This window comes from Drosophila virilis, chromosome 3 (assembly GCF_030788295.1).
Source record: "Drosophila virilis strain 15010-1051.87 chromosome 3, Dvir_AGI_RSII-ME, whole genome shotgun sequence".
In the NCBI taxonomy this organism is placed as follows: Eukaryota; Metazoa; Arthropoda; class Insecta; order Diptera; family Drosophilidae; genus Drosophila; species Drosophila virilis.
The window spans coordinates 9,746,314-9,990,106 of record NC_091545.1 but is presented as its reverse complement, the minus strand read 5'-3'; the positions used below and the strand labels follow the sequence as shown (position 1 = coordinate 9,990,106).

General features: G+C 40.8%; 17 protein-coding genes and 1 long non-coding RNA gene across 39 annotated transcripts; 8 read left to right on the top strand and 10 right to left on the bottom strand.

Moving 5' to 3' along the window:
• Positions 1 to 10,578: 10,578 nt before the first annotated feature.
• On the top strand, positions 10,579 to 200,349 carry shep (alan shepard). Of its 20 annotated transcripts, none has more exons than XM_070208208.1 (12): positions 10,580 to 11,128; positions 44,976 to 45,232; positions 123,211 to 123,549; positions 155,201 to 155,251; positions 183,342 to 183,595; positions 185,437 to 185,495; positions 186,838 to 186,962; positions 191,143 to 191,284; positions 191,658 to 192,028; positions 192,083 to 192,268; positions 192,785 to 192,960; positions 194,064 to 200,349. In XM_070208208.1, exons 1-11 carry the CDS (start codon positions 11,122 to 11,124, stop codon positions 192,947 to 192,949), a joined length of 1,956 nt encoding a protein of 651 aa, XP_070064309.1. In that variant the 5' UTR covers positions 10,580 to 11,121; the 3' UTR covers positions 192,950 to 192,960; positions 194,064 to 200,349. The 20 variants fall into 20 exon arrangements, 19 of the variants coding, with proteins under 19 accessions (XP_070064322.1, XP_032291216.2, XP_070064309.1 ...); XM_070208218.1 differs by lacking the exon at positions 10,580 to 11,128 and adding an exon at positions 42,920 to 43,306; XM_070208221.1 differs by lacking the exon at positions 155,201 to 155,251 and having other exon boundaries at positions 10,579 to 11,128; positions 186,838 to 186,929; positions 192,806 to 192,960.
• On the bottom strand, positions 55,965 to 61,358 carry LOC138911070 (uncharacterized). Of its 2 annotated transcripts, none has more exons than XM_070208132.1 (2): positions 59,807 to 61,358; positions 55,965 to 59,751 (listed from the first exon to the last, which is right to left on the bottom strand). In XM_070208132.1, exons 1-2 carry the CDS (start codon positions 61,079 to 61,081, stop codon positions 59,740 to 59,742), a joined length of 1,287 nt encoding a protein of 428 aa, XP_070064233.1. In that variant the 5' UTR covers positions 61,082 to 61,358; the 3' UTR covers positions 55,965 to 59,739. The 2 variants fall into 2 exon arrangements, with proteins under 2 accessions (XP_070064233.1, XP_070064232.1); XM_070208131.1 differs by having other exon boundaries at positions 59,829 to 61,358.
• LOC138911081 (uncharacterized) lies at positions 85,197 to 86,411 on the bottom strand. Its single transcript, XR_011416385.1, has 3 exons — positions 86,325 to 86,411; positions 85,557 to 86,259; positions 85,197 to 85,480 (listed from the first exon to the last, which is right to left on the bottom strand). It is a non-coding gene; the product is annotated as an uncharacterized lncRNA (long non-coding RNA).
• Positions 100,658 to 102,709, bottom strand: LOC6624487 (uncharacterized). The gene is made up of 2 exons (XM_002046909.4): positions 102,528 to 102,709; positions 100,658 to 102,464 (listed from the first exon to the last, which is right to left on the bottom strand). Exons 1-2 carry the CDS (start codon positions 102,599 to 102,601, stop codon positions 100,733 to 100,735), a joined length of 1,806 nt encoding a protein of 601 aa, XP_002046945.1. The 5' UTR covers positions 102,602 to 102,709; the 3' UTR covers positions 100,658 to 100,732.
• A 2,114-nt stretch (positions 200,350 to 202,463) lies between the features above and the next one.
• On the bottom strand, positions 202,464 to 204,570 carry Srp54k (signal recognition particle 54k). Its single transcript, XM_002046907.4, has 2 exons — positions 203,510 to 204,570; positions 202,464 to 203,452 (listed from the first exon to the last, which is right to left on the bottom strand). Exons 1-2 carry the CDS (start codon positions 204,425 to 204,427, stop codon positions 202,844 to 202,846), a joined length of 1,527 nt encoding a protein of 508 aa, XP_002046943.1. The 5' UTR covers positions 204,428 to 204,570; the 3' UTR covers positions 202,464 to 202,843.
• A 78-nt stretch (positions 204,571 to 204,648) lies between these two features.
• On the top strand, positions 204,649 to 207,269 carry Gen (XPG-like endonuclease). Its single transcript, XM_002046906.4, has 5 exons — positions 204,649 to 204,895; positions 204,958 to 205,267; positions 205,324 to 205,613; positions 205,672 to 205,839; positions 205,896 to 207,269. Exons 1-5 carry the CDS (start codon positions 204,738 to 204,740, stop codon positions 207,211 to 207,213), a joined length of 2,244 nt encoding a protein of 747 aa, XP_002046942.1. The 5' UTR covers positions 204,649 to 204,737; the 3' UTR covers positions 207,214 to 207,269.
• On the bottom strand, positions 207,211 to 211,066 carry AlaRS-m (alanine--tRNA ligase, mitochondrial). Its single transcript, XM_002046905.4, has 12 exons — positions 210,821 to 211,066; positions 210,585 to 210,758; positions 210,387 to 210,532; positions 210,117 to 210,326; positions 209,909 to 210,053; positions 209,710 to 209,849; positions 208,678 to 209,651; positions 208,464 to 208,620; positions 208,118 to 208,403; positions 207,832 to 208,052; positions 207,578 to 207,779; positions 207,211 to 207,515 (listed from the first exon to the last, which is right to left on the bottom strand). Exons 1-12 carry the CDS (start codon positions 210,986 to 210,988, stop codon positions 207,309 to 207,311), a joined length of 3,030 nt encoding a protein of 1,009 aa, XP_002046941.1. The 5' UTR covers positions 210,989 to 211,066; the 3' UTR covers positions 207,211 to 207,308.
• A 90-nt stretch (positions 211,067 to 211,156) lies between these two features.
• On the top strand, positions 211,157 to 213,196 carry Fitm (acyl-coenzyme A diphosphatase Fitm). Its single transcript, XM_002046904.4, has 2 exons — positions 211,157 to 212,013; positions 212,071 to 213,196. Exons 1-2 carry the CDS (start codon positions 211,494 to 211,496, stop codon positions 212,823 to 212,825), a joined length of 1,275 nt encoding a protein of 424 aa, XP_002046940.1. The 5' UTR covers positions 211,157 to 211,493; the 3' UTR covers positions 212,826 to 213,196.
• Gdap1 (ganglioside induced differentiation associated protein 1) lies at positions 213,134 to 215,004 on the bottom strand. Of its 2 annotated transcripts, XM_015175724.3 has the most exons (5): positions 214,714 to 215,004; positions 214,007 to 214,199; positions 213,768 to 213,950; positions 213,241 to 213,702; positions 213,134 to 213,162 (listed from the first exon to the last, which is right to left on the bottom strand). In XM_015175724.3, the coding sequence occupies exons 1-5, from the start codon at positions 214,834 to 214,836 to the stop codon at positions 213,149 to 213,151; spliced, it is 975 nt and encodes a 324-aa protein (XP_015031210.1). In that variant the 5' UTR covers positions 214,837 to 215,004; the 3' UTR covers positions 213,134 to 213,148. The 2 variants fall into 2 exon arrangements, with proteins under 2 accessions (XP_015031210.1, XP_002046939.1); XM_002046903.4 differs by having other exon boundaries at positions 213,134 to 213,702.
• Positions 215,005 to 215,522: 518 nt separating this feature from the next.
• Dhrs4 (Dehydrogenase/reductase 4) lies at positions 215,523 to 216,852 on the top strand. The gene is made up of 3 exons (XM_002046902.4): positions 215,523 to 215,949; positions 216,014 to 216,416; positions 216,478 to 216,852. The coding sequence occupies exons 1-3, from the start codon at positions 215,672 to 215,674 to the stop codon at positions 216,781 to 216,783; spliced, it is 987 nt and encodes a 328-aa protein (XP_002046938.1). The 5' UTR covers positions 215,523 to 215,671; the 3' UTR covers positions 216,784 to 216,852.
• CHMP2B (Charged multivesicular body protein 2b) lies at positions 216,779 to 217,630 on the bottom strand. The gene has a single exon (XM_002046901.4). It carries the CDS (start codon positions 217,532 to 217,534, stop codon positions 216,896 to 216,898), a length of 639 nt encoding a protein of 212 aa, XP_002046937.1. The 5' UTR covers positions 217,535 to 217,630; the 3' UTR covers positions 216,779 to 216,895.
• A 5-nt stretch (positions 217,631 to 217,635) lies between these two features.
• Positions 217,636 to 218,505, top strand: Tcs5 (TP53 regulating kinase). The gene has a single exon (XM_002046900.4). The coding sequence runs from the start codon at positions 217,761 to 217,763 to the stop codon at positions 218,442 to 218,444; it is 684 nt and encodes a 227-aa protein (XP_002046936.1). The 5' UTR covers positions 217,636 to 217,760; the 3' UTR covers positions 218,445 to 218,505.
• Positions 218,437 to 220,828, bottom strand: LOC6624447 (pentatricopeptide repeat-containing protein 1, mitochondrial). The gene is made up of 2 exons (XM_002046899.4): positions 218,870 to 220,828; positions 218,437 to 218,808 (listed from the first exon to the last, which is right to left on the bottom strand). Exons 1-2 carry the CDS (start codon positions 220,739 to 220,741, stop codon positions 218,515 to 218,517), a joined length of 2,166 nt encoding a protein of 721 aa, XP_002046935.1. The 5' UTR covers positions 220,742 to 220,828; the 3' UTR covers positions 218,437 to 218,514.
• A 58-nt stretch (positions 220,829 to 220,886) lies between these two features.
• Positions 220,887 to 221,566, top strand: LOC6623171 (protein Asterix). Its single transcript, XM_002046898.4, has 3 exons — positions 220,887 to 221,132; positions 221,191 to 221,271; positions 221,323 to 221,566. The coding sequence occupies exons 1-3, from the start codon at positions 220,977 to 220,979 to the stop codon at positions 221,410 to 221,412; spliced, it is 327 nt and encodes a 108-aa protein (XP_002046934.1). The 5' UTR covers positions 220,887 to 220,976; the 3' UTR covers positions 221,413 to 221,566.
• Yod1 (Yod1 deubiquitinase) lies at positions 221,435 to 222,903 on the bottom strand. Its single transcript, XM_002046897.3, has one exon. It carries the CDS (start codon positions 222,730 to 222,732, stop codon positions 221,671 to 221,673), a length of 1,062 nt encoding a protein of 353 aa, XP_002046933.3. The 5' UTR covers positions 222,733 to 222,903; the 3' UTR covers positions 221,435 to 221,670.
• A 902-nt stretch (positions 222,904 to 223,805) lies between these two features.
• Positions 223,806 to 224,298, top strand: LOC6624265 (uncharacterized). Its single transcript, XM_002046896.4, has 2 exons — positions 223,806 to 223,965; positions 224,037 to 224,298. The coding sequence occupies exons 1-2, from the start codon at positions 223,948 to 223,950 to the stop codon at positions 224,205 to 224,207; spliced, it is 189 nt and encodes a 62-aa protein (XP_002046932.1). The 5' UTR covers positions 223,806 to 223,947; the 3' UTR covers positions 224,208 to 224,298.
• A 1,014-nt stretch (positions 224,299 to 225,312) lies between these two features.
• LOC6622239 (uncharacterized) lies at positions 225,313 to 225,916 on the bottom strand. The gene is made up of 2 exons (XM_002046895.3): positions 225,763 to 225,916; positions 225,313 to 225,693 (listed from the first exon to the last, which is right to left on the bottom strand). Exons 1-2 carry the CDS (start codon positions 225,778 to 225,780, stop codon positions 225,532 to 225,534), a joined length of 180 nt encoding a protein of 59 aa, XP_002046931.1. The 5' UTR covers positions 225,781 to 225,916; the 3' UTR covers positions 225,313 to 225,531.
• Positions 225,917 to 227,617: 1,701 nt separating this feature from the next.
• Positions 227,618 to 228,459, top strand: LOC6624122 (uncharacterized). The gene has a single exon (XM_070207849.1). It carries the CDS (start codon positions 227,905 to 227,907, stop codon positions 228,457 to 228,459), a length of 555 nt encoding a protein of 184 aa, XP_070063950.1. The 5' UTR covers positions 227,618 to 227,904.
• The last annotated feature ends 15,334 nt before the right edge of the window (positions 228,460 to 243,793 follow it).

Below are 243,793 nucleotides of genomic sequence, written 5' to 3'. Positions count from 1 at the left end.
TTTAATTTAAGTGTTAATGGTTTTACTATATTAGCGAAATTTGGTATAAATTTCCTATAGAAACCACATAATCCTAGAAATGATTTTATTTCTTTTGGGGTTTTTGGAATTGGGAATTTGACAATTGCTTGTATCTTGTTGGGATTTGGTTTTATACCCTCAGTTGTGATGATGTGACCGAGAAATTCAGTTTCTTTTCTCATAAACTCGCATTTATCCAACTGTAGTTTTAAGTTAGCTTCTCTAAGCTTCTTAAATACCTTTTGTAGCGACAAAATGTGTTCCTCCAATGAAGTGGAAAAAATAATAATGTCGTCTAAGTAGACCAGACAATCCTTAAAAATTAAATCTTCTAAGAGATTGTTCATACAACGTTGGAACGTTGCAGGTGCATTCTTAAGACCGAATGGCATGCGAGTGTACTCGTAATGGCCATGTTTAGTCGAAAATGCGGTCTTGGGTATTGAACCAGGATCCATTTGGATTTGGTGGAAGCCTTTGGCTAGATCAATGGTTGTGAAATATTGACATTTTCCAAGTTTGTCTAATATTTCATCCATGATCGGGATAGGGTATTTATCATTAATAGTTAGTTCATTGAGATTGCGGTAATCTATGACTAACCGGAACTTTTGCTTTCCAGATGCATCGTTTTTCTTTGGAACGATTATTACTGGTGAGCAGTAAGGGGATTTGGATTTACGTATGATATTTTGTTTTATCATATCGCTTATTTGTTTATTTACTTCCTCATCGTATATTTGAGGATATTTGTATGGACGCTTGTAAATTGGGTCCTCATGTTTTGTTAGAATTTTGTGTTTAATTGTACTAGTGAAAGTCAAATTGTCACCTTCATGGTACTGGATATCACGAAATTCATGTAAAACTTTTTTTATTTTTTCTTTTTCTTCTGAGTTTAGGTGCTCTAGCCTAAACTCATTGTTTTCTATTAATTCATTATTAATAGCGAAGTTAAATGGTCTGTCCTCTGTTGAGGGTGGATCAAGGCACTCTTGTGCGGTCATGTCCTCTTCGACCTCTTCGTCGTTATATCTAAAACAAAAGTTAAATTCTCCTAAGGTTACGGATCCTTGTGCATAGTCTATTTTTGCTTGACATGCCTCAAGGTATTCTCTCCCAATCAGAACATCATAATGCTCTGAGAAGTCGTGAATATAGAATTTTTGTTTGCTCGGACAAATTTTGCTTGCTCCTAATCGTATACTTTGTTTTAATTCAATAACACCATTTATGGTGTGAACCTTTAATGTTTCGTTGTAAACTGGAAAATTTAAGCGGTTAGTTTTCATTAGATTAATGGTTGAACCTGTGTCGATGACACATTTTAGAACTTCGTCATTCATAATCAATTTTATGAATGGATTTCTTCTGTTTGTTCCGAGGCTTGCTGATGAAAATTTTCGGATGTATCCATTTTCATCTGCCCACTGTTACTATCTCTTTGACGTTTAGTCGGAGGGTTTGGTGCATTCAAGCGTGAATGGGACTGATTTTGGTAGTTTAAGGGATTTTGGTATCTACCTTGACTTAATTTCTGTTGGAACTCGTGGTGAGCTTTCTGATTGTCTTCGGACTTATTATGCTGTTTATTTTGTGCGTGATAACTCTGATTCGTGTTGGAATAGCCACTTGAAATGGTGGTTGGGTTAGCATTTTGCTGATAATTTCCCATGTTCCTACGATTGTTATTTGGATTTCCCTGAACATTATTATTTTTAGGTTTTTCAGTAACGCTATTTTCATATAATCCCTCTCTTTGAGCTACTTGCTTTAGTTTTTGTGTCGACGTAATGTCGTGTCTGGCTAACATCATGAAAAGCCTATCTGGTAATTTTTTTGTAATAACATCTTTGATTGTGTTATTCATAGCATTTGTATAAAGGGTTGTATTGCTAGGTATATTTTCTAGTGCTAACTTATTTAATATAACAAAAGATTTATTCTCGAGCTCCTCGATGAACTTACGGACGTTTCCTTGGTAATTCGTGTTGTATAAGCGTCGAAGGAGTTCTTCAAATGGTGTCTGCACTTTGTATTCTTCAATTAATGCGTTTCTCAGCTCCTGCCAAGTGTTGGCTGCTGTCCTTTGTGATATTCTCTGAGCATCTCCTGTGACTTGCAATTCGATGGCTCCGTATAAGATGCTATGTTGTCTAACATCTCGGGTTGGATACAGGTGTAGGATGTAATCTATCCTTTTAATGAAGGCGTTTAGTTGATCCGTTGATCCGTCAAAGCTTGGCACCTGTCTAAGTTGTGAAAGGGCCTGGTTGAGGTGTTGTTCTGATAATTCCATTGTCATCTTGGTGTAATACACTTTTTTTTGAATAGTTTTGAGTTTGTAGGTTTGAACTTTATTGTTCTTTGATTTTGCACTTTTATTTTAGGTTAAAGTTTGTGATGGATTATTGGTTAAATGTTTTTTTTTTTTTGTGTGTGTGTCTTAAAAAGACTCAGTAATAACGTATTGCAGGGATCAAACGATATGCAAAGCCAGTCGTTATTAACTGTAGTAGCTTTATTGCCCAAAGGGTCAATATTATTAAGCTACTAGTGACCCGAAGGTTCTTGTGCGGATACGTATTCGAGAAAATTTTTATTACACTCCGACAACACTTTCGGTCGCGATTGTGCGTTAGATCTGGGAATTAATTATCCTTTAGCGATCTTTAATTTTTCCCGACGTATCCTACCGGCTGCGCCAATTAAGTTTTGCACGTTAGGTTACTATAAAAAAATATATTTCAATTTATTATTTTCACTTAACGGCTACTTTTGTTGAGTACATTCAGATTTGCTTCCCGAATATGAACTGATTTATCTAACTGTTGCGGTCGCTTAGCAAACTTCGCTTTGAGAGAGTTTGAGTCAAAATTGAGTGAAGTTTGAGCTGCGTCAGCAATTATGCGTGGGATAGTACTCTGATGGGAACATTGACAGTGGCGTGATATTTAGGGTGAATTGTTTATGTCTACCAAAGGGGGACAGTTTGATCTTGACCAATGTCGATGTTATCACCAGGCTCTTTGTTTACAATATTAGAAATGTTTATAATTGTGCTTATGCTTATGTGCTAAGTTATGTTAAAGGGTGGGTGCGACTATGGATATGTCACTATATATATATATATATACTTTATGGGGAGAGAGAAGCTTCATTCTGCCTGTTAAATACATTTTCACTTAACCATCATACCCCTTTGTCCACTTTCAATGGCTTCAGGGTATACAAAATAAAACTGATTCTGTCTTTAGTTTACACACATAACTGCCATCTCTCTGTCTAAACCATGGCAAATAAAATTGAATTGGCTGTTCGATTTTTGCTACGTTTTTAACACTTCATTCTAACCCGTTAACTTTTTGGCATTTGGCAAAAAGGCAACTACATATTTGGGTTACCTATTGACTTGCAGTCTGGTCGGACATTTGCTTAGGCCACACATAGATATAGATACACACACACACACACACACACACACACATGCCACATGCCACATGCCCACATGTTTGAAGTGCCCACACATTCGGGCGCATGTACACGCATGAGCAAATGCTAACCCACGCACACACACAAGCTGTGGCCACTGATATAACCTTCTCAATGACCTTTTATTGACCTTCTGCACTGGTAACAGCAACAACAATGCGTACATAAACGCCAACACATAACAGTAAACATATTTCATGCACTTTTTATTCGATTGGCCATCGCATAACCAGGAGCTGAACTTGGGCTCGCGCGTTTGCTTGGCCCCAGCCTGTCCTCCCTCGTCCTGCCACGCGTCCTGCCACTTGCCCTCTTCCGTTGAGCTTCGTGGCCCGTTTGGCGCATTTTACGAATTTCAGTTACATTTTTGCATATGCAATTCTGATCTCCGTTTTGCGGTTACAGCTCCTGATGCCTGCTGCCTGCTGCCTGCGGTTATTGTTGTTGCTGTTATTGCTGTTGCTGTTGCAATTGTTGCACTTGTAAATGACAAGAACAGCAACAGCAACAGCAACAGCAGCAACGGCAGCTGCAGCAGCGGCAGCGAGGCAGCACCGTCGAATGTGCTGCAAGTACTCGTAATATCCTTTTGAATAAACGCGTGGCCAGCAGCCACTTTGGCAGTTGCCTTGCCAAATGATTCGTGGCCTAGCTAATATACTCTAACTGTGAATATATCCCTAAGCTGTTCAATTATGTTGACCGACTAAGTTTAATAGATGAGAGCTTTACATAGCTGCCAACAAGGGTATTTAGTCTTCAGCTTGCCGCTGTTTAGTATATGGATTGGCGTTCTAGACGAATGTTTGAGTGCCGCATTATCGGGACAAAGAAAACACAGTTTTTGTTGTTTGGAAAGCATCGTATTCACATGAGTCTAATAATGCTACTCACTTATGAATAGAACTTGCCTTAAGATCTGATAAACATGAGCCTTTTGCTTAAAATTTTTAAAGCTGGTTTTGCTGGTTTTTCGATTGCAGTTCAATTTGTATATATTACCATTCGTGAGGCATCGTGCCCGTTCGTGTCACAAACGAAAATGTAATGCGCATCCAAAATCTATTTTCTAACATTCTTAAGCCCTGTCTTAACACATTTTTTTAAAAGGTATAATTAAATGTGTTAAGCTCTCATTTAGTTATTTTTATGTAAGTTAGGGTATTCAAGCGTCGTTCTTAGTTGCTGCTGCTGGCATTTGCTGGTGCTGCGGTTCGCATTGCTGCTGCTGTTGCAGTCAGTAGTCTTTTTACAGTTGCAAAAACTGTAGTGCAACGTAATGTATGTGCTTGGCAAACACAATCACACACACACACACACACAGACAGACACATATACAGACTTATACAGACATAACGTGCTTGCCCGCCCATATCCTGTTTGTTTTTGTTCGTTGTGCATTGTTGTTGTGTCTTTCTGTGCTGCTTGTTAGCCGAAAGCGACGGCGTTGGCGTCTAACACGTAACGCATTTGTAGTTGTTGTTGTTGCAGTTGTTATCAAGTGCAGTATTTAACTGCAGCAATTTTTACAGTTGAGTTTGTAGCTGCCCCTGTTGGTATGCAATGCAATTTAGATTTCAATCGAAGCGTGTGCAATGCAACCATATGTGTCAGTGTGTTTTAGTGTGTATGTGTATGTGTTTGTGTAGCGTATAGTTAAAACATTGAAATTTATGCATTCAAGCGACAGTCAGTCCACTAATCATGACTGACAACTGGCCACAAGTGGCATAAAAACTCGTCCATCTAGATCTATATGGATGTCCAAAACCCTAAAATATAGTTATCAGTTTTGGCGTCGCAAGCTCGTCAATCATGTTAATTATAACAAATCTGTCACGTACTAAACATTTTCTACAAAAAGCAGACACAAAAAAAAAAACGACAAAAAGAGCAACTAACAATGTTGCAGGCATCGGTCAACGACTGCGAGATACTCTATGCTTGGTTGGGAAAAACTTTTTGGGATTAAAGAAAATTGTATCGAATTTTTGAGACAATTCTTTATAGTCTCAATAAATAGAAGTAGATATTTTGGACTTGAATTAAGATTAGATCGATAAAATAAAATTTATATTAATTTTAGAGAATAAAATGCTTAACATAATCTACAAATTGAGGCCTCCACGCTTTTACTCCGATGACTTAATTGCATTAGTCTCATATATCCACATTCCCTTTGGTTGTAGTGTAGCAAAAGCTGAAATGATACCAAAAATGGCAAAACGCATAAAAGACACGAAGCGGCAGGTAAAAAAGAGCTGCTCCTGCTCATGTTCCTGCTGTTCCTCGAGCTTCTATAGCTTCTACGGCTGCTCCTGCTATTCCGACTCGTGCTTCTACTCCTGCTGCTGATGATGATGATGCTTGATTTTATGACAGTGGCGTGGCCGTAAGCGATTTTTAAATTGCTGCTCTGCATAGGAACAGCGAACAGGAGCAAGTGAGAGAGAGAGAGAGAGAGAGAGAGAGAGAGAGGGACTGAGAAAGAGAGAGAGTCGCAACGGGAATTGGGTAAAGGGTCTGCCAGAATGGCATGCGGCGTCGTTGTTACAACGCGATTTCCTTTGCCTGGGCCCTTGTCCTGGCCAGTGGACGACTTCAGCTAGCTGGACAGAAAGGGAGGGGAGTGGGGTAGAGGCAACGTGGTACGTGTTGCACTGGTCAGAGACGATAAACCGTTAGACGTAAAGCATATCCTTAAACCGTGCACTGTCCCATTGTTCCCAACCAGCGCTCGAAATTGTTCACAAATTGAGTTTGTTAATAGGGCCAAATGCTTCGAGCTGTAGCTAAAAAATGCGCCATTATAAGTTTTAAGAGAGAGAGAGATGGAGAAAGGGAGAGAAAACGAGGCAGAATAGAGAGAGCGTAAGAGGGCAGGTGGAAAAGAGATAGGAGGTGAATTAAAGAGTGAGACGTGGCTGTTGGTGGAGGCCACGTTCAAATTGCCAAATACGCAGTTAACTTTGTTGCCAAATCCAAAGCATTTGTTATGTGTGAGTGTGTGTGTGTGTGTGTGTGTGTGTATGTGTGTGCATTTATATGTGCGTGTTCAGCTCGTTCGAGACACACACGTACACAAAGTACTCCAACAGATATATAGAAATAAAACTGAAATGCATTCAAACGGAAATGCAAATAAATCTTAGTCACCGAAAGGCAATTGGCTTTGGTCAGCGGCAAAACCACTTGAAAATGGCAATAGCCATGCGACTATTCTCCACATATCGTACTATATATAAAGTACGAGTAGAAAACAAGATTTCAAGAATATACGTATATATGTATAACAAACAGTTGACTTATGAGCCCTGAGTTGTCTGCTTGAATATTTATTAAGATTGCATTTTGTTTCATTTAGCTGAGACTATCCAAGTCATAAAATGTGTTTTATTACAATGTTACTACATAGAAAAAAAAACATTGATAATGTTTATGATAAACAAATAGCTTACAATAAGAATAAATTATCCAGAAATTAACAAGATAGAAAACGATGTGTGATGTGTGCACATTTTATATACTTCTTTGATAACTTCTGCATTTCCTCACCGATCTTGATGAAATTGTGCTATAGAATATTTGTATCATAGACAATAGCATTGAAATAGGTAGGCAATCGATATCGAATTGATATATTTACTTCAATGGAACCAGGCTAAGGGGGATAGTGGTGGCTTTAAAATGAAAGATAAGTTATCTGCAATTACTTTTCTAGAAGCTAAAGGTAAAATTTGGTGACCCTAGCTTCCCTTAGAGATTTGCTCAAAAAAAAAGGGCTCGATATCGATTTTCATCGATTGCTTGAAAGCGGGACAAGTTATCAATAATCGGAAATGATAGCTGACTACGTGGGCGCTATGAGGACCTACATTCAAAATATTATATATAATATATACGAACAGATCGAGTCTGCTATTGATGCTGATCAAAAATATATGTATCTTAATAGGGCGAAGATGCTTCCTTTTGCTTATGACATACTTTACATACATGCACAACCCATTTTCCATGGCTTCAGGGTATAAATTTATTTATAGATTATTTTGAAAGTTTCTTATGTTTTTCACGTCAAGTCCAAGGCAATAATTTATTGATAGCATTCATCCAATCAAGCGGCCTCCAATCAAGTATTTCTGCAGCTCTTTTAAAACATTATTGGCCAAGATATTTGTCCATTTAAATCAATTGATATTAAATGAAATGCCACAGTTTGCCTAACACACAGAGCACACACATGCCATGAAAGTGGAATCACAAAAGATTTGCCATCAAATGAATTTCAATGCAGTCAGTAAAACAATTTCGAAAGATTTGTTACGGATTTGCGCCCAACTCAACAGCGGGCGGGGCCATGTCAATTTTCCAATAGTGAATGGAAAAAGTATACCAAAATGAAAATAAAATTTAACCCAATGCTAATAATGTGCAAATTTTTCTATGGAAATTTTCTTGTTTAGCCCCAAGGCACTATTTAGTATATATATGAGAGTGCAGGAGTGTGTCTGTGTGTCTGCCTCTCAACGGGCTTAGATGTATAGAGGAAATACAAGCGCAGGCATTAGCTGTTTTTTGTCTTTAGACCCAACACAATGTGCTCGACTCGCTCGTTAAGTCTCTCTTGCTCTTCTACTGTCTTCTGTCTTCAGTTTGTTGCTGGCCAGTGCATATTTTGGGCTCGTGTTTGTCTTAACCTTTTGCTTGTCGCACAACCTTTGCCTGATCTGCATATTTAAAATGGATAAAGTGTACGCACGACCAGCATATGTTGCTCTCAATCCTGTTGACCACCTACCTGTCTGTCTGTCCGTCGATCTGTATGTCTGTGCCTGTGTGTTTGTGTGTGTGTGTGTGTGGTCAATGCAATGTGTCGTGTGTCCCAGTGGCCATTGCCGGCGGCCTGCTTGTCTGGCCGACTGGCTGTCTGGCAGTTTGGCATGCATAAATGCATACGGACATGCCATTTACTCGGCCCTCGGGCTTTATTTTCACAAATACCAAATATACACAACCCACTCACACACACACACACACAAGCACACCCATCTATGTGTATAAATTTTATATCTTAGTGGGCTGGGTCTGAGATCTTGTGCATATTTTGCTTATAAATATTTTGCCATTTTCAACAATAAATATTTTAAAATATTTAAATGCGCAACCACAGAAACAAATTTGCGCCAGTGTCCAGGACCTGTCCTATCCTGCGGTCCGGCAACTTAGTCCTGCGCTCCTTTGTTTATTATCTCTATCGCCATTGCTGTGATTTTCAACAATGCAGTTTAAATTTATCAACACATAAACCCACACACAAACACACATGTTCAAGTGCATTGTTGTGTGAGCATTTCTTGTTATTGTTGTTGTTGTTCTGTGTTTATATAGTTAGTTCAATTCTCTTTATAACTTTGTTATAATATTTGTAATAGTTGTTGTCCCTAAGTGCAGTCATCTTTGATGCACATCAATATCTTTTTAAGTTTCAATAAATGGCTACAGTTTAATATCGATTTATCAATTTAGGTCTAACTTTACGTAATTTAATATATATTATACGAGTATCGGAGCTTGAATATTGTTGAAAATATGTAAAAAGTGTTTTACTTTATTTTACGTATATTTTTATATTTCTCAGTTCTCTCAGTATTCTGTGTGCTCTTTTTTCTATGATACGTTATAGGTTTAGGAACATGCATGTCTGAAATCTTAAAGCTTGTAACATACCTGATCAAAAATATAGATGAGCATCCAAGTGATCTCTTTCAGCTGCCAGAGTTTTCTGCATCGCCGTCTCCTCCTCCTGGTTTAAGGTGCTGTTGGCTCTCGTATTGTAGTCTCCACCTAGCTGAAGCTGGCATCTCCTTCATGTTAGAACCGCTGTTTCTTTCTCTATTGTAAAAGCCGCTTCCTCCAGATCAATGAAGTTGTTGCCTCCTCGTTGAATCAGGCGTCTCCTTCCAGCCGTTCCCTTCTGGTTGAAGCCGCAGTCTCCTTCTTGCTGAGGCCGCCGCCTCCTCCTGCAGTCGCCTCCCTTCACTACTGAATCTACCTCGTTCTTACTGAAGGCATACTTGAATTCATGAGAATCGAGGAGTAGAGCATTAGTTGAAAATACGTATTTTTTTTTTAATTTGCTGCGCAGCTAGCCTTGCATATGTATATAGAGTGCCACACACATGAATACATACATATATTCTTACAGTCATACATGCCCGCACATATACATACATACACTGAATATTGCATATATACAGTCATATGCGCATAAACACACATATTAAACATTTACCTACATACATATTGTCAGACTTGCAAGCACGCACAGACACACATATATATGTACATACACAAATGCATATCAACTTATATATACATATAGACAAATAAACTGTCACATAAACACATGCATATACACACCCGCATGCTTTCAACCATAGACACATACATATTTCTATAATATAAGCGAAATGCATACAAACATATATTCCGACATAAGTACTTACTGAAGCACACATACATATATACATACAGACATACAGGCATTCAGACATACAGACATACAGACATACAGACATACATACATGCATATATACATACATATATACACACACATGCATACATACATACATAAATACGTACATACATACATACATATGTACATTCATACACACATATTGTGTTTTTTTGAAGATATTTTTTTATTTCAAAGTCTTTTAACAATTCTTTTCCCGCTCTTTAATTACAGAATTGGCACTCATGACAAGATTTTAATTGCAGTCATAGTGCATAGTTAATCGCTGGCTTAGTAGCAGTTGGAACAGCAGACTAAGTGACATACGAATTTACGGTGAAAACTAACTCCACATGGAATTGGAAGCCCATTTGCCAATTCGCTTAATTCGCCTAGTACACAAGTAAGCTGGCTCCCTCTGGAGATCATTAATTGCGCTCCCGGCATTAAATCGAATTCGCCGCTTAAATGGAACCGTGAGGGAGAGACAAGCGTCGCTGCGGTTTCGCCGAATTAGTTTTATTTCGCAACTCAGCAGCAAACGTCGGCGGTGAAGCTGCAAATTCTGTCCGGCATTTTATTGCAGTTCTTTTTTGTTTTCCGCGGCCTTTTATTGTGTGAATTATTATTAACTATTTGTTAATCTAAGTGCGAATAACTAATGTGATAAGGCTTAACTTGCAACAAACATATTAACGTCTCATAATAGAGAACAGAATCAGAGTAGTGCTTCGAGCAGCCAGAAATGCTGATTCGTAATCGCTGTCGGCGCAAGTGAAGTGCAAATGGAGTGCATAATTGTTATTAAATTTAAATGTGTTTCAGTTTCTTAATATTTATCGTTAGCTTAACAAAAAACGCGTGTTAATTTTCAATTGTTCATTTCTTTTTCAACCTCGTGCGTGTTAATCCGTTATTTCGTTGCGTCGATCTCCGAAATGCGTGCCAATTTTGTGTGTGCATAAGGAAACGCAAAAATGAGTGAATAACAAGAGCAAGAAGAAGAGAGCGCAGCCAACAGAGCTCGCTCACTTTTGTGCTTGTTCTTCTTCACCACAATTCGCCGCCTGCCAGCAACGAAAGCGCCTTCGGAGATGAACGGTAAGTGGCATAATCGCTTTGCATAATCTGTTTACTCTCTTTAACTAAGAGAAGGCAAAACACATAACTTGCAGGAAAAAAAAGAGAGAGAGATCAAAAATAGAAGCGGCATTTAAAAATGCAATTTATAAGAGAGAAATAGCTGAACTTAAAGACATTTGTTAAGAGAAGCTACAGCATATTAAATCTTCGCTGCAGTTTTCTCACTGTTCATTATATTTCTACTTGATTCGCGTCATGTTGGTAAAGTTTTGCAGCGTGTAAAGTTTATATTTTTACTTGCTTTTGAACAATTTCTGATGTGAAGCCATATTTACCATACTTAAAACTATCTTGCTATGCATTTAAGAATATTTTTATATCTAGCTTTACGCTTTAATCTACACCTTTCCTACATCCTTCTCTTTTCATGTAATTATACTTTCATACCTTGTGTTTTGTTTGTAAGGGTATGTTATATTTGGGAGAAAACTTTTCTTATTCCTTTTTGGTTGCCTTAATTCCGTTAGCTTCGGTCCGACAATTTGACATTTGTCGTAATTGGCTTAACAATGTGTGTGTGTGTGTGTGTGTGTGTGTGTGTTAACTCAATGTAAATTGTTTTGTATTAAATTTCATTGTTGTTGCTGCTGCCATTGTTTTTGTTTTTGTTGTTGTTGTTGTTGTGGTCCATTTAGTAGTTGCATTCAATTAGCAAGTTTTGGTCTCCTGCGGCGCCTCCATTAATTTAGGCACTAATATGCTAATCCGTAAATTTTACACAATTCTGCGTAAAATGTGCAAATATGCTTATTTATGCTATTTATTTACATTTATATTCTTACAGCTGGACATTTTGCTTGACTGTTGCGATAATTTGCAGCCCATTCATTTGTTTACGTTTCTTTTTTTGTAGGAATACCCCTTCTTTGGGCTATTTTTGGTCTTTTCTTTTACCATTTTTTGTTTTTGTTTGTTTTTTTATTATTATATTTGGCGTAATTTTTACATTTACGAGCCATTAAAAATATTTTATTGCATTTATATTTCGCTGGCTGCTTTATGGCTGCCCTGCAGGAGATTCTCTTGCGTATGTCCTCATACTTTGTTGCCGGCTGCCTGCTGCCAGTTGCCGATGTCCTCGTCCTTTGGCACACAACGCACTCATGTGGGCTCCGCTGCTGCTGATGATGATGATGATGACGTTGATTTATTTGACTCTTGTTTATGGTATTCACTCCGCACACACACATGCACACACACACTCACAAAGTTGTAGGTCGCATTCATTTTTGTTAACAAAATTCTGTTCGGCGACCAGAGCCAAATATGCAGCTGGGCAAAAACTTTTGCACAGGTATTCCATGCCTTCAATGTGTTCAATTTCCACAGAGAATTTCGCATGCAAATTGCAAACTGGCTGCAGCACACTTTGAGTATTTAGCAATACCCACATTAGGGGATTAAAAATCATTATCGCAGCACATAAGTAATGAAATCGGCAGCATAAAAGTAAATAGTTGCCAGTTGTCGACTGTTTAAAATAGTTTGGCTGGCCATAATTGCAGCCTTTTTTATACAGACTCACTTGCTCCTCTAAATGAGAAGAAATGCATAATTTCGAAAAGATTTGCTTGGCTTTTCTTCATGGCTTGGCCTCCATATCAATTCTGCATCTAAATCTGACAAACCTCATTCCAGGTCAAAATTCTAATCCTATATAGACATAAGTCAGAATGAGGCGCTCCCTTAGAGAACGCATCTACCGATGTACACGGAGCATTTGATTTTAAGCAGCTCGAACGCGCCTTTGTATGCTCTCCAGCATTTTAATATATATCCAACCACCGACAGCATGTAAAAATATAAAAGAATGCTGTCAAGTTTTTCTAAGAAACAGCTCCAGTTGAAACAAAACGGCAGAGACAAAGGATAAGCTCAATGGATTCTCACACACACACACACACACACACACACATAAAAATGTGTAATTGTGTAGGCCTGGCCAACAAATTAAGGCACGCATTCGCTAACTTGTAGAATTTTAACAAAATTATTTTGTGTTTAAATTGCGGCAAAACACGCGGCATGAAAAAAGCGCGCGAGTCGCAGCTGAACGTGAAACAAAACTGTGCTGTGAATAAGGGATCTGTGTGTGTGTGTGTGTGTGTGTGTGTGTGTGTATGTGGCTTACTTGTTTATGGGTATTTGGGTTAGAAGCTCAAGTGTTTTGTTATTGAGTAAACATGTCATAAATACCGTTATACAAAATACGTGTTCGTGCTACAGCGCGCGTCTGTGTTTGCATAGAAAAATACGAGTAACCGCGCACGGCGTTGAAAATCCTTTTACTAAATACAAACTACATGCCAACGCATACACACACTAACACACATACGCACAGCAACACGCAAAGCCGTTAACACACATAAACACACAAAAAACACGCGTCTCATATTTCAGCCTCATAAAAAAGCATAAAGGCGAACGTTTCTGTGCATGTATGTGTGTGTGTGTGTGTGTGTGTGTGTGTGTGTGTGTGTGTGTGTGTGGGCGGTGTAATGCTTGTTGCCTGTGTGTGTGTGTGTGTGTGTATGTGGAAGATGTTAACGCATTGCAAAAACCTCTGCCTTGTCCCGGCCCGGCCATAGAACCGTTACAGATCCCAAGTGCTATACGCAGGCATTTTGTTTGCCATGTTGCTGTATTTAAAAATGCCCGAAAGCCAGAAGGCGAGAGTTATTTGAAATGGGTTCCATTTGTGTAGCTTGTGGGCGGGCGGTATACAGCGGCCGGGTAGGCGGCAGGTGTGTGCGCCAGCAATTCCAATACAAATGTTAAACAAAAATTTCAAAGTTAAGTTGCCAAGGATATGCCAGACATATTTGACAGTCGCTTTAAGTACAAGCTCTTTAAGGACTAGAGTATTTAAAATTCTGCTAGAATCTATTCAACGACAGGAAAAAAAAACTGACAAATTTTCTCGTTAGTTTATTTAAATAAATAATCCATAGATTGGTTTTTGATGCGCTAATTTCGTATGCAATTCAATTGCAGTGCAATTGCATATTTAATAATTAAAATTCATTTTGTTTATTATTGTTGCTGTCGTTGTGTGTGTGTGTGTTTTTTAATTTTAATTTTTGGCTGTCTGCTGTGAACAGCACACAAATATGTAATAATGCGATTTAATTACAGTTTGGCTAACTAGTAAATTTATTAGTAACATAGACAAAAACGTTGACAAACAGCGATTTGGGTGGCCATTGTTTGCTTAAAGGCAGCGCATAAATTAATTATGCGCAAAATTTATTAATTGTCAGAAACAATTGAACGTGCGCCCCAATAATGACAACAGCGGCAACAACAACAACAACAACAACACAAACAACAATTATAATGACAGCGGTAAAACAATATACACTCACACACACCCTCACAGACACATACGTACACTCACACATGCATAAAATACATTAACATGCTAGGGCAAAAGCAAAATCAAATGAAATCAATTATGCACAAAGTCAATTTCAACTAAATGACAAATTGAATTTAATTGCCAGTACACGTGGCACATACATTGTCAGGTGCACGTAAGTGTGTGTGTGTGTGTGTGTGTGTGTGAGGGTGTGTTTGTGTGAGTGGGTGTTCGTATTTGTCAGTGTGTGTGTGTCTGGGCGCTTGTCTCATTTATTGCGGTAATTATTACGCATACGCATTCATTTTAAAGCAACTTCCCCTTGACTCTCCTGAAAGTATGCAACACTTTTTTTACATTCAGAAATTTGGGTTCTTTCATCTGGGCTTGAACCAATGCTTCACTTAAGGCTCGTTAGCCTGGTTTTCCAGGAGTTTGTAAGGAGACATCTCCGACCTCATAAACTATATACATTCTCATTGTTCATTCATTGATTAATTTGTCTGTCTGTTTCCTTACAAACTCGTGTCTTAGTTTCAAAGCTTCCGTCACGAAACTTTTGCATTGCTCTGGCTTTCTAATGCATGCAGTACATATGTCGGCATGTGCCTGATCGGACAGCCTGTTATAAGCAAAAACGGCGTGAATAATTGTCTTCTCTTAATGATATCTTTTCCATACACACCAACGAGCGAAACACCTCCTACATATGTGCAGACTCGTAAACCAAATGCCCAACTGCTCTGCGTTAGCGCATTCATTAGTCGATGTGCCAATGTTTGCGTTTACTTTAGCTGTTATCCCTTTTGGCCTTTGCTTGAAACACAATTACAGCAATTTTCTGGCCTTAAATGGTGTTTGCACTTAAGTCCCATGACCAGGAACATATTTGACAATGACTCGATGTCCGGTTTTTGGCGCCGATTATTTTTTTTGTTTGCATTTTTTTTTTTTTTTTGCCTGTACGGCTTGTAAAAAGCGCAGCACTCAGCTTAAAAATGTTTGTCGTTTAGGCACTCACACTGCAACAGCAGCGGCAGCAGCAACAGCAGCAGCAGTAATAGCAGTTAGTGCTATGTAGACACTGTCCTGCATGGTCGTAGGTCGTATCTCTCATATGGCATCACGATACGAGAATGACGTCCATGCGATGGAACAAGGACCCAAAGCTAAGAGCTGCTTGGCTTAGGGGCTGGCACGGGGCAATTGGGGGTAGATGGACCGGTCGTCGCCAAGCAAACTCATCAACATTCAACGTTATTGTCACTGAAAAATACACACAATTATCGTTACAAATTGCTGTTAACTCTCACTCGCATTCAGTTGCTTTCAGTTTGCCCCATCCAGCCAGGATCAGCAGGACGAGCGGCAGGACCAGGCCGAGAGATGTTGTCGTTACCATTTTTGCTCGCTTTATTGTTGGGCTTGACTATGAGTGAGAGGGGTGGTAGGGGGGCGGCGACGGTGCAGCTCTCGGTTTTGGTGTCAATGGAAAGTGCTATTGAAAGTGTGACGGTGTGTGGACGAGCCATTCACACACACATACACACACACACATACACAGATACACATGCAAACAAAGCAAAAATAAATAAGTGTGTCGGAAGTTGCCTTCAAGGCATGCGGATTGCACATTGTTGTTGCGGCCGCTTCTACTGCTGTTGTTGTTGTTGTTGTTGTTCTTGCCAAGGATGATGCTGCAGTGGCTTTGACAATTGAAAAGCATAAAGAGCGAGTGAGAGAGGTAGGGAGAGAGAGAGAGGGTCGCGTGACAGATGTGGTATAAGTAGTGCTTAAAAATGACTGTCCATCAGTTTGGCTGTGCCACATTTGCTCAGCTCTTTCGCGCTGTATCTCATTCCTATGACTAGTGCATTAGCATTATACTGCAACAAGCACTCAATAGCAGCCAATTATTCAGAGTGATTTGCAACGCACACACACACACACAGGCCCACACACAACTTGCCACTCCTTAAACTGGGCTCTAATGACTTCATTCGACTTTATGAGTAGCTGCAGCAACAGCAGCAGACGCTTCACCTGGCAGCTAATTTGCATTTCATTATTGGCTCGCTTCAGGTGCGTGGGACATAGTCTAATAAACGTGGCCTTAAAACACTGTTGAGTCGTTAAAAAATTGCAAAAACGATACGCTTGATTGCAATCTACTGCTTAATACTCTGCTCAAAGTCAAAGAGAGTCTGCTTAATTATTGGATTGCTGTTCTTTTTAGACTCAAGCCCCAAAGCAGCGATTTGTAAACTGTGACCAAAGCAGAGAGGGGCGTATCAGAGATCTCTAAAATGTATTTCTAAGCTATTTCCCCCAATGCTTGGAGAGCAAAAGACCAGGCACACATTGTTCACAATCCATCTACTCCCTGCGAGCAACATATGAAAAGAAGTTCAAATTTCTTGCTAGTTGGCAGGCATTATGCCATGCAGCCATGCTAAATGTCATAGCACTTCACAAATGTAAATATGAATGATTATTTTCTGTTAAAAATACAAGACGTAGCCAATTGATTGTGAAACCAATTTCGAGCTGCATCTCTATACGGGCCGCTTTTGTTGAAAATATTTATTTAAATACGAAGAGTTTTTTGTTTATTTACTTTATTTCCATTGCCGACCCACATTTTTGCATGCAATCAATTAATTTTGCAGTTCATCAATTGTTTTTCAAAAAGAATTAACATTTTTTATTTGCATTTATTTAGCACTGTCCTGTTGACAATGTCCATTTGCTTTGTGGCACCTGTGGTATTTCACTTTTTAGCTGTTTTATTTTTTTTTTTTACCGGCGTCAAGTGGCCCGGTGCACCATATGCAAATAATGCACATACGCACCGTTGTCACATAAATTAAAATAGTTGAAAAAAAAAAACAAAAAGCAAAACATGCAAAAAATAATATTTGCACAATGTTAAAAACTAGCTGGGAGCAAGTGCCAGCATTTGTTAATTCTATAAATTTCATAGGGCCTTATTAAAATTTTTATTATATTTGCATAAGATGATGTGAGAGGCAGCTCGTCCATCTATGCGGTACCTGGCTCCATTTCTCTGGCTGGCTGTTTGCTCTGACAGGCAGCTGCGTTAAAGTTGCGGACACGGAGCCCTTCTCTGCTGCCTTGTGGCACATGTTGAGTCCTTTTTACTGTGCACACAGACACACACACACAGAGACACAGATACAGAGTTGGAGAGTGCACGCTCTGGCAGCTTTTGTCAAAATATATGATGCTCATATGTTAGCTGTAGCCGGGGCACTCAACGTGTGCCGCATTATTCACTCATCAACAGCTTCAGCCCTCAGGATGCCCATCATCATTATCATTGTACTTCTTGCACTTGTTGTTTCTTCTTGTATGCCTGCCTGGCTGCCTGACTGCCTGGCTGACTGTCTGCCTATCCGCTTGTCCGTCCGCCTGCTTGCAGTCCCTTTTTGTCATTCACATGCCCCCGAAAAGTGTTTTAAAGTAGACTTTGCTTTGTTGCGGCTAGGCAGCTGTGCTTTTTGCTGCATGTTAGCATGAACAATGTACATGCCGTAGCCCCCATTTGAGGCCTGACTGCATTTTATAATCTGTCCTGGGTAAAATGTCATTTTATAATTATAAATTACATATGTAACTATTTTTTCAACGATTCCCTCGGGCCTCCCATCGTAAATACAAGTAGCAAAGCTGAGGAGTAAAAACCTTTGCTATATTGTTACGACTTAGTCGACGATTTACCATATCGTTAAAGGATCAGGCGAACTAGTATCAAGTATTAAAGTATGAACGACATTTATGAAATGTTAGTTATTGTTTACTATACGCAGATTAAGTTTACTTTAGTTTTACGATAGTTTCAGCAATGTGGTTGAATATCGATTAATTAACTCGTGTAATGCGCGTAGGTATCACTCGCTCATTCAAAACTGACGAGTAAAATGACTCGTTATGTTGTAAGATGTTATACAAGGCTGCATATTTAAGCCCTGAGTGGCAAGTTTTGATTACTCGCCTCTTTAAAGCTGACGAGTAAACACACTTACTTAATTATAACGAGTTACTTGCATGATTTGAGTAGATGCGTAATAATTACCGCCTAATTCAGATCTGACGAGTATAAATATTCGCTGTAGCGATTTATTGTATCATGTACTCGCAACGAATTAATCCACTCGCTACATTTTAACGAATTACTTCCCTAATTGATGCATGCGCTGTCTTCTGAGTACAGACTATCGCCAATTCAAAACTAACGAGTAGAAAATTTCGCTATATTGTTACGAGTAATCAGCTGAAGATGCATCAAAACCTAGCTGACGCGTGGTGTAATTATCGTTACAGTTGAAATATTTTTAAACGGACTGCACAAATCGCTCGCTAATCGCGATCTTAACATGCCGCTGTCAGCTAATTATTATTTTTTACTTTGAACACAAATCTTCAGATGTCATCTTTTAATTAGAGCTGTGTGCCGAGGGGTACTACTTCAAGGCTGCCTCTTGAAGGCAGGCGATGTCTTTTATTTTTATTTTGCCGTCATTGCGTTTCATAATTTGCTGAGCTGTGTGTGCGCATTTTTTCTCCTTTGCACAGACACTTGTTCGCTCGAACTGCGTGTAGCGCCCATTCCATGCCATCTGCAGTTCACTCCTCTTTCTATCTATATCAGGCACTCAAAAGGCAAAACTAATTTCTGTTGCTGACAACCATTTAAATTCAATTTGTTTGCTTGCCGTGCAACAATAGAAAGCGCAACCCACACACCAGCAACAAGCAGCGGCAACCTCCGGCTGCCGCAACGTGCCGCAAAATCGTGGAGGCCAACTGCAAGCAGTCGTCGATTATCTCTGGCAGAGCGCTGTGCGGGGCATGCCTGATTATCCAGCGTCTTATTTATGCTGGCTTGCACCTTTGGCCGCACGTTTTTTTTAATTTATTTGTATTATTTTCTTCGCTACGTTTTTTTTTTTTTTTTTGTATTTTTAGCTTTTGGACGTAACTGGCAACAGCTGTTGAGCATTTTTGTGGCTGGCTCCTTTTTTCCGCGTGTGTGGCAGCGGCAACATTATTAAAAACTACTTAAAAAAGGCTTATGGCCCGGCTATGCTATGTTGGGGTTTTTGGCCTGGACTTGCATGCGGCTAGCGGCATGCGGCATGTGGCATGTGGCATGTCGCATGTGGCACACTCGCCAACGCGTTTGTATGTATTTTGGCAGCCAAAGAAACTAGAAAATGAAAAACAAACACATTTTCTTTATCGCTCTGATGCTGTTTAAAACATCAGTAAGAACAACAACAGCAACAGCAACAGCAACAATAAAGGGTATTATTCGTTCAGCTGAAAACAGCTGGCGTCAATGTTTGAATGACAACATGAATGATTGAACGAATGAATGTCCGTCTAGCTGCCTAGCTTTGTGGTCCTTGTCCTCGTCTGTTTGTCGTGCCCGTAGCGGGGGGCAAGGGTATTTTCGGCTCTTTGGCCAAATTGCGATGTGGATGATGCTGCTCGAACGCAGATGGCCTTATTTATGCTTGCCGGGCGCAAAATGAGCCAAAAGCTGCGGGTCGGCGGCCATATTTGCTTAAAGCAGCAACAACACCAACGGCAACTACTGCTACGGCGAGTCCTTTTCTGTCTGTGTGTGTGTGTGTGTTTGTGTGAATGTCTGACTGTTGCCATGTGACTATCCTCTGTCGCCCCTCTCCAATTGTTGCTCCAAAGTACACATGAAAAATATTTACAAAATGTCCGCTTCGCTCTTTTTTCTGCTCATTTTTTTTTTTTATTTTGTTTTTTGTTTTTGCTGGCAAACAATTCGGCGCCATTAGAAAGCGGCTTTGGCAGGGTATTAGGGTGGGCTCTGTATAAAAAGGGACAAATTGCGAGGCGCATTTCAAAGTTTAACACGTTTTGGTAATTTCATCAAGGACATGTGCATAATATATTTGAGCGAATAAATATTCTTAGGCAAAAGCCAAAACATGAAGGCATCTGCACGACGAACTGAAAATTCTGCAACGAAACAAAAGTACTTGCAAAAATATAAGTTAACAATTAAACAATACGCAAAATAAGAGTTCGGCTTAGGGTCTGCATCCATGTCTCGCCCTCTGGATTAGTTCGACAAGCTGCCATTTAAGTATGAAGATTTAGGCTCCAAAACCTACATAGTTCAACTCCACTTTACTCTCTTGTCCTTGTATCCAGATATAAATCAAATCTTAACAATATATAGCTCTCTAGGAAATATCGGCTGAAAGATAAATTTCTGTATAGAAAACTTTTGTGATTGCCAAATCGTAAGCCATATGCCGGCAAGGATATTAAGTCTTCTACTATCTAGTTTAATATAAATTGAACAATTTTCTGGCTATAATTACTGTTAATATAATTTATACCTGTCGCTGCCAGACAAAGCAGTGAAATGGAGTGCAATCGTAATTGATGCTAATTGCAAGTTATGAACTCAATACTACAAGAGCATCATTACGAGATCGTTTTGAACAACACAAAAAGGGTATGCCGAAAATGTGGCAAAGCAAGTGCTTGCTCAAGAGATGGTCCACAATTTAGCCATTACACCAATTAGATTTAGCTCACTTTGACTGCATCCATCAGTGGCTGAAACTCAATTTCCTACCAATAACGGAAACGTTCATCAATGACCATTTGGCACTTTCAGTTTCAAGTCAAAGGCCAATGGGGACTATTTTCGAGTTGGTTGGAGCCAAATCAACTGCTGCAGCGACGACAGACAGACAGGCAGACAGGCAGAGACAGATGGACAGACATATGGACAGATGGACAGATGGACAGACAGACAGATGGACAGGCAGTTGAACAGATAGACAAATGCCAGTCGAGTCGCATCGAGTTGAGTCGAGTTGAGTCGAGCAGCAGGCAAGCAATCAAAAAACTTCCAGCTCGCACACAAAACCGGAACCAGAATGTGTGGTTGAGACCAATGCGGTGCGGAAGTACAACTGGAAAATTTAATTATCACACACACATTCAAGCATACGCACAGGGTAAACAAGCAGGAGGAGACTGGGCCAACTGATGTCATGTTCTTGTGAATTGTCAATGTCAGTTGGTTGGTTTTGTTAGCGATGCTAGCGAAGTCCTTGATGTGTCGACAGAGCCTGCTGCCTGCCAGCCAGCCAGCCAGCCTGCCTGATGACTGTGTATTGCATTCAGGATTTTCGGTTAGCCTTCAGTCGCGTGCGGTTTGCCCCTAACTAACCAAGCAACTGCAGTTCGCCATCTCTATTTCATTTCTTGTGCCTGCAGTTCGTCCTATAATGTCAACTTTTTGGCAGCAGCTTGCCAGAAAAAGTTTCGCACGCAGTGCAATTAAAGCCATGCGTGTCCACTGTTGACTGGCCGGGACTTGGTATAAAATTTTAATTAAAATGCAGCAACAAATTTTTATGGCCTGTCCGAGAGGTAGCGTTCGTGCCACATGGCGTATGAATATATGCATACGTATACGCCAAGTAAGACATGAAATTCGGTTGAAAGCAGCTGCCTTGCCCCCCCCCCTCCAATCAAATGTCTTAATCAGTACTTGGGCAGCTTTGCCTTGGCCAGAATTACATTTAGTTTTCATTTGGCATTTTGGATTTCTTGAGGACTGTCATTTATAATTATTTTAGCTGTGCCTGCCACATTTAACACATTTAACAGGCCAGCGCAAAACTTTGCCCATAATTAAAACTAAAAAGCGAAGTGTGCTTTTTATTCAAACATCAGAAAGACAGAGCGAGCCAGAGAGAGAGAGAGAGAGAGAGCTGTGCGAATGAGAGGCGGGACAAAAGAAAGGACCTGCTAAGTGCAGCTGACAACAATTGCACTGAGGGCTCTGTAGCTAAAACAAAAGATGCCGAAATTATTCAACAAGCGGTGACGCCTGCTGCCAGGACGAATGCCAGCAGGACTTGCGGGACTTATATATATATACATATATTTTTTAGACAGACGCCTCGTTGCTTTATTGTGCGCGCGGCTCTTTTGTGTTTTAATAAGTTTTCACATTTCACAACAAGCGCTGCAAAAGCTCAACTTTAAATTCCCCTCCACAAGCCGCCATCCGCCTGCTTAGCCCTGCTCTGCACACATTTTTCTTTTGCTTTTGATACGAACTTAGCGAAGCTGAAACCAATAATTAATACCAAAACCATTGTCGTTTATTATCCGTTGCGTTTACCTCTATATATTTTGGCCCGTTTGCTCGCTCCCTCCCTCTCTCTCTCTCTTCTTGTAGCCTTCTCCATTTTCTGTTGTTAGCCTGGCCAAAGAACTGCTTGGAAAATTTGCCATTGGATGCTGCTGTTGCGGCTGCAGCTTCGTTAGTTTCATGTTCACATAATGCCCCGCACACACACACTCGCATTCACACTCGCACACACACTCACGTGCACTCGAATACACTCACTTCACTCAGGCAGCTGAATTGCAGCCGTTTTAGCCTTGTGCCATGTATCTTCAATTCTTTTGCAGTGCCCTGTGATTTTTTTTTAGTTTGCCATTTTTACTTGTTGTTTCTTCGCTCGTTTCTGTGTTTTATAACCCAATCGCGGGCACATTAGCTATGTCGCTTGACTTGCCACGAAGTAGGTTCCTTGCCAGGATGTTCTCCCACCAAAGACTCCTTGAGGTCTTTTGCGGTGTCTCGTGTGGGAATATATTATTCGGCTCCAGAGATTTGTGGCAAGGTCTTGGCCCGGATGATACGAACCTTGTTAATGTGCGTCTTCGCGGCAATTCCATACACCTTATAGATTAGTACTTTGTTCCGAAGCGAGACTTTGTTATTTGGGTTCAGCAGCCAGCTCAGACGCCTGATTTTGCTTTTCAAGTTGTTGGTTTTTTGTACGTTAGTCGTCTGTCGAGTGTGATCCCTAGTTATTTATGGTCACGCAGCTGCTCTAAGAGCTCGCAATGAAGAAAGAAGTGAACGCAACAATGAGCAGGAAAAGCCTCAAATGTTAGAATATGCATATATTTGTATCTAAAATTCTCCTAAAATGAACTATTTTTTGTGAAGTAACATCATTTTACATAATATGATTGTTATTTACAGGCAGGTATAAGAGTATTCAAGTTTCGTTATTGTTTTTCAAGCAATTTTTTGTAAAAGGGCTCTTTTTTTGCGGCTGCTGCTGTTGATAACTTTGTTTTATATACTTTTGTTCTCGCTGTTGTTACCTAGCGACCCAAATACCCCGTTCAATAGTTTGTACCATTTTTTGTACTGGCCAGCCTGGCTGATTTTTTTTTGTACAGCTCAGTGTGTGTGTGTTGCAAGTTTTGGTTGTCTCTCGACATTTTTTTCTCTGTCAGGGATTTGCATGGCGCAAATCTGGTGTTAGTTTTTCAAACAAGTTTTTTTCTGTGTGTGTGCAGCGCTTAGAACATCTAACTGGAGCGAACAATTAAGCAAAAACTAACAAATTATACAAATGAAATGGTTCTGCCTGTTGGTCAGATATTAGAAGCTAGAGAGACAGCGACAAGTATATAAAAAAAAAAAAAAAAACAACTTCAATTGAATCCTTATGCAGCTGGATGCTTCATTTGTTCGGCAGCTCAATTTAAAGCTCTTAAAGGGATTTGCTAACGAGGCAGCTTGAAGTGAACCCAAGCAGGAGGGCTTCTGGTTGCCATTGGGTGTGGCTTTGGCTAAGCTCTTGATGGACTTTAGTTGGCATTGATTTACAATTGTGCAGAGTTTCTTTCAACTTTTCATATGTCAGATGGAGCGGGGCCTTAATTCTTATCAATAAGGCGCTTATCAGCGACTGCACCTGAATGGACTAGGACGAGGACAAGGACCAAGCACTTCTACGAAATGCCAGCACTTGTGGCATCAATCGCTGCTCAATAAATCACTAAATCGCTGGCAAGTTCAGGACTCTATGTTGTTCGTTTGTGTGTTGTGCAACACATCCGTTTCCTGGCCAAATACGAGGCCAACACGCAAATTGCGATAGACGCCAGCCAGCTAAAAAGTGCTCGAGGTAGGGCACATCCTTGAGCTCAACTTGTGTTTCTTTTTTTGGCGACTGAGACAAAATTACTCGGCTGTAGCTCGTCTCCGTTGGCAGCCGGCGGCATAGTTTTGCTTTATTGCGGTGCCAAAGGCAACAACTACGAAAACCCATCATAAGAACTATCGCCTTTGATAAGCAGCCGTAACTGAGATTGACACTCAAGTTGGAGAAAAAAAGATAGAAACGAGAGAGACGGGAGACGGGCATAGGGCTAAAGACTAGGCTAGAATGTTACACAATATTGCATTTAAGATACGTCTTTGTGATTTCTGAGCGCTGGCGATAGTTTATTTTTATATTTATTTCCCTTTTTTTGTAGCTATTGGCAAAACATTTTCAATTTTGAGCGCGCTGTTTTCGACTTTTGTGCGTTAAATTATCTGTAACGAAATTCAATTGCACAATATTTGTGTTTATTTAACAGAATAAAAAAACAACAAGCTTTTTATGGTTACAACAACAGCAAATGAGATATTTCCTTAAGAAATATATTTCCAATTTAAGGCACGGCATGAAGTTTAAGAAATACATACATTTTGATTTATTTATAAATACCTTTTTGAATCTCTTAATTTATTATAAGAGTTTTTTTAATTGTATTTTATTATATATTAGGGTTAAATTTAATTAACTCACATTTAATTAGCTGCCCATTTTATATATATTTTATTTATAGTAATTTACTCAACTTTACCTCAGCATCTCTTAACTTATCAAAGGCTCGTGCCTCCGCAAATATTTACTTAATAAATAAACGGAAAAGCTGCTCAAAGACTTTTCCGTCAGATAGTGCACTATGCGAGTAATTCATAATTATATTGAACTCAGCTGAAAACTAAAGACATCTGCAGGGCATTTCCTTGTTTGTCGTGCACTTTGGCGCCTCGCCAGGGGTTGGCGGGGCGCTGGTTAAGTTTAAAGCATGCGCCCAACTGGCAGCTATCAAATATTTGTCGAGGCAGGCCCCAAGCCTGTTTCTAATTTGAAATACGAATGGGCCAGGCTAGGTTGGGCTAGGTTGCAACCATATTTCTGGGCAACGTTTTCTATTTGCCAACTAAATATTTAACTTGTGAATTTCAAAGCAACGCCGACAACTGCTCGAATCAGGGCAGCACAAACACCTGACGGCATATCGGAGAGCTGCATACATATTAATTTAATATTTTCCAGCTGCATTTATATATTTTTCTCTTATTCGCACACACACACACACACATATCTAGGCCGGATATTTGTCATGCCACGCCCAAAGCGACTAGGAAGCAGGTTCAAAATAAAAACAGAATGGAAAAAAAACGAAAACTTTTGGCCTGGTCGCTCATGTGTTGCCACCGCAATTTGTTTACTTTGCCGGGTTTTTGTGCACGCAGCCGAGTGTCCAAAATTGAATTTTAACTTGGTTAACAGCACAACGCGCCACGCCCACCCGAAATACCAGGCGCCCCATACGCCTATCAGCAACTGAGCTGCATTGCCATCCTTTTTGTGCCCTGCCAGAGGGTATGATGATGCGGTTACGCGATTTGTAACGCTGGGTATTAGATGTCTAGTATATATGAGGTATTGATCTTGCTAACGATATCCAAATATACGCTCGGGATCTGTTTTCGAGTTGCGAGACGTGTTCAACTTGCAGGGCTTGAGTTATGTGGCAGTCAAACTAATATGCCATATAGCTAACATAGGAAAGATTGATCAAAAATAAATTTCTTGCCTGAAAAATTCTTTCATCTTGACAAATCTTTGCATTTACGAGCCTACAGATGCTCCTTATTAACATCGGACTACCGTCTCATATATATCCTGGTCTATTTGATGAATCGATCGAGTAGCACGTCTTCTTTAAATGTTTTTCCATCTTCCAGGTATCTTCTCTTTATTCCCAGTCTCATCTTACTTTCACACGATATAGCTCTCATCTCTCACAACTAAAGAGTATTAAAAATGTCGTTTGCTCTTGCTTAGCTTTTCATTTGCCCGCGCTCTGCTCTGCGCTTGGTCCGCAGTGTCGCGATGGCGTTGATAACGTTATCCATTAGCCGGCTACGGCTACGGCTATGGCCATCACGACCACGGCTAGGGCTACGGCTACGTCTACGGCTCTGCGCTGGTTGCTGTGCATGGGGCGTGGCAGTTGGGCAAATCGCTTCTGCTAGCCGCACAAAAAGTTAGTTAGTTTTGAAGCAAAGTGCTCGACGCTCGTCATGTTTGGTTTTGGTTTCAGTTTGGGTTTAGGTCTCGCATTTCTTTTTTGTTTTGATGTTTTTGGTAGTTTCGTTTTTGTTGTTGCTGAAACGATTTTTAAATGCAATCTTTTAAGTGCTTTTTGGTTGCCGCGACTTTTAATAGCACTCGGCTTGGCCTCAGTTAAATGCAGCTTAGCAAAGAATAAAACTAAATTAAAAACCAATGCGAAGCTTTACTAAAAATCAAGATTTAATTGCTACAAATATTAATGATCTGCTGCCCTCCCTCTCTTTCCCATCCGCTCGTTGGCCATTTTCATTTTTCATGTTGCAAACTTCAAATAAAGAAATGTAATAAATACAATTTTATAGCCACAATTTTTGGGTTTGTTTGTTGCAGCTGCAGTTGCAGCAACAACCAAAAGCTGCTGCCACATTCAATGAATTTTCGCCACTAATAAATTTCGCTAGCTGCCTTCGCAGTTTTCGCAATTTTCACTGTGCTGCCAGCAAGCAGCCGCATTTCGTCCTTGCCCCAACGCGACGGGGCGTTCATCCTTTTTGCGAAAATATTTATTTATATTGTTTGGCAACATGTTTCTTAAATATAATAAATTTTACTTACATTTTTGTGGCTTATTCGCTTGTAGATTTCCGTAATTGTATACAATTTATGAAAACAACATTGACTGGCATTTCAGTTTATAAGAGCATCTTTAAGCAGACTCCATCTAAATTTTCAGCTTAACTCTTACAGTTTGAATATATATCTCTTCTTTATACCCTTGTAGGGGGCATTATAATATTGCCATACAATTTGTAACGCATAGATCGACCCCATTAGTTATATATATTCTAGATCAGCATCAACAGACTTTGCCTTAAACTCACTCAACTCTCCCAAAACTGATCTGATTTTGATGTTTGCTATCATTTTGGCCATGGTTCTATCATGGATATTGTCTAGATTGGATTTTATTTAATTTGGATAGAAATCATGCTTTTCTCGCGCTACTTTGGCGCAGACTGAACTCAATTAGACAACTTTCTCGACGCAATAGTCACTCAAATTTGATTACCAGTAAATTGGGCTTGGTAGCAGGCACTTGGTAAGTCGTGGAGAAGCAATTCAGATTGTTCATTGGCCATTTTTATGGGCAATTTTAGTGGGTGAGACTCGCCGAGCAAGTCGCTTGCGATACTCACTTTGAACTGGCCTTTGTTAATGGACAAAGTTTTTTTTTGTGTTTCGGGTCTGTTGCCAAGACCCTTTTTATGATAATTAGCTGTATATTAGCTGGATGCGCAGGTTATTGTTTGAGCTGTAGAAACCCCTTTTGATTAGCTCATAAAGTTGATGAAAATGCGAAACATTAAGTAAACTCGAAGTTAGCAACATGATTTTAGTTTCCCACGCAGCGGCCGGAGAAAACAATGCACAGATACTCACACATACAAGCACACAGTTTGATGTTGGCTTTTTCTGACATTTATGAAATATTGAAAATGGCCAAAACACTGAGAAACTGGGAAATTTGCGTTGGTTTCTGAAGTGCCTGCCAATAATAATGAGCAAAGATTTCTGACGCCGACAACAATATCAAAAATTATACAGCCAAAACTGTGAGACAGCCAGAGCGAGAGAAACATAGAGAGAGAGAGAGAGAGAGAGAGAGAGAGAGAGAGAGAGAGAGAGAGAGCGAGCGAGAGAGAGAGATAGAGACGTGAGTGCGATGGCATGTTAGAGAAATGTATTTGTTTTTGGCTTGCCTGTTTTAGGCCATGCCGGATGTGTGTAGAATATGTTACAAGTGTGTGTTAGTGTGCGTATGTATGTGTGTGTGTGTGCGTGTGTGAGTGGGCTGTTGGTATTTGTAAGGGTTTGCGGACGTTTACTCCGATAGACGCCATCGTGCAGTTCATTGTTACAATTTCATTTCAAGCATATTGGGTTTCAGCCATCGTCGTCAACATCTTCGTCGTTTTCTGTGAGTTACATTCTATAAAAGAATTTAGCGCAAAGGTCACGTGCATTCCGGGGCAGGGGCCAGGGGCCGTTTTGTGTGATTTCATCAGCGCAAGACAGTTGCCTGGGGCGTGCAGAGGGGCAGAGATAAACTGAGAGGGGAGGTGGTATATCTGCTGCCGCCTGGCAACAGATCCATACAAATAACATGGATGGAGCAACTGTCGCTAGACTTTAAGTCGCACTTAAAGCTATAGTTAATCGCTTATGCTAAACTCTTTTCGTATTTTGGTTTTGGGCGCAGACTTTTAGACGCCGGCTTAGAAATGCGGTCAGCATTGTTTTCGGCGAGGGTTGGGGCTTCTGGTTTGTTAAATTCTAGCTGCCAATATTTTTATGTTTAGTCGTCACTAATCCGTCGCGTAAACAATGCCAGTAGTAGATGCAGTCGCAGTCGCAGGCGCAGCCGCTGCCGCAGTCGGCGTCGCAGTCGTGCTGAAACTGTGTGCAGTCCTTGGGGCCAGGGGGCTGCCAGGGCTGCCATTGTGCCGACTCCTTTTGTTTAACTAAAGGATTTAAAGTTTTTGTTTTGCTTTTTCATTCATTTCAGTGCCGGCACGAGGATGTTCATCATTCATTGTGCCTGTGTGTGTGTGTGTGTGTTTGCCTGTGTGTGTGTGTGTGAGCCGCCATATTAAAATCAATGTTGGGCCCTCTCGCTTTGCATTGTTCGCATATTTTTATTAATAGTCGCGCGTTGTCTGCAATTTTCCAGCCCTTCCGCCCATTCGCAACCTTCTCTTTTAAGCCGCGCCACCTGCTGCCGCATTCGCATTGCAAAGCTGGAGGAAAACTTCGTCATGGATTGGGAATCCGTTGGGTTTATGAATTGCAAATGGTTTTTGCTTTTCGCCTTTTGCGCTTAGCAATCATTTAATATGCCAACGTGCCAGAGAAAACAAGTTGGAATCCACTCAATGAGAATGCTCGACTAACAGCTACCCTGTAGCACATTTTCAGCAACTAATTTTTCTGGAGAGGCACATATTTCAGCGGACATATAAATTGAGTCTCGTATATGGCAAAAGGCACGCACCTTTCGCCTGTTACGTACCGTACCCAACAATTATCATTGCCGCTTCTAATCACTTGATATGTACAGGGCATAATGAGTTGTTTATCAAGCGGCTTCAATACTTTCATATTTATTGCTATTGATATTGAAGCTTGGCCATATTGAAAGACGGACTGACTGACTGAGCAGCAGGTCAACGTGTGCGCCTCTCTTGTTTATGCATTATGCATAATGCTCCATTTCAGTGACAGCGGGTAAGCCTTTAAGTGCCAAATTGATAGTTGCGTTTCGTAATATAAATACAAAAACTTGTATAAATAAAAAAGATTCCCTTTAATCTATTAAAAGCCGAATATTTCATTAAACATTTATATTAACAGTTGTTCCATTAAACTCGGACTGAGCCCTGAGCTTTAAATGCAATCCATCGATAGTTCTTAAATGAACTGTTGAAACATTTGTTCAACTCTCGAAATAACTAGCATTGCAATTTAAACTGGCCTTTTCACATTTCCACGAAATATTTCGTTCTCTCTCTCGCTCTTTCTCCGTCTATTTCAATTGTGAATAACTTTTGTGAACTTCCACTCAAGTTAGCTTTAATTAAAGCCTTCCCAATAAGTATTCAGCACTCATAAACAGTCCAAACTTTTCGTGAAAATTATTATGCACCAAAAAGGGCGTTTTGGCAGCTGCCCCTCCTCCATTCCTCGCCAGCCCTACAGCCGACCGTCTCGGCTAAACTTCAATTTCACACGTTAATTTGCAGCTGCCCAAGGCAAAAATGTTAATGGCAAAGGCAGCAGCAACAGCAACAACAATAATTATAACAACAACAACAAGAGCAGAAGCTTAACGCACTTTTTTGTAAAAGTAAGAGTAGAACGGGGGATGGGCAAGGGGCGCCTGACGAATTCAGTGCGTTGGCGCGTCTTTGGCTGACGCACAAAAGTATGCAATGAAAATTTTACAATTTGCGCGTGGAGAAAGTTTATGAACGCGTCTCGAGGCGACATTAAATGCGGCTAGGCAAATGGGGTGGCAGATATACGCATCGGATGGCTACAGCTGGGCCTTGATGAACCCGGCCATTCGAAGAGGCGCAGTGCGTTGACAATGACAAGCAATTAATGTTGCGGAAAATTGTTGCAAAAAATCACCAAGCAACCGGAACACTCAGTGCAAGAGATTGAGAGAAGAAGAGAGAGAAGGAGGGAAAGAGACAGAAAGAATGAGAAATTAATGTATTAGCATACATGTATATATGTCTAGATAAGGAGATAACGATATAGTGAAAGATATAGTGGTAATATTGGAATGATATAGAAAAAGTTTTCAGATAAATTGTATATTCAGAATAGAGCTAGATTTGGTTTTAGATATAGAGACACACGACAAAGAAAGGCGTGGACAAGGAGATTTGGGTATTATAGCTGAGACGCTTTGGAAGAGACACGGAGAGAGACAGAAAGTGTGACAGACTGAGGAAGACTCAGGGTATAGTACATAAGACATGGAAAATGATTACATCATTTGAATCAGAACTAGAGAAAAACAAATAATAGAACCCAAATGAAAGCACTAGATAGAGATATTGTATAAAGATATTATGAAAAATATAGGCTAGTGAGAGAGAGAGAGAGAGAGACGTAGTAAATGTAACCGTCTGCAATTCCAAATAACCAAAAAGCTTCAAAAGTTTTGAATATCGTCCCAAGGCGTAAAACAACTTTAACTGCAACTAACACACATACGCACACACACACACACACACACACACACACGTGCGCGCACAGGTGTGTTTGTACACGTGTTTTGCCGCAATTTATTATGCCACTGCGTCAAAATTCTTGTGCTCTTTGGCAAAACGCATCAACAACAACAACAACAACAACAACAATCAAACAAAAAACCAGTAAAGAAGTTTTCAGGTAAAACTTGTAAAAATATTTTTGCCGGGATTTAAAAGCAAGGCGCGCGGGTCCTGTCAGTGCCAAAAAAAAAAGGGGGAAAAAATAAAAAAGGATAAACCAGAAATAAAACGCAAGTGGGTAAAAATATTTTAAGTAAAGTAAGTAAGTAGCTAAAACGACAACAACAACAACAACAACAACAGCGGCAAGGACAACAACGACGAGTGGAAAATGTCACTTTAGCAGGCATAAGTAAGTTGATGTGGGCCCCCAAAAGCCTTGTGGAACTGACAAGGGTGCGCCTGTGTGTGGACAGGCGGGGGCGGTATGTGCGTATGTGTGTGTATGTGTGTGTGCGGGAGGGTGTGTGCTGTCACCATTGCCGTCGTCTGCAGTGATGAGAAATGAGAAATAGTTGCAGCTGCTGTGACATACGCGTTGCAAGCATTAAAGGATTACCCGCTAGCATGAGCACGAGCAGTGCGGGGCGTGGCAGCAAGAGAGGCCACATACATATACACATACATATATATATATATATATATAGATATATACATGTGTGTGTATGTGTGACACTGTTGTTGCTGCTGCATTGGCAACTTCTTTGAAAGTTAAGTTTTTAATCATTTTTCAGTCAACACAAAAAACACAATTTTCGTTTCTCTGCTTCTACTTTCGCCTTGGCATCCTTTACACACACACACACACACACACGCTCACACATAGTGTCTCTGTGTGTATGTGTGTGTCTTGGCATAATACTTTTGAAGATTAATCATGCGCAGCGCATCAAATAAGTTGAATAACGTGTGGGAAAATGGCAAACGTTGGCGTGGTTTCGACTTTGAGAGCGGATGTAAATTGTTTTCTTGTTTATTAGTTTTCGGTTACTGAACTCATGAGCCATTGCATAATAACCATAACTCCCAACAAGTCAATCAATAAAACTTTATTTATACAAAGTTTTGCATGCATTTGCAAGGCGACTTTTGCGAAACTAATTCAATACAAGTGTGGGTTTGGGTTTTTTGGGGCTCTTTTGCTGTTTGAAGACTTTAAGAACAGTCTCTTTACAGCTTTTGAGTAAATGCATTTTAAAATGTTTGCCCTGACTCTGATAAAGTGACAAAAGGCGGAGTTATTTCAATAACTATTTGTTCGAAACTCTTTTCAATTATTTCCGGCAATTGCCTAGAAAAATATTTGTCCATTCTAGCAAACAGTTAAAAGCAACATTCCAACTAGCTTTTAAATATTTTCCAAAAAGCACATTTTTTACCAAAATTTCGTTTGCATATGAATTCAGTTGAATTGTCTCAAAGTAAACATTTCGAAATGTATTTATTTTGTCTGCACACACACACACACACACACACACACACACACACACACACATTTATGTTTTGGGTGTGTGTTAGAATCAAATATCTGCAATTGCTGGCCATTAACTTGATAGTGGGCGTGTCATTTAGCCCACTTTTGCAAATGTTTGCGAGAAAATTTAATCGCGCTGAGCGCGAATTTCAATTTCCCCATGTTGGCCATAAATAGAACTGCGAATGTTTGTCTGTGGATGCCAAAAGGCTCGCACAATGCGCATTAATATCCGCCTACGTATAGCCATTCACAATCACAACCCCCCCCCCCCCCCCCCCCCACACACACTACCACCCCGGCGATTCCCTCACCCGCTGCCCATAAATTGCCACTTGACGTTCACAATAAATAAAATTCCATGCGTTGACCTATTTAAAATGTTATCCGAAAACATTTGGCACTGGCCACGCCCATGGCAATGTCGTGCCGCCCTGGCAGCAGCTAATTACAAAAGGCCTTGTGGGCGGCGGCTCATTTGAAAGTAACGGCATGTGTTGACCTTTTCCAAATGACCCCGAAATAGATTATGCAGCAGCAGCAGCAGCAGCAGCAGCAGCAACAGCAACGGGAACAACAACTGCAGCAGTCGCGGCAGCGGCTGCGGCAAATCCGCTGCCAGCTCAAAATGTGCAACATGGCGCCTACGATGCGATGAGCATAAATTGCAGTTCCAATTTCCGGTTTCTGTTTCAAATGTCGCCCACGTATCCAACATACCCGGCAGCCCACATATACCACTTCAGTCCCCCGCCCCTCCCTCCAAACCATTCCCCCTTCCCGCCTTATTGCTGTCGCTTCTTTGGCTCGATTTCGGCGACGTCGCTTCAAATCAGCTGCCACAGCCGCGCAACGTTGCACAAAATTGTGCAATTCATTTAATATATAAATTTTTGGCTGCCATTGAGAAAGAGCAGCGGCATGGTGTGGGGGGATGCTGGTTCCGCGAGCGTAGGGGGGGGGGGGGGTTATGCTGTGTAACGAATGTGCAACGTTCTCTTAAGTAGGAAAAGTTTCAATTTGTTTGGCCTCGTGCACAAAATGTTGTCGCTCTTCTTGTATCGCTTGTTATACCCTATACAATTGATAAAATGGGGCATGCTAATATTAAGGAAATTTGTATCCAATGGCAAGGGGAAGCTGTGTGCTTGTGCTTAAATTATATAAACGGTTTCCAAATTTTCCATGAATAGCTTTAAATATAAATTTGAATAGTTCTTTTTCAGTCTATCAGTCTGCATTTATGTATGTTACGGGCTGAGGGTTGGTCTCCAATCAGTCAGTCAGTCAATCGACCAATCAGTCATTCGGTTAGTTGGTCAATCAATCAGCTAGTCTTTCAAGCTGCATATAAATAAATAGCAATCATTCATCAGTCAGTCAATTCATCACTTTGTCAGCTAGTAAGTCAATCAATGAAGTTGGTCTGTCTGCACATAAATACAAATAAAGCAGTCTTATGCATCTATTAGATTAAGCGTTGGTCTCCGATCAATCAGTCAGTCAGCCAACCAGTCGATCAGATAGTCAATCAATCAACCAGTCTGTCAGTCTGCATATAAATATATATCTTATTTGCGGACTGAGCATATTTAATCAGTCAATCAATCAACCAATCAGTCATTCAATCAATCACTATATATATATATATATATATATATTTATTTATTTATTGCGAGCTGCGCGTTTCTCTCTAGCATATCTTGTAGTCGAGTTTTCCATAGGATTCGCTCTGTTCTTGTCGTTGTTGTTATTGCAATTGTAGTTCATATATATTTAACCGCCTAAATACTGTTTGCCAGTTGCAGTTGTTATCGGCAGCAACCAAATGGCGGAAAATGCAGCCAACAACTGTGAAATGAAACTCAACTAAACGACGTCAACAACGCTGCCGACGCTGACGCTGACGTCGACGTCGACGTCGTCGTCGTACATGCAACGACTATTTTGCTGTTTGTTGTTGTTGCTGTTGCCATTTGTTGTCGTCATTGTTGTTGTTGTTGTTGTTGTTGTTGTTGTTGTTGCTGCTGCTGTTTCGGTTGTTGTTGCAATTGTTATCGAACAAAATTTCAGTTTTGCTGAATTACGAGCAACGTTTTGTTGTCCTTGTTGCAGTTGTTACACTTGTTTTTATTTTTTTGCTTTTGTTGGCCATGTTGCATCATTTATTTTATTGTTGCTGTTGTTGTTGTTGTTGTTGCCGCCTGGTTCACTATTTAATATTTCATCATTAATTGTTTTCGCCTTTGCTGCGCTTCTGTTGCTAATTGCGACTGTTTTGTGTTCTGCTAACGTGTTGATAAGTGCCTGAGAAAAGCACAAAAATTATTGCCGCATACTTTTTGGGAAAATACAGGTAAGAGCACAGCGTGGACAGGTAAAGGTAAATGGCTAATAATTTATAGTTGGCGTAATTATTATCTATTTGTGCGCAAATATGTTTAAAGTTAGAGTTGACTCTGAATTGAACCTATGTGTAATTAGGTTGTGCTGAGATATGGGCACACTGGAAGACGGCTGAACTTAGATACGGGCACACTGAATATACAATTATATTATCGTATAAACAAAATCTGAGCAAGATAATTTAATGTTAACTTCACTTGATCAACAGATGAGCTTTAATACAAGTGATCCATATTCATACCCGTATCCATATCCGCCCATCCTCATCCCCTTCTGTTGTATTGCCATCCCCTTGGTCAGTTTGACTTGATTTTGAGTTACACGAAATAATTAAAAGCCAGCTGGCGCTTTGGCAGCTTAATATAAATGGCTTTTTAAGTTTCAAAAATCTTTTTTAATCATGTAATTATAAAACTAACCTTCCAGTAAATTGCGAATTGTGCTCTTCAATTAGCGACGCTCAATTAGTTTAACAAGTTCTGCCACATTTTTGTAGAGCGCAATATTTAATTTCAGCAACTAAAAGGGACGTCGATGATGTCCTGTCACAGGACACATGCGCAGAAATTGCGTTAAGCACTGACAAAGCCGACAACTAAATGGTTTGGGAATAAACAGCAACGCAGGTCTTATTATAGTTGTTGTTGCTCTTGTTGTTGTTGCCGAGGCTTTGAATTACACGAATATGCTGTCAAAAATGCTTAACACCCAAAGTGGTAGCTGCTGTGTCCTGCGGGATAGCGGCTTGCAAGATGACAGCTCTCTAAATAAACCCAAAGACAAAGATGCTCCCAAACATGGCATGACAGAGGCCAACTAAACACTTGAACTTGGTTAGTTTCATTCGGGACTGGCTTTAAACTGTCATTATTTATAATGCCGATATAGGGCTGGCACATTGATAGCCAGCGCAGAACCTACAGGTCCTGGCCAGTAAGATGCCCAGCCGCCCGCCATCTCTCTCCCACTCTCTCTCTCTCTCGCTCTGTTTCGCATGGTCTTTTCGGCCACATTATTATGTGAAGCGTTTTCTGGCATGGAACATTTGCTGCGCAGCCAAGCGAGCGTCTTTTGAGGGGGGGTGTGTGGGCCATGGCGGGACGTACGCCAAGGTGAATGGGCAATGTCCTGTGGTGCGTGATAAACGCAGTTGGCTTTAAATATGCTCCACCAGCCAACCACCCCACGCCCAATTCCCAGAGCTAAGTGGCTGTCGTATCCTTTGCAGATTCCAGTTATTTTTTGGTTTTCGTTTTTGATAAATTTAATAAATCAAGTGATCAACCGGGGGGGACGCGCTATTGCGGGGCAGAATGCAATCGTTTGTGTATAATAGATGGCATTTTATTTATGTGCCACGACTGAATCGCCAGCCTAATGAATGCTTATTAATAATGCGATTAAGCCACAGCAGCCCGGAAGCAGGCTAATAGAAATCTCTCGCCCGGCCCATATAAGTATGCTACGATTAATGCCACAGCTCAATGGACGGCGCGGCGCTGAAATCAAAGCGTCTACAAGTATAATTCAATTTCAGGATCTACTTGTAAGCAGCCAAAAAAAAAAATGAATGGAGCAACATAAAAGGACAACTGTAGACACTTGAGTACTTGTTGTTCTCTGACAAAGAAAAGACAAAATAAAAAAAGGGTTTTATTTTCCACTGCTTATCTGAGCGAACACAGCGCCCGGCTGCGAGGCCAGCCTGGCAAAAGGACAACGCAGGCCTTTGTTCGCACAGCTGTTGGCGCGGTTTAAAGCTCGTTAGCGCAGGTCCTGTTGTGGCCCAGAACTTGGGCACTCAGTATTGCGGTCGAGCACTGGAGCAACAGCATTTTGGGTCTCCTCTGTTGCGGCAATTTCAAAGTCGTTTCTCTGCGCCGCTCGAACTCGAAAAGATAATAGAAATACGACCGCAAATATTGCCCCGCAAGTGCGGGCGGCAGAGCGGCTGGAGCGGGGCATATTGGCTGCCTCAGCGAATGATTGCGGCCTGCGGCGGCTGCGGCGACTGCGGCGGGGCTGCTGTGGCCAAGGATTAATACCAGAGCTGATTAGATTGTCAAATGCGACAGCTTGGCCGTTCAGTTTTCGGGCCCTTAACTTACAACTGCATATTGTTGCGTGCGGCAAGCAGCAGTAAAGCGTGTGAGAGCGCGGGGAAGGGTGTACGGGGTGGTGAAGAGGAAAACGGCTTCAACTGCAGCACAACGCAATGCCCGAATGCAGAGTGCATTTTCGCAGGCTGCTGCTTAAATACTCTTTAATCATGCCTAAACCTAAGCAGGCAAGTAAATAAATATTAAAGTATTAGCTATTATTATTGCTTGCACTTGCTTTTTACAAAATACTAAAGCACGTATACGCACTGCTATCCCAGCTGATGAAATAGATTTAATAACTTGCATGCCCTTCAGCAGAATAGATTTCTAAGCGGCTTAGCTTCTGATTTAGTCGAGAATCAAGCTGATTAATTAAAACGGTCAAACAATTGTGAAACAACTGGAATCAGGCGTTAGATACAAATGGTGGATGGATGCTTGAATATGATTTTGAAAATTTAATATTTAAGTATAATCAAATGATTATAAACTAAATGCTTTAAATTAGATACTCTCAAAATCGCAACTAATTAGTTGTGAGGTTTATTAAGAATTCAATTTAAAAATAACTCATACGCCCTGTAACCAATATAAAATACATGTGAAGTAGAAGTGAAGAAGTCGATTCGCAACGAAAGCGTAGATTCTATTTATTATTTATGCTTTAACAATAACAATATTTCACCAGGCAACATATGAATATTTCAGCTTAACAATGTTAACTCGAGTGAAAGCCTTTTTTGATAAGTTTACCCAAAAAACTTGTCTATTCAACTGGGCAATCCTTTTGTTTGTAGCTGCTCCTTTAATATGCTTACTTATTATCCTTTTGGACATTTTGCGCTGTCCTGTGCTGTGACTGATCGATGTACATTCAAATTCATGTTGAAATTTAATGAACTCTGCCGTCAAATTGAATAAAATTATGCAAAGCCCGTCAACTTGTTGGCCTTCAGCAACACGCCCCGGCGCAAGCCCCTCCCTGTCCAGGCACTCAATTATTCGAAAATTGTAGCCTTTACATTACTGATAAGTTTGGATATTATATCATGTCTTGGGCGGCTTTGTTGTTGCTGCTGCTGCTGCTGCTCGTTGTGCCTAGGCCAATCACTCACTCAGGACTTTGATTTTTGGGCAAAACTTCGTCCAGGCAGAAACAGCAGCAGAAATTCTTGGCCCATTCGGCCCTATGGCTAAAAGAAAAGCAACAACAGACAGCAACTTGTTTATTTTGGCCCGTGCATTTTTGTTGTGCCAACATTTGTGCAGAGTTTTGCGCCCAAACCACCCCCCACCCCTTTGCCACAACCCGTCAGCCATCAATCAAAGCCCAGCTAAAAAGTTGCCCAAAAAAAAAGCGCAACAGTTTTTGCCATTTCTCTCCCTCGCTCTCTCTGTTTTTTTTTGTCCTTTTTAATTTAATATTGCACGGATTTGGGGCAATCAGCTGGAAATCTGTTGGGCACTGACCACGCCCCCAGCGACCTTTCAAATTGGCAATGTATACGTACATAAATATCATAATCGTCAACTTGAGGCTTAAATAAAAGCCAAATTATGATCAGTCGCTGGGGCGTTGGCCAAAAAATTGTACTCCTAATGGATTATAATGTGCGGCCAGGGCGGTTGGCAGTGGTTGGAGCTCGGAGAAACCACAGCAGCTGGCATGCATATGTGGCCTAAGAGTTTGCCACTTGCCAGTTAATTCCCTTTACTTGGTCGTAAACTTTACGCATTCACTGTAATCAAATTTTATGAAAATGCTCTGTGGATGTTTCTTCCGTCGCCTCCTCATTCTTCTTCTTCTGGGCCATTAATGTATTTTCTGTGGTTCCTGCTTGTCCTCGTTGTTGTTGAAGTTGTTGTTGTTGTTGTTGTCGTTGTTGTTGTTGTTGTTGTATGTGGGTTGAGTTATCGCTGTTCGGATTTCTGTGGCGCTGTGAATGAAAATTTTGCGGCATAGATAATTAAATAATAAATTGTTGTAATGTCTACATTTCGCACTCATTCCCCCCCCCTCTGTCCCATCTTTCTGCGTGTCTGCATCGCCTGAAAAGGCCATAAATGATTTATATGCACATTGAATGCGCCGACAATAGATTTAATTTAACGATGTCTTGGCGACGACGCCATTTTGGCTTTCGTCCCGCTGCCAGCGGCAGCTTCCAAGTCCCGTTGCTGCTTATCCTTTCGCCTTGCGCCCACATCGACTGCTGCTTCTACCTCTTGTTCTTCTTCCTCGGGTGCTTGCACTTGCCGCTGTTGAGGTAATTACGCGTGAATGCGCGACGGGGGAAATGTTGCGGAAGCCATTGGCATATGAAACATCAACATCAATAAGCCCCTTACCCCACCACCCGCCACATATGATATCTAAGTCATTTTCTATGTGAGCAAATTAATTTTACACCAACACTCAACGGTTATTTGAGTAATGCATGGGAATTAGTTGGGATAATTATGCTCGTGAAGTCAGTTGCATTTCTCAAATGTGCACGCATAATTATGGCACATACGAGGATCAAGTTTATAGGGCTTCATGGTATCTAAAACAGGTAAAAATGTATTTATAGTTAGACTGTAAATGAATTCATTTGTTAATTTTTTTGGATATCCCAGGGCTCGCATACCAAACATCGTAGCTGTAACTCTTGTAGCTTCTAAGATTGAGATTAAACAGATATTTTCAATTGTCTACAAAACTGGATTTTATTTAGATTAAAGAGGTATTCTTCTGGCTCATATTTTCCCAATTTCTAAGATCAATAGGCTCAAGCGTACTTAGATATATTCAAATATAATTTCTTCAGATTAAAGAGATCTTCCTCTGTCTATAACGACATTGTGATTATATTTTCTCAACTCTAAGGATCAATATGTTAAGCTAGCTTGTCTACAATAATAAATCTTCTTTAGATTAAAGAGATTTTCTTTAGTCTGTAACAACTTTGTGATCAGAGTTTCTCAATTTTTGACCATGGTTACTTTCACAATTTTGTTGCACAGCAACTCTTAATTACCGTAAACTCAACTACCAAATCCAACTGCATTTGCACTTTAACTGTTTTATGCGCCATTTTGCACATTAAAACAGATGGTCAGGTAAGTGATGCAGCTCTCCCGCTCACTCGCGCACGCCAGCAGCTGAACCTGCACTATTTTATTAACTCATACACTCTCGCCGTCTCGCTCTCACTCACACGGGACAAGCCAAGGCCATAAATTATAGTTGGATCACGCGCCATCACGCGCCGCGTTGTCCGGTTGGACACTGCATTCCGGCCGTGCATTCCGTTGTTTAGAAAACTATTTTTGTAACTAGTTGGCATTCCAGGCAGTTGCCAGAGCATCTTCAGCTGCCTCAGCTTGGCCCAAGGAAGATGATGGAAAGGCGACGCTGCAAAACAGCTGACATTTCACTTTTCTGATGCGATTACGCAGTGTCCGCTAGCTCTGTGTGTGTGTGTGTGTGTGTGTGTGTGAGGGGGGGTTAGCTTCCTGCTACAACACTGTAAATTGCTTACGGTCACGTAGCAGGCTGCCTCCTGTCTCTCAGCGCGACAAGAATGTGCTGCCAGCATGCCAAGGGGGGGCGGGGAGCAACACACAAAGACGAAGGCAAAAGAGGAATAAAAAAATGGTGCCAAACTTAATGAAAATGCCAACGCGTCGCCATTTTGGCCAAAGAGGCGTAGTTGCCAGCAGACCCCCCGCCCCCCCTGTCCATCAACCCCTCTCTCATTGTGCACGTGGCCCTTAGCATTTCCATAATATGTTATTTTTCATGCGTTTTAGCGAAAGTGTTTCCATTGTGTGCTAGAGAGGCTGTGTCTGTAAGTGTGTGTGTGCGTGTGTGCGTGTGTGTGTGTGTGCGTGTGTGTGTGCTAGTATTGGCATTTTTGATTTCTTGCTCCATTTTGTTCTATTCCTCTGCCCCATCGCACTTTGGTTGTGCGCCATTTTTCTTGTATTTTGCTGCCGTTTGGCATTTGCATATCAAGATAGTGTCATTAAATTTGCATATTTTGTATAAATTTAAATTCTTTCTATGGCTCTTCTCGCTGTGTTTCTCCCTCTCTCTCTGTTTGCTCATTTTGCTCATTCTTCAAATTTCGCACGACTTTGTTGCCGCTGCCGCCATTGTTGTTGTAATTTATTGTTGTAGGCATATGCAAAGAGCATTGTTTACACACTGTGTGCGTGTGTGTGTGTGTGTGTGTGTGTGTGTGCGTGCTTGCGAGTGGGTGTCACTTTTTTTTTGTGCTTCTTGTCGTCATGCATCATTTGTTTAGTCCTTTAGTCCTTTGTTATGTGTCGTGCGGGACTGTAAAAGGGGGGCGGAGTGTCCCCTATGCGAAACCGGGATAATGCTCATGTGTGGGAGTCGCACTTTTATGTCGCGCACTTGTTGAGAATATTAATTTTATTTAAATATTTCAAAATGTCACCGAGCTGCTGGCTCAACAGTTTCGAAGAAATGTGACGTGCGTGTTTGTCCTCGTTTTATTGGAATGTATTTACGTAATGGGCAAACAGATGGCAAATGCAAACAATGAAAGACGAATGAGAAAAAAAGACAGCTCAAATACAGCTACAGATGATTGACAGTGATATGCACGTATGTAGAAACTAAGAGCTGTTATATTCAAAAAGTATTTGATTATAACTCTTAGTAGAAATAACTAAAATTAATTAAATTAGTTAGTTAATTAATTGAAATTTGCATGTTCGTATTTAAATATGCCGCCAAGTTTTTAGCGTCAGTCAAAAGCTTACTGCTACGCAACCTAATTGTATACAGCTGAAGTATTTAGCATAAGCAGCCATGCACAGTTACATATATGTATGCATATATGTACATACATACATATATATGCATCCGTGTTCGTACATACAAACAGGTGCACTTAATCAGCGCAGCGCAGCAAGTTTCTATTTCTATTTGTTGAATTATTTAAATTTCTATTTGCGCCGATTGCCTTTTCAAAACAACAACAACAACAACTGCAAGTGCACAACGGCAAAGCAAAACTGCTGCTTTTGCCGGGTGCCGGCCCCACAGCTGTGGTGCGAACCACAAAGAAAGAAAGAGAGAGAGAGAGAGAGAGAGAGAGAGAGGGAGAGCGCGCGTGCGAGAACGCGAACAGCTTGCAAGCAGAAGAGCACGAGCATGCAAACACAATTTTGTGTTTGCTTGCGCTCAGAGCGCTCAGTGCTTGCGCTCTCTTTTGCTGCGGCTGTTTGCTTTTGCCAATTTCTCATCCACCACCTTTTCGCATACATTTCGTTTCGCTGTCGCCGCTGTCGGTTTGTGTGTGTTGCGCTTTTTTTTCGCTCGCTCGCTGCGCAAGGTATTTAGTCGTTGTAAATTTTGCATAAATAAAAATTCATTACGCACCCGCACCGAAAAACAAAACACCAAATTGCACCACCACCAACAGCAACAATAACAACAAACAACATTCAACAAGCAGCAATAGCTTAGAAGAGGCGCGTGTCTAGTGCAAAGTGCGGTCGAGTAGACGTTATTTCTCAGTTTTTGTTACTCTGTGTGTGTGCGTGCGTGTGCGTGTGTGTGGGTAGTGCGCGCGCGAGTGTGTACCTGTGTGCGTGTGCGAGCAAAATCGCAATCTCGTAATCGTAATCAACTTATAACGTGCAACAAGAGCAGCCGCACAGCTGACATTCAATAGTAAGCATACCCCAACTCAACTCAGCCCCGCCCACGCGCCCACCAACGCTGTCGACGTCGCTGTCGTAACAGCATTATTTCGCAGCGGCCGCAATAACAAAATTTACAGCTTTCAGCTAATTGAAAGCGAATTCGAATTTGTTGCTATCGTTGTTGTTATCGCATGTCATTGCACTCGATAGCAATAGTTAGTAAAGGTTTCTTTTTGTTTTATTTGTTTTTCTTTTCTGTTTGTGAATTGGAAATTGCATAAAATACAAAATAATCAGCGCAAAGCAACAACGAAAACAGACATTAAAACAATCGGAAAGCAACAACAAATCACAGGGACGCTCTCTGACTTTGGGCGCAGCAGACACTATACAACTGCTTGACAGTCATGCAAGATTGCTTGATGAACGTATGCGTGTGTGTGTGTGTGTGTGGAAATGTTTGTTAAGTTTTTTGTTTTTTTGTAATTTTTGACGTACAATTTGCCAAAACAAATTGTTTGGCTATTTTTAACACAGAAATCTTATCAAATGCGCCATAAAGCAAAGTCAGGCGTGTGTGTTTCACTTGTTGTGCGTGCTTCTGTTTCTCTTTATTTTTGCTTTGCCGGCGTCCGCTCTCATTCTCTTGCTGCCTCTCGTGCGCTCTCGTGTTCAGTTCAGCTACAGCTGTCAGAAAAGCGCTCTCACGCTCTCTCTCTCGAAATCACTCTGTCTCGTTCTCACTCGCTGCGTTGCTGTCATTGTCCTTTTGGCGCACTGCAGTTCGTATTTTAATAAGCAACAGTAATAATAACAAAAACATAACTAAAGCAACAACGAAATTGTCGCGCGCAACAAAGTGTAAGCAACAAATTAATTAAGTTGCCATACGGAACAAATACACAGCGCATAGTTTTTATTTTGCATTGTCAATGAAAATAATTATTGTTGGTTTTTTTTTTTTTTGGCATTACGCTTTGCCGGTCATCGTCTGGGCCATTTGTTTACAAGTGTGTGCGTGTGTGTGTGTGTGTTGTGTGTGTGTGGCGGTTGTCTGGCCCCATAAAAATACAACTTGGCTGTGTGCTATTTTTAATTCGCAACTTTGGTCACTCAGGCGTGTGTGTGTGTGTGTGTGTGTGGCATACGTATAACAACAACAAACGATATGCATTATAAAATTCTACATATGTTGCATGCAAACCAAGAATTGCAACATAGTTGCCGCCTGCAATTAATTCCAAATTAGACAGAGACCAAATGATCTGGTCAGAAGTTCTCGCTCTGGCGACTGCGCACAGGCAGAGGCCCGTGCAGAAAGTGCAATAAAATATAACAGCTAGAAGCGAATGCAGTGTTGCCGATGCGCAAGCAGAAATACTGCACAAAAAGCATGCTGTTAATGTGTTAAGCGAAAAGCGTATTAAAAAGTGCGCGTAACTAACTAACCAAATAAATGTGTATGCAAGCATATTGTGTATGCAAGCATGCATGCCTTTTGTTTGGAGAGCACATGTTGGTGTCAGTGTTGCCGCAATGCAGCCGCATTTAGTACTAAAGAGCTCTTACCAAAGTGTCATAATTATCAGCGCGTTTGCTTTCAACTGTTATACGCAGCCATTGGCTTTGCGGTTTTCACTTTCTCTAATCACTTGTTTTGCTTATCAGCCACGTTTAATATGTCATTTGCTTTGCAGTTGATTCGTCGCGCGTGATTTCAAAAGAAGAAGAAGAAAGAACAATAGCATTTGCAATGCATCCACGCTACAGTCCAGCGCCGCCGCCGCATCAGCAGCAGCAGCAGCAACAGCAACAGCCAATGGGCGGGCCCCATCAGCAGCAGTCGGCAGGGGGTGGACCCGGACATGGCGGTGGTGCATCTGGCCACATGAGGGCGCCACCAAATTCACAGCAATTACCGCCGCAGATGCCGCGATCACAGAATTATGCAAATGTAAGTGATACGAATTACGTTTATATATAGAATAAGTGTGCTCTGGTGTGTTATCGATAAACTTATCGATAGGTTTGCTTTTACTTTTGTCATCAATCAATTTATGGGTTGGTTCCTTTTATTTTCGTTATCGTAGCTTCCCTTTTACAAATATTTGCTTTTCTTATTGCCACAAAAGCCCCTTTTCTGGCTACATTTAGACCTGTTCCACAGATTTCCTTTTATATTAATTATAGAATAATTAAGTTCTAATTCTTTTCATTCTATCGATTCCCCTATAAAATCGAATCAGGCTTGTGCCTTTATACTAGCCAGTTTCTCGGCTTTGAATTAAACTGTTCGCTTAGTCATAAATGGGTCGTAATGTAAAATGGGGTTAACTATTGATAGTTGGGTACAAAACATATTAAATGGGCGCCTGTACGCAATCAGCGCCACAATGAATCAATCAATCAATCAATCGATCAATCAAATGCATCAGTGCATCAATCAAGCAATCAAGCTGGCAACCGCGCAGTCACTCATTCATTCAGTCGCATTCACTCATTCATTCAAATCGCTACGGCACCCATCTTTTGCCTTTAACAGATTTCAGACTTCTGATAGGGGGCGCAGCACTTGCGGCTCTCGGTCGCAAGGGGGCGCCACATTGCAATCGACATGTGTCATACGCAGCGTTGGCCCAGTTGACTGGAAAATTGCTGCTGCCGCTTGCTACGGCCATGATACGATTTTCTATGCTCCGCTGCCACACACACACACACACCCACACACACCCATACACATCAACCAGACACACACCCACACACCTACACACATACACAAACAGGCGAAGAATATCAATTTCCGACACTTGCAGGCCACAGTCTGCCTAATCTTAGCCAACTGCCGCTTTACCTGCAATCATTACTCAAATAAATCCAAAGGTCTCTTCTTTTCCACCATTATTTATATTTTTTGCTGTTTGCCTAATTTCTGCGCAGATCTCATTGCATAATGCTGGCATATTTTATGCATTTGCGTCGCCCTGCAAATGGCCCAAAACGCACAAAGCCAGTTTTACATTTGTAAGTTGTACCCCCACCCTCCCTGAAGCCCACAGTTAGTACTAGGTCTTTACCTGCGTATATCTGTATAATAAACTATTCAGTAATGTTGCCGCACAATGCGGTGCCCAACTCTGACTGCGTTTTTAGGCAATGCCCTGTCCCCGCCCACTCCCTTTGCCACTCTGCGACTGGCCACGTTGTCAGCTCAGCTCTGCTGCTTGGTTCGCTTTGTGGCGACGTCTATTTGGCATCCTCTAATGGCCGCACGGCGTTGCTTTTGCTTTTCATGAGCGTTCCATTTAAATAGCTTTCAGCATACTACCAACAACAACAACAACAACAAAAAGCAACATCAACAATGCCGACCACATCAAAAAAAAAAAATAAAAATAAAAAATAAACGTAAAACTGCAAAAAAAAACACATAAATAAAATACAGAATTGTAAACATTCGCGCTTAGTCAGCCCTGAAGTTTTTGACTGGCCTGAGCATTGAGTATATGTATGTTTATATATCTGTATATATATATCTATATATGTCTATATTCATATATGAATTTGTACGATTGAGCTCTGAATTGAGTTCTTAAAGCTTCACAACTAGCAGTATCCAAAGCTGCGCTACTTTTTCAGATATGTTGAATAAGGTAGATATTTTTATATATTTTAAAATGTCAAATTTAAAGAAATGGCCGAGTAAGGTTTGCCCTAATCCATGATCTATTACTCCAGAAGCTGCTTGTAAATTTTGATGCCTCTAACCATTAAAACCAAAGATACTGACTTAAAACAACAGAATTTCAATATCGCCTTTTATCCATTATTTGGCAATGTGGGAAGTTTTCGATGATCGGACACAAACTCGTAATCGGACATTAGGAGAACCTACATATCCCTTTACCCACTTTCATGTAAAATATAATCTTCAGCTAATGAATGATGTTTGGGACTGTACATAAAGTTCTTTAATCAAAAATAGTTCAGATTCTACGTCGCGTACCTTTGATATGTCCATAGGCTGCCTAAGAAAACACTCTAATGAATTTTGTTCTTCCTACTCTTCCCACCTTGTTGCATGCCACTTTCGCCTGCCTCATTTTCGTGGCGCAACTCTTGTTTGAGTTTTCAACCAAAATTGTTGCTGTTGAAACTTGATTGTATACTCGCTGTGTTTGACTTACAACTTGTTCAAGAAAATATACTAAATTTATATTTGATTGGGCAGCTAGGTAGCCAGTCGGTTGTTTGGGAGAGGGGTTAGGGGAGAGGGGGTTCTCGGACTACGTGGAACGTCGTAATTTCTGATTAAATTCAATGTTGACAATTACCAAACGCAAAGTTGTTAAGGTAATTGTAGCTCGCGTAGGCTGAGATGCATTTCAATTGGTTACGCCTCACGGGGCTGGACCGAATGTACGTAAAGGAAACCAAAAACGTGTTGGCCGAACTCCTCGAGAAAACCAGCCGCATTCGCACTCCGCAAGGAGTCGCTGCGAATGCCGTGTATGTGTGTGTGTGTGTGCGTGTGTGTGTGAGTGTGTGTGTGTGCAGCGCTGAATGAGGGGCTAGCTGGACGCGTTTGTCCTGCAACACGCCCGTTGCGTGCAACGCATGCGCCAGCTTGTGGATTCTGCAAAGTCCTTTAGAGACGCTTTGCCGGCTGGCACGAATGTGTCATCGGGTTTAGCCGAATGGTGGCGCCGACTGGCTGCCAAATGCTGGCCTCAAGTTGAACATGCAACCTTACTCAATGAGAAATTCAGAATCCATTCGACGATTGTCAAGTTAAGTTAAACGCCTTTTCCTCATTTTCGCAAACGGAAAGCGACCAGCCAGCACGACCAGCAGCAGCCAAGCCAAGCAAAGCCAAGCAAAGCCGAGCCGAAGCTGAAGCCAAGCCAAAGCCAAAGCCTAGCCAAGCCAAGCCACGCCAAGCCAAGCCAATCCAAGCCACGCCAAGTCAGTCAAGTCAGGCCAATCCAAGCAGACCCAACTGATCCAGCAGTTCGCCCTGTCACAGTATCACGTGAAGTTCCGACAAGTAGTCGCCATTTTGTGTTTGCGCCGAGCCCAACAATTAAATAAACAAATAGTTAAAAAGGGAAAATTAATTTAATTTCAATTAAATCAAATAATTTTTGTGCGTATACGTAATATTCAACTATATATAGAAATATATATATATATATATATATTCAACGCGTTGTTACTACTGTGAGTACATTCTGTCCAAAGGAAAGCGAGATTTTTGAGTAAAGTGAATGCACTCGTGAGTGTTTACCGTTGTCTGGGAAATCAACAACAACAGCAACATCAACAACAAACCAACAGTATTATTTACTCGAGTCGGTTCGGTGCTACAACTAATTAGCGTAAAACAAACAACTGCTCAAAGCTAGCAACAATAAATTGGCTAAAGGTCTAAAGTCCCTATATAGAAAGAGAAGCTAAATCGTATTTCAAATACAACAAAAAGTGCGGTAAGCATTAAATTCAAGCAAAGATTGAATTGATTAAAAAATAAACAAAAATTCGAACGAGTTTTAAACTCTCAAAAAAGTTAAGAACAAAATATTTAAGAAAAGCAAATTTAACTCCGTTGAGTAAAGCTAAAAACAAAAAAACGTTTAAAACAAAATTAAATTAAAAGCGAAATAAACACCAAAAACTGCAGTATTATTTAAATAAAAATATTTAAGTGAAGGCAAACAGAAAAAATTGAATAAAAAATTAATTGCATAAATTAATCAAAATTAAATCAAGACTAAAGTGTTTAAAAATTTTGCGTGTAGAAAAAGACAATAAAAAAAAAATTATTAAAAAACTTCTAAACTTGCATACAAATTGTCAGTAAAAAAATAAAAAAAAAAAGAAACTAGAAAATTAAAAACAAAATAAATAAAAACTAGCAAATATTTAAAACAAAATATTTAATTAGCGCAAAGTAAAAGCTTAGCTTAAAATATAAATACTAAAAATTTCGCATCTTTAAGTCTCAGTGTGCTTTAGTCAATGTAATTGTTATAAACATTTTCAACTTGCATAAAAAACTCTTAAGTGTTCAGTGTTAGAAAAGATAAAAATTAAAATAAAAAGAAAAAATTAATCAGTTAATGTTTTTAAAACATAAAGTAAAAAGTAAAACGTGTTAAATAAATAGGGCAAATTCGAGTTCTGGTCGTTGTAATTATAAAGAAAAAAGCGTAAGAAAATAAACTTAATACGAAAGGCAAAAGGCATAGGAAAAACAGGCGCCAAATAAAACTAACTGACAGTCGTCGGCAAATCTAGAGAGAGAAAGAGATAGAGAGATAGATAGAGAGACGCAGAGTGAAGGAAAGCTAGAAAAGTGAGAAGCAGCGCTGTGCAAAGAGGCGTTAAATTAATTCACAATCAACGTGCAAATCAATAGCCATTAAAATTGCGTCAATCAAGAGAAAAACCTCACCGCTGCCCACAACAACATTGAAGCTAACTAATTTCAATCAGCCAGAGCAGCTACTAGAACAGCAGCAGCAGCAACAACAACAGCAGCAGCAGCAGCAGCAGCAGAGCGAGGCAACAGCTGCAAGTCAACAGTTGGCAACAGTTGTGCAAACAGAGCGGCAGCAAGAAGCCACAGCAGCAGCAGCAACAGCAGCAACAGCAACAACAACAGCAGCAGCAGCAGCAGCGGCGGCAAACGTAGCAGCAACAACAGCAGCAACAGCGACAACAGCAACAACAGCGACAACAACAACAGAAAGTTTGTTAACAAATTCTCAGGCTAACGCCTCGGTCAGCGTAGACAAGAGCAACAGCAGCAGCAGCTCCATCTCCATCTCCTCAAGCACCACCAACACCTCCGTCTCTGCGTCCTCCTCTTTGAATCTAACAGCGCCGCCGCCGCCACCACCACCACCCACAAGCGAAGCCACAGTTGAAACAACAACAGCAACAGCAACAACAACAGCAGCAACAGGAACAGCAGCAACAAGCGTTGCCAAGCAAAAGCAAACAGCAACAAGAACATCAACGGCAACTTTGAGAGGCGCCACAGTTAACGCCGCCACGACGTCGTCCTATACATCGACACTGTACACGTGCTCGAGCGCCTCCTCCTCGCTGATTGCCCAGCCGCCGCCAACAAAGATATTTAAAACGGATCATCTGTGCGTGAACGCCGCCACCGCTGCCGCCTACGGTCTGCCAACTGTCGCTGCCGCCGCTGCTGTTGGCCATCCCTGTGTCTACTGTGTGATACCCGTGCCAGTGGTAAGTGCCGTCCCCTTTCCCCCTCAATCGGCGTCCAATTTTTCGCATTTCCCATTCATTTGCATAAGCTTTTACAGCTACGAGTTGCTTTGCTTGCTTGCTTTCTATTTCTTTTGATTTTTCACAGTCATTAAATAATAAAATAATTACGCGTATCCTGCCTGGCGCATTGCCTTTGGCTGCTTCTTGTTATTGTTATTTTGGTTGGCTAAATGCAAAATCCCTAAATATATTCCCGCATCCGAGACGCTAGCTCATTATCATTTATTTTCCATTGTTAAGGTGTTGGCTTTTATTTCGGAGTTTTGATTCTTGATTGCGTCGCTTGGGGTGGAAAATAAGTGGAATTATAAAAAGTATTTCAAGCCAATTTATGAATATACGCTTTTTAGTGATTGGGATTGGGCTTGGAAGTGAAGAAAACAAAGTGTGAGAAATTGAGCAGGTTGTACAGGTAGATTATGAAAATAATCGATATAGTTATCGATAACTGCTCTTTGTGGAAATCTGTTTAGTGTTGGGAAATCTATTTGTATTGAATAAATAAAATTGTTTTAATTTATGCAACTGATTTTCTTATGATTTCATGTGTGTTGCATGCTTCAAGTGCTGCATGCCACCATACTTGGTCACATATCTAGACTCTCTGACTCCGTAAACTAATCACGTACTTCTCCGACCACCCCCTCTCGCTCATTAAGAGTCAAGCACAAGAAACAATTTGCATTCATTTGCCGGCTAGCCAAACAAATTACACAGCACGCGACCACAGTAAAGAAATGTCAGGCCAGGCACAATCTAAAATCCTGGCAACCCAAAACCAACCCCCAGCTCTGCCCCACCTCCCCTCCCGACAACCCTCAGCTGGCATTAGCAGCGTCAGCTGTTTGCCCACTTAAAGATTGTCCAGATAATCGCCGCAACAAATGTGCCTAATGTCAATGACAATAAAGACAAATTATACAAATATTGGGCACACCGGGCAGACGTTGATAATGACATGCTTCCCGCTCCTCCAACTCGAAAATATATATATATATATATCATTACAACAATAACAACAACAACAAGAGCTATCGGAATTGATTGGAACAGTTGCCGCAAACTGTGCTCCGTCTCAGCTGCAGCAAATTTGAGTAATTACATGGAAATTTCGGCTACGATGGCAAAAATAAAATTATTATAATGATTATTGGGCACTGTGGTGCAGAGTTTAGCGAAACTCGCAGCGAATTTTCCTCAAGAAGAAGCAGCAGCGAAAATAATACAAATCTACAAATTGTTCATTCATTTTCATTGTTTGGCGGAGGTTTTATTTTGTTTTGGCCTCTCAACACAGCAGCTATTTTTACTGCTTACTTTGGTAACAAGTGAAAAATGTTAATTTTTGTTTTATTCTTTTCGTTTTCCCATTTCTCTCCGTGTATGTGTGCTTAATTTTGCCATTTCAGGCTCAACGAGATTTATGTAGGAATGCGCTCGCCTCTTGTCTCTGCGAGCTTGTGTGTGTTTTCGTTTTCCGCTTTCGCCTTATGCTCATTTTGTTGATTTCTAATTAATTTTAGTCGAAGCGAAAATGAATTGGCAAAATGCCCCCAATACAAATAAGCTGGCCAAGCACAAGATCCAAGCACAACAATACAACAAACCAAACAACTAACCAAACCCAAACCCAAAGCCAAACCCAACCCCAGCCCCAACAAACAAAAACCAGCTCATTCATTTCTCTTCGTTGTGCTTTTCGTATTTTCGCCTCTTTTGTGTTTTTTTCACATATTTTCCAACTGCAATTTTCTGTACGCTGCCTGGCAAATTTATGCCGATTGTTAGCCGTACTTTTAGGATAATTAAAAACTTAAGAAATTGGGCCGAAATAAATAAATATCTGGGCACATATATTGATAGTTTTGGTCGAGTGGTTTTCGGAATTGTGCAACAATTGCAGCAATGAGTATTGATATCTGAATGAAAATTTGTACATTTTCTGTGCAAGAGTTTATTTTTAAATGTATCATTTGTTATACCCTGAACCCATTTAAAATTGGTATAAGGGTATATTATATTTGTGCAAAATCCAAATGTATGAAACAGGCAAAAGGGAACATCTCCGACCCCATAAAGTATATATATTCTTGATCAGCACCAATAGCCGAGTCGATCTAGCGTTGTCCGTCTGTCTGTCTGTCCGTACGTACGTGAACGCAAGGATCTGAGAACCTAAAAGAACTAGAGAAATCTTAGATGTAGGTGCTCCTAGTGCCCGCGCAGATCGAGTTTGTTTCGATATACTGTTTTTTGGGCAATATTAGTAAATAATAAGAGCCAGAGTCACGAAACTTAACATATAGATTTTAAAATAGAATATATATATGCATATGATGTTGGAAGAAGAGGGTTCAGGGAGCTCCCGACTAGAACCTCGCACTTGGTTTCTCTTATAGATGTTCATGGGCTTATAATCGACAACATTTCACACGTATTCTCAAATTACGGAGTGCATATTTTATTCAACATCAGAATTAGTCGTACGATTCATCATCGATTCCTAATACTTTATTATAAAGCATATGATAATTATTTATTTAAAAAAGATAGATAGATTTCTTATTCATTTGCCAATAAAACTACTGTGTCGAATTGATTCTATTTGCGGGCAGAGATGAAAATTTCACAGCTCAAAGCCTTCAAGTTATATAAATGGCTCTCTTCAATCAGAAATCTGTCTTAATTTTTCTGTAATCTAATCTAAATAAAACACTTGCCAGAGGCAGCCAATTATTTTGTATTATGCAAATAAAAGCGACAGCTTTCACTTTAGGATCAGCGCCTTGTATAATCGCGGTCTGTCGATCTTTGAGCGCAAAACATACATTAATATAGTTGTATATATTGTGACATGAAACGCAAGGGTTAGCATTAAGTGAAGCCAGTTGGGGGGGTTGAAAGGGTTGGGAATGTTAGGGGCTGGGCAAATCCTGATGTTGGCCATGTTTCAAGGACTTTTTCAAGCGAAAGAGCGTGTCGCGGCTCACGTGGCGTATGCGTGACTTGGTCACATAGCATTTAATTTTTCTTGTTTTCTTCTCGTTTTTTTATTTGAATATTTTGCAGCCCTCACGTGTCGCCGACGCACACAACTAGCTGCGCCCCATGAATATGCATTGTTATTATACATTATTTTGCTGCTGCTGCTGCTGCTGCTGGTGCTGCTAGTGAAGTGCGGCTAATTAACAGCTGACATACATTTGGCCACCTCAATTGCTGTTGTTGCTGCTGCTGTTGTCGCTGGTGACGAGGCTAAGTGGCCCAATCCACTGGCCTGCTGATAGCCGAGCTGTGAATTTTAAAGCCACTTGAGTGCGAAAGTTCAAAGTTGAGCAAAGCAAATTGTGTGGAAAAATTCTGGCTCAAAGTTGTTCATGTTGTGTTTTCTGCTCTCGATTTTGCATAACAAATGAGAGTCCTGATGAGTCCTGGTAATTGTTATTGATGCAGAAATATGGCGATTAGTGTTTGGCTAGCCTATAAAACCGTTTCCTGCCCCATCACCCCTCAAATGTTAATCTCCGCACCGTCCCTTGCCACACTGTCGCCTCGTTATGGGCGAAAAGTTGGTCCAACTAAAAAGTGAAAATTTACGCCCGATAGAGGCCAGCTGCAGGAGCAGCAGTGGGGATTGCCGGAAACGTGTCCGACGCCATATTGGCTAACATAAAATGGCGTTTATGATGGGCAAAGTTTCATCATTTGCAATTTACTGTGACCCCCAAGCACGTCTCTGTCCAGTTTCCAGCAAATTTAACAAACAAAAAAAAAAAAAAACGGAAAACTGTTGAAATCTAGGGAAATTAGGAGGCAGCTAACGCCCCTTTTTGGTGAAACAAAGTGAAAACTGTTTTCACAAATGTTTTTTTTTCGGTTTAGCAAACGCTTTGTGCACACACATACATATACGCATATATATCTGCCAGTAAATATTTTATATTAAATAATGTAACATTTGCTGTGATTTGCCATGGTTTGCCCATGCGTCATCTGGGACCTCGACTAAGCCATCCTAAACTAAGCCATATCCATAAAAAACCCAGTCTGTGTTCCCTGAATTTTCCAGCTGATAACTAATTCCGTGCATGTTCACAGCCGTGCAACTTAATGCCAGTGAACATTTAATTAATTTTTCTACGTAAAAAAAAAGTTGCAGCTGCCGGACACACACACAGACACAAACACACACACATATATACACACACACACACGAGTGCGACAAAGTTTGGGCTTTTTTTCTATTTCTCTTACTGGTGAAGAGGAAAATTGTGTAAAAAGTTGTGCGAGCAATTTCATGAAACGGCATTTCATTCAATTCAATTTCATGCTCCGTAATTATTCAGCATGAAATGGGCTCAGGCAATAGAACACATGTCTCAAAGAAGAAGAACTAATCAAGATGTCTAAAAATGTCATTTAACTCGACGTATTTCATGTATAACATTTTCTAGCTCAAAGGTGCACAAAAGCAAATTATTTTTCGATATGTTTTATACATTACATGCTCAGGAGTATCAACAACAGCATCGATATGGCCATGTCCCTCTAGCTGTTACCACATCAAGAAACTTTTCATAGGTACGTCTCTATTATACAGGCAGCAAATATGTCGGAATCGGGGGCTATATCATATACATGCCTTGGCCCAATCTGATGCCTGATAAACTTTTTACTATTAACATATTTTGACTAAAGTCAGCAACAACGAACTTAATACACTATACTGCGAAAATATCCACAAAACTGTAATAAATTGGACTACTTTATTATGTTTTACAAATAGGAGCAATCTGTCATAAAAAAAGCTGACCTTTTAAGGGTATTCCAACTGCCGAAGATAGTATTTCTTTCTTATTAACAGCAAAGTTATAATTGAGGCAACTCTTAACTCTCTGTATATATATATATAAAATATATAAATATAAAATATATATATGTCACGAATTACATACATATATATTTGTATATATGTAAGCAGCTTAACGAGCTTCAGCAAAAGCCATTTCGAGTAACTAAACAGCCGCAAAGCTTGGCATTATATGAAATATTTGATAAAAGCACACATTGCATATTGATTCTCGGCCCATTTATTTAAGCTGAATATTGTAATCTGTATAGCATTTATTTATTATAAATGCTTAAAGGCTTATTTCCAATTAAATATTTATTAAACTGCCAAATACTTGCAGCATTTAACTGCTTAGCCTGCCGTCAAGTAATTCAGTTAGTTAGCATTGATATTCGCTTTGCATCGAGCCGATTGTTTATCAATCATTTGAATATAATTAAATATATTTGTGTGGCTTTCACAGTTTATTTTGGACTTATTTGCTCAATCGATAATGTCTAAAATGATTTCATTTGTGCAATATATTGTAATAGTATGATTTTCTTCGTTGATTTAACTTATGTTCGGGTTGCCTTTTTATTTTTAACAACACGTCTTCTTACTGCTAGTACTGTAGAGAGACTGCCTTCCACTTCTTCTCTGCAGCCGCTTTTCTTTATCGATATTTACTTATCGTACTGTTATAATTAACATAGATAGTGACACTATAATACCCTGGCTAGGGTTACCAATGATGCTCTTATCCTATTACAACTCGGCCATCCTGACAAAGAGAGCTCCCGATCTCTGTCTTTTATATGTGTATCTATCTTTATAACTAATGCTTATTGCCTATTTTCGCATCCAATGCTTAAAGTTTTGGCTATTCCAGATACCAACGTACGGGTTGCGAGATAATTGAAAGCCTTCTACATCCTTTAACAAGTATCTATCATTTTTTAAAATCTTTTCTATACTATAAGGCCCTTTATATCTTGGTATTAACTTTTTTGAAACTCCTGGTGTGCTATCAAAATTTTTTACCATGACATAGTCACCTATTTTATATTCTACTGATACTTTCTTCTTTTTATTAATCCGCTCTTCATTTCTGATTTGAGCTTCTTTTTGATATATTTCTCCACTCTTTCTTATATTTTCTAAATTTCTTTTATCACACGTGTTCACCTGTGTAAACTCTTCTAATTTTTCTTTTAATTCATCAACAACTTTTCCTTTCTGTTGTAATCCGAATAACATTTCGCTTGGAAATTTCTTTATGCTTTTGTGTTGTGTGTTGTTTATTGCATATTCAACATTTTCTATAATAACATCCCAATGTAAACCATTTTCTGGCTCCGCCATTTTTGCCATCATCGGACCCAAGTCTCTATTCAACCTTTCCACCTGACCATTTGCTTGCGGACAACCCGTTGCTATTTTAATATGCGTTACTCCCTCATTTTTTAAAAATTCATCAAACTCTTTTGCAGTAAAACAACTCCCTCTGTCCGATACAATGAACTTAGGTCTACTATACGCTCTGAAATAATCTTTTAATGCCTTAATCGCTTCTTTCGTACTTGTTGTCTTTGCTGTATATAGTCTAACAAATTTTGAAAATCCGTCAACCACCGCCAATATATATTTATTAGCCCTTCCTGCATTAATTGGTCCATAATGGTCTATATGGATCATCTCCCACGGTTTGTTTCCTTTCGGTATGCTATGTAATAGTCCTTCACTCTTACCCGTCTTGGGGGCGAAGGCAATGCATTTTAAACAATTCCCTATATGCTTTATTGCTTTTTCCTTAATATATGGGAACCAGTAACTCTTTCCAATGGCATCGATCATCTTATCTCTCCCAGCATGTCCCAACTCATCATGATATTTGTAAAGTACATGTTCTTCCATATCCTTTGGTACATAAAAAACTAATCTGCCATCATTTGTTTTTCTGTAAATGACCCCATTTCTCATTTCGAATAGCTTGTGCTCTTCTTTTTCTAACATCTTTCTAATATCTACCAGTTTGTCATCTTTGCTTTGGCAAATAACTAAATTGTCCTCAAAACTATTGGATTCAATAACTAAAATGTCCTCATAACATCTGCTTAACGCATCCACATGTTGCATTTGCTTGCCCGATCTATGCACTAACTCAAAATCGTAATTTTGTAGTTCTAACGCCCATCTAGCAATTCTCGGATTTAAATCTATTTTGTTAAGCGTTAAAGTTAAAGAGTTGCAATCTGTCATTATTTTAAATCGTTTTCCCTGCAGATATATACGAAATCTGCGTAATGCGTAAATGATGGCTAGCGTTTCTAACTCAAAACTATGATATTTAGACTCTACTTCGGTTGTTCTTTTAGAAAAATAAAAAATCGGGTGTAATTTCCTATCTTCTTTTTTTTGAAATAAAACAGCCCCAAATCCCACTGCGCTGGCATCACAATGTAGTTCTATTTCTTCTTTGTAATTATATATTGATAGTACTGGCGCCTCTAACAATTTATCTTTTAACATATTAAAACACTTAAACTCCTCTTCTCCAAACTTGAATTTCTTATCTTTTTTCAATAAATCATATAAGGGTTTAGCTAATATAGAAAAGTTTAAAATGAACCTCCTGAAGTAGGAGCATAACCCTAGGAAACTTTGTACTCCCTGAATTTTGTTTGGTATTGGAAAGGATTTAACCGCTTCTAACCCTTTTTCATCAGCCCTAACGCCTTTACTATCCACCACAAATCCTAAATATTTAACGCTGCTTTTAAAAAATTCACACTTATCTAATTTCAACTCTAATTTGTTTTGCACCAGTCTTATAAACACTTCCTTTAAGGTCTCCATGTGTTCCTTTATGTTTGTACTTGCTATCATAATATCATCCATGTAAACAATTACCTTATTATCTTTTATCATATCACAAAATATGTTATTAACAAATCTTTGAAATACATGTGGCGCAGTTTTTAAACCCATGGGCATCCTAAGAAATTCATATTGTCCTAAAGGGGTAACAAATGAAGTGTATTTAATAGATTGCTCATTAACAAAAACATGAAAATACCCGTTTTTTAGATCCAACTTTGAAAATACTGTTTTTCCGCATAGTCTGTCTAATAAATCGTCGATCAATGGTAGCGGGTAGTTGTCTCTACATATAATTTTGTTCAGTCTTCTAAAATCAATACATAACCTCATGTCTCCAGTTTTTTTCTTCACTAGTACTATAGGTGATGCATACTCTGAACAACTTGGCCTAATGATTCCATCTTTTAAATAGTCGTCTAATAATTCTTGCAACTTTTCTTTTTCCATATAAGATAACCGCCTAGGTGTACAATTAAATACTTTGTCGTTTTCTAATCTTATGCTTAACTCATGTCTTAATTTTGGCTGATTTGGCCTTTTCGCTTTTACATAAGTATTTTCAAATAAATTTTCAAATTCACACTTTGTGCTGTAATCAATATCTTCACTTAAAATATATATATTTTCTCTTTTGTTAGAATCTTCCCAACTTATTGTTAAGATATCCTTCTCAAAATTCTCTTCTAACACTCCCATGATTTCGCTATTCACTGGCGCTTCATTAACATGATTATTAATTTTAACTGCACTGTTTCCTATATCTTCTATAATCACTTTTTCAATCCCGGTTTGATTATAGATAATTTCATCACTAACAACTTCTTCACTATCAGGTTCGAGCTTAAGCTCTCCATAACTAACTATCTCATCACTAACAGTTTCGATCCCAATCACTTCATTTCTAACTATTTCACCACTAATTATTTTATTTCTAACTATCTCATCACTACCAACTTTATCACCAAGCGTTTCCGGACTAACAATTTTCTCACTAACTAATTCATCACTACCAGTTTCATTACTGACTATTTCCTTATTAACGATTTTATCATTTAACAATATAGTTTCATTTTGCTCGTGTTTGATATCTTCATCGTCCACTTTTTTTTGTTTTTCTTTGTAGCTTGTAGCTATGATATCATTTTTACCATTATTCTGGTGATCAACTTTATGCCCGTTCACAATTTTTAATGTTCTTAAATCAATATTTAAACCAAAAGAATCCATAAAATCTCTACCAAGCACAGCGTCATACCTCATAGACTCATTTGCCACAATTATAACATTAAAATAAACATTTATTAACTTTTTCTTCATAAAACATAAAATTTTTCCAAAATTTTTCAATTTACTTTCATTTAAACCTACATACGAATTTGCATCTGGCATACGCTTTACTTTTAATGGCACAAACTTTTCCTTTAAAAATGAAATAGGGCTGCCAGAGTCTATAAGGCATTCTGCAATTATTGATTTGTTAAATGAGTTACTAAAATGAATTCTTAAGTATCTTACATATTTGTTTTCCATATCATACTTTTTATTTGGACATCCTGCTATTAAATGATCCTTTGAGCCGCACGCATAGCAAGATCCTGCCTCCCGTTTGGGCTTTAAACAATCTTTGGCCCAATGGCCCTTAACATTGCAATTGTAGCAACGTTGTTGTTTGTCCGCCTGTGCTTCCTGTGCAGTTTGTTTCACTACATGGTTTCGTACCCGTTTAATTGGCAACTTTATAGCTGCAAACGCACGTAAAATTTGAGCCGGATTGGTAAAGCAATGCATACTAGCTTGAGTGCGCAAGTTTTCGCAAGGTATGCCTCGAATAATACCCTCCATTAACTCCTCTACATCAATGTTGATGTCCTGTGCCAATATGCTTTTTTCGCTAAAATATGTGGCGAACACCTCATCTGGTTTCCAAACCCGATCCTCGAACTTCTGTCGTAGTTCCGACTTCGAAAATCCTCCCCCGAAGGCCAAAACCAATTGATTTAGCATCTCGTCAATCGGAGCAATGATGCGCATAGGGTCTGCATGCAACCACTTCAAAGCACCGCCTTTCAATTTGCTTATACAAAGCAAGTGCTGTTGCATATCATTTAGTCTGTAGATCTTGGCCACATTGAAGAATTGCATTACCCATTTACGCACCTCACTTTCTCCAGTAAATTCTAATAAAATTTCCTTGGCTAACATCATCGCTCCAGTTTGGATGCAATTATTTAAGTTGCCTCCGACAGCGTTGCCACTTTCGTCGATCCTTCCAGCTGCCCCAGCGTTGCCCGCTGCACCAGCGTGATCAGCTGCACCAGCGTTGCCATCCGTTCCAGTGTAATCAGCTGCACCAGCGTTGCCATCCGTCGACCGTGGTCTTTCTTCAGTGTGACCATCCTCTAGCTGCAATACATCGCCGACTTCACTTTCTTGCTCTCCCCCGTCGCTCCCGCCGATGTGCGAGTTGCGGTTCACCGTTACTTGAAATTCTTCTAGGAATTTTCGAGACGCTTCAATTTCGAGACGCATCAATTTCAGCATCTCGGCGCCATTTGCTATTTCGTCACGCTGTTGTTGCATTATGTTTTGCAACTCATTTTGAGCCTCAATTGTCTGTTCCTTGTTACGTTGAACTTCAAGTTCCTTTGCAGCATCGTCTCGGATATCCACTGGTACCTTATTTAATCTCGCCATCAGCTCAGTTTTGGTACCCTCTGTTGGCAAATTTAGTAATGCCAACCAACTTTTCAATGTCGCTATTGACACGTCATTTATATTTATATTTTCCATTTTGTTGTGTTTTTTTTTTTTTTCTGAGTCAATCCCACTTCTGATATTGTAATAGTATGATTTTCTTCGTTGATTTAACTTATGTTCGGGTTGCCTTTTTATTTTTAACAACACGTCTTCTTACTGCTAGTACTGTAGAGAGACTGCCTTCCACTTCTTCTCTGCAGCCGCTTTTCTTTATCGATATTTACTTATCGTACTGTTATAATTAACATAGATAGTGACACTATAATACCCTGGCTAGGGTTACCAATGATGCTCTTATCCTATTACAATATGTTGATTAAATAATCTAAATGCAGAAAATTCACTTCAAGTGGAGTTTGAGTTTTAAGGTGCTCTCTGTTTAGCATGCTCCCAATTCGGAGTGCACCCGGTGTATTCCGAGCTCATGTTAATTAGTGTGTGAAAAATTATTTGTGTGCTACTTTGTTACCTTTTGCTGAGTACGGAGCTCCCAGCTCGAGGTTTTTTGCGAGATGTCAGCTAAGTGTCTTCCAAAGCCGCGCTACACTCAGCTTTTTGGGTTGCTTTGATTTTGGGCCAACGTTTGAGCATATGCATGAAAGTAAGAACAAGAAATTGTTTATTCCATGAAGTTCCGCGTCTCCAAAGGAAAACGAAATATTCTCTGTCATTCAATTTAACGTTTGAGCCAGTGCCTAGTCCTTAGTCCTTTTTCTTCATTTTATTTTATTGTATTTACATATTATAAGCAATTATTCGACATTGAATCCATATATTCTTTTCGATCGTTGAGTAATTACAACTGAAAACGAACGAATAGAGAGTGCATTGAATTGAACCAGCAACTTTCCTTTTGTTGGTGCGAAGCTCGTTTAACTATTCACAAAATACCTTTTGATTAAAATTTCACGTTATAAGAAACATATAACATATATTTCCTAAATAAACTTTCTTTTCAACTTAAATGAATTTGTTTAACAAAATTGTTTGCAGTGTATTTGCGCTTCGTATTGCTCCAGTTGCATATCGGGGTCTTGGCTTTATTCGCATTATTTTTGGCATCAAGCAGCCTTTTGAGATTCGCTGCGCTGTGACGCTTCAGCTGCTTGTTTAACCTAACCAGCCTCCTTGGCGCTGCCTGCCCAAGTTTTAAGCACAGGCTCCTGTCGTGCCTCCGTGTGTGTGTGTGTGTGTGTGTGTGCTTGTGTGTTTATTCTTGCTGTCATGGCTCACATGACTCGCTGCCTGCCACTTGGCTTAAGTATTTTAACCTAAAATTGTAAAAATAGCGCAGCGTTGAGAAATGCCTGCCACGCTGACGAGACTTGAAACTGAAGTGGATGCCCCAGAGAAAGGTGTAGAGCCCCATGTGTGTGTGTGTGTGTGTGTGTGTGTGTGTGTGTGTGGCAGCGCATCATCAGCACATGAAATGTGCAGTTGCTCTGCGCTGCAACTAGTGTAACGCAAATTCTTCACTGGCAATTTGGCTGCGCCACACTGCGTATGCGTAATGCATTATTTAATTATTCAATTTGCCGTCGACTGTTGGTATTATTATTGTCCGGCTGCCCTTCGCACCAGGCGGGCATAAAATATGTCCAATGCTTTCTCAACAAGCAGCACACAAAGCTACAGTCTCATTGCCCCTCGTCCCACGTCCCGCACATTTGTGCGTTTGTAATGAAATGTCATTAACATTAAAACAACTTTCAACACTTTGGTAGCCGTCATTTGTTGACATTTCACCCTCAGCGAGTGTGTGTGTGTGTGTGTGTGAGTGTGTGTGACAAATCATTGGGCAACAACCGAGAGATATTCTTTATAAGTCCTGACATCAACTTTTGTTCAATTTTGTTTTGTTAATGAAAAAAGTTTGGTTTTTCTCGTACTTACGTACGTCCCGCTTTGAATTGCCAACGATTTTTTGTTTCCCCTTGATTTTGCTTTGCCGGCGGCGCCTTTGACAGTGCCATCAACTTTTCATTAATTTATAACACGCTCAGCCACGTACCGCCTCTTGGACACGCCCACGTTGCCCGCCCCGTTTTCTCTTTAGCGACCTTGTCACATTGTTCAGCTTGCTCTTCATCTTTTGGCTGCAGCTTCCGTTGATAATCATAGTAATTTTTTTCTCCCTTTTTGCTCTTCTTGCCTTTTGTCGCAGAGATTCCTCATTTTCGTTTTCGATTTGCCTTGCTTTCTATTATGGGTTTTTTTTTCGTTATTGTTGTTGTCTTGCTTCACATTTTTGCTGCTGCCTTTTTTGTCGCTTGTTCCAATCAATGTTTATTAAAAAGTTTCCTTTGCTCGACGAACTTTGACATTTTGACTAATATTTTTGTGTCAAACTCTCCCTCTCTCTCTCTCTCTCTCTCTCTCTCTCTCTCTCTCTCCCCATCTCTGCTTCTCTTTCTCTGTCTCTTTGCAGGTAAGTTTCTGGTCATGTCATTAGACGAGTACATTTATATTCCATTGCATACTTTGGGGCTTGTTTACCTGAGCTTCTATTTCAGATTATCTGTATCACATTAACAATTCAGATTTGTCTGGCTAGCAGCTGTCCAAAGTTCAGTCCAGGGTATTTAACCTTCTACTAGCCCCTCCACAAGTCTAGTCTGTCTGCCTGGCTTCTATACAAATTGCATGTTCACATCATTAGCTTTGTCCGAAAATTGTCACGTTCGATGCACGTGTGTGTGTGTGAGTGTGCGCGTGTGTGTCTGTGTGTGAAAAGCTGAATAATCCTAACATGTACACGCTCCGAGCTCAAGCGAGCGTATACCAAAACCGAAAAGCAGACCGTACCGCAGCGACAACACAGACAGACAGACAGGCGGATAGACGGACGGACGGACAGACAGTGGTATCTGTTGAACCGTCGAACTGTAACCAGGCATAGTGGTATTTTTTTTTTTTTTTTTTTTTTTTTGGTGGATTCGACCCTCTGTTAGCTGTGCAAACCGCCAACGTAAACCGCTAAGTGCTTTGCCTTTGTTGCATTCCCTTGTCCTGGTTTTTACTCGGCTGCTGGCAAACGGAAGTTTGCTATTATTGCATTTGGCGTTTAACAACACTGTTGTGTCGGTGTTGTTAGCTGCTAGCTGATTTTCTTGAGTGTAACGTGCTGACGACTTTCACATGAAACGTGCTTCGCATAAATCTTCAACCTCGATTAAATGGGCGGTTGGGGTTCCGCTTCATGTACAATATATTTTGACCTCCATCTAACGCACAATCCTTACACACACACACACACACACACATAGGGAGAGACACAAAGGCAGCCACACAATTGAGAAGATTTCACAGTTTGTTATTGCCTCATGTTCTGGTCGCATTAGATGGTTATTGTATGTGGCTCTTAAAATATTTTTAGTATTGTCACGGTATTGCGCTAGGGGATTTCGAGCAGAAGCATCGCTATGAATGCATGTTTATCCTATATTCAAGGTAAAATGCGAAACAGGTACAACAATCTCCAGTTAAATGTGCGCTCCTTTGGTTGGTTAATGGTGAGACTGAAGCCAAAGCTACTTATTTAGTTTTATTTATAGTAAATAAAGCTGCATACCTTGATAACGTGTGGCAAGAGCAGATTTCTTTGGTATTAAATTACATATATACTTGTATTACTGAACAAAAGGTATAAACGAGTGTGAATTGCAGGCAATTTAATGGCTGTATTGGTATCTACACCAAAGAATATTGTAGCCAAGGCAAAAAGTTTGGTTAATAGTCCATTTTTTGATGGATTTTTAGAGTAGCTCATCGGTAGTCTAGAAACCATTTAGTCTAAACACTATCTTACGTAAAATCACTATTTTTCAGTGACACGCTGTCTAAAGCAACGTTCGAACTGCTTTTCATATTAAATCGTTATGCAACACTTACGCGTGCTAAAGCCAGCACAAGTTGAGAATTACATAGCTAACACAGCACTCTAGTTTTATGTCTTGATCTACATACATTAAAAAATGTATGGTATACAATTCTTTATCACAACTATTTGTGCAAGTATTTTGTTTTAGTATTTTGCTCGGCAGCTACATTAAAAATGCCTGGCATTCGCTCACGTAGTTGAGTTGAGAGCCCAGCTCCAGCGACTGCAATTTTTCCACTTTTGATTTTGTATTGGAATTTTCTATTTGGCAATGCATCAACTAAAGCTACCGCTTCCACAGCAGATGGCAAAGAGAACACTGCGCCCGTGTATCTGCGTCATAATCAGTATGCCAGAGATGGAACAGAGAAGGCAGCTATATAGAAAGCGGGACACAGAGAGAGAGAGAGAGAGAGAGGAATAGAGAGTGTGATAGAGACAGAGAAAGTCACTCAGTCGCATTTGATTTTCGAGCAGACAAACTGCTGCAGCAGCAGCTTCAGCTTCATTGGGATTTTGCCTGGCAGCTTGCGAGATGTCAAAGTGGATTTTGCAAGCTGACTGCCACGCCCCTACCACCTACCATCCTCCTCCCCCTTTATCAAGACTAAGTATATACATAGTATATTATTAACTCTCGGCAACGTTTTTGACACATCCATTGATATGCACATTTGTGACTTGTCGCTGCATCGAGCACTCGCATGCACATTGATAGTGTTGTAAAATGCATAAAAAAAGTGCTTAGCATATTAAAAACATAGCCAAGTGCAGCTGTGACTTTCACGCAAGGCGTACGTGCCAGCCAAGATATACACGCAGGCACACACACACACACACACACACACAAGCACACATACACACACACACTTCCACTCACATTTTATGTCTCAAAGTCTCTTGGCATGCTTCCCTTCTGCCACAACCCTCCGCCATGACGCCGCATGTTATCTTTGGCGCTGTGTTTCTTGGTCAGAAAATGGACGAGCGCATTTTCCACATTTGCAACATTTGATTTATTTGCCTCTCGCACACACACACACACACACACAAACGCACACATATACTGGTGCACTTCTCCTAATGCATATGCGCCATTTTGCATACGTTCCTAATAATTCATCTTCATGTTCCGTTTCTTCTCTTTTGCTTTGCTTTTTTTCCCGCCCTTCCCCGCTGCTGCTTTTGGATCAACTTTTGCTGCCTCAGCTGCTATTACAAATTTCAATTTTTTTTATTCGCCTCTTTTTAGTGCGAGGTGTGGTGTGAGGCGTGGAAGGGCGGGGGTAGTAGGGTTCTCTCATATCTGTGTTTGTGCAGCTTGCAACTTCTTTTGCCATTGTGGCCTCATGTGCAACTCTTCGTGTTGCATCTCCTTCCCCATCCCCCTTTTTTTTTGGCGTTTGGCTACATTTTTGGTAAAATTGGAAAATAGTTTTTCCGTTTTCTTTTTTATCGACTTATTGTGTTTGACGGAAATGTGCTTAGTCTGTCTTTCCCTCTCCCCCCTTCTCTCTCTCTGTCTGTCTGTCTCTTTTTTCTCACCCCCTCTTAAACAGTTGTTGGATCAGAGAATGTTTATTGTCGCTAACGCTGCGCTTTGTTAGTTGAATGGCTTTCAAGTTGTGACTGCGATAACTAACTAGCGGCAGGATCATTGTGTATATGTGTAATACACTCTACCGCTATTCTTTATTCAAAGTTAGTTACAGCTCAAAATAAGCTACTTTCTTTGCAAAATGCTATACAAGTGGCACATAATGATTTCTACTCAAGGATATATTATCAAATATTTTCCTGTTGTCTAACTTTGAAGGCACAACAAGATACATAAATCAAATATTATTGATAGCTATTGAGTTCTTGGAAATTTATTCATTTTTTTCTGCATATCTATGTCAATGCAAACCAAGCAACTCTTATCTCTGACAAGAACAAAGTATTTAATTTATAAAGTACATTTATTGTTCTTGAAATATTTTCGTCTCCTTGGAAAATTTGGAGTACACATAAACTCAGTCTATGTCAATGCAAATCAAACAACTCGTTTGTCATCTTTAATTCTCTGGTCTTTTAAATCTTTGTTTATATCAGAGCTGTTTGGTTTTGCGCTTCGAAACATAATTTAGCTTGAAAGATAAGGCTAATAAATCGCCGACTTGTACTTTCAGCTGCTTTCATTGCTATATACCCTGTTTTATGGCAGGTCGCTGCTCGGCTGTGCGCTCTGCTAACTAGTTGTAGATGACAAACGCAATCATAACTCTTATTTAAGTTAGTAAGTGGGCGTGGCATTCAGTCGAATTTTGCTTCGAATTTTCTTTATTTCCCATATTTCCTTATGCTGTGCCATGTTTCGATATTTCCTAAACGCCTCGCCCGTCTCAACCGTTGCACTCGAGTGCACTTGAAAGCATCGTCGTCGTCGTCGGTGCCGGCAGCTGCTCCTTTGGCTGTTTCCGACTTTGGCGCATCATCTGGCCACATTTCATATTCGACATTCCTGGCACTCTTGTTGTCAGCTGCTCGTTTCCCTGCCGCCTTGCGCATCCTGGCCCTGTCATGTCCCTTTTGCATATGCCAACTTCTGCCGCGGCATGCCCTTAAGTAGTTTTAGCCCAATGGCATTTTACTATAGAGAGGCATCGTGGTATTTGCTTTTAAGCATCTGCGGACAGGAGTACGCTCTCGCTGCCTTTCGTTGCCAGCTTGGCAGATGTCTGGCAACCACCACACACACACACACACACACACAGTCCGTTTAGTCCGCTAGCCCCACCCACCGCAGAATCCACAACTTCTCGCAATCTCGGAACATCGAAAAGTATTTACGTTAAATTGAACTCTGGTGCTTGCTGCATTTGTGACGTCATCTGCTTGCAATTTTATATATATTTTTCTTATTTTTCCCCTCCCTCCGATGGCTGAGTGTCGACATTTTAGATGCTTAGCTATTTTTATTAGAATTCCAAAAGTCAACGTTTCAAGCTTTAAGTTTATGTACATGTATTTTTTTGCCAGCTGCATTTGAGCTGCGGCAGCTTCAGCAAAATAATTAAAAGCCAAGTAATAAAATTATAAATGTGCATTTCCGAAGCAAAAACAACAACAACGAGGCAAATTACTCCAGGCACTCGCTGTGCTCTCGCTCCAGTGCTGACCGCATTCCGGGCCAAATTAAAAGCCAGGCTAAAGGCTATGCCAAGGATGGCTCAACTCTATGCTCTGCGGAGCTTCTGTGTTGTGTCGCCAGTGTTGCTTTTAATTTGGCAAATGCTTAGAAAATGGAACAAAAATTAAATCAACATAAATGTTGTTGCGTCCAACAGCTGAGCTTTTAGTTGGCTCCACACAGGACCAGCCCAGACTGAAGTTAATGTTGCGAGAACGACGAACGGACCAAGCGGAGCAAAAGTGCTTAGCGGAAAAAAGATATATTCTCTGAGAGCAAGACAAAACACAAAAGCAAAACTAGACTCGACGACGAATTGTAGCTACACTTACATTTAAATAGAGCAAATTCCAAGCGAATTAACGTGATATTTGAGCCAAAGTCAAGCGCAGCTAAACAGATTAGTCAAGCAACTTCTTCGGCAAGAGTATAAAACTAAAAATTCTCGCTAGATGTCAACACGTTTAAGTGTTTTCTTTTTGGCGGTCAGACGCTGCACGCGGGGGGTATGCTTAATATATGCCGACAAAAATGGGTAAAAAAAACGCAGTGCACGAGGCACAAGCAAAGCGAGAAGAAGATAAAATATAAAACATAAGTAGATAGATGAGTGCTCCTGTTTAGAAATGCGGGGGTGGGTGGAGTAGGGCTAGCTGCACCCAGCCGAGCCGGAAATGAAAAGTGGCATGTGTAAGAGTGCAGCATTTGTGGGCGTTTGGCTATGGTCCTGTGGGCGTGGCTATATTGTAAATGCGCAGCTGTGGCAACACTTTTCAAGTGTCTGTCAGCCAGGCGACTGTGATGTGTGTGTGTAGGTGTGTGTGTGTGTGTGTGTCTATATGTGTGTGTATGTGTGTGTTTGTCTATGTAATGAGGGCAATTTAAGGGCACTTGAAGCAATTCAATTCTCACACACACTCAAAGGCCCTGCTCGTGTTCCACTGTGCAGCGCAACCAAACGTTCGTTCCCACAGTCCCTCTGTCCGTCTGTCTGCCTGTCTGTCCCACTGTCTGAGTGGGCGCTGCTGCTGTTGCTGCTGTAGTTTTTAGTGTTATTAATATGCATGCAATGCATATGCTCAACGCTCAACTTGGCTGTTGCCATCGTCCTGCTTCGTGCATCATGTGGCAGCCGCCATTTTGCATTTGCCGCCATTGCAGTCTACCTCTCGCTCTCTTACTGCGTCTCTCTCTCTCTAAAGGCAACAGCAGCTGCATCGAGTGCTGCTAGTAATATTAAGTGGCGACTTTAGGCTATAGGCCCCTCCCATTTCTTGTCTCCCCTGCTGCCTGCTGCTGCATCTCGACGTTCTCCTGCTGCAGCAGTCCGTCGGGTTATTAACCCATAACTGGAATACATGTGCTTAATTTTTTATTGCGCTTCTAACTAGCTGCTGCTGCTGCTTCTGCTGCCACACGGCTATGCAACCGAGTCGCAATGGAAATTTACCAAATAGTAAAAGTAGCAAGAAATTAAAAGAAAAAAAAAAACGAGCGTGGCTTTAAATGAAAATACGCAGCTGAATTGCCCGGATTAGACGTATTAATGGATTATTTGCATTGTTGTTTTTGTTGTTTGTTTTTGGGTTTCGCTGTTTGCAGCTGCTCGCATTTATTTGCAAGCGCCTTTTTTTTCTGTTTGTCTATTTGTTTGTTGGCTTAAATTATGCACATGCGTCGACAACAGCAGCAAAACAGCAACAACAACTTTTTGCAGTTGATTATGCGAGTAATGAAAGTTGGTTGCGTACTTAGTTTAAATTAAGGCAAATAACTGCAAATTGCTTGCCACATGCAATTGTTATATAAATAGCAGCAAAACATTTAACAACTTTTTACAGCGAGTTTAATTTTTTGAAATGGGTGCGAGTTTACTTGAATATTGAACTGGCTAATGTTGCCTGCATGCATAGCTTGAAGTTCATAACGTTTAGGATTTTTGTTTCTCTTTTTTTTTTTTTGTGGGTTACAGAAGAGATAATTTTTTGTTGTTGTTGTAACTGATTGATTCCTATAACTGGCTTATTTTCTATTATCATTATTTTATTCTTTAATAGATTCTTGCGAATTGTTGCTGAATTCTCTGCTTTAATCCAAAATTCAGCTTCAGTAAACATTTTCCCCTAACTTGGAGGACAATCCTTTCAAAATTTCCTTCTTAGTTTTTATTTTCAAATCAAAGGTAAGCTTAAGTAAAGACTTCAGCTTCCTAGCTACTAATATTTCAGCCGTGCGTTGATGGGCAAGTCGTTGATTCATCAGAACCTACTATTATATATATTTAGATGTAGCTTCTTACATTGCTGCTAGGTTGTCCCTAGCCTAAGGAAGCTATTGCCACGAAATCTTAAGCTCTTTTATGCCGTAGCTATTCGGGAAATAGACAGAGAAAATAGGACACTTTCGACCGTCTTGAAAATTGCTCATTTCTTTTACAAATTACCTCATACTTGAATCCATGAATTATGCCCATCGTGTTCCATTTCCATCTCGTGCCCCGCTACGATTCGTGCTCACCAGAGCAAACATCAACCGAAAATGTAATGAATTCTTGTTAGGCGCTGCCCAAAAAATGAAATAGAAAAGAAATATGAAAGGCGCAACAAAAGCACAAGCTGAAGCAGAAAAAAAAACGCACTGCTTGCCATTTCCGGTTCACAAAATATCCTTAAAAGGCAACAGCAGCGCATAAAGAGATGAAGACGACGTCGAGAGGGGAGGGGGAGGGGGGGGGGGCGCAGGGGCAAGGAAACGTTTTTACTTTGAGAATGTAAAATGGAAGCGCGTCGTTTATAACACGGCGCACAAATACAATTAAAAATTATGCTGCCAGACGACGACGTGCCAGTGTGTGTGTGTGTGTATTTTGTTTGACTTGCCACGGTGTAGGTGTGCGTGTGTGTGTTTGTCAATTACTGTCAAAAACTAAAATTGCGAGGGTCTCTCAAAGTAATTTACACTAAATTACATACGCACCACAGAGGTGCCTACAAAGCGCAAGGGTTTGCCTATGTGAGCGTGTGAGTGTGTATGTGTGTGTGTGTGTGTGTGTCTGTGGCTGTGTGTGCGCTACCACAAAAGGCAACGGAAACGAAATAATGAAGCACGCTTTTGTGCGCGCACGGCAAAGCCTGCCAATCCTGTCATCTGCTCCTCTTCACAGCTTCAGCTTCACGACTTGTTGTGCATTTAGTAGTTGTTGCTGTCGCTGTTGCTGTTGCTGCCACATGTTGTCATCTTTGCCACTCGACTTTGCAACGCTTTTCATTTGGTGATGCTTTCCCTTTCTTTTCGCAGCCCTCTTTCAACCCTTAGAGATAGCAGCACGTTTTGTAAATTTACTTTTCATTCAACTAGAGCAGACCAAACACGCGTGTCAGCTGCCGTGCAATGCCGCCCAATCTCGCCCTGCTCCCTCCCCTGCTGACTCGTGTACGCGCGTAAACAGTAGATTTCTTTTTGGTTGTTAATGAAATGCAAATTTGTGTAAAAATTAATGCAAAAACACAAAGCAGCAGCAAGTGAAAAAAGCGCTGCGAAAAATTCACGAGCTGCACAAAAGTATGCTACAAAGCGTAGAATAGAGAATTTAATAATTGGAAATAAAATGGAAATGCAAATGCAAAGCGAGCATATAAAGAAGTATAATTTAATATGCTTAATGAATCAAATTATCTGCAGATTGAATGCCATGCACTTTAACCTTTGGGCTGAAGGTAAACACAATTGAGTTGTGTTTATTTAACGAGCAACTTCACGTTCTCCTCTTATTATAGCACACATATATGTTTGTTGCTCATCAAAGGCTCTAATTAATTGAATTAGCTGTTTTTTTTCTTCTGTGTTTTGCGGTCCTTTTGCAGCTGGCCTAGGTGTGGTCGGACAAATTATGCATTGACCTTTTGACCCGCGCACCTTAAGCCTGGCTGCAGCAACAGGGCGACGCTTGACAGATTCTTGCCGCTCATTTGTCACAAGCTGCTTTGGTTTTTTTTTTTTTTGTTTTTTACCCTTCTCTGCTCAAACTCAAGAACCGCATTGGCCTTTTTCGCTTCTCATTTTATTCATTTTGAGCTCGTTGACAAGTTTGCCATTTTTTTTTTATGCCTTTTGTTTTTTTCGTCGTTTTAAAGCCGATTGCGGCGACGGCAGCTTTTTGCCTTTTTAAATAAACGTTAATTTTTAATGACAATGCTGGGCAGTTTTTTTTTTTTTTGTTTCTTTATTGAACGTCCGGTGAGTTTTTCTCTTTTATGCGCATTTGCCTGAATACCGAAACCCGATTTTAATATGACATACTTCGCGTCTGCTTTATTTTTCTCTCCACTTTTATTGGTATTTTTACTGCTTTGCGGCGCATCAAACGCAGCTGCTGTCGGTATTTGGATTGTGACAGCTTCTTTTTACTTTTATTTCCAAATTCTTAGGTTTCTTATGCCCTAACACAAGGTATTATAACTTTGTCATGAAGAAGAGACATCGCGGAACCTATTAGGTATATGATAGCCATGTCCGTCTGTCTGTTGCCATGCGAGCTACACTCTCAGTTAAAAGGCTATCATCCTGAAACTTCGATAAGGTCCTTCTCTCTGTTTGCAGGCTGTACATATGTCGGCCCCGGCTGGATTGGACTACCATGCCATACAGTTGCCATAGGAAAAGCTTTCTTGTTTAACAAAATATCTAGACTAAACCAAGAGTACTATATCATATGGCTAGGGGAACGATCTGTTGAAAAATCAGTTAGTTTTTTAACATATTTTCATCGAACTCTGCTTCAGAAGCCTCAGAAGCTTCACTATTCTCACACATCTGCAAAAGGCAAGTGTACTAAATCTTCGGTGTGTCAAAGATATCCTGACTTGCACGTTTTTTATTATTTTTATTTCCGTCGCTAAGCAATTCATAAAAATACTGAATTATTTAATCAGCTTGAAGTTCGCAAGTGTTTTTATCGTTTTGTCATTGAATTTCTGATTTGCGCGCGCGGCGCTGAAAATTTATTTTCTTTTCGTGGAAATCATTTTCCACCGCATTTCTGTTTGACTTTTACGGTTATTTTCTTCATTTTTTTTTCCTTCACGCTTGCTCTGAATCGCATTTGTTGCAGGTGAGCGCTTATCTTGAGACTTGGCAGATTGCTTTATTTGAAATTCTGGCAAATGCTAGGAAATTTCTTAAAGCCATTGCAGGTTAAATGTGACTTTTCTCGCAATACAGAATTCTGAGTATTTGAAGAAAATAAAGTTAAAAAAGTGTTGCAAACTGAAGAACTTTTTACGTGTTTGATTGAAAAAGAAGGATTTAATTTTCGAAAAATATGATTTTATATTAAAAGCTTAAATATCTACCTATAAATGCATATAAAATTAAAATTTAAGCCAATCCCTGAGATTCGGGAAGTATGACGGATTCTTTGTATTTGCAATGAACGGAAAACAGAAACGGCTCCAGAAAAAATCAACGCTTTGATGCAAAGCCAAAAAATAATAATCAATTTTCAATGGGTTCAGGAAATGAAATATGTATTAATTGTATTGTTTTTTATTCCGGAATATAAACCTTTTGTTTTCGCATAAAGCTGAAATATTTTAGTTAAATTTTGATTTGCAATACATTAGGATATGTCCTATTCGGTGTAGTCAGTTGTATATATTCTATAAGGGAGTCGTTTTGTTTGGCTTTCTCTGATTTTCTCTGGCTTTTGAGTCAACTTTCTGGCTGGTTATTATCGACACTCTGTTAAATATAGTTGGTAACGTTTGCTTACCTCATGATTGCCATTGTGGAAATTCGTGAAATGCATGCATTTGATTTTCCATTTCCGCTGCACACCTGTGCAAACAATCGTAGCTGCAGGGAATGTCAAAAAATAATTGCACTCGCTTTTGCCCGTCTATCTCCCTCTTTTTCTCTTTCTCACTCTGTGTCAGTTTTGCTTGCTCTTTCTAGCTTTTTGCTTGGCATTAGCCAGATTTGCAGAGGTAACCAGGGTCTGGCCAGCCATGCATTATCCTGGTCTCTGCTATTCAAATATTGTTAGCTTAACCGAGTTGTCAATTCCGAGCCAATGCATTTGCCACGTACAACACGAAAAACAAACAGCAGCAGCAGCAGCAGCAGCAGCAGCAGCGGCAGAGGCAACCAGATGCCACGCCTCCTATTTGCCGCCCATATTGTGTATCTGTGTGTAACTTGAGTTTTTGCTTTACTATTTTTTTTTTAACTGCACTTTTGTACTTTGACAATGTTTATACAGGAGAACAGGTTTCCAGCTGGTTACGATGAGCTACAGTTACGGATACGGTTCGGGCCTTGGGAACGGTTCTGTTTGTTATGTGGCCAGCCAGCTGACGCCTGGGCACAAAAAGCAAACTGAAGGCGTACTGGAAATTTTAGAAGCAAAAGCTGAACACACACAGAACAAACAGTATTTCAATTGAATAATTTCAACCTTTGTGCAGAGGCGCGCGCGGGTTATCGAAGGACGGCGAGGGACGGTTGGGAGTGGGGCGGGGGCAAGAAATTGTGCACAAAGCTAACAACCAGCGATGACATGCTCAGTGCCATCATCATCAATATCGTCATCGTCATTGTCATCATCATCATTATCCAGGCATAAAGTGCAAGAAGTGCATAAACTTTACAACTGTTTGTGACTCACATGTCATTTGCGATAAGAATGGGCAACACTGTATGCTGTCTATGTGTGCGTGTGTGTGTGTGTGTGTGTATCTGTGTGTGGCTCAAAGATATTAGAAGAGTATATGCCTTCTAACGGATGTTAGATCTAGACCAAAAAGTCAGCGGCTAACGATAATTGTACTGTTGTCATATTAAAACTTGATGAGTTTTTGCGGCAGACCTGGACCCATAACTGATTACGGCATGTCACTATATATGCATACACATACAATAATATATATATATTTATATTTATGTGTGTGTGCCTTGAACACCTTTGTCCTGGTCATTCGATCAGCTTGGCCGCTGCGCTGTTTGTGCTGTCATCCGGTCGCCCATTTTGTGCCGGAAACATTTGCTCGTGTCATGTCATATATGTACGGTCTTTCGCTCAATTCCATTTTCTTTCTTTTTCTATTTTCCCATTCTTTTTTATTTGATTCATTTTTTTTTTCTTCTATTTTGGCCGCCTTTGTGACTCTTTCATCAACACTTCCGTCATTTGGTGCGAATGGTGCGCTGCAGTCCAGCAACTTGGTTTGTTGATTTTTCGTGTGCCAGCTGGCACAGTGTTCACAGAGGACTCTCGCCCCAACCACGGCCCCTCTCTCATTGTGTGTATATGTGTGAGTGTGTGTGTGTGTGTGTGTGTGTGTGTGCTGCGATTGTAGCTTCTTTCGCAGCTTCACTTGTTTGGCAGCCGCTGCATTATCAATTGTATTTTCGAACAGCTAATGGAATTGAAATTGAAATTGTATTTGGTTTTCAACTTCAAAGCATTCCAAATATTTATATTAAATGATTTTAAAAGTTTACCCTCGTGTGGCCTCTGTTCAATTTGCAGCATTAAGCAAAGCCTTTTGAAACGAATTTCGAAGAAAAAATATAACAAAATATCTTGTTGAAGCAAATCTTACAATAATTCCATAATGAATAGATATAATATGTATTCTCTGCTCTCTTTCTTCAATTATTTTGTTTTTTATATTTAAGAGCACAATTTTCTCTTCGATATTTACAATTTTGTATTAAAATATGGAAATTCTGGTAAAATTATTTACTCAAAATGACAAAAGCATTGAATTATTTCGCGGAAGCATAGCAAGAGCTCTTCGTGGAATTCAAATTCTTGTCAAAACTGAACTGAATTTCATGTTAACAGGCATCTAGTTCATGGTTGGATGCTTGCTTTCTTGCTTTTGTCCTGAAATTGAGTTTTGGGAAAATGATTAAGTAATTATAAAATATTTAATTTGTATATAGCGTATTTGAAAGAACATCATTGGGCTTTGAGACCTAATCTTAAAATAAGCATAAGCTGCCTCAAAGAAAATCTGATCTAACTCAAAACGAAATCGAGATTCGAATTGAAAGGCATGTTAGGCCCAGTTTGTAATAAGTAATCAAATATGCATGCATGTTTCTGGAAATGCATTCATATAATTATTCATGACAGTATTCATTCAATTATTGATTCGATGCGGAACAGCGGGTGCTGCAACTAGTGCAGAATGCAATTGCATTTACTGCACGCAGCTGCATTGGACTCGTTAAATTTCCATATATTAACTGGCAGAGAAAAGACGGCAGCAAATTGACAATTGAGGATAATAAAATTTACACTTGTCAGGCGAAATGCACTTAAAGGCAAAACTTTTTATGGCCAGCGCGACGGAGATGAGCATGATAATGCCCTCGTTGCAGCAACAAGCTCGCACCTCGCACCTCCCACCTTCCACTCCCCCTCACCATCCACTATCCCTCAATATGGCGCACAAAGTTATGGTAGCTCGAACATGTCCTGCATTTAGTTCGCTGCCTCTGTTTTGTGGTCAAAGCGATGAGGGCTATTAAAAATGCAGCTTGCATTGCAATTCAGTTGCAAAACTTGTGACAGCCTGTTGCCTGTTGACGCTGGGTGTAAAATACGTTGCATACTTTTGGGCGTGGCGGAAAAGTTCTGGGCGCAAAATCAATTAAAAAAGGTTTTCGCCTCCAATTTGTAGTCGAAGGCGTTTGGCATAAATTGCTGGGACAAAAGTTTGTCTTTAAAGTCGTTCCGTGGGTCCAACTAAGGCAAACTTTCTAACGAGCTGCTGTCGGAGGACAACAGACCCACACACGCGCACACACACAAACAGACACGTGCTGACAGTTAGAGAGACACACCCACATTTCATGCTTGACTCTGTGTGTGTGCTTGTGCGCTCGTAAAATCCGCAAATGCTGCAAGAAACTGGGCGCCAGTCAGGTCGTAAAAATGTGCGCCTTTTTCAAATGCGTCGTCAACTCAATTCGCATTTGTATCTGTATCCGTATCCGTATCCGTATCTGTGCCTGTGGCTGCTGCTGCTGTATCTGTATCTGCTGTTGTATCTTTGGCCATATCTTTGGCTCTCGGACTGCTCATCTCTGTGGCTGCTGTGGGCCATTTTGTTATACTTCGATTGGCATTTTTACATGAGCCGCCCTTAGACCCCTGCTCACACCCTCTTCATTCCCCCGACACCGTCCCGCCCTGTCACCCTAGCCCAAGTCTCAAGCTGCTTTGTTGAGTTATACAGCAATTGGCAATTGCTTTCCATTTGCCTGCCGCATTGCTACATAAACTTCCATACATGGGACACACACACGCACACACACACGCACACACACACATACATATTACTCCACACTTTTTCTACGCTCTCACATCTTTCATATGGTTGCTTGCAAAACCAAATGAGCTCTTGGCCATGAAAATTTAATGAGTCCGAGAGCTGCTGTTGTTTTTCAACGAAATACTCTTGGACACTTTGTGGTCCCCCACATGCATAATGAAATTTATGTGTGTGCTTGTGTGTGTGCTCTGCCCTTAATATCATCGCTTATGGCACAAAATTCTTGCTGATTCGCTTACATTTTGATGCGTTATGTTTTCTTCCATCGAACTTTTTCTTTTACGCTGCAGCACATGAGATTTTTATAAAAAGATTGCTAAAATATAAAACAGTCCCCTTGAAAGATGCCTAACTATTATTTCTTTCTTTATTTTCAGGTAAGTTAGATGTTGATATATTATAAAATATCTTTAAAAAGGGTAAGCTATAATAAGGAATTTACAATTGTTGAGAACGTCGTCCTCTGACTGTAAAAGGTACAAATCATGAGAATCAATAGGTGGAGACGAGTAAAAAGAAGGAATAGAATGCTTCCAAATACTGAAAAAGAGACAGACTGAGAAAGTGAGAGAGAGGCATGTGAGAGAATGGTAAGAAATTGTGGCATAGGGATAAATAGAGTGAAATGTTTAAGAAAGCTACAGGGAAAGCCCTGTAGACAAAGTATACCAACCAGTCTAATAGTATTCAATTGTGTTGAAGCTTTGCATCATTTCAAAACAGTCGTCAATGTCCTGAAATAAACCACATGTCATGCAATAACCGATGCGCCCCGCTTTGCAGCCCAGACAGAAGCCCATCAATTGGCATTTATGGTTTTTTTTTTTTATTTGGCATATAAATATTTCGGGCCAGAAATAGCTCTGTCCAATGCAATATTTAAAGCATATAAACATGCATACAGCTGGTTTTGAGTGTGTTGTAAAAAAAAACAATGAGAGTTTGTTCAGGCGAAGGTGAGCGGAAGGGGGGCGGGGGAGACGGGTTGTTTGAGCAGCCAAATGCTCTTGATATCCATATCCAGGTCCATTATCCATTAAACCGACTGCCAACCGCACATTTGTCAAAGCTAATTGCCAGGCACCCTTGGAGCCGACACGCTGCCTACATCTACAACAACAACAATAACAACAACAGCAACAGCATTGACAACAACAACAACGTGAACAATTTGAATGAGAGCCAGAGCACACACACGCAGCAGGACACTCAGGACACGCACTCAGGGGCAGGCGCGCTCTTCAAAAAATGGCATGCTTGGATTTTTAATGGTGGGGGCATTTTGGCCCCTAAGCCAATTGGATAAAGTATTTCATGCCAACACACACACACATACACACACATTTTGGGTATATGCCGATTTGGTTTGTGCTCATAACTTGGCAAAAATCGATGCTGAGCTGAGCGGCTGCTGCGTGTCCTGTCCTGTTCGTCTCGGCTGTCTGTCCTGTCTGGCATTCGCCTTTGCCTTGTTTGTTATTTCATGCATTTTTAATGCAAGCCATGAAAATATATCAGGTAAACTTTGGCCCACGCTGACGACATTAATCATGTTTAAAGTTTCGCTTTGCTTAGCAACAACAACAACAACAACAATAACAACAGCAACAGCTACACAAGCTCACCTTTGATTTTTGGGCTCCAAATTGTATTTTGTACAGGCAACTACTGCGTTGCACGTACCGGCTGCCCGTACCTTGAGGCACCAATATATTCACACACGCATACACATACATACATCCGTCCTGTGTTGTGTCTAATAGTTTTGAGTATGTGTCTGTGTGTGTGTGTGTGTGTGTGTGTGCCTGTGCGTGTTAAATCCTTTTGGTCTTGTGGATTTTTGCCTTTTGCTTGTTGATATTTTTCATTGGCCACTTCGGAACCGTTGACTGTGGCCTGAGGGCTTTTGTTTTGGCCAACAACGTTGATGTTGATGATGACATTGGGCTCGAAACCGAGCATTTTACTAGCCGCTTTCCTGGTGTGGATGCCACATGGCTGAGCATGATTGAGCGTGCCATGCATGCCAGCCCAGCCCCATTGCGGTGCTCTGTCTTTTGCCTCGTGCCTTGTGCTGTCAGCGCTCGGCAATGTTGCCATTTTTTGGAAATGTGCAGCAAATGTTGTTTTTAAGGCAACATTGCTTCGACTTCGCCCGCCACAAGTCGCTGCTGCTTGCAACAGCCACACTAGCTGACCCTCTGCCTGGGGCAGAAACCATTAAACATGAAAATTAGGAAAGGTGAAATTGCACGAAATGAGCTTATGTGCGTAGCAAAACATATTTACATGACCCTTATGTAGATGTTTATATATACATATATAGGGTATATATGTGCACAACCACAAACTGCCGTCAGGCTTTGTCCATATTTGTTAAACACAGTCGCACCGGCTCTTCGTAACAGGGGTTAGCTATAAAAGTCGCGACAAATCTTGGTTTGGTCCATGTCTCTTTAGGATATTTAAGGAAACCATTTACACATGAATTTCGACCAGAAATAAGGTTGTCAGATTGAGATGCAGTGGCCAGAGCTCAGTCAGGACAAACCGTTTTTTATATAGAGATTATGGAATAAAGGATGGGAAATGAAATAGTGGAGCTAGATGGGCAATCCCTGACGCGATAGGCGAAATTTTGTAGCCTGTTCGGCTTTATAGAGAATATGTTTACTCAAGCCTTCTAGTCCTTTGCTTATTGCTGAGGTACGGCATTGTTTATTTATTTAATTCAATTTTTAAAAGTTCTTAGCTTGAATTTTTGTTAAATACATTATTTATTTTGTATAAAAACAACTATATGCCCTTATTAATATCTTAGTCCCATTGTCATGGAACTAATGTCTAATGCATTGTAATGTAATCTCAATGTTTAAGAAACTTTTCTTTTATTTACTTAGCTTTCATACGATCAAAGAGATTTTGTGCTTTGTCAAGACTTTTCTTTTATCTCTTATATTTCATTTAGCATTTTGATATTTTCTTCAATGGTTTCCACAAAGATTATTTCATCATTTATCAAACGAGATTTCAAAAGTTATAAGAATAAACCAACGAGTGTAGGCAAAAACTTTGCTCAGCTTGCAATTTGGAAGCGTTACAAGGCGACTCCCTGCCCAAACTAAGCCACTGGCTTACGCTTCAACGCGGCGGCAGTCAAAAGCGGTGGTAAATATGCCACCTCCGGACGTAATAACAGGGCACCTTTGTGTGTGTGTGTGTGTGTGTGCGAGTGTGTGTGTGTAAGTTAACCTTGATGTTAGGTAGGCTCATAAAACGCGTCACTCGATGCTCAACGCCGTAGGCGCTGCTGCCAGCCAACGGCTCGTGCGGATTAGGGCGCAAAAGAAGAAGAGCCTAGCGGGGGCGTGGCGTGGTCGACGGCAGGGGACGCCCGAAGGGCAAATGCTGATGCCTGTCGCTGGCGGAGCGTCAGCAATTTCAGCAAATGCTTTGAGGCAGCCCTTTATGTGTCTCTGTGGTTGTCTGTGTGTGTGTCAGTGTGGGTGTGTGTCAATGTGTGTGTGTGTGTGTGTGTGTGTGCGATGAGGGCTCTTTAGTATTGCTTAGGCGGAGAATTTAGGAGAGCGGCGGCTGCTTTTTGGATCTAGCTGATTTACATGAGAGCTGCCCGCATGTGTGGCATGTGTGAGCTGCGACTGAGGCAGCGGCAGCTGACCTAACTGGCCATAAACATTTCCAAAAAGTATCTGCAACGTGCATAAAATGTATCTGTGTGTCGATGTGTAAGAGTATCTGCAGCGCTAAAAGTTTAGAAATCATAGCGCATAGCAAGACACACACTCGCACACACACACACACGAACACACATTCGCACTGGCAAAACTGCCAACAGACAAATCCAGATTCCGATTCAGATTCTTGGTTGAAAGAGCTTTCGCCACGCTTCGCCAGTGATGCTGCAAGCTGCATATTCCCTCCCAAACCACTCTCGTGCCTTGCCCCTCTACAACCCCCTCCGCGCCCCTTGCCCCTTGGCGCTGCTGTGACGCTGCCACTTGTCAAGCAGCATTCCAATTGTTGTTGTCGCCGTTGTTGTTGTTGTTGTTGTCGAAGTCACAGTCGCAGTCAGGTTTTTGTAGCTAGAAGATACAAATGTATCTCTGAGGCGCTGTGCAAAGAGACTGATAGCTAGACATAGGGCAGGAGCAGGGGTCTTGCTGGTTCGGTTGTGGCGAGCGGGTGGGAATTTGTGGGCTTGGGGGGGGGGGCCACTTCAAACTATGCGCTCTGGCCATTTCGCAGCGCCTTTACGGTACTTTTGTTAGCTGCCAGCTTGGGAAACGGCCTTCGCTGGCATTTGGCTAAAAAGTTGTTTGCCTTTGCAATACACGACCCTCCGCCCCAAGTCCCAAGCCCCTCCCCCCCCCCCCCCCTCCCCAACCTCTCCTGCTCGTGCAGTTTTCTTTGTTGTATTTTATTTATTTTATCTACTCGTTAGCTACATTTTCCTTGCATTCGTTTGGGTTTTGTCTTCGTTTGAGCTGCTTTTGGTTTGGTTTTCTGTTTGGCTGCCTTTGTCCTTTGTTTTGGGTAGTTTTTTTTACTCCGCTTCTATTTTTTTTTTTGTATTTTTTTTGGAAATTAGTTTTTCCTTCAGCAAGTTTGTTTCAACCTGGCTTTTCCTGCTTTGTTGCTGCCTTCGTTTACACGCGCATTAATTTCTGCCTTGATTTTCTTGTACGTATGAAAATGTGGCCAAAATAGGTCTTTGTAAGTTTGCGGCTCTTTTTCGCTCCTATCTCACGGTTACCTTTATTTGCTGCTGTTTTTGTTGTTTTCCTTTCTACTTTGTCAACGTGCTGATATGTGCGACCTTTAGCTCAGGTTGCGGAGAAAACCAAGAGAAAACTCGAATAAAGTTTTCGGTTTTTATACTTTTTGCTGGCCACTATTTTCATGCTTAATTAATAATGCACTAAGCGCCTCAGCGTCGCACTGCACTCACGAAAATGTGTCCCACAAACAAATAAACAAAGTTTTGCTGAAATTAAACCGCAACTCTTGAAATGCCAAAAGCAATGCAGTAATTCCCCAGCCCAGCAGCGGCTGCCCCCCCCTCAAAACTTTGCGGAGTTTTGGGCCTGTCAACAAGTTTTTCCTCGCCTTTTTTTTGTATTTTGCGCTCTTGTCTCAAGTTTATTTTTATTTTCTTATTGTATACGCAACAAGAACCACCACCGAAATGTAATCGACTGCTTACAACTGATTTTCGTGGTGCTTTACAACACTTCTTAGCAGTTGGTAATAACTAATGGCCAAGTGTCTGCGATCGGGCCAAAAAGTTTTCTATTCTCCTACTTGAGTGCCACAATAAAACTGTTGTACAAGTATTCTCCTTCGTCTCTCGGTTTAATTCTCGTCTTATTTGTCGCTCCCCAAAAGTTTCTTAGTAAGAGATTTTGTGGTCAGTTTCGGGCTTGAGCATATTTCCTTAACACCTGCGATTTCACAATTGAAATTGAGAATTGGCAAACACAGTATACATTAATTTGCTTTAATAGCTTCTGGTTACACATCATACAAATATCACGTGCCTTTGTAAATCTCTCTGTTTTATTCCATTTCCCAAATTGCGAAAACATCTGCGATTTCCATAGCCTCATCTAAGGTCGACAGATCCTATTGGATTTTTTGTATACTCTCTTATATTCCCTGGCACTTAGTCTCTCTTGCTCTTTATTTCCTTCTTTAACTCTCATATCCTTTCGTAGGCTATCTCAATTTTTCATCACGTCTTCCTCTTCCCTTTTAGTAGCTCTGCTTCCAACTCAATCGATATCTCTTGCTCCCCTTTCCAGATCTCTTGTTCTTAATCGCTTTCGCTTTATCCTGCTCTATCTTTATCTCTGCCCTCCCTCACCGCTATATCGCCTTTCTATGCGATTTTCAATTTAGTGAAGGCATTTCTATTGGTTAGTAAGTTTCTCTAAATGGTTATCGGATTGTACTTTTAAGTTCTTCAACGTGAACATGTGGTTAATCAACATATTTCCTGTTGTTGTTACCTTATAGAGCCGTTGTTTCAAGCTCATGGCCACCCTAAGCCTGATCATGCTGTTTTTCGAGCCATATAGAGCATGTAACAACCGCATTTACCATTATTTTTACTGAAAACCTTTCGAGATTGATAATGTTAAGTTTCCAGTACTCCATATGGAGAACCGAAGCATGATGCAACCACAGCACACGCACACACACTCATACACACCGATATTATGGAAACCGCAGAACTTTTCAGAGAGCAACTCCGTTTGCTGTCTGTTCCTGAGCCTATCTCAAAGTTTTGCTCTCTGGCAACTTGCACAGACTACAAAGAAGAAGAAGCAGAACAGATAACTGGCATTTTACAATACGTGTGGAGCAATATGACTAACAGCAACAACAAAAGTAAATGCAACAACAAACATACACGCTTCACAGAGTCAGGCAACGCTGGCAGAGACGTCAGCGGTGACTGCGACTGCAACCGGCATAATAAATTCGCACAAGAGCGCAACTTGCATGGCAACTTCGACGCCAGCAGCGACGTTTGCTTTGTCTAGCCACAGACACACTAGACAAACCTGCTGCTATTGGAGTTGCAGTACAGCCGGAGAGCATCGAGCAGCGCCGCTCCAACAATAACAGTAAAAACCTAGCAGCGGCCTCAGTTACACATGCATTGCCCGCTGGGCATTGAGAGCGACAACGCCAGCGACTGCGACTGCGACTGCGACAGCGACAGCGACGGCAACGCCAGACAGAGACTCGACAACTTCAGCAGCTTCGTTCAGTTTCAGCCGGCATGGCACGTTCGGCAATTAGTTGAACTTCGTTGCTCGTGCCGACGAGACGAACCCAACGAGACGTAAGTCAAACAAACTTTACGGGCGCGCAACTTTTTTTGGTGCTTTTATCTCGCTTTCCAACTCCCGCCAACGCCCCCCTCGGCAGCAACAACAACACGTGTGAGAGCGAGAGCGCAGTTGCGGCTGGCGCGTAAATCACAAGCAAAATAACAAAAAATTAATTTGCAATAATTTCACAACAATAATTTGCTAAAAATGTTTGCAGTGCAATTGAATTGAACTTTTCGCAGCTTTGAACTTTGATTTAATTTGAGCTGCACAACTGCGACAGCTACAACAATAATAACAAAGGCAATAACAACAACAATAGAGCAACCGGCAACGTCTGGCAGCACAAATTGCCCCGCGCTTCCCCTGTCAACCGACTGCGCTGTCAGCGTCGACAAATTTATCGATTTTTTCAGCCGTTCGTTGAGCTCTGCTGTTGTTGTTGTTGTTGTTGTTGTTGCCGCTACTGCGGCTGCTGGTTTTGTAGCTGTCCTTGTTGTTGTTGCATTTGTACTTGCAATTTTGCTCATTTTATTACTTTTTTTCTATGCGAACCAATCAAAATCTATAAATAGATCCACCATTGCATTAATTGCAGCAAAAGAAGAAGAGAAAATATATTGCATAAAAATAAAAGTTTTGCTTTTGCATTAAGCTTGAGAGATTGTTTGTGTGCTGTGCCAGAGTACTGTGTCTCTGTTTGTGTATGTGTGTACGTGTGTGTTTGTGTGTGCGCGCCCGTCTGTGCCGTGTTTGAGGTCGTCTGCCAGCCTTGCCACCTATTTTTGCGAAATATATATTTGTGTGCGCCACTCCCAGCGACGCCCACGCCACAACCTGCTGCAAGTGACAAGCGGAAAAGACGTCAAGCACAAATTGAAGGTAACTATTTTCGTGTATTATCCAGAAAGACAAAAAAAAAATAAAACACAAAAACATAAGAAAAACGAAACCAGCTGGCAACGCCAGCCGCCGCAGCATTTGAAATGCCATCTCGCAGCAAACATTGCCTCTCTCTCTAGCGCTGTCCCTTTCGCACTCCCACACTTTGCGTTGGCTGGCATGTCAACGACGTCGTGGGCAACTCTTGGGCTTGCCAGGAAGTTGCGCTAATTTCGTGCGGAAGTTTATTGCCAGATTCATAATTTGTCTGTCGCGTTGCCCCCTCGCCATACCCTGTAAGCATATAAAGGCAGCATGGTGTATAGTTACTCGTAGAAATAGATGATGTATTTCATCAGACGGGAAATACCATATACTTGAGTATTTCATCCTTTGACATCCCTGCCATTAGTAATACAGGGTATTGCTTAGTCGTGCCTTGTGCGTTCAGTTGTCATTCGTGTTGTTTTTGCAGCTGTCATACTCCCACGGCCTGTTATCAATGCCGTTGTAGCCTGAAGCCCGCCTCCAGTTGACTAAAATTAAATTTCGCTTTCATAATCCCATTAAATATTTCGTGAATTGCGCTAATTATGCCGTTAATTTAATGTTTGTTAAATTTTTAATTGAATTATTATCAACGTTTGACGTCACGAAATGAATTTCATGTGCCATCAGACGCTCCACTGATTAGCCCTAAGCCTTGCTACGCCTTGCAGCACATCCTGTTGCCGTCGCTCGTTTATTGTCTTTGCCAAGTTAGTTAATTAAAATAAATTACATGTTGAATTTGCTTTGCCGCACTACGCACATTCGCTAAACTTTCAAAATGTTGCCTAACGAATGCTCGTAAATTAACAGAGCGTTTCGAGTCCTAGTTATTTGCTTGAGGAGGAGGCGGTTATTAACTAACCGCGCATATTTATCTACCTTTTCAGCTGACAAAGCAGCAGACTTTTGATGTTTCATTTAAAATTCCAAAACGTAATGTTTATATTTATAACATGCTTAATTTGTCGAGAGGCTGCGCATCACAAGATAAGATAAAAAGTTGCGGCATTCATTCGGGAGAGCTTAAAAAGTTACAAACATAAAAGTTAATGTTGATTGAAAATATGGTAGAAACGGCCAGGTGTACTTTAATTATTAAAAACAGTATAGTCAAGTCGCTCGCAAAATAGAAAACTTTTTCTTTTTTTCATAAATGATTTCAATTTGTAAATAGGTAGACGAATTTCTAAAAGCCTCCTTTTGTTCAGAAAAGAAGAATAGCTTATTTATAGAATACACTTTACTAAATGTTAAGGAAATTTGAGGAAATCTTAATCTTTCTATATCAACTAAACTTAATAAATCTATAAAAGAAATAACTTAAACATATGGCTTGTATAATAAAAAAAAATATATATTCCATTAAAATTAATATATTTAATATTAAATTTTATTATAAAGATTCAAACGTTTGCTTTAAGTAATATTTATTGAGTTCAGTTGATTTAGAAGAAAATACCAGATATTTTGAGTATCAAAGCAAAAGAAATTTAAACATTATGTTATGTTAAGCTATGCTATGTTACTGTTTGTTGACTGTTAAAAAAAGCTATGCTAACATAAAATGTGAATAACAGCGCGTCATATAACTGTTAGCTCTCTGTTAAAGTCAAGAAAAGACACAGTGTAAAAATAACAACGAAAGCAACTTAATTTCCTTTTAATACAAATTTAACGGTGTGTACATTTTATAGCCGGTTAATATCACAACATTCCTACAAATCGAGTCTATAATCAAACGTCTACTTTATCTATAACTTCCAACGATTTTAGCACCAGTCGACCTTAAACTTTAATGCCAACTGTCGCACTTCTGAGCAACCATAATTCTCGCAATAATCACTTTACCCAGTTTCGAGTAACAACTTTTACAATTTCACTGTCTAAAGCTGACCCAACAACCTCAATTGCCCCGCCCTCACCCACGGGCGCCATGTTAGGGGGGAAAAAAAAAAACAACTTAAAAAAATAAAAATTTAAAAAAAATTGAAAAGAAAATATCTCTTGGTAAAAACTTCGCTTACGCATCAAGTCAAATGAAATTGCCAGGCCGCGCCCAGGAAGCGTTGGGCGGGTGGAACGGAACGGACCGGAGTGTGGCGTGGCGTGGCGTTGCGTATACCTATCCGCCCCCTTTCCCCGCTGGCAGACGGGCGGGCGGACAGACAAGGCTAATGGCACACACTCATACGCCCCGTGGTGCGACAAGGCAGACAACGTTTGCCAGAGTCTGGCGCAGACATTGCAGGCAAACATTACAAATGTCTCGACAACTTTTTTTTTACATTTTGTTGTCGCTTGATCTTTGCTTTGTTGTTGTTGTTGTTGTTGTTGTTGTTGTTGTTGTTGTTGTTATTATTGTTGTAACTGCCGCTGTTGCCATATCCAACAGCAAGAGTCGAACATGGCTAATGGCAATTGTTAGGGAATCTTGTCTTGCGGTCTCTGCTAAACCAGCCCGCAGTTTGGTCAGATGATGATACTCACACACACACACACACACACACACACATTCGTACACACACACATACAGCTGCACCATTAGCCACAAACGACTTTGGCTCGCTCCATTGGCTCTGCTTTGGCAGCTTCTTCACATCTCCGACTCGCTCGGTCTGTATCTTTGCACTTCGCCACATTTTCACTTTTCTGCATTTCTTAGCGCGCGTTTTTCCAACATCAGCGTGACTTTTTTGTGTTCCTTTTTTTTCATGTTTTTTTTTTTTTTTTGTTGGTTCCGTTTGGCATCGTCAAATGCATCCGCTTGGCCGCCGCGGGCTCTCAATGCTGGCTTAGCCAGTTAACGCAGTCGAGATTCCCATTTGGAATGCGTTTTAGTCTGGCCTTTGTGCCAGTTTTGGCCAGTTGGGGCCAGACAGACAGACACAGCCAGTCAATGCACCTGCAGAAACGGACGCGGCTTGTGCCACTCCTCTCTCTCGCTCTCTCTCTCTCTCTCTCCTTCTGTCTCTTTTTCTATCAGTTGGCTTGCTAGTTTTCATTATTTGAGCTCTTCTCGCTCTCTGTTGGTACGTTGTCTGGCATTTTGTGGCACTATCGCTTTGTTCATGCTACCTCTTGGTTTATCGCTCTGGCGCTCTCCAAACTCGTAATCGTTTCTGTTTCTGTTTCTATTATTTTTCATTTTTCCCCTTTCACAGCTGATTTCCATTTAATTGATTTCACATTCCACGCGCGTGATTCATTTTGTCACAATTGCGAATTTCGTTGCTGATTTTGTTCGCTCCGCAAATCGACATGAATATGGGGGAGTTGTGAAGGAGGCTGCTGCTTTTTGGGATGCTGTAATCTCATGCGCTTTTTATGGTGTGTTCATTGGTTTAACCATTTTTGGGCTCTGAAAATGATGCTGTAGGCGAATGAAAAATGATATGTGGGCGCTGTTTATGAGAGATTTCCTTTTAAAGCAAAGGGAGTTGATGATTTAGACTCGGTTTCGACAGTAACGTATGCCGATAATGTACAATATTAATCTTTTTTCTAAAAAGATTAACGCAATAACGCTAAAGTAATAGGCAGCTCGTCCCCGATTACTGAAAATACATCAAATAAATTAGGCCGAATAATAACCGAAAAGTATTTAGAAATAATTGTACTTACCTTTTGTTCTGTAATCGATATGTTGATCGATAAATGCAGCTATTGGGACGGTGATCAATAACTATGACCGATAGATACAGACATGCTTTAGTAGCCAGAGGAGACTAGCTGCTCAGCTATATAATAATAAGTTCAATAAAGAGACATATTTGATATTTATCACTGGAAATTCTGAGAATAGGTTTGATTGCACTGTACTACTCCATTCCATAAATAAACACATTTATTATTTATAACTAGCATTACATAGAGTATGCCTGATTTCTCTGTCATACTTCAGCGCTTTCTCTGCCACGCCCCCACATCAATGTATTTGAACAACTCGACCGCACACGTATTAAATCTTGGCACATTTAGCTACTTCCCAAACCCTCAATCGGTGTGCACAATTATGACCATAATAATGTGCATCAATTTCCGTTGCAATTGAAAAGCCGAGCCACTTATTCCATTGGCACCTCCCCTCCCCCACTCTACCTCTCTCACCTGCTCTATAAGTTAATGTCGCCGCCCACTCGTCATGTTTATGCGATGCGCCCTTTCTGAGTCCGTCCAACCATAAATCGCAGCGCGCGTGATCAGTGCGAATGCGTGTCCGCTGCATTGACAACAATTACATGCCATATAACGTTTGGCATGCACAATTTTGCAGTTACTACCCAACCCAACCACCCCCACTCTCCGCTCGGTGAGCCCTCTTTCGCTGCCAATGCGAGTTAATAGCCGGCAACTCCCCACACTTAGCGCCCCAGCAAACGGACCTCTACAGTGAATACAGTTATTTAAGGCCTAAAAAAAAAAGTTGCAAAAACAAAAACAAAAGAAAAAACAATTGCATGGCTCGCTGGCTTTTGGGCCAAATATGCAACCTCTCCCCCTCAAAACTGTTTAAACAGACAGTTGTCTGGGTCTGGGCCATGCCTCAATGTGTTGCAGCCAGCAAACGGCAAAAGCTGCCACAGCAACAACAGCAACAACAAATGCACTTGAAATGCTTTTTGCAAGCGCATTTTCATTTATTTTATTGCAGTCAGTTGTTGTTGTTGTTTGTGTTGTTGCTGGGCTCTCTGCAACGATATGCAATTTGTTTTATACGCTCATTGCCTGCCCCACCGCACCGCATCGCACCCCACCGCCCGTCTGTCTGTCTGTCTGTCTGTCTATTTGTCTGTTTGTCTGGCTGCCTATCGAGCGCCGTCTAACTATCTATCTTTTCTTTTTTATACCCTGCACCCATTAATAATGGCCTAAAGGAAAGGGTATAATATAGCTGTGAACATGCATGTGACAGGCAGAGGAAACCATAAAACACAAATACATATATATTTGTACACTATATACCCGATCAGGAGGTCAAATGGAGCTGATGTGTGAACGAGTTGTTCTCAGAAACTTTGCGACGTAGATAAAAGAAGTTTGAGCTTTAGGTTTCTCAAATTATCGAAAGCTAAATCTATTTGAAAAGAATCGATATATATCAATGTTTACTTTTTGCTTACTTCATTTTCATTTAAATCTCAAATGAGTTTTTTTAAATTATCGATAACCAAAAAATCGATAAACATAATTTACACGGCCTGTGCTTGAAGGCTCCTGCTTTGTCTTTTATCATAATACAACGTTGAATGCGCCCAATTTCCTCATGATAGGGCATCTTCTAGTCGATCACTCTCTAGCATTTATTATTTGTTATGCCATGTTGCATGTTGTTGCTGCTGCTTGCTGCATGAAGTCCGCTTCGTTCATCGTTCTAAATTAAAGCCTGAAGAGGCGACTCGACTCAACTCGACGCGACGCGACTTGCCTCGCCAGAAACTCGTCTGCGAAATGAAACTTAACAAGTGGAAAAGTCTAAAACCGCAATCAAGTGGCAAACAAACCAATACACACACACACACACACACACGCACACACACACACACACACACACACATAGAGGCAGTCAGACAGACACACCTAGGTATAGATTTATATACCTTTATATATATTTAGCTACATTAGATACATTGCAACCATATTTGTTTTATTTTTAGCAAATTGCCAATCAAATATAGAGTCCGAGTGCCTTTTGTTTGTTGCCTTTGCTTGCGCTGTGGCAGTTGATTTGTGGCAACAAACTGCGCCCCTCGGCCCGCCCGTCGCACCCGCGCTCCATTTTAACTTGGCCATGTTTTGGTCACTTGCCGCTTGGCTTAGCCAAGCCGCAGTCGTACGCATTGTTTTGGCTTCAACGGCATTCGCATTCTTCATTCTTCAAATGCCTTAGGCTTATTCAAGCGGCCACGCCCACTTGACCACATCACTTGTACGCCTTTACGCCCACAAATCTCATGCTCAATATTACACGCAAATAAATAAAACAACACACGAAAAAAAATCGCATATAAATTGTTTGTAGCATTAATTTTTAACTATTTGATTAATGTTTGTGGCGCTTAACTCGCATTTCATTTATTACACAGCTCTTTATACATGACTGTGGGCGTGTGTGGGCGTGGCAGTGTTATTTGTTTGACTTTTTAAAGCGTCCATTAAATATTTGCGCGACATCATTAAAAATTTGCACATATTTTATGCATATAAATTGCCATTTGACATTTTGCGGTCGCAATGCGAAAAATTTTATTTTATTTCGGTTTATTGTTTTTATTTTCCTTAACCTTTTTTTTTTTGTTTTGAAATTTTTTGTTTTGTTTTTGTACCTTTTACATTTGCATATTTTTCATTTATTTTTGTGATTGGCCGGCAGGAAATGGCGCAAAGTTTTTGGCCGTTCATATGAACATAAATTATGATATGTGCACAAAGATTTAAAACTGATATGCACACACACACAAAAAAAAAGAAGAGTAATATGATCTGCAGAACATATTTACTATGATAGGGGGGCAGAGAAGGGAAATAATTGGGCTGTGTGTTGATGGCAGATAAAGGAGCATTAGTATTTGACGGGGAAAAACATTTTAATTGGCACCAAAATATCAATATATATATAATTTAATTATTTTATTTACTTAACTGCTTTTAAAGTCGATGTTGAAGTCGCTGGGCTTCTATCGATATAGAAGCTTGGTAATTAGGAATCTAGTTATTGATGTGGTTGACGTGTTTTCTGCAATGGAGCTATCATGTGGAAAGCGGAGCGCCATGCCCTGGAAATGAATGGGCGTTTTGTGTATGTAGCGGGAGTGTATCTAGGAGAACTTGAGTGTAAACAAAGTTTTGAATGTCTTTTACAACATTTTATATTTTATTCCTATATTGTTCCGTGTGTCCCAGCCCTAATTAAAGCTTCTTATAGATTGAAGTTTCACTTCGGCTTCATTTATTTTAAAAAATAGACAGAAAAAAGTTCTTCCACGCCTGCTTTTCACTCATTATCTTTTTATTTTTTCGTTTTCAATTCCGTTTAAACAATTTTAAAATATCTTAAACCAATTAATTTAAATTTATTTCGCGGTAATCGCTCGTTAAATGTTTGCTCAGTTTTGTGTGCAGCTGTGTGTGTGTGTGTGTGTGTGTGTGTGTTTGGGTTGGTGCCTGTGTGTGTGTTCTTTTCAATTGGTTTTCATCGTTTTTTCATTGCAAATGCATTTTGCTTTGTTTTCTTTTTTTGTTTCCAATTAAAAGAGTTTTGTTGTTGCGCCGCAATTGTTTAAATGGCAACTTAATTAATTTATACTTTTATACAAACATTCTGTTGAAATAAGCTCAGGTAAATTCGCGCTCTCCTGCACAAATAAATGAAACCGAATTTAAACAAAGACTGTGGGACAAAGGGAGACGGACAGTCGGATAGATAGAGCATCAGTTAGCTGTGGGACTGTGCATTGCGCATACGCCGTGTAGTGCGCGAAATAAAATAAAATAAATAAAAGGAATGTTAATTAACCGTACTCTTCATGTGCTTTTATTAAATCATCTTAAATAGAATTACGTGACTTTGTTGCGCTCGCCAGGTACTTAATTATATATACATATACATATATATTCCACACACATGCACATTCGCACACACACACACACACACAGACTGATAAATAAACACACCTTCTGCCAGGGCGGAAGGCGAAAAAAAACCCGCTTAGCTGTTTTCTTTATATTATTTGCTTACATTTTTCCTTTTTATTTGGCTTACTTTATGTTCCTTCTCTCTCTCTGTGTGTGTGTGTATATGTGCCTGCATGTGTGCATGTGTGTGTTTGTACAACTCTCATACATATTCAACGTTTGCCAGGCCCCACCCATTCGACTTTGCCACTCGTGTTGATTTTTATTTCATTTGCAGCCTTTCTTCGTTGGAGGTTAAGTATCTGTTTACATTTCTTTCTACACCTCATTCATTAAGTGCGTTGTGCCTATGTGTGCCTGTGTGTGTGCGTGTGCGAATTGCTTGTCATGTGTCTGTGAGTGTGTGCCTGTGTACCACCAGTGCGTAGTGCACACAGCTGCCACTTATCGAGTCAGCCACGAATGTGGACAACACTCTACACGTTGTATACCCTATCCCATAAATAGTTTTATAGCCTTCGCAATGGCTACTTTAAGAGCTGTGTTATACCTACGAAATGGCAAATAAAATGGGACTTTATGGATTTTTAAATATAAATTTGCATAAATATGTAGTTTATTTTTTAAGCATTTAACCTAACTATATCTTAATGGAATTTATTCCTTTTAACAATTTGACTTCCAGTTATAATTTAGTCTATAAAAGTCCCAAATAGAATTTAATAGATCAGTTAGTGGTATTTTCATCAGAAAATTGTTTTATTTATAAATATTACAGTTGCGATTCGCAAATAATCGAAAAATTATTTCTATTACGATTAGATAAATATCGATAACATCGCGATCAGCTAGGATATATGACACCGCGATTTAGACCTTTGCAAGCATTTTATAATTATTAATATTTTTCACGTACAAATCTTTTTTTACCAAATGCATCTCTAACTTACAACCTTCGGTAGAGTATGCGCCATTCGTAGCCAGTTTCGTGCTTATTTTTCACATTGGTTTTTATGATGCGCTTGCAACAATTTGGCTTAATAGAAATTTTTGCTTTATTTCAATGAGTTTTGGTAAATGATTTCACTTGGAATTGAATTCGATTTTGGGTCAGCACACAGCACAGAGCCCCCTCGCTGCCACCTCAATGACGTCCCCCCTCCGAACCAGAGGCTGGCCCACTTCAATTGGCGGTTGGCAGTTGGCTGAAATTGTTAAGCTTATATTAGCTCGACTGCTTTTGGCTTGGCATCATAAAAAGTTCATTCGCTAAATGGCAAATGTGGTTGCTTGCTGACCTAGCGAACCACCAGCCCACCACTGGCCCAGCACCACCCACACGACTCATGTGTGTGTGTCTGTGAGTGTGTGTTGTGCTTGTTTTGCGGTTGCTGCTTCAATTTTGTTTATATTTTGGCTCATTTTTATTGGCTGTTCTTTGCCGTGGCTCCTTCAGTTGTTGTTTCTGTTATTTTGCCTGTGGCATTGTTTAGTTGTAGCTGTTTTCTTTGATTGCCTGCCCTGGTTAAATTGATTTGCATTTGCTCTCGCTCTTGTTGTTGTCTGAGTATTGTTCAAAAAATTGCAGATCTTTCGATAATTGAAAATTGTATTTGTTTGCTAGCTTCCCAAATGAAGTCAGGGGTTTCGTTTGAAAGCCCCACAAGATGTCCCTGCAGTAGCAGCTGCAGCTTAATCAGCAAGTTTTCTCTTTGCATTGATTGGTTTTCTTTAAAATATATGCTAGACAAATAAAAGAGCACAAGAAGCTGAGAACAGCTTAAAGATGTGATAGCAAACGCCTTTAAGCGACAGTCTGCTCAGGAAATAAATGTTGAAGTTCTTTGAAGGCTCTGCTTTTATAAGTAGCTGCTTATATTTCTCAAATGGCTTATATGTAATCTTATGGATAGCTCGAGGTATGAAGCTATAATCTGATAGAATTTTATCTGAAATTAATATATAGGTATCCCAAATCCAGAGGAAAAACGGAATTTTAGAGAACAAACCTGCTCACAACCTTTCATAAACCTTGCGTCATAAGTAATATATTTCATATACGTTTAAACTACCTCTCTCTTTCTCCATCTGACTGTCTTTCTCCATCTCCAGTTCGCTTTGTCTACCTCTCTCTCACTCACCATATTTTTTTCTCTGGCTCTCACTTTTTCTATTTAATTAGTTTAAGCATTACATTTTGCTTTTACTATTTCATACATATTTTTAAAGTAACCCACATGAATGTCCGTTCAGCTAGAGAAGAGTTGAACATTCACAACATTCACAATGACACTGAAAAGCAAAATCGCAATCACATGCTGTCATTGGTGTAGTTTCTGTTCTGTGTTCCGTCTGCTCATTTGCATCATTTTGCGGGCATTACAAAGTTAATGACAAAACTTGTGCAACGTCTCCGCTTTCGAGTGCAGTACAGCGAATGATTGACCAAAACCGATGCAGGCAATGGGGACACTCACAGCGGCAACGACAACGACAACGACAACAACAGGAAGAGCAACAACAACTGCGACAACGGCGACGATGACTGTTTGATGGACAGGACGGTACAGTGAACACTGCTGGACAATGGCATGTTCGCCTCATATGTATAGAGTCCTGCATATCCTGCTTGCATATGTAACTGTTGCCACACCCCCGCTGCTGTTCACTTCCTCTCGCTCCCCTTCTCTCTCACTCTCCCTCTCGCAACTCAAAGTCTGCGCTCTGTGTTCTGTGTCCAGCTGAATGACCAAAAGCGGGCGAATGCGAAGTTGCGCTGTGCAAATAGGGAAAAGCAGCTGCAGTTGCCAAGTGGAAAATTTAATTACATGCAAATACCGTTAACTGTTAGAGCGTCTGTGTGTGTGTGTGTGTGTGTGTGATTGTGTCGGTGAGCGCTGACAGACTCCCTTGTGTCCTGTGCAGGACAATGCTGAACAGTTCTGTTATTGTTGTTTTCTTGCTTAGACCACTTGGCAGGGCCCAGTCGCTTGTTTTGTTTAACTTCAGTTATTGTTGTTCTGGGTAAAAAAAAATAAACAACAATAAGGATAGGCTACGCCGAAAACTAAATACTCTACTATGCCTGTGGCTTAGAAAAGGAAACCCGATTGTTATTATAGGACATCAGTGAAGATCGTGCATACTCAGGTTAGGCTATATAATTCTGGCTGTTCACACGGAACAAGAATATATACAAAATTTTTAATGGAGTCGGGGATGTTTTCTTTCTATATAATAAAGCCAAGAAGAAGAATGCGTTACACATCTTGTGACAAAATTTAAATATACACAAAAAGGGTATAAATTTTCCTGTTTTTTCGTGACAAATTTGAAATACTCTCACCGGGGTCATAAAAAATGATTTATTTTTCCTGCTCGCACACTTGCTTTAGAAAAAGGGAAGATTTTTTTAAATTAAATTAAATACGTTTCCATTTTCAATGTTTCATGTGACCACATCGAATTAATTGCGAATTTTCCTGCATTTTCCAAGACAAAAATAGCTCGCACTGTGCCAGACAAAAATTGCCGCTGTTGCCATTGTAGTTCATTTGGTTGAGTGCGCATCGTTAGCCGTCCATGTCTGTCCCGCTGCGGAGCACCAAATGAGGGGGGGGGGGGGCGGTGTCGGGGTCGTGACAGACGGCAAGTTTTGTACAAACTTTGATTTTGCCACAAAATCACAAAGTTGTTTATTTGCCAGCCACGAGATGTTGTCCGTTCATGTTGTTGTTGGTCGTCCTTTGTTGTTTAGCTGTGGACGGGGATTTGCATTTGCAACTGTTTTCACATTGTTGTCATTTAGTTTTTGGCCTTCGCTGGCAGCAATTGCAAATTGGATTGCCATTTGAAGTTGACTCTCCAAATGATACAAACAAATCAAAATATCACAGAGAGCTGCTAAGCGCACTTGAATGAGCTCCAACGGGCATGCTATATTAAAACAATATATATTTCGCAACATACTCGATTATATTGATTTGCCGCAAATCCAATTGCCAAATAAATCATTTCATTCCTATTTCAATTTAAGCACTGCGCAAATGTGGCAACATTTTTAGTTTGAAATTTAAATTGGAAAATAAAAATTATCTCGTGCCAAGAGCTGACGCATCGTTCCATTGTCTGATTTCAGCCGGAATTCAGCTGAAATCTGTAGCGGAAATGTTTGCCTGGCGCTTAGCTTTAACATTATTTTATACCAACCACTTGGCGTTTTTTCTCCAATCTGTACTCTTTGCCTCTTCAAAGTTCTTTTTGCCGTTTGTTAAGTGCATTTTTCTAATTAGTTCAAGCTAAAACTACTTATCACCTTCTGGTGCCTGCCCCTTCCTAGAAATACAAGCTGCACAACAATTGCCACAACTTGGAAATTTCTAACCGTCAAGGCCTACCTTATTCAACCAGCTGCCTGGCAACTGCATTGCACGGGCAGACACACTGCGTATGCGTAATATTTTGCAGAAATCAGCTCGAAATTGCTGAGTGTTGCCTTAGCTGCAAATGAAATTGCAGTTTGCTATCGATTTGCATTTTTAGCTCTTGGCTTGCACTTCACATGCAACAAAGGCAAACATAAGCCATGCCATGCCCACTTGTGTGTGTGTGTGTGTTGTGTGTTTGTGTGTGGGCGTAAAGCCGCTCAATCAATTAGTCAAAAGTTCATATTTTACGCCCAAGTGCACTAATTTGACTTTGAGCTGCTTTGGCAGTTGGGCAAGTGGGCGGCACTGTTGCTGAGAGTGTATGGGGTGGATGGGAGGCAGTTATTGCTGGCATCGCTTCGCTTGTCGTTTGTTTTATTAACATGGCAACTCAAGTCCCACAACGCGCACGGGCCTGGGTTGGGCTGGCTAGTTAGGCACTCAAAACTGGCCATAACTCATATGAATGGCAACCAGGACGATAGGCTCCAATTCAGGAATGTGGCAGCCGGGCAGCCAGACAGCCAGCCAGCCAGCCCGTCCAACGTTGGCTGACAATTAATCACTTTGTTATACGCCCACAACAACCCAACGCCTCGCCGCCCCGTCAATCATTAATTTATCATGTGCACTTAGCACGAAAATTGCGCCAACTACAAATACTGAAACGCCCCGCCAGTTCAGCTCCTGCTCACCCCACTTTTGGTAAACTATCTCTCTCTCTCTCTCTCTCGCTCGCTCTGTGGCCGTGTGTTTGTATTTGTGTAGCAGGTGCAGTGACCAGTGTCCCGTGTCCTTTTGTTTGGCCCAGCCTGGTCGTGGTTCGGTCTGCTGCTTTTTCTAGGTTTCATTTGGTTGTTGCTGTTGACATGTGACGCCGTCCTGGCAGCTCGTCCTGGTCATGCAATCCGCAGCGCTGCACTAACCAAACCAATCAAATTGACATACTCCTCCCGCAGCCAGCCCCAGCTGTAATTACCGCACACTGGTTAGCCACTGTGTGCCTGACGGGATGGGTGGGGCTCGGGGCGTGCCCAGAAATATGCATTTAATACTTAAAAACTACAAATTAATTGGTCCAACACTTTTCCAGCATGGCCATATATTTACACAAAAATTAAAAATTAATAAAGCACAACGTGGCAAACGCGAAAAAAGGCACCAAAAAATACGTTTGAAATTCCTTGGTTTTTTTTTTTTTTTAATTTTTTGCTGGTTTGTTTTAATGTGCTTTTTGATTAAATTTTAATTGTATATTTTGCTGTGCGTGGCGGCAAAAAAATGAACACATTTAAAATTGCATAATGGAATTTGTATTGCTCGTTATGATCGTTTATGAAATGTTTGATTTTTTTTTTCCATTTATTTTATTTTTTTCCTTTTTAATTCGACGTTTAACTACATTTTTCTCGCTTTTCTGGTTTCATTGCAGGTAAGTTGATGCGACGTTTATGATGGGTAAGCGATATGACAATTGGCCGGGCTTTTAAGCTTTGTATATATAGAGGAGATTGTTGCGTAAGAGTTGTGCGCTTAATTGATTATATGCAACAATTGTGTATTGTGTATTGAATTGATGAGAATATATAAATTGTGGTTTGGCTATATAAGTGTAGGGACGCTGGAAAGAATATAAAGATTTAGGTAATAACATGTTAATACTCAAGGGCTTGCAAAATTCGCCAAAAGCTTCAGTTAACTATTCTTCCAACACAAATAATATAAAGCCTTAATACGCTTTCGAAGCTCATCAAAAGTTCACAACAACGTTTTTGTATCCTTAATAGCTTTCAATTCAGATATTTTCATAACAATTAAATACATTTTCAAAGAGGGCCAAGGATTACAGAAAATATACACAGCTGCAAGCATTTGCATGATTTTATAGCTGCTTATTCAGGCTTTCATTTTATATATACTTGAGCTCTGCTGTCTGCTCTCTGAATATAGATAAAATTAAAAGAAGTAAATCGTGTCGCGTCTGACGTGTTTCTTGTCATGTCTTTAGCAGAGCCCAAGTTGTCGTCTCTATTATCTTATGCAGGCCTGGCAGGTGGTGCCACCGAGCCACCGACAAGACCACATCGACAGAGCTTACACTTGCCACACACACTCACACAACCGCGCACACAAACCCTTACACTCGCATTTGTTGATGTCGAAAAATGCAATTTTTAAATTTCCATTAATTTCGCGCTGTCGACTTTTGTAAAATGTCACTTGTGAATTCAAAGCGTTGCATTGAAGACAGGCCAACTGGCGAGGCGGACAGCAGCAGAAGGCGTGGCAGCTACCGCTATTGTTGTGCGGGCTGTGGAAAATGCAAGCGACCAGCAGAGGCAGCAACAATGCTTGCAACGAGGCGAATAACGTTACCCAGGTGAAGGCTGCAGAAGATGCCACCATCTAAGTGACTGACTGACTGACTGACTGACTGATGTGAGTGTGAGCGCGTGTGTGTGTGTGGAGTGGCTGCTGTGGCACCTGCAACTGCACTTGCCGAACCCTAGCCAGACAGCGTGCCTCCAGGCAAGAGGCAAAACCGGCAGCAACTAACAAACGATTCTTTTCCTTTTCTTCTCGTTTATCTCTTTTTTGTTCCCTTTTAATGACATACATGAACAAGGCGTGGACTTGTGTCTGCTAGAACACTTATGCAACCCGCCTGGCCCGAACCGTCTCGTCTCGTCTCGTCCCGTTCCCTCCCGCCCCCACTGTCAGGTGCCCATATCATATAGGGTCTTCCGTCAAGGAGCGTAGTACTATTTTAGTCGCCTTCACTTGATGCTGAACAAGCGAACTTACACGACAACGTGACATTTAATTCAAAATGTTTTCTTTTTCTTTTTTTTTTGCTTGTTAACAAAGAGGGGAAAATACCCAGCGAACCGGTTGACAAGCGAGGGTAGAGTGCGGTGCGTCAGGTGAGCACCTGTAAGTGATAATTTTGCGCTTAAAACCAAAATATATATATGCATTGAAGATGCTTGGACGTTGGCCTTTGGCATACAAACAGACATCGAATCCAAATTGCCATCTAATAAAATACGTAATCGAACTTTGGTTTTAAACGTTTCGTTGTAAACTCAAGTTATGCAACGAGGCAGCTGTTTTAGCCGCTCACAAATGATAAATGTACAAGCAAAAGTATTTAAATATAAACAATTGATCGATTTTGCAATGCAAAATTTGCATCGACTTTCAATTGTCTTAACAGTCCCGATAAAAATCGATCGAAAAAGATTTTCTTGACTTTTAAGAACAAAAATGTATTACAATTTTGAAGGCTATAGGAAATTATCGAATACTTATCGATCCATAGCTGTTGCTAATGTCGATCGATAGCTTTACAGATTTAAAATTCCAGAAGAAAAAAAAACGTAACTTAAATTTATTGATCCAAATGTGAAATTCATATAAACAAGACCATCTGAGTTTATTCGTCTTCGTCCTCATCCTCGCCACCCTCACCAGGCTCAGCCTCGCCGCCTTCTTCCTCCTCGACCATCTCCTCGGATGAGCTGACCTCCTCGATGGGCTCGATGTCTGATGCCAAATCCTCTTCGTAATCACTAATTGCGCCCAGGTCCTCCAAGCACTTGTCGTAGTTCTCTTCGAAGCGTATGTTCTCGTTGAGTGAAGCCACCTCCACATCCTGGTCAGGTGGCAGCAGCATCGGCGCGGTGCCCGGTGGGCATTCGGTGATGTTGCGTATTCTCAGTGTGTGTATGTGAAATATGGCCGATCGATTCGATTCGAGCAGCACCTGATGAAAGACGCTTAACAAGCGATCCATATTGCCAAACATGCGCACTGAGGCGCTCTTCGGATCTTCGCCCTCCTCGAGTATGCGGCCCACAATGTGATGGCGATAGGGATCCATTAGGTAGATGAAATCGCCCTTCTTCCACAGCGAGTACATTTGATTGTTGATCTGAAAGATGACGTAATCGTTCTCATCTAGCGCCTTCTCCAGCATCAGATGGAAATCATTGTACTTGTACATGGGCACACATTTCCACCAGCCCTCGTAGACGTTCGGTGTGAGCAGCACCTCGGCCACAAACTGGCCCATGCGAATCTGGCGCGGAAACGTATCCAAGTCCATGGGCTGATTAATATCCGTGCACGGTTCCCAACAGTTCTTGCACATGTTGACGCCATAGCAGATGACCTTATCGTAGGTCTTCATGTCCCACGTGGCTGGATGATCGATTTTGGATGCCAATGCAGTGGCCACAGACACGGGCAAAGCGCTGCGATTGCGCAGCGCATCCTTTGGATTTAGTGTCAAATGCAGATTCGACTTTAGGTAGCCATAATCCGAGGCAATCACATCAAATTCGCTCATGCGAGGCCCAAATTCACGCTCCTGACTGCGTCCCTCGGGGCCCGGTGTGACCAGTCGTATAACCAAGATATCGCGCAGCTTAAACGGGTCCGACTTCTCCAGATTGCTCTCCTCCTTTAGTAGATGTATGACATTGTCTAGGGAACGCATGGCCAGCAGCATTGGATATCCGCCATCATGGTTGGATTTCAGTGTATCCTTATCGCGTCCATTCAAATCGAGCACCATCCAAACTCCCGTATCCTTCCATATCAACAAATACCAATTCGGTGTCCAGAATACGGCCGACTTGTGGCGTTTAAAGAAGGCGTTTAAGATGCGGCGCAAGTTGCCTATTTTATTGCTAACTCCATACAGCTCGAAGGGTGCATCCAATTCGAGAGCAAATTCAATATCATTGATTTTAAAATGACGTGTTACCATCTGTTCGGTATCGTCGTACACCTCCGGATATCGATTAAAATTGGGCTCATCCATGCCCTCCGAGTCGCTGAACAGCACCTGACCCTCGACGACAATCTGATCGATCAGCTCCGTTGTCCATTCCGTGCGTCTGGTAAAATATGTGGCCGCAAATGCCTTTAGATTGCCCGCAAACCGAATGGCCTCAGAGTTCGGTACGCCCGCTTTTGTGGCCGTCGAACCGAATATGGTGCCCAGCGGAAAGCCCAGGGATTTGTCGATAAACTTGCGGCGTGATCGTCCGCATTCCTTGGGATCAAAGGGTCGCATATAGGGATCATCATGGACGCCATAGATGCGACAATGCTCGTGACAGCACGGATCCCTTTCATAATACCGAACAGATTTCGAAAAGCTGAAAATATTCACAAATATTTACATATCCTCATAAACTGGGACTTTTGAGTGCTTCTCTTACGTGGGCTCGCAGCGTATGGGCTTTGGTGGTGGACAGCAGCAGGCGCCTCCTTTACTGCGTTTGGTAGCTGCCATTTCAGAAAATCACTTCGAAAATTTTAGCTATTCTTAATTTATGCGCATACAAAAATTTCAAGAACGTTTAACAGCCCGGGTGTCAACTAATGAATGGAATATACAAGGTTTATTTGTGAAACTGTTTAAGAAATTCAAAAAAGGACTGTAAAGCACATGCCTAGTAGATCAGATTCTATAACAGACAGTTGCAATTCTAAAAAAAAGTTATGGAGGTTTCGTTGATTCGCTAATCAAACTAGTTGCGAAATATTACGACCTCAGGCCAGAAGAACTTTAAAAAATCTAATGAAAACTAAGTTATTTAAAATTCTGTATGAATCTAATTTCTGAGTTTTCATTGCATTATTTTTGCTTCAATTATATCAACATGACTTAATTAAAAACATTCTTAGAAGCTGCCAGAGCTGAAAAGTCGGGTACATTTTGCTAAAATCAGCCATTTGTGGCTATGGCCTGCACCTGCAGCTGTTCCGCAAACACCTGTGCGTTGCCGCCTACTCATTAAATTGCTGCGTAGAGCTGTGCTTAAGATATTCTGCATCCCGTTCCAGTTGGCACTTGTTTTCATTACACAAATTGCGCTGAATCCCAACAAAAATTTCATTTACCGCATACGTATGGCAAACTTATGATAATTTTTGCGGCTCTTGAGGCAGACGGGGAGCGAGAGTCAAGAGAGTGAGAGAGAAATTGTGTGAGCTTTGAGTTTTACGACAGAGGAAAGTTAATTTCTTAGCGCAACTGTGGCGCACAGTGGCAACTAACAGTTAACAGCCAGGCCAGATAACACAAGAGACAACAACAGTTAAATGTAATTGGAAAGCTCATCAAGTGCCTTTGTGGCTGCTCATCATTGTCGTTGTCGTTGTTGTTGTTGTTGTTGTTGTAGTTGTGGTTGTTGTTGCCACTTCAGCTGTGCACAGAAGTATGCAAAAGAATTTTGGGTTAGTTTATTTTTGCGGTTTATTGAAAACGAAGCCACACGCTGCGTATACGTAACGTGCTGCCAATCTCTGGCAACTCTGCTTAGCTAAGCTGCTTTGCAACCAACATTGGTGAAGGGGGAGGGAGGGCAGCTTGTGCAACACCCCGCCTGACGACAGATCCCAAACCCACGCCCCTTTATTTACGAGCTGGCGCTTTATTGTCCTTTTGTTTTTGGCTGCCAGCCACGTAATTGGCTTAGTCAGTGAGTGTATAACAGGTCAGGTGGTGTGGGTGCAGTATGCAGTCAGCCATTGCCATTAACAATTTCCTGTGTATGTGCGGGTGTGTGTGTGTGTGTGCGGTTTTTATTTCGTGTCATCCAATCAGTCGCGATACGAGATACTTCAGTCACATGCGCAGATTGATTCCCCGAGCTGCTATCAAAGCCGTTTTCGACTTCATTTTTGTTTAGCTGCTTTTTGGTTTCTTGCTTTCAAATTTATTTGCTGCTGTTTTAGCTGTTTTCTGGCCATTTGCTTAGACCGCTTGGCCACCAATCGTTTCTTTGGCATTGCGCAATAAATTTACACAAAATCGTAAATTTTAAACACTTCATTTAACAGCGCCAAAAACACAAAACGAAGTGAAATGAAATGAAATCGCTTAACGATTATCGCCCACGACAAGGCGCTGGCAACTTATCGCTGTTTGTGTGTGTGAATGTCTGTGTAGGTGTGCGTCTGTGTGTGTGTGTGTAAATTCTTAGCTTGTAACCACCAAGTGCTGCCCACTGGTCGCTGGCGTCAGAGTTTTTTTCCCATTTTCTTTTCTATTTTCGCTGGGCAATTCCCTGGAAAGACCAGCTAAATTTTTTGGTTGCAACAAAAGTGCACTTCCATTTAGGGCTTTGCCCATGAATTTCCACGAATGTTACCAGCAGCAAATGCCAACCCTCCCCCTCACTCTCTCTCTTCCTCTCTCGCGCAACCACTAAGACCCTTCGACAGGCAAACCAACCTGCAGCATGTCCTGCAATCCCTTCTGCCCGCCGCCCGTTTGGCCTGCCTGTCTGTCTGTCTGGTTCAGTGCTCAATAATGATTTCCATTGCGAATTATTTGCATTTCCCCGAACTCATTATGTTTGCATTGTAAAATTTGCTTCGACTCTGGCTACGACTTCTACTCTGATTGTGCTCTGTGCCCTGCTCTTGGCCACCACCTGCTTTGGTTCTGCATGCCATTGCTCTGGGCAGTTCAAAAATGCCAAAATGCTTTTGTGTTGAGCACAACGTTGATTTAATGCGGTTTCAATGTTGCTTAAATTCTTGATTGGATATGAACATGGCTCTTGGACGTGGCAAGCAGTTGCCAGGGGGGCGTCTGTTGTGTGGCATGCAGCTTACAAAAACCTTCAAAGTTATTGGCAAATATTGTTAATCTTTTTGACGGGCAGTAGATTTCGTAAAGAAGTTTGTATTAATTGTATAAGCATTTGAAAATAGTTAGCATAAGTTTTTTGTGTACATCCTGAAATCCTTCCAACCTAAATTACTTAATCTCTCTTAATTCTGTGAGCTTATATTCCGAACCCATTGAAAATGGGTTTAAAGGGTATAATTGTGCTATGCAAATGTATGTAACAGACAGAAGATAGCAGCTCCGACCCCATAAAATATGATCGGCATGAATTCCGTGTCGATCTAGGCATGACCCTCCGTTTGGCTGTCCTATGAGAAGCTCAACTTAACTCGTCAACATTGTTAAAATAATGTTACTCATTTGGCTCTGTTACAATGGTGCTGTTAACCTTATGCTCTTTATTTTTATTTTATATTTAAAAAACATTTATACACATTTATATTGAAGTAAAAATCTGCCGTTAAGCTCCCTTAAAAGTTTATTTCTCTTTATATTCAAGCATATTTTCTACATATTTATTTTCCTTAAAATATTCGCATAGCCCAGCCTCAACCCTCAACAAATCGTATACGCCCACAGTTGTTCAATATTTTATTTATTTGGCAGCTTGAATCTATTTTTGTTGTTCGTTTCTGGCAATGTTTAAGCCAATTTGACATTTTTGCTTAACTGATAAAATGATTTCAGTTTTATTTCGTTTCATTTTGCTGTTGAAATGTTATTAACGTTTCTCCACGCTGCAAAATAAATGCAATCATTTATGTATATTTACGTAAAATTGTGTTGGAAATATCATCTTAACATTGGACAGGTCAAAATTGGTTTGCGCTCTCGCTCTCGCACGCACACATCTGTCTCTCTCTCTCTCTCACTCATTCCCTGCTGCATTTTCATTTTATTTCGTTTCATTGCGTTTCATTTCACTTCGTTTCGTTGCGCTGCGTTTCGTTTCGTTTATTACATGTCAAGCGTCAATGAATGTCAGTTTGACAGTTCATAAGACAAATACGACAATGGGTGTGGTGTGAGTGCCAGGACGTACCTGTTTCCACAGACACACACGCACACTCGCATATACAGTTGGAGTGGGGTGTGCTGTTGGTGCCGGCTCTTGTGACAGCCAGGTAACATTTGCGGACATTAACGTCAACGTGCAGCGACTGCGTTGGCATGCCATATATGAGGGACGTGCCCAGGCCACGGACACGCCCTCCACCCACACACACTCACTTCAAGCGAATATCCTGTGGAGCAGACGCTGCTTGCATCTTGAATAATGTGTAAATGTAAGGCAGCCGCAGCCGCAGCCGCAGCTGAAGATTGGCAATTCTTGAGTACGTGTAAGTGGCCTAAGGATGTTGCATGCTGCCGCTGCGGCTGCCACAGCTCCCGCTGCAGCTGCGGCAGCTGTTGTCCCATTTTGACAGGACATGTGCGACGTCGTTTTGGCTGACAACTTATTGCCGCTGGCGCTTGTACTTTTCTCACTTTAAACAATTCCAAAGCGAATGCTAAAAATTGAAAATCTGATAAATGTGGAAGCAGCTGACGCTCTCTTTAATAGACGCTGTCAATGCTTGAGTGTGTGTGTGTCTTGTTCTGTGTGATGTGGGCGGCTTGTGGGTGTGGCTGGCATTGACAGCTAGCCAGCAGTAGCAGCAGCAGCAGCTACACACACACACACACTCACACTCGCACACTTTGAAAACTTTCAACGCATTGTCATAAATCATTTTGCGGCAAACAACTTGCATGGAAGTTGGACATGCCCGTCCAATCCACCGGCCCGATCCCCGTACACATACGATGCCTGCTGTCTTTTGTTAGGCATTTGAAGTGGGCGGCGGCTGTTTGAATTACATGCAGAAATGTCAAAGTTGAGTTCACAAGTTGTTGTTGCCTTTGTTGTCGGTCGCAGCTTGTCATGTTCTGCTTGCTCAGTGCTTCAGCCTGAGCTGCGAAGGACATGGCAGCTGCTGAGATGCTGGACATAAGTCAGGACAGCTACACACACACACATATATATATATATATACCTGTTCAAGTGCTGATGCTACTGGCTTTTCTTTTTTTCTTGCTTGCTGCTGCTGCTTTAGCTATTACGCGTTTCTACCTCTATTATTATTATCATCCGCAACGTATTTTTATTTTCAATCGGGCAAGAGCTTGTCAGAATAGCCTGACGACGTGTGCGTGCCAGCTTATATTACGTATACGCTCGCCTTTTTCTCGTTTTCTTATTTATTTTTCTATTTTTTTTTTCTATTTTGCCATACTTAATATGTCTTGTTATTTTTAGACATGATTGTTTTTTTCTTCGCTCTTGTTATAGCTATAAAAAAATGTTTTGTACACTTTATAGTTCTTGTTCTGATGCCTGGGCTCTTGTTACTCTTTTTAGTGGCTGCTGCAAGGGTTTACAATTTCTAGCACTCAATTGCGAACCGGCTGCTGTTGAGTGGTTAGCACGAGGGATGTTCGAGGGGGGCAGGTTGAACAAGGGGGTGGCGGCAATGTGTTTGGCAACATGAGATTTTGATGTAAGCGTGACTCTGGCATATGTGTAAAATGTTTGCCAGTGTTTGAAATGTAACAGCATAGAGAACGGGGGCTGTGCTAGGTTTATATACAGATATAAGTATTTATATATATATCTATGTATAAGTATTTGTATGTATGTGTATATAACAGCACTTTTTGCCATATCCATGACATTAACTTAAAAATATTGCCAACAATTTGGAAGTAGCCTCGTTTGACGTGACTTTGCTTTTGGTTGCCATTCGACAACAGCTGTTGTTAAAATCAAAGTTTTATATATATTTCTTTTATTAAATTCTAAACACATTCTTGCTTTAGCTTCCGCAATTTTTATTCCAAGCTCCCATTTCAGCTTAGAGAATTTTGATTAAAAAATTCAACTTCAAAACGCTTTGAAGTCATAAAGCATAAAATATTCAGTTTTTATATAAATATGATTAAACGTAGCTAGACAAAAATAAAACCCCTTTTATTTATATAAGACAAATAATAATAATGATAACCATAAGAAAGAAAGTGCTACCTTATCATCGTAACTATTCAGAGCAAACGACACATCCTTTATGAAATTCATTAAAAATACATACATAGTTCTCTACTTGCTGCCTGATGAATGCATCAATACTATAAAACCTTATTCGGGCCCCTTCCCTTGTTAATTAAGCAGCCATTTCTCAATTTCTTTCTGCCATAGCAAAAAAAAAAAAATGTCTGTCCTGGCCGGGCCAATGTCTGATTACTGGCAACGACTTCCGTTTTTTAATATTTATAACCCCTTTTATTTATATAAGACAAATAATAATAATGATAACCATAAGAAAGAAAGTGCTACCTTATCATCGTAACTATTCAGAGCAAACGACACATCCTTTATGAAATTCATTAAAAATACATACATAGTTCTCTACTTGCTGCCTGATGAATGCATCAATACTATAAAACCTTATTCGGGCCCCTTCCCTTGTTAATTAAGCAGCCATTTCTCAATTTCTTTCTGCCATAGCAAAAAAAAAAAAATGTCTGTCCTGGCCGGGCCAATGTCTGATTACTGGCAACGACTTCCGTTTTTTAATATTTATAATCCACTGTAATTAAGACAAGAGCCAAGCACCACAAGGGTCGCGAGCAACAAATAATAAAAAAAAAAAACAAAACCAAAAAACGTAGCAATAATTACCAGCATTTTTATGCCATAGCCACGGCTGCAGCAGCAGCAGCAACAACAACAGGAAAAAAGGAACAACAACAAAAGCAATAACGTGTATTATGAAGGATTCATGTTCTGGTTTTACATTTGGATCTAGCGATATATAAAAATGAAAAAGTAACTGCCATGGCATACAAATGCGTAGCCGGAGCGAAATGTGTAATTAGTGGCAGTTAATAACTTTGGCAAACTCTCACACAGCAACCAGCACGGCCCCGACACCGCCACCGCCGCCGCCACCGCACCACCTGCCGCTTGTGGCAGACAGTAAAGCGTCGGTTCGCTGCTTGTTTTGGGGGTGGTGCTTATTGTAGGCGTGGCTGCGGCATTAACTCAAAACTTAAACTGCAGACGCAGTGGCACGCACTCTTAATTAAATACAAAGTGAAAATGACGCAAAGGCGGTTTGGCTTACAGCTGGGGCTGCTGGGGCGTGGCGCGCAAAAGGTCTCCAGCTTTGACTATAAATTATGCAGGCGGGCAAAAAAATAAGAAACAAGAAACCGAGAGTATTTTGAGTTGACCTGAAAAACCGCAAGAGCAGCACAGAAACCGCAGCATCTCTCCACCTTTGCTGTGACAAAAAGCAGAGGACGCTGAAAAATGCGTCTTAGATTGAGATAAGTTGACTCCTTCACTACCCTTGCGCTACCGCTCACCCTTCGCACTGCGGCGCAGCGTGTCTGTGTAATGTCCTTCGTTATTTTTGCACTAATTTGTGGTTTTCCTTTTTGCCTTTTAACGTACAACGAAATTAGCTTCATTATTGTAATTAACTTGGCCCAGACCCGTTGGCAACACACTCACACCCACACCCACAAACACTAACAAACACACACAGCTGCGGGGTGTGTGCCACGTCGACAGCGGCGCTTTGTTAAATTTAGCAAATTAGTTCGAGTTCAGCAATCAGAACGTTGATTGACTTGATCAAACAGCAACTGAAAATGGGTCTTGGGCCCAGCGGCATAATTGATGTCTAGCTAACCAAAATAGAAGTACACTTTGCTGATTAACTCAACCCAACGAGCTGATACCCTGTAAGCCCAAAGCTGTTTATCTCCAATCCATTTATGAGAGTTACCTTTTCAATATGTTTTATATTCTTATGAGGACACATAAAGTCAGCTCAATGATATCATCTGCTTTCGTCCACACCCCCTTTTAGCCATTTGCCAGCTGCTGGGTACAACAGAATCGAATCAAATGTCAATGTTGATATTTTTCGTTGATTTTGTGCGCTGTTTAAATAAGTAAACAAACTGTAATTTATATGCTCAAGTATTTGCGTGACCTTTTCTCATTACAAAAAAAAAAAGAGTAAAATCTAAAAAAAAAGTTTCGTTACGCCCAAACCTTTGACTTTAGCTGCCCACTCACAAAACTCATTAAAAGTCTTGAGTTTCCAATCAGACAAATGTTAACCTTTGCTCCAATTTGACATTTGATTGCGCTTCCCTGCAGCGCTTGCCATTTCAAACATATGTAGCGTTAAATGTTCGCTGAATGGAAGTGGGGTTCACTTTTTGAGGCGTTCGAGCAAAAATATGTCTTTCATTTTGTTAGCAATTCGCTTTAATGGCAACCCAAATCAAAATTCAATTCGTAAAATGCCCCACACACACACACACACACACATGCACATAGGCTGATGGTCCATGTGTGCGTCCGTCTCTGTTTCCGTTTCCGATTTGTGTTGCCTGCGCCACGTGGCTGACATGTTAAAAGCCTAAATAATTGCCCACATTTTATTAAAGTGTTGCCCAAAGTCGAAAAAAAGTGTGCTCCAAATATTTTTCATATGCGCAAAAACCCCAACACAACTTATCTGTTTGCTCGCTCTGTCCTATTAGCTTGCTGGAAACCTTTTACAATTCTTGTCCAGCAAATAGTTAAGGACTTATCCCAAGAGCCTCTAGCTGCTGCTTGGGCTTTGTTGCTGTGTGTGTGTGTGTGTGTGTGTGTGTGTAAGAGGGCTGGGCATAATATATGTAAATATGCAGAAATTAACAAAGGGACAGTTCGCTTGAATTATGGCTTGTTAAGTGCTTTATGGGTTGCTCTCTTGCCTCCACTTTTCCTATGCATATTTTAAGACACATAAACGTTTGCTGGTGTGTGAAATTTTAATGTATATAAGGATTTTACGTGTTTGAAGTGAAGAAAAATGTGTTTAAATATTGCGCAGTGGACCCGGAATTCTTAGTTTTTGGATAACCTGAGATTCAAGCTGCCAGAGCTAATCTCATCTCACTTGAAGGCCTGTCTAAAGCCTGTGAATGGGATAAAAAGAAAGAGAGACTCAAAACAAAAACCAAAAATGAACATTCTAATACTGTCTGGTATTCTTACGCTTAACACAAACTAATAAAAATTATTTATTTAGTTGTCAAATTTCATAATATTTCTGTATTTAATATATGTGTCGCTTGAGTTGTTAATTGATTGTCATTTACTGCCTCACTTATATACAATGCTTCCTTAATTTCATTTCCGGCAAACTAACTTGAGCCAAGTGTTTATCGTTTATCGCCGTTTCAATTGATGCGTACTTTTCCGTATAGTATCGCATTTCATTCGCAGCCCGTTGGCTGTTGTGTTTACTGGCAACATTTGTTTAGTCTGTTGCGAGTGTTTCGTTTACCTTATATTGTTTAAGTGGAACTTTATGCCAGAGCAGGCACCGTGTTGAGTGTTGAAGACAAAAGCCAATGCCCTGCCATGGGCAGTGTGTGTTCAACGCTTCAGCACTTTGCCACGCGAGTGTTTACAAAAATAATGACAAACAAAGGCAACAGCAGCAACAACAACAACAACAACAACAACAACAACAACAGCAACAACGGCAACAACAATATTCGGGAGCGTTTGCAGCGCATCTCATTGCTGCGATTGCATTTCAATTTGCATAGTACGAATGCTGAGCATCGCAATTACAATCAATTTGTGGCACATAGACTGGGCGTGGCAAGTTCTGGCCAGGACATGGATTTACGACAATACGTGAGTGCACTGGGCTTGGGCTCGATGAGTTGGTTAATTGCCAACAGCAGCTGGCCAAAAAGTTGCAGTTGCTGACACGAGCTGGCAACATGACAGCATCAGCATTAGCAGCAGCAGCAGCAAAAACCACCTGAAAACAACAAAACATACAAACAAATGAACTGAAAGGACTTTGCATAGAGCCTGATTCATTTGTTTATGCTTTAAATTAATGAATTAAATTGGTTTGCCCTCAAAAGTATGCTACGTTTTATTTGCGTCGTCTGTGTCCCGCCATCTTTTACATTTTCGACGAATTTTCATTGTGTTATTGACAAACAAGCGACATTTTGCGGCTTGCAATTGTCGTCTGCTCGCTGCCTCAGGCAGCAATTCAAACCGAGCCTCTTCCCCTTGCCAATGCCTGCCCCCCTTATTCCAGCAAGCCATGGTTGTCATGCCCTGCCCTGACTGTGTTGCGCATTGGACGTGTTGGGACACCGCTTAATTTCCGGCAATGCGAGTCACGTACGCTTTTCCTGCCTTTATATGCAGTGACATTTTCATTTTGTTTGGCTTTACACACACATACACGCGCGCGCACACACACAGACACCGACACGTAGCTGCCGCATGTCTTACAAAATGAACAAAATGGCGGCTGAGCTTATCTCGCATGTGTGTCTGTGTGCTTCTGGCCTTGCATGCGACGCGCCAAAAAACTTTTTGTCAACTCATTTTGTTGCAATTTGCGAACAAAACCCGATTATTTTTAATTAAAACAACATTTGCTCTGGCTCAACTAAAAAACCCTGGCCATGACGTAGAAGAAGAAGAACAAGCGAGCTGCACACTTCTCGAATCTGGGTCTATGCTTTTAATTAGACGCTAACGATGCTGTCAACAACATTTCCCGGCCTCAAGCCGCCAATTGAAATACAATTTCTTTGCTCCGCAAATTTTTTTCTCTTTTTTTTTGCGGCTTAGCAGACCGTAAGAGCTAAGAGGTCTCAGCAGGTGAAAGGCGCTTCGAGAAATGCCGGGTTAATGCCATCGTCGAAGTCCTTGCAGAGCCAAACTGTTTGCCAACTTTGAAATATGAGCCCTGGCCATAACATAATCTATAAAGTAATCGCAACCATATCGAATTCGAGTTACTTGTTGTTGATGTTGTGGTGGGGGAAATTCGCTTTCCCTGTTTTAAAATTTGTTGTGACTGAACGACAAACATTTGTTTAGACTGCCCGTCATGCTTGAACAGCCATTAAACGTGTTTTGCATTTTAATATATTTGTTAAATTCATATCGAGTTTCAGTTAAAAATAGAAATTCCCCTTACAAATTTTCGAGCATATCACAATTCGCATGAAGTGAGTTGGGTAGAATTATTGAAGTGGGTTATTTATAAGGAATTAGAGAATTAAAAGGGACCGTTAAAGGAGAACTCGACTATGTAGAATAGTCTAAGCCTTGTTTTTGGCCAATATTCGTCTCTGATTCCTGGTATACATAATAAGGCAATAATAAAAAAAGAAAACTCTAGCTAAAAAGGGGCTAGCGACCTTTGTGCTGGCTAAAACCTGTCCTTAAGTAATTACTCCTAAGCTGGCTCTGTGGAAAGTTCAGGATTTTACGACTTGTGGGCGTCGTTGCGGAATCTTTGAGTAAGCTTCTTTATAGAGATCATTACCTTAGGTTATTTACCTGGAAAATACTAAGGTTAAAGAATGTGTGGAGACAGATATAAACGGCTGTATATACCAAGTATCTTAAGCTAATTTAAAGAAGCGAAGATACTTTTTTAATAGGGTGAATTGGCATTGTTGAACACTTTTCAGGCTGACTCCTGTTAACACGAATGCCCAACATAATCCCTACTATACATGAGACCTGCTGACAGACTGATTGTAAATACTTTATTGAATGCCAGCCAAGGATAATGTGACGTCATTCGGCTAGTACACACTCGTTTCCACTTGTGTGAACAGGGTATGACTAAAAATACAACACTTGAGGCTTTTGGCTCACTAAACACAAGTTTTAATTAGAAATCAAATTTTATATTTCGATTCCTCAAGGCACACACCCCATAAATAGTACATTCTTTCGAGCAGACAGACACCTAGTCAAAGTCCTTGTGCAGCCGTCTGGCAACAGTTGCCATAACAACCCAATAGATAGGCAGCAGGCACACAGCAATTCCATAAATTTTCATTCCTGGCAAGCCTCAAAAAGGGGAGCGCAATTGAAAAGCGAGCCGAGGCAAACCAGAAATTATAATTAAATTTTGCGTTTTGTATTAGCCTCGAGTGTAGGAGATGCGCTCCCGCTCGGCTAAGCCGCTCCACAAATGTAGCCGCTGCAGCGTCTGCGGTTTGAATGTTGAGCTAAGCGAAACGCAGACGCTTCGCAGTCCAACAAAAGGCCAGCAAAACAAAACGCAAAATAAAAAAGGCGAAGAGAGAACAAAAAAACCCCCTGCCCGACTGAAATGGCTAAAGAAAAGCTGCAGCTGGTTTCCGTTTTGCTTGGCCACAAAGATTTATTGCCTTGCATGGATTACATGGCCAACAAAATGGGCGCCTTGTTACCATAAAGCCGCTTAAAGATTTTAATTTAAGCGTCGCCCGCGCTGACGAATGAGCACGCACAACGACACCACAGACACATACACATACGCACACATACAGAACCTACACAGCGCAGTGAGACACAGTGTCTTGTCCTGTTGAATAATTGTGTTTAGGGTTTTGTTTATGTATACCCTGTAAGCAGAAGCATGTGTAAAAAGAGATGTAACTGTGGGCAAGATCTTATAACAGGCAGTAGAAGACAAAGAGGAATTCAAAGAAGGGGGGTATATTCTTTATTAACAATACTCAGGCACATTCTTTCTATAAGTGGAAAGCAGGTATCTCCGACAATATAGAGTATATATATTCCAGATCAGCATCAACAGCCAAGTTGATATGGCCATGGCTTATGAGAGTATATCAAAATAACTATAAATAAAAGGTATATATAAGGAACAGAGACCTTTGTGAATTTAGGCTTGAATCCTGGCTCTATTACGTAAATAAACATATGATTCTGAGTTGCTTAAAGCAAGCTGAGTCGAGCACACTCAGCATTAGGCATGCACATCCTGGCTTTCGGGACAACAGGAAATTGACTCAGTGCTTTTCTCGCGCTGCACACCTTCAGTGAGTCCATCAAATGTGTTTTAATTAGATTTCGAAACTGTGCGCATAATTATATAATGTTCAATAATGTTTTGTCATTTGTTCATTTAATTGGCGCATTTTATGCGATAATAAAAATTCATAGCCTACTTTTTGGGGCCGAAGGGAACTAAATGTTAACTAAATGTGGCCAAAGCGAATGAGAGCGAGCAAATTAAAAATTCAATAAAAATGAGCAGTAAATAAAGTAAAGCGGAGGCGCGGCGTGCAACATTTACAATTGCAGTGCACAATTTTCATTAAAACTAAAATTGTAATTTTTGTCGAGCGTTGAATTTATGATGCGCACGTGACTGCCACAGGAAACGAGCTTAAATGATGGCTTAAATGAGTCGTGCTTTTGGCCAGCTGCCGACACTCCCAACTGCACTTAGCAGCTGCATTTGAATTTATTAACAAAATAATTTTCAGCTACATCCAAAAAGTTGGCCCGCAACAATGCCGAAAAGGCCAAAAACAAAACCAAACAGAAAAAAAAAACCCAAACTGCAATTGCTGCAGCAGCGCCGAAATGTAATTTTATGTTGTGCCTAAAATAAATACGTGGCATAAATAACAGAAGCCGCCCCAGCAAAGCGAGGATTCGCATAGCGATTGAGGGCAGAGAATGCGCGAAAAGTTGCAAATTATTTGAATATACTATACATCAAGGCTCAGGCTTTAAATTAGATAGAGTATGCCGAAGTTGCCTTCATGCTAATGAGGCCGCGCTTAAGCCGCATTTCGATTCCGATTTCGCAAGCTCGAACGAGTCTTAAATGGCCGAGGCCGCATTTAAAGGCAGGGTCTATTTGGCAAAGAGTTTAAATAAAACATAATATAAACAAAATGTAAATCTGTCATTAAATTTTCAGAGCACTTTAATCCATTTGAATTGCCTTAAAGGCTTTGTGTCTATTAAGTATGTCAGTAAAGCAAAGCATGAATCATAAAAGAATATTTCAGAACTAAATTTGGATTTCGATTTAACTTGCTTAATCAAATTCTCTCATAAAATGAAAACTTTCGGAGCTTACAGCCTTTAGATGCTGAGAGCTGAATGAAAAGCTAAAGGAAATTAATCTTAGTTAGAATAAATATTTAATTACTTAAATACGCCCTTCTAGTTTTTCATTACACATAACAACTTATTTGAGGCTTTTGGTAAACCTGCTAAGCAGCTAATTCTTTGAAACTTTTCTGCTCTTTGGCAGAGTATTAGATATTCGCCTGGTCTCTAGCTTATGTCTACATAATATTTATCGCTGATTTCTTTTTCACGCCTTCGCTGTCCGGAACATAAATAACAAGCAGCTGTTCAGTTTGCAGAAGGCACTGCAAAATCATTTTAGCAGCAAAGTTTTGACTGCTGCCCCCAACAGACGTAACGAGCTTAAAACGTAACCCGTTACGTAGTTCCAATTCCTACGTCAAACTAAACAAGGATTCGCAAGCGTTTTGTTTGCTTTTCTTTTCTTTTCTTTTTTTGTTTGGGGGGGAAATGTAATTTTGTCGTAAATGTCATTTTTTATGTATTTCGTTTTTATTTCATTTTTCGCCAACACCGTCTGCAATTGTTATTTTTGTTGCTGCTGCTATTCTTGTTGCCAAAAAGGAAAAATATCTTCAAATCACAACGACAACGACTGACGCTAAGCCACGCCCAGCCACGCCCCAGCCCTCTGGCCAGACGTCTCTGCTCGCTGCGACATTTCAACTCGTTCATTTTATTGGATTTCGCTCGTGCAGCGTTTTGTAGTCGTGTTGTTGTTGCGTTTGTTGTTTTTAGCTGTTACATTTAATGAAAATTTGTTGAATGTCCTCCTGTCAGGCAGGGCGTGCAAAATTTTAAATTGATTATTGCACAGACGGGTGCTGTGGCAGTCCCCTCCCAACCTGCCTAACATCTCCTCCTTTACTCCTATACCTTAAGTAGAGGAGAGCAGGCTGCTTTTGAGGTCTCCAGTTGCGTATCGCCGCATGAGCTTTCAGCGTCAATTGTTGTTGTTGCTGCTCTCCTTTTCTTGGTTCTGTTAAATGTGCTCAGTACTGGTTATATATTATCGTTTATGATGGAAACATAAAACTTGCACGCGTCGTTGGCGCACGCAGATTGTCCTTTGGTTGCCTTAAAGGTGTGCGTGTGCTGGCTGCCAACGGAACATTTAGGGTCTATAGTGTTAGGGGTTTTGGTTTTTGGCTTTGGTTTGGGTGATGGTTGCCCGGAAAGCATCCACTTTTATGCCTCACTTGGCTCGGGCTAAGATGTGCCCATAAAATAAACGCATGGAGATGAATTGCCCGGGCACTGAGCCACTGAAGCTGAATCTGCGTCCTTTTATCTTTGCATAATGGAAATTCGTAGACATTTGAGCCCTTTTTATAGACATTTTAGTTCTGTTGGAAATTTAGATATCAAATGCTCCTACATAAAACACTTTTTTATTGCCTCATTTTAAAGAATTTGTGAAATGAATTATGTGCCATTGTACGCTATGCTGAGAGTTTATTTGACGTGAATAAAAGCAAAACAAAAAAAAAACAAAAAACACAAATTATGTAAATTAATGGAGCTGTTCGTAATGCTAATAGAGCATGCTCTATGATCTGGCTAGGGTTATTGTAACTTGAGAGTTATGAAAATAAGGGAAGAATATTTGAGAATAAAATAACTTAATAAAGAATAATGACGAAATAAACTTAAGGAAGAAATAATAAAAAATATGATTCATTTAGTGAGTACAATAAAAGTATGAAGGAAAAATATGACAAATTTTATTAAAATCTCAGGCTAGACGAAGTTAAGCTTTTAGTTTCTAGTTATGTTCTACAAATTTGAGATATTATTAAAGATTTACCAAGATTTATCATCTAGAATTTAAGGTAATTGAATTAAATATCATTAAAAATAATCTAGATCTTGAACAAATTAGGACTTCCCTTCTGACATCATATTTGTTTGGAAAATCTCATAATAGTCATCCACTTTCTTTAATTTTGTGAATCTATGCCAACAATTTGGTCAACTTAAATAAAGTATTATGTATTAAAATTGTTGGTTTTTTAGACTATTTCGCTCTACTTTCACATAACCAAATGTTTTCCTTAATTCCATATAACCTGTATTATTTTTACTGTTCTTACCAAATATATGACTTCAAACTACAGAAATGTATATAAACAACTGCTCAGACATTCAGAAATACACAAAACCAAAAAGAACTATTCATATGCATATTCATATTCAAGCTGAGTGGATGCACAAACACACACACACATACGAGCGCGCACACCAAAATGAAAAATACCAACAAGTAGTGAAAATTCAAAATGGAAATAAAATAATTGCGAAAAAAAAATGCCCAGCTCGGATGCTTTCCCTTTCTGCCCGTTGGGCATGGCATAAAGGTCTATAGAAAACGTCAGAGGAAATATGCAAAATAGGCTGAAAAAGTTGCATATATGCAACGCCCACGCACACACACACACAAGCTCTCACATGTGCATATTCATAGAAAAACAAAAGCAACAAAATGTGCATTTGTTTTTTTTTTTATTTTCTTATGTTGGCTCTCGCTCATTTTCATTTTTAGCTGCGGCTCCTGTCGCGTTTTTGTTTTGCCGATTTTAGTTGCTGCTATTTTTGGACCATGCCACGCCCACCCCTTGATTATTATGTGGCGCATTTTCACTCGCGAATTTTCATGCCCAATGCGAGGACAATACAATATTTAATTTACCGCATAGAATTTAAATGGGCTAGGCTGAAGCGCAGCAGCATTAGCAATAGAGAGCAACGACATGTAGATACCCTGTAGCAAAAAAAGCTACTTTTTGCTATTGCATTCCTAGTTTGAAACAATTTTCATATACCCTGCGCACTTTTTCTCGCCAGGGTACAAAAAGGGAAAAAATTTGCGACTGAAAAGGAAAATTCTTTTGTTTCTGCTTTTGCGCCTCTTCCGCAGCGCATATGGAGCAGGGTGGCGGGGGTGGGGCATGCCCGGCCACCCCCAGCGACTTTCTGCAGCTTTGGCGACGGTTTTAATTATGGAAAAAGTTTTTGCTTTATTTAGTTTAAACAATAAGTGGTTGGAAAATATGAATTATGCAAAGAGTCACACAACCTGCCAATGCATATATACGATGTGTGTGTGGGTGTGTATGTGTGTTTGTGTGTGTGCAGACGTTTCTTAAGCAGAATGCAAATATTATGCATTCTACTTTTGCACTGCTCTTGTTTTGGACTTTGCATTGGCAAGTGAACCGCCTGCAGCGCGGCTTTTGCTTTCTTTCAACTAGTTTTGCATTAAGTAATTTGAAATTTGAGCCTGAAATTTTTGTATATCAAGTTTTTAAGTGCAGTTTTTAAAACAACAAAAAGAAAACTTGGCACGCGCTACAAACATCGTATGAAATTTATGGGACTTTTGGGGCTAAAAACGAGAAACTTTAAAAGATTGCGCAGATTTCACAGGATAATTGAAATTACAAAAAAGTTTCAGTTTAACAAGGTTAACATAAAGAGACATAAAAGTATTAACTTGAACTTAAGCTAGTTAAACATATTGTAACGAGCTAAAAATCCTAATTTCCAATGGCAGACTCATTTTTATAAAAATGTAAGCACCTCTATACAGACTATCAAAAGTTTAATTTGACCTCGGAAAGTTAGCTACTGGGCTTTCTATAAGGCATTCGTTATAAATATGCCTTATAATGCAGCTCAACTCGCATAGATAAACCTTTTTTTTATTTATTTATAGATTTGAAAAAACTTTAAATACACAAAGTCAGCTTAAAGTGGAAATATTTGTCTGTTGTGCGGGCCCAAATGGCTTTCTGGCCTGTGCAAACACACGCTTTACCCAACCCAACCAATTATACAAGCTCACGTACTCAAAAAAAAAAAAAAAAAAACCCCAAACTCGAAGTTGCGCATAAATTTACAAAATGACAATAAAAATGACAATGGCTGTCGAGAAGCAGCAGCACCCGACAACAACAACAACAACAGCAACAACAATTGGAGCGCTAATCACAAAGCGTTTATCAGTGGCCATGAGTAAGGCGTGACAACGACAACTCCCTGCAGCCCATCTCCTCCTCATGCGACAGTTTCCCCCTCTTTTGCCCTGTCTACCTGTCAGTTCGTAATAAATTATTATCATTAATATTTTGCGCTTGATTTTGGCCCGAACGCTGTTTGCCTTTGCCAGACAGGCAGGAAGACGGCGCGGCGCGTAGCAGTAGCAGGGCACGACCAAACCGAAATCTAGAAAGCAGTAGCAAAATTTCGAGGGCGTGGCACGTAACGCTCTTTGCATTAAAATGGCGAACGAAAATATCTAATAGAATAGAACAAAAGCGTCAACAAAATGTTCAAAACGCGACGAAATTACCAAAAATAAAACCAAAACGAAACGGGACGAGACGAGACGAGACGAGACGAGGCGCAGAGCATGCGACAACAAATAGAGTCCCTTTTTCGTGACTCAGTGTAAGTGTGTGTGTGTGTGTGTGTGTGTCTGTGAGTGCCACAAACTTTATAACACCCTCCACGAAGTGCACGCGATAATGGCTCCCAATTTGATAATTAATCACGTCCTCATTCTTGTGCCCACCACGTTTCCCCCTGCCCTGTTGCTTCCTGCTGTCTGCTGCGCTGCCACAGCTGCCCTGCTACCTACCTCCCCCCCTCCACCCACACCTCCGCTCCTGTTCCCTTCGCCTAGCGCCCATGTTTACGTCCCTTTGGTTAGGCAGCCGAACTAGGCGCTTGAGCTTCATATTTTCCATTAGTCGGTCTCGTCGCTTTTTCATTTATTTTTTTTTTTTTCGTATTTTATTTTATTTTTCAGCCGACGTCGAAATTAAGCGAATTTCAACGAACGATAAAATAATTACCTTTATGATTATTTCCACCAGGCGGCGGGGCTGAAGTGCGGGGCCTGCGACAGTCGTGAAACGAGCGATAGCAATTGCACCGGTATATATAGTATATATACATACATATATATTTAGCTATATAAGTGTAGGTGTTTTGGTTACGTGGGTAAGGGGAGGGGCAGGGTGTCGGCTCCCACAATGTGCCAAACGTGTCTAATTTAGCGGCTTAAATTTATTGCATTTGTGCGCTTAAAATGTTTGCCAGTTCGTTTTTATGGCCCAAAATTGAAGCAATTGATGGGAGTTAGGAAGTTGGGGATATGCGCATAACCGTAAAACTTCTCCTTCTTCTTATTAGCTTGCGATTTTAAGGAGGCGGGCGTAATATGGCTTAAAATGTTATATGTGCATATACGGAAGCGTATCCTGTGGCAGTTTAGGTAAATTCTTGGCTAGCAATCTCTTCTGAGGTGCCACATCTTCAGTTACAAATATTAAAGGTATCTATAGATAACATTTTAGTAGAAATTTGGACGATATTTCAATAATATTCATAGTTCAAAGGAAAAGATTCGATTTCTAAGTATGATAGGTAGCTCTAGAGGAAGTAGAAGAGAATGGAACAAAGAACATTTTGAAATAGAGAGAGAGGGATATCTAGGGTTAGGATTGTGTAAGATTAACAAAAAGTGAGAAAAAATGGTATACTATAAAGTTGTGCGAAAAGGGCTTTAAAAATAGATAGAGTACGGTAAAACGTATATTATTTAGTAAGAGGTAAACAGAGACACTTAAGAGCGAGAATCGAAGGTTAATAATAAGTGAGAACAGGCTGAGAGGTGAGTGAAAAAACAACTCAGCTCAACATTCGAACTATTCTCATGGCCTCAGCGATGAGTAAATATCTACTATTCAATTTATTCTTATCAAAAAAGTTATTTGTTAGCTTCTAATCATCTGTATGTACAGATCCCAATTATCAAATAGTATTCACCGTGCTTTTTATTTAAGGCTCCAGCTGATCTGATTATCCACCTGCTAAAATGTAACATTACCAATTACATACCTCTTTATATGCCCGCCCTTTACTATATGTACCCTCAAAACCCATTGCAATCGGCAACTTCAAGTTGCATGTTTATTTATTTATTTATTTTTCTTTTTGTGGCAACAAGAACTTGACATACAACCGCCACAAATTGCAGCACCTCAAATTGAAAGCGTAGCTGTACTTTTTTTTCTACTTTGCCTCTGTCATTTTGCTGCCAAATTACAGAGCAGCCCGCTTCCCGACGTGCCTCTGCCCCATCACTTCGACAGTGGCGCAACCGCATTCAAATTGCATGCACACAAAAATTAACTGGCAATGTTGAATGCCAGCGTCGACGTTGAAATACACAAAACGCAAAACCAAATCCAAACATTTGCCATATTTTTTCGCAGTCGAAAAAATCAAAGAACACGCAACGCAAGTCGCAAGTTGCAAGTTGCACGTTGCGAGTTGCACGATGCGAGTTGCACATTGCAGCGCGGCAGCAAGCTATGAGAATCATTCGCATCCGCTGAGCCAATCAACCAAACAAAATGGCGTTTTGTTGTTTCCGGTTTGGCCTTTTTTTGAGTTTTTCGGCAAAAACAAATTTGCGAGCTGTGGTTGCAATCAAAACTAAAAAATGGTTAGAGGAAAGAAATGCGAATTCACAACACGAAATTATTCACCTTGTAAACTGCAGTGCAAAAAACTTGTATGTGCGTGTGTCTGTGTGTGTGTGTGCACAGTTCAGCGCATTCAAATATATCAGTTGATATATAAAACAAAAAATATAAGGAAAAACCTAGAGTTATTTGTGTTTATAGCCTGTTGGCAACAAAAACGAACAGGGCAAGAAATGGCCCAAAAGCTTCTGCTAGCCAAATGCATTTGCAATGCAAAACTGGAGCACAGGAAGCGCGACGAGCCAGCAAGGACTTACACACACTCACACACACAGACAGACACACGAGGCTGTCGCACGACTGTTGCATCTGCCGCACACCCACACGTAGTGCAAAAATTTATTTATGACCCATGCTCTGTTGTTTACCTCTTGTTCTGTTTTTGTTTTTGTGACGAGCTGGCACTCAATAAACTAAAAAAAAACCTGCAGCCTCTATCTGTGGTTGTGTGTGTGTGTGTGTGAGTGTCATGGCGGATGTCATGGCGGTTTTTGCCAGCGGTAAACAAAGCTTCGCCAACCGTTAGAGCCAGCTGCTGTGCTGTGGTTTCTATTTATGACAACAACAACAACAGCCGAAAAACAACCAAAATCCATGCGCTGCATTATTTATGCATGCAAAACACACACACACACACACATACACACATACCCTACATACAATGTATATCTCACTCAGTAGTTCACCTCTTCTCTTGATTGCAGGGCTCGTCCAGTGCCGCTAGCGTCGCAGCCGCACCGCCAACGCCGCGAAGCGCTTTTCCCGGCGCACCGTTGACCGCCTCAGCCGTAGCACTCAAAGGCGCCATCCCACAGCGTCCACCGGCCATGACCAGCCCAGCTGCTGCTGCTGCTGGCGCCGCTCTAGCAGCGGGCGCCCCTTATCGCGGTGCAACCAGCTGGACACCGCAGGGCTATGCACCCGCTGCTGCCGCTGCCGCCGCTGCGGTCGCCCAGCAGGCCTATCGCTATACGGCGCCATTGCCCCAACCGGCATATGCCGCCTATACGCCGCACACGGCCACCACGCAGGCCACAACCACGGTGAGTACCTGGGCATAGATTTAACACTGGGCACACAACACATCTGGCCAGCTGGGAGTGGCTGGTGTGAATTAGATGTACCATACAAAATTATTAACATGGGGCTTACTGGACACATTGCCAATAATAGTGTTCTCTAGGATACGGTATTACGGCAATAAATATTTCTCCCTCGTTTTTAAAGTTTAAAGTAAAATAACAAATGGCTGTAAACATTTACCTATGCGCATAGATAAAATCTATGTAACATTACGTCGCAGGATAACAATAGGTATAGAAAAACATATGTAAGAATGAAGTGGGCAGATTAAATATTAAGTTAATAGCAACTCTGGCTAGGGTAACATTAACAGGACGAGCGTAGGAGTAGGGAGTTCTCGAGAGTGGGTCGAAAGCTTTGCCATGCTTTCGGCCCTCTCTGCGTATCAACTTCGCTTTGAATCAAGCAACCGTGAGTAATAGAACATTATAAGGAACACTAGGGGTCGTAGAAGTGCTAAGGTATGGCTACAATTACGAGTTAGAGGAGATGCCAAAGCGTGGGCACTAGTGAGCTTAGATGGAGATAATTAAGAGTAGCGGTGCAGCCAGACTAATACTGAGAATAATAGCAATAAAGAGTCGAGATTAAGTGCAATTAAAAATGAATGCTTTCTCATCATTCGACATGGGAAACCAGGCAGGTCGCGGGCGGAATTAATCCCCTGGGCTCTCATCGCTGCCTATCCGACTGGTGCGAATTAACTCTACCCCCCCTCTCTACTAACTTCGCTTTTACGTATCATACAAATTTCATCTATGTTGACGGGTAGACTCACATCTATACTCCGAATTAAGTCACTATTCTAAAATATGAAGAATTATGCGGATTCGGTATATACTACATCAATTTCCTTCCATCCCGGCTAAGCTAAAACACCAAATAATGTTTACTAATTCTGCGCATTTCCCGTGCTTAAAATAGTCTTGAAATGTTAATGGTGACAACAACTGTAAACTGTTAAAGTATATATTTTATATTCGTGCCATTTCCGAGTCAAACATCGATAAGTCAAAGCGACTTTAGACGCATAAACAAATATTTGCCAAAGCATAAACATAATCCAAGGCAAAGCAAGTTTCTGGAAAAGTCTGCAAATTGTGCCCATTATATCGATGAGAGCTCTTCGTTATGTAATGAACCGCATAATCGCAAATTTATGTGCGCCCATCAAAAAGCCAAATGGTTTTCAAGCGTTTTACACTTTAAAAAACTACCTCTATTAACTCGAATAATAGACGAGCTACCCCCCTACGAGCCCCACAACTGCGCCCCCTTGCGCTTTGCCTTATTGATTGTCAAGCAGTCTGTTTGGATTGGGCGACACTCCCAAAGACAAGTGCTGCCATTTATTGAAAATTGCTCGAGCGTCAATTTATTTATAGCACGCACTATGCTTTGTCCTCTCTCTGTGATTCTCAGCTGCTCAAGTTCGATGGACACTGGCTGTGTATGTTTCTGTGTAGCTGTGTGTGTGATTGGCGTGAAAAGTGCTTGTATTAATTTGCTGCGATTGCTTTTTGTAGGCTGTGCTTTGAGAGTCTCTGTGTGTGTATGGTGTGGCCAGCTCCATAGGTAGGGGCAATCAATTAGTTTTGTTGTGGCGGTTGCCAGGCGGCATTCATCAAAGTCAGTCGAAAGCTTAACTGACTGTGTCTGGCCATTCATTTTTGTCATTTTCAATTTGACAGCCAACAGCAGCAGTAGCAGTAATAGCAACAGCAACAGCAACAGCAACAGCAACAACAATGGCATCATTAATAACAAACAATTAAGAAGTTCGTGAATGACAGTCGAGAGTCAAGCTAAGCTCTGTCTGTCTGTCTGTCAGTCAGTCAGTCTGTCTGTCCGGCAAACCGCAGCATCATCATCCGCAGAAGGAGCAGCAGTCAACATTCTGCCCTGCTTATCCTGACAAAGCCCCAATGTCAGGCCCCACGCAAGTTCGCTGCCAATAATCCCAACCAAAACCCAATGTGAATGCTAGGGGAAGGGCCCGCATATCTGCCCAGCTCCATCTGCAAAACCCAATTGAATCGGAATCAGCGCATGAAGTAAAGTCATGACGAATGATGTTCGCTGAATTTGACAAATTTCCCGTTGCCACAGCAACAAATACACAAAATCTCCCTCCCCCATAAGATTTTGCCTGCTTTAAAGCAGTCGACGCCCGCCACCTCGTTATGTGCATCCTTTTATCTGCTTTTCAGGCAGCATTTTCAAATTTGATTTACAAATGATTTTCAATTCGCCAAGAAACGCCTGACGCTGACAACGTGTCAGCTAGTTCAAATTGCCAGCGCTAGATGGCGCCGATATCGTCAAGGTTTTTATAGCTCAGCTTTTCTTTGTACTCTTCTTCGCGTGCGTGTCTAACCTAATATATATATTTTTTGTCTTTCATATTTTTTGCTTAAGCATTTCTTTGTTTAAGCAGCCATTAGGCAACCACCCACCTTCGTAATACCCTGCTTACAGCAATCGCCTCCGCCCCAAATAGCAAGTGGCAAGTGCTTCTTCTTTTACTGCTCCCTGCGGTTGTTGTTGTATTTGTTGTTGCTATTTTGCTCAACGCTTACGGCAACAACTTCTAATAAATGCGTCGAAAAGTGCTGAAAATAAACGAGCAAATAAATAACCGAACCGGGCCTACCCTTACTCTGCCTCTGCCTCTGCCTCTGCCACACGTCTTCTTCTTTTTATTTTTGTCTGCCCCCAGGTAACCCAAAATCGCTTCTTGTACTTCTTCTTTTGCTTCTTTTTTTCTTAGCTGATTGTCGATTCCTCTGCATTGGTTTTCGTGGCTTCTGTGCTACGAGTTGTCGCCACGCCCCCGCCGCTTTGCAACCCCACTTTTTGGGTGGGCCGCGGGCGCCCTTTGCGTTTTATTTTTATTTCCCCCTCCCCCATGCCCCGTGGCATTCATTCCGTTTCGTTTCTCTGTTCTTCGTTCGTTTGCCTTTCACTTATCCATTCATTCAGCAGAGTTTCGACGTTTCTACGCCCTTTGTCCCGGGTCCTACTCAATGTCCTGCCGTTTGCCGTCGCCGCCATCAATAGTAGTTAAATAATCCAAGGAAATGTATTTTTGTGGGCGTCACCAGCTCTCCACCAGCCACCTGTCCCCTGTCCAGATGGCGAGTCACTCATTTTTCCATTACTCATAGCAATTTTTTTTTACTTCGCTCATATACCCTGTACTTGTGAAATGGAAAAGGCATTATTGTAGTTTGTGTTTGGTAAGCTGAAGGCTAAGAGTTCGGCGCCCGAACAGCTCACACGACATCCAGGGCTTAAACCCTATACAGCAAAGACAAGAGAGAAAATTTCAGAACAATTACGTTACAGGGTATATCCAGGTCTCACACTTGACTAGCGCATATTTACTTATTTTTTTGTCGTTCAGCTGGCCAGCCACTTGGCCATTAAAGCTGCATGCGAATGCTACTCATAAATATAAAGTGCGGCTACTTATTTCTCTCCTTTTTTCTGATTTTGTTTTTTTTTTTGTTTTCTTTTTCATGACAGCCTTTTTGCGTCCTGTCTGCCCCTCGGGTCATAGATTATCGCATTTGATTTGAGTGTCGTTAGTGCGTAGCCCTGCGGCAACTAGCAAATAAAAATACATTTTCAGTACAGTATATTGTGTAGCCCTCGTTACAATCTGTGCGCCCCACAGCCCTCCCAGCCACACGGGGCAAGTTTTTCCCCTGGGCCGCTATCGTGCTTGATAACTCGACGCTGATAAGGCAAAATGGAATTTGTTTTAATTATAATTGGCTTTTCTTTTGCTGCAAATGTGCTCTCGACTGTTGCCCGTAAAGCTTAAAAGTGGCTGGCAAATTTATTTTGTCAAGGACGCGTTGATTGCATTTTCTTGCGGTTGTTTTTGTTTTTGTGTGTGTTTGAAAAGTTGAAAGATGCTTGGCTTAGTGGTGGGATACAAATTTGTGTGAAACGTCAGCTTTTAATACCTTTTCATTCATAATTATGCCGCAGTCACCTATTATTAAAAGCTCTTTTACTTTTTTTGCTTAGCTGTAAGCTTTTTGCATATCAAAAAGATTGTGTACAATAATTTGTGTACAATAATATGTATTTAAGTTTGACGAAAATTTGTTGTTAAAACTGGCTACATCAACCCGACTGTTGATGCTGCTTCAGAATATATATATCCTTTATGGGGTCAGATATGTTTCCTTCTATATGCTACAGATTTCTTAACCAAATTTTATCAGAATGTCTGTTCAGTTGATTTATGAATATGCCCAAAAGTGTCAGAAAGTGCTTCATGATTCTGGGAAAACCATAATGCTGATAGTTGGTATGTGCAACCATTTAAGGCTTAGCCAAAAACCATTCACTTGTAAGTGAATCTAAAGTTAATAACATGTATTTATTTCAAGTGGCAAAGACGAGTAAGCTGTAAATGCTTGCTAGTTAAACATGCTCTACTTAAATGGCATTTCCCATATCTGGCATTTTCTTTGTCTGGCTGAAGCTTGCAGCTGGCAACTCCCATTGCGCCCGCTGACATCCACTTCGGAGTCAAGTTCTGTGCCATTGTCAAAGACTAATATTAATATTAAGCTGAAGCTCGTTGGGCATTCATATCAGCATGCGAACAATACGCAACTCAACGCAAATCCAATTGCCTGAGCAAAAACAATTGTCAGCAGCTTGGCCAACTGCAAATTCACAGAACCCGCTCGCACCATTATCCACTGCTGGCTGAGTTCGTAGTTGCTTTTCAATTGCGGTGGTGCCTGGACATATAGAAGATAATCATCAAATGTAGCAGGCAGGCTGGCAGGCAGGCAGACGACTTTCTTGCAGCTGCCTCAAGTTGTTAAAATAGCACTCTTAACCCAGCTTCTCAACCCATCTCAATCCTGCTCGCCCGGACTGTCAGCTGCATGCATAACTGTCATGACATTTCAGTTGTCATTTCAGCATCAATTGGAGACAAGTTGCCTCATTGCAATTCAATGTGCACTGGCATTTGAGTTCGCCATAGTTTTGCAATAACTATAAGCATTAGTTTAATTTTAAATACGTTTTCTATTCTCTCAACTGACTACGCCCCAGCCACCCCATTCCCCAAGCCCCCCACTCAACTTGTTGAATTTGAATTTATTTGTTAAACGTCGAGCAGCAGAGCAGCAGCAGGGCAGCAGAGACTCGGCAAGGACATTTGAAACGCATAAATGTAAATGTTATTCTTGTGCATTTATTCAGTTTTAAATTTTAATTATTTTTAGCAGCAGCAGCAGCAGCATCAGCAGGAGCAGCACTTGGACATTCCCTTTTGTTTTAAGCTACCAAGAAACTGGTGCTGAGTTGAGCGTGGGCGTGGCTGACAGACAATAGGGCAGGGGAAAAGACCACCGAGTCGAGCCGAATGGCTGGATGGACGCTTAGCTCTGGCACTTGAGTTTCAAAAGCAATTATTGTTGAAATATTATTTACATATTTAGTTTGTCTTTCGCTCTAACTCGTTGCCCACTCCTTCTCTGTCTCTGCTGTGGCTGACTTGATGCTCATGGGGCGTATGAGTGTTATGCAAATGTATTGCAGATAATGCAACATTATGTGGCCGCCTGCTACAATTCCACACAGAGAACAAGCGAACCTCCCACAGGCGAATTATGAAAGCAAATACAAATTGCAACGATTTTCCTCAGAAACAAACGAAATCCTCTCCTATTCAAGAGATGAAATAATAAGAACTATAGATAAATTGCTTGTTCTGTGAATAATTTCAGTCTGAGTTGAGCTCTTACCAATTATTTTCAAAGTGCATATCGATTGCATATTTCGTTTGAACAAGTTGTCTTTTAAACTAAATATTTTCCGTACTACTTCTTTATTTTGGCCTGGGCAACAGACATGGAGATTGTCAAAAGGGTAATATAAACTCGTTGTTCTGATTAACTAACTGACTGAACTGACTGACCATAAGAAAAAAGATAATGATCTTTACTGACTTTCTATATGTTGAATATAGAAGTCAGATCTTATTAATCTATGCGACGAATAAGCCAGTTCCACTTGCACTCAAACTTTCGTCGATCTCTAGAACGGCATATTTTCATGTGAAATTAAAATATTTGCACTTTAGCCTTAATTATACGCAAATTTTGCATTCATGTGAAATTCTCTATTTTTCGTCTATTCCTCGTTTTTATTTTTTTTTTTGGATTTTTCATTTTCATGCCAGCTCTATTTGCATTTTTCAACGACCGCACATAAATTCCCGAATTGCTGCACATAAATCAACAAAAGCGCGCTCAATCAAAATTCCAGCTGTACACACGCATAGGTGGGCGGTTATTGGTCGGGGGGCGGGGCGGGGCCGGCACCGCGTCCGGGTAATATATATTTATATAGCGGCCACAATAAAATGTGAATACACAAAGGGGCCGCATATTGACGCAATCAATAAAAACACATTAAACATTGTTTGGAAAAAAGAACAAGCGGGCAAAAAATAAAAATAAAAACAAACCAGCGATTAAGAGCTGCAAAAGGCAGCGCGGGTGGAAAGAGTGGAAAGGGTTACAAGGGGTAAGTGTGTTGCCAACTATCTGATGCAGATTAATTAAAACTGTTGAGCTGGCAGAAAGTGCAGAAAGGCAAACATGGTCGAATGGCAAATACCGAATGGCAAGCGATGCTCAACTTGAGTGTGCGTGTCTCTGTGTGTACCTATATCAGATCCTGTTTCCCAGCAGCAGCTCTCCCTTTGCTGTCAGAGTGCTGTCCAACAGGGGGCACATAAAGCGATTAACTCAATAAAGCGAAAGCGTAAAAACAAAAGTGACAAAGTGTGCAGCAGCAAGGCAAATAAACAGCAAGAACAGGAACAACAAAAGCGGAGCACAAAAATGCGCATCACGTATACGCGCTGTTGGCCCAAAATGCAGCGACATTGTCAGGCGCAGTGGCTTAAACGCAAGTGACCAAAAACATGCGGCTTTAAACTGGCCCAACAACCAAAAATTGTGGCAGCAGCAGCAGCAGCAGTAACACTTACTGCAGCAGCCGTGGCAGCTGCTGGTTAATGTGGACGGCAACTGCAAGTGACATGAGGTTGCCATCAAAGGGATGCACATTATGACATTTGGCGGCCCGCAAGCAGCAGCAAACTTAAACCCATCCGCACAATTTGCTGCCCGTCGCCTGACACTTGACATTTGCCCAGAACCTGGCGCACAACTGGGCGGGGCTGCGGGTGCACAGAGTGCAGCAACAGCTGAAGGCAGCTGACAGCCAACGCACTTTGTCGGCGCTCATATTTCAATAAAAAAGGGTAGATATATATATGTATGTATATATGGAACCACAGCTGCGGGTTGGTAACACTTCCGTCTCAACCTACTTCCTGTCCGCTTGCTGTCGAATGCTTAGCCAACGGCGGCCGGCATCTCGCTTCAATATCCAACAGCCCGGTAGGGTCCAGCATTGGGTTGTAATATTATCCATTTTGGGGCCTTCCTGTTGCTGCGTTGCTTCCGTTTGGCTGCTGCTGTCGATTCTGTGGCGGTTGCAGTTCTTGTTGCTGTTGTCCTTCCTTTAGTTGTTGTCATTGTTATTGTTGTTGTTGTTGTTGTTGGCAGCATTTCGACGCGCAATAAATTTGATTGCAACCCATTCGCCTGGCAAACAAATCTTGGCATTGCACAGTGGAACAACACACAAAGGCTTGGTTAAGTTTCTGAAGTGTATATAAAAAATAAGTTGGTTAAGTGTGTAAGAAAATGTTTACAAGTTTATTCAGATATTTCTTATACCCTTATAGAGAATATAATTAATGTGCTACGCATAGAAAAGTATATATATTCTAGGTCAGCTTCAATATTCGACTTGATATAGCCGTGTCCGTCCGTCTGTCCAGTTTTATGCGAACTAGTTTTAGATATATATCGAAATAACGACGACAGGCTGCCTGACTAAAGGAAAAATTCTTTTCTACTATCGCTTCACTTTTGGCCCTTAGGAAATAGCCGGACTTGCAGCTGCTTGAGGTTGGAAAAAGACAAGCAGCTGCAGAATATTGAATTAGAAAAAAAGCCCAATGCCTAATGAAAGTCCTGCACAGGGAGCTGTGCTGGGAGTACTGACAGATTATTGATATAACTACTACAAATAACTTGAAGTAAATGAAACGCTGCAGTAAGATGCATACCAAGAGTCAAGGGGCGGACACTTTCCCATTACTCACAACATATCCCACAACCAGCTGAAACCAAACTAATCGATTTAACCAAAGGTCAGCTAACCTTTAAAGTTTTCTCTCAACAACACAGTTAAATTAATTGAATTTCTAACAATTTCAATTTATGCTACACCCACTGTGCCGTCCACAGCAAGTATGCGTGTGGGCGTGCCATATATATATGTATATATATATATATATATATATGTTCTCCCTGCCAGCCAACGAAATCCAATATTTACAGCATTTATTTGCCTTTTATTTTTAATCGAATACTGAGCAGTCCGTGGTCCAGCTGCCAGCCAACCAGCAGCGGCAACAGCAGCAGCAAACCCTTCTTTCCCCTGTGGAGTGTGGCAACTGCTGCTGCCTTTGCTGTTATAAATTGTCTGAAAGGCGCTTTACAAGGTTTTTCATATCATATTTTATTATTACGCGGTTTTCACGCCCTCTTACTAAAGGGGATGGCGTCTTTGGTCGCCTCTGCGGCTCGGACACGGACTTACGACTCGGACATGACGCTGGTTACCCGTTGTTTGCACTACTGGACTTCTTTTTGCCATTTGGCGCCTGCTCCGGGTCCTTGTACGGGTCCGGCTCCGGCGAGAGTTCACCTCGAATGTCGATGCGTTGCGTTAATTTTGCTTTTATATCCCAGCGACAACAACAAAAGCTCCCACTCTTTTTTATGGATGCGCGCAGATTTTTCGTCCCAGCCGCACAAGAGTTATTGCAAAAGTTTTTACAGCTTAAGTTGCAGCTTGTTGCGAGTCGTCGTTGTTGCACTTGTTGTTGCTGTTCTTGTTGCTGTTGCCTTTTAAATTTTCCCTAGCGTTTTTTCATTGTTAAATTTGAAAGTTTGTACGCGCACAGCTGGTCAAGTTCTATGGCTGGCGGAAGTTGTGCGGTTAAACTTGTAGCGGATGTGGCTTGGGGCCAAGAGCAAAAGCAAGAGCATCCCGCAACCCATGGCACTTAAATATTTTATGGCACATTGATGTAAATATGTTAATATGTTATTACCAGAGCCAAGACAGGTTAATGCTGCTCGACCTTGTCTTGAGGATTTGCATTAGGCTAAGCAGCTGAAAGCTGTTCGTTGCAAACATAAACAAAAGAGAGCTGCCAAGTTTTAATTGCTTTTTCAATGAATTCACTTTGCACTCATGTGCACAGACAACCTTTCACCTTTGCCTTTCGGTTTTTGTGACAACGACAACAACAACAACAACTACACAACTTGTGCCATAAAGTGCAGCTCACAGCTTTAAATGCAACATGATGGTAGCAGGGACTAACTAACCAAGTGACTGACCAAAGTGCAACCAAAACCAAAACCGACAAAACCCCAAAACGCACCGAGCCAAGTCAGGTCCGAGTCGTGTTAGCTCCGAGTCCTGTTACAGTCCAAGCAACAAAGGCGAACAACAGGCTTTCAACTGCGACAAGGCTTCTAATTAAGTTGGAGTCTGCTCTCTGCGAACCGCAAGTGCAGCAGAAATAGATACAGACAGAGAGAATTATCCACTGAGAATTGGAATAATATGAGCAACATTAATTATATGTAATTTAAACGCAGCAAGGCGATGCTTTAATTGCCTGACAACTCAAGCAAGTGTCTGGTGTCGGGTCTAACAAACAATTCAAATGTGCCCAAGCATAAATCAGGCACAAAATACCCATTGGCTCAACACCTAAAGCAGTGGCAGCAGCAGGCCTGTCAGTGGGTTAAAGGCTGGTGTTATAAGCCGAACTAAATGAGCGGTGGACAGGCTTTTGGTGCAGCGTGCATTGCCAATTGTTGCCAGACGGCCAGGCGGCCGATGGCAGAGGATATCCCTCCTCAAACAGGTGGACACAGACACTGGCGCCCGAGCTGGGACCCACATGTCCGTTGGCGTCTGAGCAGGAACAATTGTGCCTGCAAGCTTGTGGCTTGCATTGTGACATATGCAATTGCCCTGCTGTTTAGCCGTACCTGTGAGTGTGTGTGTGTGTGCGTGTGTCTGTGTGGCTGCTCATTGTTGCTGTTGTGGTCATTGATTGCCTGCAATTTGCATTTCTAGACATGAACACGACCAAGGCAACACTCGCTCCACGCTCATGCTAAATGAATGATGGAACGCTCGACAGTTGGGACAATGCTCGACACCGTCCGCCCACTCGCGTAATCAGTGAAAATTGTTTTGGCTTTGACAGGCATATGCCGTGCTTTAATATGCCAGAAGCCAATCACACACCAAAAAAATATGAAAGTCAGCATTAAGTAGAAATCGAGAAACAATGCGCAACACAAGTTACATATAAAATGATTTGTTCTGCGAATAAAAAATATGTCGATTCAGCAGAAAGCTCTAAATAATTGAAGTAAAGTATTCATTGTACAGTTGTGTTCAGTTGCAGAGCTTAAAAAGTTTTGCGAGTTGATGTAATGCTGTTGCTAAACTGAATTGGAAGTTACAGTGTTGGAAAACGTCATGGATTAGCTATTAAAACTGTAAATGGAATACTGTATATAAAGCTTATCAAATTCTTAATTAAAGTTTTGATTTTTTGGGGTATCGCTTGTGCTTTAGATGTTAAAATAATGAAAAAAGGATTTACAACACAGGAAAGTTAGAGCATGATTGAGAACTCATAAAAATAGAGTCCCTTTACTAGACTTTTATACTGAATTAACTTAATACTAGAAACAAAGCCATCAAAGTTAAAGAAGCACAAATATATGGATATTTGACAATGCTATTTGCTATAAACCATAAATATGTGTGCATAATTGAAGATGGTGAAAAGGAGCTAGGGATATAATTATGAGTGTGGACACATCTGCTATACATCTATTTATGTAAGTTAGGCATTGCTCTTGAGGTACTTTGAATAGAGTACAGTTGAGCTTAAACTAAAGACTGTAATGGAATGAAAAAAAATTTAATTCTTTGTGATATATGTACATTCATAGTTGGGCTTATGGATAGAAACCATTGTAAAAAGCTTGAAAAAGAGTTTTTACTGCTCTACTCCAACTACTATGCCTATATGGCCCATCCCTTAGACTTAAACCATATCCCACGCTTGTTGAAAACATAAATGTATTTAATTTGAAATTAAACTGATATTCATTATACGCAGCATTAAACGGGCACACACACTTACACACGAGACTATTCATTCGCTCAGTCAGTCAGTCAGTTAGTTAGTCAGTCAGTCAGTCTGTCCGTCGTGCATATGACGACCTATTCAATGCAATGCGAGAGCGAGAAGCAGCGGCAACGTTGCACGGATTGATGGACGGACCTAGCGGATGGACGCATTGAATTCATTCATTTTGCCGCTTGTCAGTTGTTTTTCCCTAGCATTTTCACATATTTTTCTTTTATTTTTATTTCTTTGGCTCTTTTGCTGCAATTTTTCATATGGCAATGGCACATTTTGTGCATTCAGAAGGAAATGCACAGCAGCTGCAATAAGAGTGAAAATTATAAAAATTGCAGCATTGTTGTAGTTGAAAAAATTATGCGCATATATAAGGTATATAAAATATGAAACTAGTGGAAAATTAAAAGCAAGAAAAATGAAAAAATTGCATACAAATATAATGCAGCACAGAAATTAATTTCCGTTAATATGAGAAACAGTCTATAGATATGTGTGTGTGTGTGTGTGTGTGTGTGTGTGTGTCAGGAAAACCCAGCCAAGGGAGTAAACCAACAAATGGCAATGTGTATTTGTGTGCGTCAGTTGATAATTTCTTAATTGGCATTTTAATTGAAGTCATCGAGCGACAGCAATTTCCAAACGCATCTTGCCAATTAGACCAACTAAGTCGCTTTGGTGCGCCCATCAAATGGACAAGCACTAGAATTCACATTTAATTTGCCCAATTTTCATAATTTTTCACAATTTGTCATAATTTCCACGAATGAATTTCATTCTGCGGCAACATTTCAAATGCAAATTTCGCATGTAAATCACATTTTTCATAATAATTCTCCGACTGAAAGAACAGACAAGAGAGAGAGAGAGAGAGAGAGAGACTGTGGGAAAGAGAGCCCGAGGGCATCACGCCAAATGACAAACAATCCATTAGATGTGGCAACTACATGCGTGACTGGTCACCAGTTTTCCCCATGGAAAACTCCATTCGGTGGATTCACTAAACAATTTACTTTCCAACTGGGAACTCAAAATGCGTTAGAGGCGTGATATGGACAGCGGGGCAGGGGAGATAGAGAGATGCAAACGTAGAGCTAACAAACCAGAAAATCCGTGATTATTTATTAATTTGGCAAATTATTCATGCGACGCGCCATCGCAAATCTGCTTAGTTTGCCTACAGAGGGTGCTGCTGATGGATCTGACGGGGGCGAGAAGTGGGGAAGTGAGTAGCGAGGGGCGACAGCAGCGAGGGTCGGCACGGTGTTAGATAGAATAACTGCCACATAGCCTAAGGGCACGCTCCACAGTTTTGTGGGCCATTGTCTGTCCGTTCATTTGTCGGTTAGTTGGTTTTGTCAGGCCACGGCAATGCCCCAAGTTGTTGTTAGTTTGTTGGACTGCAAATTTGTGCCACACTGTGCCAAAGGTGTTGAGTTTTCTACCCATCATTAAAACTGGCCAATGTTAAATTTATTTATTTGTTAAAGCCTAATTAGAATACATATATTTCTAAGAGCATCAGCATGATGTTGGATAGATGATAGATAGATATATTGGATTCAAGTCCATGGGAGAAATACTTAACACATAACAGAAAAATTCACGTATTTAATTAAAAATGTATCCCATAACATATACATTATATATATTACTCATAATATATTACAACTAAGAGCCTTTCCTGACATCATACTCTCACGTTAACAAAGCTCACAAACCGTTTGAGAATTATAGGCGGATTATGAAAAATCTACCCTTTTTCCCCTAGACGCAATGACTCATTTATTTTATTTATACGAAATATTCTTTTATAATCCCATAAGCTTTTAACCACTGTGCAATGTTCCTATTTAACATTTCACAACAGTCATGCGGGTAAAAAGTTTTGATTTTCACACACACACACACACACACACACACACACACGCACACATACATACCGCAGACCGTTCATGTCCTCTGTCACAACCAGAACCGCACTCTGTGTTGTGGGCGTGGCTCTCCAGGGCATTTTTCGCTGCAGTCGTCGAAAACTTTGTTGCAACAATTTATCACAACTTTGTGTCAAAATAAATGCAGCAACAACAGCAAAACCCTCGATAAAAATTTCAAATACATAATCTAATAATATTAATTTATGTCGCATGTTCACCAACAAATCACACTTCAAATAATATAATAATATATATAAATATATATACTCTGATACGTACATACATATGTATAAACGCATCCATTGCAGAAACTACATATAAGATCCTGGAGCTTGCATCTGGAATAGTAAATGTTATATATAGTTAAAATATCTATCATTCTATCATTCTATCACGAATTTGTAATCTTTATAGATCAAGTTCATTTAATTGAGATTAAGTTCTTGAACATGATTTGGTCGGTCGAGTCGAGTCCGTGAAGAGTTACCTAATTTTTTGTTATACTAGGTTTGTATTACCTCTTTTCCTTGTTGGCTAGCAAACAGATGTTTGTGAATATATACATATATAAAATGCTGTAATTAAACATAATGCGCATTAAACGTTGCTTAGTTGTTGTAATTATAAATGGCCCGAGCAGCAGTTTCGGCATACGTTCATAAATATGCGAGTGCGCTGTGCACACTGTAAATTTATAGTTATTAAAATAATTTTGGTACATTCCGTAAACTGCATTTCCATACCCGTGTACATACGTTTAGTACATATATATTCCATTTATTTCAGTCGAGGTCGTTGCCAAACGCTAAAATGGTTTCTATGAAATATTCCATTGTACATCTTTGGAGGTCGTTGTTGCATTAATGTGCATTACGCATAAATCAATAAACATTCAGTTGGCAATTAAATTGTTGCATAGCGTACGCTGCCCACTTGGCCACGCCCATCAAAATGGGTATGCAAGGCAACAAGCATAAATCAAACTAAACGTCTGGCATACATAACCAAATACCAGCAAGAATCGCCTATGACCAGCCATTCCCCCTTCCACCGCATGTGCTCACAGAATGCAATTGCCAAATGGAATGTATCTAGATACAAATGTATCTGCATCTGCAATTATAAATGTGCGTGTGTATTTAGCAGTTTGTTTAGTTTGCATTTACATCAAATTATTTCGTATAATAAGTAAAATGCCAAACCAAATACCCCTAACCCCCAGCAAACTCTTCCCTCCTCGCGATCATCTTGCATTTGCATAAAAGCTTTCAGGCGAAATTTTGATTATAACCCTGCGCGCTGCCGTTGATTGCAAAAGGAATTGTCCTTGCTCCAGCCCAGTCCAGCGCAGCCCTAAGGCTGCTCTTGAGTATATGTATACAGTGTCCCAAAGCCTAATTTGATTAGTTGTGCAGCATGTTGCAGCTGCACGCATAGCTGCCGCCTAACGAAGTTTCAATTGCAGCTGATTGCGAGCGCAGACGGCGATTAACTGTTTGCTCCAGATATGCTGCACAAGTGGCCCAACTAACTGGCTCCATCTAGTAGAATACTCCAGTTGCTTTTGGACATTGTCGGGCGGCGGAGGCTCTAATCAAATTGAGCTGAAGCTAATAAGCTTTTGCAATACGGCGAATGAAGCGCGTATTCAACAAGTTAGTCAGGTATTTTTCAGGTTTTTTCTGTTTTTTTTTTATTTAAAAGCGGACTGATCACAACTTGGGGCTATTCAATTTTATGTAGCATACTTTTTGGGGCGCAGAAGCGTTGATTTAAATGTATTAACTGATAAACTACACTTGTTATCCAATAATATATATATTGATAAACTTGAACTATCTTTTCGTTTTAGGTAAGTTTATGCAAGCAAACTCTTAAATTTTCTAAAGATCAGGTAAGTCTTGTTTAATCTATTTGCTCTAATGGACTATATAGATATATACCCAGCTATGAATGATGGGTTTTATTTTTTGATTTAAGTTTTATTTATCAACAAAAACAAACTTCAGCTTGGACTAGCAGCTTACCTTGATTTTATGTTGCACATTGCTTCTGGGCTTTTCCAACACTGTCTGTCAAATGCTTAAACAAACAAATTAAATACTTTGTGAGTTGATTCACAGCTGACAGTTGGCAAACTTTATCTCGGGCAAAAGCAACCCCAAGCAGCTAAAACTTTAAAATAGCCCGAAAAGCAATTTCATAACTTTAAATAAAGCTATGAATGCCCAACTCAAATGCTGGCATGCTTAATTCTTACTTGTACGTAAAACAGTTTATAAGCTACTTTCCGATCAGCTAACTTTCAAAGGTATTTTCAAAATTGTCTCTATACATGTATGTATATTAAGTTCACATTCAGATTTCAAATTTAAATATAAATAACGTCTTCTTACGGTTTGCCGTACTATGCGCTTCTCATGAATGCAAATAACCACTTCAGCGCTTCTTGCCATGATTATAAGTACTGTGATTGTATGTTAAGCTTGTGTGTTTGCATGTTCTTATTTCTATTTAGATAAATACTTTACTATATATATGATATATATATATAAGTACGCATAGATATATACATGAATGGTACAATTAGCTTGGATAACAGCAAAAAGCCACACAGAAACTTTTTAATTACATCTTCTAATTTAAAAGTTGCACCAAAGTCCAATAAGAAAATAGAACTCGCTGCGGCGTGTAAATCTATTTTCGTCGCTGCAGCTAACAAACTTTATTAATTCAAATATGTGTGCTTATATTTTTTTTTTATTTTTTGAGGTAACAAGCTTTGTTGTTGCCTTGTTGCCTGCCTTAGTTTCTACTTTGGCTTCAGCTCGAACTTTTCTGATTTATAAGCTCATTGTGCGCTCGTGTGCATATCCTGCAACAAGCCCTTCACAAGTTTTGATTTTAGCTGGTGCCCTGAAAAGGTAAGGAATTTAATTATGGGGAGTTTCAGCTTTTGTAGCTTCCGACTAGAATTTAAAATATGTTAACTTACATTCAGTCCAGCTTAGGCGCTTAACAGGGGTTAAAAATGATAAAAGTCCGAGGGAAGATCATGTTCTTAGTTATGCCTTACCCGATTTACAAGCGCTATATTCGATTAATATTCTATTTCAATAGTTTTTAAGAATAGGAAAAATAACAATAATCAGCTAGTGCAACCTATTGCTGGGTATTTTGCCGGTTGTTCATTTGCAGCTTCCCTTGTTTTAGTCCATTTTTAATTGGCTGACCAGCAGATGCATCACAAAGTTGCGCCCGTTTGTCGTAATTGTAGCTGCTGCACCTTTTCGCAGGGGCGTTTGTTAAGCGGATTTAAAATGCAATCTGCCAATCTTCAATTTACCAATTCTTCATGCCGTCAAATTGCAGCTGCCCGAGAAGAAACCCCAATGCGCCAAGCAATATTCGCCTGGCTTTTTTTTATTATTATTTTTTTAAGTCCTTGCGATTTTTTTGTAAGGCCTTTTTATGGCTGCTTAATTGAATTTTCAGCTGCAAATGGCCGCACAAATTAATTGCCGGCATGTTAACCTCGAATATTTTGTTGTTGTACAACACTACAGCAGCTGCAGCTTGACGTCGACAGCGACGTCGACTGCGACGTCAGCGCCATTGGGTGCCTTGTGCGCAGCTGCCAGCGAGCTTAAGAGAGCGCCGCTAGCTAAGAGTCAAGCTAAGAGCGGGCTGGGAGCGGGGCAGGTAATTGAGGCCGACATTAAAACGATATTGACTTGTAATTTAATTAACCATTTTAATTTTATAATTTAATTAAGCGACAGCAGCGTCTTTGCGTGTACTTAGCAAGCGGCGCACAGTGTCTTAAGATAAGCCAGCTAATTAACATTAAGCCACGCCTTAAACGTCCCACCATAAACACTGCCTATTTTTACAGTTATGAATTCACCCGCGTGTACTTTTGGGGTAAGGAAGAAGAAGAGGTTAGGGGCATTGCTATAAGGCAGGCCGTGTCACGCACCTCGTAGACATGTCAAGTGTAAAGTTCAACGCCAGACAAAGACGCGGCGTAAGTTTTTGTTGTTCTTCTCCTTCTTGTTGTTAATGTTTTCGTTGTTGTTGTTGTTGTTGTTGTAGCTGAGCAACAGCAGCAGCAACTTTTTAGAGGCTGAAAGAAATGCTTGTAAGTATTTCTGTGGCGCTCAACTTAATTAAGAATAAGCAATGCTTCAAAACTCGAAATGAAACTGAAACAGGCAGCGTATAGAATGTGGGGGGGGGAAAGATGTGGCGGGAGGGGGTCCGTGGAGCAGGCAGCTAGTTGCGGCAACAACAACAACAACAACAATAACAACAACTGTAGCAATGTGGCAGCCGCAACTGAGGACGCGCTTGGAATAACAAAAACGGAAATGAAAGTAATTTAAAGTGGTATTAAGTTGTGGCTGCCACATGAAGATGACCCCCATTTGCTGTGGGTGGCTGTGCGCGGCTTGTAACAGGAAGTGCCGCGCTTTTAGTGCTCAACTCACACACACACACACACACACACACACACACACACAAGCACACACACTATACATACATATGTATATAGATTTACAGTATATTGTGTGTATAAGTTATATGCACACAGCCTCAACTGTAGCCAGCCAAATGCGCTCGCCAAGTCTGCCTTATTCGCACTTGTTCATCTTCTTCTGCTTTTCTCATTTTGCACTATATCAAAAGCTGTTGACTTTATGATGACTGAAGTTTCATAGCAAACAGTTAGTTAGCTCTGAGTTTGCGAAAAGCAAGTAGACTATAAGTACTCTATAGTTTCTCTAAATAGAAGAAAGTTTTCTTATTCCAAACACAATTTTGTGTCTTCTTATCTTCAGTTAGTTGAGTGTGGCAATTTATGGCTTTGTAAAGGGTCTTAACTTAAATAAAAAATGCTGTTAAGCTCAAATGTTCAAGGGCTGCAAATAGATTTCTGCTTGTGGCAGTCCTTTTTTTATGTTTTCAAGCTTTGTTTTTAAATACTTTTTTCCATGCAATTTAAAATTTTGTATCAATTATGTTAATTGGTTTTTTTTTTGCCACTAAACAGAAGAAATATTGACAATTTTTAGTAAATATTTATTGTTAATAGTTTTTTCATTCATGATATCTGCCCTTTAACCATATTTTAATAGCACAACTAGCCCTTAATTTAATATTCCCAAAACTTAACCCAGCTTGGCATGAGAAAACATCAATATATTTGATAGTAAATACATATTTAATTTCAATTAAAATAATAGTATATTGTGTTTGAACAATTTTAAGCAGATTATTTGTATGCTCTTCTTGCCTAATATTTCACTGTTGCCATCGCTCTAGCTCTCTGCCTCTTGCCATTTTGCATGCAACGGGCTATGTGGATGTGGATGGGTTTATGTGGCCGCGGTGGAGGGGGCAGCGGTAGGTACTTCCGTTAATAATATAACCATAAGTAATGGTTGTTGCTGGCTGCTCAAATTCCGCTCGCTTCGCAAATAATAAAGCACTTTAAGTGCCGCGGCACGAGTTTTGATGCACGACAAACCAAAAGGCGGCACTAAAAGCCTGAAGCTCATATGTGTGAGTGTGTGTGTGTGTGTGTGTTTAAGTGTGTGTATATGTATGCGTGCGTTCAGTACATAAATAACGTTATGTATAGTATATATGACAGCCGCAGCCGCAGAGTTTGCGAGTTGCGAGTTGCGAGCTGAGTTTTACGCATATGCGCAAGTTTATGACTTTGCCGTATAACTTAAACTACGCCGAATTCAATTAACTCAAAGCACGGCTGCGACTATGCCGGGATTTTTGTTTGGCTACGCTGGAAAGCAGTGCAGCAGGCGGTGTGGGCGCTGCCAACTTGCGGGTGGTCCTGGCGCCAACTGTTTCAGTTACGAGTTTTGTGCTTTGCTGTGACAACTTAAGCACATGTGCGCTTGCAAGACGGTGTGTGCGCGTGTGTGTAGATGTGTGTGTGTCTGCGTGTATGTATCTGTGGTGCCTGGCTGCCTTAATGAGCGACACATTTGCTAGCCGCCCGCCTGTCAGATTTTTTACTTAACTTTGCCACAATTTGAGTAGCGGCAAAGACGCTTAACGAACCAAATGAAACGCAACGAGACAAAGGCACAAAACTTTGCCGACTACATGAATTGTTCCCGTTATTGTTGTTGTTGTTGTTGTTGTTGTTCCCGTTGTTGTTGTAGTTGTTGTTGTAGCTGTTCATGCTGCCAGTGCCACATGTTGCCCATGTATGCCACAGCGTGGCACAAACTTAACCGCAAACTGTGTGCTCCGTGCAACAAGCGAGCAGCAGGCAATACTCACACATACACACACACACACACACACACACATAAACACTCACACACAAACAGCCGCCGCCCCCACACTCATTGTGGCACGCCCCTTGTCTGGTGCCTTTGAATGCCAGCTCAGCAGCATCCTCTGACAAGCGCCTGGGCGTCTTACAGTCTCCGCTCGGAGTGCGGCGTCGTCTCATTTTCCGCTTTCATCATTTTGCACAGGCAGCCGAAAAGTATGCAACACGAATGCTAAACGTTTTTAATTTAATTTTCAACTACCAGCCGCTGCCCCCTGTCACTGGCACGCCTTTTTCTAAGGGTTTGCTAGCACTGGGAACTGTGACTGGAAAACTCTGACGTGAATTGTCAGGCGATTCCTCACTTCTTTACGGTGTTTTCTTTTATGTCCACCCTTTTTTTTTTTTTTGCTATTTCTGTTATTTGCATTCATTTCTTTGGGTTTTTTGTTTTTCTCTCATTTTTTAGGTTTTATTTCTTTTGGTGTTTTTCCTCTAACCCGTCTGATTGATGGCTTTTTCCTGGCACGCTGCGTATAACGTGCGTTTCTATTTTTCCCCCTTTCGAATTTATAAATAGAAAAACATTTCTTCAAGTGTTGACGCTGACGTCAAAATGCGCAACCCCAATTAATTTACCCATTTGCGATTACACGATTAGAAAAAAGAGAGAAACAAAGACGACCACACGCTAATTGCTTAGAGGTGTCCAATCTACACTGAATCAATCGGAACCCCATCGGATTAATCTTCCGATTGTAATAAACTGCGATTTGCATTTGTCGCTAAGGACTGGCACTTAACAGACTTTGAAATGAATGTCATGTTAAATACACTGAGAAAATTGGCTCAGTAATTAGAATTGAAACTTTAAAGATATTTTGGCTGTCAAAAAAAAACATATGCGGCCCCATTAAGTATGCTATATATTTTCAGGAATATGTTTTTCAAATCAACTCTTATAAATTCTAGTTCTTCTATCTTGAACCTTATTATTCCCAACTGCTTTAATCTATAAAGAAAAAGCTGAAATCAAGCTGACTTACAGTTAACTCAACTATTTAATAATAAGGCAAAATTTTATTAAAATATATTTCATAATTTATTATGACTTTATTATCATCAATATACATTAGTTATTTCAAATATCATATTGCTATTCGATCGCTTGGCTTGAGCTAGTTTTGCCTTAGCTTAAATTCAATTGCATCTGCCCTTAATCGCAACCAAATAGATAGCTACTTTCAAATGCTCATGTGATGGATTGCAACTACACCCGCCCACTTTCAACCACTCTAGCATTTGCAATGCAGCCATTTTGTATTCGGCAACGCCGCAATGTATGCTACACTATAATTAATTACAGCATTCAATGGCGTCGCTGCTGCTGCTGCTTCTGTTGCTGCTGTCCTTGTGGAAGCTGCTGTTTGTATTTAGGTGCTGTTGTTGTTGTTGTTGTTGTTGTTGCAATTGTTGTTGTATCCTTGACATTTAGCTAACGCTACGCCTCGCCTCACATCGCATCGCTTCGTGGCCCATTCGCCCAACCGGAAGTGAATTCTTCGCCCTGGCAAGCGCACAAGAGAGAAACAGAGAATTTAGCAAACTCTTTTGCTCGCAGCTAGTTAGTAGTAGCTGCTCTTTTTGGTGGTGGCGACAGAAATGTCGCCACCGCAGGCGACTTGTTTCGTGAAACATTGCTCATGTGGTGCGGCGTACGGGATGGGGCATTGCCAAAAGAGAACTTTATTTTGGCAAGAGCGTAAAATGCTGTGAATTGTGGCTACGGGCGGCACAGTTGTTGCTCCAACACCCACACGCACGCACACACACACACACACACATACATAACCACCTCGCACAGTGGTACATTTGTTGCGGTCACAGATGAAATTTGAACTTGCCCAAAAAAAAAATAATTTTGCATTTTTGCTTTGACTTTGGCTCGGGCTTGGCCTGCCTCCCATATGTTCGCGTATGTGTGCGTGTGTGTGTGAGCGTGAGTGTGAGTGTGTGTTAATGCGTCGCAGCTGTTGCTGATTGCCTTTTATTGTATTATTTGGCATATGTTTTGGGAATACTAAGCTAATGATAACGACTGCCTTGAGCGGGGGTAGACAACATTTGTTGGCCAGGGGAATTCGCAAATGATTTTGTATTACGAATGGTTCGTGGTTTTGCATCAGGAGATTATAATTAAATATAAATGTCTCTCCCTGTGCGTGTGTGTGTGTCAAATGTGTGTTTGCATATGCTGTGAAGTGTATTATTTAAGGAGGAAATTACGTTTGTTCTCTGGGGCTAATGCAGCAAATTGTGTTTTTGGGAATTCACTAACATGATTTATTGAACAAGGCATATTATTATTATTATTATAACTAAAGCTATTTCAGCTCCCTTTTTCCCAATAAAATATGCCGAAAATTCTTACTTTCAATACCATAATTTTCTCGGGAAAAGCTCCTTCTGGCTAGAGGGTTCTCCTTGAAGGCATTTTCCATTTAAAATTTATTTATATCTACAACAAATAAATTTGTTTGCAAGTTTGCCAGAATTTTATGCTCGTCCCTTGCCTACGCTGAAGCTTATGCAATTTTAGCAAAATATTAATCATATCGTAAACCCACGCTTGTTTCACGCGCAGCAAAAACTCATCAAAGAAGAGAGAAAAAAAAATGTAAATGCCGTAAAGTTTAGCACGCCTCTTCATGTTAATTAGGGAAGCAGAGCAACACACAGATACACACGCACACACTTGCTGACAGCTTTGATGACGCATTTGACGCCCACTCGCACACACACATTCGCATACACACAGTGTATTCGCACAATGGAAATGGATGCGTTGACAGAGAGCGGGCGCAAAAATAAAAAAGTGAAAACGCCCTTTGGCTGTGCGAGCGTTGAACATTTTATTAATTGACTGTCAGCGGCATATCCGGCACAAAAATGGCAAACATACACACACAAAAAATAAAGAAAACGGCAAAGGAAGAAGACGTCGCCAATCTGGCAGTGGACAGAAGCGGACACCCAAAGGAATATGGCGACAGCTGCTCAACTCTGCTGCATACTTATGGGCGCACCAATTACAGCCTCTGTTTGCGAATGTGCGAGTGTGTGTGTGTGTGTGTGTGTGTGTGTGTGTGCACAGTGCGTGTTCATTCATGCCCGCTTCAAGCAGCAAAGTCCTTTTCAATGACATTGACAACGACACACAGAGCGAGCAAACAAGCAAGAGAGAGAGAGAGACAGAGCGAGAGAGTTGGCAAATGGGCGAGAGGGTAAGCGCGAGCGAGAGAGGGCTGCTTTGAGTCCTTGGGCATCTCAGCTTGCTGTTCAACAGGTTGGCAGTCCAGTTGGATATGCGCTTGCTGTTGACTTTCATGTCCTTACCCGCCCCCTAACCCTCACTCCTGCGCTCCCTACCCTAGCTCGCACAGCAGCTGCAGCTCTTCCCTTTTTTTTTTTTGCTGTTGCCGGCTTTCAATCATCGACGCTGGCAACTGCGTCCTCGTCGTCGTCGTCATCGTCGTTGTCGTCGTTGTTCTCGTCCTGGTCCTCGTCGTTGTGCTGCTGCTGCTGTTGGCCGAAGCGCTGTGTAGCTCAGTTATCATCTGACAACGTAGGGAGCATAATGTGCGTGCGCTAGCCTGACAAACCCAGAGACATAGCCAAGCGAACCCATAACCAAATCAAATAGTGTAAACGATTGCATTTGGCAACACGTGTGTGTGTGTGTGTGTAATTGTGCAACAGCTGTTTGCAGGCAGCTGCAACAAAATAAATAAACTTGTCAGTGCAACAGCCGCAGGACACGCAGGATAACAGCAAAGTGTGTGATTGACATTTGGAAAGCGTACAAAAAAACATTACAAAAAAAGAGTGTGACAAATGTTTTATTTTTGTGCGGAATTCGACACTTGATTAAAAAACTTTGCCATAAATCTATATATATATATATATATATATTATATAAATACGAATATATACATACTCTACGGCAGCAACAGCTGCAAGGTAACATTTTTTTAATGTGAGCTGGCAACATATGGCGTTGGCTTTAGTTCAGCTTTAGTTGTAAAGCCCTCTTAGCCTGTGGGGGCGTTGGCTCTGTTCATGTTGCCTTATTTTGTTTTTTTTTTTTTCAGTTGTGTCCTGGCACCTGCAGCTGCCCAGCTGCCCCCTGTCCAGTTGCCATCCTTGTCAATATTGATTTTTGTGTGATTGTTATTTATTTTTCATTTTTACTGCGCCTCAACAACATGTTGTCCCAGTGTTCGCCTCCATTCAGCTTTTCAATCGCTTTCGCTCTTGATCTTTGATATAGTCTGTGCATATGTATGTGTATACACACACACACGCATGCATACATACATGCATATACATGTGTAATTTAAAGCCACACGACACTCGACTGGCCATATGTTGTGTGTGTGCGTGTGTGTGTGTGCGTGCGTGTGTGTGACACCAGCTGCTTGACATTGAAGCCCCCTAGCGTTAGGGTCGTGTATGTAGGTGTGTGGTTGTGTGTGTGAATATATTCTTAGCAAGTTCTCAAGTTCCGCAGTTAAATATAGATGGGACATCGTTAAAAAGGGCTCGTATTTGCTTTAATTGAGGCATATTTTTAGCGCTTTACAACATATATAAATACCCATATTGCTTTCTTTCTATTTAAAATCTTTCAGAGTCTGCGAGTCTGTTTCTGATAGTCAATAACTTGCCTCGTTTTCCAAATTCTTGTTTATGGTCTCCCTCAACCTTTATTCTAGCTTCGAAAATTGTTAATTCCATATAAAAACCCGCTTAAGTTCATATTGCTAGCACATTTTAAATATGCAAGTCTGCTGCCCCTACTTTGCCGCCTTAAAAACAGATCAAGGTTTCGCCAAAGATACCTAAAAACTGTCGCGGTATCCAATCTAAATAAAATGGCCCTGAACAAAATGGAAAAAATTCCAAACTGAAGCCGCAGAAGCCAAAACTTCAAATATTGCAACAGTCGGCGGCAAATACAATAACAATAATAGCTAAAAAAAAAAAACGGAAGCAAAAGCCAAAAGTAAAATACAAAAGGCCTCCAAACAAGCCCAAGACCCCAAACCGAGCTCCCAACCACGCCCAACCCCCTCCAAGAAAACGCTTATGAGGGGTTGGAAAAGTTTGTCGAGAATCGAACAACAAAACTCGTGAAATTACTTTGCAAATAGTTGCAAATACTTTGGCAGCAACAACAACAACAATAACAACAAAAACAAGAGCACAAATAATGAGCATTGAACGATAAAAAAAAGCGAGCCAAAGGCGGCGCGGAAAGCTGCGTGTGGGCGTGGCAAACAAATGAACGAAAATGCAAATAGTGCCGCAGGCAGAGATAAAATGAAGATTATGCCAGGATCAGGCTGAGGGGCAATGCGAGTGGGTTAAACACAGCAAGGCAGGCGGTTTATGAAACGACCAAAGTTCTTTTGGGTGTGGCAGAAGGGGCGGAACAATGCGAGGGGGAGAGGGAGTTGGTCCAAGCTGAAGTGCCATACACACACACACACACACACATTCAAGGAGCACTCCCAGCCACCGGCTGCAACCACAAAATGTAAAGACGCACACAACCAGCTACCAATGTTGCAGCCACCAAATGGGGCAGCTGAAATTCCAAGATGTAAGAGAGGTATTTGGCGGGATTGTGTTGGGATTCAAGTGCACGCTCTTCAAGTAATTTGCGAGCATTTCCGCAATGATTAAGACATTTGCCACAATTTGCAGACCAGAAAGGGGCAACTGCTGCTTGTTTGTTGCAAACCAAAAACTGAAATTAATTGTCATCATAAAATTATGCAGCGTGTCTGTCTGGGCGTCTGCCTGCCACGCCCTTTACAACAGGCCAAAATACGAAAAAAATAACAAGAACTTGCTACAAAAAGTTGCATGCAACTTTTGCAGCAGTTTTGAGTGCGTAATAAATGTTTACGCAAATTGCATATTCTCTGTATGTGTGTGTGTGAGTGCTTGGGGGCAGGTGTGTGTGTGTGTGTGTGTGTGTGTGTGCGTGGGGCGTTGCCTGATGAGGTGCCAACCATGTCGCAGTTCAACTCCTTTCAAACAGTTAACTAGACAAAATAATTGTTGGTAATAGTTGAGAGTTGGCAGTTGCCAGTTGCCAGTTTGCAGTGCGGCAAAAGTTTCTGTAAATGCACCCGGTCAGAGACCCTAAATAGCGCGAGGGGTGTGCTATATAATACGATGGCAAGTGTGAAAATTAGAAATAATTCTCAAGTTGGGCAGCAACATTTGGCCACACAGAGCAGCGCCAAAGTTCAGAGTTCCCCTAAGACATGAACAAAACTTGCTGAATAAATTGTTGAAAACTAAACCTTTCTACGCGATTCTCATGAGTTTCTCAACCTTTTTTTAAAGGATATTTATAATAATTTGAAAATCAGAAAAAATTCTCAAGTTGGACATATGCCACGTAAAGCAGCACCCAAGTTCGGAGTTCCCTTAAGACATGATCAAAACTTGCTTAATAAATTGTTGTAAGAGCAACCAAAATATAGCGATTCTCATGTATTCTTTAACCGACTGTGAGAGTAAGATTGGGAGCTTGACTGAGTGATATAGAGAATGGATAGAGATAGCGCGATCTGCGACAATGGGAGTCAATGTACATTCAAGATAATAAAAAGACTGACAGACAGACACCGTGTACTTGAAAACATGAGAATCTCAAAGATTTGCCACGCTAGTCTAACAAAGCATTTAAATTTCAAAAGATATTTCAGAAACTTATAAATGACTTCAAAATTCTCAGACGGGCCGACGACTAGCTATATATACACAGCTCTTTTCAGGAACTTAAATAAATATTTAGAGCTCGTGTGATAGACGATGCCTCCGTCAGACTGTTTATACTTAATCGGAATTGTTTTATTCTTCACTACCTGTTCGACGTTTTTTATTCAAATATCTGGGTAACTTTTAAAGAGCGATAGAATGGTTAACTTTTTTGTTCATAAAAAAATAATTATATAGCTTGGTATTTTCTGTTAATTTTCATCAGTTTCATCCACTTCGAAATTTCTCAGAGGGCCAATCAACTTTTCAAACAAACTTCTCTTGCACAAGAACTAAAGCCAAAAGCTTAAATATGTTTGCCAACTTTGCGCCCATGCTGACTGCTCTCCGAGCTGTCTACCTAAACGCCTCCAAGCCCCTCGCCCCTCGCTCTTTGCCCCTTGCCCCTACCCCCTGGCTGGCAGTTCTGCCAGTTCTCGCTAGCGATTGCTTCATTAACTTTCAGTCTAATAACTCACACGTTTCACCGCCCCCTCGTCCACAAGCAGCTCATTAAAACGCAGCCAAGCGCGAATTTTTTGTGCGCTTTAACCATTTTTTTTGTTTGCTGCTTCTCTAGTTTTTAATATTTTATTTCCGATCTTTTTTTTTAACATTATTTTAATAGCAAATATAGTTATAAGCGCAGACAACTCCAGACCTGGGCTCTTCACTTGTGTGGAGTCTCTTGGAGTTGCTCGCCGTCGCTGGGAGTTGTGTTTGGACCATAATTAAACAGCCATTTGGCACGTACGCGCCAACTTAATGGTATTTACAACAAAAGCTGCTGACACGTCGTCCTGCCACAGGAGCTCCAGCTCCAGCAGGACTTGCCTGCCAACTCGATGCCCGTGCAGCATTGCCAAACTCATTTTTTGTATACCCTTTTAAAAGGTATTCCAATCTTGTCTTCAATGTGTTTACTCAATATTCGCGAACTCTACCATGTTCGAATTTATAGCAACATCGATCGAGAATATAGCTTTATATGAAAATACAGGCGATACATAGATTTAGAAAAGTCTTCAATATATCTTTACCAAATCTTCATCTATTGCGAGCATCTATTTGCCTCCTTAGGCCCAGAGTATTTTATCTTCGGCGTGCCGATGGCAGTCATTTTTTCTTGTGTATGTTTTTTTTTCTAGGAATACTTGAGGCGTTGGCCGCACAAAAAATTAAGAAATTCCTGCAGGATAATTGCGTCGCGTGCGCTGCATACGTGCAGGAAGTTTCACTATGCCAAAGTTTGCATCTCTCCCGTTGGCTCTTCCCCTACTACTTCCCCACCCTTCCTGTGCCACTCTTTCTGTCGCTCTCTCGCTTTATCTCCCTGTGTCTATCTCTTTCATTTTTAATTCGGCGCAAATATTTTCGCACATAATACTGATAGAAACTGCGTGAGCGCCGACAGACAACGTTTTTGCTGCTGCCGCTTTCAACTTTGGGCACGCCCCGTGGGCAGTTTTGTAAGTTCACAACATACTCCACGCAATTGCTATTGTTGTTGTTGTTGTTGCTGTTGTTGTTGTTGTTGTTGTTGTTGTTGTTGTTGTTGTTGCTGTTGTTGCTGTTGCTGTTGCTGCTGCCCTTATTTGGGGCAGGTGCAGCAACAGCCGCTGGGCCTAAACTTCTCAGTATGCATTTGTGCCCCTCGAGTTTGGGCTTCTCAGTTTTTGGGTTTTGTTTTCAGCAAGTTTTTGGGCTCACTTGCTCGGTCGCTCGCTTGGCTGGTTGGCCACACACATGCCAGCTCCAGTGTTGCCAACTTTTTCGCATATGTGACTTAACATGGGCTAGGGTGAAAGGGGTGGCCATATTCTGTTCAGGGCTGCGGCTGCCAGTTGAACACGATTTTTGAATTAAAGCATAAAGTGCAAGTTTCTAGTGCTCACTCGCTGTTGGGCTTTATTCTCCACTCTTGCCCGAACCATTTTTTCCTTATCCTTCATATATACATAAATATATATATAATATATATGTTCCTTTTTGTTGCCTCGCTTTTGTTTTTATGGCTACTGCGTTTTGGGCCAAATTGAAATTAAATGTTTTGCGCGTTTCAGTTGGAATTCACTGCTGCGAGCAGGCTATGAGAAAGGGGGAGAGGAGCTAAGGTTTGCTGGCTTTTGGCAGAGGTGTTGGCAGCTGCAGCTTGAAATTTTACTGCTGGCAAAAGCACAGTGAACTGAGCCTGGCAAGAGGCAGACATTATTTTTGTGCAAGCACTTTAATCATAGATTACTTTAAACATTTTAATACAAATAATATAATTGGAGCAGCCCTCAAATTAATTTAAACAAAGAACTTTGAAAATGAGTTCAAGGCCGACCGGTTGATAAACAAAAAAATTGTATACAAACGTTTTCCGCGATTTTTCGGCCTTGCACCTTCATCACATAAGAGTGAATTTCAGCTTCGTAGCTGTTATGGTATGGCCTGTACTTGATCACCAATCAGTCAGTCAGTCAATTAGTCAATCAGTCAGTCAGTCAATCAGTCAGTTAGTCAATCAGTCCGTTGATCAGTCAGTCACCAAGGACAAACACTTTTAAATATACAGACAAGTATAGTATTATACATATAGTATTAGTATATATATTATATATATATCTTCTTCTATACAAAATTCACATTTCAATTTAATGACAATAAGTATTGGGAAATTAATTCAAAGTTTAAACAAATTCAATTTTAAACGTAGAACTACTGCAAAGAACGGACCAAGATCATTTTGAGGAAGTTATAATATTTTAAGCTAACTTGGAAAACTCCAACTTTTAATGAAATTTTCTGAAATAAGCCCTGATTAAGTGCGTGTCAGACATATCGCAAAGTATTTCCTTTGGCATTGAACGTCTTTCATTTGCGTACATCAGACTTTATGAATGTTATTGAGCTCTGCAGGATCTCGTTATGGCTCACAATCAAGCGTCAACTATTCCCCAGGCAACTCGTTGTCCTCAGCTCAACTTTCCCACTCTCTCTCTCTCTCTCTCTCTAACTCCATCTGTTTCTCTCTCACTCTCTGTCTCTCCTTCTGACGCTCTCTCAATCAACTGTCGGTGCGTTTTCAATTTTCCTTAATGCCCAAAACGAAACGCTGACAGAGTCCCCATCGAATTGGCGCTTTTGCACTTTGCCCAGGCGATAGAAATTCAAAACGGGCTGCATAAAACTTGCTCAGGAGACCGAAACGAAGACAGCAAACATATTCAATTATGACAATTCCCGCAGCCGCACGGAGTAGAGCATATCTAGAAAAAAAAGAGAGAGAGACAGAGAGAGATAGACAGATGAGGGGAGAGAGTGCGAGAAAAGCAGAGAATCGAGTTAGTTGAACAGAGTTGAGAGCTAAGAGGACACTTCATCAAACGAAGTGTCAACAAAGTTAAACGAGAAACTGTTGCGACGCCAACTAAAGGAATACGCTAAATAATACCCATGCTGCACGCAACGCAGTGTCTGCCTCCCCACCCCCACCCCATCGACCCGTGCCTCGCCTACACGCAAAGACCTTATTGGCATTGCAGCACCCACGCGCTCTTTTTGTTCGCATTTCCGCTTGTGGCGCTGCTGCAGCTTGAATAGGAAAAACAGCAACAACAACAACAACAACATGCTCGTAATTTCAAAACAAATATGAATGTCAAACGTGACTGAAATGCAGAAAACGAAACAGCATCAAAATCATACAAACAAAAAAAAAAACGAAGATGAAAATTCATCTCGATAGAGAACTGTGCACCCTACGCAAATCCCTTGCCTGGCAATTGTCCATGAGCAAATTCTCAGTTACGTTTTTGGGTTTAGTTTTTTCTTTTGTATTTAACATCATTGTCATTGTCATGCCTCAGCCCCAGCCCCTGGTCAACCTGGTCATGCAAAGCGCTACAATGCATGCAGCCAAACGTTCCAGAGCTCCCTTTTGCCAGCCAGAGCCTCGCCAGCTTCTGGCCAGGTCCACAGTTATTTGCCATGGAATGCATTGCGTGTCCCATGACTGGCGTAGGCGATTCACATTGTTTGTTGTTGCATTAGGTGGCATTCAACACCTTTTGTGGGGCACAATCCAATTCTCTGCCACGCACAAAAAAAGAAATGTCTTGACGTTCTCATTAATATTCTATGACTTTTGCGTGTGATTCTGTTTTCATTCTCATTCATTTGAATGGAAGCAGTCGAAGCAGACGACTTGTCAACTTTCTGCACGTTCTCTCTAGCAAAGCTTACTCCTCAGCTCTGAACTGCCCCCGCCTTCGTATTGCTTGGGGTCTGCGATCTGTTTGACCGGATTGTGCGTCATGAATTGTTAATATTTATGCGACACTATCAATCATCAATCTTAGTGTTTGCTTGCCCCAAACGCGCATCAATCAATATTTGCATTTCTATATATTCCGCCCTGTCCGCCTCTCTCCTAGCTTCGACTTTTGGCATGTGCCTAAAACTGGAGCATCATCCTCTTCAAATTGAACTGAGATTTGGCTTTTGTTTTATTTTCGCCCTCTTTTTTTCATTATTCTTTCTTTACCTAACTTTTGTTTTGTTTCCATTTGATGCCTTCTGCTTATTTGTTTGACAAATTGTTATTTTTTGAATGTTGACCAAAACAATTGAGCGCGGCCCGACAAATGTTTGCGAAGCGGCTTCAAGGTGAAGCCAACGTTGGCAGCATGTCAATTATGGCTAAAAATATTTGAGTTTGATAGATATGTATTCGATATACAATAATAAAACCACAAGCTTGTCTTAACAGCAAAGAAAAAAGTAAAAGTCTATTTACCTAAGTGCTCAGACAAAAGAAAAACCCATGCAAAGGTCAACTCAAGTGCAAATCGAGAGAACATAAAGCAGGGGAGGAGAGTTAATAATAAACTAAGCCTTCAAATCAATTTTTTAAGAGTAACATCAATTTGGAAGATAAATTAAAAACTTCTTACTTAAACTGAAACCTTGTAAGCAATTTGTAAATCTGTAAAACCTTACGTATAGTAAAAGCTGACGTCAACATAGATAAAAGATTTAAAGGCTAAAGGAAAACAAAAAACTATTGCCTTTCTATTCGCTTCTCATGCATTCTACTTAAACTGTGTAAGCCCGAGAAGATTGACTACCCAAAACAAATTGAAATAAATATTTTATTCTTTTCTTGCTTGCAGGTAAGTTGCACAATCAATTTAATTGCCAGCTCAAAGCCAGCAAACGTGTGGGTAAGTAACAGCTTAAGTGTACAGGACTTGGCTTGCCAGTATTTAACACCGATTGCCGTGCCAGAGCTGCCATGCAGCTCGCACACGCAATTCGCAAGCCTTTAATCAGAAGCTGAAGGGTTTTAAGAAATAACAAAAAAAAAATGGGGACACACCAAACGCTGCAATTTTGTGCTTAATTATTAAAGGCTCTGCTGCCTTTGCATAACTATTAGCTGAAGGAGCTGCAATAAAGGCGGCAGCTCTGTCGCATAGCTTTGTTTGCCTGCCACTTAATCGGCTCAAAGTTAACTAAAAAAAAAAAAAGCAGGCAAGATGAAAAAATAAAATAAAATAACAGACTGGCTGGCAGGCAGTCGAATTTACGTGGCACGCTGCATGCCCCAAGCTTGTGGCACGTTTTAATTGGCAATTTTGTCAGAGGACTAAAAAGTAGCTGACAGCCAGCTACCAGCAGCTCCTCTCTCTCTGTATGTGTGTGTGTGTGTGTGTGTGTGTGCAGCGTGTAACACAATAAGCCCCCGACGTTGTCACAGCTCTCGCGACATGGACATGAAACCCAAACCTGCCTCGGCCCTTCCTCTCTCGTCCCTGGCGCTCCCTTGGGGCGCCGCCCGAGCGTAGCGGGAACGGCTGTATTCTTGCGCTTGTCCTCGAACCTCTTTGTACCTTGCGCCTTTCAGCGCCTTGTTATCCCTGCCCCTCCGCATCGGCCCCGCTTCATGTGAGCATAAACAAACAGAGCAGCCACTTGTCTACCGACGCCACGTTCCTCTGCCCAGGTTCCTTTTTTTTTCTGAGGGGGGCGCCCACGCGTCGTAAAGCGAAAATTGACACTTTTAACAAGTCGAGTCGAAAAAAGAAAACAGAGAGTATATCCTGTTGAGGGGCTTAACCCGAATTGGCGGCAGGACGCGTTGAAACTGCCGTTAAGTGGCGTCCCGGTTAGTCAAAAGCCAAACAAAGGGCTGTCATTTCAACACACAGCCACCCCCTAAGCACGCCCTCTCTCACCAGCGACCCACTTCCCGTACTTTGCCAATTTACGCGTTGAGCGACATTTTCTACTTTACTTTATTTTTCAGCCAGTTTTTAGTCGTTATTCACACTTTGATTTTTTCGGGGCCACTTTAAAGCGTGTTTAGAAATTAGAAAAAGTTGGCAACAACAACATCTAATGTCAATATTTTAGCAAATCCGCAACCCTACCGCCACCTGCCCGACAGCCACATGCGCCCACCTGCACGGCATGACTAAGCGCACACATTGCGCATACGCCACGTTATCAGCTTTGCTCATTTCCTGCATTTCATTTTGCGAATACCCTCGCCGCTGGGCAGTATCATTTTGGGATGAGATGTGACACTTATTATTTATTTTAATCTTGTTAGAGTATATTATGTATTCTTGATAAAGGCCATGGGGACTCTCTCTGTCCGTCTGTCTGTCTTTCTGTTCTGTTTATCCTCTTCTCTAGAAACTTGGGAGTCATAGAGTCAGACTCGATCGATAAAGTCGAATACTCTTGGCGTTGGAGATTATCATTTCGACATAAGACATGCCAGGCATCAAATAAGATATATCATTTATTATTAGTCTAGATGGAGTATATAATATATTCCTGTTCAGGAGAATTGCATCTCTGCATCCTATAAAGTGTATATACCCTTGATCCGCATTCATAGCCGAGTCGATCTACACATGTCCGTCTGTCAGTCCATTTGTCCGTCGATAAAACAATGTGTCGAAATCTCGTTTGTTGAGCTTTTAGGCCATCAAGAGTCATCAAACTTGACATAAAGCTTCTAGAATATTATATCTTTCATTTAAGGGCAAACAAGCGCTTGATGTAAATAGAAGAAGATTCAGGGTATTCTCTAGTCGAGCACTTCCGACTGGAGCACTCTTACTTGTTTTTTTTTTTTTTTGTAATTTTAGCCAGGAACGAAATTAAGCAGCGGGGCGTTGCGGGCGGGCGGAATGTTAGCTCCATGTGGGCGTTCATAAATCACTTTTTTTTTTGCCGTCGCCTCTGGCTTTTTAAATTGCGCTTTTAATGTTTGCGCTCTGATCAAATTCAGATTTGCTGTCAACCAAAGCTGTCCGCCATGTGTGAAATGTTGCCCGAAGTTGCGCGTCATCCAAGGCAGAGCTCTGACCACAACCCAGACCCAGACCCCGATGCCGGCACAGACCCCGGCCCAGACCCTGTTCCCATGTGTGTATATGCGAATTCGTATCGGTTTACATTGAACTACGGCTGACTGATGACCACACGTATTGGTTACGCTTTTCGCCAACTTCTCTGCCGCTTCTTCCGCCGCCTCCGCCTCATCCGCCTGCTGCTGCTGCTTGCTCTCACACTTAATGCTCATTAAATTTGTGAAAATGCAGCGCATATCAAACGTAAACTGAGATGATTTATGAGCTGCGCCGGCGGCAGCAGGTCAGGCCAGAACCTATTTTAATGAGCTACCCAGCTGAACCGTATTTAATGGATTTGATTCTGCTGCTTCTTTTTTCTTCGTTTTCTCTTCTTTTTCTTTTTTTTCCCCCCCATTTCGTAAAGTCACAGTAAATTGAGTAGTGCCCTGAGAATTGGTCCACAAATATCTCTAGGGTAACGTTTGCTTGTGGCCGTTTTTCTTATATATTTTTTAATTCAGTAGCTGTCAATTTTCATCGAGGATGGGCAGGGGAGACGGAAATGCTGATGGTGGCCTTAGAAACCAACCCTGTGCAAGTCACATTTTTGTAGCAGAGTATTTCTCTCTTTTATAAACCTTTTTCATGAAGAAAACATAAACAAAATATCAATTAAATTATAAAAAAAAAACATGTATATAATATATTTTATATAAATCTCGCTCTTGTCAAAATATTTCGAATAGCTCTGCTTTTTCCATATGTTTCAGTATTCTTTAGTTATTTTTTTTGTATATCCGGAGTAGCTGCCTCTAGTTATAGCTACGCCCTCTCGAAAAAGCACGCCCCCTTACGCCGCCCATTCATTCCAGTTCTCATTAAGCTATCAATTTTATGCATGCACACAACTGAGCATACATCCCCCACCCTCCGCCCTTCCTATCGCCGCCCACCCGCACCGTCCATCATATCGCAGCCCCATCAATTTTCCGTTTCGTCTTTTGACCGCATTTAAATTATATATTAATATAATTATTATATAGATGGTTTATGCGCAGGCGTCTTAAAAGTTAACTGGACAGAGTTTAATCTGTGTGTGACTGTGTGTGTGTGTGTGTGTGTGTGTGTGTGTGTGTGTAGGCCTAATTTAAGCCAAGGCAGAAAAGTCCTGGCCCCCGCTTATCCATTTATTGTTTGTGTGTGTCATTTGATGTTCATTATGTTTGATGTCCATAAATGACCATGTTGTCTATGCTTATGATATCATTAAAATGGATACTCACCCACACACACACACACAGACACACACACTCACCCACGCACCCCAATCAGTTATAATCGTGTTGATATTAACACTTAAACTGTCTCAGCTTAATTGAAGCTTGATAAGCGAATGGACAGAGATTTCTTGTGGCCTTAGCCTCATTCTTAGACGCATACCTTCCTCCCTACTTGCCTCCTCATCTTCCTCCCTTCATTCCTACCTTTACCCCTCTTCAATTTACAAGTTAACTGTCTTAAATGTCGCTGTTAACTAATTCCATCTTTGACATAACCTTGAATTCCTGCCACAAGCCAGGCAACTGTCTCAAGGTGACAGCACGACAGGATGCCAGGCTGTGACCACACCGCCCCCCCCCCCTCTCACCCTTCCTGTCCCCCCTCGGAACGGATGCACTTAATGCAATTCCGCTTATTTCTTGCCAGCAGGCAGCCACGCCCACCAGCCCCTACGCCGCAGCTGTGCTTTAGCCCCAACGCGCAATTCCTACACACATTTTTCTTGGCATTTTCCACTCAGCTGTAAAAATTCCTTTGCCACATTTTTCTGTAACTAGCCTCGAGGCGTCGCTTGGAAATGAGTTTTCTTTTAAGTTTTCAACCTATAATGAGACTATTATGGTGGAAATCTTAAAGTTCAATTAAAAAGACTTTTAATAAAGTTGTTTAGTACATTTTAATTAAAGTTTTGAAACAATGTAAGCCTTTCTTTGCGCTTCTCAAAAAGATAAGGGCGAATATTAATGGAAACAGTTTAATGAGTAACTTTAAAGAATTCCTCAAATTATTTATTCAAGATAACATAATTTAATGAAATATAATATATATATATATTTAAGCATATAATTTTTATTACTAGCGATTATTTCGATAACTTTATAGATATTTTGTCACAAATTTAAACTTTTTTAACAATTGTTTCCTTCTCATTTTCCATTTATTATTTCCACACGTTTCCAAGAACCTGACTGCATATCCTCTGCCTTATCACAGTGATAACAGCCCGTACATTTATTTAACTGACGTACCACAAAAAATAATCTCACTTTTGGGTTTCCAGTCGATTCACGCTGTCTTATCGCTGGCTCTGCCTAAAGCTGGCATTTCTGCGTTTGAAATCCCAAATACTAAACACAAAATTTTCAAAAACTGAAAAACAAAACACAGAAACAGCCCAAAAATCGATAAGCGTCGCAACGCCCACAAAATGTGCCTTTTATATCATCCATTGTTGTTGTTGTTGTTGTTGTTGTTATTTTCGCAGATATTAGGGTAACAGTCCGTTAAATACTTGGATATTTATGTATGCCCCACAATCTTGTGACACCAAACATCGCTTCGATAAACAACTCCACTGATTTCCATATTGTGCCCTGTCGCTTTTCCATGTCTTTCCGTATCTATTGTTCTCCTTCTTCTCCGTGCTCTTCTTGAGAGGTCCCATGTGTGATAACAACTTTGCATACGTTGTATTTATTTTTAGCCAATTGCTTTTTGCTGCTGCTTCGCATTAAATGCAAATGTTGGGCGCCAACGTCAACGTCAACGTCGACGTCGACGTCAGCAGCGACGGCGACGTCAGCGTCGGCATTGCCGCTACTGACGTCAGGTGAAAGCATTAGCCCCAGTTCCGTTCCATTTGGAGGTCTTGTGGCGTGTTTGACTCTTTAGATACCCTGTAAATAATAAACCGTAAATGGTTTCTTACTTAGCAGAAGAATATTTTATAGCATGAAAATCTTTACCTTTCTTTTTATGCATTAATTGATTAATATTCAGACTTAATCTGAGCTGAATTTTGACATTTCTCGCATTTCGATATTTGCGTTTAGAGGGTATCTCATAGTCGCGCTGTGCCAGTTTGTGCCTGCACACGACTGGGGAACGTGAAGCGCTGACTGCTCTAATCCAATGAGCTCATGTTGAAGCTACGTAGAAAATAACTGCGGATGTTTGTGATAAAATCAGTTAAAGCCGATTAGATAAAACAAAAATGTGATTTTGCAAAAATAAAAAAAAATAATAAAATCAAGCCTGATTAATACAGAAATATAGTCTGGCATATGTAAGCCGATAATACAGATAATAAGTATATTTTTGTAGCTTTGGCATTTACTTTTATGTAATAAATGTTCCATTATCAAATGAAAAGGCTTTGCCTGATGATTTAATGGCTCGAAATGCGGACATTCATTGATCTACGCCCCCCCCTTTTAATGTGTGTTTGCTTTGACCCACAAAAAGTAAAAGAGCTGGAGTAAGGGCGGGTGGGGTGGAGATAATAAAAGAAATCATAACATAACATAAAAACATTGCACAAATGTGTTTGTCATTAACCGTTTTATCTGTGACTCTAATAAAAATCGCTTATTTACACAGCGCACACACGCACACTCGCACACACATGTTTACTCATTTATTTGGATACACATTATACATATTTATTTTCCCTTTTTGCGATAAAATTCGCCGTCGAGCGACGACATCGACAACAACAACAACAACAACAACAACAACAGCAGCAGCAAACGACGATTGACAAGCAACATGCAATAAATGTTTGTTTATATGAATGTGCCTGTATTGGTGTGCCGTTATGTGGGCTGCTGCGGGCCTTGCAGCGCGGTGCAGGGGCTAAGCGCGTTAAGCCAGCAAATGGTCAGCGTAAGTCGCCTTTGGCAAAGAAGCCGCACAAATTGATGAGTCGTCAAAGCAATTGGCGATGCTGGCAGCGCTGTTGACGTCGACGTCCAAAGGAGTGTCAGAGAGTAACCAGTGCAAGAGTGAGAGGCAGAGAGAGAGAGAGAGAGAGAAATAGAACGAGCGAGCAAGAGCGTAAACACAACTGATAAGGAATACGAACCAAAAGCAAAGGAAAACTAATAATGAACATTTAATTTCTTGACAACCTGTAAACGAAATGAAATGAGGCGAAATGAACAAAGTTATGCACATAAGATAAACTAAGAGAATAAAAAAGAATGTCGGTTGAGCATGTGTGTGTGTGTGAGTGAGTGGGAGAGCACACTTAAAGTTGGGCAAACATAAAATGCCAACTGTGCGTTGTGAGTGCAGAGCAACAGTCCAACAGTCGCTTTGCGTAACAGTTGTACAAACAGCCAAAGATGCTGCGTTGACGTTGACGTGGACGTGGACGTCGCTGCCTACGGCTTCTACCAGCAGCTAAGCAAACAGAGCAAAGTCAAAACCCAGAGACGGGGGGTGGGTGGCCCAGCTGCGTCGGCAGCGCGCCTCGCTGATTATTTTAACGCATTTACACCCTGAGGACAAACGCTAACTGCGACGCTGGCGTCGCACCAGCACCAACACCAGCATAAAAATTGCATACGAAAGACGGCCGATAAGCAACGTGACGTAGGCGGCGCGACGTCGCAATTTTCTGCGTGCAGCTCTTCCCCCCAGCCCCTATACCATCACACACACACACACATACACACAGCCACATGGCCTCATCCCTTGGCTTGTATTTTCCATATGGGCGCATTTATACGCATTCGTTTTCAATTGAAAATTCCGCTTGCCGCGCCCTCTCCCTCGTCTGCTGTCAGTCGGTCGTTTGTTTTGCTATTATCGTTGCTTTTGCTTTGCTGTTGCTGGTTTCCCACCCCACCCACCCCCCACCCAGCCTTCCGCTTGGGCCATCACTAGGCGATTTTCTTGCTGGCTTTGCGTATAGAATTTGTCATCCGTTGTTGTTGTTGTTGTTGTTGTTGTCTTTTTATCAACTGATATTTTTTTTTCTGCTCTTCTCTTATGTTTTTCGCTTCGGCTAACGCGCTCAAAATGCAAGCCATATAAACTTTCATTGGAAATTGCTTTTGTTTGTCCCTTTTTTTTCTAATATTATTTATATATCATTTGTATTTGCATTACTTTATCTTTATCAAATTTTCCTGATTTGTTTTGCAATTTTCAAGCTTTTCCATTTTGCGTGCACCCCGAAGCTGTTATCACTGATAACAAGGGTATATTTTGTTGTTTCTGCGATGACTTTTTACCGCTGACTAAAGAAATACGTAAAAGAGTTGCGGTTTTTTTTAGGGGAATTCACAAAACTTAACGGAATCAATTTAATTTGTGTTTTTGTGCAATTCTACAATTGCTTGAATGTCGGCAACACCTCGATTTCGGCTTAAAATACAGTGTTATTGTCTATTTATAGTAAACATCAATCACTTAAAACTCAGGTAAACAATCTGAAAGCTAATGTGTCGCTTTTGAGCTATGGGAATTTCTAATATGCGCATAGAAACAGGTTTACGACTGATCCGCTGAAATTCGCACGAATCGTGACGTGTTTGTTGGTTTTCTATTGAAAAAGGGTCTTGACATTTAAAAAATAAATACAAAAAGTAGTTTAAAGAGTTCATACAAATATGAAACAAATAATACTGACAAAAAATACTAAAACAAAGCGATAGTTGGCGAGGCTTCGATAGATATCGTAACGTAAGCTCTCACATATGTATGTTACGTGGCATATGAAAGTATAACAGTTTGTAGAGTAATATGACAGTATAACAGTTAGTAGAGGCATATGACAGTATAACATTTAGTAGAGGCAGGTGGCAAATCAACTGTCAAAGGCTGCAATTCCATTCGACATTTGCCCACTGCAAACATTTTTTGGCCTATCTTTATGGCCAATTTGCAGTTTTGCCCACAATAATAAATTCCGTTTAATGATCGCGATGATTGAACCTAGCCAAAGGCGGCGGAGACGTCGCCAGGTTGTTTGTCAGCGACTGCAACTATTATTCGTGTCTATCGTCTACAAACAGGAGAAATAACGCATTATATTTTAAATGATTTATGTTTACGAGCTGTAAGCATACAAAAAGTCAAACGGGCGGCCAAAAGAAAAATACAAACATTCACTTGAAAATTGGCAAAAAGAAAAAAAAAAACAACCATCGTAGAAAACGGTCAAGTCCCGAAAAGACAGCGAAGCCAACGCCAGCAGCGACGCTGACGTTAAACGTAGCGCCGCCAAGCCGCCAGCTGATGCGAAAACACTTAGAGAGTACATGAGCGCATGAGATGTTAACGTCAACAGCGACAGCGACAGCGACGTCGGCGTCGGCGTCTCTGCTGCAGTTGCCAATTGCTGCTGGGCTGTCGAGTGCTCAAATTTGTTTCTCACGCGTTCGCCAAATGCCAAAAAACCACTTGTTTTGAGTTTTTTTTGGCGAGCACGAGTAGTTGGCTGCTGCAGCGGCGCCGCTCGTTTGAAATCATGACAGAAATGACGCCAGCGTCAGCGGCGACGCCAGTGGCAATTAACGTCGTTTTACACGCGAACGGCAAACGAAATGTGCCAAAAGCGAACGGCTAAACAAAATTGATGAATGAAGTAATAATTGCCCCAATATGCTCGACTTTTGCTCCACTGTGCGAATTTGGGTGGTGGCGCTGCGGTTGAGTCAGACGACGACGACGACGGCGTCGTTGACGTCAACGCAGCTCCCTCACACTCTTACACTCTCTCACTCTCTTGCTTTTGTTGGCGCTCTCGGCTATACGAAAAGGGCATAAAAACACCCCCGCCACAATTGCTTTTTTCCGGTAACAGAGTTTGTTGTTACAAGCGGGGGTTAGAGAGAGCGCCTCGCACAGTGAGCAGCAACGCTGCCAGTATGTAGTTCCGTTTGTGCCAGAGACATCGCCGCATACCGGCGCTTTTCTATTACATTTTTTTTATTCAGCCGCTCCGCTCTCACTGTCAGTGCTGCCAGACAGCCGCCCATTCATTTATATGAGGCGCTCTCACTCGCACTTGAATAGCGCGCGCACACTCTCACTCTGTCACACTCTCGTGCTCTCTTTTCGTTGAGCACTGCGCATGGACCGCTCTCCACCGGTTTCTGGATTGTGTTTGTCGTCGCCTGTCTTTGCGTTCAGTTTCATTTTAATTTTTGTCGTGGCCAGTTCGTTGTGCGCGTGGTTTAAATCAAAGAAATTCAAACAAAATTGAAATCAGCTGGGCTGGACACTCACTGTTTGTTCGTTCGTTCTGTTTGTTCAAAGCTCACAAAATTTTGCTACGTGTACGCGCCGACGACAACAGCAGAATCAGAAGCAGCAGCAACAACAACAACAACACAACTAGAGCTAGCTAACTGTGTTTGTGCATACAGTTTCTCGTCTCTATTCGTCTCTCTTTCTATATGTGCATGTGTAAATGTGTGTATATTGCGTGTGCTTAACTTAAAGCTGACGTCGTCTCGTCATCATCCTCAACGTCAACAACAACAACAACATCTAAAACTACAATAAAGTTAACAGCAAGAGAGCAGCAACAATTATATTAATCATTGCAAAAATTATAAATTATAACAGTAAGGTAGTGAAATATTATCGTATGTGCGGTTTTTTCATTGTTTCCTCTACATTGCCTTCGTCGGCGTTCGTCACTGTCTGTCATTGTATATATATGTATGTGTGCGTATGTAAGTTTGTGAAACGGCATTAAAAAAAAATATAAAAATAGCAATAGAAAGTTATTAAAGCGTTTTTGCAAAAATAAAAAAGGAAAAAATCCGCCGCAGCAAAGGCAGTGAGCAAAAGCAAGCAAAAAATACATACATATTTTTAAACACATCAAAAAACAACAAACAAAAAAAAAAATAAAAATAAAAAAACAAAAAAAAAAATAAAGGAAAAGAAGCAAAGTCAAGAAAAATAGTTAAAGCTTACGTTGCCTGCCGCTCCGACAACGCCATCGCGCGTTCTCTCTCGCACTCTCTCTCTCTCTGCTTACGTCGCTGCCAGCGTCGCCGTCTACGTTCACGTCTCGGGGCGCACTTGAAAACGTCGCAAAAGTTTGTAAACAGCAGAAAGCTTTGTGCAGCTGTGTGCGTACGCTCTTGCGAATTTGCGCGCGTGTGTGTGTGCAATAGAAAAGTGAAGAAGCAGCGGCAAAAAGCAAACGCCATCAACGTCGTCGACGCCGCCGTCGTCATCGTCATCGCCAGCGTCAGCGTAGTCGCTCTCCAGCCGCAGCAGCTGTCAAATACAAAACAAAGTAAATAAAACCAATTGCCCAAAGGCCATCATTTTAAGTAGGCTCTCAATCTATTCTACTCTTTATTCTTTCCCCTTTCTCGGGAAACAAAAAAAAAATGGGAATAATTAATAACAAAATCTAACCCAACTATTTGTTCTTATGTCCTCTGTGCGTGCGTGTGTCGCTCTCAATTGTCTGTGTTTGTATTTCTTATTTTTATTTGATTGTGTTTTTTTTCTTCGCTACGCTCTTGCGTCGTATTGCGCCCACACACAGAAATTTGCTGAAAAAAGCGGCCATAATAAAGTTCAATGTCTGCCGAAACAACAATAACAACAACAACAAACGCAACAGCAACAGCAAAGCAAAACATTTTTGCCGAATTTCGTTTTAATAAAATTTATTACCCTGCTTTTGTTGTTGTTGCTTGTTTGTGTGAAAAATTAAATGAGCCACAGCCGTCAGCTTTTGTCTATGTGCGTGCATGTGTGTGTGTGTGTGCGTGTGTGTGCAGAATTTTCATAGCGGCTTTTATTAAACTCTTGTGCGATTAAAGTTGAACAGCTTTTAGTTGTTTCTTTTTGCTCAAATGCCAAGCGTCAAGAATAAGACGAGACATGGCGAGCAATAGAGAGATGGAGAGAGCTGCAAACAGTGAGAGCCACACACACTCTCACTCACACGCACACACACACGTTTACGCTCACAATTTGTCAGCAAATTTTATAGCGGTTGTTTTTTCGCTTTAAAATTGGAGCTGAGTGTTGGTAAATCAGCTGATTTTTTGCCAATTGTGCTTGTGTGTGAGTGTGCGTGTGTGTGTGAACTGGGCAACCCCTCTAACAGTTCTTGATTTCCTTTTATTAAACATAAGTAACATTTTTGATTGTCACGTATGCCAATTACTGTTAACTAAAGTAGATGAAATTAGTTTTTATATTATACTATATATTATACTTATTTAATTTTTATGTATTATGTTGAATGGTGCGCTATTCTTCTTCTTCTCCTTCTTCAACTACAACTACAACTCTGTCTCTGTCTCTCTCATTTGTCTGATATGTCTGTACGATTTGCATTTGTTTCTAGGCATACCAGTGGGTTAATCAGCTCAGCACTTTGGAGGTTAGTACAATTACAATACCCACACGAAACGTACAACATTAGGCTTTACTTTATTTTCAGTTTTAATCAATGTATCTATTTATGTATATATATTTTTCTTATGTACAAATTCGTTGCTTTTATTTTGATTCGTATTTTTGATTTGTATTTAATGCAAGCATTTTACGTTATGTTTTCTTTTTCGCAAATTCTGTTTCCGTTTTTTTTGGCATTATCACGAGCTGGGTTAGTCAGCCTCATGTTATGGTTTGTGCCTTGCACGAAAGAGTGCAGCAACCGAACCCGGTGCCTCTCCCCCGTACCCGCCGAGCCGCGTGACAGCCGGCGACTGATTAGCTGCACCCTCCTCCCATATCTTTTGCTGAAGTCCAAGGTTAAACCCTTTTGTGAGGGCAATGTACATATTTGACGCGAATTTTCGGTGTCACGTACTTCTCCCTCTCCCTTTCCTGCTGCCGTTTCTCATTTTGTTCTCCTCTTCTGCTGCTGCTTCTCATATTTTTTTTTTTTTAACAGTTTTGTATACTTTGTCTGTTCTGTTCGCAACCCTCGCTGAAATTACTATGCAGTTGGTTTTGGAGTTATGGCTCGAGGGGTTGGGGAATGGGGCGCATTCAACGGAACTTTCTCCTTTACAAACACACACACACACACACACACATACGAAAAGTTGCAGTCATTGCACCCTCCTTGACTTTGTAGTTGTTGCTGCGACTCTCTCAATTGCCCTGCCCGCCCCTCCTTTTCGCTCTGCCGCATTCTATCTCTCTCTCCTTTTCGCTCTCTCTCTCTCTCTCTTTGGTGCACTTGTCTCACCTAACAGACATCGTTAACCTGCCTGGGCAAATACCAGCAACAACAACAACAACAACCCCCTAAGGGCGACCGCCTCTGTTTTATTTCGGTAACAAAGTAAAAGTTGTAAAAACACAAAACGTGCAAAACAATCGTGAGAGAAAGAGAGAGTAGATAACCAAAAAAAAAAAGCTACTGACGTCCATGGCGGCTTCTGCTGCTGTTTCTGCTTCTTCTTCATCTTGGCTCATCTTTGGCTTTCAGGTTTTATGTCCTGGCCGGCGCTTTTATGGTTTGTTCGCAATTTTTGATTTACATATTCCCTCTTTTATTTGTTTTCATTTTTTTTTTTTTTTGACAGGCGCTTCCTCTTTGCCCCTCTCGCCGCTTGCACTTATCGCGCGGCGTCGTCAACTTCCGGGACTTGCCAGGATATGAGCACAACACAGCAATTTGTTAGCAAAGTTGCTCCGCACCCACCTCGCCCCTTTTCCGACCCCTGGGGGGGTTGCTGTTGGCGTCAACGATTTGTGTTGTTTTTTTTTTTGTTGTGTTTTGTTATTTTGAACGTGCTTCAAAATGCAAATCCAACACAAAAACAACGCAGCAAAACGCAGCCATAACAAAAATAATGCTGTAAAATGTTCAAATCACACACGACACACAAGATAAATGAGAAAACAAATTTTAAAAATATATATATTTTAAAGAAAAGCAAACAAATATTAACAAAGGAAAGCCACAATGTCTGTCTTTTTGTGTTTTCATACAAACAATTTTCATTAGTTTTATTGAAAACGTTGTCTCAAAGCTGTTTTCATTCAAGAAATGACCTCGGGGCAGACATTCTTCACTCCAGTCAACATTTGTGCATAGTTTATAAGCTACCCCAACTTGGTAACTCAATATTTTAGACTAATTGAAAGGCCACATTAGCCAAAATATCAAATTTACGTCAACAATTAATGGAAAAAAAAAGGAAATGGAGCTCGGAGAGTGTTTGCTCAGGCTCGAGAAAGTTACTGCTATTATATAAGGTTATACTAGAGAAATAATGTTAGAGGTTCAGATGCTATAAAACATATTATCTTTAACACTTTTCTATCTAGAATCTTAGAGCATTCGTTAAATTGTTATACAACTGAATCATTATATAAGGAATTATGTTAATGAGACAAACTCAAAAACTTCAACGCTCTAGTCTTAGGCAGATAGTTTCTTTGTACTTTTTCTTGGAAATCAATATATATATATATTTATAGTATATACATAGTCGTTAAGATTTCGCAATGGCAGTTGCACTTGGCATTCTCTAAACACAAAACCAGAGGCCTTTTAAATAACTGTGAATTCCCAGAATTTAAACAACATTAACACACACTTACGCACACACACACACACACACACACGAACCCATACTTATGGCAATTCTTATCAGCACACAAATTGTAGCTCCCGTCACGTTCATTTAACAACAACAGCAATAACAACAACAGGCTCGGGCAGATACTAAGTATACGATAAAATATTTCCACAAGTTCCATAAACAAAACCCAACGCGCGTTGACTGTGTTTCTAGAGCGTTTTCTTATCAGTTTTGAGCAAAAACAAGAACAAGAGAAATTATGTCAACTGTTTTATATATATATATTTTTTCGCTTATTTTTCTATAACTTTTTATAACTCTCGGCATTCGTCATCCGCTGAATCGAAACTGAATCGATTCGACGCCGACTGCCAGGCACCGGCATCTCGGTTATACGATCTTCGATCGAGCGATCAAGTGATCAAGCGAAGCGTCATAGAGTCGAGTTTTAATTTCGCTTTCCGTTGAAGTAGTTCAGCTCGGTGCGGGTTGGCATTTGATGATGATTCAACAATGTGGCATTGCAATGACTTATCGATAAATGTTTATCGATTATTAGGCACAAAAGAGAAGTAGATAGACAGCTCTCATTTAGCTACAATTAAAAGTTGTCATTTTGATGATGTCAGCAAATTAGGGAAATTTTCGCCACACAATTGTGTGAGCTTGTTTCGCTGGAATAGTTCAGATCGGGGGAATTCGCAATTGCAAAGAAATATGAACGATTAAAGGCGAAAAAATAAAGCTTAAGTTATATGAATACTAGTCTTGATTTTGGCAAGTGCTTTGCTTGGATTTTTCTTTTTTAAATGTTACACATTAGTCGACAATCTTAACAGCTAGCTGCTAATGCCAAGCTCTTCATACATTTTCACCCATATTCCACTCATGTGAATTCACATTCACCTATAACCAAATTTGCTTAAACAGCGAAATAGTTTTAAGTGTACAAACTTAGCAATATTTGCCTAGCTTTTGAGTTACTTTAACTTTTGATGCCTTTTTTAATCTGCTCTCATGTGGAATTCTAGGGTATTGCCACTTCGGTTTGGTTGAACACTTGCAACCTTTGCTTCATTATGATTCACTCTGCGCTGTCTGCGTCTACTTTTTTGTCAGCGTTTGCAGGTGGTTTTTATGGCACCTATTTCTATTTTAGTGCACTTAGCACTGACCGGCACCTGCCTCTCCCTCCGCCGAAATGCCGACCGCTTAGACGTAGATCTAATAAAATTAAAACGCAAGAAGATTGTGAAACTTTGTGTTTGGAGATGCATAAAAAAGCGTAAGCGTAAGGTCACTTTTGTTGTGTGTGTTGTTTGAGTGAGTGAGATTGTCTGTGTGTGTGTGTTTGCTCATTCATTTGATTTTATTTGCTTTATTTTCGAATGAGTCATTTTCAATTACACACAGACACACACACACACACACTCGCACACTCGAGCATATTTAGCTTAGATTCACTTGCGGCTTCAATTGTTGTTGCAGTCGCTGCTGCAGTGTAATTAACGTAGGCGTTTTGTTCCTCCCTTCCCTCTTTTCCGGTTCCTCTGTTCGTTCTGGTGTTTCCCTTCGCTCTGGGGACGCATTTGTTGCCGTGGCACATGCGGCGTATAAGTGATAAAAACATTTTGTGTGCTTTCCCTTTAACCAATGTGCTGTCGTTGCCGGTTGCCGTGAGCCCGTCCATTTGGATATTAGCCAGTTGCAGTTGCCAGTTGCCCGGCCACGTTATGAATATGTTTTATGAGCTCCCAGCTGAACAGCCGAACAGCCAAATAGCCAAATAGCCGAATAGCTGAATAGCTCGTGCGGCCTGCAGTGCATTTGGCTAATTGTTTTAATGGCTTTGCATGTTGTGTGAAGTTTTTTTTCGACTTCAACTGATTGAATTGCACAGATGCATTAAATATCAAACATAGTTATACAATGAGAAGTTTTTAATTGTTAAAAATATATAATGTTCTTAAAAGGGAACTTTTTTCTGATTGCATATGGGCTTATGTAATTATTTCTATATAACATGTATTTGTATATTTTAAAAACTAGTTTTACTTAATTAAAATTGGGATCTCTTTGTGGGCCTGTGGGCTGTCCGATAAATGTCCAGGTGGTTATATCCATTTTGTGGCCCATTGGCTGTTGATGAGCTGTGGTTGAGGTGGGCGAAATTTAGCTTTGATAGCATTCTATCAGCCATCTGTTGATTGCTCTACAATCTTTTTTTCGGTTAAAAAGTTATCCTTTAGTCTGCATGATGGTACGTATATAATTTATGTAGCCGTTCGTAAATAAGTTCCTGCTTGAATGACATTATTTCTTAAGACATCTTAAACAAACTCTGCCAATTCCTTCTGTGCGTTCACTCATATTCCTTTCACACACTCGCTTCCATCTGGATGTACGGTATCTGTAAATGCTCTGTCAGTATAAAGGAAAGCTTCTAACTACTGGATTCCTACAACAGATATATAGCAAATATTGAGCAAATTATATGAAAATGAAGCATAATTTATCGCTCAAGTATATATGGATAGATATGTAGTTCAAAATAGGCTATAATACCTTTTTAGTGCATGTCAGTGTTATTAGTTCTGCTTAAATCTGCAACTTACGCACTTTTCCAGGGTATTAGTTCAGCTTAGAACTTTGTGTACTTTGGATTTTCCATTCATGTTTCTCATTTTGTTTGAACTCTTGCAACCTTTTGTGTCGCTTTCCAACTTTTCTACTGCTTTCACTTGCCTGTTTAGTTGGGCTAATGCCTCAAATTGACGGCGCTTGGCTTACCCTGGCCCCGCCCCTCTCAACCCCTTCCTCTCGCTCTCTCTCTATCACTCACTCCAAGTCTAGCTTGACCCTTTAGCAACCCCTGGCTGTTCACTTAACTCGTAACAATTCAATTAAAGTACGAAGCTTTTAGAGCTTTGGGCAACCACCTGACAAATGTTGTGCCACTAATGCCAATGTTGCACTCAGCAGCACAACAACAGGAAAACAACAACAACAACAGCTACGTCTACTTTAGACATTGACACACTCTAAATACTCATACATACACGTATTAATACAATGGCTCTCAATGTGTGTAACTTTGCTCGACAGCACACACCCACTGTCAGGCGCAAACCCGGCTCGACCCGCACCGCACCACAACGCCCCTCCCCTCCCCTCTGTTCCCTTCTAGTATCCCACTGCGCTGCGGCTGGCCAAGAAAACCACTTTGAGAGCGCCAGCAGCATTTCGGTTGGTTTTGTGCTTGACTTGACTTGCTTTCAAATAACTTAGCTAAGAGTGAAGGGAATTAGAGAGGAGGGGAGGAAGGAAGGTGTCTGTATTGGGTGGTTTAGTGGTGCTACTTCCTGTCACACACACACACACACACACACACACACACACACACACACACACCCATACACACCAATACACATACACATCCACATATGGTATGTGTCAAGAAAAGCGTTTGCTTTCTTTTTTGTCAGCTTGCAAATTAAATTTAAATACCCGCATTTTCATAGCAGCATACCAGAAGGGCACAGAGTGCTGGTAGGTTGGCAGGGGGAGGGTATATTGTATTTAAGAGGCTACTGTAACTTTGTGTGCGTGTTGGTTTTTCTGTTGTTGTTGCTGTTGTTGTCGCTGATTTTGTTATTGTTCACAAAAACGTGTTGTCTTTGTCACTTTGCCAAGCGGCCATTGTGTGTGTGCGTGTGTGTATTGGTGTGTGTGTGTGTGTGTGTGTGTGTGTGTGTGTGTGTGCGTGTGTGTGTGCGTCGAGTGCCCCAAAGCCCTGGCAAAGCACGTGTCGTCCCCACACCCGCCTGACCCCTGCCCTTAGCTCGCGCCCTCTACGCCTCGTGCGCTCATGCTTTTGAGCTAAGTGTTACTTCCGCTCTGCACGCATTCACGAGTCATTCATTCGCATCCATTCATTATTCAAACATGTGAATGAGAGGCATGCAGGCAGGAGTATGAGGCATTTGCCAAAGCACAGATGACAGCAAAAAGTTCTCATCGCATCAGCATCAGATATATAGGTATGCATATGAATAATACATACTTTATATAAAGATAAAGATATATTTCGGCTCGGACCTCAATTAAATTATTGGAATATTTTTGGGTTTTAATTGCCAAAACTGGTTGCGAGGCACTTGAGCAACGTTTTCAATTTGCCAGCTACTAACGGTCTACCGTCACCTGCCTCCCCTGCCCCTGCCAAACACCGCCCCCCTTTGCTGGGTTCCAGTCACCAATCAGTTTGTCATACAGTTTCCAGCTTGACGCGGTTTCCGATCACGTTTTGCAGCTTTATTTGATTTATTCGCAACTGCTTTTCAGTTGTTATGCTGCGCTCTCTGACTGTATCTATTTCCCCTTCTTCCTCTCTCTCTCTCTCTCTCTCCTTCTCTATTTGTCTGAGTTTCTGGTCTCTCGAAGTTTTGCACGTTGTCACATAAATTATTCGCACACTGCAGAAATTCTCCCGCCGTGATTAGTGGTCATTGCTAATGTGGCGGCGATGTTAAATATCACGCGCCATATATTATCATCATATAAATATATCTGTATTTATGTTCGTATATTTTTGCCATATGCCTCACTTCCAGCTCACACACACACACACACACACACACACAATCACAAGCAACTACCCCCAGCACCAATACATACATCATCATTGTGTGGGTCAGAGCGTAACGAAAAGTTATATATATATATACATATATATATATTGCAAATCGTGTATATGGCGAATCGTGTTTTGTGCGCCAGTCGTTTATTGCTTTTTGGGATGAGTTCTATGGGCGTGGAGGTGGGGCAATTATAACAAATTAGATGGATAGATTACCTTTTGACTGGCATCGCGTAGTTTGCACTTTAACTTAAAGACCAGCGGCGAATAACAATTGCACTTATATTGTCTGTAATTAGGAATGGATATTGTGGAGCTTTTAATTAGCGTAGTTAAACAAAGATTGATTTGCCATATTGTGTTTTCGAGAAACGCGATTCCTTCGTGAGCTGCAAAGGGGATATATATTTCCGATTCTAATAGCTTTTGCTCATGTGTTTGCGTCAGAGAATGCCTTTGCAATTGATGTGTTTAGTTAGAATAACTTGAAAAACAAGGTCTGTTTTCCTTCGAAAGTTTCCATTGAAGTCAATTGATGGATTCTTTTTGTATATATAATAAGGCATATTTGAGCGGAGCAAACTAAATATATCTCTTTCAAATGCTTTAACTAAACTTATATCTTAACATTATTCAATTATTTGGATTTTATCGATTGACACACCTTGCCTTTTTAAATAAACTGTAAACTGTTTTAATTCAGTTTGCCGTTTTGATTGAAGTTGAAATCGAATTATCATATTGCTTGCGTTTGTTATACCTTGATTAATTATAACATCGTTACCTTTGCTCTTTTAAAAACTAATATGTATTAGTTTCTCCAACTTCTTGCCCACCACCCACACTCACACACACACGCTCGCTCGCTCGCTCGCTCGTACATTTTGCTAATTGGCTGCCAATCATTCGCTTAACCTTTTATGGGGCGAACAGCATCAGCAAAGACTTGTTAATTGGACAGGCTCAATTATGGCGGCGATCAGAGACAGGGATTTATACCGTTACCCTATAGCCTAAGGTATCTAATAAGAAGACACTCTGCCCCCTCTTTGCCCCTCTCTGCAGTGCTACCACCTTTTTAGCTAATTAATCCGACTCATCCACTGGGTATTAAGCAGATGGAAGAAGCTTGAAAAAATATAAAAAAGAATAGAAAGAAAATGCAAATGCCAGCAGAAGTCGCAGTCGCAGTCGGCCTTTGACCTTTAACGGTAAGCGACTCGTACCGTTAGTTGCTAACTCGACAATTCCAGTTAACAGCTGCCCCCCTCCCACACACCCCTTGCCTGCCCGCCTGCTGCAATTGAGGGCAGGACTTTGTCCCGGTTACAACTCGAGGCAGGACATTGTCAGCTCGTCCGGAGGCTCTCAACAGAATTTTCTATTAATATTCCATTTCCTGCTAAAAGCTTCAATTAAAATCTTATTTACGTGCATTTGCCTGCCATTTGTTGTCGTTGCTTCCAGCGTTTGCTTCTGCTTCCTCTTCTTCAATATACACTCTCATATACATTTAATATAATCAAAGAATTTTTTATTGCCAGCACAAGAGAAACATGCGTAACAGCTGCTCTCGTAGTTTATGGCAGGTGTGAGGGGCTGGCATTTGTTAGTTGGGATCTGTCCCATTTTGTGTCCACTCTTGACCCAATTGAACGTTTTAAAAGTTTCAACTAATCGTACTAAAATGTTTTTAGTGTTTCAATTAACTATGAATGGCCCTCGCAGTCGCTTCTACTCTCACTCGATGCTTATCGTGGTTGTGGCTATCTTTACAAATCACTGATAAAAAGTGTTTAGCAATGAAAAATAGCGCAATTTCAGTAGCTAAACGTTTAAGCGTTACGTTCACGATAACCGTACACAGTTATATTTAACAATTTCATGGCTTTTAATATCATTTATTTATGGTTCATTTGCAGTGAAGCTACACAAATAGCTCCCCTGAGAACCGGTGTCAGTCAACCTGGCTGTGTCCTGCCCCCCTTTCCATCCTTGAGGGCTGGCAAATGAAAGTCCCCCCTTTGGGTTCAATATCTGTTCGTTTTGCCCATTTTCTTTGTGCATTCTTGACTCATCGTTCATTTATCTGAGTGTTTTTCTCTGCGGTTCTTTCTCTTCCCCTCACTGTCTCGCTTTGTCTCTCTCTGTTTAGTCTCTGCCAGTCAAGTTGAGCCAGTCGCCCACTCAATTGAGTTATCGTCTTTAATTCAATAAAAATTATTGCATTTATTGTTGCGACAGACGCCAAGTGGCTCCTACCCTAACCCGCCCCCTCCCCCTTCCCCTTTCTATACTCCTGCTCTTGCCCCGTTTTTGTATTTATACATCCCACATATTCGCGTATCACGACAAGTTCAAGTACTTTGAACAGCAGCCGCTGCTTCCGTTCGTATCTGTAAAATGTATCTGTATCTGCATTTGGCATGAAATTTCAACTGCTGTCGCTTTTACATCTTTTAAATGCTCGCCAAGGGTTACTCCGCTCCTCCCACCCATCATCATCATCGTCGTCTTTAACCAGTCGCAGACATTGCTTTTCTATCTGACAGATTCTTTCGCCGTCTGTGCTGCGTTTATTCAACTTGCGGGAGGGCAAGTCTGGCATGTGGTTTCCTACAAATGCGACCAACAATGGGGCTTTTATGATTGTGACATTCTTTAAGATTATTATGATGATAATTTAGTTGAAAGAGTTCCCCCACTTTAAGCATATGAAAACTGCGAGTGCATTGTGTTAAGCTTAAGCACTTAAGGAATGTAAAGATTATTTCAGAGCTGGCAAAAAAAAAAACTCTGAATCATAAAATTTTAAAATAAGAAGAAATCAACAGAAACCCCGTTCGAAAGCAAACAGAACCCTAAGCCCAAAACCTAATCAGCTGCGAAAACCTTTTTCTCTTGATTGAATATATGCGCTTTTAGCTTTTTATTTATGCCAAGTTTTCCTGTATTTCCTCTTTTTTCTTCTCTTTGTGATTTGGCACAAAAATGTTGTATGTGCGGCTCATAAATTATGCAAATTTTTGTTGTTGTTGGCCCAAAGGGCGTGGCAGGGTTATGGGCAAGTGTCAGAGATTAGTAGGCAGCTCACACTTTTAGACCCTATTTTTTTTGCGGCTTAATTGAAAATTCTGCCTTTGGCATTGCTATTGTTATTTATATTTGCATATAAATATTATTATTACTTTTGCTTTGTTTATGCGCATTTATTATTTCAACGCAAAAATAAACAACAACGAACAACAAATTTAATAATAAAGAAAGCAAAAGTATTTGTGTCAGGGGAATAAAACAAACTTGCATATTTTGCACAAAATGAAAAATGTACAGTAAAAAATATGAACAAAAGCTGAAAATGTTAAATTATGCAGAAATAATATAGTAAATAAATTTGTTTAAGTTTAACCTGTAACTAACAAAGGGCCAACATAAAATCACTGCCGAGGCTACAAAAATAAACAACAAACAATTTATACAAAATTAATTGCACTCAAAAGAATTTATGCACTAGCCAAAAGTAATTTTAATAATATTTATGCGCCATTTAAAATAGCTGCGTTTGCTTTTATAGCATTTTTTCCGCACAATTGCGCTATAAATAGCCAAAATGTGTACGTTGTCTGTATAAATATTTGGAATTTGGCACAATTAAAACTAAAAATAAAAAGTAATACTTTTTGTTCTCACAAAAAGCGCCGAAAAATATGTTCTTTAAAGTGAAAGCAGCGCGTGGAATGTTTAAAAATGTATACAATTTATTAAGTTAACTGCTTATAAATATAATTTAAGAATTCTTTTTACGACAATTAATTGACGCATTTACTAATATTTGTTTCTTTTTTATTGTATCTTTGCAGGTAAGCTTTATAATTAAATACGTATGTTGGTTAGATAATTGAGTTTATGAAAAAAACTCATGTATTGTAAGTATTTGCCTTGCAGCAAAATGCTGCTTGGAAAGTCCACAGTCCAGAAGCTTCATTTAAAAGGCATTTGAATAGTTTTTTTTTTTTTGTGTTCCCAGAAAAGCACTCGCAATTCCATTGAACCCAAAACGATAAGCAATCAGATTTGCAGAGCCCCCAAAAAAAGATAAAATGCTTATCAATCATTGTGCGAATTGCCAAAAGTATAAAAATAAAACATGCCAGAAACGCCCCGATGTTTAAATACTCTGTGCATATCACATAAAAAAATATGAATATGTGCATCATATAATAATTAAAAAGGGTACATTTTGTCTGGCATTATTTGAACCTTCTCAAAACTTAGTCACAGATGAAAGTTCATCGAGTTCTGTTTGTGCACATTCCTTCTATATGTAATTCATATAAAATACCCTTTCGAGAGTAATAAAGATAAATACCACAAGTGCCAGAAGAACAACCAATTCAAGGTCAAGTGCAATGAACTCTTCTTTGTTCGGGCTAAAAATATATAGTAGCTATATCTGTAGAATATCATTTTGTGTTATTTGTTTTTGTTTATGAAATAAGTGAAAACTGCAAGAAGCGCGTCTCGCCTTGAACTCTGCCATTTTGGGTTCATTTGGATAATGCATCGGAACAGCCCTAATGAGGTTGACCCTTAAGGAATTACAACAAGAAATGGCATTTAATTTATATATATATATATAGAGAGAGAGGGAAAGTTGTAGCCTAAATTTTGGATGTATGCACTTTTTAAGTAACGTTTTTATTATTAATGAGAGCTTACGCTTACGGTTTTACTTTTATCGATTGCTGACACGCCAGATTCGAGAGTTGAAATCATTTTATGCGGATTATGTTGAGCAGAATTTGAAAAATTACAGCGCCTGTGCCCGCTGCATGCCCCCCGGTTCATTTGCCACCTGCCGCGTCATGGGCTGATAATCCGAAATTCGCGTTTCACGGCAGGCATTTGAATTATTTGCCAGGCGAAGTTCCTTTGCCTCCCCCCACATACAGGCACACGGCCCGCGCTTTGCACATGACTTGCGTCAATTATGCGTTTCGCCAATGGCAAATTCTGGTATTGCTGAGGCAGGACTAGCCCGAGCCGGGGTCTGGAGGGCTCGTTCCTGACTCTGTATCTCTCAGCTCTGACTGCCAGGGTTTCCTTCCTGCATGGCCCATCTATCAGCTGCCGTACCAGATACCAGTTTCTACCCTTCACATACGCATTTAATTTATAGAAGTCACGTGAGCGGAATTTTTTATGCACACACAGAGCGACGCCCACACCCCCAACCACAGTGCTGCCCCCCCCCTCCCTTTCATATCTCAACCTCAAGAATCGCAATCAGTCGAAAAGACGAAGCGTGCCGGATTTAGCTGACTGCTTCTTGATTTGATGACTTTGGCAGTCACCAAGAGATTTGCCTAGTCCCAAAAGTCAACAGCAACCAAGTCTTAACAATTGCCAAACCATGTTTAAATATATATTTGCCAAAGCTGTATCTGTGTATCTTTAAGACACAGCTCGGCAACGGGTTGACAGCGAGACAAATAATAACTGTCGCTAATCGTGATTGAGTGGATTTATGGTTATGGTATATATATTTTTGGCACAAGTGCAATGCGACTGCCCCTTTGATTTATTAGCAAAGACATCAAGAGAGCGAGAGACAGAATGAAAGAGCTTCTTTAGAGAAAGAGCTGAGAGGAGGGCGGGCAGGAGTAGGGAAGACATCAACGGGCGCTGCTTAAATGAATTATATGGCGCTCATGTCGGCGACATCATAAATCACAAATAAGTCCATTTGTATATGCTCTGTGTGGTGTTATGCTCTGTATTTGATGTTTTGGGTTGCTTACTTGAGGCACTTTTGGCACGTGACTCGAGACGGGTTTCATTTCTGCCAAAGACTGACCACGCAAAAAAAAAAAGGGGGAGAAAAAAAGGGGCACTTGTTTTAATCTTAATGGAATGGTAGCAACATTTGACTTGTGCATGCTGCATTAAAGATTGATGCCAGGTGGCTAGAAATTAAGCTAAACTAAATGTAAATCCATAGTAAAATAAGTATAGGAAACGAAACTAAATAAAAATGCGTTATGTTTATATCCAATAATATAAATAACGCCAGTGAGAATACTTTTATCATAATCAAAGAAAGTTAAACTAAGGAAATTTAAAGCTTGGTGTTAGTAAACGAGATTATTGTTGCTGAAAAGCGTTAGTGTTAGGAAATACCAATAAGAATATTATTGGATTGTAAAATTTACGGTAAAATGTAGGTCTCTAATGGAAACTGGTATGAAAAATAATGCATTTAATTTATATATAAAATATAAACATCAATAGCAAATATTTGAAGAATTAGTTAAAAAAGTCTTAGTGTTAGTAAACGAATATAATATTTTCAAGGATTATTTATGCTGCGAATCACCAGTATTGGTAAATGTAAAGCTTTCATTTGAAATAGCTACCAAAGCGAAGTATCTTGTAAAATATGATTACCCTAAAATATGTTCAGAATACCAGTGCGTTTCCAGTGTTAACAAACGTTGCTAAACCTACTTTTACCAGACTTTAGTCATCATTTAAGGTAAAACAAAAGTAACCAATAACAAGCACTCATATGTGACTCGTTAAACATGTTTAGCAACTGACTTTACCTTTAGTAGAGCAAAAAGTCTCTTAGCCTGTTTGCACTTGCGTGATTGACATCCGTTTGCCATATCATCAGAATTATCATTATTGCCATTATTAACGTGATTATTAACATTGTTATTTGGATGGAGGCAATCAAAATGTTTAAGCTCATAACATCAAATTGTAGTTTTATCATCATTGCTGGCTTTTGTCTCTGTCCCCCACTCTTCGTCTCCGTCTCTCTCCACCTTTCTAATACTCAAAAGTCATCAAATGAAAGCCACATAAATAATAGCGAAAGGTTAATGATAACAGAAACTTTATAAATTAAAACAAATACGAGCTTAAACAAGAAGCAGAAATGGAGAAGTAGGAGTGTAATAAACTGTGAAAAATTAACTTAAAGTCTGCACACGTGTTCGCCACGCACCACGGGCAACGCAAGAGCGGAAGAGGGGGGCGGAGAATGAGCCGCGTTAGGAAGGCAAAGATAGTTAACAAAACAGCTTACAAAAAAAGAGAGTAGAGTTTGATGCGGTGTTGTTGTTATTTCTTTATTGTTGTTTTTGCTGCTGCGGCGTGAAATATTTTGCAAATGACGCAATTTTGCAAATAGCGAAAAAGAAATGAAGAAACTTTTTGTATTTTTTTAAACGGCAGCCAACACGACGCTCGCCCATTTTTGGAATGACACACATAGGCAAACATGTATATGGTATGGTGTGTGTATGTACGTGTGTGGGTGTCTGTACGTTTGTGTGTGTTTAGTTTATGCCATTCGCGCTTGTTGCTGTGCGCTTTAAATAATGCGAACGATATAATTTCATTATCAGACGGCAGAAAAAACAGCGTTCAGTTCATTGGCATACGGGGCGTATGAATGTGTCAGGCCACACGCACACTCATACATACATTTGTTTGTATACATACATACATGCAAATAGTCATCATGCTTGAGCCCCAGCATATACGATTTTTCAGTTGAATTTATTATTTAATTACGAGACAGCGAGAACATGGCAAACGACAAGTCCCGAAAATTGTTTTATACACAATTGAGAGAAGTTTGTGAGCCCGGGCTCTTCTAGTGTTCACATAAACTGTGGATGTGTGTGTGTGTGTGTTGGGTATATGTATTACAAGTACTTACGCTGGCAGAAAAGATAACAAAACTGTGCAAAAGAAATGAACTCGCACTTGAACTCGTCTCGTCTCCAGTTCTTTGCATCTTTCTCCCTCTCTCTCTCACATACAACTCTGCCCTGTCTTGTGCTTCTTGTATCAAATATTTTATCAGCATTCACAATATTTGCTCTGTTACATTCGCGCTTCAATGCCCCTCATCACATGCTGGGAGAAATTGTCAAAAAAGAAGTAAAATAAATAAAACAGGAAATTATGTGAAGCGTGTAGGCGTTGCCTTCTTACCATATATATAACCCCCTTGGCAGCCCCTCGCTGCTACGCCCCTTTTGTACTTTATTGAAAAAGTAAATTTCAGTTGTTCGCTATCTCAGCATCAGCAATTACAACAACTCGACTGTCAATCAAACTTTTCACACATGCTTAAAAGCTAAGCAAGACTATACAGCTGATATACTTTTGAAGCCTCCTTCTTTTTATGCTTAGCTGCGAATCGCTCCTCTATGCAATTTTCATTAATTTAAGAAGAACTTTTCTTCCTATCTTTGGCTAGCTAACTTTTACTGTGTTAGTCTTCTAGCTTCTTCTGGCACGTCTTTCACTAACTAGATACTTTCTGTTCCGAATAGGGTTTCTATGCGCTTCTCATAAAGTCAAGTCTTAAATTCTTTGACGGTTTGCTTAAGGAGAACGAGAGAGAGAGATACTCAAACACAATTTGGGATTTCTCCTGAGAATTAATGCATACTCATATATGCGAAATTTCCCCGTATCGCTATGGGCGTTGCCATGCTACACTCTATAGTAAATGAGAAAAACCTTGTAGTACAACATATTTAAAATTGTTGATACGATTAAAAATTTGTAACCGCATAAAATATAAATATTTAAAAAAAAACAGCATGATATTAATTTAATTTAAATAATTTGCGGTTGGTTCTTAAAATATTAAATATATTAAATTGTTACCCCCCACCCTCCCCCTTGTTTTTTTGTGTTGCGGTTTTTAATTGTAACGCTTATCGCTGCGGCCGCAGTTGCAACAGCTGCGAACCGAATTGAATTCCACAAAATGTGGCAGCTAACATGACACTAGACACGACAAGATAAGGTTCGTGTTGCAATCGCAAATGGAAGCACAAAATCGATAACAAAAACAATTAGAAAATTGCAATCGCTTTAAGGAAGGGGCGTGGCAGGCGGCACTTATTTGCACTTCATTTTTGTTAAGCATATATTTTTTAATCCTCTACTGCTGCAGATTTTTTGTTGTTCTTTTTGCTAATATAATATAGTTAGCCTTTTGTTTTTGGCAAATTTCCAAACAATAAAAAACTACAAAATATAAGTGTATCAAGTGCCAGTTGTGTGTGTGTGTATGTGACTGTGTGCTATGTTGCATACAAATTTTATGGATTTTCAACGCTTGCCTTGCAATGCTGCCAAATATCCTGCAGCGCTGTGCTATATTCAAACACACACACACACACACGCTCTCAGAAGCGTTTGCACTATTTTGTGGCATTTTAAGTGAAAAACGCCATCAACACAGCTTTGGTCCACATGCCTTTCGCTGTATATCCTTCAGTGTATCCTTTGCCAACTATACCTCGACTACCCACACATGCATATGCACATCCATATGGCATATGCTTTGTGCATTGTGTATATATATGTGCGTGTTTATGTGTGTATGGCATTGAGTTGAGCTCTCAGCCATTCAATAACTTCGTATGCCTGATTGGAATTTCAATAAAAATACTTTATCACATGCACACACACGCGTACACACATACAAATGCTGACAGAGAGACACAAAGCTGTGGAACACACATTGAAAATATCGCTTAATATAATCGGGAAAGCATTGAATATTTGCGTGTGCATATTGTGGACAGTTTGTTGTCAATCTAACAACAATGCGCTCCATTTCTCTCGCTCGCTCTCACTTATACTTTATTCTATTATCTCTTTCTTTGAACTCCAGTACGGCCAGCGTGTTCCGACTGCAGCCTCACCGAGCAACACGAACTCGAGCAGCTCATCGAACACGGGCTCCCAGAGCGGCACACTGAGCACCAGTCTGAGCAACACGACAAACACAAACACCACAATGGGTCCCAACGGCACGGCACAGAATCAAAATCAACAGGGCGGCGAGCAGTTGTCAAAGACAAATCTCTATATACGCGGACTGCAGCAAGGCACAACCGATAAGGATCTGATCAATATGTGTGCACAGTGAGTATCATCTATTCAAATACAACTATATATATATATATAAAGATATGGGTCCTTAAAATGTTATAATACATAGACAAAAGATAGCCATGAGAAACTCTGCATAGTCCGCGCATTAGCTTAAAGAAGTCTTAAATTTTGTTATATAGCATTTAAAATAAAGTTTAAATTGGGATTTCAATTAAATTAAACGAACATTAATTCAATATTTATTTCATTAACTAATTGATGTGCCTTCGCAGTAAATCAAATAACAATCCTTTGTAGGCATATCTGCTATTCTGCTTAAATATTAATAATTCCAGCCCGGCATGGAATTCAATGGTTAAACGTACAATTCAGTTGCGTTTGCATGAAAAATGTGTACATTTAAATAGAATTGCGGCTTATCGATTGGCATTTAAATTGTTCGATGTATATCTATTGGAACTAGCCCGTTCAAATGTTTTGGGGTGGTGCGAAGCCTTTAGCCTTATGGCCAATGTATCAAAATTTGTTGCAAGCATGACCCAAAGCTAAAATTCAATTTGTGCCCCACTCCCGCTCTGCTAATGAGCAGCTAAGCCTCAGCTCATTCCGCTTCGTTGAATTTCTACAAAGGCCACATACAACTCAATACACCAGCGCCGCCCCAAGCACTCGCCCGCTATCAGTTCAGGGCGCAGGCACAGGGGGAGGCAAGCAACCCCCAACAAATATATATATTTGTATGCCCCGTTCTACTTCGCAGGAAACGGGTTTTAGCAAAACTAAACAAAATCCACTAATTAGAGCGCACGCTTCATCAATGGTCACGAAAAAATATATATAAAAACAAATACTAAAACTTCAACTACAACCATTTGGTAATCATTATGGCTTATATATTACGCATACGCAACGTTGCGCACTTTATTTAGGCGGAGCAACAAAATATGCATAAAAATATATATAGAGAGAGATGCCAGGCACATAAAAAAAATAATGAAAAAAGCCACGGGGAAGGCGGCGCTAAGTCAAGTCCTACGGGGCAGCTAGAGAGCTTACACGAGTCCAGTCTTAACTGAAAGGGGCCGCTCGCTGCCTAATAAGTCAAGTAATTAAATTGAAGGTTAATTTGCTGCTGTTCTTTTTTTAGCGTAGCAAGGCTTTGGGTTGGGGCAGGATTGTGCGCCTAAGCCCACCCTTTATTATGTTTTTTTTTTTCTTTCGACTGCTGCTGCTGCTGCAGCTGCTTGACTGCGAGGCAATCAAAATAAGCGGCTTATTCGCTGGGCAAGCTCTAATGTTATTATAACTACATATAAGCGCTTATTCGTATAACTAAAGATGTGGGCGTACGGGCTGTGTGTGTGTGTGTGTGTGTGTCCTATCGATGTCTGTAACTATGCTGATATCGATTTAATTTGCCTGACAGGACTCGTCTGGTCCAAGCACAAATAAGCAATTTTCAGCGCCACGAATATAATTCGTTGCCTACTTTTCAGCGCGCGGCATAAATATTGCATTTTAATGACTATTTAATTGCCGCCCACATATACATATATATTGTATCCTAGAAACCAAAATTATTATTATTATATCTTTTTGTCGTGACGTTTAGACAAAACCCACATCAAAAACAAAAGAGCTAACAGAACAAGCCAGTTAAAGCCTTACACGCACATCGCTTATGACAATCAAACAGCAGGACAGAAATGAAATATAATTTTATATAAACAACTGTTAACTCTGACACACACATGCACGCCACGGACATGCAAAAGCCGTTAAGTTTATTTTTACGTCTAATTTACACATGTTTTTTGCGCTCACTAATTCACTGTTTTACCTTTTCTACGCTCTATTTCTCTCCCTTACAGATACGGAACAATAATATCAACCAAGGCTATTTTAGATAAAACAACAAACAAATGTAAAGGTATTTTTTTCTTCACCATTCTCATCATTATTTTATTTATGTGTGTTTTTCGTATATGTATTATTAGTATGTGTTATGTAATCAAAAACAAACAAAAAAAAGAAGAGAATACAAATACAACAAAATTAATATTAATCAATTATTTCTGACAAAGTTTTCTTTTCTCTATTTTATGTATTTTTTGTACTTTTATAAGTTTTCAAATATGCGCAGTACTCAAAGGGCACAAAAATCTGATTTAAATAATAATAATAACCAAATCTGACAAAGAACTAACTATAAAGTTGAAGAAATATTTACAAATTATTATTAAATATTTTTTAAGTTTCTGTTAAAAAAACCCTTGAGTACTCGGCATATTTAATTTGTCTATAGTTTTCTCAAGTATTTTGCTTAAGTCTTATTGCTCGATCTCGTTATTTGTGTCTGGTATTTTGATGTATTTTTTTTTATTATTATTATTTTTATTGATAAAGGACAAAATTATCGATTGGCAGCTAAGAAATTATCGATCTTTTGTTGTATGTTTAAACTTCTTTGGCTTTCATTTGATTAGTTCTTGATTTTTGAGTTTATAATTTCGTATATTTCTCATTTCGCAATCGAATCATTCATGCATTCACCTATCTACTACTGCACTCTAATCCCAAATATATTAACTATAACTACTATTATTATTACTGCTAATGATAATTATATTGATAATACCCGCTCTTATAAATATATATATAAAATGTGCCACAAATAACGAGCTGTACAAATTGTGTGTGTGTGTATTATGTGAAAGGCTTTGTCTATTTTGCAATTTGGTTTATTTCTGTACCCCTTTTTTGATATGCATACAATTATTATTATAGTATATAATATAATTTATTTATTTACGTAACACTTCCCGTTGCTCTCTTTAAGTTACAGCAAAATGATGTGCCAAGAAATAATTAATTTATTTTTACCGTTTTCTCTCTCTTCCCACCTTTCTCTGTCAATCTCTCTCTTATCTATTTCGAAATTCTTTTCGAATATATTTTGTTTTTGTTTTTGATTGTTTTTCATTCTTAAAACTTATTTTGCACGTGCAAAAATTGTTGAATTTAAAAAAAAAATCAATTTTCTAAAATGTGTGCAAACAAAAATCAAATAATATTTAAACTATTTAAACAATTATATATATATTTATATATGTATTTCAACATGCAATTAAAAAAATTCCACCTCCGCCCCCCTGTAAAACAAAAAACACTCACGCAACAAAACGAACAAAAACCGAAACCAAAACCAAAACTAAAACCAAAAACGAAACGAAAAACAAAAACAAAACAAAAACAAAATATGTTTCTTACAGGTTACGGCTTCGTCGACTTCGAGCAGCCAGCCTACGCTGAGGGCGCCGTCAAGGGACTGCAGGCGAAGGGCGTGCAAGCTCAGATGGCCAAAGTGGGTATCTGGGTGCTTCATAGGCCGGCCATTGTACGTTTGTTTGCATGCAAGTAATACTCACCCCTCACACCGCAAACTATCCTATCCCGATCCAACCCACCCAACACCAGCCAGCCCCTAGACCGGGACACCATTCCCCTAATCCGTATCTAACCCTAAACTAAAACCCATTAAACAATATCCAACTAACCCAACATTATTATTCGTTTACACTGTGCTTCAAATTGCTTTTGTTTTTAAGTTTATTTAAGAATATGATTTTATTATAAGAATTTTTTTTTATATATATATTTTATATTGACTTTTTTATTGCAAACTCTTCAAAAGGATTTGCAAAACGGCAACAGGCAACTTTTGCACCTGATTTTCAAATGGAAAGTTATCCTAACGCAGTCTGCAAATGCGTTTCTCGTCGAGTTCTTATTTAAATTTGGAATTTTATATGTTCGAACTTTCGATTCGACTTTACACTAGACTGCAGTCATTTTCAAATATATATGTATATGTAAAATTCCTTTGCAAACAAACCCAAACGAGGACTCGAGAATAATTTCACACATCTCTCAGAGCTCGGAGCTGCCCACGCGCATCCTGTAAAGGTCAATATGCCCACGCCGGAGCTTAAGTTATTCGCCAGAGCTGCGAACTCAGTTTGGGATTTTTCCTTTTTTCTTTTATCCTTTGTCTGCCTGCTGCGACCCCCTTTGCATTTCCATTTCACAAAGTTTGCACATTTGTGCTGTCAGTTTGCCAAAGAGTCGGTTGAATCCGTTCGGAATTGCTTGCAAATTTATATTGATTCGCGATGCTGAGTGAAGTTTCTGCAACTCCCACACAAAATGTGTGCGGCCAAAATAAATTGCCAAATTATTTTTATAAATCTCGCAACTCTTATTTTCGTTTATTTTTGAATTCAGTCAAAACCTACCCCAAAAACCTGTGCCCGCCCACGCCCCCCAAACCTTAGCCAAAACCCTAGTTTGTAGTGTTGTTAAACTATATAAACGACTCTTGTATATCGTATATCGTACTATATACTATAAACCCCATTATATACTACTTAGTCCCACCCCACATACACGAATTATATTCTAGTACATATTTATAGCCAACTTTAGTAATCATCTATGAATCATTTTTAGCGTAGCTTAAACATGTTTATTAATTCATAATTGAGAATTTGGATATATCAAAAGCAGCCACACAAGAAATTATTTAAATTATTTTCAATATCCTCGTAGATATATTTCCTCATCGAGCTCATCGAGTCTAGCTGCGAAAGTGTTCAATTAAATACGTATTTAAAATGCGTTTCAATTTAGTGTACATTTAATAATAATTGAAGCCAAATGCATTTATTAATGTCATTCATTAATTTCGATTTGGTTGTATTATTGCTCCCCCCTCTTGCTCTCTCTCTCTCACTAGTATTTATTATTCAAAAAACGTTATTACGCCAATTTATAATCCTTCTTTTTAATCTTCCTTTAGCAGAAAAACAAATAAAAAGAAAGAAAGAAAAATTAATGCAAATTTAATAACAATTTAGCGGATTTGTTGGTAAATTAATTGCATTGAAAGCGATTTTTAATTTTCAAACAAATTTCATTTCAATAGTGGCCAGGTATTCATTTAGTGTAATATAAATAGATCTATAGGTAGTAGTTACGTATCGCTTAGTTGAAAGTACAAACATCTCGTTAACCCAGTTCATCGAGGTATTAACTTAGCACAGATACAAAGATGAAAACTTCGGCGTGCCGTAGTTTTTATAGCCTTGCGGATATGCCAATTATTGTCAAGCTAGCTAATATAGCAGGCCGATCCGATGCATTATAAAAGAAATGCACGCAGCTTAAGTTCACAGAATGTTTTCTAAATCTGAGAACTCGACAGACCTTAAGTTTGATTTTTCCTATTCTTAAAGCAACTGCAAGGTTATACGAATAGAAAACTGCGCCCAAACAATATAATCATATTATATCAAAGATTTAAAATAGTTTTTAATTTAATGTTTTAGTATTTCTGACATATATTCACATATTAAAGTATTTTATTAATATAGTATTAACGAGTAAACATATTAAAAAGAATTTTGCAGCAATTATGTATAGACTATAAAAACAAGAGCGCTGTGTCCGACTAGGGGATACCCTAAACCTTACACGAATACCAAATGCAGCTCACTGTAAGGGGTATAAAGTTAAAGATACTCTGTCTGTTAAAGGATCTGAGATAGAACCAATCAAGTATACGCACGGACGGACGGATAGAAAGGCGGATGTGCCTAGATCGATTCGGCTATTGGACTTGTGGGTTCGAAGAGGTTTTCTTCTGAATGTTATATATATTTGCACAAAACCAATATACCCTTTTTACTCATTCTTTAATAGGTTCAGGGTATAAAAATATATATATATTATAAGTTTCGGAGTTCAATTCAACCGAATTGTGGGTAAGGTTTGTTTCAACAATGATTTCCAGCCCTGAATACGATACAGTTAAAGTTTTCCAAATGTCTGCCTAATAGAGGGTAAATAGGCATAGTCTGTTTTATGGTAGAATATTCCCAGAAGAGGGCTGTCTGCCTAAAGGGAGAGTCGCTATAAAAGCATAAAACTGGTTACTTGCTATATTTATGTTCTTAACCGTTTTCTGCGTATTCGTTCAGTATTAACTTACAAATACATAAAATAGTTACACCCTAGTTACATATCATTTATAATTTTGAATTTAAGTAGTAAGTCAATAATTGCGTAACTAACCCAACTTGGTCCACATACACAATCCACATAGACTGTCAGAGTCAGTAGCTGAATAGAGGAAATCAAATTATAATGTTATATACTTCGATCCGTAACACATATCGTAACAATTGATTAGCTGGTATAAAGATAAAAATGGAAAAATCGATAGCTATGTAAACACGTAAACAAATCAAACCAAATAGCTTTATAACCAACTATAGCTCTAGATAGTTGATAAATCGATGCCATTTAGGAGCTCATTAAATAATTATATATTTTTCTTTGTACAAACAGTCAGTGTGAAGTCTAACGTAACGTAACGTAACGTAAAGTAACGTAAACGAAATTTAATACATTAGCTACAAATATTACTTAGAATTGATGCTCATTTAATTTCTAACTCTCTTTCTCTTTATATATATGTATAAACTTTTTATACTCTGCATAACATGTATCTCTCAAAAACTGTATAAACTGTAATCGTATATTTGAAGTTATAGCCAGCCATATAATCAACCTACCAAGTTTGTTGTTTGAGTACGCAAAATGCTACAAACCTGCGCCGGCCAAAAACTAACTAAGCTCTATAAAAGAAAAAAAGAAATATATATACTACAAAAACAAAACCAAATCTAAACTCTAAGTATAATAAAAAAAAAAACTCACCTTAAAACTAAGACATACATAAGTGCTCAGGTATTTAACTTAATTAAGTGCATAACTAGGCAATTCTGCATACATACAAACATACATTCCATACATGCGCATACATCTCACACTAACTGTACCAATACAGTCTGTATATATCTGACTATATCTTAGGTCTGTTGGCGGAAAAACTCGCTAGTTTTGTGTTTTAGGTATATTTTAATTAAGCAATGTTTTAGGTCTTTGGCATTACATGAACAACATACAACATTCGACAAAGCATTAAGTCAGGCACACTAAAACAACACCCACACACACACACACACACACGCACACGCTGCAACACACACTCAACAGACAAACACACTCACACACACAGAGCCAGTTACCAATAACAGCAAATTTTTGAAATTTTACTAAAAATTTTACTAATGACAAAATTTTACGTTTTAATTTTCTTTCCTCCTCTCTCTCTCTCTCTCTCTCTTTGATAATGCGTCGTCTGTGTCGCTCATCCATACACACACACACACACACACACACGACACGCCTAATACACACTCCATTAACTTCCACGCGCGCACACACACACACACATACAACATGCGCTTCTGCCAAAACTGCTTTTGTTTGTGTATGTTCAATTTATGTGTGCAATTTTTCAAACAAACGAAACAAATTCAACTAAAACTTGATTCGATTGATCCTCCAACAACAACAACAACAACAACCACGACAACAACAACAATGAACAACAAACAACAACAACAACAACACACACACGCTGCTATCCTATGCGCCCAACAACTACACAGCAACAGGAACAGGATCCCACAAATTTGTATATTGCAAATTTGCCGCCACACTTCAAAGAAACCGATCTGGAGGCAATGCTAGCGAAATATGGTCAAGTTGTCTCCACCAGAATATTGCGTGATCAGCAAATGAACTCAAAGGGTAAGCTTGAAGTCTGGATATTTCATTGTCTATAGAGCGATATATAGATATATATATATATATATAAATAAACTCTGTACAGACTGACAAGATTAATTGAAACTTAGAGATAGGCTTTGTTCTAGTTACCTGATTCTGTCCGCAAGTGTAGAAAATGTGGTGGAAAACTATTGTGGAAAGGAAAGAAGGAAATTTCATTGCAATTCTTTAATCTTAATCCATTTGACTTTTAATAAATTTTAATATATGGACTGTAGATTTAGTGAAGGTTGGTTGGTTTGTCTAAAAAATAAATAGTTAGAACAAATCCGGGTGTTGTACGCTAGATATTATATATAATAAATCTCTTATTAAAACTATATCCCATTTGCAGGCGTTGGCTTTGCACGCATGGAGAGCCGCGAGAAATGCGAACAAATTATACAAATGTTCAACGGTAACACAATACCGGGTGCCAAAGATCCGCTATTGGTGAAATTCGCCGATGGCGGTCCCAAAAAGAAGAATCTCTTCAAGACGCCCGATCCGAATGCGCGTGCGTGGCGCGATGTCTCCGCCGAGGGCATACCCGTTGCCTACGATCCGACCATGCAACAGAATGGTGTCAGCGTCAATGTTGGCACACCCATCGGTGTGCCCTATTCCCGTTTCGGGGCACCACAGGTTGGTGGCTATCCGGTCGCTGGCTCGCAATGGATACCCGGCTATATGATGACACAGCCGATCACTCAGGTAGATGATCAGGTGAGTGCTGCATATTATTCCGTATTTGGCAAACATATGCCCAACATTTATCAGTATTCCTCCTCTGCCCTGCAGTACATGCAAATGGCTGCCGCTCCCCAGTTGGGCGTCACCTCGTACAAACCGGAGGCTGTTAATCAGGTGCAACCACGCGGCATATCGATGATGGTCAGTGGTGACACGGCTGTGCCATATGGAACTATGATGCCACAGTTGGCCACCCTGCAGATTGGCAACTCTGTAAGTGCTAACGGGTGTCCGATCTGAACTGAACAGTTATATAACGAACAACAACTCAGAAAATACTCATGCATGGATGCATATATATATCAGAGCTGAAAATGTCCAAATCGATTACGTGCTTGTCGATATCGATTACGTCCTTATCGATATCGATTACTTCCTTATCGATTACTTCCCTATCGATATCGATTACTTCTTTACTATTCCTTGATATTATTATATATATTTATTTTTGCTGTAAAAGAGGCTTTCAGCTCTGATATATGAACATATGTTTACATAGACAAGCATGAGTATTATCTAGATCATTATTGAATAGATGTAGAAAACATTGAAGATGCGTGCGTCTCTTCATATTTGTTCATCATCTATTCTCAATATTTGTGTGTGTGCGGTCGTGTTTGTGTGCAATTGCAATTGAATTTTTGAATGATATTTGATATATAATTTGTATTCTATATCTGTTCTTTTATTCCATTGTTTTTTTCCGTTCTCTTTTCGGTTCCTTTATAGAATTTTTCTCCATCGTTACAGTATATTAGTCCAACTTATCCATATTATGCACCACCACCAACTATTATACCAACAATGCCAATGACAGATTCCGAACAGGCTAGCACAGCTGCATCACCCGACGAGGCATACACACAGTATCCACATCAAGCCGCTCCCAAATAGGTCTTCGCGAGGTGAGTGATGTCTCTCTGTCTCTCTCTCAATCTCTCTTTCTATCTCTCTCTCTCTCTGTGTCTATTTTTCAACGTCTCTTCCGTCTGTTACTAAGTCCATGTCTCGAAACTCTTTCTGATCTCTCTGCCCTGACATAGAGCCTTCATTCATCTGCTTTAGTTGTGCTTTGTTGTATGCAATGGCCTCTTTAGCGGGCACTCACTGTGCTCGGCCACTCCATTTAGAGCGTTGTACGCTTTCTTACGTTTGCCAACACTGTTTTGCTGCATGCGCTGTGTGTTTTGGTTTCTCATTCCCCACTTACACTTGTTCAATACTCACTCGCCTCATTTCAAATCACAATTCACATTTGCAATACTCTCTCTAATTTCCCGATCATTGGTGATTTTGTTTTATCATCTTCTTTTTTTTACACACATTTCTTTTCATTCGTTTTGTGTGCTGCTTGTTGTTGCTTGCCTGTTTGCTTACAAGATCTGTTCATGACTTTTAAACTCTTCAACTCTCGTAACTAAGCGCAATTCGTTTATTTTCTACTTCTTTTTTATTCCTGCGCCCACAACTACAACTACAACAATCACAACATACGCTCCTTCTTGCATACTTAGTATAGTTACTAAGCAGCCTAAACACTGGTAACACATTCTAGGTAAATATCATCCATATCATGCTTATATAACAATTATGCATCCCTTACCTGCATGCAAAATCTACCCAATTCCCCATGAATTTCCTAGCTAAACTTAAGTGAAAGTGTTTCCCCAAAATGTTTATCATATAAGAAGAAACAAAGTCCTAATTGTTTAAGGAAATAAAATGAATAACATGCCTACGAAAGGTTATTGTTAAAGAGCATTGAATAAGTAGTTAATCCTTATAGAAAGTTTTCCCTTAGATATGATAAGTTTCTGAAGCTTTCGCTTACCCTAAACTTACTTTTTATAAACTGAATCAAAAATAATATTTATATCAAGTGTTACTGCAAAGAGAAAAATTTCCTTTAAATAGATATAGTTACTGAAATCACAGATCCCCTTCATTCTAACCTCACTTTAAATATACACATCATTTATGCTTAACTAATCGGTTATCAACATTGCAGATATAATATTTTAGTACCCCGTTTGAGTACTATTTAATGGACGTGATGGAGGGTTAGCGTTGGGAGCATTACGCGCTGGAATAACAATAATAAAAACAACAACATCTACAACAAAAACAAAAGAACTGGCTTGAAGAAAACAGCAACAAGAAGAAGCAGAAGAAGAAGCTGAAGAGGAGGAGAAGGAGAAGGAGAAGGCCACATCAGACCAGAAACAGTTTGATAACAGTCGAAAATGCTGTTCCCTAAAAAAATAATGTTTAAAAAAATAAAGAAAAGCTAGAGAAAGAGAATTAAGAGTTATGTATAAAAGAGAAAGCAGCAGAAGCAGCAACAAAGGAAAGAAAAATACATACATAGATAAAGTGTAAGAGCGAGCGAAACGGAGTTAAGATGAGAGCGTAAAAAAGTGAAGAAAAGCAAAGACTAAACTTAAATAATAGTTATTAGTTATACACTAAAAAAACAAACATGCTTAAACAACAGCAAAAGTGAACGAGAAAGTAGTAGTAGAAAGGGGTCGAAGATTTCATTGAAAGCAGGAAAAACTTACCAGAAGGGGGCAACATTTTCTTAGAAGAGGAGTTAAAAGAAAACAAAATAATAATAAAAACGGCAAAACTGCAAACATAAACTTGAAGCAACAACAATTTGCAAAGAGAAAACGCAAAACTCTAGTTAAGTAAATTTATTTAAGGAATAAAACAAAAACAAACATAACAACAACTTGCATTAAAAGAGAAAATGGGAAAAGCAGCGCATGTAAATGTTTAAGCAGAGAAAAACACAAACATTTGTGAAGAAACGAAGCAAAGCAAATGAAAACCGAAGAACCCAAAAAAAATGTGTGCAATGTATGTTAAAAATTAACGAAAACAGAAGAAAAACAAAATAAAAACAAACAAGAAAGGAAATAAAACAATTTGATGATTTACAACAAAACAAAAAGATAAATTAAATGAAAGCATAAAAACTCAAGCAAGAGCGAATAAATTTATTTTCTATAGTCCATAAGAAAATGATAAAAAAAAAAAACGATGAAAACTATTTTGGTTTTCTATGTTTTTTCCATTCAAATTGTCAGGCAAACTATTTAAAATGAATGCTGAGAATGAGATTTTTAAGAATCAAGTGTTTAAAGCACAAAGTAAAGAGCGCGAACTTTGTCTCTTACTCTCTCGAAAGAGCGTGAAGAGCGACAAGAGAGTTGACATTGTAAAGAAAAATGCAAACCCACAACAAATGGGAATTGCAACTATTTAAAGATTTATTTGTTAATTGCAAACGTTTCACACATTTTGCTAATTTTTCCTGAAACTATAAAACAAACAGCAGAAAGTTAAATAATAATAAATGAAAAAAAACTAGGTTTAAGTACTAGCAAAAATGCAGTAAGCAGCAAATTTAGTAGATTTAGAGTCTAACAAAAACAGAAGAAGAGACGATGGATAAGCGATGATAGGTATGAAGAACGTGAATAGGCAACACAACAGACGATGATGAAATTGATGAAGAAGAAATAACAAAAACAAAAACAAAATAAACAAAAAATATGAAATCTTGTACTAGTTTTTAGCATATTTTTGTGCTCATCAGTCGATTTAATGAATTTTTTGTAGCTGTCTACAGTTTTTTACGTTTAACTGTGTGTGTTTTTTTCTAGTAACTAAAACTAAGATATATAATTGGAATAAGAAGAAGAACAACAGCAAGATAGAAGATAGCATAGCGTATTTTTTGTCTGCAAACAAACAACAAAAACAACAACAAGCTGTAGCAGAGTTTAGCAGAGTCGGGAATGAATGAAGATGTTTATGATTGTCATGAAAATAATTATGAGGATGTTATTGAGAGACGGCATAGGCATAGGAATAGAAATTGAAAGTGCAAGGCAAACAATGAGGCATACACACTTTATAAAAGATGGGAAAAACCAGCAAGTAGTAGGGATAAACCCGATATGAAATTGTAGCAATGTAGCTTAGCATTGTGGTACGTGAAAAACGTAGTGAATCTGTAAGTGGAAAAGGATGCGAATTGTTTTGAATTGATTGGAGAAGAATGAAGGACAACAGCAAGAGTAGAGAAGGCACAGCAGTAGCAGAAATAAAAGCGTAAAACAAAGCAAATTAATGTTAAAAAAAAAATAAATTTAAAAACTAAATTTATGATTAACAAAATAGCAATAAGACGACAGAAAGAAAAAAAAAACAATAGAAAAAGAGAATGGAGCAGCGATTATTTCTTTAGTCTCTAATTGTAAGTCTTAAAAAATAGTCGATGGGTTGATGGATCGTTGGATCAATAGATCAATAGACATACAGACAGCACAGTGTTTGAAATTAAAGCCTAGCGTATTTATTTTCTTTGACAAAATTCAGACAAACACACACCAAACACCACACGCCACACACACTCTCACACAACACGCCTAAGCACACATTGTATTTGTGATTTTACTGAATCAAATATTGATACATAAACGATTTAAAGTTAGTTCAGTGGCTTTGAGAATCTCAGAGAAAGGCAGAAAGAAATAATAAAAGAGAAAGAGAGAGAGAGAGAGATAGTCAGAGCGTGTTGAGTGTTACTTATTCGAGAGTGTTTGAGATTCAGCGAGATTCCAGTAGGGATTCATCATTTCATTGTTCGCGCTCATTTTCCACCCACACATCACACGTACGCACACAGAGAGAAGACACACTCTCATACACACACACACAAACAAACATTCCTGAGCAAAGTCTTTGATTTTCATATGTATGTATGTACGGTAACTACATATGTATGTGTTTTCGGTTCATCTATATAGATTGATTGTCAAGTCTAAATGCCTATACGCTAACAATCTATGAAATCTACATATATAAATACAAAATGAAAACACAACGCCAAAAGTCTTCCTAAGCCTAAACCAAAACAAAAGTGCAGTGCATGTTTTCTTATCAATATTACACATATGAAAACAACAACTATTATCAAATATGATTTATAAAAAACGTATTTTTTTTCTACTCTTTTTTTTTTTTAATTTGTACAATATGTAATTTGCTTTAGACTGAATACCAAAATGAAAAATGTAACAATAAAAAGAAAATTAATTCAATGAAAATGCAGGATTGACAGACCCTACAGACATACACACGAACACACACACATGCACACATATACATACACCCACAGACTCACACACACACACACATCTCAAATCTTGCAAGCGTCGTCGTCAGAGAAGCAAAAAGCCAGTCGAAGCCAGCAAATGGGGCAATAATTTTGCAAAAACATTCCAAAAGCAAAAAGAACTTAACAAATTTTGTACACAAATTGAATATTTTTAATAGAAGAAGAAAAAACAAGAGACGCCTCTGCAAACAAAACAGAAACGAGAAAAATCAACTGAAAAACAAGCAAAAATCACAAATACAACAAAATTTCAAGAGTTTTGTTTTTGAGTTTTCATGCTCACATTTGTCTTTACTTAGCCCTCACCTCAGCCCCCCGCCCCGCCCCTTACATCTATACTCTTTATCTCTACACAAAGTGCAATTTTCGATTTGTTTTAAAATATTTATTTATGAAATTTGTATTTTACTTTCAAATACGTTTTGTTTCAACTCTTAGCGAACATAACTTAATCAACATTTTTGCGCTGTTTTTAGGCAGAAAAAACATAAAAACATTAAAGTTTAGGTTATTTATAACGAGAAGGACATGAGAAGAAAGTAGAAAAAGAAGGGGCAAGAAATTTAAATCTTAGCTGCAAAAGTTTAGAAACCCTAGTTTTAAGCCAAGAACGGGGCAGACTACAAAATCCCCAAGAGCATAAAACACACACGTTGTAGATGATTATAAAGAATACGAGAAGAATATAAAGTTGACGAAGATTGTGGAGGAGTAGGAGTAGGAGTAGGCGTAGAAATAGTAGGAGAGACAACAGCAACAACAACTTAGTAACTAAGATCAAAGCACTAGCGTTTAAGTTTAGCAGAGCTAAGTATAGATTTGACAAGAAGTGTTGCGTTGATTAAGGACAGCAGGCGGAACGCGAACCAGAAACAGTAGAATGGGCGAGTAGATGATGTAGGAAATATGATTTTTAATTGGTAGAAACGCGCAAGCGTTTAATTAGTTGGTTAGAATGGATGGAGTGGAGAATGCGACGAAGACGACGAACGAAGCGTTAGAAATTTGTAGTTTTTGTGTAGTTAGAACGAGGAATGCGAGAGACTTTACAGTGTTGGTAAATGGCGCGTCGTCTAGTTCGGATTAGTTATAATTTTGCATATACAGTCGATAAACAATCGATACACTGATCGATCGATGGCCTGAATTGGCGAGCGGTGCGCTGCAGCTATTGAGGCCTGCCGCTGCGAGCAGAGGTTTTTATTAATTTTTTTTTTTTTGATTTGAACTTTTTTGATTCTACTTTGACAAGCCAAACTTAAAACTTGTTTGTTTTGCGTCTGTATTTTGTTTTAATTTAATGCGTTTTACTTTAGTTTTTTAACTAATTTTAAGTAGTTAATTTATTATTTGTCTTAAAAGAGAGAAAAGTAACAACAACAACCGCATAAGAAGGAAAAACCTTGAAGTTTTCCGGTTGCGCTCCAGTTGAAATTTGGCAGAAACCGAGCGAAACGGAACAGAAATTTAAATTGAAATTGATGAAATTGTGTTGAAAAGTACTTTTTAAAGCAAATGTCTAGTGCGTAAAATTGAAAACTAAACAACAAAAAAAAACTTTGAATAAAAAAAACTTAAAAAAAAAACCAACAAAAAAATATATAAAATAAAATTGTAAACTGTTTTTCATTTAAGTTTTGTGTTTGACATAATTTGCTTGTTTGTTTGTCTGTTTGTTTGTTTGTTTGGATTTGTATTTGTTTTTCCGATTCGTGTGTGATTTCTTAGTAGTTAAATGTTTGCTATATATAAATTTGAGAGTAAGCTTTATTAACACTCACCCTACACCAAATAGTTTCCAATAACAAATTTTAAATTAATTGAATTGTGTTTTAAACAAAGGGCAAAACTTAGACATCTAAGTCTGAGTTGTTAAGCGCGGCTGGAAGCAAAGTAAAAATGGAAAAGCATAAATGAGAAAAACATTTTTTAATTAAGCCAATTTAAGGAAATGATGAATATATATATATTTTTTTGAAACTTTTTTGATGAAACCAAAAAAAAAAATGAGACAAGAAATACATAAATAAATGCATAAAACACACACACACAAGCACACACACACACAGCAACACACAAGATGAAACTTGAAGAAGCAAATGGAAGGTAAAAAAAGGAGATGTAATAAATGCAGCACGTTAGGCAAATCGGGCGACAACAACAACAACAGCAACAACATCGCCGCAGGTGTAGCGAAAGGTAGTGAAAGGTCAAGAAACAAGCTCATTAAATTTAAAAAAGAAAATAAAGCAAAAACGACGACAAAAGCGTAAAAGTAGCTCTAAGTAAACGTAAAAAGAAAAGCTAGCACAGAGAAGCAGCTAATTAAACTTAGAAGAAAATAAAAATAAAAACGAAAAAATACAAAAAAAAAAATGATAGAAAAACAAAAACATCAGCGGTCAGCCGGGCGCAAAGTAATGTAAATTTCGCTTGTTGCTATTTTTAAGTTTTAAATCAAAGTCTTTTAAAGAACTTAATTCATTTCTCTTGTAAACGATAAACGTGAAACGCTTAGACGCGTTAACTGGCAACTATATCTCTCTTTGTAACTCTCCACAAAAACAAAACAAAACAACAAAAAAAAAAAACACAAAAAAAAACTACAAAACAAAAACGAAAAACAAAAAAACAAAACCCTTTCGAATCTCCGTGTATTTTTTAAGGTATTATTTTTTGCATCAATGTGACGCTTTTAAGCATTTTTTATATGCATATGGAAAAGAATTGTATTTAAAACTAGTAAAAAGGCTAACAGACAGCAACAACACAGAAAACAAAACCCCAAAAACAAAAAACAAAAAAAAACAAAGCAAAAAGAAGTATAAGAATATAAGAAACAATGCGAAAACTTTGCTAAAACTTTCAAATTTATATGCGTACTTTTTGTGCGCAGAACTTTAATGCAAAAAATCATACATTAAAAAACAATTGGAGCCAAGGAGATGCAGTTGAAAAAAAAAATAAAATAAAAACAAAAACACAAAAAAATTATTAAATGAAAAACAAAAAATAGTTTAAGCAAAACATTTTGCAGCTTTTGTGCTTATTTCGCTTAAGAAAAGTAAGACTAGTTGAAAAAAGAAGAAAAAAAAAATTAAATCTAATTGTAAGTTAAAAGAAATGAAAGTGCAGAACCGAGCAAACATTGAGGAAGTGCGGCAAGGAAGTGCAGAGCAGCAAAGCATTAAACAGAAAATAGCAAAAGATTAAAAAAAAAAAAACAAAAACAGAGAAGAAATAAAAGTAAAGAACATACAAAGTAAAATGTCTCTTTAAAAACACTAAAGAGCAAATGCTGTCATCCAAAACAAAACAAAACAAAAAAAAAGAAACTGAACTTTTTCTGAATCAATAAAAGACAAATTGATTTTCTGTAAGAAAACAAATACGATTTGCGTTTTGAATTTCTGTGTATATTATTATCCCATTTTTGAATTTCAGACCTTTTTGGACTGTTACGGACAACGACTGTGGATGGACTTGAAAAAGAAAAAAAATTCCAAATATTGAATTTGAACAACTGTGATTCTTATTGCTTTATAGAGTTTCACAAGTCCATAAATTCATATATTCTCCAGCTCGAACTTCATTTAACCGAGCTATAGCCATGTGCATTTATTAGGTTGAATTTTCCGGGTTAGTTTCTTCAAAGTGCGCGTTAGGGATCCTTTGCTGGCGAAGGAAGTCTACAGGCGGAGGAAAATACACAGGACTAAGATGAGACAAAAATGGGTGAACATGAAATAAGTGTGAGAAACGCAGCTTTAAAGTGTATTGTTATTGGGCCAGAGTTATGGGATTTACCCAATTTGAAATCGTTGAGTACTTGGCAAGCATAAACTGGTTTATTGCTGCCTTAAATACCTGGGGGTTGCTGCCCTAACACCCACAAACTCCACCCCAATTTAAACCAACAATTATAACCCACAAAGTGTGGGCTGATGGTAACACGGATAATTCCACACAGTTCCCAGGCTTTTATGCCGGACCCGGTATCACTGCCAGCCGGAACTGCCCTGAAATACTAAACGGTAGCAAAATATGAAAGCCGACAGCAAAGCCATATACGCGTACACGCCTGTGTGTGTGTGTGTGCGTGTGTGTCTGTGTGTGTGTAGGTGTGTGTAGGTGGGTAGGTGTGTGTATGCGCATGGCAGTGTGTGCGTAAAACCGCAAGGAAGAACCGAAAAATGTTGACAGCAATTCAGCCTACTACATTTGCTGCGAACCTGTTTGTTTGACTTGTTTGATGGTTTTATGAGTGTCAAAACTTGACAGCTTAATAGACGCTTTTATGACAGCAATCGCATTTTCATTGTTATTGTAATGAGAGGGTGAATGTAACTTGTAACCAAGTGTGTATGTATGTGTCACATGCCCACGCACAATGCGCAAGGGATGCTGCAGACCCGCCAGCAAAGCTCCCACAACACCCCATCAACCGTCTCACAGACATTCATATGTATGTATGTATGTATGTACATAGTCTACATACGCACAAGCCCACAAGCATATGTATGTTTGTGTGCGTGTGTGCTTGTGTTGTTACAGACGCAAGGCTGGCTGCTGTAAACCGGCACCGGCATGCGTGTGGTTGTGTCTGTGCGAGCGCCAGTTCCCCTCCACTATGACAAAGCAATAAAAACAAGAACAACAACAACGCAAGCACACATACACACACATACGCATACGCATCCACATGCAGACAGCTTTGTGCTTGTATGCCTGTTTGTTTACTTGCTTACCGTTATTTTGTTGTGTATCTCGCTTTTGCTATGACGCTTTTGCTGAGTTGCTTTCAACAAGTTTCTGTTCGCCTGTTCAATTGTTGTTTTTTGTAATAGTTGTTTGTATGTGTGCGACGTAACCGACGGCAGTGTTAGAGGCATATTGGCAAGTGTACGACAGTATGAATGCAGTGAATACCCTGATTATTGTCTACGCAGGTTAAAGAAGCGATGCAGACACCCTTCTGCTTGATATTTTCAAATGACAATACGCTTTCTTACTTACCTGAATATTTTATAAATACAAAATTATAAAATATTTTTTAAAAATAAACCGCGCATGTTTTTCCCATTCCCTAGCAGCTAGCGACCAGACAGTCTGGCAGCTTTGCGCAAATGCATTTAAGCGACGCATAGATGGCGCCACCACACAGTAAAAATCCACCTAAAAGAAAGACGAATTAAGTAGTTGATATTGAAACAATGATTTGATAAATTTCCATTTAGTTTTTATTCAATTCATTTCCGTACGGAGTCTTATGCATGCAATTTTAGTTGTTCGTTGACAGTAGACTGTTTTTTAAACAATAAAAACTTAGCTTAAATCTTGCGACTGCAGAGCACTGTATACCAAACCGTACAAAAACTGAAGACCGCTAACTAGAATTGTTAACTGTTTTACATAGATTTCGTTCACTGTTTACCACTATTTTCACAAATTGTAATTGAATTTGATTAAACAAGAGGATATCGCCATGGAAACGAGGATAATTGTCGCGCTTGCAAACCGTTAACAAATTAATGCTAAGAACCGAACTATTTAAAAACAAAATCATACAAAAATCTTTACATATAAGATAAGCTTTCTCATTTGCCACCAAAGCCGCCCATCAGGTTCCCCAGCCCGCCCAGGCCACCCGCCGCGCCCTGTTGTAGCTGTCGCATCATGTTCTGCAGTCCACCAACGCCGCCCATTTGCTGCAGCATGCGAGGATCAATCATCTTGGCCATCTGCTGATTGAGCTTGGCCATCTGCGTGGGATTCACATTTTTCGTCATGTCGCCCTGCTTAAACAGACCCTTAACGCCGCCCATTTTCTTGACGACCGCTGCGAATTTCGTGTAGTGTGCAATCAGCTCCTTAACCTCACGCTCAATGACACCTGCGCCATGTGCCACTCGTATGCAACGTGTTGGTTGCTTGCTGAACAGTTTGGCCCCATCACGATTGTCCAGTTCACTGTCTGACATGCTGTCCATCATTGTCATCATGCGCTTAATGCGCGCCATCGACTCCTGCTCGCCGCCCTTGGTCATGAAGTCTTGTGAGAATCCGGGTATCATGTTCATGATCTGTGAGAAGGGTCCCATTTTCATGATATTCTGGAACTGTTCGTACATGTCGCGTATGGTAAAATGACCATGCTTAATCTTCTCCAGCAGCTCCTCGTTGCCGTCTAATTTCAGTTCGTTCACCTGTCAAGTAAGTTGACGTTTTAGACAATATTTACGTAGATGTTGTACACAACTTACCTTGTCTATCAGACCCTCAATGTCACCCATACCCAGCAGCTTGCTCACAAAAGGTTTCGTTTTGAATGGCTCCAAGTCGTCGATGTGCTCGCCCGTGCCAATGAAGATGATAGGGGACTGAGTGGCAGCTACAGCTGAGAGGGCACCACCACCCTTGGCGTGGCCGTCTAACTTTGTTATGATTACGGAACCGATATCGACTTTCTCCTTAAAGGCCTTGGCTTGAGCCTCGCAAGCCTGTCCAATTGTGGCATCCATCACGAAGATGATATTGTCGGGACTGACGGCATTGGACACCGCCAACATCTCCTCGAACAGCGACTCCTCCTGTTTATGCCTACCTGATGTATCCACAATAATCATCTCGAATCCTTCGCGCTTGAACATGTCCACGCCCTCTTGCGCTATGACCACAGGATCGATTTCTGTGTAGCTGCCGTAGAATGGAATTCGCGCCTTGGTCGCGTTTTGTTTGATCTGATCGTAGGCACCTGCACGGAACGTGTCCGCGCACACGAGGCACGACTTCCAGTTGCGTTTCTGGTAGTGATAGGCTAGCTTAGTACATGTTGTTGTCTTGCCGGAACCCTGAAGGCCCACAAACATGATAACATTGGCCTTGCCTTTGACTGGCTGATATGGCTTGACACCTGGATCCACCAGTTTAATCAGCTCCTTGAAGACGGCGGACTGTATCATGCGGCGTTTATTCAATCCTCCGGCCATCTCATCAAAGTCAATGACGGCCCGCACATTCTCGCGGAGCTGCTTCACCTGCCGAATGTTTACATCAGCCTCCAGCAGGGCGGCGCATATCTCTTTGAGCATCGCACTTAGGGCTTCCTCATTAATGACGGTGGCTTTGCTGAGCGAGTGCAGCGCCGTCGTTATCTTTCGTCCTAGATCTGCTAAAACCATCTTGGCGTTTTATGTGGTATGTTAACTGTATTGCAGCGGTGTGAGTTTTAATTTAGTTGCCTTATATGCAAAACAAAACATGCGAATTGAAAACGAGTTCACTTTTGATTTTCTCTGACACGTCAAATGTCGAACACGAAGAAGAAGTGCACACTGACAGTCAAATGGACATGTGCAAATGTCAAAACAAAGCACCGAGTGTGACTGTCAAAAATTTGCCAGTCAGCTGTACGCGTTTCCCGTGACTGTCAGCCATGCTGCTTGTTTCTCGTTTTGAAATTAACGCGCTAATTTAGTGTTTAATAATTAAATGGGCGTTAAGGAACTGTGGAGCATCTTAACGCCACATGCTGAGCGAAAGCCAATATGTGAACTCCGCGGCAAGAAGGTCGCCATAGATCTGGCCGGTTGGGTATGCGAAAGTCTCAATGTAGTTGATTACTTTGTGCATCCGCGGCATCACTTGAAGTAAGTTTTGCATATGTTTCCTTTTCTTTATATATATTTTCATTAAACAAATTCATTCACAGAAATCTTTTCTTTCGTACCTGTTATCTCATCTGGGAGCAGGTGACGCCAGTGTTTGTGTTGGAAGGAGTTGCGCCCAAGCTGAAAAGTCAAGTAATAGCCAAACGGAACGAGCTGCAATTTCGTGGCGTCCGGCCAAAGGATAAAGATGCACCGGCCCCAACTCAAGCAGCTGCCAAAAAGGACAAGGGCCGCACCCGCTTTAATCATGTTCTTAAACAGTGCGAGAATCTATTGTTGGCCATGGGCATCCAATGCGTTCAGGGACCAGGCGAAGCAGAGGCCTATTGTGCTTACCTCAACAAGCATGGCGTGAGTTCAACTGATAGCTTTTTGTGGCTTAAATTATTAATTATTTTTCGTCTCAGTTAGTGGATGGTGTCATAAGCCAGGATTCCGACTGCTTTGCGTATGGCGCGGTGCGCGTTTATCGCAACTTTTCCGTGTCCACGCAGGGCGCTCAGGCTGCAGCAGGCGGTGCAGTGGATATTTATGACATGCAAACTATTTGCGCCCACATGGATTTTGGCCAGAACAAAGTCATTGTCATGGCGCTGCTCTGCGGATGCGACTATTGTCCCGATGGCATCGGCGGCATTGGCAAGGACGGCGTACTGAAGTTGTTTAACAAATACAAGGAATCGGAAATATTGGACAGGTAAAATGAAATCGTTTTTTAGTGGGTATTTAATAGCTTAAATGTACGTCTTACTCAGATTGCGTAATTGGCGCTCTGAAACGGATAAATATAGCGCATTGGAGCTGCGTGTCGACGACAAATCTATTTGCAGCAACTGCGGTCACATTGGACGCACGCAAAGCCATACCAAAAGCGGCTGTGGCGTCTGTCGGACGCATCGTGGTTGCGATGAAAGCCTGTGGAAGTAAATGAGCTGCTATTTGTAAGCCTTGATTTTTATTAACTTTTGCTTCTTTAAAGGGAACAACGGCTGTCCATCAAGGCGGAACTGACGTTGCGCAAAAAGGCGCTTGTAGATGTAGACTTTCCCAATGAAGAGATTATATCCGAGTTCCTTACTGAACCGCCGACACTGCCGAATTTGAAGCTCGACTGGCGACAGCCCAATATCGTAAAATTCATCAAGCAAATTGGCCATCTTCTGCAGTGGCCAGAAATTTATTGCTTTCAGAAATTTTTCCCCATTCTTACACGCTGGCAGGTGCAGCAGCCAAACCAAGATATGTGCCTTGTCCAGCCCCAAGAGATCATCAAGAAGCGTACAGTGAAAGGTGTCGCCAGCCTGGAGCTACGTTGGGCAGACAGTCGCGGTTGCTTCAATGGGCTTTTACCGCACGATCAAATTGCTGAATTTGAGCTGGAGCATCCAAAGGGTGTGGAGGAACTATACTATACTATTGAACCATTGGACATGTTGCAGGCTGCATATCCAAACTTGGTGGCTGCCTTTTTGAAATCAAAAGAGAAGCCGCCCAAAAAGACAGCGATGCGCAAAAAGAAGACACCGCTCTGTGCTCTTGAGAATCTTTCGGACTTGGCTGCGGCAACAGATGAGATTATCTCTAAACCCAAACGAAGGAAAATGAAGATGCCAATTGAGCCAGTAGATCATGGACAAAAAACTATGAAGCAATTTCTTAAACAAAATAAGGACACACCAGTTAAGCCCGCTCGTCAGCTAGTTACCCAATGCTCCACGCCACTCAACAAAAATTTGCCTTCCGATTTGGACAGCGATGGTGAGTTTGATATGTCCGATATTATCAACGGCATCGTCTCCAATCCGCAAGCACTACCTGCTGTAACCAAGCACGCGGGTCATATGCTGCACTATGAGGCGTTGGCAGAAGATTTGAGCCTTCGCCTGGCGCAGCTGAGTTTGCACAAGGATGACGCACAAAATCAACAAAGTCAACTGTTAGATGATGCAGATTTGCTACTGCAAAAGCGTCGAGATAACTCAATAAGGGAAGAGTGCGTGCCGTTGAGCAAACGCTACTCGCTGGATGACAGCTTTGATCTGCTGGTCAAGGGCGAGCTGAAAAAGGTGCCACATTTGGTCAGGACGCCTGTAGAGCGCTTTAAACAGCAGCATCGCCTGCCCATAGCGAGTGAGTCTACTAGGAAACCCCCTGCGCCCTCAACGCCCAAGGCAACAGATAACGTTAGCTACTTTTTCAATCAAAGCGTCGACGGTGCCGATGCCTTTGAGCAACTAATGGAGTCAAGTTTGGCGCACTCGCAACAGGATCTGGTGATAATCAGCGACAGCGAATAAGGTTTTTATTTACATTTATTAGTCTGCAATATAGTACCACTCACAATAACAATTAAGCTTAACAATTTTCTATTAAGGGCGTGTGGCATGGCAAGTTAAAACTCCAAATAACTTTTGGCGTAGACCTGAGCATTGCCCATTGCCTGTTCCAATTGTTCCTCAAACTGTGTGTCTACCTTGCGTCCTTTCATGTTGCAGACGATTTCAGCTTTCTGACCCTTGGGCGTGGCCACTTGACCGCCAAACGTTTTCGCAAAGGATTGCAGCCAGAGCGTGGCGTTAAATTGCTCACTGATGCAGTTCTGCAGCGTAAGTCCGAAAGGATTAACCAGAGTTAACTTTGAGTTATAATTCATTGACTGACCTGCGGCACGCAGCAGCGCGCTTTGACAATGTTATCACACATGCTAACCACCAGAATCGGACGATCTGTGCATAGTTTTGTTGCACGCTGCAGGGGAATCTCTTCCACCAGCGCCGAGCTGCTAATAAAGTGCAAGATGTACGGATGCGTGTCAAGCGGCTTTTCTAGTAGCACATTTCGCATTTCCACCTCTACAAATTCTCTGTAACAATTACAAATTAGTTGTTGGCAAATAACTACAATTTAACACCTACTTAAGGGTTGTGCGCGAAGTCTCCTTAAGCTTACGCAGTATTTCATTGATGCGGTCCAGCGTGTCCATCTTAAAAGCGTATGGCAGCTTAATGTCCGAGTGCAGCATGTTGTGGCGAATGGTCTGCAGCTCAGTCTCCGTGGCATTTGTCAGCTTGTCCGTTTTAAACTGCTTTTCCAGCATATCCACACGATGACGCAATAGCGCTGCTGTTTTCAGGACCTATCGGAGAGGAGGGATTATTAGGTTTGGAAAGACGAATGCAGAATCATTCAAGGTTGTCTTACATTCTCTGCCGCCTGGCCAGCTACGGCTGTAAAGGCAAAGCGTGCCCTATTTGTTTGCTTGAGATTAACAATGCAGAAACAGGATAGCTCCTTTGTGTTGGTCACATGCGTACCGCAGCACAGTTCCTTGGAGCTAAGGCTTAGCTCCGGACATTGCACTTTAATAAGACGCAGTCCTTGCTCCGGATACACCTCCCCAGGCACCATGGTTATATCGTTCTGCTGCAGCACATCAGCTGCGCTGAGTTCCTGCACTTGGACGGGCGTAGCAGAGCAGATGGCGCGGCTACATATGGAAGCTAATTAGTTGCATATATGTAAAAACAAGTAGTCCACTGAAACTCACTTGATCAGATCTTCAATGTGTTGCACGTCGGCCTTTTGTATGCGCTTGCCCAAGAGACCCAGCTCCAGTTTGCACTGCTCACCGCTAACTGCGCTGGAAACCTGATATGTGACTTTGTTGAAGAGAGATCTTATGGCAGCATTCAGCAGATGGGTGGCTATAGAACGAGGTATTTATTTAGACTATCGTGTTTCTGTTGCTTCTTAGTACTAACCCGTGTGATGGCACGTATTTAGCTGCCGCTGCATGGCATCTACTTCAAGCTGTACCTCATCCCCGACAGCCAGCTCGAAATCATCGGCGGATGTGATCGGACGACAAACATGCACCACGCAATCATTGAGATGCTTTACGCCTACCACTTCCAACTGATGAGGCTCCTCTGGTTTGTGTGTGTTCCGCACCAGCAGTTTGCCAAGATCTGACTGCTGACCGCCTGATTCGTAGTAGAAATTGCTTGCAGCTGTGACAATGGAGAGCGTATTCAAGGGCTCTTCTAGGCGGGTGCGTGACACTTCCACGTCATTTTGTAGCATGCCCAGCACGCGACTTGTTACCGTGGGAATCGAATAGGTTTCATTTGCTTCATCATAACTGTAAATATATTTGTGACTGTTATCAGTCGGCGCCAGACGCTTCGTAAGCTGCGCTTGTGCGTCTGCGATGCGCTGCTGCAGTGCCAAGTCGTAGTCGCCACTGCTGCGCTGAGGTTCCTTGGTTTTAAGCTTGGCCAGGGCCAATTCGGCACGATACCGATCCAAATCACAGTTCATGTTCTCAAGCTCGGCCAGCTTAAGGAAGCTCTCTTCGGTCAGACCATAAGTGTCTGTCAATTTATACAGGAAGTCACCTGGGATCGTGTTGTTGGGGAAATTTGAGCGCTGTACTTGAAACTCGCGGTAGGCGGGCACAAAACCAGGACATTCCATAAGATCAATGTCATCCAGTTTGGGAAACTCTGTAAGCACCTCAGCAAAAGCCTTGGACGAGCTTTCCCGCAAGTTTTTGTACACCTCCTGCTCGTGCAATATCAACTCAATAACAGCCTGCTGTTTGGTCGACATCTCGGGATAAGCCTCGCCCAGCGTCTCAACTACAATGGGCACCAGTTGAGAGAGCAGCTTTTCGTGCCCAAAAACTTGCTCCGAGATGCTAAGTGCCTTTCGCAGTACACGACGCAATTTTTGACTGTGCTTGTGGAATATAGAATTAAGAAGGAATTCCATTAGGCTCCGCTCCAACTTACTTTTGATCCGGCAGCATGCCATCGGCCAAGCAAGCGGTGACCATGCGCGCATGATCGGCAAGTATTCTGTAGCTTGTATCGAGCAAAGCAGAATTCTGGGCATCTGGAAAGCTGCCTCCATACACAGGTGCTTTGGAAAGCTAATTAAGAAACAAATGTTAAATTTGAGCCAACCAATTATTTACCACTATCAAATTACACTATGTATGCCATCGAAGAGCGGCGTAAAGAGATCGGTATCGTAATTGGACGACTTGTTTTGAAGAAGCGCAGCTAAACGCTCAAAGCCCATGCCCGTGTCGACGTGCCGAGCGGGCAGCTGTGTTATGCTGCCATCTGCATTGCTGCAAATATCAGGTATTCAATTAAATATTAGATTTCTTACTGCACTAGCTTTAGCTACTAACCGATTATACTGTATAAACACCAAATTCCAAAGCTCGGTGAGATCTGCACGCCCCGCGTTGACCAACTTTGCGCGCTGCTCCACGCTGTTAGGTCCAGAGCCCGGTCTATGATCAATGTGTATTTCAGTGCAGGGTCCACAAGGGCCTGTTGTGCCCATTTCCCAAAAGTTGTCCTTGCAGCCGAATGGCAAGACCCGTTCAGCAGGAAATCTGCAAAGCAAACATACCGATAAAATTTGTAATTGCATTATGTAACCAATTTACGCATACCCCAAGCTACGCCAAATCTCAAAGCACTCCAGATCGGCGGGTATGCCCAGCAGTTTGTCGCCGGCAAAGTAGGTGACATACAAGCGCGAGGGATCAATGTTGTAGGGGCCGCGCAGCAGCTCCAATGCCATTGCACAAGCTTCACGCTGCAAGAAGTTTGCTGGAGTAATGCAAAGCTGAAGTGGCAAATGCACGTACCTTAAAATAATCGCCAAACGACCAGTTGCCCAGCATCTCGAAGAACGTGTGATGGTAGCCATCCTGACCCACCACAGACAGATCATTGTGCTTGCCACCGACTCGCACACATTTCTGAGAATTGACGACGCGTTTATACGGTGCAGCAGCTGTGCCCAGAAAAACTGTTTTAAACTAAAGCAACGAGACTGATTAGGGCACAATGGATTAATCAAGTGTATGTACCTGATATTCACCTGGTTCATGCCCGCATTCACAAAGGCGACGGTTGGATCGCAGAACGGCACAACCGGACTGGAGCGCACAAATTTGTGCTCATGATTGACCGTAAAGTAATCGATGAATATTTTGCGTATCTCGCGTGCTGTGAGCACACGTTGTAGTTTTTTGGCCGAGTTGTACATGCCAATTTAATTGCGGTCTTAATTACATGCGAGAGCGATGTGTACCCAGCTGAGCCGGTAATTAATAACAGAAACGGATCAGAATCACAGTCAGCTGATCGGAATTGCAGTTCACATGTAAACGCTGCCATTCGCAGTTCAACGCGTGTCGTCTGGTGTTCTATTTTCTGGCTGAAGCAACAGCTGCATATTTTGGCTAAAATATGCATCGAACAAGAATAGAGCAAAAGAACAACGGGAACTGCCTTGTGCTAAGTGAAAAATTCTGTGAAACTTAACCAAAGTAATGATTAAAAACACAAACTGTTTGGTGAAACTAAATTATATGTAATATAATATAATGCAATTTGAACTTTGACACCTTTCGTTTTGGTTCCGCTTTCACTTTTGACAAACCCTTTACCATAACCAAAAACGGTAGCAATAAAACAACGTAGTGTACAACACATTGGCAAAGTGCAAAAAACATCAAACACAACGTAGTAAACAAAATCGCCGCATCATTATGGCCACAAAACGGCGTCCGCTGCGTCCCAATCTTGCACCCGGACAAAGTAGCGGCTCCAATATGAACTTTCGACCTGGTGGCCCAGATATAACCCGATCAGAGGCGCGAGGCACGCGTCCAACCGCTGCACCCACCAGCATACGTGAGATTCTAGTCATGGGCGTCATACATCTATGCAAAAAGACGATATTCTTCAACACGGACCTGAAAGTGGCCCTCTATTTGGGCAGCTTATTCATCATCTCGCTCATAGGCGACTTCTTGCCATTTCCCAAGACATACTTTGCCCGCTCCGACAACCTGTTTAATCTGTACTTCGTCAAGGTGGGCTGGGGCTGGACTCTGTTGTTCGCCGTGCCCTTTGCGGTGCTCTCCGCCTATACAATCACCTGCGGCGACATGAAACGCATGCTGAGGCATCACTTCCCACGTATTGTAATAGCCACATTCTTTTGGTTCTTCTGGACAAAGCTCTTCAACATTGTGGAAACTTCCTATGGTCGTTGTACTACCAAGGGTAATATTGCGAGCTAAATAATGTTAAAACTGTTACTTAAGATTGTCTTTCTTGCAGGCTTCCAGAGCAAGTCCAGCTGCCTGAGGGCGGGCCATTTGTGGCAGGGTTTTGACATATCAGGCCATGCGTTTATACTAATACACTCTAGCCTGGTGCTAATCGAGGAGGCGCGTCCTATTATCAAGTGGGAAACCATCAAGGAGCACCTACGCAACGAGTTGCACAATCGCAGCGTATCGGAGAAAACGGGAAGCAATCCGTTGCGCGGCCTGAACGATGAGCAAATGCGGAGCCTACAGTTTCTCTATACACGACTGACGCCCATCATTCGCACCCTGTTCATTGGGATGGCTGCTCTGCAGCTGCTCTGGGACATAATGTTGGTGGGCACGATGTTGTACTATCATCGCATGATTGAGAAAGTTATCAGCGGCATCATTGCCATTCTAACGTGGTACTTTACGTATCGCTTCTGGTATCCAACCAATGGCCTGTTGCCCGAGGCGCCCGGCAATGGCGTCTTCTACTATCAGCGCGAGAGTGTCCCTTTCAAGAGACCCACGCATTTACACACCTGCACACCATCTGCTAACAACCAGGCGTCATCTAGTGGATTGAAAGCCAATCCCAATGGCAGTAGCCAGTGGTCGGCGGGCAAGGTAGGTGGTCAGTCGTCGTCGGCGCAGCAGCAAATACCTACTTTCATGGGCATGCCCTTGTTTACCAACGTGAAGGCAGCGAGTGCGGCGGCCAGCCTGCTGCAGGCGGAGCAGCAGAAGCGGGAACATCAGCAGGCAGGTGTGGAAAGCTGAACCCAAGTCTTAGACTAAACCAGCAACAGGAAACAGGAATTGAATAAGGTTAGCGAATCTTTTTTAACCGGTAGTGGCTAGTAAAATCTTTTGTAGCAAATAGAACTTAATACCAAACGATTTTTATATACAATGATATCAGCAGCTTGAGGCTCGCACTTTGGCACTGTGCGCTGTTCATAGTTCATAGTTCATGGGGCAATCGCAGCTCCGCGCTCTCTCTCTCTCTCTCTCTCTTTCCTCTCTCATTCTCTCGCTGACTGTTTCTGCCTTCCGGATCTTGCATTGTTACCACGTAGACTTAAGCGTTCTTTTGTTTGTGTTTATATGTGCCCAACTTTAACAACAACAATAAAATGATTGTTAACAAATCTGGCCGGCTACTTATGCGCAAAGGCTGCGAACATGGCCATACCCAAGAAACCGGCAGTTGCTCCCAGCTTGTAATTGGAAGGCGTCATACTCCACATTTCCTTCAGTATTTCGAAATTGCTGCTGGGCATCAGCTTGTGGTATGAGGCACGCTGCTTGAACCGCAAAAAGTAGCCCTCCACCTGCGGCAACTTGCCGAAGCCCCAATAATAGTTCTCGAAGCCCAGCTGATAGAGGCGCTGCAGCAGCAGGCCCAAGCTGACGTCAGCCAAGGTGATCTCATCGCCAGTCAGCCACTCGTTGCGTGGCGTTTGCTTGGACAGTTCCTGCTCCACATATTGCAGCACATTGCGCACCGCATCCAGCACACGCTGGAAATCTACACGCGAGGCGACAAGTTTCCTGCGACGTAACTGAATCTCTAGCTTTTGCTGTAATGCGGTGTTATTGGAGTCCAATTCATCCACGGAGTGACGCAGCAATTCCATGACCTTGTCATTGTTCTCTGCGGGTTAAAACACAACGGATAATTCAATTGGAACAGCACTCAAGCACATTAATACTGCTCACTCAGGCAGGATTGCCGTACGGGTCCAATGAAGGGAGCCTTAGGCACCAGCTTGAGGTCGTCGTGGATAAAGGAGCCCAGACTGAGTGCGCCCACGGGCAGGCGTGACAATGCGCGTTCAAATGTCATCATCTGATCGAATTGTAGGGAATCTGGTGGGTATGGCTTCAGCAGCGGATGCTGCTCTGTGATCAAAGAAATTGACTTGAATTGGCCAATTATATCGGAAAGAACTACTTACCTCCACGGAACTTGGTCTCCACATAGCTGATGATGTGCGGCGAGTTGGGTATGATAAAGGCGCCATCCTGCAGCACGGGCACATCGCCCTTAGGATTCAGATTTAGGAACCAATTGGAATACTGTTCGCCGTTGCACAGATCGACTATGTAGGGTGTAAAGTCAACATTTTTCTCATAGAGCACCAGCAAAACCTAGCAAAGAATATGTAAAAAACATATTGATTAAGCTAGGCGAACCGCAAGTCTGCGAATAATGTACAATCATTAATCCTAATGACTTGTAGCTCGCTCACACTGTTTGCTTGCACTATTTATACTCTTTCTCAGTTTTGTTTATTTATCACTACGTTTCTTACGTGTTCAAACGCTTCATTAGCACCTGCATCAAGGCAAACAGTTAAGTTATATTATCTATTCGGAAAAGAACAAAAACTCAAAACTAATGAAATCTACTTGTGTTGGCAGCCCAACAGATATTATGCATACGCCCCCGTCACGCACGACTGCACCTGAAATCGATGGGGCACCTGGTGGGTGGTGGGTGGGATGCTATTTAAAAACTCTAGCTAGTCATAGCTGACAAAATAACATTGAACAGTAATCACAATAATGACGATTACTTTTGTAATTTCGCGCCATTTGCGCGTTTTGTAATATCAAAAAATTGTCTCAAACATGATCACATGATTTAGTTGGGGCAACTAACTTTTTGCGAGTAAAAGTTGTACGGATGAAAGTAGAGCACAAGTTTGTTGTCCTGAAATACGGGTGCCTTGAAGTCCTTTGGTGCGGGCGCAGCTGGCGCAATTTCGTCTGCTTGGCTGCTCATCTTCCAAATCTTGTGAATCGTACTGGCAGAGTTATTTGGTTATATCACATGCTTTGCGAAGACCGTAAACCGCGTGCCGTATACCCTGCTCCAGAGCTCGAGAAAAAGCGGCTTGCACACTTGGAACGACACGGAGCGACTAACTGCTGGGAATGGAGTAGAGCAATGGAGTAGAGCAAAACAACTAAACAACTAAAGCCGCTCCGGCGAACTATAATTTGCACTTTCAGCTGAGAGTAAACATTGTGGTTGTTGTTATTTCTGGATATGATTTGTGCTGTTGTTGGTGGGTTATTCGTCAATGATTCTTATTTTTTTTTCAGTGTTGCGGTTCCTACTTGTTTTTTCATATTTATCTTTGTTTATTGTGTTACGACATCGCGAATCATATTTAATGCGTGCAGGCAATGTTTATTTAAGTTTTTTTTTTTTTTTGGAGATTTTCATTTCAACATTCTTATCTACCAATTGGGGTCTATGCACCAGACGGTGTCGAGCTGGTCAGGTGGTATTATTCCAGTAGCTCTTATTGGATAAATAATACACAGAAGCACTTTTGTTTGAGCCGTTGGCAAAGATAGGTTTGTTAACTTTTTATTAAAACTTAATTTAAGAAAGAAACAAATGTGATTGAAATGTAGACCTCATTTAAAAAGTGCGCCAAAAAAAGCTTTCACTTCGCCGTGAATGGCAACAAGATTGGGCATCAAGCAAAGCACGTTCCAATTGGAACTACTTGGCTTAGTCGTATAGGAATCGCACAAATAGTCGAAGTGAGAAAAATCAATTTGCCGATCCTTGTCAACCCCAGTTGAATTCAAAACTCAGCCTACATATGTTGCATCTGGGCAAGCAATTGGCTAGCAAGGCGCCAAAGCTCAATTTGATCGCTGCAGCCAGTTTGTCTGGAGGCAAAGTCCAAAGTACCATGCAAAGCACAACATCGATTAGAAATCTTAATCAACATAAAAGCAACAACAATAGTAACAAACTCGTTAACCACAATCTGTGCCATAAACGATTGTCCAGTGCCAGTGCCAGTCAAAGTTCGAGCGTTAGCAGCATGAAGCGTTTAGCAGGCAAAGTTGCGGTGGTTACCGCCTCCACAGATGGGTGAGTTCTCAGCGACATTGTCCCTTACTGCATATTAATTGTAGTGGATTTATGGCGCTTGCAGCATTGGCTTTGCGATTGCCAAGCGTTTGGCTGAGGATGGTGCAGCCGTCGTGATCAGCAGTCGAAAGCAGAAGAATGTGGACAATGCGCTTGCCGAGCTGCGTAAACTGAATCTTAACGTGCATGGCCTGAAGTGCCACGTGAGCGAGCCGCAAGATCGTAAGCAGCTCTTCGAGGAAACCATCAGCAAATATGGCAAGCTCAACATATTGGTTAGTAATGCCGCTACCAATCCTGCCGTGGGCGGTGTTCTGGAATGTGATGAGAAGGTGTGGGACAAGATCTTTGATGTGAATGTAAAGAGCTCTTATCTTTTGGCCAAAGAAGCTCTCCCATATCTACGACAGGAGAAGGGCTCTAGCATAGTGTTTGTCTCGTCCATTGCCGGCTACGATGCATTTGAGGTTAGCTGTCTACAAGCTTACCCAGCATTTATCATATCTTAATCTGTAACCTTTTCAATAGCTGCTGGGCGCATACTCAGTGAGCAAGACGGCGCTAATTGGACTGACCAAGGCAGCGGCCAAGGATTTAGCGCCTGAGGGCATACGCGTTAATTGCCTGGCACCTGGTATCATCCGCACTAAATTCTCCAAGGCGTTGTACGAGAACGAATCTGCCAATGAGGCGGCGCTTAGCAAAATACCCATGGGTCGTCTGGGCACAAGTGAGGAAATGGCTGGCGTTGTGTCCTTCCTTGTATCGGAGGATGCTGGCTATATAACAGGCGAGTCTGTAGTTGCCTCGGGGGGTATGAACGCTCGACTTTAGAGTGATGCATGTACATATACTTATGTTCTTATGTCTTATGGCCTATGAATAACAATTGTGTTTACAAAATTTCCAAGTACAGCTGTGGGAGGGATTAAGCACATTAATATAACTAGGAAGATCTCAGTTTGGCCAACTGATCTGCAATGTCCTTTTCGGTGCGCTTGCCGCTAGTCTCGAATTCGCTGGATCCTGTGGCTGGTATGTTGGCCATTTTACCAGAGATCTCAATGCCAATCTCGTCGAGCACCTTGTTGACCACATCGTTAGATTCCTCCTCATCACCAGATTCAGTCAGCATGTCGTCTAGCGTATCGTTTATCATTTCGTCTGTCATTTCCATGCGCATATTTGCTTGCTGGAAGTCACGCACAGTGCCTGCTATAGCCTCTGGGCGCATCACCTTGTTCATGCCAGCCATAGTCTTGGCTGTGGTGCCCATTGCCTCGCCCAGAGCTATATTTGCGCCCATGTTCTTGTTCTGATAGCCTATGGATTGTATTTTGCCTGCTGCAGCGTAACTGCGCGATTTTTGCTTGCGAATCTCGATCAGTTGCTTGGCCAGAATTTTGCATGCATCGTTGTTTCCAGCAGCCGCATTGCGTCTGATCTCAGCTTCTAGTTTTTTCTCCTCATCCTCCAGTTTTCGACGCTCTCGTTCAATGTCGCGTGTCGCTTTGCGCAGGCTGCGATCATTTTCGCGTTGCTGTTCCTTTACGGTGGGTTTTTTGCCAAATATATTGTTAAACATTTTATATTTCAATTTTTACTGTCTAAACGAACGGGTAGGGTTTTTCAAAAAGATGATTCACTGTTGAAGCTGGCGATTGGTGTGTGCAAATATCAAAACAAAATCAGCTGTTGCTTTGTCAAATGTCGCTGTTGCACTGTGAATGGCTAATTTCGTGGAGAATGGCAAACAACTTGGAACTCGCAATTGCATATCACCGGTGTTTACATTATTTTAGGAATTAAATATGGCATTAGAAATACTAAAACAAGGGGCCGAGGGTCGTCTTTACCTTGGTGAATTCAAGGGTGAATCGTGTCTAATAAAGGAACGCTTCGTCAAAAAGTACCGTCATCCAGAGTTGGACACACAAATCACGAGACAGCGCATGAAGGCTGAGGTCAAGGCAGCTGGCCGTTGCCTGGCTGCTGGCATCCTGGCACCACGCATTCTCCACTCAGATTTGACTGGCCACAAGCTGTACATGGAGTACTTTGGCAGCGCTCAGACAGCTAAGCAGTATATACAAGAAACAGTGGCCAAATCGACCGACGAGCAGGCAAAACAGTCCTTGGAGGAGCTGTGCACAAGTATTGGCGGCATAATTGGTCGCATGCATGCCAACAACATAATACACGGAGACTTGACCACATCAAATATACTTATCAATCCCAATTCGAATTCAAGTAGTAGCTATGATGTCATCTTCATAGATTTCGGTCTGAGCCACTATAATCAGGCGACAGAGGACAAGGGAGTTGATTTATATGTGCTGGAAAGGGCGCTGCTGAGCACGCACAGTGAGCAGCCGTATCTGTTTGAGCACATACTGGCGGCTTATCGCAAGGAATGCGGCAAGGACGAGGATGCCGTTTTGGCCAAGTTTGAGGAGGTACGTGCGCGTGGAAGAAAACGCACAATGATCGGTTAGCCGTTCATATTTAACGAATACTTTAATAAACCATGTTGAACTTACATGTTAATTTAATTTACATTTAATTCTATTCTATTCGTTTGACTGGCTCTGACACCGGCGAATCATCTTGCAGCTCATCAATTTTGATTTTCTTAATATATTTTCGGATTTTTGTTTTACGTTTCACTTGCTCGTGCTTTGCTGGTTCTAAGCCAGTGACAGGAGTTTCCTTATATTGTGCATACGGTCGGGCTTTCAGCTTGGCAATGGCATCTTCCAGCTTCAGGCCGGACAAGCCATGCTCCTCGTAAAACAGACGATATTTATCACAGAACTTTGAGTGCCCCTTCTTAAAGGCCTCAGTTTTTGTTGAGGGGTGCTGAAAATAGTTGTCGGTTAGTTGTCTGAAATAATTAATGAAAAATACGACTATGTCTCACCCTAGCATCAATGGCCCTGGCACAGCCTCTGTGAAAGTTATGTAAATGCCGCAGGAACGCTTCGTTTGGTTTTATGCTCTCCTCCAGACTAAGTTGCATGATTTCGTTAATGTATGCAAACGATTTCTGGGCACAGCCCTGCCGCAACATAGCGCCCAATATGGGCATATTCATACGTATGCCTGCTGCCTGCATTTGCTGCAGTAGCTCACGGGCCTGCTCCTGGGTGCGACAACCTAGCGCTAGAACGCCATATGTCACAATGTCCGGCTGCAAGCCAGCAGTGCGTATCATAGTCAACACCTCGCGTGCGCTCTCATAGTCGAAGCGCATCGAGCGCTTCTTGATGAGTATGTTAAAGAAATCAATGTCCGCTTTGAGGCCAATCTTGCGCACAAAGCTTAGCAGTTGCTTCTCCGCTGCATTTGTGGGCGGTATGACCTCAAGCATGGTTGTAAAACATTCAATGTTCGGTGTTATTTTATGGGCCTTCATTAACTCCAGATAGCCGGTAATGCCGCCCAGCAATAGGAACCGCTCATGAGGACGCGTCACTTCAGCCAAGGCAACTAAACTTCCTAATTGTGGAAGTGGCAGCAGCAGATTGGGCAGTTCTAGCTGTTCTGTGGATGGGGACGCCAATTCGAGCTGGTTAGCCTCCGTAGAGCTGGGTGAAATGGCCAAGCTATCAGGATGAGCTGCTTCCACACCCTCTTCTTTGCCCGGGGGCAGTTGTCTGTTGGTGGCACCCGGAGTTATTTGTTCCAGCACCTGCTGCATGGACTCTAGATCACCAAAGCCGCAGTCTCGGACACAGCGCAGCATGGCATTGAAGCTGTAAAAGTCTGGAGTTAAGCCACGTTGCAGCATCTTATGCCAGGTGAGTAGCGCATGTCGGAAGCCATGCTTCTCATCACTGGCGCAGGCTTGCAGCAGAAAGTTGAAGCTGTCCGAGTTCAACGGCAGCTGACGCTCCAGCATTTCGTCGGCCAGCATGTAAGCGGTTTCTATGTCTTCACAGCGACCATACGCTTTGATCATGGCATTGTAGTTCTTAACATTCGGTTCGTAACCTTTTTCCAACATGTTCTCCCGCAGCTGCTTCGCCTTGCCCAAGCCGTCAATCGGTGTAGGTGCATTGGCGCACGCATTGAAGAGGGAAGTGTAGGTGCCGCCGGTGACTTTAAGACCACGTTGACGCATTTTAGTGTACAGACTGAAAGCTTTACGAGTGTAGCCCGCCTTGGCGCAGCCGCTGATAAGCAAATTGTAAATGTAGTTCTCTGGCTTCACGCGATCCTCTCGCAACATTCGCACCTCCAGAACGGCAAGGGCGTCATTGATGCGATGCGCATTTAAATGTTCCTTAATGAGACGAGCGTACTCTTTGGTGCGAAGTTTTCTTGTGTGTCGCGTTGGTCTGCTAATAAATTCTTCCTCCTGCACATCACCGGAGTCTTCGGGTTGCGTACCGCTGATCTTGGCATCGCCGAAGGTATCCGGATCACCAAAGTCGGTTAATATTTTCTTTTTTTGTTCCCGTTTATCTGGTTTTGCAGTGTCTTTTGCCAAATTCTCCGATCTGCCAAATTTCGTATGTACACGCAGTCTGGGGGTCTGTTCTCTTGGGTCTTCATCTAAAATCGTGTCTTGGAAAGGATTTGTCGGTCTGTTTGCCTCACGTTTTGTCTGCAGACCGGCATCCTCATCCGTAATACGCACGTGTAGTAGGCGGATTTGCTCCCAGCGCAGATTCGGAAACTCTGTTTGAACACCAAGTGCTCTTCTTAGATGTAAGTAGTGCTCTGGGGCGTATAGCTGTATACGGCGTATGTGCGGTATCAGCGCTAAGCTGAAAAAACGCACTGCCATTTTAATTTGTTGCAATTTTCTATTATTTTTATGTAATTTAACAAGTTTTAAAAGTGCATGCCGTTGAACAGTAATTGATAAGAAGAAGAAGTAGTATAGTCATTCTTACGATACCTGTGAATGGCATACAGATGTTTTAAATCGATGTGGCAACGCTAACATTCCCTTGCTGTGCTCAAGAGAAATTTTAGTTTTTTCGCTTAATTTGTCAGACATCAATAAAAATTAATTGAAAATGAGCTACACTGTGGATCCACGTCGGAAGGAGAAAATCAATCGCTATAAAGCACCCAAGAACCAAGGACAAGGCGGTGGCGCCAATGAGGACATGATGCCGGATTATATGAACATTCTGGGAATGATTTTTTCCATGTGCGGCCTGATGATGAAGGTAAAACCACGTCTCCATTATTTTCAGTACAAGGTGTAACACAATCCCTTTGCAACAGCTTAAGTGGTGCGCCTGGTTTGCCCTCTACTGCTCTTGCATCAGCTTTTCCAGCTCGCGGGCTAGCGACGATGCCAAACAGGTGACTAAAGCATCCACAAACGAATGCCCATTACTAATCCTAGTTTTCTAGGTACTGTCTTCGTTTATGTTAAGTGTAAGTGCTGTGGTCATGTCATACTTGCAAAATCCCGCTGCAATGACACCACCATGGGCATCGTAACAAAGAATACACAATATTGGTGTTCTGCTAGTTAAATGAATGGGACTTTATTATTCTCCAAAAACTCAAATGACAGTTGCTTGGGCGTAGAAAGAGAGTTAAATAAATGAACCACAGGAGTTTGTATAAATTTTGCTAAAGAATGCGAAACTAATCGGCAAGAGCTGACAATTTCTTGGATTGAAACTATGTGGTGAGTATGTAATAGGCAAACAGAATAAAAGCCAAAATATAAATGGTGCCAAAGATCAGTACGTATTAAATTTCCCCAAAGTTCGCATGCCCAGTCGCCTTGGCGTGCTGCTGGGCCTGTGCCTGACCCACAAGTAATAGATCACACTGTAAACAACGAAGATTAAATTTGTCCACATTTGTAAATTGGCGTGAGGACTTTGCTTCGTTGGCCAGCTGCTCCGCTTGCTGATAGACGCCCAGCTCCTCAACGGGGAAGATGGTAGCTGGTGCGGCACTCTGTGAAGTTTCCATGTAAAGTGGATCATAGTGTATGCCATCGAACAGTAGGAACACACGTAAACCAAAGTTTTTGTCCTCTCCGAACCGATTGATAATCGCGTTTTGTATATCAACGACATCGATTTCAATGCCATAATAATTGGATAATATGGACACTTCGATGGCGCCGCCCCACGAGTCCGCCTTTTGTATCCAGGCACAGTACTCGGCGTTTGATTTGCCAAGGACTGCATCATTGTATTGCTGCGGATCGGCGGCCACCTCCTGCGCGATAATATGACGCATCATTTCGCTGCCCTCGTTATCCACCTTGCCGTTGAGAACGAAACGTATGCTTGTAAAGAGGCACGAGTTATCCGCTGGCACCACCTTTTTCAACAGAATTCCATTGAAGTCGCCATTTGGTCCAGCTTCCGCGGGCGCGGACACGGGTGCGCTCTCGCGCCCGTTACTGCTATGAGCAACAATGTCGACAGAGTCCAGTTCGGCATTGCTTGAGGTAGTTACCTGACGCAGGTGCTCTGCATCTTCTTCCGCCTGCAGACGACGCGCCAGCGCCTCGTCGTCCTCAATGGTTGCGGAGTTGGCCACTGGCGCTGCCTTCTCTTCAACAATCAGCGTTTCGCCGCTTTGGATGCCAATGGAGCGTAGATTCCGTTGCTGCTGGTCGCTAAGATCCAGTGGCCGTGGAGGGAAACCGACGAGCACGTGTAATTGTGGCTCCTTGATTTCCGTTGCCTGAGATATCCGTGATTTAAGTTCAGCTACTGTTGTGTTCTCGTTCAGGTCATTGACAATGAATTGACCTTTTTTCGATTTTAGCTTCACACTGAACGAACCAGTCATATTTCTAATTTAAACTTTATATCTGTTTGCCGAAAAATTTTTTTTTGGGATTTTATAATTTTCTCAATTTTAAGTAGTTGGAATTTTGACTTGATTTGGTCAAGTGTGTTTATTGTCTAATATTTTTTATCGTTCTTTTGCTTATTGTTTAATACGCGTTAGAGAAGGCAATGATTAAGTATTTTAGCGTAATCGCGTACTATGGTGCTGCCACACTGTTTATGACATTGTGCGATAACAGCAGCTGGTTCAAACCGAGATGCATAAACATTAATGTACTAAAAAATACCGCGGCGCGCCTTAACGGCTGGCAAAATTTGAATTTAACATTTTTTCTCTTACATGTTTGATGTTGGCAAACATGATTATTTGTTAAATGATTTGCATATTCTTAAATAGTCGGCTGTGTAAAATAATTAGCATTAAGGCAAGTTGTGAAAATCATTCCAGAGCGGATGTTTCGGTCTGCCATAGCCTTGTGCAAAGTGAATTTACTCAAAGAATATTTGCCATTGGCAATCACCTTTTTTTGTTGGTGCCCATCCTCTGTGAAGTTAAGCTTAAAGCAAGTTTTTTATATCCGTCAATGTTTTAACTAATAAGTTGTGCTGATAAAGTGATAATTTCCAACGAAAACGCTAAGTGAATGGATCATGCATAACCAGAGCTGAGGTAAACCAGCAATAAAAGCCGCTAATAAGTATTTAGTGAGAGCGGGGGCTGCAGCTAGGGTACGATTAGCTAATGGTCAAATCAAATAGAACTCAGAACCAAGGAAAGATATATTAGCGAAAACCCACAGCGATATGTCAGTCAACAAAACAATTTGCCATCGGGCTAGCCCAACAATGGGCCCAACAACAACAAAAGCGGCCTCAACAAAATAGTTTGGTTTGCTTTATTTTTTATTTTTCCACACATCCAAAACGCCTTGCGTGGTACACTAAAATCACATTTAATAGTCCAAACAAAATTTATTGTTGGGCTGCTCGGAGATACAATGATATTTTAGAGCTTCCATTGTGACGATGTGTTGTTTTAATCTCTATGAAATACGAGCGCGCATGCGCACAGCTCAGACCGGCTCGAAACTCCCATATAAATAGATGAACAGCGAGGTTTATGCTCAGTGCAGGTCTGTCAACGCGATACGCGAGATCATCAATTAACACGTAGTGCCCAGTCAAGGAGTCCCCAACTTGAAGCTCAATCACAATGAAATTCTTGCTTTTGGTGCGTCCACTTAACGGCGGAGTCCATGGATAACATTCAACTAATTATGGAGTACGTTTGCCTAATTCCAGACCGTGTTCGTTTGCCTGGCTGTGTGCTTCATGGCAACCAGTGCAGTGCCCGTGGAGGAGGCCATACCCGAGGGCATTGAGGGTCCCGGCAGCGAGCCTATCAGCCCCACCGATGATCAGTCTTTCTTGTTGAAGCTGAAGCTGCTGAAGAAACTGCTCTTCCTGGGTTGATTGCCGAGATTAAATGGACTTTTAGCATATTTTGTGTCTAGTTTTTAAGCTTGATATTAAACAAAAAAAAAAACAACTTCTTAAATCTTAATATGTTATTAGTTTTTTCATTATTAGTTATGTTAGTTTTTAGGCGTTTAAGTAATAGTTGGGAAGAAAGAAACAATATCAAAGGAAGGACGTTGTTTAGGGATAAGTTTATCTTTGATGATAGGCAAAATATATAATCAAGACCTTTGATTGATTCGATTCACATGCTAAATTGATTTAATTCTATACCATTTTTTATACCCTTAACCCATTAAAAATGGGTATAAGGGTATATGGTATTTGCGCAAAATCCAAATTTATGTAACAAGCAGAAGGAAGCATCCCCGACCCCATAAAGTATATATATTCTTGATCAGCACCAATAGCCGAATCGATCTAGCCATGTCCGTCCGTCTGTCCGTCCGTTCGTCCTTCTGTTCGTCCGTATGTATAAACGCAAGGATCTCAGAACCTATAAGAGCTAGAGAAATTTTAGATGCAGGTGCTCCTAGCGCCTGCGCAGATCAAGTTTGTTTCCGATAATCGAAACCTTACTCCGTTTCCAAGCAATCTATAAAAATCGATTTTTTTGGGCAATTTTGGTAAATAATAAGAGCTAGAGTCACCAAACTTGACATATAGCTTCTCAAATAAAATATATATATGCATTTGATGTTAGAAGAAGAGGGTTCAGGGTATCCCCTAGTCGGGAGCTCCCGACTTGAACCTCTTACTTATTTGCTATTAGCTCCCATATGTTAAATACAAATTTAAAACCATGACAACAATTCACAGTTATTAATTAAATAATATATGTATGTGGGTCAATGTCAGTAAACTGTACAAATATATATCATATATGAGTCCAAGAGAGCATTCAGTTACTTCAGCAACTGAGATCTTGTAGATCGTTAAGCCAATCAGGAAATAAGTTGTTCACACTTTTGGACTAATTCACATACCCATCGAGGCTTGTTGCCCATATTCAAATCCCGAGTCTCAGAAAACATGTTTCCAGTCATTAGCTCCTTGTTGAAAGAGTTCCGAATGTAGCACCATATGGCATAAGCATACATTTGTGATGTTTGTGTCGTTTTATGTGAATTATATTTATTTAGTTAAGTTTACGATTAAGCTGTGAATGTGAGTGATTTGTGTTTATCTCTAAGCGAAGGGTTAAATGCAGCACAGTGCCTAGGCCCAAGCGGAGAGGTTAGGTTCCCAGTTGGTTGTGTGTTTGTTGGTGTTTGTACATGGACTAGAGTCAACGGGATTGGCTGGCAAACTTGCGGCCTTAGCCGAGCAGCAGCTTCTTCAGTTTCTTCAGCTTGAATATGGCCTGGGGATCGTGGGGATTGTGCACATCAGCCTGGCCATAGATGTTGTCACCCTGCAGCGACTCGTCGACGGGCACAGCGGCGACCAAAGCCACAGCCAGAAGGCAAACGAAAAGAGCCTGCAAAACGTGCATGAATATTCTTAAATAAGAAACCCTCGAAGGCAATCTATATCTATGGAGACTCACCAATACGATGTACTTCATTTTGATATGCGAAGGTAACTGTGGAGCTGTTTAATCCAAAAATTGACTGCACCTGGTGGCCACAGTGCCGGTGGCTTTTATACCCAAGAGATGGCGCCCCGAAAAACCCAAAAAGAAAAAGAAAACCATCAAGCGATGATAATGTCATATGTAAACTGCACATATTACATTCCCGGTTTGGACAAGTGGTCAGAAATGGCGATACATAAACAAAGGTGCATAAATAAACGAGTCTGGTCAATAAAAACAACAAAAAGAAAAAAAAATAAACGAAAACTGACAAAAATTGCAAATTGCACGAACGTGCACAGTCTCTGGGCCCTGCTGGGCACCTGCCTGTGACGCTCTTCTGTTCGCTGCGCAAATAAAGCATATAAGTATTTATAAGGCACAGATGCAGCAACAACAACAACGACAGCAGCAGGCCACATACGAGACACACCTGCCACCTACCACCTGCTGCCTGCCGCCTGCCGCTGTTTGCATTGGTTAGGTCAGAGCCAAGCGCGCTGTTTGTGCCACTGAAGAAGTCTTAGCGACTGTTCAAATATGCTTTGGACTAAGTATAGTTAGGCAGATTTACATAGTCGGCTGAAGGTTAAGTAAATCAAAATACAGCTCATTCGGAAATCGGTCAAAAAAGTGCCCGCGAAGCATGACATTTGTTTTTATTTAAGAACAGTCACTGCAATACACGGAAGTAGAAACTGGATATATGCATAATATAATATAAACATATTACATAATAGTCGCATTTTGATCAACAGATTAGCACTAAAATGCGCTCAGCCTTCTCTCCAACTGAAATGGAATCTCGAGGAGCCCACGTATCCGGCATTTAGTTTCACACCTCAAATAAAGCGATCAATAGGCGGGTCAGTTAAGACCATAAATATTTGGCACTTCTAATAGCCATCAAGCTTGAACGTTCAAGAGTTAAATCAACACACGTTGAAAACCCAAACCAACACAGAATAAACGCCTCTAGGCGTTGGCTCAAACCAGCTCAACAAATTAAATAGAGGTCAACATATGGATTAATATACGATTTATTACATTTTTGGGAATTGTTGAATGAAGCCCGTCAAAGTCAAAGTCGTTCGACATTTACATGTTTTGTTTTATAAGCATTAACAAATGTAGTGCAACTCGTGGAGCGGAAACAAATGCAGAGCTTAAATTAAATTAGCATGCTGACAACATGACTTAGCACATTTGAGTAAGCCGCCAAAAGATGTAAATCCAACATATAGATACTTGTATCTATTTATGCAAATGTTATGAAAAGAGCTGTGAGTTGCAATAGACATGTTTGAAGCTTGTTGGGCGCTTCGTAAGCTTAGACAATAATTTGCCTGAATGGCTTTTGATCGAGTCATCGCGATCAAAATCAGCGTCATGCGTCGTCGGGCTGTCTGACGCTTTTGTGCCCATGGGCATTTCAATTAGCTCGTATATAATGGGCGTTGCAAAAGGGCGTGGCGCGAGCTGGCAATTTATTTATGAGCCGCTCTCTATAAACGTGTATTTCGCACATGTTGACAGTTTGAAGATTGTTAAGCTGTCGCAAGTGTCTGGGAATTAGTTATAAAAGTGCGTAACATTCATTTCATTTTTGGACAGCAAATGATGCCAAACAAATGTTGGCCATATAAGACGAACGTGGCCAGCTTATGTGGGTCAGAGCACAGACGACCTTTGCCTAAATCGTAGAACACTCTGTCAACAGACATACAAATTGTTTTGGCAAACTGTTTAGCTGTTAAAGCAAAACAAATCACGCATACGCCCCTCCGCACACAGAGCTGTGTTTAACCCGAAATACAAATGAGTTGATAAGAATCTGAATCTGGGCAATCGGGGTGGCCATTGAATATGCCCAACGTGGTTAGCAAACAAATCCATTAGGTCAGGCGACGTGGCGTGACTGAAGTGGAGTCAAACGAGTTGTTGGCAAACTTTAAAATGCAAACCATAAACCGCAGTTTACTCCGGCCACACGATTATGAGTCCATATTGGGGGCTCCTGAGCTTAGCCTGGATGGCAGCTCAGGTATTGGGCGTAAGTCCTACATAAAACAGATTTAATTTAATTTTAATTTAGCACATAATCTCCAGCTAAATATGCAAATTGATCAGTTGTACTCAGAGTCATTTGTGCCCAACGATATAATTATCAGCTATAGCTTGGAAAATAGGGCGACTATCAACTATAACTTGACCGTAAAGATGCACTTTCCGGGCAAACTGCTCATGCAGATCTTTGTACGCCGGCTGGACGATGTGCCGGGCGGAACAAACACCTTTGAGATGCTCAAATTAAAGAATTTAGATTTCTGCAAGTCCCTCGAATCGATGCGCAACATGACCATAGATGATTTCCAGAGCGAGTCCCTCATTCCGCCTACCTTTCTAATATCCTGTCCACTAATGCCGGGCTTTTACTACGTGGATCGTGGCTTTTTCGATGACAGCTTGTTTCCGTGGCCCATCAAGGATGGCAGATACTTTCTGCTGTTCGAGCTGGTGCAGGTGTACGAGGAGGTAACCAGACTATTAAACTGCAAATTGAGGTTCAGCAAAAAGATACCCGAGACGAAGCTGGAAAGCAAAAATAATGGAGACAGCATGGAACATGAAACAAACGACAAGCCTGAAGACAACTTTGACGGCTTTTAGCGTTGATATAGACTATACTATATATTTTTATTGAGTGTATTCTTCTTATCATCAGATATTCGCAGTTTGTATAGTACTGAAGGGGCTCAACTGTGATAATGAAATGGATAAAGGCCTACTGATGAAAGTGTAGAATATTGGTGTAAAGATTGGATTGATTCAAAATGGTGTCAAGCAAGTTTTTAAATTTTGTTTACATCAGAGAACATACAAAATTGTGTCAGTTAGCGTCCAAGATAATGCTGCCCATTTATCATAGCTTAAAACAATAAATTTACTGAAAGTAGCAGCAGGAATCCGAAACCATTATTCAGTTTAACTTTTTATGGAAACAACTTAAGCAGTTGCACTCAGGAGAATCGCGCAGAATGATAACCGAAGTCAGCTGATGAACTTGAACCAGAAACACAGTTCGACTGAGGGTAAACGTGTATAAATTATGCGAGACAAACAGAAAACAGGGCAAACAAACGCGAACCCGAAAACACATATCTCAGATAAATCATAGCCCAAAGAGAGTCGCATGCAAGCGGCCATAAATTAAAGTGCGAGTATTTTTATTGCAATTCGCTTGTTTGTACCAACAAATAACAAGTACAAACAACGCTCAGAAGCGGTCGCAGCAGCAGCAGCAGCAGCAGCAGTAACAACAGCAACAAAGTGGACGGCAACAACAATGAATGGTAAACAGATGGGGGGGCAGGCAGGGCGGGTCTTAAGCCGCAAAGTACAGTGAAAGTGACGTAATGCGGCGTTGGGAATGGTAAAATATACCAGAAGAAGTAGAAAATAAAAAGCATTAAACGGCGACAACAAAGTAAAGAGAAAAAAATGTCAATGTCTTTAACAGCAGCGGTAGCGGAGAAAGAAGAAGCAGAGCAACAACAGCAGCAGCAGCTACCAAACACTGACCATTGATATGGACATTGGCAGACGCTGCGTATACGTAATCTGTGTGTGTTGTCCGTGTTGCTGGTGTTGTTATTTTTTGCACAAACAAATTGCACATGCATCGTACGTCCGACAACGGCTTACATTTATTTACTTCTGCTGGTTTTTCTTCTTTTTGCTGGTTTCTTTACTCTTCTATTTTTTTCTTTGTTGAATTTTATGTGTTGGGTTTTTATCGCCTGCATTTACAATTCAATGTCATCGCATTGTTTTTTTTTGGGTTTTCATTCCTTTTTTTTATGCTGTATATTTCGTAATTGCCAAACTTAAGAAGAAGCAGCGACAGCAACGACAAAAAATGCCCGATCTTCAACCGGTTTGGGCCATGTAACTGACTGCAGTTCCAATGTTAATTTTAGGTTGCGGCTTCGGCTTCGGCTTTGGCTGCGGCTGCGGCTGCGGCGGTCGCTTGACCTTGAAACCTGTTGGCAATTGCAATTGCGCCTTGTCTGTGGTCATCTCTGTGGTCAAGCTCATGCCTTATGTTAGCATGGCTCATCAAGTTTTATGATGCCGCCTGCCTTTATAATAATTGTTATTAAATATAAGTTTATATTGTGTAGCCAGCCGCATAATCGTTCTCGAGTCTCGCCCAGACAATCTAAACGATGTAGGCGTTGCATTTTTCCGCTTGATTGCAGCTCGATCTGTACACAGCAGACGCTGCGCAGCCTTAACATTGCTCTGTGTGGCCAGCTGCTGCGTTTATTAACAGCAAGCAACTCAAGAGTCGTTGGGGTTAAGTTCATGCTTCTAAATTTGACTTTGAATTCTGTTATGTTATTAGCAAATGGACTGTTGGCTGCTGGTAAATACAGAATAATTATACGGTAAATGGTAATTGCTGCAAATCTGGAAAGCGTAAAGCAATGTAAAACAATTTAATCATGGCTTAAGTGAAAATGTATGCATAATTTGACACATGTCCGATAATTGCATAGGAAAATCAAAGTCAGTTTCTTCTCATAACAGTTCTGGCATTTCTATAACTAATATCATTGAACAATTTGAGCTTATGCCTCGTAGATTTTTACCTTGTAGATCACAGCTCCCTAGTTAAGTTTTCGATTATATTTTATGTCGTTTTCATTTGATTTGTGCGACGAATTGTTTGCAATGACGCCAGCTAGTAAACATTCGCATAGTTGATTGATTTCAAAGATCAAAGACAAGTGTTGTAATAAAAAATGTTCACACTACTAGATAAACAATGTTTTATCTGCTTATTGATTTAGCACTCGGCAATGCCAAATATGCTGCTTGATTGTGTCAGAAGCAGAAGCTTAAAAATAATATTTTTGTGCAACTTACGATCAAATTGTGCTCAATGCTGGGGTTAAGGGTAAGCAGCTGTATGTGTGTGTGTGTGTGTGTGTGTGTTTGTGTGGGTGTGTGCATATTGATATAGTGTGTTTTTAGATAAAATGCAAATTCCCGTTAATTGAATGCCAAACAAAAGCGCAGAGCCAGCAATGCAGCAAAAACAAAATTGGGTTTGAAAAATCAATTAGCAGCATAAAATGCTTTGCCTTAAAGCCGGGACCCGCTTAGTTTGTAGCTGCTGCTGCTGCTACTGCTGCTGCTGCTGGTATCAGTGTAACATGTAAACATCCTCCCCACTCCTCAGCCACTCCCGCAACCGCCGCCAGGACCGCTCCGCTGCGCACCGCATTCAACGTGCAAATATCGAGCGAGCAGTGAAAAACCGCAGCTGCTGCTTTAAATTTATGCCAGCGCGGCATTAGAAGCATAGTTTGCGGTTGCAGCAAAGCGAAAGGCGTTCATGGGGCGGGGCGGGGCGGGGCGTTGCATATTGGCTAGGTATTTGGCATGAGCATAGTATAGCATAGTATAGCATAGTATAGCAACAAAGCGAAATGCAAGAAATCAAGGCTTTAGTTGTGGGCGGGTATCCGCAAAAGGCGAAAAAAAAGAAAAAATGGCGCGCTTTTATGAATATTTATAACACAATGGAGCATAAAAAAGTTGTTTGGGGCTTTATGCAATGAATGTATGCATATAAGTATCTTTCTGAGCATGTGTGCGCTCGTGAAAGTAAGCGTGTGTGTGTGTGTGTGTGTGTATCTGCATGCATGCATGCATTTAAAACGCCCAAAGTGGGCGTGTTGGCCCAGTGAGCGTTATCGATATCAATGCGTTGACAGTGACAGGCAACAAAAGGGGCTCAAACAAAGGCGAGCAGAGGTAAAAGGAAAGCGAGTTTATTGTTGGGATTAATAATGGCAGTTTATACTGCTGTCTAGATGTTAAGAGGAGCACGGTAAAATATTGTAAAATGATCGGAATTAAAAGATACTGATTGTTTTCTACTGCGGCAACGTCTTTTAGTAATTAATCTCAATATATCTATTATGAATAGGTGCTCGTTAACGTGAAGCTGAATTATTAGATGTAATAAGGCTTATACTATTCAAGTGTGTTATCAATAGCAAAGTCTACTGGTTACACTCTCGGATAATTTCAATAATTTAACTTTCTTTTATATTTATATTAAAAACAAATCCCCATATATTCCCAAGCGACTGCCTCTGTTCTACCTCTGGCTGCTCCTCTTGCCAGTCTCCATTTTCCGTAACGATTCTGTGCTTAGATGCAAATCAGAATGCTCAAGCGAAAGTTCATTACTTTTCACAAATATATCTATATTTCGATATTTGTCTGCATGAGCAATTGAATGCTAACAGATTTAATTTCTAAATGCTAAATGGAAATCCTTTGCAATTTTGTAAATTAAAACTTTTGCTACTCGTATCAATTTCTAGAGCAATGTCAATCGAGCGTATTAAATAACGATTGGCTTCTGCCATATCAAATTCAGTTTAAAGTACGTACAGATATTACGCATACGACATGTGAGCAGCTATTAAAAATGCCACTTGCACAAATATCTGAATGCAAAATGCCAATTGTACATTTTTATTAAAAGCTGAGTAAATTATGAAACTTATGTTTGCGTAAAATTTTGCGTAAGTTTTTTGGTAGCCACTGCTGCCTGGAAATCCGAATGGAAATTCAAATATTGATTGTGGCTGTTCGGGAGTGCGGCAAATACGTGCCGTTGCTGGCGCCATCTAGCGGTCGCTGCATGCAAATTGCAAAATCAGTGCGTGACTTGTGAGATTAAAGAGCAAAGCTTGCCAAAATAAAACAGTTTTCCCTAATGCTAACAAAACGAACAAGAAGAAGAAAAAGAAGAAGACGAAAAAAAAACTGCATTAGCTATGGCAACGAACCCAACTAACGGTGTTTTTTTTTTCTTTATGAGCAACTGGGGTCTCGACCGAACGCCCTTCAACGCCTCGCACGTGTGCTGCCCCAGACAATGGCCACAAAAACCGGGTCGCTAATCACATCGTCAGTTTTACAAAAGGGCTAATAGCGAACTAATTTCGAATTGCTGCCCAGCCGTGACTTTTTTAGTGCCAACCATATTTAATATTGCACATTTCTTGTTTTTCGACGCTGTTTACAAAAAGTTCGCTTCAATCGTTTCGTGTTGCCAATTGGACAACAACAGCAATAATAACTATAACGATAAAATAAAAAAGGCTGTGCAACGACCGGCAAACTGTCAAAGTCAAAGACTAACAAGAGCCAACGTCAACGGACAACTTCACTTGAATTCACTTCATTTCACTGCCTTGCGCTTCCCTTGCCCGCCCCCCCACTCATTCGTCTCTTTTGCACTACGTACAAATGCCTTGACGATTGTCCAGTTTCTTTTTGAATTCTCATCTCAATTTTTATTTGTATATACGTATATTTATGTCAATTTGAAATCATGTACTCTTATGCATTTCTTAGTTTGATTTTTGTGTTTCTTTTGGAGCATGAAATTTGTGAAGCAAACTTTTAGTTTGATGTTCTATTTTATGGGTGCGGGGGCGGACATGGGGTCACTTGAGGTGTTAGAAGTTTTGTCAGCTGTTAAGTTTATTGGTTCATTTTTGGAAAGTTTATTGATTTTATGTTGGTTTTGCTCAAAGGTATTTTGCATACGAGCTGCGTAAATATGTTCAATTATATGTATGATCGAAATATTCTGATAGGTTTTTAATATATATACTTATGTATAGAGGTCGGCCCATGACTCGAATTTACTTCCTGCCTTAAGATTCATTTTGTGAATCTGCTTTTCCACATCCGTGAACCCATTCTATTTAGGTTTAATTCTTAATTTACTTATGCCCGCTGGACTGAAAATATTGCAAGCCATGCCTATTTTCATACAAGATGCGGGCTATATTTGATCTATACCCAAAATTGCCATCTAACAAATATATTTGGATAAATGCAATAGTTGGGGCTTGTTATTTGTACTTTGCGGCTGGCTTAACATGAGAACTTTATTATACCTGGCTATTTATGGGACAACTAGATTGGCTTAAGTTTGGGTTTGTTGTAAGAATAATTTCTGAATTAGAACAGTTTTGGTTCAAAGAGCTGATAGAATAATCAATAATGGAGTCGTAACTAATTTGAATTTGTTTAGGATATATAATGTTAGTCTATTTCCCTCGGTTGCCTGGCGTCACATCAGCCAGCCATGTGGCTGTGCTGTCGGATTACTCAGCTCGGAGCGGTTAAGATCTTAGGCATTGCCTTTGGCTTACCGCATTCTGCATCAGAGCATTTAAAATTTATGTCAAATTAGCGAGCGCTTCAATGACAAATGCGAGTGCCATAGAAATGCCGCAATTGCAGCAGGCCAGGCCAGGCCAGGCTAGGGCAGGCTCTGCTACAGTGCATCCGCCGGCAGCATCCAGGCTGCATCCATTGCACTGTAGATGGCGGCGGAAATTAGTTCAACGGCACTCAAACTGCGGCAGTTAAACGTCGCCAGCCAACCACCCAAGGGGGCCCACCCACACGCGAGCAGACTCAGCCGCAATACAGCGACGATCCAGACATTTGCTCGCTCTGTACAACTGCACACAACTTGTCCGCCGGCACTTGTTTTTTATGGCCCAAAGGGTGGGGGGGGGGGCGATGCGGGGGGTGGTGATGGTGCCTGGTGCCTGGACATTTGAAGATGATGTAGTGCGGACATAAACATAAATAATGGCAATGCGCAGTTATTACTTTCTGCTTCTTCCACTTCCCACTTGCGCATCTTCTTCTTCTAGTGGCGCCTCGTCCTTTTGGCTACATAAAAATTAAATGTGAGTGAAGCACAAGACTCCGCGGCGATGTCTTCCTTGTTGGTTGCATCTTTTAATTGCATTCTAGGCAGCCGCATCAAATGGCTAAGACGCGCGCTCCTCCTAATGGGTTAATTGGGTTTAAGGCGACTCATTGCCTCCAGGGCCAAGTGATTTATGTGGCCAGCAAATTGACAAACGATTGCAGTCACTAATGGAAATATTGTGCATGCGCCATGTAGGACGGCCCGGTGGGAGGCCTCTTTCATTATTAATATTCATTTCGTTATTTCAATAACTGGCATTCATATATCAGCCAAGTGCCACGGACAAAACAACAGTAAAAGAAACCCTGTCCGAGGTGGCCAACGGCAATTGCCATGATTTGCAGCTTCCATGAATTTCACATCCGGCGACTGCCAAAAGTCAAGGCTCAAGCCAAGGATGAGGCTTCGGCTGGTGCAGGTGCGGGTGCGGGCGGGCGGACTCCGACTCGTCGCAAATGCAGATTGCATGTCCTAGCCAAGGCAATGCATTAACAGCACACACACACACACACTCCCACACACAAACACACACAGCACAACAATGCAGCGCTAAAGCCAAACATAAACAATAAAGAGTGCACCTTAGCTTGACGGCGAGAGAGAGGAGGCAGAGAGGCGGGGAACGCAACGCACTTGCCGCTAATGCACCAAAAACTGCAGCCACACCCCTCCCGTGTTCCGCTGTGCTCCTTTGTGCAGTTTACTTAACAATATTTCTCATTGTTGTTGAGACGTTGCAGGTGTTTGCTGAAGCATATCAAAAATATATACGACTACGACTATACGAGTCTATGGCAAATGGCGCACGAGCAAAGATGAGCCCCACGATGCCAGGCACACTCCGAACATAGTTCACGGCACTGTTTAGTTAAATGTAGGCGATTTGTCATGAACTAGTTCCAAGTGAGTTCCAGTGATATACTTAAAAGATTGAAACGAATGAAATTAATAGAGGGGGTATAAAGTGAAATGAAACGGAGGCATAACTGACCCTTAACTTAATTAGTTATATAAAATCGAAACTGTTTTAATGAGCCATCTTCCATCCCAGCTCGAGCTAGTTCATTTGATTGGAACTAGTCCTAAATCCGTATAGCCATCTCTTATGCGAACTACTTAGTAGCATAGCCAAAAAAGTAGGCAACAATACGCTGGCTTTTGCCATATGAACAGAAGGAGCTGGCTGCCTGCCTGCCTGACGGCAACGAGTGGGTTCTCCGGCCGCCTGCACGACTTGGTCGGGCTACCTATGCATCCTGTGGACTGCTTGGCTGGGTTGCCTTAATTATGAGTTACTTTTGTGCATGCATTTTCTTAGTTGCCTTCCCATTTTCTCATTTTCTCAGTTTGTGCAGCCGCCTTCGTTGTCGTCGTGCTGTTCGTTGTTTAGTTTTTTGTGCAGCTTAAATCAACTGTCGGCGGGCGGCGGGCGGCGGACGGAGGTGTACAGGCAATTGGTTGGCGGTGCTGCTGCCGCTGCCATTGCCTTGTGTTTGCCTTTGGCCACAATGGGTAGCAGGGTTCGCTCGCTACGTGGGCACAACAAAGCAGACAAGTCGCCTGCTGGCGTTTGCCGCATGGTGCGGTCAAGTGGGGGGAATGGATGGGTGGGAATGGATGGGTTGGTGTGAAGGGTTGCATACTGTGGCAGCTGCTTATGCTGTGTAATTCCGCGTAAAATGCACAAAGGGATCTTAACCTGCACAGGCAGTCCTTTCGCGGCAATGGCTGCATGACACCTGCCATTGTTCACAAAAAAGACAATAGACAACCGCAGCGCAGCAACCAGAGAAAGTGTGAGTGAGGGAGACAGCTATAGAGAGGGAAAGAGCACGCGCGTTTGTGTGTAGGAGAGTCGCAAATTGTATAAAACATTTAAATGGTTGCGCTTGGCTCTACTCATTTTCATTGTTGGCTGCTGCTATTGAAATTGATTTCTGGAGCATTCAAAAATCTGCCGAAGCAAAAAGATGAAATTTCATCACAATGTCAACAGTTGAACAAAGTGCAGCAGCAACAGCTGCGACCCGGCAATCCGGCAACCCGGCAACCCGTCAACCCAGCATTTGCCTGACCCAATTGCCAAGCGACTCACAACACAACTGCAAGGTTTCTCGTCAACCAATTGCAAAATGGAATTCGGGCTATGCGCCATTGAAAGCTTAAGTAAATGGCATAAATTGATAATGAAAATAAAACAAAAAGTGAATATATGTGCCAAAATCGCTTAAAGATAAAACAAAACTGTTTCAAATAGTATTTCAAAGTGCAATTTTAATAATTGTGTACGTCATACGAATTTCCATCTTAGTTGTAATTCTATTGTGGAAATCAAGACAAAACAGCTTTGATACCCTCTCGCAAATTAATATTGCTATATACTGGCTGGCAGTACCTGGAGACATCGATGCAACAGGCAGCAAAGCATAGTACTCTAAGCCTTTTCGATTCAGACAAGTTCCTGTTAGGGTTAGCCAATTGCAGGGTATCGCATAGTTGAGCATATACTGCCATGCCTCTCCAAGTATTTTACTTGAGTTGAAGTGTTCGGCTTTATTAAATTCCGGCAATAAACACTTTCGATTTGGGCAACAGCACAACTGCAGCTAAGCGGCCAAACTTGAAACATTGGCCCAAATAAAATTCAATAAATTTTGCTAAATCAATTTTGGCAAAAGCAACTGTTGAAAATCTATTTTGCAGGTTAATTTCAAATTTCCGTTAAGAGTGCCCCAAATTCGATTTAATTTTATTACGCTGCATCAGAGTAGCTCACACACACACACACACACACACGCACGCACACACTTATCTTGAGGCAGGAAATGCAACAGGAAATCAGTGTGCAGCGTTAGTGCAGCCACGCCTCACGCCCTCGTCACCGTTCTCGCCCTCGCCCTCGCCTACATAGACAAGCACTGGCATTGGGAAGCAGAGCATACGCCGCACATTCTCATTGCACATTTTGCGTTGAATAAACTTTGCCATTTACTGCAGCAAACTACAATAAAGTGGGCGTGGCTGTGGGTGGCTGCCAGCTAGTGGGCCGCACTTGAAGACTGACTCTGGCTGTGCCTCTGACTCTGACTCTGGCTAAAGGGGAAACATACAAAGTCAAAATAAGTCAAGCTGGAAATATGTTACATGCGCACACTTCCCACCTCTCAGCGCCCAGCGCCCAGCCCTATCTCAGCCAGTGTGTGTGTGTGCGGTGCAGTGTGTTTATGTGCGAGTGTTCGTGAGTGTGTATGTGTGCTGGTGTGTGTGTGTGGCAACGGCAACAACTCCGGGGGCCATTTTGTTATTACAGTTGCTGCAATTTCTGTTGCCTGGCGCTGCTTTAGCAACAATTACAACAGACGGCAATGTAACAGAACAAAAAAAAAAAAAAAAAAAAAAAACGAGCACGAAATAAAAATACAAACTGTTCGCAACAGTTGAGAAAAAAAGTGGCGCAAGAAAAATAGAAGCACCCTGTGCCGGATTCTATGCGAGTTCATGTCCGTGTCCGTGTCCGGCTCCGTTTGCATTCGGCAGCGGGTCAGCGACTTGGCGCTACTCAAGTGAAGCAACAGTCCGCAATCACAACACGCCAGCAGACGCACACACACACATGCATACACACACACACACACGCACACTCATGCATTTGTCTTCCGGCCATGACAGCGTCAGTAAATTGAAAATGGCGCGCAGCGAGGCAACCAAAATGTGCACCCGCCCCCACCAAGTAGCCCGAATAAGGGCGCAAGGTCCGGACGTAGTCGCAACCATTTGCAATTCCCGTTACAAGCTGCACGCTTGCAGTTGACATTGTCACTGTTCCGACTTGTACGTAGGCCCTGCTTGACTGCGCCTCACATGGGCTGCTTCTTGGCATTGGAAGATGAACTGCAATATGGACTGATCTCTGGTGGACATGCCTATATCTACTTAACTATTGAATCGGATAAAGCGTTTAATGCCTGTTTATGATTAGAATATACTTCATTTATCCACATACTATCCACCCATCTGTGTGATAATTATTTATCAAGATAAAGATTGGTTTTCTAAGGATTGGCAGTTAAGCTGCATCTGGATGGAATCATTTCTGAAGCTATCTCTCTTTGGCTAGCCATCTCCCAGCCATGCCTTTACTGCTGCTGTAGCCAGTCTGTTTACATTGGCTCGTTAATTGTATGCGACTGTGATGGCCAGTGAGAGCTAGGAGCTAGGTGCTGCACTGGACGAGGAAGTCGACTGCATCGGTGCTCACGTAGCACGCCGATTGACATTGATCAGCGTTGACCTTAACAGGCAGCACTCGAACGTGGCCCTAAGTGAGCTGCACTACTGTGGGCCACTTAATGCGCTTAAAACGATGGACACTGGGCCGGGCAAGTGGAACAAGAGAACGGGCCTCATTTATATGGAGATGTGAATTGAACTCAAACTGGCCCTCAAGGCATGCAAATGGAATGCGCATCACATGTGGAAAAATGCAGACTGTAAAAGGAGAAGAAGGGGACGACACTGGCTGTTCTAGTTGACATGCATGATAATGAGTGTGCCACGCCCATTGCTCAATGTTGCCCAATGGCCACAGTTGCGCCTACGGTAATTGCGGAAAATGAATTAAAGGCAATTTGCGGTGCAAAAGGCAGCAACAACACAATGCAAAACGAAAGCAAACAACATAAGCGGCTCTATGTGAGTGTGTTGTATGCTGTGTATGTGTTTGTGTGTGCGTGTGTGCTGGTGTGTGTTGCAGGAAACAGTCATTGCAGGAACAGCTCGAGGAGCAACAGCAGCAGCAGGAGAATGGGAGCTGAGGCAACCACCGCACATGCAAATGTGAATGCATGGTGAGGCAGCCCTTCTGTGTGAGTGTGTGTGTGTGTGCGTGCTTTTAAAAAGCTAAAAGAAAACGGATGCAACAATTTGCCATTGTGCATCAGATGCAGGCCAGGAAGACAGTGGGTTGCACCACGACATCTTGACATTGCCGCTGGGCGCAGCAGCAGCAGCTGTGGAAGCGTCAGGTGCAACTGGGAGACAGCTTATGCCAATGCGAATGACTCTTCGCTTGACTTTCTACAGGCAATTTAAGCGATTTGAAAGTCACACGACGAGGCAGGCCCAACCAAAGGAGCAAGGGAGAGAAAGCTAATGGAAAAGAGAAAACAGGATGTGAACAGAAAGTGGCAGCTAGAGCAGCAGCAAATCAGTTTAAAGGTAAGTATATGTCCCTACTATTTAACAGTTGATAAAAGCATCAGTTCGCTGTTAACTAACTGTAGAGACAATCCTGCAAACTTAACATAACTTATAATGTTCAGTTTACAGCTGCTGTTTAAATGTTAATGTAATATAATTTCTTTTGTTGCATATTATTATTTGAAAGATTAGCTATTCTCCCTTATCTCTTTAAATATAGACATTCAATGTAGCTTTTCACTCTATTTATCCATCAATCTGCAACTTAGTTGAGTTTTTGGAACACGTTTTCAGCTTTGACAGCTTAAAGTGGGTTAGATATGAATGCTGGCTTAATCAGATGCCATGTTGCAATTTGTTCGAGTACGAAATTAAATTTGGGCCGTTGATAAATGAACTATTGTTGTGTAAAGGCTTTCAAATCTTCAATCAATCCATGCTGCAATTTATCTTTATCAATCTGCAACATCAACTGTAGAGTTTGGCTGCAAAATGGGCATTCAATTTGGTTATTTTTACGCTAATTTGATTTTCATTTGTTTATGTTGTTTCGAATTGTTATTTGCATTTTGTTGCTTATGTTTAATTAAAAACACATTTAATGGCAGCGCCCAAACACACACTCACACACACATCACTTCATTATTGCAATCATGCGACGCTTTATAAATTACAAAAATAACTCAATTACAAAAACAGTCAGGACTTTGCGCCCTTTCCGCGCACTGGAAAACAGTTGCTTTCCGTTTCCTGTTTTTACAGTTGATTTTTCAGTCTGCCAAAATATATAAAAACAGGCAAGTTTTTATTTCCGCTCCGATTGAGCATTGAATGCATATAAATTTAACTAAAAATAATGCAAGCAAACAATTTGGCAACTGCAACAAAAGCGATTAATGCCTAACAAACAACAATATATAGATAAATTGCACACACTCGCACTCACACCCTCTCGCCCGCACATGAACAATGGCAACTGGCATGCAAATAAACAGTAAATTTGCATAATCAATTTGTTTATTGATTCGTATATTCAGCTATTTTAATTACGTTTACGCTTGAACCTCATCTTCACACATACACACACCCACACACACGCCCGCACACAGAGTCAGTCATTTACACGCGCTGTTAAAGGCAACAAAAGTGGTTCAGCTGCAAAACGGTTTTTTAGGCTTTTGCATTTTGGCTTTTGTAATTTGCATTGACAAAAATTTTTGCATATTTTTTGACTTTAAATTAATCAAAATACTACCAGAGCAACAACAATTAGCACAGCAACAGGCGGCATTCGCGCTTACACAAAAAGCGTTGCATACTTTTAGGCTCAATCATAAATTCCACTTTAATGGCGCGACATGCTCTGGGCTTTTGCGTTTTTTATGCCTGCATATCGAATGGGCACAAAAAACTGCGGTCACAATTATGGAAAGTTTTCATTTCAAGCGTTATGCGGGCTCGCTATTTGTGCAGGGCTGGAAATAGTTGCGATTTGGTATGCGGTAATCGAAATTAATTATGCGAGTTCATAACAAATGATTTTTTACTTGGTGAAATTTGAATAAGTTGACAGCGCAGTGAGCTGTAATATGGTGGTTAATCGACTAGATCTTTGATATAAATATTTATCGCATTTTTAGCCTGTAGTCAAATAACATATCAGATTTTTTACCTTTTGGAATAAACTCACGCTTCCTATAACACTCTGCTTAAGGTTTCAGCTTTAAGCTATTAATTGCCTCAATTTTGTCTCCACTGCGATTGTGTGCTTTTTTTTAATCGCTTCAGTTTGAAAAACATTTTCATTTCCAATAAACTAGTCTGCAGCCCTGTTGAAAGCCATAACCATAGCAGCCAATAGGTTTTTGCTGCTGCTGTTGCCCATCAACGTTAAAAGCCACCTTCGGCGTATCTCAGTGACAAGCACTTGTGGTGCTAGTGCCAAGTTACGAAGAGATGACGAGTGGGCTAAGTACTCATATCCATTCCGATGGCGCTTTGACAACAGCCTAAGCACTTGGCTTGCGTCAAAAACACGCAGCCAGTCAATCAAAAGCAAAGGGCTAGGGCAGGGATTGTGGGAGGGGATGATTCGTCAAAAAAAAAAAGCTTCAGCGACGAGACAACTTGAAAACGTCGCGCTGCCAAAATTGTTAAGTGCCACAAGTGGCCACAGGACACAAACGCCTCTGACCAGCAGCAGGAAAAGCAACGGGCACAGCAGGAGCACGAGCTGCTGAAGCAGCAGCTGCAGCAGCGGGAGCAAGAGCAGCATCAGGGGACAGTTGCTGTGCAGTGGTATATGGTGTCAACCGCAGCAAAAGTGGAAAGTTGAAAATGTGCGCAAAATGAATATTTCGAGTTCGAGAGTAGTTTTTGTGGCTTTGTTGTTGTTGCATTTAATTAAATCAATTGAAAGTTTCGAACGTTCGTACCACGCCTCCCCCCCCTGCCAGCCAAGAAAATGCAATCGTAACATAAGCCCGGATAATGGACATCAACGCACTTAAGAACAAATCTATCCACGAATCTATTTCAACTCGTCGCATAAATTTTGTGCGTGGTAAACGAAAAGAAAAACAAAAAAAAGAATAAAGAGAAAACACAAAAGATAATTAAATCACAGTGAGTGATGGCATATAAATCTCCAAGCAAGGAACCGGGCAATGAGTGCACTCAGATAAACCAAAAAACTTGAATGGGAGAGAGAGAGAGAGAGAAACAGAGAAAGAGAGAGAGAAAGAGAGATACAGAGAGAGCGAGAGAGAGCGAGAGAGGGAGAGAGATGGCAAGACATTGTGCCACTTGAAAACTTTGATTAAAATCCTTTTGAAGTGCTAACAAATAACGCGAGACAAAGACTTGCACTGGGCGGTGTTTCTATTAGGTTCCAGGAGGCGGCGCGGGGCGACAATGTGTGTCCACACTTTTTGAAGGCTAAGCTGAAGTAGCTGAGGGCGGGGGTGGACAAGGGGACAGTGGTAAGGGGGTCAGTTGGCGTTTGCATTTCTTGTGCTGCGCTTGCTCTTCTTGTACTTTTTCTGTGTGCTAAGCGCCACTAAATCCGTCTGTCCCGACAACAACAGCCAGGATCAGGCAGCAGGCAGCAGCAGGATCTGAATAAGGCCGCTAGCCACAACAGCAACAGCAACAGCAACAACAAGGACAACGACGCCGGCGACAATGCAATAACTCATGTGTGCGACTTGTTGTTGTTGCTGCTGTTACTTGTGTTGGCCATGATGACACTTTTGGTTGTTGCTGCTGTTGCTTTGACAGAAAGTTTTGTTTGATAGTCGCAGAATTGTGCAACTTTGGGCGCTTAAATGCATTTTAAGTTGCGCATAGGTCTTGCAACTGCTTCGACTTTAATAAAATGCCGCACACGTTAGTTGCTTCTTCTGCTGCTGCTGCTGCTGCTGTTGTTGTTTTAAGCAACGCTCAGTTTTAGTTAAGTGCACTTGAGAGCGCTTCAAACTTGGCCAGATAAGCGTTAGCTGAATCGCATAGCGTGGCGCCGTACACCGTGACGTATGCGCAACGAGCCAACGAATTTTGCTTGCGTTTATCATACGCACTGTATGCCGGGTGTATGTGTTTGTGTGTGTGTGTGTGTGTGCGCGCCTTATGATAGCAGTCATGGCAGCAAAAAGCTTGCTATTCATAAGGGAAATATATGCAAGAGTTTCAAGAGTTTTTAAGTGAAGGTCGCTTAAGTAAGTTTGAACAAAAAGCCAAAGTCGAGATATAACACACGCTGCTCAAAGAACACAATGCAAATTTTTAAGCTTAAAGCGAAATGGCGCAGATCATGTGCACGTGTAAATGAAGTTTATGATGAAATTTTGTTGCAGAAATTTCCGCAAAAAAATTGTAGCACCGAGAACGCGTTCTAAAGTTTGTTAAAGAAGTTTTCCCTTTTGGGCTTAAAACAGGTGGAATTGGTCAGATTGGACAGGTATTGTAAAAGTAGCC

Bases quoted from the DNA above. Each gene is read 5' to 3' on its own strand.
- shep (XM_070208208.1), top strand. The intron at 183,596-185,436 runs GTGAGTATCATC...TCTCCCTTACAG, and splicing joins CTGATCAATATGTGTGCACA to ATACGGAACAATAATATCAA. The intron at 192,269-192,784 runs GTAAGTGCTAAC...GTTCCTTTATAG, and splicing joins CCCTGCAGATTGGCAACTCT to AATTTTTCTCCATCGTTACA.
- LOC138911070 (XM_070208131.1), bottom strand. From the start codon at position 61,081: ATGGAAAATATAAATATAAATGACGTGTCAATAGCGACATTGAAAAGT. The intron at 59,752-59,828 runs GTATGATATGGA...CAATAATTGCAG, and splicing joins GCAGGATGTCCAAATAAAAA to AATGCCTTATAGACTCTGGC.
- LOC6624487 (XM_002046909.4), bottom strand. From the start codon at position 102,601: ATGGCAGCTACCAAACGCAGTAAAGGAGGCGCCTGCTGCTGTCCACCA. The intron at 102,465-102,527 runs GTAAGAGAAGCA...GAATATTTTCAG, and splicing joins CCCATACGCTGCGAGCCCAC to CTTTTCGAAATCTGTTCGGT.
- Srp54k (XM_002046907.4), bottom strand. From the start codon at position 204,427: ATGGTTTTAGCAGATCTAGGACGAAAGATAACGACGGCGCTGCACTCG. The intron at 203,453-203,509 runs GTAAGTTGTGTA...CTTACTTGACAG, and splicing joins TTGAGGGTCTGATAGACAAG to GTGAACGAACTGAAATTAGA.
- Gen (XM_002046906.4), top strand. From the start codon at position 204,738: ATGGGCGTTAAGGAACTGTGGAGCATCTTAACGCCACATGCTGAGCGA. The intron at 205,268-205,323 runs GTGAGTTCAACT...TTTTCGTCTCAG, and splicing joins CTTACCTCAACAAGCATGGC to TTAGTGGATGGTGTCATAAG. The intron at 205,614-205,671 runs GTAAAATGAAAT...CGTCTTACTCAG, and splicing joins GAATCGGAAATATTGGACAG to ATTGCGTAATTGGCGCTCTG.
- AlaRS-m (XM_002046905.4), bottom strand. From the start codon at position 210,988: ATGTACAACTCGGCCAAAAAACTACAACGTGTGCTCACAGCACGCGAG. The intron at 210,533-210,584 runs GTACGTGCATTT...AACTTCTTGCAG, and splicing joins CGTTTGGCGATTATTTTAAG to CGTGAAGCTTGTGCAATGGC. The intron at 207,516-207,577 runs GTCAGTCAATGA...CTTACGCTGCAG, and splicing joins CGCGCTGCTGCGTGCCGCAG to AACTGCATCAGTGAGCAATT.
- Fitm (XM_002046904.4), top strand. From the start codon at position 211,494: ATGGCCACAAAACGGCGTCCGCTGCGTCCCAATCTTGCACCCGGACAA. The intron at 212,014-212,070 runs GTAATATTGCGA...TCTTTCTTGCAG, and splicing joins TGGTCGTTGTACTACCAAGG to GCTTCCAGAGCAAGTCCAGC.
- Gdap1 (XM_002046903.4), bottom strand. From the start codon at position 214,836: ATGAGCAGCCAAGCAGACGAAATTGCGCCAGCTGCGCCCGCACCAAAG. The intron at 214,200-214,713 runs GTTAGTTGCCCC...ATTCTTTGCTAG, and splicing joins ACAACTTTTACTCGCAAAAA to GTTTTGCTGGTGCTCTATGA. The intron at 213,703-213,767 runs GTGAGCAGTATT...TTTAACCCGCAG, and splicing joins CGTACGGCAATCCTGCCTGA to AGAACAATGACAAGGTCATG.
- Dhrs4 (XM_002046902.4), top strand. From the start codon at position 215,672: ATGTTGCATCTGGGCAAGCAATTGGCTAGCAAGGCGCCAAAGCTCAAT. The intron at 215,950-216,013 runs GTGAGTTCTCAG...TGGCGCTTGCAG, and splicing joins GTTACCGCCTCCACAGATGG to CATTGGCTTTGCGATTGCCA. The intron at 216,417-216,477 runs GTTAGCTGTCTA...CCTTTTCAATAG, and splicing joins CCGGCTACGATGCATTTGAG to CTGCTGGGCGCATACTCAGT.
- CHMP2B (XM_002046901.4), bottom strand. From the start codon at position 217,534: ATGTTTAACAATATATTTGGCAAAAAACCCACCGTAAAGGAACAGCAA.
- Tcs5 (XM_002046900.4), top strand. From the start codon at position 217,761: ATGGCATTAGAAATACTAAAACAAGGGGCCGAGGGTCGTCTTTACCTT.
- LOC6624447 (XM_002046899.4), bottom strand. From the start codon at position 220,741: ATGGCAGTGCGTTTTTTCAGCTTAGCGCTGATACCGCACATACGCCGT. The intron at 218,809-218,869 runs GTGAGACATAGT...AACTATTTTCAG, and splicing joins CCAGGGCCATTGATGCTAGG to CACCCCTCAACAAAAACTGA.
- LOC6623171 (XM_002046898.4), top strand. From the start codon at position 220,977: ATGAGCTACACTGTGGATCCACGTCGGAAGGAGAAAATCAATCGCTAT. The intron at 221,133-221,190 runs GTAAAACCACGT...CCTTTGCAACAG, and splicing joins TGTGCGGCCTGATGATGAAG to CTTAAGTGGTGCGCCTGGTT. The intron at 221,272-221,322 runs GTGACTAAAGCA...CTAGTTTTCTAG, and splicing joins CTAGCGACGATGCCAAACAG to GTACTGTCTTCGTTTATGTT.
- Yod1 (XM_002046897.3), bottom strand. From the start codon at position 222,732: ATGACTGGTTCGTTCAGTGTGAAGCTAAAATCGAAAAAAGGTCAATTC.
- LOC6624122 (XM_070207849.1), top strand. From the start codon at position 227,905: ATGCAAATTGATCAGTTGTACTCAGAGTCATTTGTGCCCAACGATATA.